The following is a 288358-nucleotide window of genomic DNA, read 5'->3' on the forward strand; positions in this document are numbered from 1 at the left end:
GACCTCAATGAGGTGTGTTGAAATAATGCATTACATACGAGAAAAAAGTAATGCATTACCTATGAACATTTTTTTCAGCGCATTTGTAATGTAGCTCGAGCTCTTGTCAACTTCGTTTTTGTATGCCCCTTCCCCGCTAATCAACAAACGATTTTCGTCTTTCGTTGCATCGTGAATTTTTCGTCGAATTTCGTTCTGAATTTTGTTGCATGGAATGCGTTCCTTTTTATACCCTGAACCCATTGAAAATGGGAAATCAGGGTATATTGGTTTTGTGTAAAAGTATGTAACAGGCAGAAGGAATCATCGCAGACCCCACAAAGTATATATATTCTTGATCAGCCCGACGAGCTGAGTCGATATAGCCCTGTCCGCCTGTCCGTCCGTCCGTCCGTATGAACGCCGAGATCTCAGAAGATATAAGAGCTAGAGAGCTCATCCGATAATTTTTTTATCGAGAATAATCGAAAAATTGATTTGGTTTTTTGAGCCTCATCGGAGTACTATTAGACGTGGAGATTTCAGATTTACTGTGTATATACATATGATGAATACAAGCATTTTGTAATCAACAGATTTTGGATACCACGCCCACTTCGCCCCCAATTCGTAAAAGACGTATTTCAAGTACTAGAGACTCTTGCTTTGGAATGTACACACATTTTGACCATATTATATAATATAATTATAATTACGCCCTGAAAATTTCATTAAGATCGTGTGTTTACAAATGAAATTATTCACCAAGTAAATTCTCATACCATTGCCCACACTGCAGCGCAGCCCAAGCACAGTCGCTGCTTACTGCGCAGTTAGCAGAGCGCGGGCGCGTGAGGGTGGATGCATGTGTATGTATGTGTGCGTGCATAAAAGAAGTGCAGAATGATAAGAATATCAGCTTGGAGGGTTCAAGGTATCTCCTAGTCGAGCAGTCTCGACTAGAGTCTTCTTACTTGTTTCGTTTGTTTTTATACCCTGAACCCATTGGGAAATCAGGGTATAATGGTTTTGTTGAAATGTATGTAACAGGCAGAAGGAGGCGTGGCAGACCCCACAAAGTATATATATTCTTGATCAGGGCGACGAGCTGAGTCGATTTAGCCCTGTCCGTCTGTCTGTCCGTCCTTCTGTCCGTATGTTTGCACGCGTCGATTTCAGAAGATATAAGAGCTAGAGACTTCAACTTTTTTAAAATGTCCGTATATATCGCGCGCATATCGAGTTTATCACTAAAAAACGATAACTCTTTCCGATACTTTTTCATCGATATAAAACCTTATAGAAGATCACTTAAATAATTATATCTACTACATCTTTCAATCTAGAGTCTCCAAATTTAAAATGTATATTAAGATGAATTTTATACAATTTCTATTTTTGTTAAAATTTACCCCCCACCCCTAAATCCATCCCATCACCCTCATCTGTGTAAAAGTCGTATCAAACACTAAAGACTTGTGCTTCGGTATACAAATACATTTAAGCATCATGATTACGTTCTGAAAGTTTCATTACGATCGTACGTCTAGAATTCAAATTATTCAACAAATAAATACTCAAAATACTGCCACGACTGCAGAGCAACCCAAGCGCAATCGCCTGTATATGTGCCCGTGTGTGTGTTGTTTGTTTGTATGCGTGTGTGTGCGCGTGTATTTGTTTGTATGCGCGTATGCGTGTGTGTGTGTGTTAATTGTTATTGAAATATCAGTTACTTTTAAGGTTCAGGGGATCTTGTAGTCGAGCAGTCTCGACTAGAGCTTTCTTACTTGTTTTTGTCTATGTCTATTCATTTTGTGTGTATAGTGTTAATGAGTGCAAATACAAGTGCTAAATTGCATATGTGTGATGATTTTTGTTTTCGTTTTACCCGCCGTGGCGCGTCACTTTTCTTGAGCCGTGCAGACGTAAATTTAAAGGTAAGTAAGTAACTGCCTTACTTACTTACTTACTTAAGTTATAAATTTATAATATTGTGAGGAGCAATATAGGTATGCACGTATTAATGTATATGAACGTACGTATTTGCTGTGCGTTTATATGCATATACGTGCATATATATGTTGCTCCACACAGCGACGCGAATACTGTAGGAGCGACCCTCGCACTGGAAAGAGGCGGTCTCTTTCGCTCCTACAGATTCAGCAATGGGTTCGCGTCGCACGCACGACGATCATCGGGGACCGTTAGCCGAGGTGCCGTTCGTGCCGGGTGATAGTAGTGATCACTTTCACTCGCAGGGCACCAACGGTACTTCGGCCAATGGGAGGCGGCCACGCAATTTGGCGGGCGAGTGGCGTCACCCGGATCACGCCACTTTACTGTTGCTGTGGAGCCGAGGTGCCGTTCGTGCCGGGTGATAGTAGTGATCACTTTCACTCGCAGGGCACCAACGGTACTTCGGCCAATGGGAGGCGGCCACGCAATTTGGAGGCGAGTGGCGTCATCCGGATCACGCCACTTTACCGTTTCTATGGGCACGAGCAGCTGAAAGGCCCCGCTCCAGAGCCGAACGGGCCCCGTTATCACCCGAAGCAGGGCCTGTGGCTGAGCTATAAAAGGCCACCGGCGGCTCCATACGGGGCTTGAGAGGCTTGAGATAATTCAGAGGATTCAGATGATTGAGAGGATTAAGTGGTGATTGAGTGACGATTAAGCGAGTGAAAAGTGGTTAGAAAAAGTCAACGCGAGTGGTAAATCAGGACTCCCAGGACTTCAAAGGACAGCAAGGACATCGTGGGAACAGCAAGGATATCGTGGGAGCAGCAAGGACATCCAGTGGGAATCCTTGCGACAACGAAAGAGGCAATCAGCAGCATCAGCGGCACCGATCAGGACATCGGTGCATATCAGCGGCTTAAGCGAGGCCTGCACATCTGAGTAAGTTCACGTAGCCGTGCGCAAGAGAAGTGTTTGTGAGTGAAAACGAAGCTGGTGTTGTGCTGTGAGCGAGTGGGATAGTAGGAGAGGCCTGCATATCTGAGCGAACCGCCAGAGTTTTGTTCAGACCGAAGTCCTGGCGTTTCCCGAATCGTCCCGGTAAACTTGCGTGTTTTTAGCACAATACTCTCCCAGCCGGAGTGCGTTGAACCAGCGCTCGGTAGGTGTGCTCCGCTAAAGCCAACCAGTGAGCCGGCATAACTTTAAGTGACGTGTACATTTAAACTTATTCAAGAGAATATATATTTACGCTATAAAACCTAAATTCACAAGTGACTAATTATTATCGCAGGGGCTTCAACAAAAAAATTTGTTGGCACGAATCCACAGTCAGCTGAAACTAGCCCAGCTTAGACTCGGGATAAACCGAAGGCTCGTTACAACTGGCGCCCAAAGTGGGGCCCTGCGATAAGAGTTTAATTAGAAATTTGTGACTATGGTGCGAGCGTGGGTATATAACTTGAAAAAGGATGAAGTGTTGAGTTATGGTGACGAGTTCGGAGTGAGCTTGTCAGGCACACTGAACGCTATGCGGAGGCAGTTTGGCGAGTGGGTTGAGAGGAATGAAAGAGGATCGCCGAGCTGAGGCGCCTGCATGGACGCCGTGCCTCGCTGAGAGATGAGGCAACGACCGCTGTAGTTGACGACGACTTAGAGACAGAGCTGGCGCATGTGGCGCGGCTCTGTGTGCCTTCTACGAGTGCAGCGGCACGGCTGCAGGACACGCGACAGAGTGAGATAAGGGCCACATCCACCCCGCAACCAGAAATCAGGCCACGAGGACTCGGCAGCACAGCCCAAGAATATCCAAAGGTGGCCAAACAAGTGCGAGAGTGGAGCTTCCGCTTTGATGGCACCACAAAGCCTTTGGAGTTCTTGGAGCAAGTGGAGTGGTCGGCGGACACATATGGCCTGGATCTGGATATGATCCCGCGCGCAATGCCAGAGCTGCTGAAAGGCATGGCCTTGAAGTGGTATGTGGCCAACAACAGGCACTGGACGGCGTGGGCGACGTTTGTGCGCAGCTTCCAGGAGTTCTTCTTGCCCAGAGGCTATCTGGAGAAGCTGGAGGACGACGTCAAACGCCGGAGGCAAATGGTAGATGCGAGCTTCAAGGTCTATATGGTTGAGATGCAGACTCTCATGCGGCCTCTGCGCTATGGAGCAGACCGCGAGATGAAGCTCATTTACAACAACAGCCTGCCGGATCTGCGTGCCTACGCCCGCCCGTACCAGTTCCATAATCTGGTGGAATTGATGCACCTCGCAGACGAGTTCGAGGAGCTGGAAAGAGACCGCGAGAGGTTGCGGCAGCAGCCACGGCCGGGCCGGACTCGATGTATGGCCATGGACGACGCTGGAGGCGATGTGGAGTATCGCCGCATGGAGGATGAGGCGAAGCCTTCAGCTGCGCCAAGGACAGGCGCAACCGGAGCAAGGACTCACATCCCGAATCCAGCCAGGGCATGCCGAGTGTGTGGCCAGGAGGGGCACCGCGCTTTTACGTGCCGCAACAAGGCACTGGAATTCTGCTGGCAGTGCGGGCGCATTGGAGTGAGAACGTTTGCCTGTTGCCAGTCGGGAAACGAGCAGCGGCACCCGCCATCCAGGGGCGAGCGGGAGCAGCGGCCAGGAGCCCCCAGGCGCTAGTGGGCCGTCTTCAGGATGAAGGCAGCCAGATGACAGCGATTGAACGAATACACTTGACTATGATGGTGTTTAGTTTCGTATTGATCTTTATTATTCTGAGCCTGGGTTTATATACCCAGACTCATGTATAATTTCAACCCTTAAATCTAATGTATCTATTGCTGAGTGTGTAAGGCTCAGCATTGGGCTATTACATATTCGTATCTTATCGCTGAGTGTGTAAGACTCCGCGTTGGTCTATTAGCTATTCTTATCCTATCGCTGAGTTTGTAAGGCTCAGCGCTCGTCTCCTTCGTAGTCTGACTCTGGGGTTGCAAGGGTTGGTCTTCATTTGTCTATTTATGCAGTCCGTACATGTGGCCCTTATCTCTTCACAGCGCGCTACCTGCTAGTCGCTGAGTGCGTCGGAGGCATGTATACGATCATCGTATATTCATATGTTCATGCCTGAACATTCTGCGGGGGGCCAAGTGTGTGAATTGTTGCCTGTGGAAATCTTAATAATATACAGGACAAATACCAATATGATGATTGTTAATATTCTTGACGAAATGATCATCAATCCAATCCTTATGTTCGTGTTTGAACATTCTGCGGGGCCCAGAGAGTGTGACATCCAGATAAACCGAGTGTGCCACCAGTACCTTGGACTTTTGCTTAGGTGGCGGCTCCCATGCCAAGTGAAGTCGAGCCTCTTTGAAAAACTTCCGCGGCTTTTGGGTGTCATCATTTGTTACATTAGTATAGCTGAGTGCATCTGTTGAGGAAGTTGTCAATCGTTTCATTGTTGCCGAAGCCAAAGCCTCCAAATGGTAGATATCCTTCGTTTGATCCTGATGGTTGCACATCCAGCCGCTGTTGCAGTCTCCGCAGAAGTTTGCTCTTCCGTCGTGCTGCCAACTGTGGAAATATCATCCATTGGTCGAACTTCCAATTGGATATCTGTTGATGTATCTTCAGCGATACTCAACGTCGATGTGGAAGTTGTGGCAGAAATTCCATTCTTGTCCTCATCTTCTATGCCCTCCGAATCCAATGTCGGAGTTGGTGGAGCCCAGATCTTCTTTATTGATCTCTTGTCTTCACCCTGCTTTGTTTTTGTTGATACTACTTGAAGTTTATTTTCTTGTTCTGTAGATTCAGTTATATATCTTCCCATGTGGGGGCTTGCCGGCGGGTTGAAATCCCACTTTTTGAACACAATTGCATCCAAAGCTGCCTGAGATGCTAGCATCTCATCAGCGGTGACCTCGTCACTGTTATCGGAGGTGCTCACGTAATTTCGGATACTGCCTTCATCATCATTCTTCAGCAGTTCCTTGTCCACTGGCAAATAACGTTTGTAGCGTCTGCATAAACAGTCCCACGCTAACTTGTAGTTATCTACTCCCATTCCGAAATTGCTTATCATTTGTACATCTTCTCCTTTGACATACATTTGCAAGTATAGCAGTTTCGTTTTGTCGCTGATATCCTTTCTGATGTGGATTATTTTGTTGAACTGCTCGAAGAACGTCGGCCACGCCTTAGGACTTCCATTAAAGTAAGGAAGTGTTGGTCTCTGTCGCTTTGGAGTGTCTTCTTTTATGTTTTGCAGTGCACTTAGTTTTCTTTCCAGCCTTTTAGACACTGTGTACACTTTGACTTCCAGTGCGTCTATGCCATCGATTTCATGGACACGCTTATCATATTTAACCTCCAAATCGGTAAGCGTTGACTGGACTTTATTCCAGAGGAACTCTAGCGTTTCTTTGCTATCTAGAGCATCCTCCTGGTTGCTGAGCTCAATGTTGGCCTGCACTTCTGCAATATGCAGCCATACTCTTTGAACTCTTTTGTCCAAAAGGTTAAGCAACTTCACCATTGGGCTCGACCAACCGAATAAAAACATCTCATGCTTTGATGTTTCCGGTCTCGTTTCCCAGCTATAAAGTTGGTCTGTGTCTATGGCGTGATCGGTAACTTTGGTCCTGATTTTTGACATTATGGGTGTCAGCATCCACAGGGTATTCGGCCGCCTTCATCACCCAAGAACGAGAGCCAAGGCTGCCCAAATCGCTGTTCGACGCGCAAACAATCGGCACAGGGCAGGAGGCACAGAGCCCAGTCGACTGGCACCACGCTATGGAGGCCCTTATATCGTGGCCAGTTTTGTGTCGCCGGTAATCTGCCGGATCAGGTCGGAGGCCGATAAGCGGACCAGGACGGCGCATGTGGCGGATCTCAAGCCGTGGAGAGGAGGCACGGGTGAGCATTAAAGCTGTTTCGATTTTTTTTTTCCAAAAAAAAAAAAAGGGAGTGAATACACAGCGAAGTGTATTGCTTCTAAATTAGAGCAGAAAGAAGAAGAAGGAAAAAAAAACACAGCAAAAATTTTGCTAAAAATGCATAATTTCGGCTGCGAAATGCATCTGTGGCTGGAAAACTACAGTTGCCATCGGGATAATTACGGTATATTGGGTGCGCAACAACAATTTGTTTGAACTGCGCGCGCACGACAGCAAGCAGTGTACAGTACTGCACTGAAAAACTTAGCTGCCAGTGCATGTGCAATGCACTATGCACAGATACAACAACAAAGCAGTGCAAGTGCAAGCAGTACCCACCTGCAGTGTATGCGCCCTTAGCAACAGCGCGCGCGCAGCCGAAATTATATTTCTAACGAAAGCGAGAGCGGAAAACAAAAACAAACCGCACGCATTCCAGGCGAAAATTGCTGCACACCCACACCCACAGCGAAGCGAGAGCAAGCTCAGCGATCGCTAGCGCACGAAGTCACCAACAACAAAAACAGACAACTAAAATCGCCAACAACCAAAGGCACAGCGACAACTAAAGCCGCCAACAACTAAACGCACAGCGACAACTAAAACCGCCAACAACAAAACACACAGCGGCATATAAAACGATCGCTAGCGAAGAGATGCCAACAACAATGCAACGCCAATAACAATGCTACGCGGCAGAAGAGCTTGCATTGGATGTTCGGCTAGAAGGGCTATGTATGCGTGTGCCGATGGGAGTGTGGGAAAAACGGTATCTGGGCAGTACCGTAGTCTGCCTGGAATTCAGCCATAAGGCAGCGAAGGCTAGAGTGGGCGTAGGACACAGGACCCGTTATGTGCTGCCGCCTAAGCAGCGGCGCGCGGCAGCATAGGGTATAAAATGGGCATGTGGGCATCGGGCCGGGTTCTTCTTGTGGATGAGTTACCAGAGAGGACCGACGGCGCTCGAGTGCGCCGTCCACATGCCATCAAGTGTCCGAGTGGAGACGAGGAGCACGCAGCCATAAGTTGGGTTGCCAGTTGGGAGTCCTGGCCACCATCGATGCCTGCCACGCGACGAATTCATCCGGTTGTCCGTGCGAATGAGGAGTGGCCGCAAAATGTCAGCCGGCGTCAAAGCTCGACACCGGTGGTAGTTGCGAACGACATCGATGTGGCCAACTCTCAACAACAATCCAGAATTTGGTCTGCAGCGCCGCAAAGAAGACACAGCACGAACTAGGGAGAGCAGCTGCTGTTGTGGACGCCTTCAGCAACGGAGAGGACGGCGAGGGATGTCGGAAGGCAGGTGGCCGCCGCACGAGTGCCAAAGCCACCGGGGACTACAACTCAACAGGTGAGCTTGGTAGGAGCGCCCGGCGTGGGCAGAGGCAGCGGCGGCAAATCATGGACGCGGGGCATGCAGTCGGGCATGTGGCCGCTTGCTGGGAGAGTATGGCGGCAGACGCCTGCCACGCAACTGGCTCCACCGGCTCCGTAACTTTGGGTGTCGACAAAGCTTGGCAACCGGTCCTCGCGCACTGGCCAGCGACTTCGCTGTGAGCTGTGCGCGAAAGGGGATCGACCAACAAGCGTACCGACACCAAAGACGCGACACCGGTGTCCAATTGCCAACGACGTCTGTGGCCCGATCTCCTAGCAGCAGTACATGGAATGACTGCAGTGCCCTACCGGAGCATCTCCAAGGGTCCAAGGAGCAGCAGCAACCAGCAGAAAAGCATCTTCAGCGGCGAGGGACAACATGCGCCAAATGGGTGAAATGGCCAGTGCCGCGCGCACATGCGCCAATGCCACTGCAAAACTCGCCCGGCGTGGGCATTGGCAGCGGCAGGCCATCAGGTCAAGGGGGCATAATGGGAAAAGATGCCCGGCCTGAAAACATAATATTTTTGGTAATTTTATGGAAAATTAAAAAATATTGTACTTTTCACTCACCGGCAGAACACAGCATTGCCAGCGGTAAGCGGGAATGCAGCTGATGGCGTTAACAGTGCGTTAACAGCGGCGATCAGCGCAAAATGGAGCAGCGCAAAACGGAGCAGCGCGTCGGAGACGGGCGCCAAATTCAAACACGATGGTCTCGTGTTTTCCCGAAGGAAGAGGGGAGTGTGAGGAGCAATATAGGTATGGACGTATTAATGTATATGAACGTACGTATTTGCTGTGCGTTTATATGCATATACGTGCATATATATGTTGCTACACACAGCGACGCGAATACTGTAGGAGCGACCCTCGCACTGGAAAGGGGGTCAAAGTCCTGTTAGAGGCGGTCTCTTTCGCTCCTACAGATTCAGCAATGGGTTCGCGTCGCACGCACGACGATCATCGGGGACCGTTAGCCGAGGTGCCGTTCGTGCCGGGTGATAGTAGTGATCACTTTCACTCGCAGAGCACCAACGGTACTTCGGCCAATGGGAGGCTGCCACGCAATTTGGCGAGCGAGTGGCGTCACCCGGATCACGCCACTTTACCGTTTCTTTGGAGCCGAGGTGCCGTTCGTGCCGGGTGATAGTAGTGATCACTTTCACTCGCGGGCACCAACGGTACTTCGGCCAATGGGAGGCTGCCACGCAATTTGGCGGGAAAGTGGCGTCACCCGGATCACGCCACTTTACCGTTTCTATGGGCACGAGCGGCTGAAAGGCCCCGCTCCAGAGCCGAACGGGCCCCGTTATCACCCGAAGCAGGGCCTGTGGCTGGGCTATAAAAGGCCGTACGGGGCTTGAGAGACTTAAGATGCTTCAGAGGATTCAGATGATTGAGAGGATTAAGTGGTGATTGAGTGACGATTAAGCGAGTGAAAAGTGGTTAGAAAAAGTCAACGCGAGTGGTAAATCAGGACTCCCAGGACTTCAAAGGACAGCAAGGACATCGTGGGAACAGCAAGGACATCGTGGGAGCAGCAAGGACATCCAGTGGGAATCCTTGCGACAACGAAAGAGGCAATCAGCAGCATCAGCGGCACCGATCAGGACATCGGTGCATATCAGCGGCTTAAGCGAGGCATGCACATCTGAGTAAGTTCACGTAGCCGTGCGCAAGAGAAGTGTTTGTGAGTGAAAACGAAGCTGGTGTTGTGCTGTGAGCGAGTGGGATAGTAGGAGAGGCCTGCATATCTGAGCGAACCGCCAGAGTTTTGTTCAGACCGAAGTCCTGGCGTTTCCCGAATCGTCCCGGTGAACTAGCGTGTTTTTAGCACAACACTCTCCCAACCGGAGTGCGTTGAACCAGCGCTCCGTAGGTGTGCTTCGCTAAAGCCAACCAGTGAACCAGCATAAATTTAAGTGACGTGTATATTTTAAACTTATTCAAGAGAATATATATTTACGCTATAAAACCTAAATTCACAAGTGACTAATTATTATCGCAGGGGCTTCAACAAATAAATTTGTTGGCACGAATCCACAGTCAGCTGAAACTAGCCCAGCTTAGACTCGGGATAAACCGAAGGTTCGTTACAATATATATTATAAATTGGCTTGTTGCATTATATTAGTGAAAGCAGTTCAAATATACGAACGATGCTCTGTCTGGTATGTATAAATTATCTTAATATAATTTTTAATGACAAAAAATAATGTTTACTTAACGGATGCTATTGAAACCAATGGGTGGACAGGAACTGCTTTCGGGGTCACAAGGGTCAGCTTACAAAGCAGAAATTTGATAAAAAACCACAAATAATTATATAAATAAATACGTAATATTACAAAATAAATTATTCTTATAAATTTAAATAAAAAACAGTACATTACTGAATCGCTTCTATATTTCCATAAGTATTCAATTATTTATGCAATTACATTTGTAAAGAAGTAAGCCATCTTATATAGTGGGAAAATGGGTTGCAGGTATATTGTGTTGTAATGTACGCACATTACTAACCCATAAGCGGCTTTGAAAATGTATAAGGCGTTTTCTTCAGGTTGCGGAATTTCTACATTACAATATGTCAAGTAAGAACGTTGCAGTCGGGCGCTACCGACTGCGAAATACTCATTCACAGTCCCTTTGTAAATTTAATTTAATTTGGCTTTAAAAAAAAATTAGTACAAAACAATTATGCTTTTTGATTATATTGTAGCCTTTGATAATTTTTATCGAGTAATCGATAATAAATTTTGAGTACAAATCACACACCTATTGCACACATTACAAAAGCGCGCTTTTTAGCATTCTAAGAATTGCGATCGATTTCTGGATTTTTATACCCTGAACCCATTGAAATGGGAAAAATGTATGTAACAGGCAAAAGGAGGCGTGGCAGACCCCACAAAGTATATATATTCTTGATCAGGGCGACGAGCTGAGTCGATTTAGCCCTGTCCGTCGGTCTGTCCGTCCGTCCGTATGTTTGAACGCGTCGATTTCAGAAGATATAAGAGCTAGAGACTTCAACTTTTTTTTAAAATGTCCGTAAATACAGCGCGCATATCTAAAAAACGATAACTCATTCCGATACTTTTTTATCGATAAAAAACCTTATCGAAGATCACTTAAAAAATTATATCTCCTACATCTTTCAAGCTAGAGTCTCCAAATTTAAAATGTATATTAAGATGAATTTTATACAATTTCGGTTTTTGTTAAAATTTGCCCCCCACCCCTAAATCCACCCCCTCACCCACATCTTTGTAAAAGTCGTATATCAAATACTAGAGACTTGTGCTTCGGTATACACATACATTTAAACATCATGATTACGTTCTGAAAGTTTCATTACGATCTAGAAATTAAATTATTCAACAAATAAGTTCTCATAATATTGCCAACACTGCAGCGCAACCCCAACGCAATAGGTTATAAATTTATATCTCCTACATTTTTAGAGCTATAGTTTCCAAATTTTAAAAATATATTCCAATGCATTTTATACAATTTCGGTTTTTGTTATATTTTGGATACCAAATTCACCAGAATCCCCAGTGAAGGTCAGATGCTAGTATAGCTAATTGTGAATGATTTGGCCTTTTTTTTTTTTAAATGCCAAATATTCAATAGAATATGTAGATCATATGCTGAAAGTTTCATTAAATTCGGTTTAATCGACGTTAAAAAATAACAAAATGTTTGGCCAATTAACAAACGCACGTGCTGCAGCAACAGCACTTTTCCAATACGTGTGCACACATACATTCAAACATCTTCTAGCACATTCTTAGAATCACATCAGCAGTTAGTTTCGTTTAGTTCTGCTAGATGGCGTTGCATCAGTGAATCTATTTCAGTTTTGACATTGCAAATAAAAACAGAGGCGTTATGGTTAGAGGGCGCGGCGCACGATCACGAGGTCTCTGGTTCAAATCTTGCTGTGGGCACATTGTAGTTTCCTTTAATTGCTTCAAAATTTTTATATATTTGATTAAATTTCTCTTATATTTTTTCAAAAATCGAAATTGAAATTTTAACCATACTATATGTACGTTTTTATTAGTTTGGTTGTTCTTGCACATTCTTAGTCACATCAGCAGTTAGTTTGACTTAGATTTGGTAGATGGCGCTGTAGCAGTGAATCTATTTCAGTTTTGACATTGAAAATTAGAACAGAAGGGTGGCGTCAAGGTAGGAAGCGCGGCGCTTGATCACGAGGTCTCGGGTTCAAACTCAGAGCGTGTCGTAATTCTTTTTTTAATTGTTTCAAAATTTTTATATATTTAATTAAATGAGTTTTCTATTTCATTTAAATTTTTAAATACATCGAAATTGAAATTTAAACCATACTAAATGTGCTTTTCTATTAGTTCGGTTCAGGGTAGTATCTAGTCGAGCGCTCTCGACTAGAGTTTTCTTACTTGTTTAGCTGTTATTGTAGTTTTGTCAGATGACGCTCTGTTATTAGCTTATTGTATTTTAGCTACCAGTTTGTAAAGCAAAGCGATAGCGTGGGCGCTAAAGGCGTCGCAAGTTATGTTACAGTGGCGGAGGTTCAAGTCCCCATCAAGGTTAATTTTTTTTTTTTTTTCATACATATTTCGTTTTTTATAAAATAGATATTTTATTCTTCTTAAAAAGCCCTCATATATGTATGTACGCATATATGCATGTATATGTATGTACATACATAAGTCTGCACGCATATGTAGCATCAAGCATTCCAGCCTTTCTTATGCACGCGCTCATTTGTATGTGTGTATGTATGTACACATAAATGCATACTCTAGTGTTGAAATGAGACTGATTTGTTTTTGCTTTGTTCTTGAATTTACCATCCGCTACTCTCATAACAAGAATCTTATTTTTGGATTTCATTTTAATTATTATTGTTGACAGTAGGCGGTAGCGCTGTCAGCAAAGGCGCCGGTTCAATTTGTTTTTGTTCTTTTGACAAACATGGCTTGGGTGCGAGCTCAAATCCCGCGGAACACTCTTTTTTGTAAATTGAAAATTTTGTTATTTTAGCTTCTGTTATATTTTTTAAATATTTAAATTTTATTTTTAAATTTTATAAAAATGTTTCCTTCCGAGTTATCAATGCCTATTAAGCCTATTTGTATATACATGTACATACATAGATAGCTCAAGCATATACTACAAATGCCGATTGCCACGCCCCTAGTGGCCGTAGACACCTCATTTTTGGCCAGTTCTTAGAAAAAGCTAACGGTAACGTAAATGCGAAATTTGAATGCTTACGCTCAAAAAATGTGAAAATTACAGGGTATTTTTCGATGTGCCACGCCCCCAAAGAGGCGTTCAATTATTTTTGGGGCATCGATAGAGGAGGTTACCAGTAACTCAATTATCCAAATTTGAAGCTTCTAGCTCTTAAACTGTAGAAGATATAAAGTTTTGCGGTCTGCCACGCCCCCTTTGGGCGGACATATATCCACTATAGCTTGTTGGACTTGGGAGGTCAACTCGCGTATATCAAATAAAATATAGCCAAATTTGAAAAATCACTATATCTTCAGGTCCGATTTGCCACGCCCCTATTAGGCGTAGACATACAATTCTTCATCAGTCATTATAGAATTATAGCATTAGCTCACGTGCGAAATTTCAATGTTCTAGCTTTAGAACTTTAGGAGATACAGTTTTATCTGATTTGCCACGCCCCCAATGGCCGTAGATATATGCACCATAGCTTTTTGGACTTGGGGGGTCAACGCGGATCTACATACCAAATTTCAACTATCTAGCTCTTCAACTAACATGATTTATGGTATATCGGAAAATGCATTTTCCGATTTGCCACGCCCCTAGTGGGCGGATCGGGAAAATTTTAGCACTTTATAAATCGGAGTTATACACGAGTATGTGTTCCAAATTTCAAGTCTCTAGCTTCAATAGCGGCGAAATGAACTGCGTTCATACGGACAGACGGACAGACGGACGGACGGACAGCAAGACGGACATTGCACAAAACCAATAGCCGAAGGAAACTTCGTCACCTCATTACTTTCTGCATTACAAAATTCAATAATTTCAAGCACCCGGGAGAAAAAGCGGCCATTCCTTAAAAAAGTAAGGCAGCTTGTAATCGATCTTTTCATGCACACAGGCGACAAGTAATCCATGAGTAATGGACAAAATAATGGACATTTCCGCCACTGGGTTAGACTATCTAACTCGCGCGGCTATGCAATTAACAGCATTCTGTTAACAGCAGCTAACAGCACTCTGTCAATAGCATAGCCGGGCTGTGTGGGGGAGGAGCAAGTCTTGTTAATGGGATCTGGCAACACTCTCTGAATTGTTTACCTTTTCGTACCTTCATGAAGCGGAGATTTTAGGGGTTAAATTAACTCTCCCATCGTGCTCCCCTTTTCTGATGTACAAGTTTATGCTCAACATATTAATTGTATTAAAGAAGTTTATGAACATTTGAATGATGTGATTTTAAAATTCCCAACACCCGACAATTGATCACTATCTTTTTTATGAATTGTTTAACCTGTCTCTGTTTCAGATTAAATCTATTTTTACTCATCTAAATCGCACACTAGATCTTGTGTTTATTAACACAAAACATTCTAAACCAAGTCTTTGTTATCGCAAATGCGATTTTGTTTTGCTCAACGAATTAATTAACTCAATAGGCTGGTCCCTTTAATATGAGTCGGTTGATATTAATTTGGCAGTATCGCTTTCTTATACAACCTTAAACTCTATTCTGGATGTATGCGTCCCTCTCTGCCGTATGTCACCCGTTTCAAATAAACCGCCTTGGCTCACTAAGACACTTTCGAATTTAAGAAGTATTAAATCCAAATTTTTTAAGAAGTGTAAAAGGAATGGTTCTAGTGTCGACTGGTCTAAGTAATCCATAGTCCAAGTCTAATTTTAATCTTTTAAATACTCGTTGCTATGAGAATTATCTTATACGTTCCAAATGTCAGTTTGCTCGAGATCTTACACAATTTTACTCATTTGTAAATTTGAAGCGTAAAACTTCTGGTTTGCCGTCCACATTTGTCCTTGGTGCTGAAAAAACTTATAATGACCAGGATTCCTTTCATCTATTTGCAGATTTTCTTCAATCCACTTATTCTTCTACTGATCCCTATAGCAACTCATATGCACATTCACTTCCTGAATATTGGTTTATTAATGCTCCTCCTTAGGAGTGACCTTTCACTACAGCCTCTCTGGCTGCAGCCATTGGGAAGTTGAAATCATTTTTCTCTCCTGGTGCTGATAATATTCCAAGTTGTGTGATTAAAGAGTGCAGTGTGTCTCTTCAGTCACCATTTCTAAAATTGTTTAATTTGTCTTTGGAAACTTCTGTGTTCCCTTCAATTTGGAAAAGATCTTTCATTATTCCCCTATATAAAAAAGGTGGAAGATCTGATATTTCTAATTATGGCGGCATTGCAAAATTATCTGCTATTCCGAAGTTATTTGAAAAAATTATAACATCGGGCTTGCAACATTTTTTCAAATCGATCAACCATCTCAACATGGTTTTGTTCAAAATCGATCAACGTCCTCTAATTTACTAGAATTTACTTCGCTTGTCAATGACAGTTTTTCTAAATAAATGCAAGCTGATGTTATTTATACTGACTTCAGTAAAGCATTTGACTTCGTACATCATCAAATACTAATTCTAAAGCTGGAACGTTTGTGATTTTCCTCTAGACTTGTGTCCTGGATTTCATCCTATTTAAAGGGAAGAACGCTGAGAACAGATATTTCTAAACTCATCTTTGTTTCGTCTGGTGTACCTCAGGGTAGCCATTTGGGTCCATTACTCTTTTCCCCCTTTATAAATGACCTTCCTAGCTGTATCTCTTATTCTAAGATATTTTGTATGCGGATGATGTAAAACTTTGCCTTCCATACTCCAGTGCAAATGGTCATCTACATCTTCAAGATGATCTTAACGCATTTCAACATTGGTGTGTGGCAAATCAGTTGCACCTAAATTGCTCAAAGTGTATGACATATGACAATGATTTTCAGTCGTACAACTCCTTATATTGTTGACTATAAAATTAATAACAATTCCTTAAAACTCATCTTCACAGTCAAAGATCTTGGTGTTTTTTTCGACTGTAAACTTAATTTTAATCTTCATATTTCTACCATCATAAATGAAGCCAAAAGTGTGCTTGGCTTTATTAAACATTTTACTTAGGAATTTAAAGATCCATATATTACAAAGCAATTATTTATTTCGCTTGTGCGTCCCATCTTAGAGTATTGCTCAGTTGTTTGATCTCCACAGCATAAACTGTATCAGGATCGTATCGAATCGGTTTCTTCTCTTCGCCTTAATGGATCTTAGCTGGGACAGTAATGTACAATTACCGTCTTATCATATTAGGCTTCAGCTCACTGATCTTCCAACGTTAATCAATCGCAGAATAATTTTAGGTACTGTTTTTCTGCTCAAATTGATATTGATTCGTCCTCTTTGTTGATGCGTCTTAATTTTTCGGTTCCGTCCCGGTTCCGGTTTCCGCTTCATTTACCTGTGTGCACAACGGATTATGCTTTGCATAGTGCGTTTCATGTTCTATGTGTTAATTTCAATAAATATTATCACGTATTTTCCTTAGAGCTCTCTCTTCCAAAATAAAATCTTTTCTACTAAATTATCTTAGGGAAACCAATTGCAATGCTCAGACATAAGCACTGGTATACAGTTGCGTTGCCAACGTTATGCAGTGATTTCTCATTTCCTATCCGATATTCCTTCTATTTTTCTCTTGTTTAACTCATTTCTTTTTATTTCTTGTGCTCTTTTCACTATTTTCTGCAATATTTGCTAATTTCTTTTTTCCTTCCTAATATTTTTACGTTAAGATTTATTATAATTTTAATTAGATTAACTATATTTAAGCTCTTATAATATCTTATTGTAATTTTTTCATTTTAACACTGTCTTTTCATAGTTTCGATGGTATCACTGACCACATTTGGCTGTGAAGTGGGGCATAGCTAGCCGGACTGGCAAATAAAATACCTTCATCGGGTTGGTGATACTATTGTCATAATGTGTTTGTACTTTTTTAGGCTATTTAATTTTAGTTGACTCTCGTTTTGTCAATATCTTTAATAAAATAAATAAATAAAATTGCAAAATCAATAATATATACGGTTTTGCCTTTTATTTATATTTTATACCCTGAACCCATTGAAAATGGGAAATCAGGGTATAATGGTTTTGTTAAAATGTTTGTAACAGGCAGAAGGAGGCGTGGCAGACCCCACAAAGTATATATATTCTTGATCAGGGCGACGAGCTGAGTCGATTTAGCCCTGTCCGTCTGTCTGTCCGTCCGTCTGTCCGTCCGTCCGTCCAATGTTTGAACGCGTCGATTTCAGAAGATATAAGAGCTAGAGACTTCAACTTTTTTTTTAAAATGTCCGTATATATCACGCGGATATCGAGTTTATCACTAAAAAACGATAACTCATTCCGATACTTTTTTATCGATAAAAAACCTTATCGAAGATCACTTTAAAAATTATATCTCCTACATCTTTCAAGCTAGAGTCTCCAAATTTAAAATGTATATTAAGATGTATTTTAGACAATTTCGGTTTTTGTTAAAATTTATCCCCCACCCCTTAATCCACCCCCTCACCATCATCTTTGTAAAAGTCGTATATCAAATACTAGAGACTTGTGCTTCGGTATACACATACATTTCAACATTATGATTACTTTCTGAAAGTTTCAGTACGATCGTACGTCTAGAAATTAAATTATTCAACGAATAAGTTCTCATAATATTGCCACACTGCAGCGCAACTCAAGCGCAATCGCCTGTATATGTGAGTGTGTGTGTATGCGTGTGTTTGTTTGTTTGTGTATGTGTGTGCGTTTGTTTGTTTGTATTCGTGTGTGTGTGTGTGTGTGTGCGTGTGCTAATTATTATTGAAATATCAGTTGGTTGTAGGGTTCAGGGGATCTCGTAGTCGAGCAGTCTCGACTAGAGCTTTCTTACTTGTTTTTATTATTATTTGTTTTTATTTGAGTATTATAGGATAAATTTTATTTGAATTGTATCACTGACCAAACAACACATAGACTAGACTAGACTAGTATTCGCTCGGCTCTTCACTTTTAGGTTCGGGCTACGAAAATATAGGAAAGCTTAATCATTCCGCTTCATGCGCTCGACCGAGATGGTCAAATATTGAATGAAAGATGTCTCTGTGCTCAATTTTCGTTCTTGCTCTCTCTACTCTCTGTTCTTTCAAATATGTATGTATATGTATGTATGTATATGTATATATGCATGTGAGTACAAGCAGCAGTTCACAAAAATTGAAATTTTTCGCGTTAGACTGCCGTTTCTTCCCTTCTGTGTGAAGAGTATACTGAACTCTTCAAACCGTTCGCCAACCTCGTACAAAATATTTGCGTTTTCGTTAACGCTTTCATACCTTTCTCACAAATAATAACAAAAACGCAAATATTTTGTACGAGGTTGGCGAACGGTTTGAAGAGCTCGGTATACTCTTCACACAAGGGAAGAAACGGCAGACTAACGCGAAAAATTTCAATTTTTGTGAGCTGCTGCTTGTACTCACATGCATATATACATATACATACATATTTGAAAGAACAGAGAGTAGAGAGAGCAAGAACGAAAATTGAGCACAGAGACATCTTTCATTCAACATTTGACCATCTCGATCAAGCGCCTGAAGTGGAATGATTGTGCTTTCCTATATTTTCGTAGCCCGAACCTAAAAGTGAAGATTCAAGCGAATACGAAATTTATGTTCCCTAGGAGGCAGATTTTTCGGTGTTGAAAAACTTTGTACTACATGTCTAGTCTATGTGTTGTTTGGTCAGTGATTGTATCAATACAATGATACAATGATTGTATCAATACAATGATACAATAGTTGCGCCACTAACCAGAGAGCACATAGACCGGACACGTAGTGTAAAGTGTTTTGCACACTTATTTTCGAGGGTAATCTCCCAGTCAACTTCGTATTTGCTCGGCTCATCACTTTTAGGGGTCGGACTACAAAAATATGCGAGAGCACAATCATTTCGCTTTATGCGCTCGACCGAGATGGTCGATGGTTGAACAAAAGATCCCTCTGCGCTCAATGTTTCCCTTGCTCTCTCTCTCTCTCGATGCTCTTTGCTCTCTCAGATGTGTATATGTGTGTATGCATGTGAGCACAAGCAGCAGCTCTGAGCTGCCAGCTCACGAAAATTGAAATTTCTTCGCAGCAAGAACCCATGCCTTCCCTTCTGTGTGATCTCCCATAATTGTAAGCATCGCAGCCCATGCGTACACACAATCAAATGTATATATGTACATACATATGTACGTATGTATGTATGTGAGCACTTCACAAGATCGACCAAATGCAAATGCTGGGATTTAAAATTGCTACTAGCAGCAAGAGCTTCGCACACAGGCACACAAATGCTCATAGTACATGTAGCAAGGGAGAGTGTGTGCGTGCACGCTCGTCGCGAAAGCATTTTCACTATGAGCACCAACGCTTTCATACCCTTTCCACAAATAAAATCGAAAACACATATACATATTTTGTACGAGCTTGGCAAACAGTTTGATAAGTTCGGTATACTCTTCACACAGAAGGGAAGGCATGGGTTCTTGCTGCGAAGAAATTTCAATTTTCGTGAGCTGGCAGCTCAGAGCTGCTGCTTGTGCTCACATGCATACACACATATACACATTTGAGAGAGCAAAGAGCATCGAGAGAGAGAGAGAGAGCAAGGGAAACATTGAGCGCAGAGGGATCTTTTGTTCAACCATCGACCATCTCGGTCGAGCGCATAAAGCGAAATGATTGTGCTCTGGCATATTTTTGTAGTCCGACCCCTAAAACTGATGAGCCGAGAAAATACGAAGTTGACTGGGAGATTACCCTCGAAAATAAGTGTGCAAAACACTTTACACTACGTGTCCGGTCTATGTGCTCTCTGGTTAGTGGTTGCGCGCTGTGATCTTTAAAGATATATATCGAAGTTGTGGCGGCTTTCGATGAATGCCGATATCGATATTTATGTAAAAATTTCTTTATATATGATCACTAGCGTTTGCAAACGGAATAACAAGTTGAATATGTATACTACTCTGTTTGTAAATTCATATGTAAATAAATTTTTGAGGAATGGTAAAATATTCCAGTGGAACATGAACAAAGTGCAAAAAAAAACTAATTACAATGCCAAAATTAAATCCCAATGTTACGCAGCGACGCAGCTTATTGGCTATCCCAAATATCGTTTGCTGGGATGACATAGATGCAGTTCAAAGAATTGGTTTTACAGAACTTCGAAAGTCACGAAACTATAGCTTCAACAATTTTCAACATCTTGAATAGTGGTCCAAATGTTGATGAGGGTCTGGCTTCATATGGAAGCCGCACAGTGACGTCACTAGTCGCCAAATGGAAGGATGTGAGCATCGAACAAATCGCTGTATCAGTTACGTTGGCGCATGCAGCTAAACTTGCGCATGCAGCTTAACTTGAGTTACAACGAACGATATTTACAACCAACATTAAATCTTGCAATGAGATACGAAATGAACTTAGTGGCAAAAATCACACTATTTCCGAAAACTCTGTGAGTAAGAATATGCGACTTCAACCCATTTCGAAGTGCCACTTTTTTGGAAAACAAGGACATAAAGTGGCTGATTGTCGTGCAAGACGAATCCCAGGAAAATCTCAACAGGAGTCAGCCCGGCGCGATGCACTTCTCTTGGAGAAGCAGAGAAAATCTACAATAATCTGTTTTAAATGTGGAGAAGCTGGACACATTCAATCGGCCTGCCCTGGGGTATCATCATACAATCCGGTGAGTCGTACCCATTCTGTTTTGATTCTGGAGCTGAGTGTTCTCTCGTAAGAGAAGCTGTGTCCCGAAAGATTTCTGGCAAAAGAATTAATAACGTTGTTTACCTTAAAGGTATCGGAAATTACTCTATAACTAGCACGATACAAATTTTATCAAATGTTATCATAGACGAATATTCACTCGAAGTTGTATTTCATGTTGTGTTGAATGTGTATCTAAATTACGATATGATAATAGGTCGAGAAATTTTGGGTCATGGCTTTAGCGTTACAATATAAAATGTCAAAGTCGAACTCCTAAAATCAAAATCTATATGTACGGTAGCAGTTTCAGGTAACCTCGTTGATTTGATAACTGTAGATGGTGCAGTAAGCGGCCTAGACAGAGTTCGTTTGCTAGCAATTTAAAAAAAATATTCCAAATCTTTTATTAATGGGATACCAAAAAATCGAGGCCAACTGGAATTGCGCTTAGTGATCCCAAATAAGACAATACAAAGAAGACCGTACAGACTAGGATTGGAAGAGAAGCAATCAGTGAGGAATATGATTGAGGAATTATTAAAAGCAAATATTATCCGACCTAGTGTAACGAACCTTCGGTTTATCCCGAGTCTAAGCTGGGCTAGTTTCAGCTGACTGTGGATTCGTGCCAACAAATTTATTTGTTGAAGCCCCTGCGATAATAATTAGTCACTTGTGAATTTAGGTTTTATAGCGTAAATATATATTCTCTTGAATAAGTTTAAAATATACACGTCACTTAAATTTATGCTGGTTCGCTGGTTGGCTTTAGCGAAGCACACCTACCGAGCGCTGGTTCAACGCACTCCGGTTGGGAGAGTGTTGTGCTAAAAACACGCTAGTTCACCGGGACGATTCGGGAAACGCCAGGACTTCGGTCTGTAAGCTCTGGCGGTTCGCTCAGATATGCAGGCCTCTCCCACTATCCCACTCGCTCACAGCACAAAACTAGCTTCGTTTTCACTCACAAACACTTCTCTTGCGCACGGCTACGTGAACTTACTCAGATGTGCATGCCTCGCTTAAGCCGCTGATTTGCACCGATGTCCTGATCGGAGCCGCTGATGCTGCTGATTGCCTCTTTCGTTGTCGCAAGGATTCCCACTGGATGTCCTTGCTGTTCCCACGATGTCCTTGCTGTCCTTTGAAGTCCTGGGAGTCCTGCTTTACCACTCGCGTTGACTTTCACGGCACCCTGACTTTTACTAATCACTTTTCACTCGTTTGATCATAACCTCCTCTCATCTAATCATCACTGAATCATTTAATCACCCCGTATGGAGCCGCCGGTGGCCTTTTATAACCCAGCCACAGGTGGTAACGGGGCCTGTTCGACTGTGGAGCGGGGCCTTTCAGCCGCTCGTGCCCATAGAAACGGTAAAGTGGCGTGATCCGGGTGACGCCACTTTCCCGCCCAATTGCGTGGCAGCCTCCCATTGGCCGAAGTACCGTTAGTGCCCTGCGAGTGAAAGTGATCGCTACTATCACCCGGCACGAACGGCACCTCGGCTAACGGTCACCGATGATCGTCATGCGTGCGACGCGAACCCATTGCTGAATATGTAGGAGCGAAAGAGACCGCCTCTAACAGGACTTTGACCCCCTTTCCAGTGCGAGGGTCGCTCCTACAGTATTCGCGTCGCTGTGTGGAGCAACATGTATATGCACGTATATGGATATAAACGCACAGCAAATACGTACGTTTATATACATTAATACGTACATACCTATTTTGCTCCTCACACTCCCCTCTTCCTTCGGGAATACATGAGACCATCGTGTTTGAATTTGGCGCCTGTCTCCGCTGTGCTGCTCCATCCCTCGGTGCTCCATTTTGCGCTGATCGCCGCTGTTAACGCTCTGTTAACGCCATCAGCTGCATTTCCGCTTACCGCTGGCAATGCTGTATTCTGCCGGTAAGTGAATGAAGTTCAATATTTTTTTAATTTTCCATAATTTTCAGGCCGGGCATCTTTTCCTCTATGCCCCCTTGATCTGATGGACTGCCGCTGCCAATGCCCACGCCGGGCGTTGCTGCAAAACTCGCATGTCGGTTTTGCAGCCCCCAGTGGCATTGGCGCATGTGCGCGCGGCAATGGCCATTTCGCCCATTTGGCGCATGCTGTCCTTTGCCGCTGGAGACGCCTCTCTGCTGGTTCCTGCTGCTCTTTGGACCCTTGGGGATGCTCCGGGTCAGCACGGACAACCGGATGAATTCGTCGCGTGGCAGGCATCGATGGTGACCAGAACTCCCAACGGGCAACCCAACTTATGGCTGCGTGCTCCTCGTCTCCACTCGAACACTTGATGGCATGTGGACTCACATCCCGGTACATACCTGGCCAGTAATACCGCGCTGCCACCCGAGCGATTGTTTTTTCGGCTCCCAAGGTGGCCAGCGGTGGCTGCGTCGTGATTCTCCTCCAGAACTTGTTTGCGCCGGTCCGCCGGCACGCACAACTTCCATGCAGCCACATCCTCGTGGCCGGCTTGATGCGGGATGTGCCGATATAAGTTTCCAGACTCTTCCATATAGTCTGGAAACTTATGTGGCGCCTTCTTGATGTCCTGCCGAAGCTTGGTGAGCCAGCGACATCCTGTCCCAGCTGGCATCTCCTTGCTCTTGACCAAACGGCACGCCTCCTCTCCCAGAGGCTGCCGTGAGAGCGCATCTGTTACCACATTCTGCTTGCCCTTCCTGTAGCGAATATCGAAGTCGTACTGCTGCAACTCCAGTGCCCATCTGGCAATCCTTCCCGTTGGGCTCTCGATCGAATTGAGCCATATGGTCAGTGACCACTACAAATTTGTAGCCTTCCAGGTATGGCCTGGCCTTGCAAGCAAAACGGCTTCGAGAAATCAGGGCACGCCAGCACCGGTGACTCCGTCAATTTGGCCTTTACCGTCTCGAACGCTCTTTGCCTCTCCTCCGTCCACTCCCACTTCGTGCCCTTTTTGAACAGTGCATTTAGCGGATGCACTGTGGCTGCAAAATCTTGCACGAAGCGGCGGTACCATGAAGCCACGCCCGATTAATGTGTGTTCTACCAACATACTAACAGAAAACAGAAAAAAAATCTCATTTAATCGGTGCAAAAACGAATAAATTTTGCAAATTTAATTGCAACAATGCCTAGGGGCAATGTTGCAGCTAATGGTGAAGAGGATATGGACGTGGAAGTTGAATCTCTTCTCGGCTCGCCGGCACATTTGTCGGCGCCCACGTCATCGAGTGCGCCAGTGAAGAAAAGTGAGGTTTCGGCGAAACCAACAACATCTCGAGCTGCGGCTCAGTTACTGAAAGCAAAAACGGCTGGTGTTAACAACAGCAACCAATCTGATGCAACAGTTGCTAGTTATCTTAAAGCCAAAGCGGCTCTCAAAAGTGGCCAGATGACAATCGAAGATGCGCTTAAAATGTGCGCGCAGCAACCTGCAACTGCAGTTAAACGCACTGCTGAAAAGGGTGACAGCCCAAAGAAGAAGAGTGCTCAACTGGACTCTACTGTTCTGGGTGACAGTGACGTGGAGTCTCCACCATCTGATGACAACAATAAAGTGAATCCAAGGACTGTGAACACACAGAAGAAGGCAGCTGACCTCGCCAATAAAGTTTGCATTACCAGTAATGTGCAAATTACTCCACCTTCTACTTCTACTGACGCCCCCAACGCACACCTCTTTGAGAAGCCGGCGCCTCTATTTCTGGCCAACGTCACGGACATCATGTCGATTCTCATTCGGCTGGATGAAGCCATCGGCCAGGTCAATTATGACGTCAAACGCTCCTCCAACCACGGAATCAGAGTCCAGTGCAAGGATATCGCCACCTATCGCAAACTGGTAAAGTATTTAGACGACAATAAAGTTGAAAACTACACGTTTCAGTTGAAGTCTGAGCGAGGCTTCAGAGCCATTATCAGAGATCTGCACTATTCCACTCCGGACCACTATATCCGTGAGAAATTAGCCAATCTAGGGCATCAAGTTCGCTTCTTGAGAGGCATTAAATCTCGTTTCACTAAAGAGCCGCTTGATCTCTTTGAAGTTGAGTTAGCTCCCAGTGCTAATAATGCTGAATTCATGCAAATCACTGCCATCGGCAATCAGCGCGTCAAAATTGAGAAGCCGTACAAATCCAGCGAAGTTGCTCAATGCCATAGATGCCAGAAATATGGACACACCAAAAATTATTGCCGTCGCCCCTTTGCCTGTGTCAAGTGTGGCGGTAACCATGCCTCCACGGACTGTGGCAGGCAAAAAGGCGAACAAACTCCAGCAAAGTGTGCCAACTGTGCTGGCCCACACGCTGCGAGCTACAAAGGTTGCCCTTCTTATAAAGAAGCGTGCAAGAAGCGCGAAAATGAAGGCGCACACCAGATAGCAAAGCTAATAAACAATTTAGCCAAGCCTGCCCCCACTGCTACTGCTCAGTGCAGTCGCCCAAATATGCCAAATATGACTAATATGCCAAATCTTTTGCAGCAAGTCCCCCCTCAGTCACGACCGCAAACAGTTAGTGGGCCCAGCTATTCGGCTGCCCTTCGGGCGGGTTTAGAATTTGCTCAGCCTATCGGGCCGGCAGCAATTAGCAGCAAACAACGTCAGTCCAGACAAAAAGCCACAAAACGTAGCCAACAACAACAGCTCTTGCAGCAACAACAGCAGCAGCAACAAGTTCGCTTACCTAGGCAGGCAAGCGTACAGCGGCCGTTGCAGCCAATGCGTAGCCGCAGCCTGAGTACGCGCCGTAGGCGTCCACAGCACGTAGATGGGGGTGCGCATCCTAATAGTGGGGGTGTTTATTCTCATCGTTTCGAGCAGCCAATAAATGCGAATATGCCAAGCCTCAGATTTGAGCCCAATCAGAATAATCAAATCGTTGAATTGCTGACCAACCTCATGGCCTACCTGGTGGCCAAATTTGGTCCCATTGAGAGCCATAATGTCCAATAACATATCCACTGCGCCAAATGCCAGTAGACGCTGCGCTGCACTGCTGCCTGGCGTATCTCAACGTGTCAACAACATCAAGATATCTTTTTGGAATGCTGCTGGTGTCAAGAAAAAGCTTAATGAGCTCAATCTGTATCTCGTCAAGCACGATATAGACATTATGCTTGTGTCTGAGACGCATCTGATTGAAAGCGATAGCATTGCTATTAATGGCTATTTCGTTTATTTAGCAAACCACCCCTCAAACAGGAGGAGAGGAGGTGCAGCTTTCATAATTAAACAAAATATAAGTCATTATGCTATGCGCTGTACATCAAATGATTCGCATCAATCTGTCGAAGTTTCAGTCAGCTTGCAAAACGGCAGACACATCAACATCGTAGCCATCTACTGCCCGCCGCAAGCCATTTGGTCTGGACAAGATTTCAACAACCTACTTACTTCTCTGGGTGATGCTTTTATAGTAGGCGGGGACTGGAATGCGAAAAGCCAGTGGTGGGGCAATGCCAGATCCTGTCTCCGTGGCCGCACACTAGTCAATAGTATTCTGCAAGTGAATTGCAACATTTTGGCAACTGGATCGCCCACCCACTATCCATTTAATTCACGCCAAACTCCGTCTGCAATTGACTTTGCGCTTTTTAAAGGCATCAGACGTGAATTGCTGGCCATCACTGACTCTTTCGAGCTCAGCTCTGACCATCTTCCGTTGCAAGTTCAGCTGGTCGAGAAGCCAACCACTAACAATGCAAAAGGCCATCTTCTGCATCTGAATGCTAACATCAACAAATTCCAGTCCTATCTAAATGACAAAATCTTGCTCAACACTGAGATCAACAGTGCGGATGATGTCGATGATGCTGTAAACATCTTCGTCAAAAACATTGAAGATGCTGCAAATTATGCTAATCCACAAAACCCACGCAAGTTAACGAGGACTAGATTTCGAGTAAATAGACAGACTCTGCAACTTATCGAGGCCCGCAAGCAAATCAAGCGCTATCTCCTTCGAAATCGCAATCCATTGGCGAAGCAGCTATGCAACAGGCTTTCGAATCGCATACGCAAAGAGCTTATAGTTGCTAGGCAGATGTATGAGGAAGAGCTATTTAAATCTATTGATCCAACTGATAGATATAGTATGCAGAAACTCTGGCGACTGACCAACGAAATCAAGCGACAGCCTGCCCCTAATCTACCGCTGCTGAAGTCCTCCAGTGGCAGTGGCTCTAATGCTCATAACGTATGGTGCAAGACTACTGCCGAGAAGGTTGAAACATTTGCTGCAAGTCTTGAACAGCGTTTCCATCCCATCGTGACCACGTCACCCAGTGATCTGGCTGAGATTGAGGCTCAAGTCAGCCAGCCATCTGTGACTCCTTCAGTCTTATTTCGGCCAGTCACTGCGGCTGAAGTCATCAGTCACATCAGCACGCTAGAGAATAAGAAAGCGGCTGGTCTGGATCAAATTGACAATCACACTATTAAAGCGCTGCCAATGAAGGCCATTCTGTATCTCGTTCTGATCTGCAACAACTCTTTTAGATTGGGCCATTTCCCCTCTTGCTGGAAGCTAGCGATGGTGAAGATGGTCCATAAGCCTGGCAAGCCTACGCAACTTGTCTCATCATACAGGCCAATAAGCCTCCTATCTGGCCTCTCAAAGATACTCGAGTACCTGATATTGAGCCGTATGCTGGAACAAGATACTCTTGTAAATGCTATCCCAAGCCATCAATTTGGATTCCGCAAGGCACATTCAGCTGAACAGCAATTGGGTCGAGTCACCCAGTATATTATTAAAGCTTTTGATGACCATAAATACTGCTCTGCAGTCTATATGGACATTAAAGAAGCTTTTGATCGAGTGTGGCATACAGGCTTGAAATTCAAACTCAAGTCACTATTGCCGTTTGCACTCTATCGCATTCTCTGTTGCTATCTAGCAGATCGCTTTTTTATTGTTGAGTGCCACGGTGGATGTCGCTCAGGAGTCAGACAGATTCACGCTGGTGTGCCACAAGGCAGCCTGCTTGGGCCAGTTCTATATAATTTATACACCAGTGACATGCCAAGACCAACTTGCTTAAATGGAATTCGTATTGCCACCTACGCTGATGACGTCATTGTTCTCTCAGCTAACTATCGTCAAACAGATGCGCTTAATCAACAGCAAGCATACATGCATATGCTGACTGAATGGGCAAGCAAGTGGTGCATTACAATTAATGCAAATAAAACAACGCACATCCTGCATACCCTCAGACCTATAGCGGCATACCAGGCTATTCGCATCGGCAGCGAAACTATTGAGAATAGCACCTCACATCCATATCTGGGCGTTACGTTAGATTCTAGACTGCGCTTCACTCAACATGTCACTACGGTCGTTTCTAGGGTTAGGGCTAGGCTCAAAAAGATAGATTGGCTCGTAAATAAAGATAGTAAATTATCTATGAAAACTAAAACTATCTTATACAACCAGCTTGTTGCCCCACTATGGCAATACTCGCTACCTGTATGGGGTGCTCTTCTATCTGAGACCCAATTCAGCCGCATTAGAGTGGCTCATAATAAAGCTCTTAGAGCCATATCTGGTGCTCAGTACTTTGTCTCTAATGCTCGCATCAGATCTTCTCTGGATGTCCTATCTGCAGATGATATATTCATCAAACTCTGCACAAAGTACTTCGACAGGCTACGAGTACATAGCAACAACGAAGCTAGAAAGATTGTCTATGATCCGTTTATCCCTCAGCGAATAGCTATGCCCAGATACACGAATCTCGTCAACACTCTCTTGGCTAACGATATCGCTCTGCGCAGTCAGCGACAACTGCAAAGAGAAGCTGATGAAGATGCTGAATTTAGAGAGAGATACCGTCGCCTACATCCGCCAGAGTTTGGTCCAATCACTTTTCGCGAGCACAGCAGACGACTAATAATAGAGCGATTCACTAGGTCGTATCCAGATCCACCTCGCAACTCCAATGGGAATTGACGCAATAATGACCCACCGATCGACCTTGCTGCACACACACCTGCCTCTGGAGTGGCTCAAAATATAGGCGACGCAGCTGCCTTGCATTCGCGCCTGCCTATATTCCAAGAGTTGGCGCCGTCACCACCCACCACGGCCTCCATGCGCCCACCCGTCATCAACCTGGATGATCTACCAGACTGATCAAGTCTACTCTTCTCTAGAGGCTTTTAGCCAGACATGCAAATAAGTATCAAATCTAAGTTCCATTCAAACTAGTCATTCGTATATACGAATAACACAATTATAAATCTTCTATTTCACTATCTACATAGAAGAATGACTAAACTAATATATAACAACAATTTAGATATCTATTTACAGCACAAATGTTTATTTTCAGCACATTTGTATATGCATATGTGCATCGAACAGACATAGTGGCGCTTGCGCCTACAATATGCAATTTAAATGAACTTAAAACTAACTTAAATTCACGCCCTATTGGCCGCGGAGCCCACTTGGCTAATCCTCCTTGCTGCAGTGGATGTACTCTGCAAAGAAAAAATCAATATTAATAATCTTTTAACACTTTTATAAAACTCTGCAAAATTCACTTACTTGCCAGTTAGTTTGCAATCCATACAATTCCATTGCGTCCAATGTTTGCGCTCCCTTGCATTTTGCTTCGCAGCAGCTATATATGTATAAAAAAGTCTGCAATTAATCAGAATTAATTTATAATATTATTAATACCATTTATTTACCTTTTAATATTTACTCCAATTAGCAGCATCTAATTTGCATCTAATGCAATTTATGATCAGCTGACTTTGTTTTGTTTTAGCTTTTAGCCAGACATGCAAATAAGTATCAAATTAAATTGCCATTCAAACTAGCCATTTGTATATACAAATAACACAATTGTAAATCTACTATTGCACTATCAACATAGAAGAATGACTAAACTAACATATAACAACAATTTAGATATTTATTTACAGCACAAATCTTTATCTTCAGCACATTTGTATATACATATGTGCATCGAACAGACATAGTGGCGCCTGCGCCTACAATATGCAATTTAAATGAACTTAAAACTAACTTAAATACATACCCTATTGGCCGCGGAGCCCACTTGGCTAATCCTCCTTGCTGCAGTGGATGTACTCTGCAAAGAAAAAAAAAATCAATATTAATAATCTCTTAACACTTTTATAAATTCTGCAAAATTCACTTACTTGCCAGTTAGTCTGCAATCCATGCAATTCCATTGCCTTCAATGTTTGCGCTCCCTTGCATTTTGCTTCGAAGCAGCTATATATGTATAAAAAAGTCTGCAATTAATCAGCATTAATTTATAATATTATTAATATCATTTATTTACCTTTTAATATTTACGCATTCCAATTAGCAGCATCTAATTTGCATCTAATGCAATTTATGACCAGCTGACTTTGTTTTGTTTTGATTGTGCACTCCGATAAGTGCATGTATAATGCCAAAAAAGGGGAAAAAAGAAGAGGGAAAAAGAAAAAACAAAAAAAAAAAAAAGGGATGCATCATCACATGCACAATTGCATTTGCAATGTTCTGAACTGGTATTTTGAAATCAAAATTGCTAAAATAATTTAAAAAAAAAAAAAAAAAAAAAAAAAAAAAAAAAAAAAGCTATTTCTTATACAAATTATTAAATCCTATGAATATTAAACTATATTTAATTAATTCAAAGCAACTATACTATAGCAGCAACTAAATGAAAATATATGAATGCATATGCGATATATTGCACAATTATTGCTACGCATATACATTGTATATATATAAACTAAACTTAATCATAATTAAAACTACAATATATAATTAATTAATAACATTAACTTTAGAGCCTAATATCATTAATTCTAGCAAATTGAAAATTCTAATTGTTCATAGTCTCTGACATGCCATGTATGTAAGTACTCTTGATAACTCACTGATAACTATGTAACAACCTATTGCTGCATAAACATTGTATAGTAACAGCTGTGCATATTCTTTTAGTCATTGCAACTCAAATGTAAACAAGTAAGGAAAATAATTATTTTTATTAATCTTTATTAACTTTCTGCAAATGTATTGCAGCAGTAATGCAGCTATTTCTTATACAAATTATTAAATCCTACGAATATTAAACTATATTTAATTAATTTAAAGTAACTATACTATAGCAACAACTAAATGAAAATATATGTATGCATATGCGATATATTGCACAACTATTGCTACGCATATACAGTGTATATATATAAACTAAACTTAATCATAATTAAAACTACTATATATAATTAATTAATAACATTACTTTAGAACCTAATATCATTAATTCTAGCAAATTGAAAATTCTTATTGTTCATAGTCTCTGACTTGCCATGTATGCAATTACTTTTGATAACTCACTGATAACTATGTAACAACCTATTGCTGCACAAACATTGTATAGTAACAACTGTGCATATTGTTTTAGTCATTGCAACTCAAATGTAAACAAGTAAGGAAAATAATTATTTTATTAATCTTTATTAACTTTCTGCAATCATAACTATTCTTAGCTTACTCTCACAATGGAGAAAACGACCAGACTTCGTCTTGACTTTTCTCTATAACCCAAATTGGCCTCTCTGAGCTAATTTCTCACCGCATCTTGCAGATGCTTATAAATGAAATGTTTAAATTACGTTAATTAATGCTACTTCTTACTATTGTAAAACATATGATTATCTAACTAACTTAGTCTATAATCAGCCATCTAAGCACTTTATTGTCATCTTTAAATTGCTCTTTTATTCTTTTATTGTAACACTACGCTGCTCTATTATTGTTTGATGCATCAGTGGCCATTTAAACTAATCATATTATAGTTTCGTAAAATATTGTCCATATGTATATTTTTTAAAGTATACTTTTAGGCGCCACTTTAATTCTAAGAAAATACTATTGTCAAAGTATTGTATGAATAAAGAACATCTCTATATTCTCTTCTCCTCTTCATCTAGCTGCTTGACAGCTAATATGAATGATGGGAAAGGGAATTTGAGATCATTAATGTGTGTTCTACCAACATACTAACAGAAAAAAGCACGAAGCGGCGGTACCATGAAGCCACGCCCACGTATTGTCGTAGCTCTTTTACGTTTGTGGGCGGCTTCAGTTCGGCGATAGCGGCCACTTTCTCTGGATCCGTGCAAATGCCATCGTCCGTGACTTTGTAACCCAGATACTTCAGCTCCTTGAAGAAATCGCACTTGTCGATGATGATCTTCAAGTTGGCTGCCCGCAGTCGCCCGAACACCTCTCGCAGGTTGTTCATATGCTCCTGCCGCGTTCGGCCGATGACGATGATGTCGGCCAGGTAGGCAAAGGCATAGGGCATAATTTCTGGGCCGATAACCTGGTCCAGCGCTCGCTGAAATGTTGCCGGCGCAGAATGGAGTCCAAACGGCATCACTTTCTACTGATAAAGCCCCTTTCCTGGCACCGTGAATGCCGTCAGTGGTCTGCTGGCCTTCTCCATGGGTATATATCCATCTGCCAATACCCATCCTTCAAATCCAGGCTGTTGATATAGCGCGCCTCTCGCAGTTGATCCAAATGTGCACACGCGGCAACGGGTATGCATCTTTAATGGATCTGCTGTTCAGCTGTCGAAAATCCACACATGACAATCGGCGCGCTATGTGGGCTCTTCGAGGTCTCAATGCAGCCTTTGGCCAGCAGCTCATCCACCTGCAGGTTGATCTCCGCCTGCATTTTTGGATTTTTGGGAAAGTAGCGCTGCTTTATGGGCCTGTTGTCCTGCATCCTGATCCTTTGCTCCGTGATCCTGGTGGTGTCTTTCACATGCTGGAACTTCTCCAGCTCATGCCTCAGAAAAGCATCCACCTCTGGGTCTTTGTGCATAGGCGTTGGCTGCTCCATGTTCGCCTCCACTGGCGTCTCTGGACTCGCCTCCCCGCTGGCCACAGCCACAGACAGCTTCTCCTCTGACTGTCCGCTCGACTGTGGAATTCTTGGCTTGATCCTCAGCGTCAAGCCACCGCACTGCAGTGTGGTGCCCATGCTGGCCAAGAAATCCCAGCCCAGCACCAGATCGTCGATCACTCCTGGCAGAATCAGCAACGGGATTTGGCTGATCGTCGTCTCCAGCTGCGAGTCCACATGACTGCAACTGCCGTCCGTTAAGCGTATGCGCCGCCGTGTTGCACGCACCACGCCCACTCCTCTGAGCCTGTCAGCAAGCTTTTCGCTTATAAAGCTGCTTGTGGCTCCAGTGTCGATTGTGGCTTTTTGTTGAGTGGCTCCAATGGCCACAATCGCTGTCATCTGGCTGACTTCATCCTGAAGACGGCCCACTAGCGCCTGGGGGACTCCTGGCCGCTGCTCCCGCTCGCCCCTGGATGGCGGGTGCCGCTGCTCGTTTCCCGACTGGCAACAGGCAAACGTTCTCACCCCAATGCGCCGGCAGAAATATAGTGCCTTGTTGCGGCACGTAAAAGCGCGGTGCCCCTCCTGGCCACACACTCGGCATGCCCTGGCTGGATTCGGGATGTGTCCTTGCTCCGGTTGCGCCTGTCCTTGGCGCAGGTGAAGGCTTCGCCTCATCCTCCGTGCGGCGATACTCCACATCGCCTCCAGCGTCGTCCATGGCCATAAATCGTGTCCGGCCTGGCCGTGGCTGCTGCCGCAACCTCTGGCGGTCTCTTTCCAGCTCCTCGAACTTGTCTGCCAGGTGCATAAATTCCACCAGATTATGGAACTGATACGGGCGGGCGTAGGCACGCGGATCGGGCAGGCTGTAGTTGTAGATGAGCTTCATCTCAGGGTCTGCTCCATAGCGCAGAGGCCGCATGAGAGTCTGCATCTCAACCATGTAGACCTTGAAGCTCTCATCTACCATTTGCCTCCGGCGTTTGACGTCGTCCTCCAGCTTCTTCAGATAGCCTCTGGGCAAGAAGAACTCCTGGAAGCTGCGCACAAACGTCGCCCATGCCGTCCAGTGCCTGTCGTTGGCCACGTACCACTTCAAGGCCATGCCCTTCAGCAGCTCTGGCATCGCGCGAGTTATAGTCTTTCACCATACTTTATATATCTTTAGATACACAAGCACAATAAAACTGAAACAAAACTGTCTTTGGATATTATAATTGTTGTTTTATTAATAATAAGAACTTCTGTTCTGTTCGGAATGAATCTTAAGACTGTTTGTTGCTTACATTTATTGTTGCTAACTGAGCGTTTTCAACGTTTATATACATGTATACATGTATATAAACATGTATACATGTAAGTATTTGTTGCTTACATTTATTGTTGTATACATGTAGGTATTTGTTGTTTACATTTATTGTTGTATACATGTAGGTATCTGAACCCATTGAAAATGGGAAATCAGGGTATAATGGTTTTGTTGAAATGTATGTAACAGGCAGAAGGAGGCGTGGCAGACCCCACAAAGTATATATATTCTTGATCAGGGCGACAAGCTGAGTCGATTTAACCCTGTCCGTCTGTCTGTCCGTCCGTCCGTATGTATGAACGCGTCGATCTCAGAAGATATAAGAGCTAGAGACTTCAACTTTTTTTTTAAATGTCCGTATATATCACGCGCATATCGAGTTTATCACTAAAAACGATAACTCATTCCGATACTTTTTATCGATAAAAAACCTTATCGAAGATGACTTAAATAATTATATCTCCCACATCTTTCAAGCTAGAGTCTCCAAATTTAAAATGTATATTAAGATGAACTTTATACAATTTCAGTTTTTGTTAAAATTTACCCCCCACTCCTAAATCCACCCCCTCACCATCATCTTTGTAAAAGTCGTATATCAAATACTAGAGACTTGTGCTTCGGTATACACATACATTTAAACATTATGATTACATTCTGAAAGTTTCATTCGATCGTACGTCTAGAAATGAAATTATTCAGCAAAAAAGATCTCATAATATTGCTAACACTGAGGGCAACCCAAGCGCAGTCCCCTGTATATGTGAGTGTGTGAGTGCGTGTGTTTGTTTGTATGCCTGTATTTTTTTTTTTTTTTTTTTATATTCGTTTATTTACAGTTTTTTATAATAATACAAGATGCAAGTTGCGTGGTGGCTAGGATAGTGCGCGATGCTTGCGGGACGGCCGTAAAGCATTGCTTCGCAAGCACTGTGCGCTACCTTAGCCTGGGGCAGCTCGACTTCTCATTCGCTCGACTCTGCGGAGCTCCATCATCACTGTGGCCGCGAAGGTGCATGTTAGTTCCCAAGCTTCCTCCGATTCCAACATGGTGTTGACAATGTTGTCCGCTCTGATGGAGCGGCCCACTGCCTCTTCCAGACGACGCCTCTCCTCCAGGAACCGTCCACATTCGAAAAGAATGTGGTTGGCGTCTTCCACGTGCCCTCGCTCGCACCAGGGGCACTCGTCAGATTCCTCGTGGCCGAAGCGCTTCAAATAGCTCCGAAAGCATCTATGCCGAGAGGATCTGCGTAAGGTAGAAGTTTACCTCGCCGTGCTTGCGGTTGACCCATGGTTCAAGCTCCGGGATGAGCTTGTGCGTCCACCGCCCTTTAGCTGAGCTATTCCACTTTCTTTGCCATCGTGCAATGCTGTTCGCCCTGATAGCGTTGGATCGCGCAGGCGCGTGCGAATCTCGCTCCACGGCTTCGGCGACCAAGTACTCCAGTGGTACCATACCAGCTATGACGAGCGCCGCGTCATCGGAGATAGTCCTGAAAGCGCAGCTGACTCTGATTGCGCTCAGTCTGTAGATCGCGCAAATGCCCCGGCTGTAGCTCGGCGTTGCCATCGCTCTTGCCCATATGGGCGCAGCGTAGAGGATGACGGACCTAATGACGCTCATCAGAAGGAGACGTCGTTGCTGTTTAGGTCCCCGCGTGTCGAGAGAGCTCTACAAGAATCAGCTGCCTTTTTTTGCACATACTCTAAGTGCTCGCGGAAAGTTAATCTTGTGTCTATCATGACACCAAGATATTTTATCGCCCTCTTTGACGCAATGGTGACGCTGCCGATCTTTATATTAGCAGTTTCCACTCTTTTGCGACTGCTGACTAGGACAACTTCCGTTTTGTGTGCCGCTAGCTCGAGTCCAGCTCCAGTCAACCAGCTTCGTATGCGATTGATACTTTCGCTGCACATATCCTCTGTATCTTTGAGCTCCTTTCCTATGGCTACGACAGCTACATCATCAGCAAAGCCAATGGTGTGCGCACCTGTTGGTAGTTCCAAGCGCAGTACGCCGTCGTACATGATATTCCATAGGAGAGGCCCCAGCACTGAGCCTTGGGGTACTCCAGCTGACACTGTATGAGTTTGGGGACCCTCACTCGTATTGTATACCAGTGTTCTTCCTCTGAAGTAACTCTTTATTGTTTCTTTAAGATATTTAGGGAAATTATATTGTGACAGCGCATTCATTCAGCGCATTCCCAACTAGCTGTATTGAAGGCATTCTTTACGTCCAGGGTCGCAATAATGCAGTATTGCTTCGTCCCATGCTTCCATCTTGTGCCATGAATGGCGGAGGTAGCCAGACCAACAACTTTGTTTAGCGCATCCGTTGTTGACCGGGCCTTCCGGAATCCAAATTGGTTTGGTGACAGGCCTCCGGCGCTAGTAATCGCAGTCTCCAGTCTGGAGCAGATCAATTTCTCAAACACCTTTCCCATGGTGTCTAAGAGGCAGATCGGTCTGTATGAGGATGGCTCATCTGGTGGTTTGCCAGCCTTGGATAGTAACACCAGGTTCTGGGCTTTCCATTTTGCCGGGAACGTCTCTTGTATTAAACATTCGTTGAATAATTCAGCGAACGTATTAGGGTGCAAGGCGAGGGCTAGCTTTAGCGCACGATTTGGGATCCCGTCCGGCCCTGGAGCAGTGTTGGTTCTAAGACCCCGGAGAGTTAATATAATTTCCTCCTCTGTGACTAAAACAATTTCAGTGCTCATTGAGCCCTGATCAGCAGACTCGGACCGAGGGGCGTGAATGGAGCTTAAACTTTCTGGAAAGAGCGTTTCCACAATCGTTTTAAGCTCCAGACGATCCGTAGGCTGCACCTGTCTACCTGCGTATAGTCTTTTAACTACTATCTTATATGCCCTGCCCCAAGGGTCATATTCGGCTGAGTCGCACAACTCTAAAAAACATTCTCTTTTGCTTGCCCGAATGGCCCTCTTCAACTGTCTTCTAGCTGCCTGGTAAGCTAATTGTTTCTCTAAAAACGTAGACCTACCGCGAGCCCGTTGGTAGCTTCTTCTCGCCTGGATGCATTTGCGACGAATGTCACCTATTTGTGCATTCCACCAATACGTAGGCTCTTGTTGTCGCGTGAACTGCTTGCGGCGTAGCATACTGCTATTGCAGGCACTCTGTATTTGGGCTACCATTTGGCATGCTCTGGCCTCAGCATTACCAATTGTGCCCAGAGACTGAATGGCCTCAGAAAAGACCGCGGGATCAAAAGTATCTAGCCGATACGACTCCCTCCACAAGGGTGACGCCCTGGCAGGTGGCTCACCTATTGTGAATAGAAGTGCCGTATGATCGCTGCCCGTATAGCTATCGCAATGACTCCATGTTGCTCCCCAAAAGAGGGATGAAGTGACAAAAGTAATGTCGATAACAGATCCGTATCCCGCCCGACTGAAGGTGTACTCGTGCCCAGTGTTGAGCAGTGCAACATCTAGTGTTGCGAAGATCTCCAGTAGGATACGACCTCTGGCATTTGTTGTGAGGCTACCCCATTCTAACGCCCAGGAGTTAAAATCTCCAGCTATAATGGCCTTCCGACCCCTAGCATCCTCGGCAAGCTCGTCGAGCACAGTCGTGAATTCACTGAGATGCATGCTGGGGGCCAGATAGCAACTGTAAAGCCATAAGTTTCCATATCGGCCGCGTACGAGCCCATTGAATGACTTAACATTCGAAAGTACGTTCGTTGACTTGCCGCATACCCACAACGCAGCTTTGCCATTAACGTCAGTTGACCATGTCCTAGGGCAGCTGGTTATACAGTGGTGGGGCTCACTGAGAAAAGCTACGTCTATACATTTTTCCCTAACGGTCTGCTCAAGAAGGTCTTGGGCAGCAATACAATGATTTAGGTTAAGCTGCAAGAACCTTAACATTTCATTTTACGAGCAGCTTCACGGTAAGATGGGCACTTGAAGCTGCCTGCTGAATGGTCCGTCTGCTTTTCACCTTTCCGGATGCAGAGGCTACATTTTGGTGGCTTGGTGCATGCTTTTGCACTGTGACCCATCTCTCCACACCTGAAACAGGCGCCCTTTAGGTCACAGTCGCTGCGACAGTTTGCTGCCATATGACCGTAATCGAGGCACTTGAAACAGCGTTTAGGCTGTTCCACGGCTCGAATACGGCATACTACCCATCCTATTCTAATTTTGGACAGCTCGAGCTGAGTTTTAGCTTTCCCAATTGGAAGAGCAGCCGTAGCTCTTTGCTGTCCACCAAAAGCTGGCCGAAGCGATTTGATAGCCTCAATGGGGAGTGAGCTATCCTTCAACTCCATCCTGATTGCCTCCAAGATCTCCTCTTTGCTTGCTAACTCATCTAGGTCGCGAATCTCAATTTGAGCCGATTCGGTAAGTGTTTTAACTACCGCTCGGTCACCCAAGGCTTTGCCTACAGCTTCGTGCAGAGCCTCAGCGCTATGCTCCGGCTTCCTACTCAGTTGCAACAAAAGGTCCCCTTTAGCGGTCTTCCTAATACCTTGGACGTCGCCACTCAGATGCTTTAAATTTGGGTCGCTCTTGACCACGCGAAGCATGTCCGCATAGCTGCAACCACCTACACCTGAAACCGCGATGGCGTCGCTTCTGGAACGTTTTTGCAGCGGCTTGCGTCCCTTAACAACCGTCCAGTTGTTCGAATTCGTCTGTCGACCTACCTGGTTGGTTTTAACGGCTGCAGCCCGTAGAACCAATGGCTCTATTGGATTTGCTGCGCTTTTATTGTGCCTCGGGTTTTTCGAGGGAGTTTTCCTCTGCTTAGTTGCAACTTCCCTCGACCGCTTGGGCGTATTACTACCTGCTGTAGCACTAACACTCGCTGTTTTAGCCTTCTGAGCTACTTCCTTGACCAGCCTGGTCTGCACCTCGCAGTCTTTGACCGGTCGGTTGCAGAACGCTTCGGCCGTCTTGTGGAGGCTGACCAGCCTAGCCAGCTCCTCTCTCATTAGTGCATTTATATGCCGCTGCCTCCCAAATAGGGCAGACAAACCCTCTAGCGTAAATCCCATTTGAGCTAACGCTTCTTTTAAAGACTTGGGTGCCTGGCACTCAGCCACTGAAGACTGGTTACAAGTCGACGGCTGTGGCAACGCCCTCTGTTGTTGCTGCGGCGATCGCTGCAACGTGGAACGGCGCGCGAAAGCTTGCAGCTCCTCCTCCATCATGGCCTCCATATTGCTCCGACTACCACGGCGTGAAGCCTGTAGTGGGCACTGCCTACCAATATAATTTGAGTTTAGAGACCGCAGTAACTTAAACTCAACCTAACTACAGCGAGAGCCCGAAAGTATGCACTACTTTTAATACCTGCTACCTCACACCTCAGCTAGGTTGCTGTCTTTGCTGAGACTTAGCAACTCACCAAAGTTAGTGAGCAGCTGATTGTCCGCTGCAATTTCCAGCACTACTAACAGCTGTTAGAGTGAATGCACCTGATTATTTATTATTTTCACAAATGTGACGCCTAATGTGACAAATCTTTTCGCGCTTAAAAAAGAAAGGGAAGGAGGACGCCAAAAACAGTGACGCTATTGCCCCCCTCTCTTGCATCACCGGATTGTACCACTGGGGTACTCCGTGAGACCGCCGCGAAGTAAGTTTTGATTGTTTTTTTGCCGTCGCTGGGTGCGTCGCACCCACAGCAACCACGTTGTGTACAGTTCTTTCCACTTTCACAGGGAAAAACACAGATCAAGCTATTGTCCACGATGGATCACGATGACGTCGACTGTACTCCACGAAAACGCAACTCGAACTCCTCTGTTTTTATGCGTGTGTGTGCGTGTGTTTGTTTGTATGCGTATGTGCGTGTGTGCTTGCTAATTATTATTGAAATATCAGTTGCTTGTATTGTTCAGGGTATCTCCTAGTCGAGCAGTCTCGACTAGAGTTTTCTTACTTGTTTTTATGGTAAGTTTAATCAATGGTATATTGAACTATCTTATTTTCTGCGTTGCTTATTATTAATGTTATTTGCATCTTAAACTCTACGTCTTCTATCATTTTACAATTTTTCTACAGTTAGAGCTCAATTTCAGTTCATTTATTGTTTTGTGTTCTTCGTATGTGTAAGTTTTGTTTTGGCTTTTTACCACACTTTCGGGACTCATGTCGATTCATTTATTTTTCTTGTTTGTTAGTGGGGTTATCAGAAATATTGTGGTTGTTATGATGTTAGTTGGTATTTTAATTGCAATGATTATGGTATTTTCGTGGGTCATGACTCCCATGCGGATTAATTTAATTTTGTAGAAGTCTATGTTGTAGAGTGTGAATACTTCGTTTGTTAGTATAGAAGGATGAAAGAGGTTGTATTTAGCTGACTCTATTATGTTTAAGGTGATAGAATTGTTGACCAGTTCCACTGTGCTCTCCCCTAGTGATACGAAGCCGTTTTCAACCAGGATTAAGGCTATATTGATCATTGCTGCCGACAGCGTTGGCAACAGGATCATGATGATGATGTTAGTATTACCTGGAAATTTGGTAGGTCTTTTAACATTTGTTGTATGGATATTTTGTAAATTTGCTTTTCTGAATTTGGGTTCTTCTTTATGTCTTAGGTTTTTATAATTCTTAATAAATCCTTCTGTTCTATTCTCTATGTAGGTTTCCCTTTTATCATTTAGTTTCGCTATTTTTCTGTATTTTTCCGCTAACATTTTTTCGTACAATTTCAAGTGATCTACTTTGTGATTTCGAATGGCGTGAATTTCGTGGTGGTGTGGTATGTGTTATTGTAAAAGTATACAGCTGTAGCCATTTGTTCGATTATTGGTCTCTTCTCTTCTATGTGATTGAGTGTGTTATTAAGTCTTTCGACGTCGCTATTGCCAGTGTGACTGTTTGGCTTAGTTGAATGGTATTCTATACCTTCTTTTTCTAGAAATTCTTTGACATTAAGACTATTAAATTCGTTGTCGAAGAGAAATTTATGAACCTTCCCTTTTATTGACAAAAATTGTTGAATGTGTTCTACGATTGTGATGCTATTTCTGTCGTTAAGTGGGAAGCAAGTGGCGTGTTTTGAGAATTTGTTGATGAATAATATAAAGGATTGTTTTGAGTTAACGTATGTATCTACGTGTACTATCTCAATGCAAGTTTTTGGTGTTTCTGTAAGATAAAAATTGTTCTTTATAGGTTTTCTATCGTATTTCCCACCACTGCAAACGTCACAGTTATTGATTATTCTATGGATATGGGTCTTAAGGTTAGGGTGGTATATTTCGAGTTAAAGCTTCTGATAAGTGGCAACTATTCCGCAATGGCCACTCTCGTTTTTGTGAAATAAGGCTATTTGGGTATGCAGTTCATCTTCAGACTCGATATCTCTAACGAACCAAGTGCACTTTACAAATTTTATTTTTGGGTTGGAAGTATAAGTATTCCTCCGCTATTATTTTTTGTAATTGGTAGAGCTTATGGTCACTTAGGTGTGAAAAAACTCCTATTTTTCCTGTTGTTATTTCTCGTCGGAGAATGTTTATTGCTTGGTTGTCTTCTACGTCTTTCTTGCTAATGTAAATTCTCTTTTTGTCGAACACCTGTACGGTGGTTTCGAGTTTCGTTTCTGTAAAAATTAGCTGTACATTGAATCTGTTAACTGCTGTTTCTAGTATAGACATGTCGAAACCCTGATCTTCTTCTGTAGAATGAATCGTTTGAGCTGTGTAAGGCGGCTCGCTGAACCGCCTCACATAGCCTTGTTATTCTTTTTAAAAATGGGTCAAGGGACGCGCGCAAGCCGCTGCGATCAGCAATGCAACTCTGTCCTTCGCGGCGAAAGTTCGAAGAGCCGACGCCGTGGTGAGTTGTATTGCCGACGCCGAAGCCGATCGCGGCGGAAGCTTAGAGGCGGACGATGACGAAGAAGCTAGATTATTAAGTTTTGAGCAGCGAAGAGTAGCGGGTGAGCGCAAATAGTCTACTAGAGTTTAAGTGTTGTTTTTTATTAAGTGAAATAAATGCGGATATCGAGAAGAGCGCATGTAGCGTATGAAAGTTGCTGAAAATAAATTGAAAAGAAATGAAAACGAAACTCGGCGTATTATTTGTCTAATGAATCTAGATACTAACAACGGTAGTGACTCCCCACTCCTCCCCCCCCCCCCCCCCCACCCCCCTCTGTTCCATTGATTTCAATTTGTCGTGGCAAAGCCCAACTGTAGATAGAGTTGACTACAAAGAACGTGGGCCCGCCCGTTCGCCGAGTGGACAAGCCCCGACTGTCATCAACTAGTGTTTCCCGTAGTCCCCCCCTCCCCTCTCCACACTTAACCACCCTGAGCAGACTGACGCTGCCCCGGCCATAGAGTGGTACCTTACAGCTGCTAGAGATCTGTTGTCTTCATCAATCGTGGATTAAACTTCCATTAGGTTTATTTCGTCCTCTCTAATCCTACTCAAAAAGTCAGCGATGTTATTACATTTCCCATTTATATATTCTATGTGGAAGCTGTACTCTCCCAGACTGATGAGCCATCTCTGCAATCTTGGGCTTATGTCTTTGCCTGTATATTTAGCCATCAGCCATTTTAATGGATGGTGATCGCTCTCGAGGTTGAATTCTCTACCATAAACATATGGTCGAAAGTATTTTACGGCCCACACTATGGCTAGGAGCTCTTTCTCTATGGTTGAATAGTTACATTCGTGCTGATTTAACGTTGGGGATGCATATGCGATTGGGTGACTTTCTTGAGAAAGGACTGCTCCCATCGCGAAATTGCTGGCATCTGAAGTGATAGTGAACTTTTTAGAAAAATTTGGGTATCGTAAGACTGAACTATTTGTAACTAATGTTTTCAACTTTTCAATTGCTGCTATGTAGTTTGGGTCGTCGGTGTTGATTGTCATGTTTTTCTTCAGATAGGGAATGCTATTTTTGCATAATCCTTAACGAATTTTCTATAAAACCCTGTCATTCCTAGGAACGACTTGATCTGCTTTGCAGTTCGGGGTAATTTTAAGTTCTGAATAATGTTTACTTTGTCTGGGTTCGGTTTATTGCCGTGAGTGGTCAAGATATGACCAAGGAATTGCGTTTCTTTCTTCAGAAAGTCACATTTATCTACTTGGATTTTTAAATTGGCATCTTTCAGAGTTTTGAATATTTTTCTTAATGTGGTCATATGTTCTTGAAGGGATGTGCTGTCGTCCATGTAGACGACGCAGTTTTCGCCAATATAGTCTTTCAAGACTATAAGTCTCTGGAATGTCGATGGAACATTTATGAGTCCGAACGGCATTCTGATGAGCTCGTAGTGACCTGACAGCGTTGAAAATGCTGTCTTTGGTCTGTCCTCCTCTTTAACGAGAATTTGATGAAAGCCTTTCGTCGAGGTTGTAAAATATTGTGATCTACCCAGTTTATTTAGCAAGGAATTAAGATTAGGAATTGGAAATCTGTCGTCGACCGTAAATTCATTCAGTTTACGGTAATCGATGACAATTCTGAACTTTTTTTGACCCTGAATTATCGAGTTTTTTCTCAACAATCCATAAGGGGCTGTTATAGGGAAAGTTACTTTCTTTTATAATATATTGCTTAAGCATTTCTTTTATCTGTCTATTTATTTCTTTTTCGTGGATTTGGGGATACCTTTATATTTTATCCTATCCACTGTAGTAATAATTTCATGGGAGATTTGGTTTGTTGCTGACAAAACGTCCCCCTCCCGAAAAAATATATCATTGGATTCCGCAAGTAGAGCTTCGACAGCTTGGCGTTCCTCGTCATTTAAATGTTCGAGGTTGAGACGGTCTCGTATATGATCTATGTTTATAGGTTGCAGAGCACAAGCGTTGTGCATTGATTCTGGATATTCGTAGTCTAAAAAATAAAATTTCTTTTCTAGTAATTGTACGTATCGTTCAGTATTATTTATTTGAGCTTTGGATGCTTTTATAAAGTTTTTCCCTATTATTGCTGAGAAATTTTCGTTTGGGAAATCTATAAGTTTCCACTGAAGTGTTCCCAAGTAGGGAATTTCTTTGGGGAAGGGTGTAGATACGGCGTATTTAACAATATTAACACCGTTAAGAGTTTTATAAGAACAAGGTCTGGTGAGTTCAATTTTTGGGTATTGTTGTTCAAGAATTTTTGATTTTGAGATGCTTGTCGTCGCACCAGTATCGACTAAGCATCTGATTTCCTCCTTTCCTATTGTCCACGTTATTATGGGTAAGTTTGCCTTAGGCAAGGTATCAAAAAATTTACTTCCTCTGCCTGATTTTCTTCCAAAGTTTCGATTTCCATAGGAGTGAAATCGTTCCCTTGGGTATCAACGCTCATATGAGACATTCTTGTTTGTCTTGAGCCATTGTTTTTATTGTTATAATTTGGTTTAGGATTTTGGTTTTGGTTGGGTTGTAGTCTGTTATCTGGCTGTTGATTTGTTTGGCCAGTTTTCTTGTTGTTATTAGAGGGCTGGCTGTTTTGACTTGGTATATTGTATGTGGTGTTGGTATCAGTGTTAGTGTTAATTCTTGTGTTAATATTGGTGTTAGCGTTATTTTGCTTCTAGTTGTTTTTCTATATCTCTGTGATATAGCCCTGGGATCATCTAGTGCTTTAATGTTTCAATATTTTGTTTGTAGAGCATGCATAGAAATGCCTTGATCGACATGAATTCTGAATGGGGTGTCTATTTTGTTTATTAATATATTCAACAGATCATTTTCATATATTAAACTACTTACTTTAATGAATCTGCATCTGTCGAATACATCCTCGTAAGTCGTCTTCGGCCTCATTTGTTCCATTAGTTTCGTTTTCATCTGCTCCCAGGTTGGTTCCATCCCCAACTGTCTGATGTAGTCTGCTGCTGCTCCCGAGACCTTTTCGTTGGCGACGATGCTGGTGCCGAATTGAATTAACAGCTCGTTTCCCTGGCATAGCGTCATAAGGAATTCAACGGATCTGATGAAGGCCAACACATCATGTTGATCATCCACTTGTCGTAGTTGGCGGAATTGCTGAATAATATCTTTGTTTGACAATCACTGGTTTGGTTGATGTTGTTGTTCATATTGTTGTCGGAGTAGGTTTAGCGCTGCTTCTTGCTGGAGTATGACTCCTCTTAAATTTTGAAGTTCTTCTTCCATAATTGTACTTTCGATTCTACGATTTTAGTCGAATTTGTGGATAATGTTTTTGGTCTTTGAGTACCTTGGGTACATAAAATTGTCACTTTGTTGAGTTAATTGTTAACGCACGAATCAGTTTACTGTTGCGGTTTCATTTATTTTTGCTTATGCGAATTAACTTTGGTTAAACAGAACGCACTTGTTCGGATTCGGCTGCGTCAGTTATAGTCATTCACTATACTTTATATATCTTTAGATACACAAGCACAATAAAACTGTTAATCACTGAAACAAAACTGTCTATAGATGTTGAGTGATAATTCAATAAAAACACAGTTAATATCTTCGGATATTATAATTTTTCCTTTATTAATAATAAGAACTTCTGTTCTGTTCGGAATGAATCTTAAGACTGTTTGTTGCTTACATTTATTGTTGCTAGCTGATCGTTTTCAACGTTTATATACATGTATACATGGAAGCGGTCGCTTACGCCAAATGCTTTGCTAATTTGGCTGCATAACTCGCGCGGGATTATGTCCAGATCCAGGCCATATGTGTCCGCCGACCACTCCACCTGCTCCAAGAACTCCAAAGGCTTTGTGGTGCCATAAAAGCGGAAGCTCCACTCTCGCACTTGTTTGGCCACCTTTGGACATTCTTGGGCTGTGCTGCCGAGTCCTCGTGGCCTTATTTCGGGTTGCGGGGTGGATGTGGCTTTCATCTCAGCCTGTCGCGTATCCTGCAGTCGTGCTGCTGTGCTCGTGGAGGGCACACAGAGCCGCGCCACATGCGCCAGCTCTGTTTCTGTCGTCATCTACTACGGAAGTCGGTGCCTCATCCCTCAGTGAGGCAGGCGTCTCTATGCAGTCGGCCCAGCTCGGCGATCCTCAGTGAGTAAGGAATGCTACCTGCATTCCTCTCAACCCACTCGCCTAACTGCCTCCGCATAATGTCCAGTGTGCCTGACAAGCTCACTCCGAACTCGTCACCATAATCTTTCTTCAAGTTATACACCCACGCTCTTACCATAGTCACAAATGCTAATCAAACTCTTATCGCAGGGCCCCACTTGTCTAAGCTGGGCTAGTTTCAGCTGACTGTGGATTCGTTCCAACAAATTTATTTGTTTAAGCCCCTGTGATATGATGAGAGTTCTCAGTGAGAGTGTACGGTCGCTTTTGTTTTCTGCTCCGCAAATTTGCCTGATTTTTTAATTAATCATTTTTATTAATTGTTCACACAACTGCGGTCGGTTTGTTTAAATATTCCTGTGCAAGGTTTGATCCGTGGTTTGCTGTGTTTTCTTTTAAAATTGTTGTTTAATCTTGTTGAAGTTTGGTGCAGCGTCTTATTTACATTTAGTTTGCACTTTGCTCCCTGACTTTACTCTTTACACGTTTGTTAGTGTGCGTGTGAGCTTACTTGCTCTCTCGATTTCGGTCGTCGTGCTGTGCAAATAACTCTCTGTTGTTTCTTCAGCTACGCTCTGTAACGGCTGTTTTTGTTGTTGATTATCTCTCTCAACATAATCATTCGTTCTGCTCTTCAACGGCTGGTTGTTGTTGGACTCGCTCTGTCAGCATATTTTACTCTTTTTTTTTATTTCTGTTGCTTTTCTTTAATTTCTACTGTAATCCCAATTGCCAATATGAGCTGTTGCAAAAAATCTTGTACGTTCAGGCAGGCAGTGGACTCTGCACAAGCGCAATTTGTCAATTGCTGGTTGTGCGATAATATGATGCATATTAAATGTGCAGGTCTCACTGGTCGTGATTATGACAAGATTATGTCCACGGTAAAAATTGGTAGTGGGGGTGTACGCTGGTCTTGTCCGATTTGTTTAGAAAGACAGATCAACTTTTCTAAAATGTACAGCGCAGTAAGGGCTCAGTTTTTAAAACTGAAAAAGATTTCTAAGCAGTTATCCAGTGATATGGCTGCTGCTGAAGAAATACTAACCCAGTTTAATTTCGAGAGTCCCCTATCTCATTTGGAGTCTTTATCGTTGTTGGTACCTCCCTCTGTACCAACACCGTCACCTAATTCGCTTGCCCCTCCCTCACCTTGCGCTTCAGTTTTGTCATCCGCTCCTAATTCGCTCGATCCTATATCACCTGTTCCTGAAGCTATTGGTTCTTCTGTTGAGGCTGCTATTAATACTCAGGTTTCTGTTCAAAAATTGGAGTCTTCTCCAATTGCTGTTCAAGCCACGAGTGTTAATAATTCAGCCACTCCCGGCATATCCTTATCAGTCGTCTCTCCTCGAAAGCAAGTTTTCTTATCTAGGCTTTCATCAGATACGACCTGTGAGGCAGTATCTGCTTTTATAGCAAGCAAGACTTCGGCTAAGGTTTTTATATCGAAGTTTAGCTTCGCAGCTCCGCGCGAAATTGCCTCTTTTAAGATAAATGTGCCGATAGAACATTTTAAAACTTTATGTGATCCAAATTTCTGGCCACCTCATGTGGTTGTTCATGAATTTAGACCTAAAAATCGTAACAGATCTACTCCTATTTCTGTAAATCTACCTTCGGTGCAATCGTCATCTAACACTGTACCAAAAAACTAAATTCTTTCCTATCTTCTTCTCAGCTGTCTCTGCTTTATCAAAATGTACGCGGCTTGAATTCTAAACTTAATAGTTTATTCTTACACAGTTTTAGTGTACAATATGATATTATTGCATTTACTGAAACGTGGCTAAGTAATAATATTCATAATAGTGAAATACTTTCAAATAATTTCACTATTTTTAGACTTGATCGTTCAATGCGCAGAGGGGGTGGAGTGCTAATTGCGGTTAAATCCAGTATCCTCTCTGATGTGTTTACCTTTTCGTCCCTTCATGATGCGGAGATTTTAGGGGTTAAATTAACTCTCCCATCGCGCTCACTGTTTATCACATGTTCTTATATCCCTCCCTCTTCTGATTTACAAGTTTATGCTCATCACATTAATTGTATTAAAGAGGTTTATGAGCATGTGAATGATACAGACTTGCTTCTTGTGTTGGGGGATTTTAACATTCCCAACACTTCTTGGTTAGCAACTTGTAATACAAATTACTTAATTCCGACAATTGATCACTGTCTTTTTGATGAATTGTTTAACCTGTCTCTGTTTCAAATTAACTCTATTTCTAATCACCTAAATCGCACACTTGATTTGGTGTTTACTAATCACGATTCGCTCTTAAATGTCATGAGAACGACTCCATTCTGTATACCTGAGGATATACTTCACCCCACTTTAGAAGTATTATTAGCTGTCGATAATCATCCCAATTATACTCCTTTGCCTTCTTATCCATGTCGCTGTTATCGTAAATGCGATTTTATTTTGCTTAATGAATTAATTAATTCAACAGACTGGTCTACTTTATATGAGTCGAATGATATTAATTTGGCAGCATCGTTTTTTTACTCTACCTTAAACTCTATTCTGGATGTTTGTGTCCCTCTCTGCCGTATTTCGCCAGTTTCAAATAAGCCACCTTGGTTTACCAAGACTCTTTTGAACTTGAGAAACATTAAAACTAAATGTTTTAAAAATTATAAAAAGTCTGGTTCAAGTGTTGATTGGTCCAAATATTCCATTGCCAAGTCAAACTTCAATCTTTTAAATTCTAGCTGTTATGAGCATTATCTTATACGTTGCAAACGTCAGTTTGCTCGTGATCCCAAGCAATTTTATTCATTTGTAAACTTGAAGCGTAAATCTTCTGGTTTGCCGTCCTCATTTGCCCTTGATGGTGAAAAAACTTGCAATGACCAGGATTCCTCTGATCTATTTGCTGATTTTTTTCAATCAACTTATTCTTCTGCTAATCTCTACAACAACTCATATCCATATCCTCTTTCTGAATATGGGTCTATTAATACTCCTAAAGTTACTGCAGCCTCTCTGGCTGCGGCCATTAGGACGTTGAAATCATCTTTCTCTCTCGGTGCCGATAATATTCCTAGTTGTGTGATTAAAGAGTGCAGTGTTTCTCTTCAGTTACAATTACTAAAATTGTTTAACTTGTCCTTGGAGACTTCTGTGTTCCCTTCAATATGGAAAAAATCTTTCATCATTCCCTTATACAAAAAAGGTGGAAGATCTGATATTTCCAACTATAGAGGCATTGCGAAATTATCTGTCATTCCGAAGTTATTTGATAAAATTATAACATCGGCCTTGCAGCATTTTTGCAAATCGATTATTCAACCATCTCAACATGGTTTTGTTCAAAATCGATCAACGTCCACTAATTTACTTGAATTCACTTCGCTTGTCAATGATGGTTTTTCTAAAAAAATGCAAACGGATGTTATTTATACTGACTTCAGTAAAGCATTTGACTCAGTGCATCATCACATACTACTTAAGCTTGAACGCTTAGGATTTTCGCCTAGACTTGTATCTTGGATTTCATCCTATTTAATTGGTAGAACCCAAAGAGTCCTGCTCAGAACAGCTATGTCTAAAGTTATCTTTGTTTCGTCTGGTGTACCTCAGGGTAGCCATTTGGGTCCATTACTCTTTTCCCTTTTTATAAATGACCTTCCTAGTTGTATCTCGTATTCGACTATATTTATGTATGCTGACGATGTTAAACTTTGCCTTCCATACTCCAGTGCAACTGGACATCATCACCTTCAAGATGACCTAAATGCATTTCAACTTTGGTGTGTGGCAAACCAGCTTGACTTAAATTGCTCAAAGTGTATGACAATGACCTTCAGTCGTACCGTTCCTCTAATTGTTGATTATAAAATTAGCAATATTTCCTTACGACGCATTCACACAATCAAAGATCTTGGTGTTTCTTTCGATTGTAAACTAAATTTTAATCTTCATATTTCTACCATCATTAATGAAGCCAAAAGTGTGCTTGGCTTTATTAAACGTTGGTCCAAGGAATTTAAAGATCCTTTTATCACCAAGCGCTTATTTACGTCGCTTGTGCGTCCCATCTTAGAGTATTGCTCTGTAGTTTGGTCTCCGCAGCATAATCGCATCAGGATCGCATTGAATCGGTCCAAAAACAGTTTCTTCTCTTTGCCTTAAGGGATCTTCGATGGGACAGTAATTTACGATTACCGTCTTATCATAGTAGGCTCCAGCTTATTGATCTTCCATCACTAACCAATCGCAGAACAATTTTAGGAATTGTTTTTCTGCATAAATTGATTAGTGGTGATATTGATTCGTCCTCTTTGTTGGGTCGTCTAAACTTTTCGGTTCCGTCCCGAACAACTAGACACTATCGTCCGCTTCATTTACCGGTGTGCACTAGGGATTATTCTTTGCACAGTGCGTTTCATGTTCTTAGTGTTAATTTTAATAAATATTATCACGTTTTTTCCTTAGAGCTCTCTCTTCCTAAATTAAAAAGTTTGCTATTAGCTCATCTTAGGGAAATCACTCACAATGCCCAGTCATAAGCATTGGTATACATTTTCGTTGTCAATGTTGTGTAGTGATTTCTCAATTCTATCCTACATTCTATTCTGTGCTTTTCCTTTACTCTTTTCTTTTTAATATTTCTTATCTATTTATTTATTTTTTTATTATTAACTTTTCTTGCAATTTCTTTTAAAACCTTACTTTTTCTTTTTCTGTACTAATTCTTATTTATCACATTTTTTTCTTTCTTTTTTTTTTTTTTAATATATTTGTTTTTATTTTTTATTTTTAAGAAATATTTATTATTTTACATTTAATATTTTTTTCTAAGTTTTCCTACTAACACTTCTTTTTATAGCATCATTAGTTTCACTGACCATATTCGGCTGTGAGACGTGGGCATAGCTGGCCGGACTGGCAAATAAAATACCCCCATCGGGTCGGTGTTACTATTGATATTATATCCTGTACTTTGTTTAGGCTTTTTCTTTTTTAAGTTTAATTTGACTCTCGTTTTTGTCAATAGCTTTAAGAAATAAAATAAATAAAAATATTATTTTGTCACTTGTGAGCTATGATTTTGAAACGTACAGTATATTTTTATACCCTGAACCCATTGAAAATGGGAAATCAGGGTATAATGGTTTTGTTAAAATGTATGTAACAGGCAGAAGGAGGCGTGGCAGACCCCAAAAAGTATATATATTCTTGATCAGGGCGACAAGCTGAGTCGATTTAGCCCTGTCCGTCTGTCTGTCCGTCCGTCCGTCAGTCCGTCCGTCCGTCCGTCCGTCCGTCCGTATGTTTGAACGCGTCGATTTCAGAAGATATAAGAGCTAGAGACTTCAACTTTATTTTAAAATGTCCGTAAATACAGCGCGCATATCGAGTTTATCACTAAAAAACGATAACTCATTCCGATACTTTTTTATCGATAAAAAACCTTATCGAAGATCATTTAAAAAATTATATCTTCTACATCTTTTAAGCTAGAGTCTCCAAATTTAAAATGTATATTAAAATTAATTTTATACAATTTCGGTTTTTGGTAAAATTTACCCTCCACCCCTAAATCCACCCCCTCACCCTCATCTTTGTAAAAGTCGTATATCACATACTAGAAACTTGTGCTTCGGTATACACATACATTTCAACATTATGATTACTTGCTGAAAGTTTCATTACGATCGTACGTCTAGAAATTAAATTATTCAACAAATAAGTTCTCATAATATTGCCAACACTGCAGCGCAACCCAAGCGCAATAGGTTATAAATTTATATCTCCTACATTTTTAGAGCTATAGTCTCCAAATTTTAAAAATATATTTCAATGCATTTTATACAATTTCGGTTTTTGTTATATTTTGGATATCGGCTCCAAATTCACCAGAATCCCCAGTGAAGGTCAGATGCTAGTATAGCTAATTGTGATTTGACATGTTTTTTTTAATGCCAAATATTCAATAGAATATGTAGATCATATGCTGAAAGTTTCATTAAATTCGGTTTAGTCAATCGACGTTAAAAAATAACAAAATGTTTGGCCAATTAACAAACGCACGTGCTGCAGCAACATCAGTTTTCCAATACGTGTGCACACATACATTCAAACATCTTCTAGCACATTCTTAGAATCACATCAGCAGTTAGTTTCGTTTAGTTCTGCTAGATGGCGTTGCATCAGTGAATCTATTTCAGTTTTGACATTGCAAATAAAAACAGAGGCGTTATGGTTAGAGGGCGCGGCGCACGATCACGAGGTCTCTGGTTCAAATCTTGCTGTGGGCACATTGTAGTTTCCTTTAATTGCTTCAAAATTTTTATATATTTGATTAAATTTCTCTTATATTTTTTCAAAAATCGAAATTGAAATTTTAACCATACTATATGTACGTTTTTATTAGTTTGGTTGTTCTTGCACATTCTTAGTCACATCAGCAGTTAGTTTGACTTAGATTTGGTAGATGGCGCTGTAGCAGTGAATCTATTTCAGTTTTGACATTGAAAATTAGAACAGAAGGGTGGCGTCAAGGTAGAAAGCGCGGAGCTTGATCACGAGGTCTCGGGCTCAAACCCAGAGCGTGTCGTAATTCTTTTTATACCCTGAACCCATTGAAAATGGGAAATCAGGGTATAATGGTTTTGTTAAAATGTATATAACAGGCAGAAGGAGGCGTGGCAGACCCCACAAAGTCTATATATTCTTGATCAGGGCGACGAGCTGAGTCGATTTAGCCCTGTCCGTCTGTCTGTCCGTCCGTCCGTCCGTGCGTCCGTCTGTCTGTCCGTCCGTCTGTCCGTATGTTTGAACGCGTCGATTTCAGAAGATACAAGAGCTAGAGACTTCAACTTTTTTTTAAAATGTCCGTATATATCACGCGGATATCGAGTTTATCACTAAAAAACGATAACTCATCCCGATACTTTTTTATCGATAAAAAACCTTATCGAAGATCACTAAAAAAATTTTATCTCCTACATCTTTCAAGCTAGAGTCTCCAAATTTAAAATGTATACTAAGACGCATGTCATACAATTTCGGTTTTTGTTAAAATTTACCCCCCACCCCCAAATCCACCTCCTCACCATCATCTTTGTAAAAGTCGTATATCAAATACTAGAGACTTGTGCTTCGGTATACACATACATTTAAACATAATGATTACGTTCTGTAAGTAAGTGTAAATTTTACACTTCACTTAAGTATAAACTTATATGCTGATTCGCTGATGCGCGGTACGCCTGCTGAGTGCTTGGGGAGTGTTGTTCTAAGACACGATAGTTTCACTTGCGCGATTCGGAAAACGCCTTGATTTAGATCTATAACTCCGGCAGTTCACTTGGCTATACAAATCTCTCCTACTATTCCACTCGCTCAGCAAACACTAGCTTGTTTCCCTCACCACACTTCTCTTACTGCGTGAACTTACTCGGCTATGAGGCCTCGCTTCAGCTGCTGGTCTGCACCAATGTCCTTTTTGGTGCCGCTGACGATGTTGGTTGCCTCTTTCTTTGTTGCAAGGTTTCCCACTGGATGTCCTTGCTGTTCCCACGATGTCCTTGCTGTCCTTTGAAGTCCTGTTTGTCACTCACGTTGTCTTTCCCGGCACTCTGACTTTCACTAATCACTTTTCACTCTGACTTTTTAACTCTTTTATCCCCGTATGGAGCCGCCGGTGGCCTTTAATAGCCCAGCCGCAGACCCTGCTTCGCGTGGTATCGGGGCCTGTTCGGCTCTGGAGCGGGGCCTTTCTGCCGCTCGTGCCCATTAAAACGGTAAAGTGGCGTGATCCAAATTACTCGCGTCGCTGTGTGGAGCAACATGTATATGCACGTACATATATGCATATAAACGCACAGCAAATACGTACGTTCATATACATTCGTACGTGCATACCCATATTGCTCCTCACAATATATATTAAAAGAGCTTAAATATAGTTACTATAGTTACAATTATAATTCTTCAGATACAAATAATAAAGGTATAATACAAGTCACAATACTTATAATTAGTTCTTAGCACCAAAATATATATATATCTTGTGCACTAATCCTAAATGGGAGTATAATTAACAATATATCTATTTAATACATCACAGTATAGGCTATGGAATTAATATTTATGGAGATGAGTCCAAAAGTTATCCACATGCACCTCCGCGTAATAAAAAACGACCAACATCGATGATTGCAGACATCAACGCGAAAGAAACATCCTCATCTGCAAGATTGTTGAGTACTGGGCGCCAATTGCTTTCGGCATCTCGTAAATCAGAGAAGAGGTTTGTTATTGATAATAATAACGAAAGTTCCTCAATGTATGTATGTATGTATATATTTTTAAGGAAATACTAAATTAGAAAATTTTTTATCTTATATCAAAATTATTTCCTTTTAAAATTTACTCAACAATAGTATATAATTTTGTTGTATATAATTTTGTTATTAAAGATTAATTTTGATGCTTTTGATTGACTAGCTTGAAAGATTGTTTTTATACCCTGAACCCATTGAAAATGGGAAATCAGGGTATAATGGTTTTGTTAAAATGTATGTAACAGGCAGAAGGAGGCGTGGCAGACCCCACAAAGTATATATATTCTTGATCAGGGCGACGAGTTAAGTCGATTTGGCCCTGTCCGTCTGTCTGTCTGTCCGTCCGTCCGTCCGTCTGTCCGTATGTATGAACGCATCGATCTCAGAAGATACTTTTTTTTTAAATGTCCGTATATATCGCGCGCATATCGAGTTTATCACTAAAAAACGATAACTCATTCCGATACTTTTTTATCGATAAAAACCCTTATCGAAGATCAGTTAAAAAATTATATCTCCTACATCTTTCAGGCTAGAGTCTCCAAATTTAAAATGTATATTAAGATGAATTTTATACAATTTCGGTTTTTGGTAAAATTTACCCTCCACCCCTAAATCCACCCCCTCACCCTCATCTTTGTAAAAGTCGTATATCAAATACTAGAGACTTGAGCTTCGGTATACACATACATTTTAACATTACGTTCTGAAAGTTTCATTACGATCGTACGTCTAAAAATTAAATTATTCAACAAATAAGTTCTGATTATATTGCCAACACTGCAGCGCAACCCAAGCGCAATCGCCTGTATATGTGCTCGTGTGTGTGTGTGCTTGTGTTTGTTTGCAGCCTGTGTGTGTGTGCTTGTGTTTGTTTGTTTGCGTATGTGTGTGTGCGTGTGTATGTGCGAATTATTATTGAAATATCAGTTGCTCGAAGAGTTCAGGGGATCTCGTAGTCGAGCAGTCTCGACTAGAGCTTTCTTTCTTGTTGTTGTTGTTATTATTATCAAACTTTGAACCCATTGAAAATGGAGATATTCTTAATAAGGATGACGAGCTGAGTCGATTAAGCCCTGTCCGTCCATCTGTCTGTCAGTATGTTTGAACGCGTCGTTCTCAGAGCTATGAGCTAGAGACTTCAAATTTTGTTTCCTAGGCCCGTGTATACCACGCGCATATCGTTTTTATCTAAAAATCGATAACCATTCCCGATGTTTTATAATCGGCTAAAAACTTTATCGAAGCAAGTTATATATGTATTTTATATAATTTGGTTTTTTTTTTTTTTTTTAATTTATGCTTTGGCATATACACGTAGTTTAATGTTATGAAACCGACATGAAAGTTTCATGAGCGTAGCTTATTAAGAAGAAAAGTTACTGAGCAATTAAATTTCTATAGAAAGCCCACACTGCAGCCAATGCGTGTCTATGCTTGCATCCCTATGTTTTTCTGTATGTGTGTTTCTCGTGTAAGCAGGAAGACTCGAAGAGTTATTGTGAAATATCGATTCCTCGAAGGGTTCAGGGGATCTCGTAGTTGAGCAGACTCGAATAGAACTTTCTTACTTGTTATACCCTGAACCCATTGAAAATGGGAAATCAGGGTATAATGGTTTTGTCAATAGTGTGTAACAGGCAGAAGGAGGCGTGGCAGACTTCACAGATTATATATGTTCTTGATCAGGGCGACAAACTGAGACAATTTGGCCCTGTCCGTCCGTCTGTCCGTATGTATGAACGCGTCGATTTCAGAATATATAAGAGCTAGAGACCTCAACTTTTTTTTTTTAAATGTCCGTGTACACAGCGCACATATCGAGTTTATCACTAAAAACCGATAACTCATTCCGATACTTTTTATCGATAAAAACCTTATCGAAGATCAGCTATAAAATTATATCTCCGTACATCTTTAGAGCTAGATTCTCTAAATTAAAAATATATATTAAGATGTATTTTATACAATTTCGGGTTTTGTTAAAATTTACCCGCCACCCCTATATCAACCTCCTCACCATCATATTTGTAAAAGGCCTATTGAAAATACTAAAGACTTGTGCTTCGGAACCTATACACATTTAAACAATATGATTACGTTCTGAAAGTTGCATTAATATCATACGTCTAAAAATTTAATTATTCAAAAAATAAATTCTCAAAATATTGCCGACACTGCAGCGCAACCCAAGCTTGTGTATGTGCATGTGTGTGTGCTTGTGTTTGTTTCTATGCGTGTGTGTATGCGATTTATTATTGAAATATCAGTTCCTCGAAGGGTTCAGGGGATCTCGTAGTCGAGCAATATCGACTAGAGCTTTCTTACTTGTTTATAATTATACATTCTAAGCCCGATTAGCCAGCGGAACTGACCCTTCCGCTCGCTTCATTACAGAAGTTGTTTGAGCAGGCTCACCCTTTTTAGATCACAATATCTTCCGCTTTATATTGTTGTAAGCAACACACTTTCCGACAACATGCTATTCAAGAATGGCTAATTTCGTGGTCATCTAATAATGTAATTACTACAAGATATTGCTATTGCAAGACGTTAATGCAACAATAATTTGACATTAATTGCAACAATAAATGTTATCTACACATCTTTTAAATTTTATTTTATTTTTGATAAATATAGATAAATTTATGGTCAATTAAACTTTAATTAAGTAGCCTACAAAGAGTACAGCAAATTTGTATAATAGTATCACCAACAATAGTATCTCTACAATAACTCATATCCATATTCACTTTCTGAATATGGATCTGTAAATACTCCTAAACTGCAGCCTCTCTGGCTGCAGCCATTAGGACATCGAAATCATCTTTCTCTCCCGGTGCCGATAATATTCCTAGTTGTGTGATTTAAGAGTGCAGTGATTCTCTTCAATCACAATTACTAAAATTGTTTAACTTGTCCTTGGATACTTCTGTGTTCCCTTCAATTTGGAAAGAATCTTTCATCATTCCCTTATATAAAAAAGGTGGAAGACCTGATATTTCCAACTATAAAGGCATTGCGAAATTATCTGTCAAGATGGCGATTCACAAGTGGGAAGTAAAATTATATATATGCCAGGAGAGGCAACTGACCAGTGTATGCGGGTGTGAGACGCAGTACCCCGCGAACCAGTAGCAGAACTGGTGCTATGTTATTAACAGAGTGCTGTTAATAGCATAACATTATATGGCCCGGGAAGAGCAATCCTTGTGAATGGGATCTGGCATTAATATACTCCCCACCCTTGCAAGGATTGCAATTTAAAACGTGGTGTTCGAAGCTGGAGACCGCGTGGCTTGATGTTTTCTGATGACGGCGCCCTTATCTGGAAGATCGAATGAGTTGGACGTTGAATTGCTTGCTCGTCAGAACACAACATGGAAGTTAGTTGGACAGCACAGGGGGCACAGGGGTTTGGTGGGATTGTGGGGTCTGAATGAAGAGTATCATTCAGGCAGTTATTGAAACCGCCCCTCACTTTCGTAGTGGTGCTGTCGGGAACTCGGAATGGAAGAGTTATAGGAGATGACATCATTATTAGATAATGAGAGTGTACGGTCGTTTTCGTTTTCTGCTCCGCAAATTTGCCTGATTTTTTAATTAATCATTTTTATTAAATCGTTCCTGTGGAAGGTTTGATCCGTGGTTTGCTATGTCTCTTTTAAAATTGCTTTTTAATTTGTTGAAGTTTGGTGTAGCGTCGTATTTACATTTATTTTGCACTTTTCTATAGTTTTCTATTTTCTGGCGCTCTCTCTGTCTTTACTCTTTACACGTTGTAGTGTGAGTGTGAGCATACTTGCTCTCTGTGTTTCGTTCGTTACGCTCTGTAATGGCTGTTTTGTTGTTGACTATCTCTCTCAACATAATCTTTCGTTCTGCTCTTCAACGGCTGATTGTTGTTGGACTCGCTCTGTCAGCATATTTTAATCTCTTTGTTTTTATACCCTGAACCCATTGAAAATGGGAAATCAGGGTATAATGTTTTTGTGTAAAAGTATGTAACAGGCAGAAGGAATCATCGCAGACCCCATAAAGTATATATAGTCTTGATCAGCACGACGAGCTGAGTCGATATAGCCCTGTCCGTCTGTCCGTCCGTCCGTCCGTCTGTCCGTATGAACGCCGAGATCTCAGAAGTTATAAGAGCTAGAGAGCTGAAATTTTTTGTGCATACTCGTGTATACCATACGCAGTACGAGTTTGCTTTATTTTTTCGATAACTCATCCGATAACTTTTTTATCGAGAATAATCGAAAAATTGATTTTGTTTTTTGAGCCTTATCGGAGTACTATTAGACGTGGAGACTTCAGATTTACTGTGTATATATATAGGATGAATACAAACTTTTTGTAATCAACAGATTTAGGATACCACGCCCCCTTCGCCCCCAATTTGCAAAAAACGTATTTCAAGTACTAGAGGCTTGTGCTTTGGAATGCACACACATTTTGACCATATAACTACGCCCTGAAAATTTCATTAAGATCGTATTTTTACAAGAGAAGTAATTCACCAAATAAATACTCATACTATTGCCCACATTGCAGCGCAGCCCAAGCGCAGTCGCCGCTTACTGCGCAGTTAGCAGAGCGCGGGCGCGTGAGGGTGGATGCATGTGTATGTATGTGTGCGTGCATAAAAGAAGTGCAGAATGATAAGAATATCAGCTTGGAGGGTTCAGGGTATCTCCTAGTCGAGCAGTCTCGACTAGAGTCTTCTTACTTGTTATTTCTGCTGTTTTTCTTTATTTTCTACTTTGATCCCAATTGCCAATATGAGCTGCTGCAAAAAATCTTGTACGTTCAGGCAGGCAGTGGACTCTGCACAAGCGCAATTTGTCAATTGCTGGTTGTGCGATAATATGATGCATATTATATGTTGAGGCTGCTATTGATACTCAGGTTTCTGTTCAAAAATTGGAATTTTCTCCAATTGCTGTTCAAGCCAAGAGTGTTAATAATTCAGCTACTCCCGGCATATCCTTATCAGTCGTCTCTCCTCGAAAGCCAGTTTTCTTATCTAAGCTTTCATCTGATACGACCTGTGAGGCAGTATCTGCTTTTATAGCAAGCAAGACTTCGGCTAAGGCGTGAAATTACCTCTTTTAAGATAAATGTGCCGATAGAACATTTTAAAACTTTATGTGATCCAAACTTCTGGCCACCTCATGTGGTTGTTCATGAATTTAGACCTAAAAATCGTAACAGATCTACTCCTATTTCTGTAAATCTACCTTCGGTGCAATCGTCATCTAACACTGTACCAAAAAACTAAATTCTTTCCTATCTTCTTCTCAGCTGTCTCTGCTTTATCAAAATGTAAGTGGCTTGAATTCTAAACTTAAAAGTCTATTCTTGCACAGTTTTAGTGTACAATATGATATTATTGCATTTACTGAAACGTGGCTAAGTAATAATATTCGAAATAGTGAAATCCTTTCAAATAATTTCACTATTTTTAGACTCGAACGTTTAATGCGCAGAGGGGGTGGAGTGCTAATTGCGGTTAAATCCAGTATCCTCTCTGATGTGTTTGCCTTTTCGTCCCTTCATGATGCGGAGATTTTAGGGGTTAAATTAACTCTCCCATCGCGCTCACTGTTTATCACATGTTCTTATATCCCTTCCTCTTCTTATTTACAAGTTTATGCTCAACATATTAATTATATTAAAGAAGTTTATGAACATGTGAATGATAAAAGCTTGCTTCTTGTGTTGGGTGATTTTAATATTCCCAACACTTCTTGATCAGCAACTTGTAATACAAATTACTTTATTCCGACAATTGATCACTATCTTTTTGATGAATTGTTTAACCTGTCTCTGTTTCAGATTTACTCTATTTCTAATCATCTAAATCGCACACTTGATCTTGTGTTTATTAGTCATGATTCGCTCCTTAATGTCGTGAGATCGACTCTTTTCTGCACTCCTGAGGATATACATCACCCCCCTTTAGAGGTATTATTAGCTGTTGATAATTATCTCAATAATACTCCTTTGCCTTCTTATCCAAGTCGTTGTTATCGTAAATGCGATTTTGTTTTGCTTAATGAATTAATTAATTCAACAGACTGCTCTATTTTATATGAGTCAAATGATATTAATTTGGCAGCATCGTTTTTTTACTCTACCTTAAACTTTATTCTTGATGTTTGTGTCCCTCACTGCCGTAATTCGCCAGTTTCAAATAAGCCACCTTGGTTTACCAAGACTCTTTTGAACTTGAGAAACATTAAAACTAAATGTTTTAAAAATTCCATTTCCAAGTCAAACTTCAATCTTTTGATTTCTAGCTGTTATGAGAATTATCTTATACGTTGCAAACGTCAGTTTGCTCGTGATCCCAAGCAATTTTATTCATTTGTAAATTTGAAGCGTAAGTCTTCTGGTTTGCCGTCCTTATTTGTCCTTGGTGGTAAAAAAACTTGAAATGACCAGGATTCCTCTGATCTATTTGCTGATTTTTTTCAATCAACTTAATCTTCTGCTAATCTCTACAACAACTCATATCCATATTCTTTTTCTGAATATGGGTCTATAAATACTCCTAAAGTTACTGCAGCCTCTCTGGCTGCGGCCATTAGGACGTTGAAATCATCTTTTTCTCCCGGCGCCGTTAATATTCCTAGTTGTGTGATTAAAGAGTGCAGTGTTTCTCTTCAGTCACAATTACTAAAATTGTTTAACTTGTCCTTGGATACTGCTGTGTTCCCTTCAATATGGAAAGAATCTTTCATCATTCCCTTATACAAACAAGAAAGAAGACTCTAGTCGAGACTGCTCGACTAGGAGATACCCTGAACCCTACAAGCAACTTATATTTCAATAATAATTAGCAAACACACACGCACACACACACACACGCATACATACAAACTCACGCGCACACACACACTCACATATATAGGCGATTGCGCTTGGGTTGCGCTGCAGTGTGGCCATATTTTGAGAACTTATTTGTTGAATAATTTAATTTCTAGACGTACGATCGTAATGAAACTTTCAGAACGTAATCATAATATTTAAATGTATGTGTATACCGAAGCACAAGTCTCTAGTATTTGATATACGACTTTTACAAAGATGAGGATGAGGGGGTGGATTTAGGGGTGGGGGGTAAATTTTAACAAAAACCGAAATTGTATAAAATACATCTTTATATACATTTTAAATTTGGAGACTCTAGCTTGAAAGATGTAGGAGATATAATTATTTAAGTGATCTTCGATAAGGTTTTTTATCGATAAAAAAATATCGGAATGAGTTATCGTTTTTTAGTGATAAACTCGATCTGCGCGTGATATATACGGACATTTAAAAAAAAAAGTTGAAGTCTCTAGCTCTTATATCTTCTGAGATCGACGCGTTCATACATACGGACAGACGGACGGACGGACGGACGGACAGACAGACAGACGGACAGGGCCAAATCGACTCAGCTTGTCGCCCTGATCAAGAATATATATACTTTGTGGGGTCTGCCACGCCTCCTTCTGCCTGTTACATACTTTTAACAAAACCATTATACCCTGATTTCCCATTTTCAATGGGTTCAGGGTATAAAAAAGGTGGAAGATCTGATATTTCCAACCATAGAGGCATTGCGAAATTATCTGTCATTCCGAAGTTATTTGAGAAAATTATAACATCGGCCTTGCAGCATTTTTGCAAATCGAATATTCAACCATCTCAACATGGTTTTGTTCAAAATCGATCAACGTCCACTAATTTACTTGAATTTACTTCGCTTGTCAATGACAGTTTTTCTAAAAAAATGCAAACGGATGTTATTTATACTGACTTCAGTAAAGCATTTGACTCAGTACATCATCACATACTACTTCTTAAGCTTGGACGCTTAGAATTTTTGCCTAGACTTGTATCTTGGATTTCATCCTATTTAATTGGTAGAACCCAAAGAGTCCTGCTCAGAACAGCTATGTCTAAAATTATCTTTGTTTCGTCTGGTGTACCTCAGGGTAGCCATTTGGGTCCATTACTCTTTTCCCTTTTTATACCCTGAACCCATTGAAAATGGGAAATCAGGGTATAATGGTTTTGTGTAAAAGTATGTAACAGGCAGAAGGAATCATCGCAGACCCCATAAAGTATATATATTCTTGATCAGCATGACGAGCTGAGTTGATATAGCCCTGTCCGCCTGTCCGTCCGTCCGTATGAACGCCGAGATCTCAGAAGATATAAGAGCTAGAGAGCTCATCCGATAATTTTTTTATCGAGAATAATCGAAAAATTGATTTGGTTTTTTGAGCCTCATCGGAGTACTATTAGACGTGGAGATTTCAGATTTACTGTGTATATACATATGATGAATACAAACATTTTGTAATCAACAGATTTTAGATACCACGCCCCCTTCGCCCCCAATTTGTAAAAAACGTATTTCAAGTACTAGAGACTTGTGCTTTGGAATGTACACACATTTTGACCATATAATTACGCCCTGAAAATTTCATTAGGATCGTATGTTTACAAACGAAGTTATTCACCAAGTAAATTCTCATATTATTGCCCACACTGCAGCGCAGCCCAAGCGCAGTCGCTGCTTACTGCGCAGTTAGCAGAGAGCGGGCGCGTGAGGGTGGATGCATATGTATGCATGTGTGCGTGCATAATAGAAGTGCAGAATGATAAGAATATCAGCTTGGAGGGTTCAGGGTATCTCCTAGTCGAGCAGTCTCGACTAGAGTCTTCTTACTTGTTATAAATGACCTTCCTAGTTGTATCTCGTATTCTACTATATTTATGTATGCTGACGATGTAAAACTTTGCCTTGCATACTCCAGTGCAAATAGACATCATCACGTTCAAGATGACCTAAATGCATTTCAACTTTGGTGTGTGGCAAACCAGCTGGACTTAAATTGCTCAAGTGTATGACAATGACCTTCAGTCGTACCGTTCCTCTAATTGTTGATTATAAAATTACCAATATTTCCTTACGACGAATCCATCCAGTCAAAGATCTTGGTGTTTCCTTTGATTTTAAACTAAATTTTAATCTTCATATTTCTACCATCAATAATGAAGCCAAAAATGCGCTTGGATTTATTAAACGTTGGTTGGAATTTAAAGATCCTTTTACCACCAAGCGCTTATTTACTTCGCTTGTGCGTCCTATCTTATAGTATTGCTCTGATGTATGGTCTCCGCGGCATAAACTGTATCAGTATCGTATCGAATAGGTCCAAAACCAGTTTCATATCTTTGCCTTAAGAGACCTTCAGTCTTCGACTAACACTCATCGCGATCGGTTGTCTGTTCTGATAAGCTCGTCTCACTCAGTTTCTATACACCTCTTCGTTCTCTCTTCCCCTTCTTGCTCGTTCTTTTGCACGCGGTCACATTCACACGAATAAGTCTGCGTACGCATAATACAGCCATGGCCCCGGGGCCACCTAACATAATGGAAAACAGATTTTCACTACTAAGTGATAGTCCAAAAGCCAAAAAGAAAAGACACAACCAAAAAATCCCGTTTGACTTCCCCGAACTCCCCGAAAATACACCACCCGCACAGAACCCCAAATATATAACTTTGTCTGCTAAGAATGAGGAGAAACCTTTATCTGAATATTCTTGCTTCGCCATAAATAGGGCAATAAAGCTCATTAGTCCTGAAGTCCTTTCCATTTCGTCATTACGTGATGGCAGTCTTCTTTTACTGGTAAAAAGCAAAGAAGTCGCTGATAGATTTATCACAACAAAACACTTACCGGGTATTTGTGAGGTTAACTGTAAACTGCACGACTCCCTCAATAATATAAAGGGCACAATCTATGCTCCGTTCCTCAACAATGTACCAGAAGAAGAAATTGTACAAGAATTGAAACTTCAAAATGTGGTCTCAGTATACAAATTTACCAAAAAATTCGATGGAAAAGTGAAACCTTCCGGTGTGGTACTAGTCATCTTCGAGTTATTTACACTTCCAAACAAACTTTCTATTGCCTGGAATAATGTTAAGGTAAGGGAGTATATTCCCAACCCTATGCGGTGTAAAAACTGCCAACTTCTCGGTCATACTGTTAAACATTGCAAAAATTCTGCTATTTGTGTTAACTGCAACCTCCCACCCCACCCTAATGATGAATGCTCCCGGACACAATGCGCAAATTGTGGTGCTGGCCATCCCGCCTCGTCGCCTACGTGCAATAAATATGTTGAACAAAGAGAAATTCTGAAAATTAAAACTCGTAATAAGTGCAGCATACGTGAAGCCAAAACATTGCTTAACCAAATCAGCCCCTCTATCACTTCTTTATCTTTCGCCAAAGTAGCCGCCTCTGCGATCTCCACGCAAGCTAAAGATAACGCACACACAAAAACCATCATAAACAAAGATAACAACTTTACAACTGTAAACGAAAAGTCAATGCAGACAAATACCAACCAAAAATCTCTTTCATCTCCCTTATCTCCCCCCTCCACTTCAACACCAAAAACTTACGTACCAAAACAAAACAAACAATACGATAGTGAAACAGCTACCGTTAACCAAAGCACACAGCATAATAATGATCTAGTTAATTCCAGATCTACATACGTACAAAACCAAACAAATGAAATAAATTCGGCAATTCTATTGCCCACACGTCTTGAATCGATTAATACAGTTTCGGACGAGTCAATGGATGACTCTTCCTATTAACTTCTACTTCTCTTATCATAATTTTTTCTACACATAACATCTGCTTCTCTTTTATATCCCAATGTCTATTAAAATTCTAAATTGGAACATAAATGGATATATTAATAATTACCATGAACTTATTATATTAATTAAAGAAAAAAACCCAGATGTTATGTGCATACAAGAAACTCATTTAGCTAACACCGCTAAAAATATAATTTTCCCTAAACCATATATTGGTTATTTTAAAAACTCGAGTTCCATGCAAAAAGAAGGCATTTGCTTTCTAATTAAACGCCACATTCCCCATAAAAATATCGCTATTAGGAGTAACATTCTCTGTGATGCTCTCCAATTAGATCTCAACAATAAAATTACTCTAATCAATGTATACATACCACCAATTAAATATTTTCATGAAAACGACCTTTTGGGTTTACTTGTTAATATTCGCACTCCATTGCTAATTAATGGAGATTTTAATTCCTGGAGCCCTCTATGGGGATCTGCATGCCTAAACGCACGCGGCAAAAAAGTGAAAAAATTTATCTCTCAATCAAATCTCTCAGTTTTAAATAATGGATCACCAACCCACTTCTCAACCCACTCCACTTTTACTTGTGTTGATATTACCCTGGTTTCAGCTGATATTCTACACCGGTGCTCTTGGTCAATTGATAAGTTTTTACACGGCAGCGACCACTTCCCCAGCATAACCAATATTATCACACAATTTCGGCCCGAAAAAACAATTCCCACTGCAAAATACAAAACTGATGCAGCAAATTGGGACAAATTTAAGTTAAGCCTCTCTTCCAGTTTAACAGATTGCTCATATGTCAACATCCATCATGGCGTAGCCAAGCTAACCAAAGCCATTCGCAAGGCAGCAAATGAGTCTATCCCCCAAACTAAAGGTATACCCCTTAGAGTTAGCCCTGTCTGGTGGAATAAGGACACAAAAAAATTGCGCGATGAAAAACAAAAACTGTGGCAGATCTTTAAGCGCAACATGAATACCATTAACTTAATTGCTTATAAAAAAGCCAACGCATTATTCAAAAGAGAAACAAAAATCGCTAAAAGATCAGCTCTGTTTAACTTCACATCCCGGATCTCGCCAAAATCCTCTATGACCCAAATCTGGTCTGACGTAAAGCGTCTAACTGGCTCGCCCAGCGTACCACTGAAAAGCCTTAAAGTTGGCGAACTTGTATTAACATCTGCACAAGATATTTCAGAAGCGCTCAGCGTTATGTGGTCAAATCTTTCCAAAGACAATAACTTTTCGCCCGAATATATTCTTAATAAAGATATGACAATCAATAGAACTTACACCCCTACTAGTGTTAACCCTAAAGCTAAATATTTAGAGTCAAACATATCCCTATCCGAACTGAATGCATCACTTGTGCATACTAAAGGTAAAACACCCGGTTTCGACCGCATCTCATACCCTATCATAAAAAACCTCACTGATAACGCTAAACTCATGTTAATTAATATCTATAACGATATGCTACACAACGGTTCCTACCCCCACACATGGAAAATGGCAATCGTGTTACCTATTCCGAAACCAAAGAAGCCTGCGCATCATATTAATAGCTTTCGTCCAATATCTCTTCTCTCCTGCCTTGCCAAGCTTTTTGAAAAAATTCTCTCTCGCCGCCTAATGTGGCTCGTCACAAAAAATAATCTTATTTCCCACAATCAAAATGCTTTTAAACGCAAACACGGTACGATCGACTCTCTCCTGCAGATCCATCATTTCGTGTCGGATGCCCTTTCAGAAAAAAATCATGTGTCCATTTTGGGAACTGATTTCGAAAAGGCATTCGATCGCGTTGGTATACATGCTGTTCTTAATCAACTTGACCTATGGAAAGTTGGTCCAAGGGTCTTTAATATAGTAAAGGCCTTTATGGCTCAACGCTCCTTTAGAGTTCGAGTTAATAATAAGTTATCAAATACCTTCTGCTTATACAACGGCATCCCACAAGGCTCCCCACTCTCGGTATCTTTATTCATAATCGCCTTTGAAAAATTAAACTCGATTGTTCGTAATCACAAAAATATAAAACTCACAGCATATGCAGATGATGCTATCATTTATACGAAGATAAAAGACACTGTTGCCGCAAATAACGCTCTTAGCCGAGTCCTTAATGATATTAAAACGTGGGGAGACTTATCGGGTGCCACCCTCTCAATAGAAAAATGCAAATTACTGCATATTTGCAGAAAGCGTAATTGTTCCATTGGACAAATATCCTTTAATAATAATAATATAGAGTTAGTTAATAGCCTAAAAATACTTGGAATTGTATTTGATAAGAACTTTAATTTTGTACAACACTGCCTAGAATTAAGATCAAACTTAGAATCTAGAATAAATATTATTAAATTTTTAAGTTCAAAATTTTCAAATATTCATATAAACACGCTAACATACATAACAAAAGCTCTTATCCTCTCCAAATTGGATTATGGTCTGCCAATCTACGGTTGTTGCTCCGACTCCACCCTCAAAAAAATTATGCCTCCATACCACACAGCCGTCCGGCGTAGCATTAATGCGTATCCAACCTCACCGATCAAATGTATCCTTGCGGAAGCTGGACTGCCCTCTATCAAAGATAGGTTGGTGGTATCTACAACAAAACTCTTAGCCAAACTCTGCACCACGCCAAATTTTCTACTACTAAAATGCTTCAAGAGCGCTATTGCAGCCAAAAAAAATTACAAAACAATGTCCACTATAAGAAGATGTGCAGCTATCCTACGCAAGTCAAATATCCTCATACCATGTCATCCCAAGAAACCACCATGCAAGCCCCCTTGGCTACTGGAAGATGTTAATATCAATCTCGTCATCCACGCTCATAAAAAGAAGAACACCAGCAGCGATACTTTCAAGCAACTTTATCGACAGGAAAGAGATAAATACCGAAACCGGACCTGGCTGTTCTCAGACGCTTCGAAATCTGGAGACTACACATCCTTTGCAGTGGTCTGTAATCAAAATGTTACCATAGCCCACGGCCTACTTCCAAATTACTACTCCATCTTCACGGCAGAGGCTTTTGCTGTTTTAAAAGCTTGTCATTTCGCTCAGAAAAACAAAGGCAAATTTATTATCTGCACAGACAGCTTGTCCACACTAACTGCAGTACAAAATCTCAACTGCTATAACGATATTATCAGTGACATCCGCAGCCTATGCATCGCAAACAATGTTGTGCTTATTTGGGTACCCAGTCACCAAGGAATCCCTGGCAATGAAAACGCGGATACAGCAGCTAATTTAGTTGCACAATATCCAACCATCATGCATATTCCATTAGCTGAGACTGACATCCGCTTACAACTTATTCGGCACGCCAACATAACTTCATGCGACTGGAATAACTTCCACCATCGCTACAAAACGTACAACGCTACTGGACTTAGCAGCAAATATCCCCCCAATACCCGAAAACAGGAGTGGTCAACTTTTGTTCGTCTGCGTATTGGACACACACAATTTTCACACGGTCACCTACTTACGGGCTCTGCGCCTCCTCTTTGCAGCTGTAACAACAACAGCAACACACGTAAAACGGTAGACCATATACTTGACCAATGCCCAACCTACCAACGGGAGAGGATAAGACTCTTCGGCAACACACCTCCTACCACACTACTTAGCGAACCTACAGCTGTAAATATTAATTTAATTGTTAAGTTTATAAATCTTTGTAATATTTTTCATCCAATTTAACTTCCAACATTCACGTCGATGGCCCTCGTAGCTAGCACGTTTAATAATTTTTAGATTTATATTTTTTATATATTATCTAATAAATAAATAATAATAATAAGAGACCTTCGATGGGACAGTAATTTACGATTACCGTCTTATCATTGTAGGCTCCATCTTGTTGATCTTCCATCGCTAACCAATCGCAGAACAATTTTAGGAATTGTTTTTCTGCATAAATTGATTAGTGGTGATATTGATTCGTCCTCTTTGTTGGGTCGTCTAAATTTTTCGGTTCCGTCCGGACAACTAGACACTATCGTCCGCTTCATTGAGCTGTGTACACTAGGGATTATTCTCTGCACAGTGCATTTCATGTTCTTAGTGTTAATTTTAATAAATATTATCACGTTTTTCCTTAGAGCTCTCTTTTCCTAAAATAAAAAGTTTGCTATTAGCTTATTTTAGGGAAATCACTCACAATGCCCAGGCATAAGCATTGGTATACATTTTCGTTGCCAATGTTGTGTAGTGATTTCTCCATTCTATCCTATATTCTATTCTGTGCTCTTCCCTTACTCTTTTCTTTTTATTATTTCTTATTTTTATACCCTGAACCCATTGAAAATGGGAAATCAGGGTATAATGCTTTTGTTGAAATGTATGTAACAGGCAGACCCCACAAAGTATATATATTCTTGATCAGGGCGACGAGCTGAGTCGATTTAGCCCTGTCCGTCTATCCGCCCGTCCGTCCGTCCGTCCGTCTGTCCGTATGTATGAACGCGTCGATCTCAGAAGATATAAAAGCTAGAGACTTCAACTTTTTTTTTTTAAATGTCCGTATATATCGCGCGCATATCGAGTTTATCACTAAAAAACGATAACTCATTCCGATATTTTTTTTATCGATAAAAAGCCTTATCGAAAGTCAGTTAAAAAACAAGTAAGAACGTTGCAGTCGGGCGCTACCGACTGCGAAATACTCATTCACAGTCCCTTTGTAAATTTAATTTAATTTGGCTTTAAAAAAAACTTAGTACAAAACAATTATGCTTTTTGATTATATTGTAGCTTTTGGTAATTTTTATCGAGTAATCGATAATTATTATATTGATCGTGCACTTTTTGAGTACAAATCACACACCTATTGCAGATTCTTTAGCGTTTGCTTACATTACAAAAGCGCGCTTTTTAGCATTCTAAGAATTGCTATCGATTTCTGGATTTTCTAGCTGTTATTGCAATTTTGTCAGATGACGCTCTGTTATTAGCTTATTGTATTTTAGCTACCAGTTTATAAAGCAAAGCGATAGCGTGGGCGCTAAAGGCGTCGCAAGTTATGTTACAGCGGCGGAGGTTCAAGTCCCCATCAAGGTTAAGTTTTTTTTTTTTTCATAAATATTTCGTTTTTTATAAAATAGATATTTTATTCTTCTTAAAAAGCCCTCAAATATGTATGTACGCATATATGCATGTATATGTATGTACATACATAAGACTGCACGCATATGTAGCATCAAGCATTCCAGCCTTTCTTATGCACGCGCTCATTTGTATGTGTGTATGTATGTACACATAAATGCATACTCTAGCGTTGACATGAGACTGATTTGTTTTTGCTTTGTTCTTGAATTTACCATCCGCTACTCTCATAACAAGAATCTTATTCGGTTATCTATTACTGTGTATATACAGATAATGAATACAAACATTTTGTAATCAACAGATTTTGGATACCACGCCCCCTTCGCCACCAATTTGTAAAAAACGTATTTCAAGTACTAGAGAATTGTGTTTCGGAATGTACACTCATTTTGACCATATAATTACACCCTGAAAATTTCAATAAGATTGTATGTTTACAAAAGAAGTTATTCACCAAGTAAATTCTCATACTATTGCCCACACTACAGCGCAGCCCAAGCGCAATCGCTGCTTACTGCGCAGTTAGCAGAGCGCGGGCGCGTGAGGGTGGATGCATGTGTATGTATGTGTGCGTACATAAAAGAAGTGCAGAATGATAAGAATATCAGCTTGGAGGGTTCAGGGTATCTCCTAGTCGAGCAGTCTCGACTAGAGTCTTCTTACTTGTTAAATATTTAAATTTTATTTTTAAATTTTATAAAAATGTTTCCTTCCGTGTTATCAATGCCTATTAAGCCTATTTGTATATACATGTACATACATAGATAGCTCAAGCATATAAATGTCGCAATTTGATACTACAAATGCCGATTGCCACGCCCCTAGTGGCCGTAGACACCTCATTTTTGGCCAGTTCTTAGAAAGAGCTAACGGTAACGTAAATGCGAAATTTGAATGCTTACGCTCAAAAAATGTGAAAATTACAGGGTATTTTTCGATATGCCACGCCCCCAAAGAGGCGTGACAATTATTTTTGGGGCATCGATAGAGGACGTTACCAGTAACTCAACTATCCAAATTTGAAGCTTCTAGCTCTTAAACTGTAGGAGATATAAAGTTTTGCGGTTTGCCACGCCCCCTTTGGGCGGACATATATCCACCATAGCTTGTTGGACTTGGGTGGTCAACTCGCGTATATATACCAAATTTCAAGTCTCTAGCATCAATAGTGCCTAAAATATAGCCAAATTTGAAAAATCACTATATCTACAGTTTTATCTGATTTGCCACGCCCCCAATGGGCGTAGATATATCCACCATGGCTTTTTGGACTTGGGGGGTCAACGCGGATCTACATACCAAATTTCAACTTTCTAGCTCTTCAACTAACATGATTTATGGTATATCGGAAAATGCATTTTCCGATTTGCCACGCCCCTAGTGGGCGGATCGGGAAAATTTTAACACTTTATAAATTGGAGTTATACACGAGTATGTGTTTCAAATTTCAACTGCGTTCATACGGACAGACGGACGGACGGACAGCAAGACGGACATTGCACAAAACCAATATACTAATTCACTTCGTGAATGAGTATAAAAATGGGTATATTCTTCTGAAATAAGTAAAACAAAAAAGAAAATCTAAAATGAAATTGTGATATATGCGGGGTGTTCGTAACATCGTTCCATTTTTGATCCAGTTTATAATGTAGACTTAGCCTTTCGACTTGAACTAATAGCAAAAAGTATATTTTAATGCCATTAATATTATTTTTTGCAAATTCATAAAAGGAAAATGCATTGGGTAAAATAGGGCTCTGAGATTTAGTTGCCATACTTTTTCTTTAATGACAGCTCCAACTCCATCAACGGCACCCTTTCCGTGAGAAGTGGCAAAAAAATTCCATTCAACATAACAACATCCTATTTCTTTTCTGATGTCATTTAAACTAGTTAAGATGTACTTATTTTTAAATTGAGCGCAACTTCCATCGGAAAAAAATGTTCATCATTCTTTACTTTCTCTCTCCACCGTTTGCATTTTTCGCTGTTTTTTTTTTTTTTTCTACAATCATAAAATATATTTAAAATGTCATTATTTTTTAAATTTTTTATTTACATTTTACGGTGTCGAAAGCTACACACTTTAAATAAAACACTATGATCAAATAACTTAATATTTTCGTGTGAAATTTTTTTAAATAAATTTGCAATGCAAAACTATGTTTGTTAATAAATTTTGATGCTAGTTGCACAAATACATTTGACTTACTGACAATAAAACCTATTTTTCGAGGTTGCAGATGACATCGAAACATACGGTGGAACAGAAGAAAAAATTTACCGAATTGCATCGTATGTTTTATATTTTTCTTGTACTCTCTTTAAGAACGGTAATAAAAACAAAATGTGCAATAGAAATGCTCAAAGCAGAACTATGGCAATTGCTCGGCTTTGTGTGTCAATATTTCGAGATGTGCTATGAATAAATGTAAAATTAGTTTATATTAGTTAAATTTAATCGATTAGCTATAAAAAAATTTTATCAGAACATGCATTCATTGACTTTAAATATTTTGGCTGTGGTTGACCTTTCTGGAGAAATGCCCATATACATATATTTTTTTTTAATTTTTCTTACTAACGCTTTCTTTTTATAGCTTCAATAGTTTCACTGACCATATTTGACTGTGAGACGTGGGAATAGCTGGCCGGACTGGTAAAAAAAATACCCCTATCGGGTCGGTTTTACTATTGATATTATATCCTGTACTGTGTTTAGGCTTTTTTAAAATTGACTCTCGTTTTTGTCAATAGCGTTAAGAAATAAATAAATAAACCCGAAGGGGGTATTTTATCCGGCCAGCAATTTCCTAATTCTCAGCCAAATATTGTCAGTGATACTATTGAAACCATAAAAAGGAAGTATGAAAAAAGGCGTAACATATATATTAAAAGAGCTCAAATATAGTTACTATAGTTAAAATTATAATTCTTCAGATATGAATTATAGAGGTATAATACAATTCACAATACTTATAATTGGTTCTAAGCACCAAAATATGTATATATCTTGTGCATTAATCCTAAATGGGAGTACAATTAACAATATATCTATTTAATACATCACAGTATAGGCTATGGAATTAATATTTATGGAGATGAGTCCAAAAGTTATCCACATGCACCTCCGCGTAATAAAAAACGACCAACATCGATGATTGCAGACATCAACGCGAAAGAAACATCCTCATCTGCAAGATTGTTGAGTAATGGGCGCCAATTGCTTCCGGCATCTCGTAAATCAGAGAAGAGGTTTGTTATTGATGATAATAACGAAAGTTCCTCAATGTATGTATGTATGTATATATTTTTAAGGAAATACTAAATTAGAAAATTTTTTATCTTATATCAAAATTATTTCATTTTAAAATTTACTCAACAATAGTCATATGTATATAATTTTGTTATTAAAGATTAATTTTAGTTACTTTTTATGCTTTTGATTGACTAGCTTGAAAGATGATTTTTGTTGTTGTTATTATTATCAAACTTTGAACCCATTGAAAATGGAGATATTCTTAATAAGGATGACGAGCTGAGTCGATTAAGCCCTGTCCGTCCGTCTGTCTGTCAGTATGTTTGAACGCGTCGTTCTCAGAGCTATGAGCTAGAGACTTCAAATTTTGTTTCCTAGGCCGTGTATACCACGCGCATATCGTTTTTCTCTAAAAATCGATAACCATTCCCGATGTTTTATAATCGGCTAAAAACCTTATCGAAGCAAGTTATATATGTATTTTATATAATTTCGTTTTTTTTTTTTGGTTATTTATGCTTTGGCATATACACGTAGTTTAATGTTATGAAACCGACATGAAAGTTTCATGAGCGTAGCTTATTAAGAAGAAAAGTTACTGAGCAATTAAATTTCTATAGAAAGCCCACACTGCAGCCAATGCGTGTATATGCTTGCATCCCTATGTTTTTCTGTATGTGTGTTTCTCGTGTAAGCAGGAAGACTCGAAGAGTTATTGTGAAATATCAATTCCTCGAAGGGCTCAGGGGATCTTGTAGTTGAGCAGACTCGAATAGAACTTTCTTACTTGTTATACCCTGAACCCTGAACGGACATTTAAAAAATTTGAAGTCCTTAGCTCTTATATCTTCTGAGATCGACGCGCTCATACATATGGACGGACAGCGCCAGGGTCTCAGTTTGTCAACAAAACCAATCTTTTGTTAAAAGTATTTAACAGGCAGAAGCAGGCGTGGCAGACCCCACAAAGTATATATATTCTTGATCAGAGCGACAAACTGGGAAGATTTGGCCCTGTCTGTCCGTATGTATGACCGCGTCGATCTAAGAAGATTTAAGAGCTAGAGACTCCAATTTTTTTTTTAGAAGTCCGTATATACAGCGCGCATATCGAACTTATCACTAAACAAGTAAGAAGGCTCTAATCGAGACTTTTCGACTACGAGATACCCTGAACCCTCCAATCTGATATTCTAATCATTCTGTACTTCTTTTGTGCATATATACATACAAACACATGAATCCGCACTCACGTATAAGCCCGCGCTCTGCTAACTGCGCAGTAAGCTGCGACTGCGCTTGGGCTGTGCTGCAGTGTGTTCAATATTATACGAAATTATTTGTTGAAAAATTTAGTTTCTAGACGTACAATCTTAATGAAACTTACAGAACGAAATCATAATGTTCAACTGTATGTATGTACATTCCAAAGCATAAGTCTCTAGTATTTAAAATGCGGTTTTTACAAATTGTGGGCGGAGGGGGCGTGGTATCCAAAATCTGTAAATTACCAACTATACACAGTAAATCTGAAGCTTTCAGGTCTAATAATGTTGAAATGAGGCTGAAAAAATGATATCAATTTTTCGATTATTATCGATAAAAAATTATCGGATGATTTATCAAAATAAATGATAAACTCGTACTGCGTTTGGTATACACGAGTATTCATGCCAAATTTCTGAGATCGACGCACTTATACAGACGGACGGACGGACAGACGGACAGGGCTATATCGACGTCGTGCTGATCAAGAATATATATACTTTGTGGGGTCTGCAATGATTCCTTCTGCCCGTGACATACTTTTACAAAAAAACATTATACCCTGATTTCCCATTTGCAATTTTCACCCTCATATTTGTAAAAGGCGTACTTCAAATACTAGAGACTTGTGCTTCGGAATATACACACATTTAAACAATTTGATTACATTCATTAAGATCTTACGCCTAGAAATTAAATTATTCAAAAAATAATTTCTCAAATATTGCCAACACTGCAGCACAACCCAAGTGCAATCGCCTGTATATGTGAGTGTCTGTGTGTCTTTTCGTTAGTGTGTGTGTGTGTGTGTGTGCGAGCGTGTGTTTGTTTGTATGTATGTATGTATAATTTCTCAAATATTGCCAACACTGCAGCACAACCCAAGTGCAATCGCCTGTATATGTGAGTGTCTGTGTGTCTTTTCGTTAGTGTGTGTGTGTGTGTGTGCGAGCGTGTGTTTGTTTGTATGCGTGTCTGTGTGCGAATTGTTATTGAAATATCAGTTGCTCCAAGGGTTCAGGGGATTTCGTAGTCTCGACTAGAGCTTTTTTACTTTTATATAATTATACATTCTAAGCCCGATTAACCAGCGGAACTGACCCTTCTGCTCGCTTCATTACATAAGTTGTTTGAGTAGGCTTATCCTTTTTAGATCACAAGCAACACACTTTTCGACAACATTGTTATTCAACAATGGCTAATTTCGTTGTCGTTTAATAATGCAATTACTATAAGATATTGCTATAGCAAGACGTTAATGCAACAAAAATTGACACCAAAGTATTATTTAATTGTTATCTACATGTCTTTTAAATTTAATTTTATTTTATTTTCAAAAGATATAGACAAATTGATGGTCAAGTAAACTTTAATTAAGTAGCCAGTCCGGCCAGCTGTTTTATTTATTTTATTTAAAGATATTGACAAAACTAGAGTCAACTAAAATTAAATAGCCTATAAAAAGTACAACACCTTATGACAATAGTATCACCAACCAGATGGGGGTATTTTATTTGCTAGTCCGGCTAGCTATGCCCCACTTCACAGCCATATGTGGTCAGTGATACTATTGAAACTATGAAAAGACAGTGTTAAAATGGAAAACTTAAAATAAGATATTAAAAAAGCTTAAATATAGTTAATCTAATTAAAATTATATTAAATCTTAACGTAAAAGTATTAGTAAGGAAGAATGAAATTAGTACAAATATTGCAGAAAATAGTGAAAAGAGCATAATTATTAAAAAGAAAAGAGTTAAACAAGAGAAAAATAAAAGGAATATCGAATAGGATTGAGAAATCATTGCGAGTGATTTCCTTAAGGTAGTTTAATAGAAGAGATTTTATTTTAGGAAGAGAGAGCTCTAAGGAAAATACGTGAGAATATTTATTGAAATTAACACATAGAGCATAAAACGCACTATGCAAAGAATAATCCGTAGTGCACACAGGTAAATGAAGCAGACGATAATGTCTAGTTGTTCGGGACGGCACCGAAAAATTAAGACGCATCAACAAAGAGGACGAATCAATATCATCTTTAATCAATTTGAGTAGAAAAACAGTACCTAAAATTATTCTGCGATTGATTAACGATGGAAAATCAATGAGCTGAAGCCTACTACGGTAAGACGGTCATCGTACATTACTGTCCCAGCTAAGATCCCTTAAAGCAAAGAGAAGAAACTGTTTTTGAACCGATTCGATACGATCCTGAAACAGTTTATGCTGCGGAGGCCATACAACTGAGCATTACTCTAAGATGGAACGCACAAGCGATATAAATAATTGCTTTGTAATATATGGATCTTTAAATTCCTTAGCCCAACGTTTAATAAAGCCAAGCACACTTTTGGCTTCATTTATGATGGGCTATAAAAGGCTATACGGGGAGTTAGAGTTTGAAGAAAAGCGAAAAGTGATTAGTGAAAGTCAGAGTGCCGAAGTTAAACTAGTACGGGAAAGTCAACGCGAGTGGAAACAGGACTTCAAAGGACTCCCAGGACATCGTGGGAACAGCAACGACGAATTAAGAGGCAACCAGGATCGTCAGCGGCACCAACAAGAACATTGGTGCAGACCAGTAGCTGAAGCGAGGCCTGCATAACTGAGTAAGTTCACGTATCCGTGCGTAAGAGAAGTGTGATGAGTGAAACAAGCTAGTGTCTGCTGAGAGCGAGTGGAATAGTAGGAGAGGTCTGTATAGCAAAGCGGAATAATCCGAAGGTTCGTTACAGTGTAGATGACCATTTTCACTGGAGTATGGAAGGCAGAGTTTTAAATCATCCGCATACATAAATATCTTAGAATAAGAGATACAGCTAGGAAGGTCATTTATAAAGAGGGAAAAGAGTAATGGACCCAAATGGCTACCCTGAGGTACACCAGACGAAACAAAGATGAGTTTATAAATACATAGCTGTTCTCAGCAAGACTCTTTGCGTTCTTCCAGTCTAATGCTTTACTGAAGTCGGTATAAATAACATCAGTTTGCATTTATTTAAAAAAACTGTCATTGACAAGCGAAGTAAATTCTAGTAAATTAGAGGACGTTGATCGATTTTGAACAAAACCATGCTGAGACGGTTGAATAAACGATTCGCACATATTTTACAAGCCCGATGCTATAATTTTTTCAAATAACTTCGGAATAGCAGATCATTTTTCACTGCTTCTATAATTGGAAATATCAGATCTTCCACCTTTTTTATATAGGGGAATAATGAAAGATCTTTTCCAAATTGAAGGGAACACAGAGGTTTCCAAAGACAAATTAAACAATTTCAGTAATGGTGACTGAAGAGACACACTGCACTCTTTAATCAAACAACAAAAATTCTGCAAATAGATCAGAGAAATCCAGGCGATGACAAGTTTTTTCAGTACCAAGCACAAATGCAGACGGCAAACCAGAAGACTTATGCTTTAAGTTTACAAATGAGTAAAATTGTTTAGGATCTCGAGCAAACTGACATTTGCAACGTATAAGATAATTCTCATAACAACGAGTATTTAAAAGATTAATATTAGACTTGGCTGCGGTATACTTAGACCAGTCGACACTTGAACCAGACTTTTTATACTTCTTAAAATATGTAGACTTAATATTTCTTAAATTCAAAAGTCTTAGTGAACCAAGGGCGAAATACGGCAGAGAGGGGCGCACACATCCAGAATAGAGTTTAAGGTTGTATAAAAAAGCGATACTGCCAAATTAGAGTTAATCTGAAACAGAGACAGGTTAAAAAATTAATCATAAAGATAGTGATCAATTGTCGAAATAAAGTAATTTGCATAACAAGTTGCTGATCAAAAAGTGTTGGGAATATTAAAATCCCCCAACACAAGAAGCAAGTCTCTATCATTCACATGTTCATAAACTTCTTTAATACAATTAATATGTTGTACACCAGAAGTGGGAGGGATATAAGAACATGTGATAAACAATGAGCACGATGGGAGAGTTAATTTAACCCCCAAAATCTCCGCATCATGAAGGGACGGAGAGGATACTGGATTTAACCGCAATTAGCACACCATCCCCTCTGCGCATTGAACGATCGAGTCTATAATTAGCGAAATTACTTGAAAGGATTCCACTTTTATGAATATTATTACTTAGCCACGTTTCAGTAAATGCAATAATATCATATTGTACACTAAAACTGTGCAAGAATAGACTTTTCAGTTTAGAATTTAAGCCACGTACATTTTGATAAATCGGAGACAGCTGCGAAGAAGATGGGAAAGTATTTAGTTTTTATACCCTGAACCCATTGAAAATGGGAAATCAGGGTATAATGGTTTTGTTGAAATGTATGTAACAGGCAGAAGGAGGCGTGGCAGACCTCACAAAGTATATAAATTCTTGATCAGGGCGACGAGCTGAGTCGATTTAGCCCTGTCCGTCTGTCTGTATTTCCGTCCGTCTGTATGAAAGCGTCGATCTCAGAAGATATAAGAGCTGGAGACTTCAACTTTTTTTTTAAATGTCCGTATATATCGCGCGCATATCGAGTTTATCACTAAAAAATGATAACTCATTCCGATATTTTTTTATCGATAAAAAACCTTATCGAAAGTCAGTTAAAAAATTATATCTCCTACATCATTAAAGCTAGAGTGTCTTTATTTTAAATATATATTAAGACGCATTTTATACAATTTCGGTTTTTGTTAAAATTTACCCTCCGCCCCTATATCCAGCCCCTCACCCTCATCTTTGTAGAAGTCGTATATCAAATACTAGAGACTTGTGCTTCGGTATACACATTTATACATCATGATTACGTTCTGAAAGTTTCATTACGATCGTACGTCTGGAAATTAAATTATTCAACAAATAAGTTCTCAAAATATTGTCAACACTGCAGGGCTACCCAAGCGCAATCGCCTGTATATGCGTTTTTTTTTTATATACCTTGAACCCATTGAAAATGGGAAATCAGGGTATAATGGTTTTGTTGAAATGTATGTAACAGGCAGAAGGAGGCGTGGCAGACCCCACAAAGTATATATATTCTTGATCAGGGCAACGAGCTGAGTCGATTGAGTCCTGTCCGTCCGTCCGTCTGTCCGTCCGTCCGTCCGTCCGTATGTTTGAACGCGTCGATTTCAGAAGATATAACAGCTAGAGACTTCAACTTTTCTTTTAAATGTCCGTATATATCACCCGCATATTGAGTTTATCACTAAAAAACGATAACTCATTCCGATACTTTTTATCGATAAAAAACCTTATCGAAGATGACTTAAATAATTATATCTCCCACATCTTTCAAGCTAGAGTCTCCAAATTTAAAATATATATTAAGATGAACTTTATACAATTTCGGTTTTTGTTAAAATTTACCCCCCACCCCTAAATCCACCCCCTCACCATTATCTTTGTAAAAGTATATATAATACTAGAGACTTGTGCTTCGGTATACACATACATTTATACATCATGATTACGTTCTGAAAGTTTCATTACGATCGTACGTCTAGAAATTAAATTATTCAACAAATAAGTTCTCATTATATTGCCACACTGCAGCGCAACCAAAGCGCAAACGCCTGTACATGCGTGTGTTTATTTGTATGTGTATGTGTGTGCGTGTATTTATTTGTATGCGTGTGTGTGTGCTAACTATTATTGAAATATCAGTTGCTTGTAGGGTTCAGGGGATCTCGTAGTCGAGCAGTCTCGACTAGAGCTTTCTTACTTGTTTTTTTTATATTCGTTTATTAACAGTTTTTATAATAATACAAGATGCAAGTTGCGTGGTGGCAAGGATAGTGCGCGATGCTTGCGGGACGGCCGTAAAGCATTGCTTCGCAAGCACTGTGCGCTACCTTAGCCAGGGAGAGTTCGAGTTGCGTTTTCGTGGAGTACGGTCGACGTCATCGTGATCCACCGTGGACAATAGCTTGATCTGTGTTTTTCCCTGTGAAAGTGGAAAGAACTGTAGACAACGTGGTTGCTGTGGGCGCGACGCACCCAGCGACGGCAAAAAAACAATCAAAACTTACTTCGCGGCGGTCTCACGGAGTACCCCAGTGGTACAATCCGGTGGTGCAAGAGAGGGGGGCAATAGCGTCACTGTTTTTGGCGTCAGAGCTTTTCTCCTTCCCTTTCTTTTTAAGCGCGAAATAATTTGTCACATTAGGCGTCACATTTGTGCAAATAATAAATAATAAGGTGCATTCACTCTAACAGCTGTTAGTATTGCTGGAAATTGCAGCGGACAATCAGCTGCTCACTAACTTTGGTGAGTTGCTAAGTCTCAGCAAAGACAGCAACCCAGCTGCTGGTGTGAGGTAGCAGGTACTAAAAGTAGTGCATACTTTCGGGCTCTCGCTGTAGTTAGGTTGAGTTTAAGTTACTGTGGTCTCTAAACTCAAATTATATTAGTAGGCAGTGCCCACTACAGGCTTCACGCCGTGGTAGTCGGAGCAATATGGAGGCCATGATGGAGGAGGAGCTGCAAGCTTTCGCGCGCCGTTCCTCGTTGCAGCGATCGCCGCAGCAACAACAGAGGGCCGCAGCCGTCGACTTGTAACCAGTCTCCAGTGGCTGAGTGCCAGGCACCCAAGTCTTTAAAAGAAGCGTTAGCTCAAATAGGAGTTACGCTAGAGGGTTTGTCTGCCCTATTTGGGGGGCAGCGGCATATAAATGCACTAATGAGAGAGGAGCTGGCTAGGCTGGTCAGCCTCCACAAGACGGCCGAAGCGTTCTGCAACCGACCGGTCAAAGACTGCGAGGTGCAGACCACGCTGGTCAAAGAAGTAGCTCAGAAGGCTAAAACAGCGAGCGTTAGTGCTACAGCAGGTAGTAATACGCCCAAGCGGTCGAGGGAAGTTGCCACTGAGCAGAGGAAAACTCCCTCGAAAAACCCGAGGCACAATAAAAGCGCGGCAAATCCAATAGAGCCATTGGTTCTACGGGCTGCAGCCGTTAAAACCAACCAGGTAGGTCGACAGACGAATTCGAACAGCTGGACGGTTGTTAAGGGACGCAAGCCGCTGCAAAAACGTTCCAGAAGCGACGCCATCGCGGTTTCAGGTGTAGGTGGTTGCAGCTATGCGGACATGCTTCGCGTGGTCAAGAGCGACCCAAATTTAAAGCATCTGAGTGGCGACGTCCAAGGTATTAGGAAGACCGCTAAACCTTTGTTGCAACTGAGTAGGAAGCCGGAGCATAGCGCTGAGGCTCTGCTCGAAGCTGTAGGCAAAGCCTTGGGTGACCGAGCGGTAGTTAAAACACTTACCGAATCGGCTCAAATTGAGATTCGCGACCTAGATGAGTTAGCAAGCAAAGAGGAGATCTTGGAGGCAATCAGGGTGGAGTTGAAGGATAGCTCACTCCCCATTGAGGCTATCAAATCGCTTCGGCCAGCTTTTGGTGGACAGCAAAGAGCTACGGCTGCTCTTCCAATTGGGAAAGCTAAAACTCAGCTCGAGCTGTCCAAAATTAGAATAGGATGGGTAGTATGCCGTATTCGAGCCGTGGAACAGCCTAAACGCTGTTTCAAGTGCCTCGATTACGGTCATATGGCAGCAAACTGTCGCAGCGACTGTGACCTAAAGGGCGCCTGTTTCAGGTGTGGAGAGATGGGTCACAGTGCAAAAGCATGCACCAAGCCACCAAAATGTAGCCTCTGCATCCGGAAAGGTGAAAAGCAGACGGACCATTCAGCAGGCAGCTTCAAGTGCCCATCTTACCGTGAAGCTGCTCGTAAAATGAAATGTTAAGGTTCTTGCAGCTTAACCTAAATCATTGTATTGCTGCCCAAGACCTTCTTGAGCAGACCGTTAGGGAAAAATGTATAGACGTAGCTTTTCTCAGTGAGCCCCACCACTGTATAACCAGCTGCCCTAGGACATGGTCAACTGACGTTAATGGCAAAGCTGCGTTGTGGGTATGCGGCAAGTCAACGAACGTACTTTCGAATGTTAAGTCATTCAATGGGTTCGTACGCGGCCGATATGGAAAATTATGGCTTTACAGTTGCTATCTGGCCCCCAGCATGCATCTCAGTGAATTCACGACGGTGCTCGACGAGCTTGCCGAGGATGCTAGGGGTCGGAAGGCCATTATAGCTGGAGATTTTAACTCCTGGGCGTTAGAATGGGGTAACCTCACAACAAATGCCAGAGGTCGTATCCTACTGGAGATCTTCGCAACACTAGATGTTGCACTGCTCAACACTGGGCACGAGTACACCTTCAGTCGGGCGGGATACGGATCTGTTATCGACATTACTTTTGTCACTTCTTCCCTCTTTCGGGGAGCAACATGGAGTCATTGCGATAGCTATACGGGCAGCGATCATACGGCACTTCTATTCACAATAGGTGAGCCACCTGCCAGGGCGTCACCCTTGTGGAGGGTCTTTTCTGAGGCCATTCAGTCTCTGGGCACAATTGGTAATGCTGAGGCCAGAGCATGCCAAATGGTAGCCCAAATACAGAGTGCCTGCAATAGCAGTATGCTACGCCGCAAGCAGTTCACGCGACAACAAGAGCCTACGTATTGGTGGAATGCACAAATAGGTGACATTCGTCGCAAATGCATCCAGGCGAGAAGAAGCTACCAACGGGCTCGCGGTAGGTCTACGTTTTTAGAGAAACAATTAGCTTACCAGGCAGCTAGAAGACAGTTGAAGAGGGCCATTCGGGCAAGCAAAAGAGAATGTTTTTTAGAGTTGTGCGACTCAGCCGAATATGACCCTTGGGGCAGGGCATATAAGATAGTAGTTAAAAGACTATACGCAGGTAGACAGGTGCAGCCTACGGATCGCCTGGAGCTTAAAACGATTGTGGAAACGCTCTTTCCAGAAAGTTTAAGCTCCATTCACGCCCCTCGGTCCGAGTCTGCTGATCAGGGCTCAATGAGCACTGAAATTGTTTTAGTCACAGAGGAGGAAATTATATTAACTCTCCGGGGTCTTAGAACCAACACTGCTCCAGGGCCGGACGGGATCCCAAATCGTGCGCTAAAGCTAGCCCTCGCCTTGCACCCTAATACGTTCGCTGAATTATTCAACGAATGTTTAATACAAGAGACGTTCCCGGCAAAATGGAAAGCCCAGAACCTGGTGTTACTACCCAAGGCTGGCAAACCACCAGATGAGCCATCCTCATAAAGACCGATCTGCCTCTTAGACACCATGGGAAAGGTGTTTGAGAAATTGATCTGCTCCAGACTGGAGACTGCGATTACTAGCGCCGGAGGCCTGTCACCAAACCAATTTGGATTCCGGAAGGCCCGGTCAACAACGGATGCGCTAAACAAAGTTGTTGGTCTGGCTACCTCCGCCATTCATGGCACAAGATGGAAGCATGGGACGAAGCAATACTGCATTATTGCGACCCTGGACGTAAAGAATGCCTTCAATACAGCTAGTTGGGAATGCGCTGAATGAATGCGCTGTCACAATATAATTTCCCTAAATATCTTAAAGAAACAATAAAGAGTTACTTCAGAGGAAGAACACTGGTATACAATACGAGTGAGGGTCCCCAAACTCATACAGTGTCAGCTGGAGTACCCCAAGGCTCAGTGCTGGGGCCTCTCCTATGGAATATCATGTACGACGGCGTACTGCGCTTGGAACTACCAACAGGTGCGCACACCATTGGCTTTGCTGATGATGTAGCTATCGTAGCCATAGGAAAGGAGCTCAAAGATACAGAGGATATGTGCCATCCTGCCATAGCTGGTATGGTAGCACTGGAGTACTTGGTCGCCGAAGCCGTGGAGCGAGATTCGCACGCGCCTGCGCGATCCAACGCTATCAGGGCGAACAGCATTGCACGATGGCAAAGAAAGTGGAATAGCTCAGCTAAAGGGCGGTGGACGCACAAGCTCATCCCGGAGCTTGAACCATGGGTCAACCGCAAGCACGGCGAGGTAAACTTCTACCTTACGCAGATCCTCTCGGCATAGATGCTTTCGGAGCTATTTGAAGCGCTTCGGCCACGAGGAATCTGACGAGTGCCCCTGGTGCGAGCGAGGGCACGTGGAAGACGCCAACCACATTCTTTTCGAATGTGGACGGTTCCTGGAGGAGAGGCGTCGTCTGGAAGAGGCAGTGGGCCGCTCCATCAGAGCGGACAACATTGTCAACACCATGTTGGAATCGGAGGAAGCTTGGGAACTAACATGCACCTTCGCGGCCACAGTGATGATGGAGCTCCGCAGAGTCGAGCGAATTCGCCCCCAATTTGTCCAGGAACCATCCATATTCGAAAAGAATGTGGTTGGCGTCTTCCACATGCCGTCGCTCGCACTAGGGGCACTCGTCAGATTCCTCGTGGCCAAAGCGCTTCAAATAGCTTCGATAGCATCCATGTCCCGAGAGGAACTGCGTAAGGTAGAAGTTTACTTCGCCGTGTTTGCGGTTGACCTATGGTTCAAGCTCCGGGATGAGCTTGTGCGTCCACCGCCCTTTAGCTGAGCTATTCCACTTTCTTTGCCATCGTGCAATGCTGTTCGCCCTGATAGCGTTGAGTCACGCAGGCGCGTGCGAATCTCGCTCCACGGCTTCGGCGACCAAGTACTCCAGTGCTACCATACCAGCTATGACGAGCGCCGCGTCATCGGAGATAGTCCTGAAAGCGCAGCTGACTCTGATTGCGCTCAGTCTGTAGATCGCGCAAATGTCCCAGCTGTAGCTCGGTGTTGCCATCGCTCTTGACCATATTGGCGCAGCATAGAGGATGACAGACCTAATGACGCTCATTAGAAGAAGACGTCGTTGCTGTTTAGGTCCCCGCGTGTTAAGCATAATTCTTGAGAGAGCTCTACAAGAATCAGCTGCCTTTTTATGCACATATTCTAAGTGCTCGCGGAAAGTTAATCTTGTGTCTAACATGACACCAAGATACTTTATCTTATTGTGTATCTGCGCATTCAGTATCATATCCCAACTAGCTGTATTGAAGGCATTCTTTACTTCCAGGGTCGCAATAATGCAGTATTGTTTCGTCCCATGCTTCCATCTTGTGCCATGGATGGCGGAACCCATTGAAAATGGGAAATCAGGGTATAATGGTTTTGTGTAAAAGTATATAACGGGCAGAAGCTTCAGATTTACCGTGTATATCCATATGATGAATACAGTTTGTAATTTACAGATTTTGGATACATCGCTCCATTCGCCCCCAATTTGTAAAATTTTAAATAGTACAGACTTGTGCTTTGGAATGTACATACATTAGAACATTATGATTACGTTTAGAAAGTTTCATTAGGTTCGTACGTCTAGAAATTAAATTATTCAACAAATAAATTCTCATAATGTTGCCCACACTGCAGCGCAGCCCAAGCGTAGTCGCTGCTTACTGCGCAGTTAGCAGAGCGTGTTTTTATACGTGCGTGCGGAAGCATGTGTCTGTATGTATATGTGCATAAATGAAATATAGAATGATTAAAATATCAGCTTGGAGGGTTCAGGGTATCTCCTAGTCGAGCAGTCTCGACTAGAGCCTTCTTACTTGTTAGGTCTGAATTGAACAACATGAACAACTACATGAGTTGGCCAGAAATTTGGTTCACATAAAGTTTTAAAATATTCTACCGGCACATTTATCTTGAAAGAAGGAATTTCATGCGGAGTTGCGAAACTAAACTTCGATATAAAATCATAAGCCGAAGTCTTGCTTGCAATAAAAGCAGATACTGCCTCACAGGTCGTATCAGATGATAGCCTAGATAAGAAAACTTGCTTGCGATGAGAGACGACAGATAAAGTAATGCCGGGAGTGACTGATTTATTGTCACTCATGGTTTGAACAACAATTGGAGAAGATTCCAAGTTTTTAACAGGGACATTAGTTTCAATAGCAGCCTCTACAGAAGAAACAATTGATTCAGAAACAGATCATATGGGATGAAGTGAATTTTGTGCGGGTGACAAGACTGAAGCGCAAGGTGTGGGAGGGACAGAAGGAGGTACCAACAACGAAGAGAGGGGGGACTCTCGAAATTATACAGGGTTAGTATTTCTTCAGCTGCAGCCATATCACTGGAAAACTGCTTAGAAATCTTTTTCAGTTTTAAAAACTTAGCCCTTACAGCGCTGTACATTTTGGAAAAATTGATCGGTTTTTCTAAACAAATTGGACAAGACCAGCGAACACCCCCACTACCAATTTTTGCCGTGGACATAATCTTGTCATAATCACGACCAGTGAGACCTGCACATTTAATATGCATCATATTATCGCACAGCCAGCAATTGACAAATTGCGCTTGTGCAGAGTTCACTGCCTGCCTGAATGTGCAAGATTTTTTGCAGGAGCTCATATTGGCAATCGGGATCGATTTAGAAATTACAGAAATGCAGCAGAAATAACAAATAAGAAGACTCTAGTCGAGACTGCTCGACTAGGAGATATCCTGAACCCAGTCTGATATTTCAATCGCTCTGCACCTTTTTTAGGCACACATACGTGCTCTGCTAACTGCGCAGTAAGCATCGACTGCGCTTGGGCTGCGCCGCAGTGTGTTCAATATTAAACGAATTTATTGGTTGAATAAATTATTTTCTAAACGTCCAATCTTAATGAAACTTTCAGAACATACTCATAATATCGGGAGTAGTTATCGATTTTTAGTGATAAACTTGATATGCGCGTGATATACACGGACCTAGGAAAAAAAATTTCAAGTCTCTAACTCTTATATCTTCTGAGATCGACGCGTTCATACATACGGACGGACGGACGGACGGACGGACAGATAGACGGACAGTGCCAAATCGACTCAGCTCGTCACCCTGATCAAGAATATATATACTTTGTGGGGCTTAAAATATGTTGGCAAAGCGAGTCCAACAACAATCAGCCATTCATTCAAATAATACAAATACGACGCTGCACCAAACTTCAACAAATTAAACAAGTAAAAAAGCTCTAGTCGAGACTGCTCGACTACGAGATCCCCTGAACCCTTCGAGCAACTGATATTTCAATAATAATTCGCACATACACACGCTGTTTATGTATGTGTATACCGAAGCACAAGTCTCTAGTATTTGATATACGACTTCTACAAAGATGAGGGTGTATATAGGTGCGGGGGGTTAATTTTAACAAAAACCGAAATTGTATAAAATACGTCTTAATATATATTTAAAATTTGCACACTCTAGCTATAATGATGTAGGAGATATAATTTTTTAACTGACTTCCGATAAGGGTTTTTTATCGATAAAAAATATCGGAATGCGGACATTAAAAAAAAAAGTAGAAGTCTCTAGCTCTTATATCTTCTGAGATCGACGCGTTCATACATACGGACAGACGGACGGACAGACAGACAGACGGCTCGTCGTGCTGATCAAGAATATATATACTTTGTGGGATCTGCCGCGCCTCCTTCTGCCTGTTACATACATTTCAACAAAACCATTATACCCTGATTTCCCATTTTCAATGGGTTCAGGGTATAAAAACAATTAAAAAAACAGCAATCCACGGATCAAACCTTGCACAGGAATATTTAGCCACTGGCAAAAAACACCCGACCGCAGTTGTTTGACATTTGCAGAGCAGAAAAACAAACACGTCTGTACACTCTCACTGAGAATTCTCTCCTAATTCACAGCCAAATATTGAAACTACTGAAACTAGGAAAAGAATATATAAAATTAAGCGTAACATATATGTGTAACAATTATTTTTTATATTATTGTGTATTTATTATTAGATTGAGTATTTGCGTAGCAATTATTTTGTATATAATTGTGTATTTATTAATTAGATTGAGTATTTGTGACAGCGTGTACGTCTTTCTTCTTCTGTCTTCTTAACAGCACGTCTTCTTTCGTCCACACCTTCTCAATCACTGCCTTCGTCTTTTAATGGAGTTGCCACCCTGTTGCTATCGTGCAACCAGGATGCCATACCGCTCGATAACGCCTCTCATGCCACACTACATTCGGTCATCGTGATCATCATCTGCCCCAGATGATTCCTCTGAATCTGTTCCTTCGTTGTAGTCCAAATAACGCAAAAGCTTCATGTTGTCTTCACTGGTGCACGTCATATTCGGGCCTGAAAAATCTGCAGACTTCTTTACTTCATACCTACCATTTCTTTTTACTTTGGTAATTTCGTATGGTCCAAGATATTTGTTTGCCAGCTTCCAGCCCGTTACAAATTGTGCGACTCTACTCTACTCAGAGTAGAGTAGTTCTCAGTGAGAGTGTACGGTCGCTTTTGTTTTCTGCTCCGCAAATTTGCCTGATTTTTCAATCAATCATTTTTATTAATTGTTCACACAACTGCGGTCGGTTTTGTTTAAATATTCCTGTGCAAGGTTTGATCCGTGGTTTGCTGTGTTTTCTTTTAAAATTGTTTTTTAATCTTGTTGAAGTTTGGTGCAGCGTCGTATTTACATTTAGTTTGCACTTTGCTCCCTGACTTTACTCTTTACACGTTTGTTAGTGTGCGTGTGAGCTTACTTGCTCTCTCGATTTCGGTCGTCGTGCTGTGCAAATAACTCTCTGTGTTTCTTTCGTTACGCTCTGTAACGGCTGTTTTTGTTGTTGATTATCTCTCTCAACAAAATCATTCGTTCTGCTCTTTCAACGGCTGGTTGTTGTTGGACTCGCTCTGTCAGCATATTTTACTCTCTTTGTTTTTATTTCTGTTGCTTTTCTTTAATTTCTACTGTAATCCCAATTGCCAATATGAGCTGTTGCAAAAAATCTTGTACGTTCAGGCAGGCAGTGGACTCTGCACAAGCGCAATTTGTCAATTGCTGGTTGTGCGATAATATGATGCATATTAAATGTGCAGGTCTCACTGGTCGTGATTACGACAAAATTATGTCCACGGTAAAAATTGGTAGTGGGGGTGTACGCTGGTCTTGTCCGATTTGTTTAGAAAGACAGATCAACTTTTCTAAAATGTACAGCGCTGTAAGGGCTCAGTTTTTAAAACTGAAAAAGATTTCTAAGCAGTTATCCAGTGATATGGCTGCTGCTGAAGAAATACTAACCCAGTTTAATTTCGAGAGTCCCCTACATATCTCATTTGGAGTCTTTATCGTTGTTGGTACCTCCCTCTGTACCAACACCGTCACCTAATTCGCTTGCCCCTCCCTCACCTTGCGCTTCAGTTTTGTCATCCGCTCCTAATTCGCTCGATCCTATATCACCTGTTCCTGAAGCTATTGGTTCTTCTGTTGAGGCTGCTATTAATACTCAGGTTTCTGTTCAAAAATTGGAGTCTTCTCCAATTGCTGTTCAAGCCACGAGTGTTAATAATTCAGCCACTCCCGGCATATCCTTATCAGTCGTCTCTCCTCGAAAGCAAGTTTTCTTATCTAGGCTTTCATCAGATACGACCTGTGAGGCAGTATCTGCTTTTATAGCAAGCAAGACTTCGGCTAAGGTTTTTATATCGAAGTTTAGCTTCGCAGCTCCGCGCGAAATTGCCTCTTTTAAAATAAATGTGCCGATAGAACATTTTAAAACTTTATGTGATCCAAACTTCTGGCCACCTCATGTGGTAGTTCATGAATTTAGACCTAAAAATCGTAATAGATCTACTCCTACTGCTGTAAATCTACCTTCGGTGCAATCGTCATCTAACACTGTACCAAAAAACTAAATTCTTTCCTATCTTCTTCTCAGCTGTCTCTGCTTTATCAAAATGTACGCGGCTTGAATTCTAAACTTAATAGTTTATTCTTACACAGTTTTAGTGTACAATATGATATTATTGCATTTACTGAAACGTGGCTAAGTAATAATATTCATAATAGTGAAATACTTTCAAATAATTTCACTATTTTTAGACTTGATCGTTCAATGCGCAGAGGGGGTGGAGTGCTAATTGCGGTTAAATCCAGTATCCTCTCTGATGTGTTTACCTTTTCGTCCCTTCATGATGCGGAGATTTTAGGGGTTAAATTAACTCTCCCATCGCGCTCACTGGTTATCACATGTTCTTATATCCCTCCCTCTTCTGATTTACAAGTTTATGCTCATCACATTTATTGTATTAAAGAGGTTTATGAGCATGTGAATGATACAGACTTGCTTCTTGTGTTGGGGGATTTTAACATTCCCAACACTTCTTGGTTAGCAACTTGTAATACAAATTACTTAATTCCGACAATTGATCACTATCTTTTTGATGAATTGTTTAACCTGTCTCTGTTTCAGATTAACTCTATTTCTAATCACCTAAATCGCACACTTGATTTGGTGTTTACTAATCACGATTCGCTCTTAAATGTCGTGAGAACGACTCCATTCTGTATACCTGAGGATATACATCACCCCACTTTAGAAGTATTATTAGCTGTCGATAATCATCCCAATTATACTCCTTTGCCTTCTTATCCATGTCGTTGTTATCGTAAATGCGATTATGTTTTGCTTAATGAATTAATTAATTCAACAGACTGGTCTACTTTATATGAGTCGAATGATATTAATTTGGCAGCATCGTTTTTTTACTCTACCTTATACTCTATTCTGGATGTTTGTGTCCCTCTCTGCCGTATTTCGCCAGTTTCAAATAAGCCACCTTGGTTTACCAAGACTCTTTTGAACTTGAGAAACATTAAAACTAAATGTTTTAAAAATTATAAAAAGTCTGGTTCAAGTGTTGATTGGTCCAAATATTCCATTGCCAAGTCAAACTTCAATCTTTTAAATTCTAGCTGTTATGAGAATTATCTTATACGTTGCAAATGTCAGTTTGCTCGTGATCCCAAGCAATTTTATTCATTTGTAAATTTGAAGCGTAAATCTTCTGGTTTGCCGTCCTCATTTGCCCTTGATGGTGAAAAAACTTGCAATGACCAGGATTCCTCTGATCTATTTGCTGATTTTTTTCAATCAACTTATTCTTCTGCTAATCTCTACAACAACTCATATCCATATCCTCTTTCTGAATATGGGTCTATAAATATTCCCAAAGTTACTGCAGCCTCTCTGGCTGCGGCCATTAGGACGTTGAAATCATCTTTCTCTCCCGGTGCCGATAATATTCCTAGTTGTGTGATTAAAGAGTGCAGTGTTTCTCTTCAGTCACAATTACTAAAATTGTTTAACTTGTCCTTGGATACTGCTGTGTTCCCTTCAATATGGAAAGAATCTTTCATCATTCCCTTATACAAAAAAGGTGGAAGATCTGATATTTCCAACTATAGAGGCATTGCGAAATTATCTGTCATTCCGAAGTTATTTGAGAAAATTATAACATCGGCCTTGCAGCATTTTTGCAAATCGATTATTCAACCATCTCAATATGGTTTTGTTCAAAATCGATCAACGTCCACTAATGTACTTGAATTCACTTCGCTTGTCAATGATGGTTTTTCTAAAAAAATTCAAACGGATGTTATTTATACTGACTTCAGTAAAGCATTTGACTCAGTACATCATCACATACTACTTCTTAAGCTTGAACGCTTAGGATTTTCGCCTAGACTTGTATCTTGGATTTCATCCTATTTAATTGGTAGAACCCAAAGAGTCCTGCTCAGAACAGCTATGTCTAAAGTTATCTTTGTTTCGTCTGGTGTACCTCAGGGTAGCCATTTGGGTTCATTTCTCTTTTCCCTTTTTATAAATGACCTTCCTAGTTGTATCTCGTATTCTACTATATTTATGTATGCTGACGATGTAAAACTTTGCCTTCCATACTCCAGTGCAACTAGACATCATCACCTTCAAGATGACCTAAATGCATTTCAACTTTGGTGTGTGGCAAACCAGCTTGACTTAAATTGCTCAAAGTGTATGACAATGACCTTCAGTCGTACCCTTCCTCTAATTGTTGATTATAAAATTAGCAATATTTCCTTACGACGCATCCACACAATCAAAGATCTTGGTGTTTCTTTCGATTGTAAACTAAATTTTAATCTTCATATTTCTACCATTATTAATGAAGCCAAAAGTGTGCTTGGCTTTATTAAACGTTGGTCCAAGGAATTTAAAGATCCTTTTATCACCAAGCGCTTATTTACGTCGCTTGTGCGTCCCATCTTAGAGTATTGCTCTGTTGTTTGGTCTCCGCAGCATAAACTGCATCAGGATCGCATTGAATCGGTCCAAAAACAGTTTCTTCTCTTTGCCTTAAGGGATCTTCGATGGGACAGTAATTTACGATTACCGTCCTATCATAGTAGGCTTATTGATCTTCCATCGCTAACCAATCGCAGAACAATCTTAGGAATTGTTTTTCTGCATAAATTGATTATTGGTGATATTGATTCGTCCTCTTTGTTGGGTCGTCTAAACTTTTCGGTTCCGTCCCGAACAACTAGACACTATCGTCCGCTTCATTTACCGGTGTGCACTAGGGATTATTCTTTGCACAGTGCGTTTCATGTTCTTAGTGTTAATTTTAATAAATATTATCACGTTTTTTCCTTAGAGCTCTCTCTTCCTAAATTAAAAAGTTTGCTATTAGCTCATTAGGGAAATCACTCACAATGCCCAGGCATAAGCATTGGTATACATTTTCGTTGTCAATGTTGTGTAATGATTTCTCAATTCTATCCTACATTCTATTCTGTGCTTTTCCTTTACTCTTTTCTTTTTACTATTTCTTATCTATTTATTTATTTTTTTATTATTAACTTTTCTTGCAATTTCTTTTAAAACCTTACTTTTTCTTTTTCTGTACTAATTCTTATTTATCACATTTTTTTCTTTCTTTTTTTTTTTTTTAATATATTTGTTTTTATTTTTTATTTTTAAGAAATATTTATTATTTTACATTTAATATTTTTTTCGAAGTTTTCCTACTAACACTTCTTTTTATAGCATCATTAGTTTCACTGACCATATTCGGCTGTGAGACGTGGGCATAGCTGGCCGGACTGGAAAATAAAATACCCCCATCGGGTCGGTGTTACTATTGATATCCTGTACTTTGTTTAGGCTTTTTCTTTTTTAAATTTAATTTGACTCTCGTTTTTGTCAATAGCTTTAAGAAATAAATAAATAAATAAATAATGGCTAGTAGGTCTCCCAACTGATAGCCGTGTGGTCCCTTTCGTTTTTTGTCAAAATTGCGCTTATATTTGGCTTGTGCTTCTTGTATTTGCTGTCTTGCTTCTGCTCTTATACGGTTGCGATCATCTTGTAGTGATACCAGTATTTCCTCTTCTAAGATTTTTTTCAATTCGGGGTCTATCTCGTTTCTCATTTTTACTCCAAACATGATTTCAAATGGTGTAAACTGTGTTGACGAATGCATATTGGAATTTAAGCACCGCTGCACCTGTGATGTATATTTATACCATTTAGATGTTTCTGCTGCTGACATCTTGGCAAGAACAGATATTATGACTCGATCAACTCGTTTTATTTGACTATTTCCTCTTGCCTCTGTAGTTGTCTCGATGTGATTTATCTTTCGGTTTGTACAGAACTCCTTAAATTGTTTTGATGTGAATGCGGCGCCTCTATCGCTTATTATGCGTTGTGGATTTCCGAAAATTTCTACCCAAGAATTCAAATGTTTGATAACTTCCACTGCACCTGTTGACTTTGTAGGATATAGCCAAACATATTTGGAAAGTCCATCTACGACTGAAAATATGTATTTATAGCTTTTTGATGTAGGATCCAGCGAAGATTTGGCTGCACGCAGCTCGTTATTTGCGCTAATCTCACAGTTGAGACGCTGAAGTATGTCCTCAATGCTACGCTCTGTCACATTTTTAGCTTCTTGGTTTGATTTACCCGAACTAATTGACTCATCCAGCTCCGTGCGTATATTCTGCAGCTCGAACGTCATGCGACGGTGGGTGTCCTGCGATTCGCGCAGCTTCTGTCGCAGCTCTGAAAGCTTTTGCTCTTAGCTTTCTGTTAGCTGTTGTCTCTGCTTCTCGAGATTGGTGTCGGCCTTAACGCTCTGTTCCTTCAGCTGCTTCAGCATTTCCTTGTAGTTCTCCAGCTTGTCTTGCAGATGTTTACATTCGTCAGTTTTGGCATTAAATTCTAGCTCACGCGCATCCAGCTTTTGTACCGTGCAAGCCAGCTTTTGTTTCTTCTCCGCCAGCTGTTTCTCATATCTTTGTTCGACATCTATTTCGTTTTTGGAGCTGATCACATTTAGAATATTGTAGTCATCAGCGCTGCTCTCTATTTCTTTATTTTCTGTAGAAGTTTACCCCTGATATGACTGAGAATTTCTGCAGAAAATCATAGCCAATTAGAATATCGACTTGCAATTTGAAATTAGGTACAACCAAAAATTTATGTTCTGTACTAAATCCATCCACCTCGACCTTGGCAGTAACATCACCTAGTACCTCCGTAGCAACATTTCCCAGTCCAAATAGTTTAGGGCAACGTTTCTGAAGCGGACGATCTTGAAAAAGTTCTTCGTATTTTCCTCGCGTCATTATTGATACGTCGGCGCCCGTATCTATCAAACATCTGAATTTTCTGTCTTCAATTTGCATTTCCTTCATTCGGTTGTCGTTGTATGTTTTAACGACTACGTTTACTGTTTTCATCTCTCCCGAACATTCCTTCGATACATGTCCGAATCCACCTTATTTGAAGCATTTAATACCTGTCTGGCAATCGGCTTTTTTATGATGCGTTGATCCACAATTGAAGCAATGCATTTTTTTAATTCTGTCGTTTAATTTGGCTTAATCACTGGTCGACACATCATAACGGTGTTTATTACGGCTCTTTTTGGCCACTGCATTTATTAAGTCATAACACTTCTTCAATTGCTTGAACAACATTGAACTGTATAATGGACATTTCAAATCATATCGCATTTCTAGTCCATCCACTATGGAGCTTATAATTGATTCTTCTTCGATTTTGCCTAGTGCAGCGATTTTACGCATTTCTAACACATAATCATGAAAATTTTCAGATTGCCTCTATTTACGACTTCTTAAACGTTTGTGTATTTCTGCACTGCTCAGCTGTTGATCAAACTCCTCTATCAATTCCATACACAAATCATCATAATTAGCAACTTTAATGTTTTCCAAAAATAATTTTGCCGTGCCTGTCATCTTATTGCGTGCATTAACATATTTATGTCGTTCAGTCAGCTGATAAGCATCTGCATTTTCTTCAAAGTTTTGCAGCCACTGCCGAATTGGTATCGATATTCCATCATAGTCTGGTACCACTTTTCCAATACTATCGACCAATATATTTATTCGATTGTTTTCAATCTCTTCAAATTTCGTCGTTAGCATTCTGATCAGCGCACCTAATCCAGAATTTTCTTCTTCGGCGCCTGTATGTCGCATTTGGTCTGAGTTTTTTAACGTGCCACTTGTGCCTATTACTGCTGTCTCTCTTGCACTTTTCTGCTGCTGCGTGTCAATTTCGTCATTTGCCGCAAAAGGCCGATTCATTGCTTCCACTTCCATTCGATGTTGCATTTGATTTTTTCCGACTTTCTTCTTGATTGAGCGCTGCATTTTCTTCGTTAAAACCCTTTATTCATCCGTTCAGCTGTTCATCGGTTGAGCGTCCATTTAACAATTACTCGTACTCTTTTAGTCAGTTCAGCGGTTGAGCCCCCATGTAACAATTATTTTGTATATATTTGTGTATTTATTAATTAGATTGAGTATTTGTGACAGCGTGTACGTCTTTCTTCTTCTAATGACTTCTTATTTGCGTAACAATTATTTTGTATATAATTGTGTATTTATTAATTAGATTGAGTATTTGCGTAACAATTATTTTGTATATAATTGTGTATTTATTAATTAGATTGAGTATTTGTGACAGCGTGTACGTCTTTCTTCTTCTAATGTCTTCTTAACAGCACGTCTTCTTTCATCCACCCTGTTGCTATCTTGCAACCAGGATGCCACACCGCTCGATAGCGCCTCTCATGCCACATTACATATTTATTAAAAGAGCTTTAATATAGTTACTATGGTTACAATTATAATTCTTCAGATATGAATTATAGAGGTATAATACAAGTCACAATACTTTATAATTAGTTCTAAGATTGACTTCCAAGTATTTTCTGGCGAAATCCATCCGTTTGATTTTATTTGCTTCAGAGATAAGTGGCTTCCTTTGAGCAACACGGGCATTTAATTCATTTTTCTTTAAAAATTTTCTTACGGTGTCTTCGTGGAGCTCTTTTTTGTATTTCCCTTTAACTTCCTGATTAATCTTGGCTGCAGTTAATGCGGGGCTTAGCCGCACCGTCTTCAGCACGTCCCTCTTCTCTCTCTCGGTCAGCTTTGAGGGCCTCCCAGAGCGTGGCTTTGACTGTACTGAGCCAGTCAAATTAATGTTATTGACTACCCTTTGGACAGAAGACTGCGTTCTACCAACAATTTCGCCAATTTCCCTAAAAGATTTCCCTTCATCGCGTAATTTCACGATGAGTTTCCTCAAATCGGTTCTGATGGAGGAGTGGCTCGAAATTCCGGCTGATTTCACCCGGAAATTGGTGGCATCGATGCCAAAACGGTTGGAAGAGATCAAGAAGTGAAAGGGGTATCCAACCTCATATTAATTTTCAAATTTTCATTGAAAAAAAGTTATTTTTGGACTTGTTTTTTTGTTTGTACGCATACTTTTTCTAAGTGAATTTTCGTTGTTTTTTCTTATTTAAAATATAAAAAAAAAAAACTGTTCAATATTATTTAAAAAAAATTGTTGATAAATGTGTGTTATTAAATAGGTTTTCGCTAAAAAATATAATATTGATAACAATACTAATATTTATCATATTTATTCTCTATCAAAGTCGCACGTTAGGCCTGTACGCATAGTTTTTCTGGCAAGTGTATATTATAGAGGTATAATACATGTCATAATACTCATAATTAGTTCTAAGCACCAAAATATGTATATATCTTATGCACTAATCCTAAATGGGAGTATAATTAACAATATATCTATTTAATACATCACAGTATAGGCTATGGAATTAATATTTATGGAGATGAGTCCAAAAGTTATCCACATGCACCTCCGCGTAATAAAAAACGACCAACATCGATGATTGCAGACATCAAAGCGAAAGAAACATCCTCATCTGCAAGATTGTTGAGTACTGGGCGCCAATTGCTTCCGGCATGTCGTAAATCAGAGAAGCGGTTTGTTATTGATAATAATAACAAAGGTTCCTCAAATATGTATGTATATATTGTTAAGGAAATACTGAATTAGAATAATTTTTTATTTTATATGAAAATTATTTCATTTTAAAATTTACTCAACAATAGTAATATGTATATAATTTTGTTATTAAAGAATAATTTCGGTGACTTTTGAAGCTTTTGACTAACTTGAAAGATGATTTTAATTTTGTGATTATTATTAAACTTTGAACCCATTGAAAATTGAGATATTCTTAATAAGGATGACGAGCTGAGTCGATTTAGCCCTGTCCGTCCGTCCGTCTGTCAGTATGTTTGAACGCGTCGTTCTCAGAGCTAAGAGCTAGAGACTTCAAATTTTGTTTCCTAGGCCCGTGTATACCACGCGCATATCGTTTTTCTCTAAAAATCGATAACCATTCCCGATGTTTTATAATCGGCTAAAAACCTTATCGAAGCAAGTTATATATGTATTTTATATAATTTCGTTTTTTTTTTTTTTTTTTTTTTTTTTGGTAATTTATGCTTTGGCATATACACTTAGTTTAATGTTATGAGACCGACAAGAAAGTTTTTTGAGCGTAGCTTATTAAGAAGAAAAGTTACTAAGCAATTAAATTTCTATAGTAAGCCCACAATGCAGCCAATGCGTGTATATGCTTGCATCCCTATGTATTTATACCCTGAACCCATTGAAAATGGGAAATCACAAACAACCACAAAGTATATATTTTCTTGATCAGGGCGACAAACTGAGACCCTGGCCCAGTCCGTCCATCTGTCCGTATGTATGAACGCGTCGATCTCAGAAGATATAAGAGCTAGAGACTTCAAATTGCGTATATTGCGCGCGCACATCAAGTTTATCACTAAACAAGTAAGAAAACTTTAATCAAGACCGCTCGACTAGGAGATACCCTGAACCCTCCAATCTGATATTCTACTCACTCTACACTTTCTTTAGGCACACATACATACACACGCACTTATAAGAACGCGCTCTACTAACTGCGCAGTAAGCAGCGACTGCGCTTGGGCTGCGCTGCAGTGTGGGCAATATAATACGACTTTATTTGTTGAATAATTTAATTTCTAGACGTACGATCTTAATGAAACTTTCAGAACGTAAACATAATGTTTAAATGTATGTACATTCTAAAGCAAAGTCTCTAGTACTTGAAATTCACTTTTACAAAAGTGAGGGTGAGGGGGTGAATTTTGGGATGAGGGGTAAATTATAACAAAAATCGAAATTATATAAAATACACGTAAGTCTTGTCACTTTAGTTAATCAGCTACTTACATAAATACATACATATGTATGTATGTATAAGCGCGCCTCTTCAATTCGAACCCAAAATCATTCAAACAATTCTTAGTTGAGGTAGGCAGCCAATGTTCTTGTCCCATGCATACACACATACACACCAATGTTCACGTCCCATGCATACACACAGGCACATACATACACGCACATGTAAAAGCACATAGGCATACAAATGCTTCTACAAGTGATATCCCATAATTGTTCGATTCAGATCCCATTCATACACACACAATCAAATGTATATACATACATACATACATACATACATATGTATGTGAGCACTTCACAAGATCAACCAAATGCAAATGCTGGGATTTAAAATTGCTACTAGCAGCAAGAGCTTCGCACACAGGCATATAAATGCTCATAGTACATGTAGCAAGGGAGAGTGTGTGCGTGCAGGCTCGTCGCGAAAGCATTTTCACTATGAGCACCAACGCTTTCATACCCTTTCCACAATTAAAATCGAAAACACATATACATATTTTGTACGAGCTTGGCAAACGGTTTGATAAGTTCGGTATACTCTTCACACAGAAGGGAAGGCATGGGTTCTTGCTGCGAAGAAATTTCAATTTTCGTGAGCTGGCAGCTCAGAGCTGCTGCTTGTGCTCACATGCATACACACATATACACATTTGAGAGAGCAGAGAGCATCGAGAGTGAGAGAGAGCAAGGGAAACATTTAGCATAGAGGGATCTTTTGTTTAACAATCGACCATCTCGGTCGAGCGCATGAAGAGAAATGATTTTGTGTTCCCATATTTTAGTAGCACAAGCCTAACAAGAAAGAAAGCTCTAGTCGAGACTGCTCGACTACGAGATCCCCTGAACCCAACAAGCAACTGATATTTCAATAATAATTAGCAAACACACACGCACACACACACACACACGCATACAAACAAACACACGCATATACACACACTCACATATACAGGCGATTGCGCTTGGGATGCGCTGCAGTGTTGGCAATATAATGAAAACTTATTTGTTGAATAATTTAATTTCTAGACGTACGATCGTAATGAAACTTTCAGAACGTAATCATAATGTTAAAATGTATGTGTATACCGAAGCTCAAGTCTCTAGTATTTGATATACGACTTTTACAAAGATGAGGGTGAGGGGGTGGATTTAGGTGTGGGGGTAAATTTTAACAAAAACCGAAATTGTATAAAATTCATCTTAATATACATTTTAAATTTGGAGACTCTAGCTTGAAAGATGTGGGAGATATAATTATTTAAGTGATCTTCGATAAGGTTTTTTATCGATAAAAAAATATCGGAATGAGTTATCGTTTTTTCGTGATAAACTCGATCTGCGCGAGATATATACGGACATTTAAAAAAAAAGTTGAAGTCTCTAGCTCTTATATCTTCTGAAATCGACGCGTTCATACATACGGACGGACGGACGGACAGACAGACGGACAGGGCCAAATCGACTCAGCTTGTCGTCCTGATCAAGAATATATATACTTTGTGGGGTCTGCCACGCCTTCTTCTGCCTGTTACATACTTTCAGGTTCAGGGTATAAAAAGTGAGGAGCCGAGCAAATACGAACGGTTTGGGAACCAATGCTCGAAAATAAGTGTGCAAAACGCTTTGCACTACGTGTCCGGTCTATGTGTTCTCTGGTTAGTGATATAATTAAATAACTAGCTTTCGATAAGGTTTTTAATCGATAATAAAATATCGGGAGTAGTTATCGATTTTTAGTGATAAACTTGATATGCGCGTGATATACACGGACCGATCTCTTCTGAGATCGACGCGTTCATACATACGACTCAGCTCAAATCGACTCAGCTTGTCGCTCTGATCAAGAATATATATACTTTGTGGGGTCTGCCACGTCTCCTTCTGCCTGTTACATAACTTTAACAAAACAATTATACCCTGATTTCCCATTTTCAATGGGCTCAGGGTATAAAAACGGTTACTCATTCCGATATTTTTATCGATAAAATCATTATCGATAATCAGTTAGAAAAGTATATCTCCTACATCTTTAGAGCTAGATTCTCGAAATTTAAAATATATATTAAGATGTATTTTATACAATTTCGCGTTAAAATTTATCCGCCACCCCTATATCAACCCTCTCACCATCATATTTGTAAAAGGCCTAATAAAAATTAAAAAGACTAAGGCTTTGGAACATATACACATTTAAACAATATGATTACGTTCTGAAAGTTGCGTTAATATCATACGTCTAAAAATATAATATTGCTAACACTGCAGCGCAACCCAAGCGCAATCGCCTGTGTATGTGCATGTGTGTGTGCTTGTGTTTGTTTCTATGCGTGTGTGTGTGTGCGATTTATTATTGATATATCAGTTCCTCGAAGGGTTCAGGGGATCTCGTAGTCGAGCAGTCTCGACTAGAGCTTTCTTACTTGGTTTTAATTATACATTCTAAGCCCGATTAGCCAGCGGAACTGACCCTTCCGCTCGCTTCATTACAGAAGTTGTTTGAGCAGACTCATCCTTTTTAGATCACAATATCTTCCGCTTTATATTGTTGTAAGCAACACACTTTCCGACAACATTGCTATTCAAGAATGGCTAATTTCGTGGTCTACTACAAGATATTGCTATTGCAAGACGTAAATGCAAGAATAATTTGACATTAATTGCAACAATAAATGTTATCTACACGTCTTTTAAATTTTATTTTATTTTCAAAAGATATAGATAAATTGATGGTCAATCAAACTTTAATTAAGTAGCCTACAAAGAGTACAGCAAATTTGTTCAATAGTATCACTAACCCGATGGGGGTATTTTATCCGGCCAGCAATTTCCTAATCCTCAGCCAAATATTGTCAGTTATACTATTGAAACTATGAAAAGGAAGTATGAAATAAAGGCGTAACATATATATTACAAGAGCTCAAATATAGTGTAACTAGTTACAATTATAACAATTACAATTATTCTCCAGACATGAATTATAGAGGTATAATACAAGTCACAATACTTTATAATTAGTTCTAAGCACCAAAATATGTATATATCTTATGCACTAATCCTAAATGGGAGTATAATTAACAATATATCTATTTAATACATCACAGTATAGGCTATGGAATTAATATTTATGGAGATGAGTCCAAAAGTTATCCACATGCACCTCCGCGTAATAAAAAACGACCAACATCGATGATTGCAGACATCAAAGCGAAAGAAACATCCTCATCTGCAAGATTGTTGAGTACTGGGCGCCAATTGCTTCCGGCATGTCGTAAATCAGAGAAGCGGTTTGTTATTGATAATAATAACAAAGGTTCCTCAAATATGTATGTATATATTGTTAAGGAAATACTGAATTAGAATAATTTTTTATTTTATATGAAAATTATTTCATTTTAAAATTTACTCAACAATAGTAATATGTATATAATTTTGTTATTAAAGAATAATTTCGGTGACTTTTGAAGCTTTTGACTAACTTGAAAGATGATTTTAATTTTGTGATTATTATTAAACTTTGAACCCATTGAAAATGGAGATATTCTTAATAAGGATGACGAGCTGAGTCGATTTAACCCTGTCCGTCCGTCCGTCTGTCAGTATGTTTGAACGCGTCGTTCTCAGAGCTAAGAGCTAGAGACTTCAAATTTTGTTTCCTAGGTCCATGTATACTACGCGCATATCGAGTTTTTCTCTAAAAATCGATAACCATTCCCGATGTTTTATTATTATCATCGGATAAAAACCTTATCAAAGCTAGTTATTTAATTATATCTCATACACCTTTAGTGGAGAATTTTTTGCTGTGATTAGGGCTTTTACTAGGGTGGCTGTTAGTAGTTCGCGTCTGTCTTCTGATGGGGGACTCTGGCTTTGGTTTGGGAGGGGTGGTTTTGAGGGCTGTGTTGATTTTTGACTTTATAGGTCGCAAAGTAGTTTTTGTGCAGTGTCCATAGATGGGAAGACCGTAGTCTGCCTTGGAGTTTTGTATTGCTTTTGTGACATTTATAAGTGTAGATGTGTTACAGCTGAGTTTACGACTTGCGAGACATATTATTATATAAATTGCTTGCTGAAGGGAGTGCGTGAGTTGTTCTGTGTGTTTGTTCCATCTGTATTTGTTGTTAAAGTGAAGTCCAAGTATTTTTAATGATGCGACATTCTGGATATGTATGCTTCCTGTTGATAATAAGGATGGGCGCCTGAGTATTCGGCCCAGTTAAGTATGGTTCTGAGGATTGGGTTTATGTTTATATTTTTGTTTGTTCTGTTTGTTAGATTAAGTATTATATTAAAGTTGTCTCCATAGGCGCTTAGGCTGATATTTGGATGTATTTTGGTGAGGTTTTCGGCGAGTTTGTTGTAAGCTATTACAAAAAGGATCACTGGGATGCCGTTGTCGATGGAGTGGAAGGGGGAGATGTTGGTGTTTATTCGTACAATAATTTTTCTGTTCGTCACTTTATATGTAGTTTAGTATTTTGGGTCCCGTTTTCCATTCCATGAATTGGTCAAGTAGTCCGATTTTGTCAAAAGCTTTTTCAAAGTCTAGGGATATTAAAGACGTATGGTTTCTTCTGGAGATGGATATTGCTAGTAGATGGACTATAAGCAATAGTGTAATAAGATAAAGAATAAAACGAACCGATTGGTTTGGTTGTCATGGAGCGAATGCTCTCTGTATTTTATTCAAATAAAGTCATAGACTAAAATACATAAAGTTTACATTGTGAGGAGCAATATAGGTATGCACGTATTAATGTATATGAACGTACGTATTCGCTGTGCGTTTATATGCATATATGTGCATATACATGTTGCTCCACACAGCGACGCGAATACTGTAGGAGCGACCCTCGCACTGGAAAGGGGGTCAAAGTCCTGTTAGAAGCGGTCTCTTTCGCTCTTACAGATTCAGCAATGGGTTCGCGTCGCACGCACGCCGATCATCGGTGACCGTTAGCCGAGGTGCCGTTCGTGCCGGGTGATAGTAGTGATCACTTTCACTCGCAGGGCACCAACGGTACTTCGGCCAGTGGCAGGCGGCCACGCAATTTGGCGGGAAAGTGGCGTCACCCGGATCACGCCACTTTACCGTTTCTATGGGCACAAGCGGCTGAAAGGCCCCGCTCCAGAGCCGAACGGTCCCCGTTATCACCCGAAACAGAGCCTGTGGCTGGGCCAACGGCGGCTCCATACGGGGATTCAGATGATTGAGAGGATTCAGATGGTCAGACGATTAAAGGATTGAGTGACGATTAAGCGAGTGAAAAGTGATTATTGAAAATCAACGCGAGTGGTAAATCAGGACTCCCAGGACTTCAAAAGACAGCAAGGACATCGTGGGAGCAGCAAGGACATCCAGTGGGAATCCTTGCGACAACGAAAGAGTCCATCAGCAGCATCGGCGGCACCGATCAGGACATATCGGTGCATATCAGCGGCTTAAGCGAGGCCTGCACATCTGAGTAAGTTCACGTAGCCGTGCGCAAGAGAAGTGTTTGTGAGTGAAAACGAAGTTAGTGTTGTGCTGTGAGCGAGTGGGATAGTAGGAGAGGCCTGCATATCTGAGCGAACCGCCAGAGCTTACAGACCGAAGTCCTGGCGTTTCCCGAATCGTCCCGGTAAACTAGCGTGTTTTTAGCACAATACTCTCCCAGCCGGAGTGCGTTGAACCAGCGCTCGGTAGGTGTGCTTCGCTAAAGCCAACCAGCGAGCCAGCATAACTTTAAGTGACGTGTACATTTCAAACTTATTCAAGAGAATATATATTTACGCTATAAAACCTAAATTCACAAGTGACTAATTAATATCGCAGGGGCTTTAACAAATACATTTGTTGGCACGAGTCCACAGTCAGCTGAAACTAGCCCAGCTTAGACTCGGGATAAACCGAAGGCTCGTTACAACTGGCGCCCAACGTGGGGCCCTGCGATAAAAATTTAATTAGAAACTGTGACTATGGTGCGAGCGTGGGTATATAACTTTAAAAAGGATGAAGTGTTGAGTTATGGTGACGAGTTCGGAGTGAGCTTGTCAGGCACACTGGACGCTATGTGGAGGCAGTTCGGCGTGGTGCGTGCAACACGGCGACGCATACGCTTAACGGACGGTAGTTGCAGTCATGTGGACTCGCAGCTGGAGACGACGATCAGCCTGGGGAATCAGCAAAGCCAAATCCCGTTGCTGATTCTGCCAGGAGTGATCGACGATCTGGTGCTGGGCTGGGATTTCTTGGCCAGCATGGGCACCACACTGCAGTGCGGTGGCTTGACGCTGAGGATCAAGCCAAGAATTCCACAGTCGAGCGGACAGTCAGAAGAGAAGCTGTCTGTGGCTGTGGCCAGCGGGGAGGCGAGCCCAAAGACGCCAGTGGAGGCGAACATGGAGCAGCCAACGCCTATGCACAAAGACCCAGAGGTGGATGCTTTTCTGAGGCATGAGCTGGAGAAGTTCCAGCATGTGAAAGACACCACCAGGATCACGGAGCACCGGATCAGGATGCAGGACAACAGGCCCATAAAGCAGCGCTACTCCCCCAAAAATCCAAAAATGCAGGCGGAGATCAACCTGCAGGTGGATGAGCTGCTGGCCAAAGGCTGCATTGAGACCTCGAAGAGCCCACATAGCGCGCCGATTGTCATGGTTCGCAAGAAGAATGGGAAGTGGCGGCTATGTGTGGATTTTCGACAGCTGAACAGCAGATCCATTATAGATGCATACCCGTTGCCGCGTGTGCATCACATTTTGGATCAACTGCGAGAGGCGCGCTATATCAGCAGCCTGGATTTGAAGGATGGGTATTGGCAGATACCCATGGAGAAGGCCAGCAGACCACTGACGGCATTCACGGTGCCAGGAAAGGGGCTTTATCAGTGGAAAGTGATGCCGTTTGGACTCCATTCTGCGCCGGCAACATTTCAGCGAGCGCTGGACCAGGTTATCGGCCCAGAAATTATGCCCCATGCTTTGCCTACCTGGACGACATCATCGTCATCGGCCGAGCGCGGCAGGAGCATATGAACAACCTGCGAGAGGTGTTCCGGCGACTGCGGGCAGCCAACTTGAAGATCAACATCGACAAGTGCGATTTCTTCAAGGAGCTGAAGTATCTGCACGGATCCAGAGAAAGTGGCCGCTATCGCCGAACTGAAGCCACCCACAAACGTAAAAGAGTTACGACAATACGTGGGCGTGGCTTCATGGCCATACCTGGAAGGCTACAAATTTGTAGTGGTCACTGACCATATGGCTCTGAAGTGGCTCAATTCGATCGAGAGCCCAACGGGAAGGATTGCCAGATGGGCACTGGAGTTGCAGCAGTACGACTTCGAGATTCGCAACAGGAAGGGCAAGCAGAATGTGGTAGCAGATGCGCTCTCACGGCAGCCTCTGGGAGAGGAGGCGTGCCGTTTGGTCAAGAGCAAGGAGATGCCAGCTGGGACAGGATGTCGCTGGCTCACCAAGCTTCGACAGGACATCAAGAAGGCGCCACATAAGTTTCCAGACTATATGGAAGAGTCTGGAAACTTATATCGACACATCCCGCATCAAGCCGGCCACGAGGATGTGGCTGCATGGAAGTTGTGCGTGCCGGCGGACCGGCGCAAACAAGTACTGGAGGCGGCAGTGGAAGCCGGCCGTAGGTGACACGGTGTGGGCAAAGGAACGCCACTTGTCGAATGGCGCAGAGTGTTTTGCAGCAAAACTGGCACCACGCTATGGAGGCCCCTATATAGTGGCCAGTTTTGTGTCGCCGGTAAACTGGCGGATCAGGTCGGAGGCCGATAAGCGGACCAGGACAGTGCATGTGGCGGATCTCAAGCCGTGGAGAGGAGACACTGGTGAGCATTAAAGCTGTTTAGTTTTTTTTTTTTTTTCAAAAAAAAAAAGGGCGTGAATACACAGCGAAGTGTATTGGCTTCATGCGCAGAAAGAAGAAAAAAAAAACACATCAAAAATTTTGCTCAAAATGCATAATTTCGGCTGGGAAATGCATATGTGGCTGGAAAACTACAGTTGCTATCGGGATAATGACGGTATATTGGGTGCGCAACAACAATTTGTTTGAACTGCGCGCGCACGACAGCAAGCAGTGTACAGTACTGCACTGAAAAACGTAGCTGCCAGTGCATGTGCAATGCACTATGCACAGATACAACAACAAAGCAGTGCAAGTGCAAGCAGTACCCACCTGCAGTATAGGCGCCCTTAGCAACAGCGCTCGCCCAGCCGAAATTATATGTATTTCTAAGCGAGAGCGGGAACAAAAACAAACCGCACGCATTCCAGGCGAAAATTGCTGCACACCCACACCCACAGCGAAGCAAGAGCGAGCGAGAGCAAGCTCAGCGATCGCTAGCGCACGAAATCGCCAACAACAAAACGCACAGCGACGACTAAAACCGCCAACAACAAAACGCACAGCGACAACTAAAACCGCCAACAACAAAACACACGGCGGCATGTAAAACGATCGCTAGTAAAGAGATGCCAACAACAATGCAACGCGGCAGAAGAGCTTGCATTGGGTGTTCGGCTAGAAGGGCTATGTATGCGTGTGCCGATGGGAGTGTGGGAAAAACGGTATCTGGGCAGTACCGTAGTCTGCCTGGAATTCAGCCATAAGGCAGCGAAGGCTAGAGTGGGCTGAGCGTAGGACACAGGACCCGTTATGTGCTGTCGCCCAAGCAGCGGCGCGCGGCAGCATAGGGTATAAAATGGGCATGTGGGCATCGGGCCGGGGTTTTTCATTTGGATGAGATACCAGAGTGGACCGACGGCGCTCGAGTGCGCCGTCCACATGCCATCAAGTGTCCGAGTGGAGACAAGGAGCACGCAGCCATAAGTTGGGTTGCCCGTTGGGAGTTCTGGCCACCATCGATGCCTGCCACGCGACGAATTCATCCGGTTGGCCGTGCTTGGGCGTTTTGCTGGCCGAATCCTCGCGCACTGGTCAGCGACTTTGCTGCGAGCTGTGCGCGAATGAGGAGTGGCCGCAAAATGCCAGCCGGCGTCAAAGTTCGACACCGGTGGCAGTTGCGAACGACATCGATGTGGCCAACTCTCAACAACAATCCAGAATTTGGTCTCCAGCGCCGCAAAGAAGACACTGCACGAACTAGGGAGAGCAGCTGCTATCGTGGACGCCTTCAGCAACGGTGAGGACGGCGAGGGATTTCTAATGGCAGGTGAACCGCCGCACGAGTGCCAAAGCCACTGGGGACTACAACTCAACAGGTGAGTTTTGTAGGAGCGCCCGGCGTGGGCAGAGGCAGCGGCGGCAAACCATAGACGCGGGGCATGCGGTCGAGCATGTGGCTGCTTGCTGGGAGAGTGTGGTTGCAGACGCCTGACACGCAACTGGCTCCACCGGCTCCGTAACTTTGGGTGTCGACAAAGCTTGGCAACCGATCCCCGCGCACCGGCCAGCGACTTCGCTGTGAGCTGTGCGCGAAAGAGGATCGACCAACAAGCGTACCGACACCAAAGACGCGACACCGGTGTCCAATTGCGAACGACGTCTGTGGCCCGATCTCCTAGCAGCAGTGCATGGAATGACTGCAGTGCCCCACCGGAGCATCCCCAAGGGTCCAAGGAGCAGCAGCAACCAGCAGAAAGGCATCTCCAGCGGCGAGGGACAACATGCGCCAAATGGGTGAAATGGCCATTGCCGCGCGCACATGCGCCAATGCCACTGGGGGGGTGGTAAATTTTAACAAAAACCAAAATTGTATAAAGTTCATCTTAATATACATTATAAATTTGGAGCCTCTAGCTTGAAAGATGTAGGAGATATAATTTTTTAAGTGATCTTTGATAAAAAAGTATTGGAATGAGTTATCGTTTTTTAGAGATAAACTCGATATGCGCGTGATATATACGGACATTTCTCTAGCTCTTATATCTTCTGAAATCGACGCGTTCAAACGTACGGACGGACAGACAGACGGACAGGGCTGAATCGACTCAGCTCGTCGCCCTAATCAAGAATATATATACTTTGTGGGGTCTGCCACGCCTGCCTGTTACATACATTTCAACAAAACCATTTTCAATGGGTTCAGGGTATCAAAAATAAAACAAGAAATAGTAAAAGAAAAGAGTAAAGGAAGAGCACAGAATAGAATATAGGATAGAATTGAGAAACAACATAGACAACGAAAATGTATACCAATGCTTATGCCTGGGCATTGTGAGTGATTTCCCTAAGATAAGCTAATAGCAAACTTTTTATGTTAGGAAGAGAGAGCTCTAAGGAAAAAACGTGATAATATTTATTAAAATTAACACTAAGAACATGAAACGCACTGTGCAGAGAATAATCCCTAGTGCACACCGGTAAATGAAGCGGACGACAGTGTCTAGTTGTTCGGGACGAAACTGAAAAGTTTAGACGACCCAACAAAGAGGACGAATCAATATCACCACTAATCAATTAATGCAGAAAAACAATTCCTAAAAAAATATAAAATATTGCTAATTTTATAATCAACAATTAGAGGAACGATACGACTGAAGGTCATTGTTATACACTTTGAGCAATTTAACTCCAGCTGGTTTGCCACACACCAAAGTTGAAATGCATTTAGGTCATCTTGAAGGTGATGATGTCCATTTGCACTGGAGTATGTGTTCATGAACATGCATGAACATTGAAATATGATAAGTATGGGAACATACAATCTATGTAATCGACAGACGGCATACATAAAATAGATACAACATGTGAAAGTGTGAACTGTCAAACTAGAAATAAAATACGACTCTGACCCTTAGCGACAAGATAACGTAAGAGACGAGTGCTGAGCCCTACAAACTCAGCGATAGGATAAGAATAGCTAATAGACCAACGCGGAGTCTTACACACTCAGCGATAAGATAAGAATATGTAATAGCCCAATGCTGAGCCTTACACACTCAGCAATAGATACATTAGATTCAAGGGTTGAAATTATGCATGAGTCTGGGTATATAAACCCGGGCTCAGAAGAATAAAGATCAATACGAAACTAAACACCATCATAGTCAAGTGTATTCGTTCATGGTCCTTCGAGCCGGATGAAGTATTTTAATACTTCGATGCAGTCCACAAGAAAAAGTGTTTGTGTTTAGTACAAAGTGAAGTTCTAAACAAGTAAGAACGTTGCAGTCGGGCGCTACCGACTGCGGAATACTCATTCACAGTCCGTATACATGATGCTATGTTTACAAAGGGGCATTTATTCTTTTTTTATTTTAATTGGGCTTTAAAAAAATTTAGTAAAAAACAATTATGCTTTTTGATTATATTGTAGCTTTTGGTAATTTTTATCGAGTAATCGATAATTATTATATTGATCGTGCACTTTTTGAGTATAAATGTATGGTAATTTTCGTTGATAGCTTTCGGTCACACCTATTGCAGATTCATAAGCGTTTGCTTACATTACAAAAGCGCGCTTTTTAGCATTCTAAGAATTGCGATTGATTTCTGGATTTTCTAGCTGTTATTGTAGTTTTGTCAGATGACGCTCTGTTATTAGCTTATTGTATTTTAGCTACCAGATTGTCAAGCAAAACGATAGCGTGGGTGATAGAGGCGTCGCAAGTTACTATGTTACAGCGGCGGAGGTTCAAAGCCCCTTCAATGTTGTGTGTTTTTTTCATACATATTTCGTTTTTTATAAAATAGATACTTATTTTATTCTATTTTCCAATTGAAAAATTTTATAAGTTTAAATTTGTTTCTTCTTAAATAGCCCTCATATATGTATGTACGCATTTATGCATGTATATGTATGTACATAAGTCTTCATTTTAATTACAGTAATTGACAGTAGGTGGTGGCGCTGTCGGCAAAGGCGCCGGTTTAAATTTGTTTTGTTCTTTTGACAAACATGGCTTGGGTGCGAGTTCAAATCCCGCGGAAAACTCTTTTTTGTAAATTGCAAGTTTTGTTATTTTAGCTTCTTTTATATCTTTTAAATATTTAAATTTTATTTTTAAATTTTATAAAAATGTTTCCTTCCGTGTTATCAATGCCTTTTAAGCCTATTTGTATATACATGTACATACATAGATAGCTCAAGCATATAAAAGTCGCAATTTGATACTACAAATGCCGATTGCCACGCCCCTAGTGGCCGTAGACACCTCATTTTTGGCCAGTTCTTAGAAAGAGCTAACGGTAACGTAAATGCGAAATTTAAATGCTTACGTATTTTTCGATATACCACGCCCCCAAAGAGGCGTGACAATTATTTTTGGGGCATCGATAGAGGAGGTTACCAGTAACTCAACTATCCAAATTTGAAGCTTCTAGCTCTTAAACTGTGGGAGATATAAAGTTTTGCGGTTTGCCACGCCCCGTTTGTATAAAATATGTCATCGCCCAGTGGATTGCTGCTAGTTCTTGTTCTGTTGTTGATTTGTTGCTTTCACCTTTGGTGTGAAGCGTATGCAACTGGGAGTTGTTTATCCCCATAATTTTGTATGCGTATTTGCTTGCATCTGTAATTAAGCAAAATTCTTTATTGAAATCAGAGTATTTCAACAAGTTAGGCTTAATTAAGGCTTTCTTTATGTATTCGAATGCATTTTGGCATTCCTCAGACCATTGGAAATTGATATCCTTTTTGCATAATCTAGTTATGTGCCGTGAATGAATCGTCTATAATAGTTGCAGAATGCAATAAATCTTCTAGCGCTATCAGCGTCCGTGGGGACTGGGTATTTTTCGATGACATCATATTTTTTGTCATCTGGTAAAATACCATTATCAGTACACTTATGACCTATGATGAAAGAACATTTTTCTGGATGTAGTTTTAGACTGTGTTTTCTGCACAGGTCAAAAACATCTGTCAAGTTTTTGATCATGTGTTTTTCAGAACAACCGATGACAATTAAGTCATCCATATACAAGAAAGCTTGTGAAGGGTTTAATCCATAAAATGCTATAGTCATCATTCTTTGAAAAGAATTTGGCGCTATTTTTAAACCGTAAGGTAATCGTGTAAAACGATATGAACCATTGCTGGTCGAAAAGGATGTTAAATTTCTAGAGTGTTCTTTTAACTCTATTTGATGAAATCCAGACATTAAGTCTAGGCATGAAAAATATTTAGCTCTCCCTAGTTGGTCAAGAATATCGTCAATTCTTGGAAGTGGAAATTTGTCAGATTTTACTACTACTATTTTATCAAGAATGAGTTTATTGACTTGCCTGTCTACTTCTTCTCTGTGAGCGTGTGGTATTCTATAATTTTTATAATTTTTTATATACACTGGTTCTGTATCTTTTAATCTCAGTTCTTGCTTATAAAAATTATTTGTAGATATCGATTCGGTTCCTAGTCCGAAGGTTTATTTGAACAGAGGTGGAAAGTTCTTAATTAGTTTTTCATGACAGTATTTTGTCTCTCTTCGCTAATTTCTTGGACTATCTCGTAGTCACTTAGCGTTTCTACTTTTATCTTGTTAAGGTTTATTACTCTAATTGAATTGGTTGTGTTTAATATTCGGACAAATGTATTAGTTTTATTGGAAATAGTGTTTCCAATAAAAATTCCTTCTTCAATTTCCTGGTTTGGAATAAGAACATTTTGTTCTTTCGAAATTATATTGATTTTACGGACTACTTCAGCACGAGCTGGAAGTATGATACCGATGTGTGTATGATTGGTATATGTATTTGATAATTTAGATTATTTGGTCTTAGTATTAGAGAATCACTTGATTGTGTGAAATCTAGTTGGCAATTATATTTTTTAATGAAGTCTATACCGATAATGCCATTGCTTGGAATTGGGAAGTCTTTATCGACTAAGTGGAAATTATGTGGTATTACATGCTTTGCCTGTAGATAATTCTAGGAATGCTAAACCTTTTGAAAAAACTGAGCCCTCACCAATGCCTGATATTTGTGTTGAAATGTTGTTATTTACATTAGATATTTACAAGAGTGATCAGGCTGCCACGATTGTTCTGCCCAAAGCGATGTTACTGGAGAGTCAGGTGGGAGAACTGAGCAGAGCTTTCCAGTTTGCGAAGGCAGGCCTTGTAAACAGCAATCTACTAGACGAAGCGGAGATACGAACACTGCTCAAAGAGATGGACTCGTTACCCTACCAGAGTGCCGTGGAAGCCACAGAGTTCGCGAAGCCTATCATTGTAACGAATGGCAGCGCGCTACTCTACGTATTGGCGCTGCCCAAGGTGATTGCAAAGGAATACCAGATGTTGGTTATCCGACCAGCGATCCGCTCGAACAAGCAAATCGACGCCAACTTTGGGAAGTTATTGGTGGCCTCGGATGAAACATTCGTTATAACCAAGGACTGTCTTACAATAGGCAACACTAGTGTCTGCGCGGAAGAGCATCTGGCCCCATTGAGCGAAACGGACTGCATCCCGAGGACACTAAAGGGAGGAAACGCCGAGTGCCACTACGTGACAGCTAGTCGACGAGTAGTAGAACTACTAGAGGACGGAACATTGTTTCTCACCAACTATAACGGACCCATCTACACGGAAGGACAAAGCTACAGCCTCGACGGAACATATCTGGTCCAGTTCGCGAATGAGACGATAACCGCGGACAACAAAACGTTCAGAACCCACATGCATACGCACCTAATAGCCCACCTAATGCCCACTGTGGTTACAAATCTAACTAGCTTGGGATACCACCTCAACTTGGAGCTTGTACACGGTTTAAGCAAAAGGAACCTGAACCTGCTTCATGTAGTTCGGAGAAGGCTAGCGATATCTTCTACGACAGAAATCGTAACGATTTTTGTGGTGATACTGGCTATCTTCGTATTTTGAAGGAAAGTCGCACATCAACAAGCATCTTCAGCAGCCGACAACGACGTGGAATCCAACGCTACTCAAACAGAGGACATCACTTCGGTCGATCACAAAGACGCTTGATCTGCGGAACGCAGATATTTAAGGAGAAGGAGTTAACACCAGCTAGTGCGTTGCACTGCTTCTTATCCCCTGCCCCGCCCTCAACGTCTCAAATCTCAGACCACTCAGACCACACACTTTGATTACCCACTTGACTTCGCCCCACGCCTCGACCACCCACTTGACAACAAATTATGCTAACATCTAACCAACTGCGCCACTTCGACCCAGCTATTGCGACAAAGTTGCAGTTACGCTGACACTTAAAATACCAAGTCGACACCGGAAACCAATGCGCAGTTTCAGCGGCATCTATTGGAAACCACTTACGCCCGCGCCACTGTTGCCAAGAGGTCAGCGACGGCCAGCTAAGAACCGCTGATGCGACATCCTCTCGAACGCTGACGCCGTTGCTGCTAAGCTATGCGGATGCGACAACAGCCGAAATAGGGCGCTGACGTTGCGGCCGCCGCTGCTCCGCTGCTGCTGCTCTGCCAATGCGACGAGCTCGCCATGGCCTAGAGAAGAACTGAGGAGTTAACCATCGGGCAACTGGAAGATCAGTTCCAGACGACTCGCGAAATCAATCAGATCGAACTAACAAACAACTAACAACCCTTTGAATATTAAAACTTATAACGTTCATTTAAAGTCCTTTGAGTGTTTATTCTTTCTATCATGTTCATCCCAACCAGCATCATTTAGTAAGTATTTACCAAGATGTGGATGTCGCCCGTATAATACGGCGATGACACATCCAACGAACCCTGGGTTGCGACTGTCGATCTTTAGGACGACAGGAGCAATTGTTAACTTATATATACACTGCGCGTCATCAGGTTAGCGCCCCCCTTTACACTCAACCTCAAAGCTAAATCAAATCTAAACCATTAGAGCTCCATCTTTGAAATTTTTTTATGTACTTCATTTATTTCTCTTTAAAATACAAAAAGAATGGCAACTGTAACAATAAGGATTATTTTTATACCCTGAACCCATTGAAAATGGGAAATCAGGGTATAATGGTTTTGTTAAAAGTATGTAACAGGCAGAAGGAGGCGTGGCAGACCCCACAAAGTATATATATTCTTGATCAGGGCGACAAGCTGAGTCGATTTGGCCCTGTCCGTCTGTCTGTCCGTCCGTCCGTCCGTCCGTCCGTATGTATGAACGCGTCGATTTCAGAAGATATAAGAGATAGAGACTTCAACTTTTTTTAAAAATGTCCGTATATATCACGCGCATATCGAGTTTATCACTGAAAAACGATAACTCATTCCGATACTTTTTTATCGATAAAAAACCTTATCGAAGATCACTTAAAAAATTATATCTCCTACATCTTTCAAGCTAGAGTCTCCAAATTTAAAATGTATATAAAGATGTATTTTATACAATTTCGGTTTTTGTTAAAATTTACCCCCCACCCCTAAATCCACCCCCTCACCCTCATCTTTGTAAAAATCGTATATCAAATACTAGAGACTTGTGCTTTGGTATACTCATACATTTTAACATTATGATTACGTTCTGAAAGTTTCATTACGATCGTACGTCTAGAAATTAAATTATTCAACAAATAAGTTTTCATTATATTGCCAACACTGCAGCGCAACCCAAGCGCAATCGCCTGTATATGTGAGTGTGTGTATATGCGTTTGTTTGTTTGTATGCGTGTGTGTGTGTGTGTGTGTGCGTGTGTGTTTGCTAATTATTATTGAAATATCAGTTGCTTGTAGGGTTCAGGGGATCTCGTAGTCGAGCAGTCTCGACTAGAGCTTTCTTTCTTGTTTAATAATTTTTTTTGTAAAATGTACAAAAAATATGTAACAAAAATTTGGTCATCAGATTAGCGCCCCGTGCATTAAATTCAATTTATTTAAGCTAATGACCAAAAATAACACCGGTATTTTAAGCGATTTAAACGATGTTATAGTCCTGTGCGTTCATACGCGATGTCAAAAATTGAAGCTTGCATGTGCCGTAGTAAGATATTGCTCCCCACACCATTTATTTAAAGATATTGAATACTTTGAGCTTCCCAAAAAATTTGGTGACTGTACTTGGCAAAATAAGCAAGATAACTAAAATTGCATTTGGGGGCACTAATCTGATGATGCAAAATAAGTGCACGCATTCTTTGCGAAAATAAAGAAGAATAGAAAATAAAATATAACGGTTCTTCTCTCGCGCTTGATTTTATTATGAGAGACATCTCATATGTTGACAACAAAATCAAGACAAAAACAAAAACAAGTAAGACAGCTCTAGTCGAGACTGCTCGACTACGAGATCCCCTGAACCCTGCAAGCAACTGATATTTCAATAATAATTAGCAAACACACACGCACACACACACGCATCCATTAAAATACACGCACACACACACGCATACAAACAAACACACGCACACACATACACATACAAACAAACACACGCATACACACACACACACACTCACATATACAGGCGATTGCGCTTGGGTTGCGCTGCAGTGTTGGCAATATTTGGAAAACTTATTTGTTGAATAATCTCATTTCTAGACGTACGATCGTAATGAAACTTTCACAAAGTAATAATGATGTTTAAATGTATGTGTATACCGAAGCACAGGTTTCCAGTATTTGATATACGACTTTTACAAAGATGAGGATGAGGGGGTGGATTTAGAGGTGGGGGGTAAATTTTAACAAAAACCGAAATTGTATAAAATGAATCTTAATATATATTTAAAATTTGGACACTCTAGCTATAATGATGTAGGAAATATAATTTTTTAACTGACTTTCGATAAGGTTTTTTATCGATAAAAAAATATCGGAATGAGTTATCGTTTTTTAGTGATAAACTCGATATGCGCGCGATGTATATGGACATTTTAAAAAAAAGTTGAAGTCTCTAGCTCTTATATCTTCTGAGATCGACGCGTTCATACATACGGACAGACGGACGGACGGACGGACGGACGGACGGACGGACGGACGGACGGACAGACAGACGGACAGGGCCAAATCGACTCAGCTTGTCGCCCTGATCAAGAATATATATACTTTGTGGGGTCTGCCACGCCTCCTTCTGCCTGTTACATACATTTCAACAAAACCATTATACCCTGATTTCCCATTTTCAATGGGTTCAGGGTATAACTACGAAGTTGCGTGCAATAGGAAAAGAGAAAAAAGCAAAAGAAGATGAGTGTGAAGGGGGGCGCTAACCTGATGACACGCAGTATATATATATATATATATATATATATATATATATATATATATATATATAGGACTTACAAAAACAATTTATTATTGTTGGAGTGGTGGCGTCTTCAATAAATACAAAAGATCAGGTTGTAATTTCCTAGTCTTTATTTGTAGTATGGTAGCTGTGTCGCTCGTATATTTTCTCGGATCTGACATTACGCGACCTTTTTACTTCGAGTTTTCAACATTAGTGACGCTCATTAATCTTTCTCTTCTTTTCTCTTCTTTTTTAATATACTCAAGTGGATACATACCACGCTCAATACTAATACGTTTTTGCTAGATGTTATAATCATCTCTCACAGATGATCTGTTGGGCTCGCGTGGTTGTGAGACAGATACACATAAAGGAAAAGGGATGGAATCCCATAACGGTAAAACAACAATTTGATTCTCTTTCGCTCTCGTTACTTTGCTTATTAGAGATGATACATAAGTAGACCAGTGATGACACATGAATTAATTGAATAAAAAACTATCGGAAATACAAATAAATAAAAAAATAAATAAAAATATCGATTCGACATATGTTTATGCCAGAAGAGGCAAGTGAAAAGTGTGGGGTGTGAGAAGCAGTACCCCGCGAACCAGTAGGAGAAATGGGGCCATGTTATTAACAGAGTGTTGTTGACAGCATAACATTTTATGGCGCGGGAGGAGCAATTCTTGTTAATGGGATCTGAAGACAGCAATGAGCTTACTATTATAGCCTTGGCATATTTCTGATTGCATTTTAGCAAGTTTTTTCTATGTAAATGTAAAAGCTTCTCACTTTGGTGTTAATTTCATCTTTTTTCTCCATATTTAAGTCAAGTTCTTTCAGCTCATCATAGATCCAACTCAAAACGACAGATGCACTACGATTGTTTCGCATGTAAATCTCAAGCAACTGCTCATAGGCGATCTCAACTACAGCTACAATATTAGGGATTTTACACATCAGAGCAAAAAGGAGCAAAGAAGCTTTTCAAGATTAGTTTATGTACACTTAGCACTTTAATGACACATAATTACTTTTTGGCACAACTTGGCTCAAAATTAGTTATAATCCACAACAGACGGGTTGACAGCCTTACTTTTTTCTACTTTTTGACAGCACAAATGAACATACACAAAAAAAAAAAAAAAAAAAAAAAAAAAAAAAAAAAAACATTAACAAACATGAGAATAATCGTTTATTCTACATACCCTGGTGTTTCTCTTCCATCATTTTAGTAAAAATTGTTTAAATATAGTATATAGTTTTGTCACTCTCACCAGCAAACAAAAATTTTCCAACGCTTTTTATACCCTGAACCCATTGAAAATGGGAAATCAGGGTCTAATGGTTTTGTGTAAAAGCATGTAACGGGCAGAAGGAATCATCGCAGACCTCATTAAGTATATACTATATTCTTGATCAGCACGACGAGCTGAGTCGATTTAGCCCTGTTCGTCCGTACGTTCGTTTGTATGAGTGCGTCGATCTCAGAAGATACAAAAGCTAGAGAGCTGAAATTTGGCATGCATACTCGTGTATACCATACGCAGTACGAGTTTGCTTTATTTTTTCGATAGTTCATCCGATAACTTAAATTATCGAGAATAATCGAATTTCTTTTTTCAGCCTCATTTGAATTTTTACAGATTTACTGTGTACACATGATGAAAACAAACATTTTGTAATTTACAGATTTTGGATACCACCCCCCTTTCGCCACCGATTTGCAAAACAGCCATTTCAAATACTAGAGACTTGTGCTTTGGAATTTACATACATTTGAGCATTCTAATTACGTTCTGAAAGTTTCATTAAGATTGTACGTCTAGAAATTAAATTATTTAACAAATAATATTGCCCACACTGCAGCGCAGGCCAAGCGCAGTCGCTGCTTACTGCGCAGTTAGCAGAGCGCGTTTTTATACGTGCGTACGGATGCATGTGTTTGTATATACTATTCAAGTTTCTTAATAATGCTGTAAATACACCCCTACCTATCAAACTTAATTATGAAGCTCTGGAAATGAAGGCATCATGTGAGGCACCATGTAGAAATTTGATTGGTTGTTTTATGTATATTATGTTATGTACACGTCCTCACATAAATACCTCAATAAGCATTTTAAGTCGATATACAAATAACAACAAGAAAGAATTATAATAATAATATTTAAAAGGCACTGAACACTTTACTATGATGGTGTTTAGTTTCGTATTGATCTTTATTATTCTGAGCCTGGGTTTATATACCCAGACTCATGTATAATTTCAACCCTTAAATCTAATGTATCTATTGCTGAGTGTGTAAGGCTCAGCATTGGGCTATTACATATTCTTATCTTATCGCTGAGTGTGTAAGACTCCGCGTTGGTCTATTAGCTATTCTTATCCTATCGCTGAGTTTGTAAGGCTCAGCGCGCGTCTCCTTCGTAATCTGACTCTGGGGTTGCAAGGGTTGGTCTTCATTTGTATATTTATGCAGTCCGTACATGTGGCCCTTATCGCTATCACAGCGCACTACCTGCTAGTCGCTGAGTGCGTCGGAGGCATGTATACGATCATCGTATATTCATATGTTCATGCCTGAACATTCTGCGGGGGGCCAAGTGTGTAACTTCCGGAATTGCTGTCTGTGGAAATCTTAATAATATACAGGACAAATACAAATTTGATAATTGTTAAAATTCTTGACGAAATGATCATCAATCCTTATGTTCGTGCCTGAACATTCTGCGGGGCCCAGAGAGTGTGACATCCAGATTAACCGAGTGTGCCACCAGTACCTTGGACTTTTGCTTAGGTGGCGGCTCCCATGCCAAGTGAAGTCGAGCCTCTTTGAAGAACTTCCGCGGTTTTTGGGTGTCATCATTTGTTGCATTAGTATAGCTGAGTGCATCTGTTGAGGAAGTTGTCAATCGTTTCATTGTTGCCGAAGCCAAAGCCTCCAAATGGTAGATATCCTTCGTTTGATCCTGATGCTTTAGAACAGATATTGATTTGCTTGTAGTGGTTATGGTTGTTTCCCTTAAAATGTTGCTACTACTTCCAATTAAATCCCTCTCCGATATAATTGTACTTGCAGTTTTAGTGTCCACAGTTGGTAGCGCTGCTGTGGTCATCACTGGAGAGTTTGAGTCGGTATTGTCGCTGTTCTCTACAGCTGCACATCTAGTCGCTGTTGCAGTCTCCGCAGAAGTTTGCTCTTCCGTCGTGCGGCCAACTGTGGAAATATCATCCATTGGTCGAACTTCCAATTGGATATCTGTTGATGTATCTTCAGCGATACTCAACGTCGATGTCGAAGTTGTGGCAGAAATTCCATTCTCGTCCTCATCTTCTATGCTCTCCGAATCCAATATCGGAGTTGGTGGAGCCCAGATCTTCTTTATTGGTCTCTTGTCTTCACCCAGCTTTGTTTTTGTTGTTACTACTTGAACTTTATTTTCTTGTTTTGTAGATTTAGTTATATTTCTTCCCATGTGTGGGCTTGCCGGCGGGTTGAAATCCCACTTTTTGAACACAATTGCATCCAAAGCTGCCTGAGATGCTAGCATCTCATCAGCGGTGACCTCGTCACTGTTATCGGAGGAGCTCACGCAATTTCGGATTCTGCCTTCATCATCATTCTTCAGCAGTTCCTTGTCCACTGGCAAATAACGTTTGTAGCGTCTGCATAAACAGTCCCACGCTAACTTGTAGTTACCCAGTCCCCTTGCGAAATTGCTTATCATTTGTACATCTTCTCCTTTGACATACATTTGCAAGTATAGCAGTTTCGTTTTGTCGCTGATATCCTTTCTGTTATGGATATTTTTGGTGAACTGCTCGAAGAACGTCGACCACGCCTTAGGACTTCCATTAAAGTAAGGAAGTGTTGGTCTCGGTCGCTTTGGAGTGTCTTCTTTTATGTTTTGCAGTGCACTTATTTTTCTTTCCAGCCTTTTAGACACTGTGTACACTTTGACTTCCAGTGCGTCTATGCCATCGATTTCATGGACACGCTTATCATATTTATCCTCCAAATCGGTAAGCGTTGACTGGACTTTATTCCAGAGGAACTCTAGCGTTTCTTTGCTGTCTAGAGCATCCTCCTGGTTGCTGAGCTCAATGTTGGCCTGCACTTTTTCAATGTGCAGCCATACTCTTTGAACTCTTTTGTCCAAAAGGTTAAGCACCTTCACCATTGGGCTCGACCAACCGAATAAAAACATCTCATGCTTTGATGTTTCCGGTCTCGTTTTCCAGCTATAAAGTTGGTCTGTGTCTATGGCGTGATCGGTAACTTTGGTCCTGATTTCTGCCATTATGCCAACAAATATTTCTCGTTAAATATTGATGGTTGACGACACAGTTGTTTGCACAAATCTACTATTATTTAGCACTTCACTTTGTACTAAACACAAACACTTTTCCTTGTGGACTGCATCGAAGTATTAAAATACTTCATCCGGCTCGAAGGACCATGAACGAATACACTTTACTATGATGGTGTTTAGTTTCGTATTGATCTTTATTATTCTGAGCCTGGGTTTATATACCCAGACTCATGTATAATTTCAACCCTTAAATCTAATGTATCTATTGCTGAGTGTGTAAGGCTCAGCATTGGGCTATTACATATTCTTATCTTATCGCTGAGTGTGTAAGACTCCGCGTTGGTCTATTAGCTATTCTTATCCTATCGCTGAGTTTGTAAGGCTCAGCGCGCGTCTCCTTCGTAATCTGACTCTGGGGTTGCAAGGGTTGGTCTTAATTTGTATATTTATGCAGTCCGTACATGTGGCCCTTATCGCTATCACAGCGCACTACCTGCTAGTCGCTGAGTGCGTCATGTATACGATCATCGTATATTCATATGTTCATGCCTGAACAGGCACCGTTAACTTAAAATTGATATTCAAGAAAAACACTAAAGCTAAAAGTATTGTAATGGGATATGTTCATTCCGACTGAATCTGACAGAAGCAGTACAACAGGATTTTTATTTAAAATGTTTGAAAACTGCGTAATTTCATGGAGTACTATAAAACAAAAGTCTGTTGCTGCATCGTCCACTGAGGCTGAATATATGGCGTTATTTGAAAGTGTTAGAGAAGCATTATGGTTGCAGTCCTTAATGAAAGAAATTAAACTAGAATTAATTATCCAATTGATATTTTTGAAGACAACCAAGTTTGTATCAGTCACAATAGAACAAAGCACATAGATATTAAATACCATTTCACAACAGATCGAATTGAAAGGAAATTAATTTCTGTTAAGTATATTTCCACAGATGTTCAATTGGCTGACATATTGACGAAAACATTGCCAACGGCACGTTTGGTTATTTTGCGAAAGCAATTGGGACTTTCAGAATAAATAAATTTTTTTTTTTTTTTTCACCACCAAATGAATAAAATTGCTTGGGATCTCGAGCAAACTGACGTTTGCAACGTATAAGATAATTCTCATAACAGCTAGAATTTAAAAGATTGAATTTTGACTTGGCAATGGAATATTTGGACCAGTCAACACTTGAACCAGACTTTTTATAATTTTTAAAACATTTAGTTTTATTGTTTTTCAAGTTCAAAAGAGTCTTGGTAAACCAAGGCGGTTTATTTGAAAAGGGCGACGTACGGCAGAGAGGGACGCACACATCCAGAATAGAGTTTAAGGTAGAGTAAAAAACGATGCTGCCAAATTAATATCATTCGACTCATATAAAAGGGACCAATTTGTTGAGTTAATTAATTCAAAAAGCAAAACAAAATCGCATTTACGATAACAACGACTTGGATTAGAAGGCAAAGGAGTATAATTGAGATAATTATCAACAGCTTATAATACCTCTAAAGTGGGGTGATGTATATCCTAAGGAGTGCAGAAAAGAGTCGAGTCGGAATAAAGTAATTTGTATTACAAGTTGCTGATCAAGAAGTGTTGGGAATATTAAAATCCCCCAACACAAGAAGCAAGTCTCTATCATTCACATGTTCATAAACTTCTTTAATATAATTAATATGTTGAGCATAAACTTGTAAATCAGAAGAGGAAGGGATATAAGAACATGTGATAAACGATGAGCACGATGGGAGAATTAATTTAACCCCTGAAACCTTCGCTTCATGAAGGGACGAAGAGGTAAGCACATCGGAGAGGATACTGGATTTAACCGCAATTAGCACACCACCCCCTCTGCGCATTGAACGATCGAGTCTATAAATAGTGAAATTACTTCAAAGAATTTCACTAGTATGAATATTATTACTTAGCCACGTTTCAGTGAACGCAATAATATCATATTGTACACTAAAATTGTGTAAGAATAGACTTTTAAGTTTAGAATTCACGCCGCGTACATTTTGATAAATCAGAGACAGCTGAGAAAAAGATTTTAAAGAGTTTAGTTTTTTGGTACAGTGTTAGACGACGATTGCACCGAAGGTAGATTTACAGAAATAGGAGTAGATCTGTTACGATTTTTAGGTCTAAATTCATGAACAACCACATGAGGTGGCCAGAAGTTTGGATCACATAAAGTTTTAAAATATTCTATCGGCAAATTTATCTTAAAAGAGGCAATTTCACGCGGAGCTGCGAAGCTAAACTTCGATATAAAAACCTTAGCCGAAGTCTTGCTTGCAATAAAAGCAGATACTGCCTCACAGGTCGTATCTGATGAAAGCCTAGATAAGAAAACTTGCTTTCGAGGAGAGACGACTGATAAGGATATGCCGGGAGTGGCTGAATTATTAACACCCGTGGCTTGAACAGCAATTGGAGAAGATTCCAATTTTTGAACAGAAACCTGAGTATCAATAGCAGCCTCAACAGAAGAACCAATAGCTTCAGGAACAGGTGATATAGGATCGAGCGAATTAGGAGCGGATGACAAAACTGAAGCGCAAGGTGAGGGAGGGGCAAGCGAATTAGGTGACGGTGTTGGTACAGAGGGAGGTACCAACAACGATAAAGACTCCAAATGAGGTGGGGGACTCTCGAAGTTAAACTGGGTTAGTATTTCTTCAGCAGCAGCCATATCACTGGATAACTGCTTAGAAATCTTTTTCAGTTTTAAAAACTGAGCCTTTACAGCGCTGTACATTTTAGAAAAGTTGATCTGTCTTTCTAAACAAATCGGACAAGACCAGCGTACACCCCCACTACCAATTTTTGCCGTGGACATAATCTTGTCATAATCACGACCAGTGAGACCTGCATATTTAATATGCATCATATTATCGCACAACCAGCAATTGACAAATTGCGCCTGTGCAGGGTCCACTGCCTGCCTGAACGTACAAGATTTTTTGCAACAGCTCATATTGGCAATTGGGATTACAGTAGAAATTAAAGAAAAGCAACAGAAATAAAAAAAAAGAGAGTAAAATATGCTGACAGAGCGAGTCCAACAACAACCAGCCGTTGAAGAGCAGAACGAATGATTATGTTGAGAGAGATAATCAACAACAAAAACAGCCGTTACAGAGCGTAGCTGAAGAAACACAGAGAGTTATTTGCACAGCACGATGACCGAAATCGAGAGAGCAAGTAAGCTCACACGCACACTAACAAACGTGTAAAGAGTAAAGTCAGGGAGCAAAGTGCAAACTAAATGTAAATAAGACGCTGCACCAAACTTCAACAAGATTAAAAAACAATTTTAAAAGAAACAAGAAAGAAAGCTCTAGTCGAGACTGCTCGACTACCAGATCCCCTGAACTCTACAAGCAACTGATATTTCAATAATAATTAGCAAACACACACACACACACACGCATACAAACAAACCCACGCAGACACATACACATACAAATAAACACACGCATACACACACACTAGCATATACAGGCGATTGCTCTTGGGTTGCGCTGCAATGTTGGCAATAAATGAAAACTTATTTGTTGAATAATTTAATTTCTAGACGTACGATTGTAATGAAACTTTCAGAACGTAATCATAATATTAAAATGTATGTGTATACCGAAGCACAAGTCTCTAGTATTTGATATACGACTTTTAACAAAAACCGAAATTGTATAAAATACATCTTTATATACATTTTAAATTTGGAGACTCTAGCTTGAAAGATGTAGGAGATATAATTTTTTAAGGTTTTTTATCGATAAAAAAGTATCGGAATGAGTTATCGTTTTTTAGTGATAAACTCGATATGCGCGTGATATATACGGACATTTTAAAAAAAAGTTGAAGTCTCTAGCTCTTATATCTTCTGAAATCGACGCGTTCATACATACGGACGGACGGACGGACGGACGGACAGAAAGACGGACAGGGCCAAATCGACTCAGCTTGTCGCCCTGATCAAGAATATATATACTTTGTGGGGTCTGCCACGCCTCCTTCTGACTGTTACATACTTTTAACAAAACCATTATACCCTGATTTCCCATTTTCAATGGGTTCAGGGTATAAAAAACACAGCAAACCACGGATCAAACCTTGCACAGGAATATTTAAACGAAACCGACCGCAGTTGTGTGAACAATTAATAAAAATTATTAATTAAAAAATCAGGCAAATTTGCGGAGCAGAAAAAAAAAGCGACCGTACACTCTCACTGAGAACTCTCTCTATGTTTAAATTGTTTAAATATAGTATATAGTTTTGTCACGCTCACCAGTAAACAAAAATTTTCCAACGCTTTTTATACCCTGAACCCATTGAAAATGGGAAATCAGGGTCTAATGGTTTTGTGTAAAATTATGTAACGGGCAGAAGGAATCATCGCAGACCTCATTAAGTATATACTATATTCTTGATCAGCACGACGAGCTGAGTCGATTTAGCCCTGTTCGTCCGTACGTTCGTTTGTATGAGTGCGTCGATCTCAGAAGATACAAAAGCTAGAGAGCTGAAATTTGGCATGCATACTCGTGTATACCATACGCAGTACGAGTTTGCTTTATTTTTTCGATAGTTCATCCGATAACTTAAATTATCGAGAATAATCGAATTTCTTTTTTCAGCCTCATTTGAATTTTTACAGATTTACTGTGTACACATGATGAAAACAAACATTTTGTAATTTACAGATTTTGGATACCACCCCCCTTTCGCCACCGATTTGCAAAACAGCCATTTCAAATACTAGAGACTTGTGCTTTGGAATTTACATACATTTGAGCATTCTAATTACGTTCTGAAAGTTTCATTAAGATTGTACGTCTAGAAATTAAATTATTTAACAAATAATATTGCCCACACTGCAGCGCAGGCCAAGCGCAGTCGCTGCTTACTGCGCAGTTAGCAGAGCGCGTTTTTATACGTGCGTACGGATGCATGTGTTTGTATATACTATTCAAGTTTCTTAATAATGCTGTAAATACACCCCTACCTATCAAACTTAATTATGAAGCTCTGGAAATGAAGGCATCATGTGAGGCACCATGTAGAAATTTGATTGGTTGTTTTATGTATATTATGTTATGTACACGTCCTCACATAAGTACCTCAATAAGTATTTTAAGTCGATATACAAATAACAACAAGAAAGAATTATAATAATAATATTTAAAAGGCACCGTTAACTTAAAATTGATATTCAAGAAAAACACTAAAGCTAAAAGTATTGTAATGGGATATGTTCATTCCAACTGAATCTGACAGAAGAAGTACAACAGGATTTTTATTTAAAATGTTTGAAAACTGCGTAATTTCATGGAGTACTATAAAACAAAAGTCTGTTGCTGCATCGTCCACTGAGGCTGAATATATGGCGTTATTTGAAAGTGTTAGAGAAGCATTATGGTTGCAGTCCTTAATGAAAGAAATTAAACTAGAATTAATGATCCAATTGATATTTTTGAAGACAACCAAGGTTGTATCAGTCACAAGAGAACAAAGCACATAGATATTAAATACCATTTCAAAAGAGATCAAATTGAAAGGAAATTAATTTCTGTTAAGTATATTTCCACAGATGTTCAATTGGCTGACATATTGACGAAAACATTGCCAACGGCACGTTTGGTTATTTTGCGAAAGCAATTGGGACTTTCAGAATAAATAAATTTAATCAATAATTTTTTTTTTTTTTTTTTATATATTACATATACCTTGAAATTTTTGACTTAAGATATTCATTTTTAAATTTGCTTAAAATTCTTAAAAGCTTTGCTTTATTAAAAAATAATATTTTACTTTAGATATTCAGGTTAAACTGAAATGTAATATTTTTTTAACTATTAACAGCACTCTGTTAATAACATAGCCCCAGTTCTGCTAATGGTTCGCGGGGTACTGCGTCTCACACCCGCATACACTGGTCACTTGCCTCTCCTGGCATATATATATTTTACTTCCCACTTGTGAATATACAACATCGCCATCTTGACAGATAATTTCGCAACGCGTCTATAGTTGGAAATATCAGGTCTTCCACCTTTTTTATATAAGGAAATGATGAAAGATTCTTTCCAAATCGAAGGGAACACAGTATCCAAGGACAAGTTAAAAAATTTTAGTAATTGTGACTGAAAAGAAACACTGCACATCACACAACTAGGAATATTATCGGCGCCGGGAGAGAAAGATGATTTCAACGTATATATTCAGAAAAAGAATATGGATATGAGTTGTTGTAGAGATTAGCAGAAGATTAAGTTGATTGAAAAAAAATCAGCAAATAGATCAGAGGAATCCTGGTCATTGCAAGTTTTTTCACCACCAAGGACAAATGAGGACGGCAAACCAGAAGATTTACGCTTCAAATTTACAAATGAATAAAATTGCTTGGGATCACGAGCAAACTGGCGTTTGCAACGTATAAGATAATTCTCATAACAGCTAGAATTTAAAAGATTGAAGTTTGACTTGGCAATGGAATATTTCGACCAGTCAACATTTGAACCAGAAATTTTATAATTTTTAAAACATTTAGTTTTATTGTTTTTCAAGTTCAAAAGAGTCTTGGTAAACCAAGGCGGTTTATTTGAAAAGGGCGACATACGGCAGAGAGGGATGCACACATCCAGAATAGAGTTTAAAGTCTTATAAAAAAGCGATACTACCAAATTAATATCAACCGACTCATATAAAAGGGACCAATCTGTTGAGTTAATTAATTCATTAAGCAAAACAAAATCGCATTTCCGATAACAACGACTTGGTTTAGAAGGCAGGAGTATAATTGAGATGATTATCAACAGCTAATAATACCTCAAAAGTGGGGTGATGTATATCCTCAGGAGTGCAGAAAAGAGTCGATCTCACGACATTAAGGAGCGAATCGTGATTAGTAAACACCAAATCAAGTGTGCGATTTAGGTGATTAGAAATAGAGTTAATCTGAAACAGAGACAGGTTAAACAATTCATCAAAAATATTGTGATCAATTGTCGGAATAAAGTAATTTGTATTACAAGTTGCTGATCAAGAAGTGTTGGGAATATTAAAATCCCCCAACACAAGAAGCAAGTCTCTATCATTCACATGTTCATAAACTTCTTTAATATAATTAATATGTTGAGCATAAATTTGTAAATCAGAAGATAAACGATGAGCACGATGGGAGAGTTAATTTAACCCCTGAAACCTCCGCTTCATGAAGGGACGAAGAGGTAAACACATCGGAGAGGATACTGGATTTAACCGCAATTAGCACACCACCCCCTCTGCGCGTTGAACGTTCGAGTCTATAAATAATGAAATTATTTCAAAGAATTTCACTATTATGAATATTATTACTTAGCCACGTTTCAGTGAATGCAATAATATCATATTGTACACTAAAATTGTGTAAGAATAGACTTTTCAGTTTAGAATTTAAGCCACGTACATTTTGATAAATCAGAGACAGCTGCGAAAAAGATTGGAAAGTATTTATTTATTTATTGACAAAAACGAGAGTCAAATTAAATTTAAAAAACAAAAAAAAAAAATAAAAATAAAAAGCCTAAACAAAGTACAGGATATAATATCAATAGTAACACCGACCCGATGGGGGTATTTTATTTGCCAGTCCGGCCAGCTATGCCCACGTCTTACAGCCAAATATGGTCAGTAAAACTAATGATGCTATAAAAAGAAGTGTTTGTAAGAAAACTTAGAAAAAAATATTAAATGTAGATTCATTAACAACATATAAAATAATAAATAATTCTTAAAAAATAAAAACAAATATATTAAAAAAAAAAAGAAAGAAAAAAATGTGATAAATAAGAATTAGTACAGAAAAAGAAAAAGTAAGTATTAAAAGAAATTGCAAGAAAAGTTAATAATAAAAAATAAATAAATAAATAAGAAATAGTAAAAAGAAAAGAGTAAAGGAAGAGCACAGAATAGAATATGGGATAGAAGTGAGAAATCACTACACAACATTGTCAACGAAAATGTATACCAATGCTTATGCTTGGGCATTGTGAGTGATTTCCCTAAGATAAGCTAATAGCAAACTTTTTATTTTAGGAAGAGAGAGCTCTAAGGAAAAAACGTGATAATATTTATTAAAATTAACACTAAGAACATGAAACGCACTGTTCAAAGAATAATCCCTAGTGCACACCGGTAAATGAAGCGGACGATAGTGTCTAGTTGTTCGGGACGGAACCGAAAAGTTTAGACGACAAAGAGACAAAGAGGACGAATCAATATCACCACTAATCAAGTAATACAGAAAAACAATTCCTAAAATTGTTCTGCGATTGGTTAGCGATGGAAGATCAATTAGCTGGAACCTACTATGATAAGACGGTAATCGTAAATTACTGTCCCATCGAAAATCCCTTAAGGCAAAGAGAAGAAACTGTTTTTGGACCGATTCGATACGATCCTGATGCAGTTTATGCTGCGGAGACCAAATAACAGAGCAATACTCTAAGATGGGACGCACAAGCGAAGTAAATAAGTGTTTGGTGGTAAAAGGATCTTTAAATTCCTTAGACCAACTTTTAATAAAGCCAAGCACACTTTTAGCTTCATTAATGATGGTAGAAATATGAAGATTAAAATTTAGTTTAAAATCAAAGGAAACACCAAGATCTTTGACTGTATGGATGCGTCGTAAGGAAATATTGCTAATTTTATAATCAACAATTAGAGGAACGGTACGACTGAAGGTCATTGTCATACACTTTGCCACACACCAAAGTTGAAATGCATTTAGGTCATCTTGAAGGTGATGATGTCCAGTTGCACTGGAGTATGGAAGGCAAAGTTTAACATCGTCAGCATACATAAATATAGTAGAATACGCGATACAACTAGGAAGGTCATTTATAAAAAGGGAAAAGAGTAATGTACCCAAATGGCTACCCTGAGGTACACCAGACGAAACAAAGATAACTTTAGACATAGCTGTTCTGAGCAGGAGTCTTTGGGTTCTACCAATTAAATAGGATGAAATCCAAGATACAAGTCTAGGCAAAAATCCTAAGCGTTCAAGCTTAAGAATTATTATGTGATGATGTACTGAGTCAAATGCTTTGCTGAAGTCAGTATAAATAACATCCGTTTGCATTTTTTTAGAAAAACCATCATTGACAAGCGAAGTGAATTCAAGTAAATTAGTGGACGTTGATCGATTTTGAACAAAACCATGTTGAGATGGTTGAGTAATCGATTTGCCGATGTTATAATTTTCTCAAATAACTTCAGAATGACAGATAATTTCGCAATGCCTCTATAGTTGGAAATATCAGATCTTCCACCTTTTTTTTATAAGGGAATGATGAAAGATTCTTTCCAAATTGAAGGGAACACAGCAGTATCCAAGGACAAGTTAAACAATTTTAGTAATTGTAAATGAAGAGAAACACTGCACTCTTTAATCACACAACTAGGAATATTATCGGCACCGGGAGAGAAAGATGATTTCAACGTCCTAATGGCCGCAGCCAGAGAGGCTGCAGTAACTTTAGGAGTATTTATAGACCCATATTCAGAAAGAGGATATGGATATGAGTTGTTGTAGAGATTAGCAGAAGATTAAGTTGATTGAAAAAAATCAGCAAATAGATCAGAGGAATCCTGGTCATTGTAAGTTTTTTCACCACCAAGGACAAATGAGGACGGCAAACCAGAAGATTTACGCTTCAAATTTACAAATGAATAAAATTGCTTGGGATCACAAGCAAACTGACGTTTGCAACGTATAAGATAATTCTCATAACTGCTAGAATTTAAAAGATTGAAGTTTGACTTGGCAATGGAATATTTGGACCAATGAACACTTGAACCAGACCTCTTATAATTTTTAAAACATTTAGTTTTAATGTTTCTCAAGTTCAATAGAGTCTTGGTAAACCAAGGTGGCTTATTTGAAACTGCCGAAATATGGCAGAGAGGGACGCACACATCCAGAATAGAGTTTAAAGTCTTATAAAAAAGCGATACTACCAAATTAATATCAACCGACTCATATAAAATAGAGCAGTCTGTTGAATTAATTAATTCACTAAGCAAAACAAAATCGCATTTCCGATAACAACGATTTGGATTAGAAGGCAAAGGAGTATAATTGGGATGATTATCGACAGCTAATAATCGAGTCTAAAAATAGTGAAATTACTTCAAAGAATTTCACTATTATGAATATTATTACTTAGCCTTGTTTCAGTGAATGCAATAATATCATATTGTACACTAAAATTGTGTAAGAATAGACTTTTAAGTTTAGAATTCACGCCGCGTACATTTTGATAAATCAGAGACAGCTGAGAAAAAGATTTTAAAGAGTTTAGTTTTTTGGTACAGTGTTAGACGACGATTGCACCGAAGGTAGATTTACAGAAATAGGAGTAGATCTGTTACGATTTTTAGGTCTAAATTCATGAACAACCACATGAGGTGACCAGAAGTTTGGATCACATAAAGTTTTAAAATATTCTATCGGCAAATTTATCTTAAAAGAGGCAATTTCACGCGGAGCTGCGAAGCTAAACTTCGATATAAAAACCTTAGCCGAAGTCTTGCTTGCAATAAAAGCAGATACTGCCTCACAGGTTGTATGCCAAATAACAGTAACAATAAATATAAAGAAAACAGGCATTTGCATATGACAAAGAAAACTTTACATATAGTCTTAAGATTCATTCAGAACAGAAGAGAAGTTTTTTTTATCAATAAAGCAAAATTCTAATATCCGAAGATATTAAGTGTTTTTATTGAACTATCACTCAACATATATAAGTATCTAACGACATTTTTGTTTAAGTGATTTACAGTTTTTTTTGAGCTTGTGTATCCAAAGATATAAATAAAACCATAATTCGCGCGCCTATCGAGCTTATCACTAAAACACGATAACTCATTTCGATATTTTATTATCGATAAAAAACGTTATCGAGAAACAGTAGCATAACCTCCTAAAATTTGTTTTAGGTTATTAAACGCTTCTGGTTGACTCTCATATAATGACTGTGACCCAGGGACACTACCATTTTCGCCTCTAAGAACACTGGTCAATGGTTTCACAATCTTTGAGTAATCCCTTATAAATCGCCTATAGTAACCAGACAATCCTAAGAAGGAGAGCAGAGACAAGTTTAGTTCCACTGCGACTAACTACAAAACCCAGATACTCAACTCTGTCTTCAAAAAATGTTGATTTTTCAGCCGATACCCTCATATTTGATGCATATGGCTTGATAGTATCAACTCTATACTATCTGTCCTCCATAGTTTTAGAATACCTTTCAGCATAGGCAATGGTTTAATATAGCTTCTCGATGCTCCCGTATCGAGTAGCAGTTTTACTTCTTTCAGCACTGCATATCTAGAAATCCATGGCAGGAGGGAACTGCCACTAAAAAATTAACCTGATCTTCCACGATATCTGCTACTTCTTGTTCGCCACGATCGTTGTATACCTCATCAAGATCAGACTTTTCTTCACTCAGATGATTAATTCTTAAATGATTAGTTTTTAAACTTTGATGATCAGGTGGATTATTAACGCATTGCTGAAAATTAGAATGTTGCCTGCCCGATTGGCCTCGACTTAGGTACGTGTTTTGTCTAAAACGAGACGTAGAAGGGTCAACATCCATTGGTTCGCCCAAAGATTGAGTAACAACCGGCGTGATGTTACCTTTTAGCAATTTCTGGTTGTAATTGGTCTGTGCTACAGCGTTTGTGTCACTAACTAAAGCCGTTTGCCTGTTAGATAAATATGGATTGCGAATGCCTGTCACCGATTCTGAGTTAGTGATTCTTTGAGTTGGTTGCCTGCTCCTCGTAAACGTTTCGGACGAACCTCTTCTGCTAGTGCAAGTGTACATGGTAGATCAAAGTGATGCAAATACTATATCGCATAGGGGTTTTTTTAATCCAGATATAAAAACCCTCAATGCGTCGCCCCTATATTTTTCAATTATTAATTATCATAATAGTCTTATTAGTTAACAGCGTAAGTTTTTTTTCTACTTCGTCGTAAAACTCGAGGATTGCCTTTGTTCCCTGTCTCAATGTTGACAATTCCTGTTTAATATGGTAAGCCGGACGCTTATCCGAGTAAGTAAAATCCAACCTAGCAATTATCGCATCGAAATTGAGCACTGTACTAAAATATGATAATACACCTTCAGCAGCACTTCTAATTTTATTTCTTATAATTGTTACAGCCTGAAAGTGGCGTAAGCTCCCATGTAACTCTTTAAAAATCTCATACACATTATGCGCTGCGTCGTGCAAAGACACATACATATGTACCGGGTTGCCCAGAAAAATCGGGAAGAGATTTCACAGCATTAGGCGTTTCTTCACATTTTATTCCGTCACAATTTTAACTTTTTCCCACGTTTTTGCAGCCGGTTTATTAAATATACCACTAATTTGGCTTTTTATATTATTTAATTCGGCCTCAAACTCTCTTCGTGTATTTTCAACAGCTTCGTCTACCAAAAAAGTTTACTTGATCTTCATTCATTTTTAATCTAGTCTCATTTAAGGTTAATTTTTCAAAAAATTTTCTAATTCAAGCAAAGAAGAGTCGCACATAAAGAGCATTTATTCTTCATTTAAATGACAGCATAGAAAACAGCTCTCTTTTTTTATTTTATTTTGTTTTTATACCCTGAACCCATTGAAAATGGGAAATCAGGGTATAATGGTTTTGTTAAAATGTATGTAACAGGCAGAAGGAGGCGTGGCAGACCCCACAAAGTATATATATTCTTGATCAGGGCGACGAGCTGAGTCGATTTAGCCCTGTCCGTCTGTCTGTCCGTCCGTCCGTCCGTCCGTCCGTCCGTCCGTCCGTCCGTCCGTATGTTTGAACGCGTCGATTTCAGAAGATACAAGAGCTAGAGACCTCAACTTTTTTTTAAAATGTCCGTAAATACAGCGCGGATATCGAGTTTATCACTAAAAAACGATAACTCATTCCAATACTTTTTTATCAATAAAAAACCTTATCGAAGATCACTTAAATAATTATATCTCCTACATCTTTCAAGCTAGAGTCTCCAAATTTAAAATGTATATTAAGACGCATGTCATACAATTTCGGTTTTTGTTAAAATTTACCCCCCACCCCTAAATCCACCCCCTCACCCTCATCTTTGTAAAAGTCGTATATCAAATACTAGAGACTTGTGCTTCGGTATACACATACATTTAAACATCATGATTACGTTCTGAAAGTTTCATTACGATCGTACGTCTAGAAATTAAATTATTCAACAAATAAGTTCTCATAATATCGCCAGCACTGCAGCGCAACCCAAGCGCAATAGGTTATAAATTTATATCTCCTACATTTTTAGAGCTATAGTCTCCAAATTTTAAAAATATATTCCAATGCATTTTATACAATTTCGGTTTTTGTTATATTTTGGATACCGGCTCCAAATTCAGAATCCCCAGTGAAGGTCAGATTCTAGTATAGCTAATTGTGAATGATTTGACATGTTTTTTTTTTTAAAATGCCAAATATTCAATAGAATATGTAGATCATATGCTGAAAGTTTCATTAAATTCGGTTTAGTCAATCGACTTTAAAAAATAACAAAATGTTTGGCCAATTAACAAACGCACGTGCTGCAGCAAAAGCAGTTTTCCAATACGTGTGCACACATACATTCAAACATCTTCTAGCACATTCTTAGAATCACATCAGCAGTTAGTTTCGTTTAGTTCTGCTAGATGGCGTTGCATCAGTGAATCTATTTCAGTTTTGACATTGTGAATAAGAACAGAGGAGTGGCGTCATGGTAGAGGGCGCGGCGCTTGATCGCGAGGTCTATGGTTCAAATCCTGCTGGGCGTATTGTAGTTTTCTTTTAATTGCTTCAAAATTTTTATATATTTGATTAAATTTCTCTTATATTTTTTCAAAAATCGAAATTGAAATTTTAACCATACTATATGTACGTTTTTATTAGTTTGGTTGTTCTTGCACATTCTTAAAGTCACATCAGCAGTTAGTTTGACTTAGATTTGGTAGATGGCGCTGTAGCAGTGAATCTATTTCAGTTTTGACATTGAAAATTAGAACAGAAGGGTGGCGTCAAGGAAGAAAGCGCTGCGCTTGATCACGAGGACTCGGGTTCAAACCCAGAGCGTGTCGTAATTCTTTTTTTTAATTGTTTCAAAATTTTTATATATTTAATTAAATGAGTTTTCTATTTCATTTATATAAATAAATAAATACATCGAAATTGAAATTTGAACCATACTAAATGTGCTTTTCTATTAGTTTGGTTCAGGGTAGTATCTAGTCGAGCGCTCTCGACTAGAGTTTTCTTACTTGTTTTAAACACGTGTTTGAGAAAATTCATACAAAAATGAGCAGATCACTTACATTGGTTTTAGGGTTATTTAATGTTGTAGCATGTTCCATATTATCAAGTGACCACTGTGAAACACTTTAAAATTATTTTTAATATATTGTATCACTTTGTTACAATATTTATGCACATAACATTCGAGTGCAAAGAACTTTAAGTACATTCCTGACTAGGCAGATCTTACAGCGCAAGACTCCGTCGCAATAAGTAATATGATACATCCTCGCTCACCCGCTGCGGCGGCATACATATAAACGTATTTTTATGTAAACATTATATACATACATATACACTATTATATGCATATACATTTATGCATTTATACATTAATACACATAAACACTTTTACACTGTAACGAACCTTCGGTTTATCCCGAGTCTAAGCTGGGCTAGTTTCAGCTGACTGTGGATTCGTGCCAACAAATTTATTTGTTGAAGCCCCTGCGATAATAATTAGTCACTTGTGATTTTAGGTTTTATAGCGTAACTATATTCTCTTGACTAAGTTTAAAATGTACACGTCACTTAAAGTTATGCTGGCTCGCTGGTTGGCTTTAGCGAAGCACACCTACCGAGCGCTGGTTCAACGCACTCCGGCTGCGAGAGTATTGTGCTAAAACACGCTAGTTTACCGGGACGATTCGGGAAACGCCAGGACTTCGGTCTGAACAAAACTCTGGCGGTTCGCTCAGATATGCAGGCCTCTCCTACTATCCCACTCGCTCACAGCACAACACTAGCTTCGTTTTCGCTCACAAACACTTCTCTTGCGCACGGCTACGCGAACTTACTCAGATGTGCAGGCCTCGCTTAAGCCGCTGCTATGCACCGATGTCCTGATCGGTGCCGCTGATGCTGCTGATTGCCTCTTTTGTTGTCGCAAGGATTCCCACTGGATGTCCTTGCTGTTCCCACGATGTCCTTGCTGTTCCCACGATGTCCTTGCTGTTCCCACGATGTCCTTGCTGTTCCCACGATGTCCTTGCTGTCCTTTGAAGGCCTGGGAGTCCTGATTCACCACTCGCGTTGACTTTCACTAATCACTTTAATCACCACTTTTCTCAAGCCTCTCCCTTTTCTCAAAACTCTCAACCATTTCCAGCCCATCAAGCCTCGTATGGAGCCGCCGGTGGCCTTTTATAGCCCAGCCACAGGCCTTGCTTCGGGTGATAACGGGGCCCGTTCGGCTCTGGAGCGGGGCCTTTCAGCCGCTCGTGCCCATAGAAACGGGTGACGCCACTTTCCCGCCAAATTGCGTGGCAGCCTCCCATTGGCCGAAGTACCGTTGGTGCCCTGCGAGTGAAAGTGATCACTACTATCAGCCGGCACGAACGGCACCTCGGCTAACGGTCCCCGATGATCGTCGTGCGTGCGACGCGAACCCATTGCTGGATCTGTAGGAGCGAAAGAGACCGCCTCTAACAGGACTTTGACCCCCTTTCCAGTGCGAGGGTCGCTCCTACAGTATTCGCGTCGCTGTGTGGAGCAACATATATATGCACGTATATGCATATAAACGCACAGCAAATACGTACGTTCATATACATTAATACGTGCATACCTATATTGCTCCTCACACTCCCCTCTTCCTTAGGGAAAACACGAGACCATCGTGTTTGAATTTGGCGCCCGTCTCCGCTGCGCTGCTCCGTTTTGCGCTGCTCCATTTTGCGCTGCTCCATTTTGCGCTGATCGCCGCTGTTAACGCACTGTTAACGCCATCAGCTGTATTTCCACTTACCGCTGGCAATGCTGTGTTCTGCCGGTGAGTGAAAAGTACAATATTTTTTTTACTTTCCCATAAAATCACCAAAAATATTATGTTTCAGGCCGGGCATCTTTTCCCATTATGCCCCCCTTGACCTGATGGCCTGCCGCTGCCAATGCCCACGCCGGGCGCAAAACTCGCCTGTCGGTTTTGCAGCCCCCGGTGGCATTGGCGCATGTGCGCGCGGCCATGGCCATTTCACCCATTTGGCGCATGATGTTCCTCGCCGCTGGAGATGCTTTTCTGCTGGTTGCTGCTGCTCCTTGGACCCTTGGGGATGCTCCGGTGGGGCACTGCGGTCATTTCATGCGCTGCTGCTAGGAGATCGGGCCACAGACGTCGTTCGCAAATTGGACACCGGTATCGCGTCTTTGGTGTCGGTACGCTTGTTGGTCGATCCTCTTTCGCGCACAGCTCGCAGCGAAGTCGCTGGCCAGTGCGCGAGGACCGGTTGCCAAGCTTCGTCGACACCCAAAGTTCGGAGCCGGTGGAGCCAGTTGCGTGGCAGGCGTCTGCCGCCATGCTCTCCCAGCAAGCAGCCACATGCCCGACTGCATGCCCCGCGTCCATGATTTGCCGCCGCTGCCTCTGCCCACGCCGGGCGCTCCTACAAAACTCACCTGTTGAGCTATAGTCCACGGTGGCGTTGGCACTCGTGCGGCGGCCACCTGCCTTCCGACATCCCTCGCCGTCCTCTCCGTTGCTGCAGGCGTCCACAACAGCAGCTGCTCTTCCAAATTCGTACTGTGTCTCTCTGCGGCGCCGCCGACCCAATTGTGGATTGCTGTTGGGAGTTGGCCACATCGATGTAGTTCGCAACTACCCCTGATGTCGAACTTTGACGCCGGCTGGCATTTTGCGGCCACTCCTCATTCGCGCACAGCTCGCAGCAAAATCGCTGGCCAGTGCGCGAGGATTCGGCCAACAAAACGCGCCTACGCCCAAGCACGGACAACTGGATGACTTCGTCGCGTGGCAGGCATCGATGGTGGCCAGGACTCCCAACTGGCAACCCAACTTATGGCTGCGTGCTCCTCGTCTCCACTCGGACACTTGATGGCATGTGGACGGCTCACTCGAGCGCCGTCGGTCCACTCTGGTAACTCATCCACAAGAAGACCCCGGCCCGATGCCCACATGTCCATTTTATACCTTATGCTGCCGCGCGCCGCTGCTTAGGCGACAGCACCTAACGGGTCCTGTATCCTATGCTCAGCCCACTCTAGCCTTCGCTGCCTTATGGCTGAATTCCAGGCAGGCTACGGTACTGCCCAGATACCGTTTTCCCCACACTCCCATTGGCACACGCATACATAGCCCTCCTAGCCGAACATCCAATGCAAGCTCTTCTGCCGCGTCGCATTGTTGTTGGCATCTCTTCGCTAGCGATCGTTATATGCCGCCGTGTGTTTGTTGTTGGCGATTTTAGTTGTCGCTGTGCGTTTTGTTGTTGGCGGTTTTAGTTGTCGCTGTGCGTTTTGTTGTTGGCGGTTTTAGTCGTCGCTGTGCGCTTTGTTGTTGGCGATTTCGTGCGCTAGCGCTCGCTGAGCTTGCTCTCGCTCGCTGAGCTTGCTCTCGCTCGCTGAGCTTGCTCTCGCTCGCTCTTGCTTCGCTGTGGGTGTGGGTGTGCAATTTTCGCCTGGAATGCGTGCGGTTTGTTTTTGTTTCCGCTCTCGCTTAGAAATGCATATAATTTCGGCTGCGCGCGTGCTGTTGCTAAGGGCGCCTACACTGCAGGTGGGTACTGCTTGCACTTGTACTGCTTTGTTGTTGTATCTGCGCATAGTGCATTGCACATGCACTGGCAGCTAAGTTTTTCAGTGCAGTACTGTACACTGCTTGCTGTCGTGCGCGCGCAGTTCAAACAAATTGTTGTTGCGCACCCAATATACCGTAATTATCCCGATGGCAACTGTAGTTTTCCAGCCACAGATGCATTTCGCAGCCGAAATTATGCATTTTTAGCAAAATTTTTGCTGTGTTTTTTTTTCTTCTTCTTCTGCTCGCAAATTAGAAGCAATACACTTCGCTGTGTATTCACTCCCTTTTTTTTTTTTTGAAAAAAAAAAAACAGCTTTAATGCTCACCCGAGTCTCCTCTCCATGGCTTGAGATCCGCCACATGCGCCGTCCTGGTCCGCTTATCGGCCGCCGACCTGATCCGGCAGATTTCAGGCGACACAAAACTGGCCACGATATAAGGGCCTCCATAGCGTGGTGCTAGTTTTGCTGCAAAACTCTCTGCGGCATTCGACAAGTGGCGTTCCTTTGCCCACACCTTGTCACCTATGGCCGGCTTCCACTGCCGCCTCCGTAGGTTGTAATGCCGCGCCTGATCCTGTCCAGCTCTCTCCAGGTTTCGACGCACTATCTCAAACACAGCAGCTTGCAGCTGGCTAGACTTATATCGCTGACACACTTCGCAGCGCTGTAGGTATGCTCTCGCATCACGGTACATACCTGGCCAGTAATACCGCGCTGCCACCCGAGCGATCGTTTTTCGGCTCCCAAGGTGGCCAGCGGTGGCTGCGTCGTGGTTCTCCTCCAGAACTTGTTTGCGCCGGTCCGCCGGCACGCACAACTTCCATGCAGCCACATCCTCGTGGCCGCCTTGATGCGGGATGTGCCGATATAAGTTTCCAGACTCTTCCATATAGTCTGGAAACTTATGTGGCGCCTTCTTGATGTCCTGCCGAAGCTTGGTGAGCCAGCGACATCCTGTCCCAGCTGGCATCTCCTTGCTCTTGACCAAACGGCACGCCTCCTCTCCCAGAGGCTGCCGTGAGAGCGCATCCGCTACCACATTCCGCTTGCCCTTCTTGTAGCGCTGCTTTATGGGCTTATTGTCCTGCCTCCTGATCCGGTGCTCCGTGATCCTGGTGGTGCCTTTCACATGCTGGAACTTCTCCAGCTCATGCCTCAGAAAAGCATCCACCTCTGAGTCTTTGTGCATAGGCGTTGGCTGCTCCATGTTCGCCTCCACTGGCGTCTCTGGACTCGCCTCCACGCTGGCCACAGCCACAGACAGCTTCTCCTCTGACTGTCCGCTCGACTGTGGAATTCTTGGCTTGATCCTCAGCGTCAAGCCACCGCACTCCAGTGTGGTGCCCATGCTGGCCAAGAAATCCCAGCCCAGCACCAGATCGTCGATCACTCCTGGCAGAATCAGCAACGGGATTTGGCTTTGCTGATTCCCCAGGCTGATCGTCGTCTCCAGCTGCGAGTCCACATGACTGCAACTGCCGTCCGCTAAGCGTATGCGCCGCCGTGTTGCACGCACCACGCCCACTCCTCTGAGCCTGTCAGCAAGCTTTTCGCTTATAAAGCTGCTTGTGGCTCCAGTGTCGATTGTGGCTTTTTGTTGGGTGGCTCCAATGGCCACAATCGCTGTCATCTGGCTGCCTTCATTCTGAAGACGGCCTACTAGCGCCTGGGGGCTCCTGGCCGCTGCTCCCGCTCGCCCCTGGATGGCGGGTGCCGCTGCTCGTTTCCCGACTGGCAACAGGCAAACGTTCTCACTCCAATGCGCCCGCACTGCCAGCAGAAATCCAGTGCCTTGTTGCGGCACGTAAAAGCGCGGTGCCCCTCCTGGCCACACACTCGGCATGCCCTGGCTGGATTCGGAATGTGAGTCCTTGCTCCGGTTGCGCCTGTCCTTGGCGCAGGTGAAGGCTTCGCCTCATCCTCCATGCAGCGATACTCCACATCGCCTCCAGCGTCGTCCATGGCCATAAATCGAGTCCGGCCCGGCCGTGGCTGCTGCCGCAACCTCTCGCGGTCTCTTTCCAGCTCCTCGAACTCGTCTGCGAGGTGCATCAATTCCACCAGATTATGGAACTGGTACGGGCGGGCGTAGGCACGCAGATCCGGCAGGCTGTTGTTGTAAATGAGCTTCATCTAGCGGTCTGCTCCATAGCGCAGAGGCCGCATGAGAGTCTGCATCTCAACCATGTAGACCTTGAAGCTCTCATCTACCATTTGCCTCCGGCGTTTGACGTCGTCCTCCAGCTTCTCCAGATAGCCTCTGGGCAAGAAGAACTCCTGGAAGCTGCGCACGAACGTCGCCCACGCCGTCCAGTGCCTGTTGTTGGCCACGTACCACTTCAAGGCCATGCCTTTCAGCAGCTCTGGCATCGCCCTCGGGATCATATCCAGATCCAGGCCATATGTGTCCGCCGACCACTCCACCTGCTCCAAGAACTCCAAAGGCTTTGTGGTGCCATCAAAGCGGAAGCTCCACTCTCGCACTTGTTTGGCCACCTTTGGATATTCTTGGGCTGTGCTGCCGAGTCCTGGTGGCCTGATTTCTGGTTGCGGGGTGGATGTGGCCCTTATCTCACCCTGTCGCGTGTCCTGCAGCCGTGCCGCTGCACTCGTAGAAGGCACACAGAGCCGCGCCACATGCGCCAGCTCTGTCTCCGAGTCGTCGTCAACTACGGCGGTCGTTGCCTCATCTCTCAGCGAGGCACGGCGTCCATGCAGTCGCCTCAGCTCGGCGATCCTCAGTGAGTAAGGAATGCTACCTTCATTCCTCTCAACCCACTCGCCAAACTGCCTCCGCATAGCGTCCAGTGTGCCTGACAAGCTCACTCCGAACTCGTCACCATAACTCAACACTTCATCCTTTTTCAAGTTATATACCCACGCTCGCACCATAGTCACAAATTTCTAATTAAACTCTTATCGCAGGGCCCCACGTTGGGCGCCAGTTGTAACGAACCTTCGGTTTATCCCGAGTCTAAGCTGCGCTAGTTTCAGCTGACTGTGGATTCGTGCCAACAAATTTATTTGTTGAAGCCCCTGCGATAATAATTAGTCACTTGTGATTTTAGGTTTTATAGCGTAACTATATTCTCTTGACTAAGTTTAAAATGTACACGTCACTTAAAGTTATGCTGGCTCGCTGGTTGGCTTTAGCGAAGCACACCTACCGAGCGCTGGTTCAACGCACTCCGGCTGCGAGAGTATTGTGCTAAAACACGCTAGTTTACCGGGACGATTCGGGAAACGCCAGGACTTCGGTCTGAACAAAACTCTGGCGGTTCGCTCAGATATGCAGGCCTCTCCTACTATCCCACTCGCTCACAGCACAACACTAGCTTCGTTTTCGCTCACAAACACTTCTCTTGCGCACGGCTACGCGAACTTACTCAGATGTGCAGGCCTCGCTTAAGCCGCTGCTATGCACCGATGTCCTGATCGGTGCCGCTGATGCTGCTGATTGCCTCTTTTGTTGTCGCAAGGATTCCCACTGGATGTCCTTGCTGTTCCCACGATGTCCTTGCTGTTCCCACGATGTCCTTGCTGTTCTTTGAAGACCTGGGAGTCCTGATTCACCACTCGCGTTGACTTTCACTAATCACTTTAATCACCACTTTTCTCAAGCCTCTCACTTTTCTCAAAACTCTCAACCATTGCCAGCCCATCAAGCCTCGTATGGAGCCGCCGGTGGCCTTTTATAGCCCAGCCACAGGCCTTGCTTCGGGTGATAACGGGGCCCGTTCGGCTCTGGAGCGGGGCCTTTCAGCCGCTCGTGCCCATAGAAACGGGTGACGCCACTTTCCCGCCAAATTGCGTGGCAGCCTCCCATTGGCCGAAGTACCGTTGGTGCCCTGCGAGTGAAAGTGATCACTACTATCAGCCGGCACGAACGGCACCTCGGCTAACGGTCCCCGATGATCGTCGTGCGTGCGACGCGAACCCATTGCTGGATCTGTAGGAGCGAAAGAGACCGCCTCTAACAGGACTTTGACCCCCTTTCCAGTGCGAGGGTCGCTCCTACAGTATTCGCGTCGCTGTGTGGAGCAACATATATATGCACGTATATGCATATAAACGCACAGCAAATACGTACGTTCATATACATTAATACGTGCATACCTATATTGCTCCTCACAACACATATAAACATACATATATACATAAGCGGACCGCTGCTCTGCCGGCTTCACTGGCAGCACAGCCAACCGATTTTAGCTGTACGTGACAATTGTCTTAGAATTAAAAAATTATTCATTAAAGACTTACAACTCGATGGTCGACCTTTCATTGAGTTCACCAATATTACATGGCGACCGTGACTTGTGGCTGCCAATTCATTTTGATTGATTGATAATTCAAAATTAAATAAGTGTGTTCTGCCTGTTGATGGTGGAGGTGCCACTGCATCCGACAACATTCTCAGGTCCACAAGAGCAACATAAACATAAGCAACAACAATATGGACATCGTGGGACATCGCAGATACCAACTGACGGCAGCAAAAATAAAAAAGAACTAGAAATCTGAGTGAGTAGAGGTTAATGAGTGAAGTTCGAAAGAAAAAAGCCGTCAGAAGCGGCTTGAGAGTACGCCTGCAGAAAAGAAAGGCAGAAATATTAAAACTATTGTTCGCCACCAACCCACCACTACATTGGCAGGCAACAATAGCTTTACAAAATGAGCTTGATCAAATACAGCAAGCACAAGAAAGCATAAAGAACAAAAACTCAACCTCTACCACTATATATAAACAGATTCCAGTTATTAACCAAAATTCTAATACTAGGAATGCCACACTGCCGAAAGTCACCATAGACAAACCTAAGAAGTGCCCAAATGACTGCGAGGGACCTCTAGGAAGTGTACATTGCCATTACACGTGCGGCAAGCACCGGTACCGCCTGAGCTCATAGGCCCCGGACATCAGCATCAGAAACAACAGCGTGAAAGGCAGGCCGCCTTTATGCCATCGAGGGAACATCAGCGAGCCAACCGGTGACGACCAGCTGATGTTTGTGCACTGCGATGCATACACAAAATTAATCTTAACAAGTAAGAAGACTCTAGTCGAGACTGCTCGACTAGGAGATACCCTGAACCCGCCAAGCTGATATGCTTATCATTTTGCACTTCTTTTATGCACGCACACATACATACACATGCATCCACCCTCACGCGCCCGCGCTCTGCTAACTGCGCAGTAAGCAGCGACTGCGCTTGGGCTGCGCTGTAGTGTGGGCAATACGATGAGAATTTACTTGGTGAATAACTTCTTTTGTAAACATACGATCTTAATGAAATTTTCAGGGCGTAATTATATGGTCAAAATGTGTGTACATTCCAAAGCACAATTCTCTAGTACTTGAAATACGTTTTTTACAAATTGGGGGCGAAGGGGGCGTGGTATCCAAAATCTGTTGATTACAAAATGTTTGTATTTATCATACGTATGTACACAGTAAATCTGAAATCTCCACATCTAATAGTATTCCAAAGAGGCTCAAAAAACAAAATCAATTTTTCGATGATTCTCGATAAAAAAGTTATCGGATGAGTTATCAAAAAAATAAAGCAAACTCGTACTGCGTATGGTATACACACAAAATTTCTCTAGCTCTTATATCTTCTGAGATCTCGGCGTTCATACGGACAGACGGACGGACGGACGGACATACGGACAGACGGACAGGGCTATATCGACTCAGTTCGTCGTGCTGATCAAGAATATATATACTTTATGGGGTCTGCGATGATTCCTTCTGCCTGTTACATATTTTTACACAAAAACATTATACCCTGATTTCCCATTTTCAATGGGTTCAGGGTATAACAAGTAAGAAAGCTCTTGTCGAGACTGCTCGACTACGAGATCCCCTGAACCCTTCGAGCAACTGATATTTCAATAATAATTCGCACATACACACGCACACACACATACACGCATACAAACAAACACACGCACACACACACACACACGCATATACAGGCGATTACGCTTGGGTTGCGCTGCAGTGTTTGCAATATTTTGAAAACTTATTTGTGGAATAATTTAATTTCTAGACGTACGATCGTAATGAAACTTTCAGAACGTAATCATAATATTTAAATGTATGTATATTTATGTATACCGAAGCATAAGTCTCTAGTATTTGATATACGACTTTTACAAAGATGAGGGTGAGGGGGTGGATTTAGGGGTGGGGGTAAATTTTAACAAAAACCGAAATTGTATAAAATACATCTTAATATACATTTTAAATTTGGAGACTAGCTTGAAAGATGTAGGAGATATAATTTTTTAAGTGATCTTCCATAAGGCTTTTTATCGATAAAAAAGTATCGGAATGAGTTATCGTTTTTTAGTGATAAACTAAAAAGTTTAGGTTTCTAGCTCTTATATCTTCTGAAATCGACGCGTTCAAACATACGGACAGACAGACGGATAGGGCTAAATCGACTCAGCTCGTCGCCCTGATCAAGAATATATATACTTTGTGGGGTCTGCCACGCCTCCTTCTGCCTCTTACATACATTTTAACAAAGCCATTATACCCTGATTTCACATTTTCAATGGGTTCGGGGTATAAAAATAAGAGAAAATTTTCAAAATAAAACCACATACTACACATTTTTAATATGTTCAACAATAAAATAAGTAAAATTTATGATATATTTGATACCAATATGGGTCTAATTGAGACAAAGACGGTGGACTCCACTGCAAATGTAATTAACAAAATAGAGTCTTCAAATTCAGATTTATAGTTAACAAATGTACTTTTATTGATAATTGTAGTAATTATGAGCGCATATGTATTGTATAAAGCATACAAGTTACACAATAAATGTGTAACAAAAAGAGCCCTAAGCCATGCTAATGAACTAGATAAAATCTAGGCTACATATACGCCAACTATTATAAAAATAAAAAAATAATAATAATAATAATAATAATAATAAATAATAAACTCATGATCAAAAAATTTTAAAATGATAGCAAAAATTAATGCAATTTACAATAGAGAACCTAATTTTAGAATAAACACATTTAGAATACTACAAAGGCATCTTGATTTCATTACAATTTTCGAATTCGAAAATGAGTACATAGAAGCTTTTGATAGTATAGCAAGCCCACTGTTCGGCTTACTCCAGATAGAAAAGGGTATAGCGTTAAGCACATTACCTTACGTAATGGTCAAAACTGTAGACGAGATACATCCGATACTTGGTTCAGCAACCATAGTACTCGTGAAACAACATCGCTAAATGCAAATTAAAATATAACAGCCATATAATAAGTTCGTTTTAAAGAATACATTTCCATTAAAGAATGGAATGGAACGAAATTGCGAAAACCATAGACGCATTTCGTTAAAAGTTTGAAAAATCATATAAGTGCATCAATAAAGATGCAGTTATAAAAACGAACACTTTAATTAACCACATAGATATCATTGTAAAAGAATACAATAATATCATAACAACGGTAAATAAACACGAAAAAAGGTTTACAGCCGAGCACAAAAATAAATGTTTAAGAGTTCTCAAATCTCTAACACAAGACTAAGTTCTGTCGCTAATAGGCGACACATTCAAATAAATGTGCCAAGTAGTCTAAATCTATTAGCGGACTTTGATCCAAGCCAATTAAAAGACTTAAACGAATCCATACAGTCAAACGACACCGAATCTGATAGTGATATTGAAACACTAGAAGAAACAATTAATATAAAAAATTATAAACCAAATACAAACATGGCAAATCAGGTCGCATTAGATAGGAAATATGTGAAGCAGATTTCCTTTTCAGTCCCTGAATTCGATGGTAAAAAGTTATCATTGAATAGGTTCTTGACAGTTTTGAGGCTTGTTGAAAGAACTAAAGGCGATCAAGAGGTTATTAAAACAAAAAGGCAAAACAGCATCCCAGAATACTCTTGAAATTGATGACTTGCGAAAGCAGTTAGAAGCTTATATTGACGATGGTCTAGACCCCGACAATACAGAAAAATTCTCAACGAAAGAGTCTATTACTGCAATGACTAAGAACTGCGAGCATGAGAAACTGAGAATAATTTTAGAAGCAGGAAACTTCGTCACTTTCAACGATGTGATGGGTAAATATATCCATTGCAGCACTGAAATGACTGGAAGCGCCAGCACAGTATTATTCCAGCAAAGCCGCAATAATAGAGGAGGTGGTTACCGATACCAAAGAGGTAAAAACAATAGCCGCGGTAACTACAACCCTAACAATAACAATTACAGAAATAATGGTAGAGGCCGAGGCTTCAATCGAGGAAGATATAATTCCAACCGAGGCAACAACCAAAACTACCATAATAATAATTATGGCAAAAACCATGTCCGAGTTACCCAAAGCAATTCGGGAAACGGACAGAATCCTTCAGATACTCAGAGCAATTAAACAAACAAATATATACACTCAATCTCAGTTTTAGCATCTTTATAAAAATTAATAACGAAAATACAGGAAAAGTTTACACACTACTAATAGACACAGGTGCAGTTATATCTATTTTAAAAGAAAATATAGATATCTTTGTAAATATCTAATGTAAATAACAACATTTTAACACCAAATATCAGGCATTGGTGAAGGTTCAGTTTTTTCAAAAGGGTTAGCATTCGTAGAATTATCTACAGGGAAACATGTAATACCACATAATTTCCACTTAGTCGATAAAGACTTCCCCGTTCCAAGCAATGGCATTATAGGTATAGATTTCATTAAAAAATATAATTGCCAACTAGATTTCACACAATCAAATGATTCTCTAATACTGAGGCCAAATAATCTAAATTATCAAATAGATATACCAATGATACACACGTGTGATAATAATGCCACAATAATTCCAGCTCGTGCTGAAGTAGTCCGTCAAATCAATATAACTTCGAAAAACCAAAATGTTCTTATTCCAAACCAGGAAATTGAAAAAGGAATTCTTATTGGAAACACCATTTCCAATAATAATAATACATTTGTCTGAATATTAAATACAACCAATTCAATTAGAGTAATAAACCTTAACAAGATAAAAGTAGAAACGCTAAGTGACTACGAGATAGTCCAAGAAATTAGCGAAGAGAGACAAAATACTGTCATGAAAAAACTAATTAAGAATTTTCCACCTCTGTTCAAGCAAACCTTAACAAACCTCTGCACAAAATATACAGATATATTCGGACTAGAAACCGAATCGATATCTACAAATAATTTTTATAAGCAAGAACTGAGATTAAAAGATACAGAACCAGTGTATATAATAAATTATAGAATACCACACGCTCACAGAGAAGAAGTAGACAGGCAAGTCAATAAACTCATTCTTGATAAAATAGTAGTAGTAAAATCTGACAAATTTCCACTTCCAAGAATTGACGATATTCTTGACCAACTAGGGAGAGCTAAATATTTTTCATGCCTAGACTTAATGTCTGGATTTCATCAAATAGAGTTAAAAGAACACTCTAGAAATTTAACATCCTTTTCGACCAGCAATGGTTCATATCGTTTTACACGATTACCTTACGGTTTAAAAATAGCGCCAAATTCTTTTCAAAGAATGATGACTATAGCATTTTATGGATTAAACCCTTCACAAGCTTTCTTGTATATGGATGACTTAATTGTCATCGGCTGTTCTGAAAAACACATGATCAAAAACTTGACAGATGTTTTTGACCTGTGCAGAAAACACAGTCTGAAACTACATCCAGAAAAATGTTCTTTCATCATAGGTCATAAGTGTACTGATAATGGTATTTTACCAGATGACAAAAAATATGATGTCATCGAAAAATACCCAGTCCCCACGGACGCTGATAGCGCTAGAAGATTTATTGCATTCTGCAAGTATTATATACGATTCATTCACGGCACATAACTAGATTATGCAAAAGGAATATCAATTTCCAATGGTCTGAGGAATGCCAAAATGCATTCGAATATTTAAAGAAATCCTTAATTAAGCCCACCTTGTTGAAATACCCTGATTTCAATAAAGAATTTTGCATAATTGCAGATGCAAGCAAATACGCATGTGGAGCTGTACTAACACAAAATTATGGAGATAAACAACTCCCAGTTGCATACGCTTCACGCTCATTCACCAAAGCTGAAAGCAACAAATCAACAACAGAACTGGAACTAGCAGCCATCCACTGGGCAATTACATACTTTAGACCATATATTTATGGCAAACACTTTACTGTAAAAACGGATCACAGACCATTAACATATTTGTTCTCAATGACAAACCCCAGCTCAAAACTTACAAGAATGAGATTAGAACTAGAGGAATATGACTTTACTGTTGAGTATCTGAAGGGCAAAGACAATTTCGTAGCTGATGCACTCTCACGCATCACTATTGAAGATTTAAAAAACATTGCTAAAAGTATACTTAAAGTCACTACAAGAAACCAAAGTAAACAGAAATAATCCCGCGCGGGGAATGTTCAAGATTTGCCTAGGCAAACACTTGACAACGCTTCTAAGACCAACGTATATGAAGTCATTTGCAATGACGAAATACGAAAAGTAGTGACCTTGCACATAACAAATAATACATGTTTTTTGAAGCATGGAAAGAAAGTTATAGCAAGAATTGATGTTGACGATCTGTACACCAATGGAACCCTTGACTTAGGTCTATTCTTCCAAAGGCTTGAAAAGCAATCCGGTATACTTAGAATTAGCCAACTCAAAGTGGCACCAAGCGAAAAGATCTTTGAAATAACCTCAATAGAATCTTTCAAAAAAATGGGCAATAAGATATTAAAAACATTAAGAGTAGCGCTACTCAAGCCGGTGACCCTAATAAATAATAATAAAGATCAAGAAGCGATATTGTTTACATACCATGATGATCCAATTCAAGGAGGTCATACAGGCATTACAAAAACTTTGGCCAACTAAAAAGATATTATTATTGGAAAAATAAATATATATACACGTCATATCAAAGAGTACATTAAGAAATGTCCAAAGTGCCTAAAATCAAAAGTAACAACAAACATAAAGACTCCTATGACAATAACAGAGACTCCGATACATGCTTTTGACAGAGTGATAGTAGACACTATAGGTCCACTACCACGCTCGGAAAATGGCAATGAATACGCAGTTACGTTAATATGCGATTTAACAAAATACTTAGTTTCAATACCAATTCCGAATAAAAGTGCAACAACTGTTGCCAAAGCTATATTCGAAAATTTTATTCTGAAGTACGGTCCAATGAAGACGTTCATTACGGACATGGGAACAGAATATAAAAACTCGATTATAAACGACTTGTGCAAATATCTAAAAATAGACAACATAACGTCTACTGCACATCATCACCAGACCCTAGGGACAATAGAACGAAGACATCGAACATTCAATGAGTACGTTCGTTCATACATCTCTGCAGACAAAACGGATTGGGATGTTTGGATGCAATATTTCACATATTGTTTCAACACTACACCATCAGCAACGCATGAAGATTGTCCATACGAATTAGTCTTTGGTAGACTACCAAGACAATCCGTAAACTGAAACAAAAATGATATAGTAAACTTACTATATAATTTAGACGACTATGCTAAGGAAATAAAATTTAGATTAGAAGTTGCATACAAAAGGACTAGAGTTATGTTAGATAAAGCCAAGGCTCTTAGGAAATTAGAATATGATAGACAGGTTAAGGATTTTGAGTTACATGTAGGAGATAAAGTACTAACAAGAAATAAAACAGGCCACAAATTAGAGCCTGCGTATATAGGACCATACACAGTAGAGAAAATAATGACAACATTTTCATTAAGGATAATAAGAATAAGAAACAGAAAGTACATAAGGTTAGGCTAAAAAAAATCCATAATTAAAAAATTAATAAAATCGGTCTGATCAACCATCATACCATTTATTAATTTTCCATTTTTATTTCACTTTCATTTAAATTAAATTTTTAAACTCAACATATATATATATATATATATATATATATATATATATATATATATATATATATATATATATATATATATATATATATATATATATATATATATCTATATATATATATATATATATATCTATATATATATGTTGAGTTTAAAAATTTAAATATAATATATATATAAATTTTTATAAAAATATATATAGATATATTACACATATATATATATATTGATATCATATATATCATCAAACAAAAAAATTAAATAACTCCATAGAATTACGTTATTTTTCTTAAGGAGGGGGATGTAGCATGTTCCATATTATCAAGTGACCACTGTACTCAGTGAAACACTTTGTTACAATATTTATGCACATAACATTCGAGTGCAAAGAACTTTAAGTACATTGCTGACTAGGCAGATCTTACAGCGCAAGATTCCGTCGCAATAAGTAATATGATACATCCTCGCTCATCCGCTTCGGCGGCATACATATAAACATATTTTTATGTAAACATTATATACATACATATACACTTTTATTTGCATATACATTTATGCATTTATACATTAATACACATAAACACTTTTACACATATAAACATACATATATACATAAGCGGACCGCTGCTCTGCCGGCTTCACTGGCAGCACAGCCAACCGATTTTAGCTGTACGTGACAATTGTCTTAGAATTAAGAAATTATTCATTAAAGACTTACAACTCGATGGTCGACCTTTCATTGAGTTCACCAATATTACAATGTATTTGCAAAGTTCGCCACGTTGGTGTTTTTCGACTAAATTCGTCCAGTGTTTTCAAAGCCAGTTGGCCGGTCCTCTGGATTTTTGTTGTGGTACGGGTTTTTCCGTTGGGCGCCAGTTATTTTATTTTGTAGTGTAGAGGCTTTATTTAGCGATCCACAAAAGATTTATATAAGCTCGACATTATTCTCATTAATAGCTATTAGCAACAGCTTGTGCGTGTTGCCCTTAAGTGAATTGTTTTTGATACTACCGGCCACGCGGATTGCTCCAAGAGATAAAGCTTGCCCATCATAAATCTTTTGCATTTCCGCCAATAATCAAACGCCACGTCAGCAACCACATGGATATTTGACGATTGTGCTATCAGCTGAGAATAGCTTTTTGGGGAAAAAGCTTCGAGTGATAACTTTTAAGCCTCTGTATCGTATGTAACATTGGATTTATAAAGCTTTACATGATAACTTATACAATGCGCTTTTTATACGAGTGACCCAGCCATAGTACATATAAAGACTAGGAAATTACAACCTGATCTATATCTATATATGCTATATATATAATATTATTGAACAATAATCTATAAAATCCAATTGAAATAAACAAATTAACCCATGAAGAATATTAAAATGGTATATAGATACTTAAACAACAATTAGTTCTGCAATATTAATTATATGAAACCTGTAAATTTAAAATATTTTGGTAATCATCATCACATCATATAGCAATTAGGCAATTCATTAATAAACAATATTTATATGTGATAGAAATTGTTAAACAAATATTCTACTACAGACAATTTGACATCATATTATAATCATCTAGTATACCTCATTGAAATCAGGAAATTAAGTAATGACGAATATTGAAATTTTGTATATTTTAGTAATCATTATCACATCATATTGCAATTAAACAATTAATTGATAAATAATATTTAAATGTGATAGAAATTGTTAAACAACCATGAGTGGTGGATAAAGTCTATTTATACAGAAAGTTTAATATATTTAAATCTGTAAATTTAATATAGTTTACAAATTCATCATCACGTCACATTGCAATTAGGCAATTAATTGATAAATATTATTTTAATGCGATAGAAATACTTACACAACAATGAGTTGTGTAGTAATAATTTCATTAGTACTGAAAATTTGATATTATTAGATAATAATCCATAACACCCAATTTCAATCAACAAATTAACTGCTGCAAAGTATTGATATGTGATAGCAATACGTAAACAACAATGAGTTGTGCAATATTAATTTGATTAAACCTGTAAATTTGGTATATTTTAGTAATTATCATCGCATCAAGTTGCAAGTATGCAATTAATTTATAATTAATATTTATATGTAATAGACAATGAGTTGGTTTGTAATAATATTATAAATACAGAAAATTAATATTATTCAACAATAATCTATAACATCCAATTGCAATTAACATATTAACCAATGAAGAATATTGACATGTGATAGAAATACTAAACACAAATGAGTTGCGTAGATAAATTTTCATTAAGGCAGAAAATTTTGATATTATTCTATAAGAATCTATAACACCCAATGCAATCAACAAATTAACTGCAGCAAAATATTGATATGTGATAGCAATACTTAACCAACAATGAGTTGTGTAGTAATAAATTCATTAATACAGAAAATTTGATATTATTCAACAATAATCTATAATATCCAATTGCAATTAACAAATTAACCGATGAAGAATTTTGAAATGTGATAGATATACTTAAAAAACAATGAGTTGTGCAATATTGATTATATTTTAGTAATCATCATCACATCAAATTGCATTTAGGCAATTAATTGATAAATAATTTTTAAATGTGAAATACTTAAACAACAATGAGTTGTGTAGTAAAAATTTCATTAAGACAGAAAATTTTGATATTATTCTATAATAATCTATAACACCCAATTGCAATCAACAAATTAACTGCAGCAAAGTATTGATATGTGATAGCAATACGTAAACAACAATGAGTTGTGCAATATTAATTAGATTAAACCTGTAAATTTGGTATATTTTAGTAATCATCATCACATCAAGTTGCAAGTATGCAATTAATTTATAAATAATATTTATATGTAATAGAAACAGTTAAACAACAATGAGTTGGTTTGTAATAATATTATTAATACAGAAAATTAATATTATTCAACAATAATCTATAAAATCCAATTGAAATCAACAAATTAACCGATGAAGAATATTAAAATGGTATATAGATACTTAAACAACAATGAGTTCTGCAATATTAATTATATGAAACCTGTAAATTTAATATATTTTAGAAATCATCATCACATCATATAGCAATTAGGCAATTAATTGATAAATAGTATTTAAATGTGATAGAAATATTAAACAACAATGAGTGGTGTAATAATAATTTCATTTTTACAGAAAATTTGATATTATTCAATAATCAACAATAACATCGAATTCAATCAATGGGATAATATTATTAATACAGAAAATTTGATATTATTCAAACAACGATAACATCGAATTCAATCAACAAATAAACCGATAAAGATCAATCAATGGGATAATATTATTAATACAGAAAATTTGATATTATTCAAACAACGATAACATCGAATTCAATCAACAAATAAACCGATAAAGAATGTTTCAATGTAAAGATATACTTAAACAACATTGAGTTCTGCAATATTGATTATATTAGACCTGTAAATTTGGTATATTTTAGTAATAATCACCACATCAAATTGCAATTAGGCATTTTACTGATAACTAATATTTAAATGTGTTACAAATAATTAAACAACCATGAGTTGTAAAATAATAAGTGTATTACTACATTAAATATGATATTATTTGATAATCATCTATTACATCTATTATTATTATTATTACATATAATTTCAATCAAGAAGTTAGCAGATAAAATAAAAATATATTTATTTTTTATTGATTTATATGACTATGTATAAATACATATGTACATATATACACACGTCAAATCTTGACCTTTTCAAAACAACAGAACTTGCAAATGAGTGTAACTTGCAAGCAATGCAAACAAAAAATTGAAACGCGTGCAAAAGAAAAATTGATTGAAGGAAATAATTTGCATGCAATATTTGCATTGGTGTGAATAATTATGCAAACTTTTACTGCAAATTATTTTCAACTTGCTGCAAATTGTTTGCATCGTGCATGTATGCATATAATGTAAAGCTTCGCCAGTGCAAATGCTTAATCTAAACTACACCTTCAAGATGATCCTAATGTTTACTTTTAACTTTGGTTTGTGGGAATCTGGTGTGTGCTATTTTAAAATTAGTTGACAGCAGTATTATTTTTTATTATCAATATCTTTTTAATAAATAAATAAAGTACGTTCCAGCTATTGGTATACATTGAAATTCCAGGCCAATTTTCATAAATCGTCTCAGCGATGATTCTAGTGATGACATTTGAATAGCCGAAATTTACGATTTCATAACTAGATCGACTGAGTATCCTTCAGTTGAGAAGCTGGCATCTCCATTGCCAGAAACTGCAGCAAGCTATTTTTTAACTCATGTCCCTTCTTATGCAATTTAGGTAATGCTCTAAGCGCTTACATTGAAATATCATGTGGAATCATGTGGAATGGGAATCTTGGTTGCAACAAATGATTTTTTTTAATGCATACTCACGATGTGCCCTGACTCGCCAATCTGACCATCCTGCAAAACTTGATCCAAATTTTCAAGCATTCGACACCGCTCTTGCAAGAACGTAAACAAATTGGCCCACGATGGTACCTCATCAGCCGATAAGCGTTCCTCCCATTTGGCCTGAGTGTACTTATTCAATTATTAAAATCAGCAACTCCGCCTCCGCCTCCTCACAGATGCATCAGTCTTCCCAAGTCCAAATATCGTTCTGATGTGTGCCTGTAAAATAAAACCTTTATTGTAAAATCGACGTTGAAGAGTGTCCAGAGCGACGAAATAATTAGCCTTATTTATATCGAATGAGCTGATGGTATCCAACGTAGCACCACTTTAATAGGATCAAATATGCTGGAACTTCTCAATATGGCTGAGATCAGAGTCAGCATCTATGATCGTTTTGAAAATAAAGAAAAGTTTGAGAGAAAAAATTGTCCCACTTAGTATATATTCAACTATATTTCGGTGATTGTAAATAAAGGCAAACGCGAACGATTTGAGGTAGCTAGCACTAAATGAGTATTTGTCAAGCTTGTATCAATAGTCAAAATAGCTTTTGACTTGGCCGACTTTGCAGTTCACGCTCAAGCAAGGCCTTTAACTTCAGTATAATTAACCCAAAATTTCGCAGGTAAATCACTAAATATGGACTCGAAGTCGGTTAGTGCGAACCGCATCGAAATTTGACTCTAGTTTGGCGATAGAGTCTAAGAGCTCAGTAACTCACAAGAATCCATATGAATTCAAGTCTGTCGAAAAACACTTTTTTAAATTTTTATACTCATTCACGAAAGAGGAATGAGTATATTGGTTTGTGCAATGTTCGAGACTAGAATTTTTGGAACACATTCTCGTGTATATCTCCGATTTATAGTGTTCAAATTTTCCTGATCCGCGCACTAGGGTCGGAAAATGCATTTTCTGATAGAAATAATATTAATTGATGAGCTAGAAAGCTAAAATTTGAAATGTAGATCCACGTCGACCATCCAATATCACGAGCTATGGCGGAAAATAGGATACAAATGTATCTCAAATAGTTTCAAAGGTAGAATTTTAAGATTTTGCTGTGTTCTGATTCTATAAAGATTGATGAAAATGTTACATGTCTATGCCTTTTAGGGGCGTGTCAAATCGGGGGGTGTGACAAACCGCAACAATTTATATATAAAGTATAAAAACTAGAAGCTTTAAATTTGTTTAGTTAAGTTAATAGTAATAGACCCCATAAAGTCTATATATTCTTGATCAGGACGTCAAGCTGAGTCGATTTATATATATATATATATATATATATATATATATATATATATATATATATAGCATATATATATATATATATAGCATCGCGCGCTATCCGAGCCAAAACTCAACTTGCAACTTGTGTTGCAAGTTGAGTTTTGGCTCGGATAGCGCGCGATGCTTGCGGGACGGCCGTAAAGCATGCCTTCGCAAGCACTATAGTTAGCCTGGTACAGCTCGTCTTCGCTCGACTCTGCGCAGCTCCATCATCACTGTGTTAGTTTCCAAGCTTCCTTCGATTCCAGCATGGCGTTGATTATGTTGTTCGCTCTGATGGAGCGGCCCAGTGCATCTTCTAGACGACCCCTCTCCTCCAGAAACCGTCCACATACGAAAAGGATGTGGTCGGCGTCTTCCACATGCCCCCACCCGCACTAGAGGCACTCGTTAGTTTTCTCGTGACCAAAACGCTTCAAATAGCTCCGGAGCATGCCAGCTAAGACAAGCGCAGCGTCTTTCAACTTTCAATGAAACACTTGATTTCCAAAATAATAAGATATATATATTTCCGCTCCAATGCGGCCGCTTCGCTTGTCAAAAAAGTACTAAAAACTAAATCCGAATAAAGAGAGAAGTAATAAGAGATCATAAAGAGGCTCTGCTTTGTAGGCGTCGATTGCTGTTTAGCCTCTCGGCGCTGGTTCACACATCCCTCTTCCTCACGAGTTTAAGCTTTAGTCCTTCGCTAGAGTTATCGTGATCCTCGTCTGGTGCTTGCTTCTCGAGTTGATCGGCTAGCTGTGGAGTTTGGTTTGCGGCTGGTATTGGAACCGATTTCGCGTTGGTGGCATCGGTCGATTTCGGGGACCCTTTTAAGGTGATTTGCACTTCTTAAGAGCGTTTTCCCTCCCCCACACACAATCTTCATCCCTCCCCGCTGAGTCTGCAAAATCTCACACTAAATATTGTATTCTTGGAATTTTATCCCCAATTACTCGATTGAACATCAGTTCCGTACCTGTGGTTTCATGAGGAGTTACATTGTACATCAGTGCTTGAATTTCCTCCATAAGATTCCTTTTGTTTTGATGAGCTATTTTCAACTGCTTGACTAAAGCCTTGTTTATGTTCTCGACCTCATCGTTGGCTTGTGGCCAATAAGAAGGTGTTGTTATTTTCTCTATGCAGCACGATTTACAATAATTCTTGACTCAAGGCTTACATATTGTTCGCCATTAACCCCCGAAGGTATTCAAATTCTTGAGTTAATGTCTATTAGGACTAGAATATATTCATTGTAGGATAGCGGTCCTAAGAGATCTGTAGCTACCGAGATCCAAGATCCATTCGGAAATTCAGTCCCCTTCATTGGTGGTGGATTTGTCGCTTGGGATACCAAAATACAATCAAAACAATTCTTCACAAATTTTTCGGTATCTATGTCAATTATTACGTTCATAAAACATCCACTTAGATTCTGACAAAACGCATTGCATTCCTCATCTGCGTTAAGCAAGTCATAATTCAATTTATTTGGTAATGGAGTACTCACAGGATTACAATCATCCATGTTAAATTTATTTCAAATTTGTTTGATACCCTGAATCCATTGAAAATGGGAAGGTTTTGTGTGTCTTCCAACAAAGAGAATATCTTTCTAATCAAATGCGTCAGTTTTGTATTGAAAAAAGCATTATTTATCATTTAACAGTTCCTCATACATCACAATTGAACTGTGTGTCAGAACGGATGATCAGAACAATCACCGAGAAGGCTCGCTCTATGAGTAACAGTGCTAATATTAGCAAACAATTTTGGGGTGGACCTGTTTTAACAGTTACCTAATTAACAGATCTCCAATTAGCCTTACAAAATTTGAAGAAAACACCTTATGAATTGTGGGATTAAAAAAAGCCACTTATAAAATATCTTGCACTTAAACAAGTGCAGAAACGAAAATTTGATGAAAAATCAATTGAAACTATACTTGTCGGTTATGAGCCAAATGATTATAAATTGCGGAAAGTGAATACAAGGAAGTTTATGATAGCAAAGTATGCAAACTTAATAAATACATTTATGGAGTTAAACTGCCGGCACGATGTTGGTTTAAGTATTTGATGATGTTTTAAAGGAAATTGAATTCGAAAATTTAGTAGTTGATCGATGCAAATATATACTAAATAAAAGCATTTATATTCTATTATATGTAGATGATGTAATTGCTACATATAAAATTCAACCAATGCATAGTCCTTAATCTTATCTACAAAGCAAATTCAAACCAAGTAAGACCGTTGCAGTTGGGCGTTACCGACTGCGGAATACTCATTCTCACCCCATTGGCAATTTAGTAGCTAAGTTTAGGTCTAATAGTTCTTCATGGAACAAGCTAACTGTAACCTAGCTCCAAAATTTGGATGCTTACGCGCCAAAAATGAAAAAAAAAAACACGGAATTTTTTGATATGCCACACCCCTAAAGAGGCGTAACAATATTATTTAAAGAATTGATAGAGGAGGTTACTGCTAACTTAACTATCCAAATTGAAGCTTCTAGCTTCTATACCTTAGGAGCTATAAACGCCCCCTTTGGGCGGAGATAAATCCATCTTAGCTCGTCAAAATTGGGAGGTACACTTGCTTATATATACGAAATTTGAGGCTTCTAGCGGAAAATGGAAAAATCACTATATCTTCAGGTCCGATTTGCCACGCCCAATCTTTAAAGAATCGAAATATTAGGTCACCTGCTAAATTTCTGCATTCTTGATTGGCAACTTGGGAGATACAGTTTTATCTAAATTGCCAAGCTCCAATGGGTAAAGATATATCCGCCAAAGCTCTTCAACTAACATGATTTCTGGCATATCGGAAAAATTTTTTTTTTGATTTGCCACGGCCCTATTGGGCGGATCCGGAAAATTTTAACACTTTGTAAATAATATACATGAGTATATTTTCTAGCTTCAATAGTGCCGAAATATATTGCGTTCATACAAACAGACGGACCGGGCTATATCGACACAGCTCGTCGTCCTGATCAATAATATATATACGTTATGGGGTCTGCGATGGTTCCATTTTCAATGGGTTCAGGGTATGGGTTCAGGGTATTAAAATATTAACTCAAGTGAGGTAGATTTTATTCTGGACTCGTGAGCTTTAGACCATCTTATTAAATACATTACATTGTTTTTTGATTACGAGCACTTGATTTTCATTTTCAATTGAAATTGCAAAGCGTGGTGAATTTGTTAATGCGACAAGAGGAGTGTTTGACCTTAACAGCTCTGGAAACAATATATTACTCAAAGATGTATCCACATAACCTAATATCAGTAAAGAAGATGCAAGACGCTGGACTCACAATTGAATTTAACCCGGAAGGAATCATTGTAACACGAAACACATTGGTATTCAATATGTGAATATGTGATTTTAATTAAATGGGAAAATATTCACATCAGGCATTTCAAAAAGTGCAGAGTATCGATTATGGCATGAAAGGTTAGGGCATATAAAAGTATTTTTAGAAATCAAACGCAATAGCTTAGTTGAAGATATAAATCTATTAAATAATGTTAAATCATACAATGAACTTTGTGTAGCTTGTATAAAAGGAAAACAGAGTCGATTGAAATTTGAAAAATATAAGTATTTAGATCATGTGTGTGGTACAATCAACTATTGATAATAACAATTACAATGTTGTTTTTATTGATCAATTCACACATTACTGTTTATCATACTTAATAAATCAGTTATAATTTTTGTATTTTAAGACTTCATTGCAAAAAGTGAAGCTCGCCCTAACTATAAAGTTGTAAATCCATATATTGACAATGGCAGAGAATATCTTTCTAATCAAATGCGTGAGTTTTGTATTGAGAGAGAGAGTTCTCAGTGAGAGTTTTCTGGCACTCTCCCTGTCTTTACTTATTACACGTTAGTTAGTGTGAGTGTGAGCTTACTTGCTCTTTCGATTTCGGTTCTCGTGCTGTGTTTCATTCGTTACGCTCTGTAAGGGATGTTTTGTTGCTGACTATCTATCTCAACATAATCTTTCGTTCTGCTCTTCAACGGCTGATTGTTGTTGGACTCGCTCTGTATACATATTTTACTCTCTTTGTACCCAATTGCCAATATAAGCTGCTGCAAAAAGTCTTGTACGTTCAGGCAGGCAATGGACTCTGCACAAGCGCAATTTGTCAATTGCTGGCTGTGCAATAATATGATGCATATTAAAAGCGCAGGTCTCACTGGTCGTGACTACGACAAGATTATGTCATAGGTAAAAATTGGTAGTTGGGGTGTACGCTGGTCTTGTCCGATTTGTTTAGAAAGATAGATCAATTTTTCTAAAATGTACAGCGCTGTAAAGGCTCAGTTTTTAAAACTGAAAAAGATTTTTAAGCAGTTATCCAGTGATATGGCTGCTGCTGAAGAAACACTAACCCAGTATAATTTCGAGAGTCCCCCACCTCATTTGGTGTCTTTGTCGTTGTTTGTACCTCCCTCTGTACCATCACCATCACCTAATTCGCTTGCCCCTCCCTCACCTTGCGCTTCAGTTTTGTCATCCGCTCTCACTCGCTTGATCCTATATGACCTGTTCCTGAAGCTATTGCTTTTTCTGTTGTGGCTGCTATTGATACTTAGGTTTCTGTTCAAAAATGGGAATCTTTTCCAATCGTTTTGAAGCCATGAGTGGTAATTTCAGCCACTCCCAACATGTCCTTATTAGTCGTCTCTCCTCGAAAGCAAACGTGGCTAGGTAATAATATTCCTAATATTAACATACTTTCAAATAATTTCACTATATTTAGACTTGATTTTTCAATGCGCAGAGGAGGTGGAGTGCTAATTGCGGTTAAATCCAGTATCCTCTCTGATGTGATTACCTTTTCGTACCTTCATAATACAGAGATTTTAGGGGTTAAATTAACTCTCCCATCGCGTTTATCACTAGTTCTTATATCCCTCCTTCTTCTGATTTACAAGTTTATGCTCATCATATAAATTTTATTAAAGATGTTTATGAGCATGTGAATGATAAAGACTTGCTTCTTGTGTTGGGGGATTTTAACATTCCCAACACTTCTTGGTCAGCAACTTGTAATACAAATTACTTTATTCCGACAATTGATCACTATCTTTTTGATGAATTGTTTAACCTGTCTCTGTTTCAGATTAACTCTATTTCTAATCACCTGAATCGCACACTTGATCTGGTGTTTACTGTTGTAGTGGTGGCGTCGCCGATAAGTAAAAAGACCGGATTGTAATTTCCTCGTCTTTATTTCTTAGAGTAAAGCTGTGTTGCTCGTATAGCATTAGTAAAGATATACATGTCGTCAATACCAGGAGAGGCAAGTGACCCTGGAGGGGGGACGAGGTACTCCGCGGGGCGCCGAGTACAGCGAACCAGTAGGAGAACTGGGTTATGTTATTAACAGAGTGCTGTTAGACCTAGAAGAGGTCCACAGATATTCGGATGGTAACCTCCCTGAATAATAGTCGGAAGGATATCCGCACCTAGAAGGACATCAATTTCTGAACTCTTGTAGAACTCGGGATCAGCTAGCTGAATATTCGGCAGCTGGTTCAATAAGAGTTGCGGAATTGGAGATAAAGGGAGTTTACCGGCAAGTTTTGGAAGGACGAGAGCAGAAGCTTCGATTCGTAGTCTCGGCTTCGAAGGAGAACCAATGTCAAAGCTGCATAGCTTTTGTGCATGAGCTGTAACTGCTTGATTCAAGCTGGAAACTTGAGTCTGCATGGATTTGAAGGGCAACTTGATTTTGCGGAATAGTCGCTCAGAAATGAAAGTTGCTTCGGATCCTGAGTCGACTAAAGCACGGGCGGGATAGATTGCTCCGGAATGGCATATGTTGATCACCGCCGTGCCGAGGAGGACACCTCGCGTGTTGGCAGCCAGATACGTTTGGACGTTGGACATAACTTGCGTACGAATTGGGGCTATAGCTGTTGCGGATGCAGCAGCAGACCGAGTAGTATTGTCCCTATGGAGTAGGGTGTTATGTCGACCATTACACTTGAAACAGTTGTGCGTACTGGTACACCCTCGTAACTGGTGACCCTTAGCGAAGCAGTTCAGGCAAAGATTCTTTGCTTTGATGTATGCCTCTCGTTTATGGATAGACAGCTGGAGAAACCGAGGGCAAAATCGAATTGGATGGTTCTGTTCTGAACACAGATCGCACAGACTCACTTGCGTTGTAAAAGAGTTGACAAGTTTGGGAGGGGCAGAGCTCGCGCATCTCGGAACTGAGATTGGAGCTGTTGGTGCAGAACGATCACCTTCCATAGCCTCGAGAGCAAGAGCACGCTCGCTAAGAAAGTGACTAACGTCCTGCCAGGCTGGAATTTCTGTTTTTTGTGTCAGTGAATGCTCCCAGAGAGATCGAGTGTGATCTGGCAATTTGGATGTGCACACGAACACAAGGATACAGTCCCAATTCTCCGTAGAGATTTGAGCATGCTCGATTGCAGTGACGCATCTATGAATGGTGCCATGCAACTCTCTGAGAGCCGAGCCTGATTCCTTGGTGACTTTGGAGAGGTTGAGAAGGATTTTCAGCTGGCTGTTGACTAACAGCCGCTTATTCTCGAACCGATCACACAAGGAGCCCCAAGCCGATGCAAAGCCGTCGTTTGTGAGAGGATACTCTGCGACTAAGGCATTTGCATCGCCTGCTGTCTTTGAATTGAGGTGGAATAACTTTTCCACCGGAGTCAAGCGCGGGTTTTGGATATAAATGGCAGTAAAAAGGTCGCGGAATGTTGGCCAGCGCAAGTAGTCGCCGTGGAACACTTCCGTATCAACAGGTGGAAGGCGACAGCCTCCAGACGAGGCGAAACTGGCGGACATAGGAGCGAGCGGTGTACTCGATGCGGAAAGTGCGTCGATTTGCATCCCCAGGTGCGTCGTACACCGCTCATACACAGTGTAGCAGTTGTCGAATTTGGCCTCCATGGCTTCAACTTCGCCACTGCTCGCCCCTTGGTTCAACGCTCTGGCACAGACCTTATATTGCTGCTCAGCATCATCCCATAAGGCCCTGACCCGCTCTCGGCGGATCTCGAAGGCCCGGAGTAGAGCCGCCTGGGTGGCATTAGAGTCCCCGGGACCGTCAATGCGGGCTTCGAACTTAATAAGCCTATCCGCAGCCGCGATGAACTCGGACAGAGACATATTTAATGGATTTGCGGGCTTCGGACTGGACCGGGTTACGACCGGACTGCGCTTGAAAGTGCTGGTGGTCTGTGGTTTCCCGGACGGAATGGGAGATGCGGAGGCACTGCGTTGAATCAAACGCGAAGCGGGTACCTTAAGTTGCGCTCGACCCGAACGATCAGACATGGAAGCTAACTAGAAATTAGCTGGCGGAAATTTCTGATACAGAGGTAGAAAGTCACTCAAAGAACAGAGTAATGCAGTTGACAAAAACAAGGAAGTTGTCAACTGAATTTTGTAGAACAAATTGAAAAAGAAAATGTCTTGTTAAGCAAATAAACGAAAAATGGAAAAATTTAATAAATTTAATTAGGATAAATTAAACAATTAAATTAATTTATTAAGCTGGGGATATTTCCTTTTCACAATAAAAGAAAAAAAAAACAAGACTAAAAATCTATTTTCTATTTATTTTGCAATAGTTTTTAAATTACGATGAATTCTGATCGTGCAAAACTATCGTCACGAAATTGTGGCGGCCGGTGATAATTATCGGAAGAGTTATTGATACTAGCACTAACCAGAGAACACATAGACCGGACACGTAGTGTAAAGTGTTTTGCACACTTTTTTTTTGACATTACGACCCACACCACTTCGTATTTGCTCGGCTCCTCACTTTTAGGTTCAGGCTACTAAAATATTCGAGAGCACAATCATTTTGCTTCTGGCGCTCGACCGAGATGGTCGATGGTTGAACAAAAGATCCCTCTGTGCTCAATGTTTCCTTTGCTCTCTCTCTCTCTCTCGGTGCTCTTTGCTCTCTCAAATGTGTATATGTGTGTATGCATGTGAGCACAAGCAGCAGCTCTGAGCTGCCAGCTCACGAAAATTGAAATTTCTTCGCAGCAAGAACCCATGCCTTCCCTTCTGTGTGAAGAGTATACCGAACTTATCAAACCGTTTGCCAAGCTCGTACAAAATATGTATATGTGTTTTCGATTTTAATTGTGGAAAGGGTATGAAAGCGTTGGTGCTCATGATGAAAATGCTTTCGCGGCGAGCGTGCACACACACAGTCTTTGTTGCTACATATATTATGAGCGTTTGTGTGCCTGTGTGCGTAGCACTTGCTGCCTGTAGCAATTTTAGGTCCCAGCATTTGCATTTGGTTGATCTTGAGAAGTGCGCACACTTATATATGTACATACATATGTATGTATGATTGTATGTACGCACGGGGCGCGATGCCCACAATTGTGGAATATCACTTGTAGAAGCATTTGTATGCCTATGTGCCCTTACATGTGCGTTTGTGTGTGTGCATGTGTGTAAGCATGGGACGTCAACATTGGTGTGCATGTGTGTATGCATGGGACGAGAACATTGACGTGCATGTGTGTATGCATGGGACGAGAACATTGGCTGCCTACCTCAACTAAGAATTGTCTGAATGATTTTGGGCTCGAATTGAAGAGGCGCGCTTATACATACATACATATGTATGTATTTATGTAAGTAGCTGATTAACTAAAGTGACAAGTGCATATGCCAATTCTTTGTGGCACTGTGACCGTCGAATAACTCATACTGTATGTGTATGTGTGTAGTATAGTTACTCTCGCGCTTATATTTAAGCACCTGGATTTAATTTTAATGATCGTGGGTTGGCTATCGGAAGGAATTAAAACAAAAGTTTAGTATCTTATTTAGCTTACTATACAAATGGGATGCGATTTTCGATCCTTTGTACCTGTTCATATAGTTACATACATATACAGGTGCATGCCAATAAAAAATAAACTTCTAAAAAGAATTGGCATATGCACTTGTCACTTTAGTTATAAGCGCGCCTCTTCAATTCGAGCCCAAAATCATTCAGACAATTCTTAGTTGAGGTAGGCAGCCAATGTTCTCGTCCCATGCTTACACACATGCACACACACAAACGCACATGTAAGGGCACATAGGCATACAAATGCTTCTACAAGTGATATTCCACAATTGTGGGCATCGCGCCCCGTGCGTACATACAATCATACATACATATGTATGTACATATATAAGTGTGCGCACTTCTCAAGATCAACCAAATGCAAATGCTGGGACCTAAAATTGCTACAGGCAGCAAGTGCTACGCACACAGGCACACAAACGCTCATAATATATGTAGCAACAAAGACTGTGTGTGTGCACGCTCGCCGCGAAAGCATTTTCATCATGAGCACCAACGCTTTCATACCCTTTCCACAATTAAAATCGAAAACACATATACATATTTTGTACGAGCTTGGCAAACGGTTTGATAAGTTCGGTATACTCTTCACACAGAAGGGAAGGCATGGGTTCTTGCTGCGAAGAAATTTCAATTTTCGTGAGCTGGCAGCTCAGAGCTGCTGCTTGTGCTCACATGCATACACACATATACACATTTGAGAGAGCAAAGAGCACCGAGAGAGAGAGAGAGAGCAAAGGAAACATTGAGCACAGAGGGATCTTTTGTTCAACCATCGACCATCTCGGTCGAGCGCCAGAAGCAAAATGATTGTGCTCTCGAATATTTTAGTAGCCTGAACCTAAAAGTGAGGAGCCGAGCAAATACGAAGTGGTGTGGGTCGTAATGTCAAAAAAAAAGTGTGCAAAACACTTTACACTACGTGTCCGGTCTATGTGTTCTCTGGTTAGTGATACTAGTTACGATCTCAGCTGTTTGGAAGCAAAACAACCAATTTAGCAATTTAAGTTTATTATTTAAATGTGCCGTGCATATGTATGTGGAACTTTTATTGTGAATTTATATGTTAATTGTGTTGCTGGGTTGTTTAGAAGTACGCGAGTGGAAATCAAATAAATCCAAGGCTCGTATGTGCATACATGTATGTATGTACATATGTATGAGCGTATGTTCGTACAAACAGAAGATAGCGGACACACAATTAGCAAATATATAAATAAAATAAATAAAACAAGTAGAAGTAATTATGCTTGGTGGATAAGTTATCTTAAATTGCAAAATAAAACTATTAAAAACAACAAAGGATATTGGTTTTTTATTTAATAGTTCGAGTGAGGAGTATGTATGTATGTATGTACGTACATATGTATGTATGTCTCTCTGCAGCCGGCGACTAGTATATGAGTGTATGCGGATGTGCTAAACAGCAGAATATTGCAAATAGATTTATTAAACAATTAACAAGGGATATTGTTCTCTCGTTTTAATAAATATTTATCGGAATATACATATAGTTATGGAGAAATATATGTGTATGAATGATGTGGCGATATGTAGGACGGAGTGTCGGACTAAATAGGATTAGTACATATGCTTGTGTATGGATTGTAACACAGCTTCAGACATGTCCATATATGCATATAAGGATATATATACATATGTATAGGCATGCAGTAAATATAATGTAAATTAGTACATATATAAATACATATACAAGGAAATATAGCGGCGGACAAGTGCCAGTGTATGTATGTATATACTGTATATATATATGTACTACTTTACGCAAAGATGGGGTACTTATCTCGACGGCCGATGGAATGCTGATGTGTATGTGGAGGTGGATGAGATCCGGCTCGAAGGACCAAATGTTGTAGTGGTGGCGTCGCCGATAAGTAAAAAGACCGGATTGTAATTTCCTCGTCTTTATTTCTTAGAGTAAAGCTGTGTTGCTCGTATAGCATTAGTAAAGATATACATGTCGTCAATACCAGGAGAGGCAAGTGACCCTGGAGGGGGGACGAGGTATTCCGCGGGGCGCCGAGTACAGCGAACCAGTAGGAGAACTGGGTTATGTTATTAACAGAGTGCTGTTAATAACATAACGTGTGTTGCGGGAGGAGCAATTCTTGTTAATGGGATCTGGCATTAACATACTCCCCCCCCTTGCAAGGATTGCAAATTAAGACGTCGCGTTCGAAGCTGGAGATCTCTTGGTGTGCGGATCAAGGCCGTCCTGGAGATGCAGGAGCGTGTGGTGATTCTGGCCACACGTTTTGCAACGTCCCTTGTTGCGGCAGGATTGCCCGGAGTGCTCGTGAGCCAAGCAGTTCGTGCAGTACTTATGTATAAGTACCGCACGCATCCGTTTTTCCTCTGAAAGGCCCAGAAAACGCTGGCAGTTTCGGAGACCATGGGCTCCTGGGCATACGCGGCACTGGAATGAATTGGTACCACGTGGCTTGCTGCTTTCTAATGACGGCGTCTTTATCTGGAAGAACGAATGAGTTGGAGGTTGAATTGAATTGAAACCGACCCTCACTTTTGTTGTGGTGTTGTCGGGAACTCGGGATGGAAGAGTTGCCGGAATCTCAAGTTTTGTCTCACCCGGAACGGAGACTTGAGTTGTGAACGAGGAGACCATTTCCGGTGAAGTTCGTGAAAGTGGACCAGTCAGCACCCAACCGAAAACAGTCTCTAGACCTAGAAGAGGTCCACAGATATTCGGATGGTAACCTCCCTGAATAATAGTCGGAAGGATATCCGCACCTAGAAGGACATCAATTTCTGAACTCTTGTAGAACTCGGGATCAGCTAGCTGAATATTCGGCAGCTGGTTCAATAAGAGTTGCGGAATTGGAGATAAAGGGAGTTTACCGGCAAGTTTTGGAAGGACGAGAGCAGAAGCTTCGATTCGTAGTCTCGGCTTCGAAGGAGAACCAATGTCAAAGCTGCATAGCTTTTGTGCATGAGCTGTAACTGCTTGATTCAAGCTGGAAACTTGAGTCTGCATGGATTTGAAGGGCAACTTGATTTTGCGGAATAGTCGCTCAGAAATGAAAGTTGCTTCGGATCCTGAGTCGACTAAAGCACGGGCGGGATAGATTGCTCCGGAATGGCATATGTTGATCACCGCCGTGCCGAGGAGGACACCTCGCGTGTTGGCAGCCAGATACGTTTGGACGTTGGACATAACTTGCGTACGAATTGGGGCTATAGCTGTTGCGGATGCAGCAGCAGACCGAGTAGTATTGTCCCTATGGAGTAGGGTGTTATGTCGACCATTACACTTGAAACAGTTGTGCGTACTGGTACACCCTCGTAACTGGTGACCCTTAGCGAAGCAGTTCAGGCAAAGATTCTTTGCTTTGATGTATGCCTCTCGTTTATGGATAGACAGCTGGAGAAACCGAGGGCAAAATCGAATTGGATGGTTCTGTTCTGAACACAGATCGCACAGACTCACTTGCGTTGTAAAAGAGTTGACAAGTTTGGGAGGGGCAGAGCTCGCGCATCTCGGAACTGAGATTGGAGCTGTTGGTGCAGAACGATCACCTTCCATAGCCTCGAGAGCAAGAGCACGCTCGCTAAGAAAGTGACTAACGTCCTGCCAGGCTGGAATTTCTGTTTTTTGTGTCAGTGAATGCTCCCAGAGAGATCGAGTGTGATCTGGCAATTTGGATGTGCACACGAACACAAGGATACAGTCCCAATTCTCCGTAGAGATTTGAGCATGCTCGATTGCAGTGACGCATCTATGAATGGTGCCATGCAACTCTCTGAGAGCCGAGCCTGATTCCTTGGTGACTTTGGAGAGGTTGAGCAGGATTTTCAGCTGGCTGTTGACTAACAGCCGCTTATTCTCGAACCGATCACACAAGGAGCCCCAAGCCGATGCAAAGCCGTCGTTTGTGAGAGGATACTCTGCGACTAAGGCATTTGCATCGCCCGCTGTCTTTGAATTGAGGTGGAATAACTTTTCCACCGGAGTCAAGCGCGGGTTTTGGATATAAATGGCAGTAAAAAGGTCGCGGAATGTTGGCCAGCGCAAGTAGTCGCCGTGGAACACTTCCGTATCAACAGGTGGAAGGCGACAGCCTCCAGACGAGGCGAAAGTAGCGGACATAGGAGCGAGCGGTGTACTCGATGCGGAAAGTGCGTCGATTTGCACCCCCAGGTGCGTCGTACACCGCTCATACACAGTGTAGCAGTTGTCGAATTTGGCCTCCATGGCTTCAACTTCGCCACTGCTCGCCCCTTGGTTCAACGCTCTGGCACAGACCTTATATTGCTGCTCAGCATCATCCCATAAGGCCCTGACCCGCTCTCGGCGGATCTCGAAGGCCCGGAGTAGAGCCGCCTGGGTGGCATTAGAGTCCCCGGGACCGTCAATGCGGGCTTCGAACTTAATAAGCCTATCCGCAGCCGCGATGAACTCGGACAGAGACATATTTAATGGATTTGCGGGCTTCGGACTGGACCGGGTTACGACCGGACTGCGCTTGAAAGTGCTGGTGGTCTGTGGTTTCCCGGACGGAATGGGAGATGCGGAGGCACTGCGTTGAATCAAACGCGAAGCGGGTACCTTAAGTTGCGCTCGACCCGAACGATCAGACATGGAAGCTAACTAGAAATTAGCTGGCGGAAATTTCTGATACAGAGGTAGAAAGTCACTCAAAGAACAGAGTAATGCAGTTGACAAAAACAAGGAAGTTGTCAACTGAATTTTGTAGAACAAATTGAAAAAGAAAATGTCTTGTTAAGCAAATAAACGAAAAATGGAAAAATTTAATAAATTTAATTAGGATAAATTAAACAATTAAATTAATTTATTAAGCTGGGGATATTTCCTTTTCACACTAAAAGAAAAAAAAACAAGTAAGAAAGCTCTAGTCGAGACAGCTCGACTACGAGATCCCCTGAACCCTACAAGCAACTGATATTTCAATAATAATTAGCAAACACACACACGCATACAAACAAACACACGCACACACACGCATACAAACAAACACACGCATATACACACACTCACATATACAGGCGATTGCGCTTGGGTTGCGCTGCAGTGGCAATATAATGACAACTTATTTGTTGAATAATTTAATTTCTAGACGTACGATCGTAATGAAACTTTCAGAACGTAATCATAATGTTGAAATGTATGTGTATACCGAATCACAAGTCTCTAGTATTTGATATACGACTTTTACAAAGATGAGGGTGAAGGGGTGGATTTAGGGGTGGGGGGTAAATTTTAACAAAAACCGAAATTGTATAAAATATATCTTTATATACATTTTAAATTTGGAGACTCTAGCTTGAAAGATGTAGGAGATATAATTTTTTAAGTGATCTTCGATAAGGTTTTTTATCGATAAAAAAGTATCGGAATGAGTTATCGTTTTTTAGTGATAAACTCGATAAGCGCGTGATATGTACGGACATTTAAAAAAAAAGTTTAAGTCTCTAGCTCTTATATCTTCTGAGATCGACGCGTTCATACATACGGACGGACGGACGGACGGACGGACGGACGGACGGACGGACGGACGGACAGACAGACGGACAGGGCCAAATCGACTCAGCTTGTCGCCCTGATCAAGAATATATATACTTTGTGGGGTCTGCCACGCCTCCTTCTGCCTGTTACATACTTTTAACAAAACCATTATACCCTGATTTCCCATTTTCAATGGGTTCAGGGTATAACAAGACTAAAAATCTATTTTCTATTTATTTTGCAATAGTTTTTAAATTACGATGAATTCTGATCGTGCAAAACTATCGTCACGAAATTGTGGCGGCCGGTGATAATTATCGGAAGAGTTATTGATACTAGTTACGATCTCAGCTGTTTGGAAGCAAAACAACCAATTTAGCAATTTAAGTTTATTATTTAAATGTGCCGTGCATATGTATGTGGAACTTTTATTGTGAATTTATATGTTAATTGTGTTGCTGGGTTGTTTAGAAGTACGCGAGTGGAAATCAAATAAATCCAAGGCTCGTATGTGCATACATGTATGTATGTACATATGTATGAGCGTATGTTCGTACAAACAGAAGATAGCGGACACACAATTAGCAAATATATAAATAAAATAAATAAAACAAGTAGAAGTAATTATGCTTGGTGGATAAGTTATCTTAAATTGCAAAATAAAACTATTAAAAACAACAAAGGATATTGGTTTTTTATTTAATAGTTCGAGTGAGGAGTATGTATGTATGTATGTACGTACATATGTATGTATGTCTCTCTGCAGCCGGCGACTAGTATATGAGTGTATGCGGATGTGCTAAACAGCAGAATATTGCAAATAGATTTATTAAACAATTAACAAGGGATATTGTTCTCTCGTTTTAATAAATATTTATCGGAATATACATATAGTTATGGGGAAATATATGTGTATGAATGATGTGGCGATATGTAGGACGGAGTGTCGGACTAAATAGGATTAGTACATATGCTTATGTATGGATTGTAACACAGCTTCAGACATGTCTATATATGCATATAAGGATATATATACATATGTATAGGCATGCAGTAAATATAATGTAAATTAGTACATATATAAATACATATACAAGGAAATATAGCGGCGGACAAGTGCCAGTGTATGTATGTATATACTGTATATATATATGTACTACTTTACGCAAAGATGGGGTACTTATCTCGACGGCCGATGGAATGCTGATGTGTATGTGGAGGTGGATGAGATCCGGCTCGAAGGACCAAATGTTGTAGTGGTGGCGTCGCCGATAAGTAAAAAGACCGGATTGTAATTTCCTCGTCTTTATTTCTTAGAGTAAAGCTGTGTTGCTCGTATAGCATTAGTAAAGATATACATGTCGTCAATACCAGGAGAGGCAAGTGACCCTGGAGGGGGGACGAGGTACTCCGCGGGGCGCCGAGTACAGCGAACCAGTAGGAGAACTGGGTTATGTTATTAACAGAGTGCTGTTAATAACATAACGTGTGTTGCGGGAGGAGCAATTCTTGTTAATGGGATCTGGCATTAACATACTCCCCCCCCTTGCAAGGATTGCAAATTAAGACGTCGCGTTCGAAGCTGGAGATCTCTTGGTGTGCGGAACAAAGCTGTCCTGGATATGCAGGAGCGTGTGGTGATTCTGGCCACACGTTTTGCAACGTCCTTTGTTGCGGCAGGATTGCCCGGAGTGCTCGTGAGCCAAGCAGTTCGTGCAGTACTTATGTATAAGTACCGCACGCATCCGTTTTTCCTCTGAAAGGCCCAGAAAACGCTGGCAGTTTCGGAGACCATGGGCTCCTGGGCATACGCGGCACTGGAATGAATTGGTACCACGTGGCTTGCTGCTTTCTAATGACGGCGTCTTTATCTGGAAGAACGAATGAGTTGGAGGTTGAATTGCTTGTTCGTTAGAACATAACATGGAGGTTAGTTCGACAGCACAAGGAGGACGAGGATCGAGTTGGAATGATGGGCCTGAATGAAGGATATCATTCAGGCTCTCATTGAAACCGACCCTCACTTTTGTTGTGGTGTTGTCGGGAACTCGGGATGGAAGAGTTGCCGGAATCTCAAGTTTTGTCTCACCCGGAACGGAGACTTGAGTTGTGAACGAGGAGACCATTTCCGGTGAAGTTCGTGAAAGTGGACCAGTCAGCACCCAACCGAAAACAGTCTCTAGACCTAGAAGAGGTCCACAGATATTCGGATGGTAACCTCCCTGAATAATAGTCGGAAGGATATCCGCACCTAGAAGGACATCAATTTCTGAACTCTTGTAGAACTCGGGATCAGCTAGCTGAATATTCGGCAGCTGGTTCAATAAGAGTTGCGGAATTGGAGATGAAGAGAGTTTACCGGCAAGTTTTGGAAGGACGAGAGCAGAAGCTTCGATTCGTAGTCTCGGCTTCGAAGGAGAACCAATGTCAAAGCTGCATAACTTTTGTGCATGAGCTGTAACTGCTTGATTCAAGCTGGAAACTTGAGTCTGCATGGATTTGAAGGGCAACTTGATTTTGCGGAATAGTCGCTCAGAAATGAAAGTTGCTTCGGATCCTGAGTCGACTAAAGCACGGGCGGGATAGATTGCTCCGGAATGGCATATGTTGATCACCGCCGTGCCGAGGAGGACACCTCGCGTGTTGGCAGCCAGATACGTTTGGACGTTGGACATAACTTGCGTACGAATTGGGGCTATAGCTGTTGCGGATGCAGCAGCAGACCGAGTAGTATTGTCCCTATGGAGTAGGGTGTTATGTCGACCATTACACTTGAAACAGTTGTGCGTACTGGTACACCCTCGTAACTGGTGACGCTTAGCGAAGCAGTTCAGGCAAAGATTCTTTGCTTTGATGTATGCCTCTCGTTCATGGATAGACAGCTGGAGAAACCGAGGGCAAAATCGAATTGGATGGTTCTGTTCTGAACACAGATCGCACAGACTCACTTGCGTTGTAAAAGAGTTGACAAGTTTGGGAGGGGCAGAGCTCGCGCATCTCGGAACTGAGATTGGAGCTGTTGGTGCAGAACGATCACCTTCCATAGCCTCGAGAGCAAGAGCACGCTCGCTAAGAAAGTGACTAACGTCCTGCCAGGCTGGAATTTCTGTTTTTTGTGTCAGTGAATGCTCCCAGAGAGATCGAGTGTGATCTGGCAATTTGGATGTGCACACGAACACAAGGATACAGTCCCAATTCTCCGTAGAGATTTGAGCATGCTCGATTGCAGTGACGCATCTATGAATGGTGCCATGCAACTCTCTGAGAGCCGAGCCTGATTCCTTGGTGACTTTGGAGAGGTTGAGCAGGATTTTCAGCTGGCTGTTGACTAACAGCCGCTTATTCTCGAACCGATCACACAAGGAGCCCCAAGCCGATGCAAAGCCGTCGTTTGTGAGAGGATACTCTGCGACTAAGGCATTTGCATCGCCTGCTGTCTTTGAATTGAGGTGGAATAACTTTTCCACCGGAGTCAAGCGCGGGTTTTGGATATAAATGGCAGTAAAAAGGTCGAGGAATGTTGGCCAGCGCAAGTAGTCGCCGTGGAACACTTCCGTATCAACAGGTGGAAGGCGACAGCCTCCAGACGAGGCGAAAGTAGCGGACATAGGAGCGAGCGGTGTACTTGATGCGGAAAGTGCGTCGATTTGCACCCCCAGGTGCGTCGTACACCGCTCATACACAGTGTAGCAGTTGTCGAATTTGGCCTCCATGGCTTCAACTTCGCCACTGCTCGCCCCTTGGTTCAACGCTCTGGCACAGACCTTATATTGCTGCTCAGCATCATCCCATAAGGCCCTGACCCGCTCTCGGCGGATCTCGAAGGCCCGGAGTAGAGCCGCCTGGGTGGCATTAGAGTCCCCGGGACCGTCAATGCGGGCTTCGAACTTAATAAGCCTATCCGCAGCCGCGATGAACTCGGACAGAGACATATTTAATGGATTTGCGGGCTTCGGACTGGACCGGGTTACGACCGGACTGCGCTTGAAAGTGCTGGTGGTCTGTGGTTTCCCGGACGGAATGGGAGATGCGGAGGCACTGCGTTGAATCAAACGCGAAGCGGGTACCTTAAGTTGCGCTCGACCCGAACGATCAGACATGGAAGCTAACTAGAAATTAGCTGGCGGAAATTTCTGATACAGAGGTAGAAAGTCACTCAAAGAACAGAGTAATGCAGTTGACAAAAACAAGGAAGTTGTCAACTGAATTTTGTAGAACAAATTGAAAAAGAAAATGTCTTGTTAAGCAAATAAACGAAAAATGGAAAAATTTAATAAATTTAATTAGGATAAATTAAACAATTAAATTAATTTATTAAGCTGGGGATATTTCCTTTTCACAATAAAAGAAAAAAAAACAAGACTAAAAATCTATTTTCTATTTATTTTGCAATAGTTTTTAAATTACGATGAATTCTGATCGTGCAAAACTATCGTCACGAAATTGTGGCGGCCGGTGATAATTATCGGAAGAGTTATTGATACTAGTTACGATCTCAGCTGTTTGGAAGCAAAACAACCAATTTAGCAATTTAAGTTTATTATTTAAATGTGCCGTGCATATGTATGTGGAACTTTTATTGTGAATTTATATGTTAATTGTGTTGCTGGGTTGCTTAGAAGTACGCGAGTGGAAATCAAATAAATCCAAGGCTCGTATGTGCATACATGTATGTATGTACATATGTATGAGCGTATGTTCGTACAAACAGAAGATAGCGGACACACAATTAGCAAATATATAAATAAAATAAATAAAACAAGTAGAAGTAATTATGCTTGGTGGATAAGTTATCTTAAATTGCAAAATAAAACTATTAAAAACAACAAAGGATATTGGTTTTTTATTTAATAGTTCGAGTGAGGAGTATGTATGTATGTATGTACGTACATATGTATGTATGTCTCTCTGCAGCCGGCGACTAGTATATGAGTGTATGCGGATGTGCTAAACAGCAGAATATTGCAAATAGATTTATTAAACAATTAACAAGGGATATTGTTCTCTCGTTTTAATAAATATTTATCGGAATATACATATAGTTATGGAGAAATATATGTGTATGAATGATGTGGCGATATGTAGGACGGAGTGTCGGACTAAATAGGATTAGTACATATGCTTGTGTATGGATTGTAACACAGCTTCAGACATGTCTATATATGCATATAAGGATATATATACATATGTATAGGCATGCAGTAAATATAATGTAAATTAGTACATATATAAATACATATACAAGGAAATATAGCGGCGGACAAGTGCCAGTGTATGTATGTATATACTGTATATATATATGTACTACTTTACGCAAAGATGGGGTACTTATCTCGACGGCCGATGGAATGCTGATGTGTATGTGGAGGTGGATGAGATCCGGCTCGAAGGACCAAATGTTGTAGTGGTGGCGTCGCCGATAAGTAAAAAGACCGGATTGTAATTTCCTCGTCTTTATTTCTTAGAGTAAAGCTGTGTTGCTCGTATAGCATTAGTAAAGATATACATGTCGTCAATACCAGGAGAGGCAAGTGACCCTGGAGGGGGGACGAGGTACTCCGCGGGGCGCCGAGTACAGCGAACCAGTAGGAGAACTGGGTTATGTTATTAACAGAGTGCTGTTAATAACATAACGTGTGTTGCGGGAGGAGCAATTCTTGTTAATGGGATCTGGCATTAACATTTACTAATCACGATTCGCTCTTTAATGTCGTGAGATCGACTCCTGTTGATGATCATCTCAGTTATCCACCTTTGCCTTCTAAACCTAGTCGTTGTTAACGTAAATGCGATTTTGTTTTGCTTAGTGAATTAATTAATTCAACAGACTTTTATATGAGTGGAATGATATTAATTTGACAGCATCGTTTTTTTATTCCACCCTAAACTCTATTCTGGATGTTTGTGTCCCCCTCTGCCGTATTTCGCCAGTTTCTGAATATGGGTCTATAAGTACTCCTAAAGTTACTGCAGCCTCTCTGGCTTCGGACTGGACCGGGTGACGACCGGACGCTTGAAAGTGCTGGTGGTCTGTAGTTTCCCGGATAAAATGGGAGATGCAGAGGCACTGCGTTTAATTAAATGCGAATCGGGTGTACTCAGTTGCGCTCGACCCGAAAGATCAGACATGGAGTTCTGCTAAAATAGCGCATTATGCAAATCTTGGACTGGAAAAAATTGCCTCGACTCTCTTCTATGCCAAAGCTATAGTCCTAGCCTAGGACTCACAAAATTCCAAAAGATACATTTATTCTTTAAATTAACGTTAACTAGTCCATTACATTTTCAGTGCTTGTTCTTAATTAGCTGTTGCTTCAAGTTTTTCTCTTTTACGTGTTTTCGGGTATTTATATATATGTATGTGCATGTGTATGGTATATAGTTTGCATGTATTAAAAAGGATGAAAAAAAAACTACATAATATTAAAAAAAAAAAAATAATTTGATATAATTAAATAAAAAGGGTTACCAATATAATAATATAATAAAAAATGTTTAAATCATGTTTTAGGCATTTGGGGAATATACATAATGTAAAAATTTTGAAATATAGTTTTTAATTATATTTTTTATTTCATTCTTTATTTACATTTTACGGAGGCTCGTCGCCCTGATCAAGAATATATATACTTTGTGGAGTATGCCACGGCTCCTTCTGCCTGTTACATACTTTTTACAAAACCATTGTAAGATCAGAAGCGTTTTTCTGTCTAGCATGAGTTCAGAGTATGGGGATGCTGTTCTAACTAAACTAATGAGCCGTATATGAAATTCAGCGCATCGTAGGTGCAACGTTTATTCGTAGAGTTATTAATATACACTAAAAGTACAAACGTATGAGCAAGCGCAGCTTGCTTAGAGCTAGGCGAATTAATGCAAGTAATAAGAGTTCACCACGCAAGAGAGACAGAGTAATTAGGGTGAACCCAAATGTAAAAATATAGGTATAAAATTCAAGTTAACAATAAGATAAGTGAATTTGGCCCAACATCCCGGCCCCATTGAATGACGAAGTCTTTCAAGAGACAGGAAGAATCGCTATTTTGTGAACTGGTCTCCGGATTATGCCTTTGGTAGTGCGGACATCTACCACTCGTACTCGTTGATCTCGTCCAGGAATTGTAGCTGTAATGCGACCCATTATCCACTTCTGAGAAGGTACGTTGTCTTCATGTATGAGAACCATGTCCCCGATAGAGATACTGGGTGATGGTTTGGTCCACTTGTGGCGCACGTTCAGCTCATTGAAGTAGTCTGTCAACCAGCGTCGCCAAAAATATTGTTTGATACCAGTTATCAAACGCCAGCGATCCAAAGATTTCAACTGTTCATCTTCTATGTTGTGCTCAGGCAATGCTCGCAGGGAGTCTCCAACTAGAAAGTGACCAGGTGTCAGAGCACCCAAGTCGCTTGGATCTGATGATAGTGGTGTGAGTGGGCGTGAGTTGAGGATGGCTTCTACTTCTGCTGTGATTGTGGCCAATTCCTCAAACGTGCAACGGGCGTTCATAAGGCTGCGCGTCATAAGCCCCTTGGCGCTTTTAACTGCGGCTTCCCAGAGGCCGCCAAAGTGTGGTGCTCTGGGTGGGATGAAACGAAAGTTTATGAATTCATTTGTGCAAAAACTAATAATTGACTGTTGATTTTCTTGCTTGAAGAAGAAGGTTCGCAGTTCCTTTAATTGATTGCTTGCTCCAGTGAAATTCGTGGCATTGTCGCAAAATATATCCACAGGCAATCCTCGTCGTGCAATCATGCGCCTCAACGCGGCTAAGAAAGCATCCGTTGAAAGGTCAGATACCACTTCGATATGCACAGCCTTGGTGGCGAAGCATACAAATATGGCAATGTAGGCCTTGCGAGGAGCCTTGCCCTGAATGCGGAGATAGACGTTGACTGGTCCACAAAAGTCAACTCCACAGTGAGCGAAAGGTCTCGATGGCGTCAATCGCTCTACAGGCAGATTTCCCATGAGTTGCTGTTGCAACCTTGGCTTGTAGCGCACACAGTGCACGCACCTTCTGACAATAGAGCGAGCCAGGTCTCGAGCATTTACGATCCAGAATTGCAGACGAATTAGTGCGACAAGTGCCTTTGAGCCAGCATGATAGTGTTGCACATGAAGAAACTGCACGTAGTGACGAACAAAATCATCTTTGCTGGGAAGTATGATTGGATGTTTCTGAACCTCCGGAGCATTTGCCAATTCGAGACGGCCGCCAACCTTCAATAGTTGATATCCGTCTGTAATTTGTAAAAATGGATTTAGAAATTTTATATGACTTGATATTTGCCTATTTTTGTTCAAAGCGTGAATTTCATCTGCGAAGTGTTGCTGCTGCAGATTCCAAATAATGCAATTAAATGCACGCTGTAGCTCTTGAGGTGATGGCGAGGGCGTAGACAGCTCAACGGGTTTCCGAAGCGCGTGTATAAAGCGCAGCATCCAAGCAACAATTCGCAAACAACGACGATGCGAACTTATGTTTCTGAGTGTGTCGAGTAGATGATTGATATCCGTCGTAGCCTTGAAAGCTGACTTGCGCATCTCAAGTGCTACAATCGCAGGATCTGGTTCATGATGTTTGTCTCTTGGCCAAGTGTTTGAGCTCTGCCTTAGATACGCCGGCCCCATAAACCAGATTGATTCGTTCAATTCGATGGGTGTACACCCCCTCGAGACCAGATCGGCGGGATTCAATTTAGTTGGGACATGTCTCCAATGACAGTCCGGTGTAGCTTCTTGTATGTCAGAAACGCGGTTTCCAACAAAGGTTGATAGTGTCGACGAATGTTGCTGTATCCAATGAAGAACTATCGACGAGTCGCTCCACAGATAGGTTTGTTTCGATGTGAAAATCCCCTTGATTTTCACGTAGAGTTGGGCCAGTAGGTGAGAAGCAGCGAGTTCCAGTTTTGGTAGCGATAACTTACGAGTTGGTGCTACTCTGCACTTTGACGTGATCAGGTGAACTTGAACCTCGCCGTCCGCTGCGACTGTGCGTGCGTAAATGCAGCATCCATATGCACGTATGGAAGCGTCACAGAATCCATGCAACTGCAACTCCTTGGTGTTCGGCTGCATACAGAATCGAGGTATTTTCAGCGACTCTAGTGAAGTAAGTGATGCAGCAAACGATTTCCAAGCTAAATAAAGGTTTTGCGGCACAGACTCATCCCATTGTAATTTGACTATCCACAGTTCCTGTAGAATGATCTTTGCTGTCACAATGATTGGCGCTACCAATCCCAATGGATCAAAAAGTGAAGATGCCACAGATAAAATTGTCCTCTTGGTGATTGCGTCAACGGAGCATTTGGGTCGAAAGGCAAATAGCAACACATCCAGACTTTGGCTCCATGCTAAGCCCAATGTGCTAGTAACTGAGCCATCTTCCAGATTCAAATCTTTGATCGTGCTGTCGTCGACAAAGTCCGGATGATTCGAATGCCATTTTGCTAATTCAAATTTGCCCTTGCCAAGTACTTCGATGACCTCTGCCTTGAGTTGTTGCAGGCCTTCTGCTGTGTCATGCCCACAAAGAAAGTCATCCACGTAGAATGATGAATTTATAGCTTGTGATCCCAATTTGTGAGTTTGCATATGTAGATCAGCCAAATATTTCATACTGCGTATGGCGAGATATGGTGCTGAGGCCGTACCATATGTGACTGTGTTTAGTGAATATGTCCGTAGTGGTTTGTCTGTTGAATCTCTCCAAAGAATGTATTGGAACTTGCGGTCACGATAGTCCACCAATACTTGCCTGAACATTTTCACTACATCTGCAGTCAGTGCATATTTGTACGTTCGAAAGCGTAACAGAAGCGTATATAGATCAGTCTGAATAGTCGGTCCAACCATTAGCAAATCATTGAGTGATTGTTGCGATGAAGTTCGATTTGAGGCATCGAAGACAACTCTGAGCTTCGTTGAAGTGCTATTTGGCTTGAAGACGCAGTGATGTGGTATGTAATTATGTGGCTCGTCAAGCCTTGGTGAGTGTACCAAACTCATATGATTTAAATCTTCATATTCGCGCAGAAATGCTATGTATGCTGCCCTTAACTCGGGATTGCGATTTAAGCGCCGTTCCAGTGACTCGAATCTCAGCTTAGCAGACTCGTATGAAGATCCTAGATGTCGTGGGTCATCCTTGAATGGTAGCCGAACAATAATTCTACCATCTGCTTGTTGGCGTACAGAGCGAGTAAACATTTGTTCGCACTGCAGTTGCTCAGGTATGAACTTGTCGATTGGTTTACTCAAGTCTTCGATACGCCAGAGTCGTTCCAAATTGTTGTTTATTGACTCCTCCTGTGAGAGCGAGTAGCAGTGCGTCTGTTGCTGTCCTCCCTTATAGCGTCCAGACACAATCCATCCAAGTAACGTTTTCTGAAGCATAGGAAGGTTGGGACCCAATTTGATTTGTCCCACTGCAAGAATTTCAAAAAATGTTTTAGTGCCAATAAGTAAATCGATATGACGAGTTTTGTGAAACTTCTCATCAGCTAAAGGTGTGTTCTTCGGTATGTTCCATGATGAAGTGTCGATGTCCGATTCTGGCTGATAGGCAATGTGTGACGTTACGCAGAAATCAATGGGCATCTTGAAATCCTCCAAGCGTGATTTGATTGTGGCCGAAGTGCCAAACTTGATGTATGTGTGTGACTCACCAACGCTACAGATTCGCATGTGACGTTTGACCTTTGGCAAGCGTAGTGCTTGTGCGAACTGTTCTGAGATGAAGTTCACCTGTGAGCAAGAATCCAATAGAGCACGACCGATCCTGTAGTTTCCAGATGCATCCATGACCTCAACGATGGCCGTTGCTAGAATGACTTGGTCTGTTCGATTGGTGTGTGTATGTGTCACCACATCATTTGAATTCGAGCCGCTGGGCAACATAGTTGTCGATCTACTCACAGCTGCCTCTCGATGTAGTAAGCTGTGATGAAGTCTCGAGCAACATCGACATCGTTGAGTAGAAGGACACTTGGATGCCTGGTGGCCCTTGCCAAGACAGTTTAGGCACAGACCATGTCGTTTCGCTGCTTCATAGCGCTCTGCAACCGACATCTCTTGAAGTCGACTGCAACGTGAGACTCGATGCTCTGAGCTAAGACAAAGAGGACATGAGTGAGTTGAACAATTAAAAGACAAACCATGTCGCGTGGTTGTCTGGCTTCGTGGTTTGCTAGCAGTCGCTGTACGGGCCTGGCTCGATTCGGACTTACCGCATGATTCCAAATATTGGCAATGCCTCTCAACTACCTGTACACATAAATCCCACGTAGGCAACTTGGAATAATCCAATGATTCGTTCCATTTGCGCTTAGTTTCCATGTCCATCTTATCCATAACAATGGCTATTAACATTGCCTGTGCGATTTGTGCTTCGTTGCCTAATGACTTTAGCGAGTTGTACAATGCTGTAGAGTTGTCAATCAAACTTCGAATTTCGTGGCTGTTTGACTTTGATACACTCTTGAGCATAAATAATGACGAGATATTGTCCAAGAACACTAATGTTGGGTTGTCGTAGCGTTGATTCAAACGATCAAGTGCCTTTCGGTAGTTTTCAGGTGTGATCTGAAATGCCTTTACCGTTTCTAATGCTGGTCCCTTTAAGCAGCTGATTAGTTGATTAAACTTCTCGATGTTTGATAAGCTGTTCTGTTGATCCACCATTTGGTTGAATAGCGCACTAAAATTCTTGTAGTCCGCATAATTGCCATCAAATGTAGGTAACGCAAGTCTGGGCAGCTTGGCCGACGATAAGAATGTGGGCCCAGATACCGCAGCGAATGTTGATTCGTGTATATCCTCCGTGAGTTGCTCTGTAATGCAAACCTTTATTTCTACATACAGTTCCTCCAATTCGGTGCGTCCTGTATCGGTCGAACATTCCTTTTCAATTTGAGTCTGCAATACCATTGCTTGCTTAAAGTAAGCTTCCAAAATTTCCAAGCGACACTTTAATTCAGCTTGAACTGGTGCAGATTTCCCTTCTCTTAATTTGGGATCGACAACATTGCGGATGCGGCTAATATTGCGGCGAGTATTCGCGCGCTGTGTTTTAAGGCTCTCCAGAGACATTATTCGATCAACAACAACTTTATGGGTTTATTTAAATAACGATGATCAAATTCACTACCAGAGTTAAACCCAAATTGCACAAAATATTTATTAGCGCGAAGAAAAATGCAAGTGACTAATTTCACTCAACTGAGCTAATGTTGCGTGATGAATATAAGAGCGACGAATAATGCAAGAGACAAATTCCACTCAACTGAGCTTGCAGAAATTCGGCGATGAGTTTCTCTCAATAATATCAAGTGAGAAGAGTAATTCCAGCGGTGAATTGTATATGTATATGTGTATGTAAGTGCGTTTGTGATTAACCGCACTTATGTATTTCGAATTCGACGAATATGATTTATCCAAACGTTTGACGAATATGATGGTAAGCGCACTGCCAATAACTTGCTGCTGCGATCGCGGGGGGATCGTAGGGGTAGCGAAGTGACGAAGATTGCAAAGCAGAAGCTGCTTTGCTGCGAGAGATTGACGAAACGAAGAAGATGACTCGGTGATGCGACGACGGGGGTCACAGAGCGCCAGCGAAGTCAACCAAAGCGAATGACCGGTGCGAACAGCAAGGCAAGCGAGTGCATGCACAACTAATAGCTTGTATGCTGATATATCCCACTTATGCACAGAAGTATGTATGCAGAATATGTCTGTACATAAGCCAAACTATAACTCTAAATGCGTTCCACGGAATTTGAACAGCAATGCCCCACGTTGGGCGCCAAAATGTAAGATCAGAAGCGTTTTTCTGTCTAGCATGAGTTCAGAGTATGGGGATGCTGTTCTAACTAAACTAATGAGCCGTATATGAAATTCAGCGCATCGTAGGTGCAACGTTTATTCGTAGAGTTATTAATATACACTAAAAGTACAAACGTATGAGCAAGCGCAGCTTGCTTAGAGCTAGGCGAATTAATGCAAGTAATAAGAGTTCACCACGCAAGAGAGACAGAGTAATTAGGGTGAACCCAAATGTAAAAATATAGGTATAAAATTCAAGTTAACAATAAGATAAGTGAATTTGGCCCAACAACCATTATACCCTGATTCCCATCACAATGGGAATATAAACATATATATATATATATATTTATATATACATATATAATAATAAGACCGACGTTATAGTTTAAATACAAAAAAATTATTTCTTAAATAAAACTTATAACGGAGTACAATTATTCTTACGCGATGTAAGAGTGGTATTAGAGCTATATGGAAACTAAACTGCTGATTGAAAATTTGTTTGTCTTATATAGCTAGAAATGTATATCGATGGTGGCGTGATTTTGGTGAAGTGAGTGTCCTGATCGCTGCCAAAAATTCTGAATATGCAGTTCCCACAAGAAAGGTTTCGATGCGTTGGAGTGCGACTTGTTTATATGAGTGGATGATCGGATGATTTTTTCTAAGCGGACGCATGGGCGATTTGTTTATAAGTGGCCGATTTGTTTATGAGTAGTTTGCTAGGGCGATCGTGGCTTTTGGTGTTGTGTTTAAGTGTGTGTGAGTGCTGATGGATATATTACATGCCCATCCTAAAGAGAGTAGCCTGTCCTCAGGCGGAAAATGTAGAATACAATTGTGGTATGGTTTATAATGGTGAAAGAGTTTCGGGGAGTAGTTGCTCTTCTGGTGTTGAATTACTTGATGTTATTGCTGTTTCATATCTTATGATAATTTTCTTAGATATTGTCTTAAATTTAATGATTACAAATAGTGTTAGACTTATAATAGTAATTATAAAAGTTGTAGTGGTTATAATATTGAATGTCTTTAGTATTTTCTTAAACTATTTGCTTTGTTTGTAGTAATGATATTGGTTCTGTTTTTGTGATATTATTTGTTACATAGAATGTTTGTGTGTAGATTAATTGAGATGTTATTTATTTGAAGTTTACAGTTATATATTTTAATTATGTTATTACCCTGAATATTAATATTATTTTTATTACAGTTTTGAATGATTTTTGTTTTTGCGTAGTTCCAAGTTACAATAATGTTTGGTTCTATATTGATTTGGTATGTTTGAAATGTTTTGGTATATTTGCAGTCTGCTGATCTTTGAGTTATTATACTACTAATACATTCGTTTGTTTCTTTGTGGTTTTTATATATGCTTTATTATTTAAGATGTAGTAAGTCTCAAAAGTATTTTCTAATAATGTATTATTTTGATTATCTGAGTGAGGTAAAATCTTAAAAAGTGGTGTTTTGCTAATTTTTTTTTTTTTTTTTTTTTTTTTTTTTGTACATGCGAAATTATGAATATTTCATTTGTGTCTGATTTAAACCAAGTAGAAGTCTTTATGTTTAGAATTTTTTCAGAATTTATATTTAACATATGCTGATGCTGTATTTCGATGCTTTGATTGAGGGCGGGAGATGCCATTGATAAAAGTGATAGTAGTAATATGGTGATTTCTGAAATTAGGTGTCGTATTTACATTCGTTAGTGGTTTGTCATCATCTATTAGTTTCTATGTAATGTTTTTCGTCAGTTTGTGTTATTTGTCCTGTTTTCTTGAATGGTGTCGTTGTTTTAGTTTTAAGTAGAGTTGTAGTCTGTGTCTATTTCGAAGTCGATTCGGTTATGGTTATAAATGTATAGAATGGTTTCGAATTTCGTCTGTTTGTTTTCTATGTTGGATTCTGTATTAATAATTCTAAGTTTTTCGTTAATTGTTCGATTAAATCTTTCTATGTCTGAAATACCGTTTTTGCTAGTAGTGATATCGATTATTACTTTTACGGATTGTAACCAAGCTTGGAGAGCAGCGCATATAAATGCTGAATCTTTGTCAGCATTGATTTCCCATGTCATTGAAAATTTTTATGATTGCTCTTTTAGTTTCGAGCCAATAACGACTGTTTATTTCTACTAAGTATCCGTATTTTGAATATATGTCAATGCAAGATAAAAATTGTTTGTTGTCGATTAAGTAAAAGTCCATGACGTATTTGTCTCTGGGATTGTATACTTCTGGGGTGATTTCAAAAGTCAGTTTTGTGTTTCTGTTTTCGGTTTTAGATAGATTGCAAATTTCGCATTCGTTAATAATATTTTGTATTAGATTTTGGTGGTCTGGAAAGTAATATTTTTCTCTGAACCAGTTGGTCGTTTTTGTAATACCGGGTTGGAGTAATTTTTTCTGATTTGAAAGAATTGTTTCTTTAAATTCTGCAAAATTGAGGATATCTTGTAATTTTGTTGAAGTTCTTAACGTTTTCGTTTCACTATCGGGATTTATAATTTAGGCATAAGCTTTTTGGAATATTGGGAAATCTGAGAGGTGATGAAAGTATAAGGCATTATTCTTTAGGCAAAGGTATTCTTTAATTATGTTTTTAGCAAGTGTATCTGTCATTTCTATGTATGTTATATTTATTTTTGTTTTATGGAAATAATGCATTATGTCGATTTTGTCTTCGTTACCTTTTATGAATTCAATTTGTCTATTATATAAGTTTAAAGGTCTTTCTGAAATAGGTATTAAATTTAGATTGTCTTCCTGAGCACTATGAATGGTTGCTCGGGATGCTAATTTCTTCTCCTAAAAGATTTTCTTTTAGTTTGATTCTAGAGAGGGCATCTGCTACGTGGTTTTCTTTTCCTGGTAGATATTTAATAGTATAGTCGTATTCATTTAATTTAATCTTCCATCTTTGTAATTTCATGTTTGGTTCTTTAATATTGTGTAACCACACTAATGGCTTATGATATATGGTAGATATTTAATAGTATAGTCGTATTCATTTAATTTAATCTTCCATCTTTGTAATTTCATGTTTGGTTCTTTAATATTGTGTAACCACACTAATGGCTTATGATCGCTGAGGATTTGGAATTTTCGACCGAAGAGATATGGTCTGAAATATTTGGTAGCCCATACGATGGCTAATAGTTCTTTTTCTATTGCTGAATAATTAAGTTCGTGATCATTTAATGTTCTACTTACGAAACAGATTGCTTTGTGGTCCTGTGAGAGGACTGCTCCTATAGCCACATTACTTGCGTCTGTGGTTAGAGAGAAAGTTTTGTTGAAATCTGGATAGATTAGTATTGGTTCATTTGTTATGAGTACTTTCATTTTTTCGAAGGCTGAGATGAAATCTTGGTTAGTTATATCAATTTTGGATTCCTTTTTTAATCCTAGAGTCAATGGTTTTGCTATTTTGGCAAAATTTGGAATAAACTTGCGGTAAAATCCGGAAAGACCTAGAAAAGATTTAATTTCTTTAGGTGTTTTGGGAATTGGAAAATTTATTATAGCCGCTACTTTATCGGGATTAGGTTTGATTCCTTCTGTTGTTATTATGTGTCCTAGGAATTGTGTTTCTTTTTTTAGAAATTCGCATTTGTCTAATTGGAGTTTTAAATTGGCTTTGCGTAATCTGTCAAATACCTTTTTTATGGAAGTTAAGTGTTCATCTAGTGAAGTTGAGAATATGATTATGTCGTCGAGGTAAACTAGACAGTCTTTGAAGATTAAGTCTTCTAAAAGGTTATTCATACATCTTTGGAAGGTTGCAGGGGCGTTTTTTAACCCGAAAGGCATGCGAGTGAATTCATAATGCCCTTGTTTTGTTGAGAATGCAGTTTTTGCGATTGATTGAGGGTCCATTTGAATTTGATGGAAGCCCTTAGCTAGATCGATAGTGGTAAAATATTGGCATTTGCCAAGTTTATCTAGGATTTCATCCATGATGGGTATTGGGTATTTATCATCTATTGTGACTTCATTAAGTCCACGATAGTCAATGACTAAACGATATTTTTTTTCTTTGGAAGCGTCCTCTTTTTTAGGTACGATCCATATGGGTGAACAATAGGGTGAATTAGATTTTCTAATGATTCCCTGTTCTAACATTTCGTTAATTTGCTTGTTGACCTCTTGGTCAAGAATTTGAGGGTGTCTATAAGGGTATTTATAGATAGGGTCCTCATGTTTGGTTATTATTTTATGTTTGATTGTACTAGTAAAGGTCAAATTTTCACCTTTTCTGTACTGGATGTCACTATAGTCGTGAAGTATTTTTTTAAAATTATTTGTTTCTTCTAGATTTAGATGATCCTGTCTGTATTCGTTTTTTTCTTCAATATTATTATTTATTTCGTACGAAAATAAGTCGTACTAAAATTCTGTTGGAGGGTAAGGAGTTTCAATGGAAATTTCTTTATCATATTTGAATTTGAAAGTGTAGTTTCCTATGGTTATGTTCTCTTCTGCATAATTAATGATGGCTTTGGATGCCGAAAGGTAATTTCTACCTAATAGTATATCGTAACTGTCTGAGAAATTGTGACAATAGAATTTTTGTATAGTGGGGCAGAGTTTGCTGCTTGCGAATGAGACGCTTTTATTGAGTTCTATTAAACCTTTAATGGTTTGAACTTTTAGATGTTCTTTAGTTTCTAAGAAGTTGAACAAGTTTTTATTAATAAGGTTTATGGAAGAACCTGTGTCTATTATGCATTTAAGGGGTGTGTTATTTAAGATGAGTCTGATGTAGGGGTTTGTTCGATTGGTGTTATCGGTCTGGTTTGTTCCAAGGCAGATTGATGAAAATTTTCTGACCAGTCCATTTTAGTCTGTCCGCTGTTGATTTCTCTAGTTCGTTTAGTTGGTTGGTTAGGGAAAGGACTTTGAGTTTGAGTGGTCTGTTGATAGTTTAGAGGATTTTGTTGCGTTTCGTAATTTAATTTGTTACGGAACTCAGTATAAAGTTGTTGGTTAGAAGGATTATTCAGTCCTGCTGAAGTGGATTGGTAGTTATTTTGCTTGTAATTCGTTTGGTTTTGGGTTGGTTTATAATTTGTTTGAGTTTGGTTTTGTTTAGAATAATTTTGGGAATCAGTTGACTTTGAAGAATACTTGGGTTTGTCTCCGAAACTATTTTCATATAAGCCTTCTCTTTGGGCTACTTGTTTTAAATTAGACACTGTTGAAATATCAAATTTCGCTAAGGTCATATAGAGCCTATCTGGTAACTTTCTAGTAATAACTTCTTTTACAGTATTATTCATTGCATTTATATAGAGTGTAGCATTGGCGGGATCGCCTTCTAAGTCAATTTGTATACAATTCTGAATGTCGTATGTTCTAATTCTTCAATAAACTTACGAAGGCTTCCGTTGAAATTGGTGTTGTACAAACGTCGTAGAAATTCCTCGCAAGGTGTGTGAGTTTTGAATTCACTAATCAAGGCGGATCGAAGACTAGCCCAACCTGCGGCTTGTGTGAGTTGCGACACTCGTTGCGCTGCTCCAGTTAGTAGCATCTCGATGGTTCCATACATTAAGCTATGCTGGCGGACGTCCTTTGTTGGATATAGTTGCAATATGTAGTCGATGCGTCTGATGAAAGCACTTAATCCATTGGTGTCACCGTCGAATGTAGGCACCTGCCTTAGAAGAGCTAGGGCCTGATTGAGGTGGGTCTCCGACAATTCCAGAGTCATGGTGGAGCCGTTTAGTAGGTTTCTGTTCTTTTGACTATTTCTCTTAATTGGATTAGTCGTTTGAACAGTTTTTGGTTTAATTCACTTTTAACTTGCACACAGTTGGCATTTAATTGTGATTGAATTGTTCGTTCAGTCGATTATATCACTTAGTTGGATTCATCATTTATAGTTGAACGGGTTGCTAATTTTTTTTTTTTTTGGTATAACACTTATGACTTTGTTGGGATCGAGAGATATGTAAGTCCCGGACACAAATGTTATGTAGTGGTTGATTTCCACTACGCAGAACTAAATAGTCAAGCGGGTCTATATTTTAACTAAAAGTCTGGTTGCACACGCGAGAGGTCACGTAGTACTTTAGCGGATTAGTAATGATGATCTCAATTGTTCACCAAACCAATCCTACCGGCTGCGCCAATAATAAGACCGACGTTATAATTTAAATAAAAAAAAAATGTATTTCTTAAATAAAACTTATAACGGAGTACAATTATTCTTACGCGATGTAAGAGTGGTCTTAGAGCTGAATTGAAGCTGAACTACTGATTGAAAATTTGTTTGTCTTATATAGATAGAAATGTGTTTCGATGGTGGCGTGATTTTGGTGTAGTGATTGGCCTGATCGCTGCCAAATATGCTGAATATGCAGTTCCCACGAGAAAGGGTTCGATGAGTTGGAGTGCGATTTGTTTATATGATTGGATGATCAGATGATTGTTTCTAAGCGGACGCTTGGGCGATTTGTTTATAAGTGGCCGATTTGTTTATGAGTAGTTGCTAGGGCGATCGTGGCTTTGGTGTTGTGTTTAAGTGTGGGTGAGTGCTGATGGATATATTACTAAATATATATCGTTTTTATTATTATTATTATTATTATATATATAGTTACGTATTCATCATACTCCAACAATTAGAGTATTTGGTGTGCATACATAATTTCTCTTATAATCTCCCTTAAGCCACTCTGTAGCTTAATCTTACGACTCTCAAAGCGCTTTGTAACGGCAATGTCATCCCATGCTGGAGCTTTATAGCTGCCAACGCCGACGCATTGCATTGTAAGCTTAGAATTAGAGTCAGTTGTAAATTTGCATCATAAGAAGAAACTTGTTCAACTCCAATGCTATTAAAATAAAGTTATCTTTCTATTTAACTAACCGCATTGTTTAAAAATGTTTAAACTCTATGAAGTCATTTTATTTGATTGGTCAAATACTAGTACCATCTCCCAATTGTGCGGAATCAATAAAAGACAATGAAAAAGTGCGTCAGTTAAATTATAATCAACTGCCACAAACATTTCAAACAAAAATTATTGAGTGGAAACCACCGTATCCGCATAAGAACCTTATTTAAATCGTGAGTGAAAATTTGACCACGTAATAAAAAAAAAAATAAATAAAATATGTCGCTGACTGAAAACCATAACCAACTACCTTCAACTGGGAGTAGCACAAATATGCTTACTGAAGGCTAACTCAATCAATTGTTAATGCAATTAAAACAAATTCCAACATTCGAGGGTCAAGAAGATACTCTTGGGCCGTTTATTCGTCGACTGGATTATCTGCTTGCTCTCTATCCAACACATGATCTCAGACAGCAAAGAATAATCTTAAAAAATTATAATATAATAAATAAAAAATTACCTGATCGTATGTTCATGATTTTAGCACGTCATGATATATCTAGTATTTCTAAGCTAAAATGTGTTGCCCAACAAGAAGGCATGTATGAAGATAATGTAAACTTAATTCTCGTATAAAATAGTAGGAAATTAAATTCAAATATCAATCTTGATAGGCCTTCTAATAAAGAAATAAATAATACTTAAATGACTTCATACAATAATAGTCCATCTCAGCAAAAAACTAACGAAATTGTCAGCAATCAATATCTTATACCGCACCATGTCCGACAGAACACATTTAATCAGGGACGACCTTCTTTACCACCCTCTTTACCATCACAAAACCCACAAATATTTAAAGAATTTCAACAAAAACTCGTACAAGCTCAACAAAGTGATGCCCATAGAAAGTCAAGTCAAGGTTATTCGATACCAAATTTAACTCAACCTCAAAAGCGCCAACGTGAAAGTACAAGTGGCCATCAAAGGATGGAAATTGATGATTACCATCATATAGAAATGCCGATTGATCAATACTATTATCAAAGTTGCGAATATCAAAATAATGGTGACGAACCTTATTGCGAAACCGACCATCAGAATCTTAATCATCCATACCAACAACCAGATGAAGATAATGCCGAAAATTTTCGTTTATCAGCCTCCCAACACACCAATATATTGCCTTAAAATTTAATAATAAACTCTGTTGTTGTCTAATTGATACAGGTAGTTAAATTAATATTATGCGCCAGAATTTCTTTAACCTACCCATAACATTAAAGCCTACAGCAGTTCGTGCATTGCAAGGAGTGGTGAATTTGAACGAACTAATTACTGTTCAACCTAATGAACTTTTCCCAGTAGAACAGCATTTTTACATATTTCCACACTATTATGACATATTATTAGGACGCAATTTTCTAAAGGCAACTAATTCAATTATCGATTATTCCAGAGATCAAATTATAATAAACAATAAAACAATTTCTCCTGGCAACAATAAAAATTTCACAATTACTCCAGAGCTTACTTACGCTATTGAAAATCCAATAGACGAGCAGCCTCAATACCGACTCGATCACCTCAATGAAGAAGAACGGGCAAATTTGCTGAAGCTTTTAAAACAGTTTATTGACATTCAGTATCGCGAAGGCCAAATCTTAAGCTTTACTAATCAAACCAAACATAGAATTGAAACCATTCACAATAATCCCGTTTACAAAAAAAATTACAGTTATCCGTTCGCCGCCGAGCAAGAAATAGACGCTCAAGTTGAGGAAATGCTTCAACAAGAGATTATCAGGGATAGTAATTCATCATATTGCAGCCCCTTATGGGTTGTGCCCAAAAAACTAGACGCTTCAGGGAATCAAAAATATAGAGTTGTCGTCGATTATCGAGGATTGAACGAAATCACCAAATATTGACGAAATTCTAAGTAAGTTAGGCAGGTGTCAGTATTTTACGACAATCGATCTTGCAAAAGGCTTCCACCAGATAGAAATGGATCCAGATTCCATCACCAAAACTGCATTTTCAACCAAAAATGGACATTATGAATATACACGAATGCCATTTGGGTTGAAAAACGCACCAGCAACTTTTCAGCGTTGCATGAATAATGTTTTGAAAGAGGTAATAAATAAATGTTGTTTAGTATATCTCGATGATGTCATTGTATTCTCGACATCATTAACTGAACACTTGGAATCGTTGAGAAAGGTGTTTAGCAAATTAAGAGAAGCCAACCTAAAGTTGCAGCTTGATAAGTGCAATTCCTTAAAAGGGAAACAAAGTTTTTAGGTCATATTATAAGCCCATATAGCATCAAGCCCAATGAAGATAAAATAAAATCAATTAAATATTTCCCTCTTCCCAAGAGTCCAAAAGAAATAAAATCATTTCTTGGATTATGCGGCTACTATTGGAAATTTATCCCAAATTTCGCACAAATTGCAAAACCTATTACCAATTGTCTTAAAAAAGGAAATAAAATTGATTTAAAAAACGAAGCTTATCTCCAGGCCTTTGAAAAATTAAAAATTCTAATTTCAAGTGACCCAATACTTGTTTGCCCTGAATCGAAAAATTGTTTCAAGTCACAACTGATACTAGTAATGTAGCAATAGGTGCTGTTTTGTCACAAGAAGGTAAAGCTATTTGTTTCGCTAGTCGAACACTAAACGATCACGAACAAAACTATAGCACCATTGAGAGGGAATTATTGGCCATTGTTTGGGCAACAAAATACTTTCGGCCCTATTTATTTGGTAGGACTTTCGAGGTATTAAGTGATCATAAGCCATTGGTTTGGCTTCACTCAATACAAGATCCCAACACGAAACTCCAAAACTCAGAATACGATTTTACAATAAAATACATCCAAGGAAAAACCAATTATGTAGCCGATGCGCTTTCACGTATTCAATTGTAAGAGCATTATTATATTTGAAAGATATAGAAAGTTACGCTGAATTTAAAGAATTAATATTAAAACAGCATATTAAGCTTATCCACCCTGGCATAGAAAAAATGTTAAGACTTTTCAAAGATTCTGGTAAATTGATACAAGTCATTATTAATCAATGCGATGTTTGCCAATTGTCAAAAACAGAACACAGATATACTCAAATGGGCAAGCCGATAACACTCGACGCAGACAGAGACTCAGCTTTCACAAGTAACGCAATTAAACAATGGTTGACTTCGGAGGAGGTTAAATTAGAATTAGCATCAATAAAGACAGGGGTTGCGGACATTGAACGATTTTACAAAACCTTAAACGAGCGTATTAGAATAATAAATACTGATACTTACGTTGAAGAAAAGCAGATGAAAATCGAAACTATCCTATTCATTTATAATCATAAAATTAAACACAATAGCACAGGTAGAACACCAGCCCATTTGTTTATTTTTGCAGGCACCCCTGCATACAGTAATCAAATCTTAAAAACACAAAAAATTAATAAAGTCAATGAAAATAGAAATTCTTTTGAAGTCAATACAAAATATAAAAAAGCACCAATATTGAAAGGCAAACTCCAAAACCCATTCAAGAAAACTGCCAAAATTAAGGCTGTTGATGAGTAACACTTTAGCGAATTGAACAGAGGAAGGGAGTTTATTCATCATAAAAATCAATTTATGCGTAAGAAGGATGTTAATGACCCTAACTATCACACCAGGCCTCCTGAACTTGTTCGTATGACTCATACTGATGACAATTGATTCCACATATCCCTACTCCACATATCAATAAAAAAAAAAAAAAAAAATATATATATATAAATAAAAATAAAAATAAATAAATAAAATAAACTAAATAAATTGTTGTAGTGGTGGCGTCGCCGATAAGTAAAAAGACCGGGTTGTAATTTCCTCGTCTTTATTTCTTAGATTAAAGCTGTGTTGCTCGTATAGCATTAGTAAAAGATATATATGTATGTTGCCTCGTCAATACCAGGAGAGGCCAGTGTCCGTGGAGGGGGGACGAGGTTCTCCGCGGGGCGCCGAGTACAGCGAACCAGTAGGAGAACTGGGTTATGTTATTAACAGAGTGCTGTTAATAACATAACGTGTGTTGCGGGAGGAGCAATTCTTGTTAATGGGATCTGGCATTAACATACTCCCCCCCCTTGCAAGGATTGCAAATTAAGACGTCGCGTTCGAAGCTGGAGATCTCTTGGTGTGCGGAACAAAGCTGTCCTGGATATGCAGGAGCGTGTGGTGATTCTGGCCACACGTTTTGCAACGTCCTTTGTTGCGGCAGGATTGCCCGGAGTGCTTGTGAGCCAAGCAGTTCGTGCAGTACTCATGTATAAGTACCGCGCGCATCCGTTTTTCCTCTGAAAGGCCCAGAAACCGCTGGCAGTTTCGGAGACCATGGGCTTCTGGGCATACGCGGCACTGGAAGGAATTGGTACCACGTGGCTTGCTGCTTTCTAATGACGGCGTCTTTATCTGGAAGAACGAATGAGTTGGAGGTTGAATTGCTTGTTCGATAGAACATAACATGGAGGTTAGTTCGACAGCACAAGGAGGACGAGGATCGAGTTGGAATGATGGGCCTGAGTGAAGGATATCATTCAGGCTCTCATTGAAACCGATCCTCACTTTTGTATTGGTGTTGTCGGGAACTCGGGATGGAAGAGTTGCCGGAATCTCAAGTTTTGTCTCACCCGGAACGGATACTTGAGTTGTGAACGAGGAGACCATTTCCGGTGAAGTTCGTGAAAGTGGACCAGTCAGCACCCAACCGAAAACAGTCTCTAGACCTAGAAGAGGTCCACAGATATTCGGATGGTAACCTCCCTGAATAATAGTCGGAAGGATACCCGCACCTAGAAGGACATCAATTTCTGAACTCTTGTAGAACTCGGGATCAGCTAGCTGAATATTCGGCAGCTGGTTCAATAAGAGTTGCGGAATCGGAAATGAAGGGAGTTTACCGGCAAGTTTTGGAAGGACGAGAGCAGAAGCTTCGATTCGTAGTCTCGGCTTCGAAGGAGAACCAATGTCAAAGCTGCATAACTTTTGTGCATGAGCTGTAACTGCTTGATTCAAGCTGGAAACTTGTGTCTGCATGGATTTGAAGGGCAACTTGATTTTGCGGAATAGTCGCTCAGAAATGAAAGTTGCTTCGGATCCTGAGTCGACTAAAGCACGGGCGGGATAGATTGCTCCGGAATGGCATATGTTGATCACCGCCATGCCGAGGAGGACACCTCGCGTGTTGGCAGCCAGATACGTTTGGACGTTGGACATAACTTGCGTACGAATTGGGGCTATAGCTGTTGCGGATGCAGCAGCAGACCGAGTAATATTGTCCCTATGGAGTAGGGTGTTATGTCGACCATTACACTTGAAACAGTTGTGCGTACTGGTACACTCTCGTAACTGGTGACCCTTAGCGAAGCAGTTCATGCAAAGATTCTTTGCTTTGATGTATGCCTCTCGTTCATGGATAGACAGCTGGAGAAACCGAGGGCAAAATCGAATTGGATGGTGCTGTTCTGAACACAGATCGCACAGATTCACTTGCGTTGTGAAGGAGTTGACTAGTTTGGGAGTGGCAGAGCTCGCGCATCTCGGAACTGAGATTGGAGCTGTTGGTGCAGAACGATCACCTTCCATAGCCTCGAGAGCAAGAGCACGCTCGCTAAGAAAGTGACTAACGTCCTGCCAGGCTGGAATTTCTGTTTTTTGTGTCAGTGAATGCTCCCAGAGAGATCGAGTGTGATCTGGCAATTTGGATGTGCACACGAACACAAGGATACAGTCCCAATTCTCCGTAGAGATTTGAGCATGCTCGATTGCAGTGACGCATCTATGAACGGTGCCATGCAACTCTCTGAGAGCCGAGCCTGATTCCTTGGTGACTTTGGAAAGGTTGAGCAGGATTTTAAGCTGGCTGTTGACTAACAGCCGCTTATTCTCGAACCGATCACACAAGGAGCCCTAAGCCGCTGCAAAGCCGTCGTTTGTGAGAGGATACTCTGCGACTAAGGCATTTGCATCGCCTGCTGTCTTTGAATTGAGGTGGAATAACTTTTCCACCGGAGTCAAGCGCGGGTTTTGGATATAAATGGCAGTAAAAAGGTTGCGGAATGTTGGCCAGTGCAAGTAGTCGCCGTGGAACACTTCTGTATCAACAGGTGGAAGGCGACAGCCTCCAGACGAGGCGAAAGTAGCGGACATAGGAGCGGGTGGTGTACTCGATGCGGAAAGTGCGTCGATTTGCACCCCCAGGTGCGTCGTACACCGCTCATACACAGTGTAGCAGTTGTCGAATTTGGCCTCCATGGCTTCAACTTCGCCACTGCTCGCCCCTTGGTTCAACGCTCTGGCACAGACCTTATATTGCTGCTCAGCATCATCCCACAAGGCCCTGACCCGCTCTCGGCGGATCTCGAAGGCCCGGAGTAGAGCCGCCTGGGTGGCATTAGAGTCCCCGGGACCGTCAATGCGGGCTTCGAACTTAATAAGCCTATCCGCAGCCGCGATGAACTCGGACAGAGACATATTTAATGGATTTGCGGGCTTCGGACTGGACCGGGTTACGACCGGACTGCGCTTGAAAGTGTTGGTGGTCTGTGGTTTCCCGGACGGAATGGGAGATGCGGAGGCACTGCGTTTAATCAAACGCGAAGCGGGTACCTTAAGTTGCGCTCGACCCGAACGATCAGACATGGAAGCTAACTAGAAATTAGCTGGCGGAAATTTCTGATACAGAGGTAGAAAGTCACTCAAAGAACAGAGTAATGCAGTTGACAAAAACAAGGAAGTTGTCAACTGAATTTTGTAGAACAAATTGAAAAAGAAAATGTCTTGTTAAGCAAATAAACGAAAAATGGAAAAATTTAATAAATTTAATTAGGATAAATTAAACAATTAAATTAATTTATTAAGCTGGGGATATTTCCTTTTAACAATAAAAGAAAAAAAAAACAAGACTAAAAATCTATTTTCTATTTATATTGCAATAGTTTTTAAATTACGATGAATTCTGATCGTGCAAAACTATCGTCACGAAATTGTGGCGGCCGGTGATAATTATCGGAAAAGTTATTGATACTAGTTACGATCTCAGCTGTTTGGACACAAAGCAAAACAACCAATTTAGCAATTTAAGTTTATTATTTTTTATTGTGAATTTATATGTTAATTGTGTTGCTGGGCTGTTTAGAAGTACGCGAGTGGAAATCAAATAAATCCAAGGCTGCTCGTATGTGCATACATGTATGTATGTACATATGTATGTATGTCTCTCTGCAGCCGGCGACTAGTATATGAGTGTAAAATAAGTTATTTTCAAGTTGACTCTCGCTTGGGCTGAGAGAATAAAAGAACTTTTGATTTACGGCTGGTGCCGGAGTAATGAATTGATCGTGACGTTTTCTCGTGAATACAAAACAGAACTAAAACTAAAGTGTGGGACAGCGAATCGGCGTGCCGATTTGCTCGACAATAATGCTGACACCCGCACACAAATGTAAGGAGTCAGATTACTGTTGCTGTCCGCTGTGGTCAGGGCGCTGAATTTAATACAGTTTCGTCAGCACCATGTCACAAGCTTCGGCAAGTGAGAGAGAAATATGCTTATGCTATGTTTGTGTTAACTACTCTCCCCTTAAGATTTTGACCGACCTCGCTCAAACTAAAATCTCCAATCACCCCCTGGATCTCGTGCGAGGCTCGTCTTCTCCTCCAGACTAAGTGGATGAGTGTGGAGCCACTGATGATGACGCTGATCCCGGTGACAATGATAAGCCAGATTTTGGGTGACCCGGCAGATTGGACCTCTTCTTGGAGCTCTTGGATAACGCGTAGGTTGTGGTGATTCATCCTCTAAAGGTGTGGCATGCTGAGGACTGGGTCGTGAATGATCACGTTGAGTAGAGGTGACACGGCGATGCCTGGTTTCTTGCTAAGGGCTTCGCTCTGGTTCCGTACTTGGTCCCGTTGATTATGGCCGACGTTTCGAAAGTGACAAGGAAGGTGCCGTTTACTGATATTGTTGGGCCGTCGCCCGTGGTCACCTGGGCCGGGCTTTCGTTTATGATCAGAACGCCGTCGTCTACTTGGGTGACAGTCTCCAAGTGGCTGTAATAAGAAGTAGGGCCACGACGAAGTGCCTGTCCGGAGAGAAGTGATTAATTCTAGATGTTTTTTTTCCTTTTTTTTTTTATTTACGATGTTTGCAATTTTTTTGTTTGTTATTTTTCTTTTTATATATATATATATATATTTTTATATATATATATATATATATTATATATATATATATATATATATATATATAATATATATATATATATATAAAATATATATATATATATATAAAAAGAAAAATAACAAACAAAAAATTGCAAACATCGTAAATAAAAAAAAAAAGAAAAAAAAACATCTAGAATTAATCACTTCTCTTATATATAAATAAAAAGAAAAATAACAAACAAAAAATTGCAAACATCGTAAATAAAAAAAAAAAGAAAAAAAAACATCTAGAATTAATCACTTCTCTCCGGACATATATATATATATATATATATATATATATATATATTTTTTTTTTTTGTTTTTTTACTTCAAGTTGTCCCTTTTTTTTATTTATTTTTTATATTTATATTTATATTTATATTTATATTTATATTTATATTTATATTTATATTTATATTTATATTTATATTTATATTTATATTTATATTTATATTTATATTTATATTTATATTTATATTTATATTTATATTTATATTTATATTTATATTTATATTTATATTTATATTTACACCCTCCCCTTAATAAAAACAGACGTTCCTAGGTCTGCCTGCACTTTTTCCTCTGAGCATAAGGGGGTAAGTTTGTTTCCTAACCTTTTGTTGCTCTTCACTAAAACCGTCTCTCCGACTTCAAACACCCTGTTCTGTCTGGTCGGGTTGCACCTGTTCATGTTGTTCTTTTGTGCGTGTTCGAGTTTTCGCTTTATATTTTCCGCGATTTCCTCTGAGACTGAGTACATGACCTCGATTGGGCTCATGTCAGTCGTTGAATGTATTGTCCGGTTGTATTCTGTTGTCGCTCTCAGGATGAGCTCAACGGTATCGTCAATTTTTTTGTCTAGCTTCATGCATCTGGCTATTTCCGCCAAGGTGCTGTGGAAGCGTTCGACTTGTCCGTTAGAAACGCTGTGCAGAGGGGGCGTGTTTACGACGTCTATGTTGTAGCCGTTTTTTAGAAGAGACGTGATTGTCTCGGAATTGAATGCCGCCTCGTTGTCGCAGCAGATTGTTTTGATTCTGGGGAACAAGTTTACTAGCAGCAAAATGGGCGTCTTGACGTCTACTATCGTCCGGGACGTTATTGGATGTACCACGGCCATTTTCGAGAATTTGTCTATGCAAGTTAAAAACAATTTCTTGTCGGTGGAGAAGATGTCGATGTGCAACATTTCGCCGACATATGAGGGGATCGGGGTTAAACCTAACTCCTGTTTTTTCGGGTGGCGGTCGTACTTTGCCTTGGCGCAAACTCTACAATTCGCTACTACCTCATTAGCTATTTTCGTCATTTTAGGGAAGAAGTAATCCCTAAGAATGTGTTTGATGTTTTCCTGCACTGCCCTGTGAGCTCGATTGTGCTCGGCCTCAACTATTTCTCTTTGTTCCGACTTGTCTGTAACGTCTGAGACAAAATTCTTGCAGTATAAGAATTTTGTGTTCGGGAATGACTTGACCAACTCATGTTGGACTGCCGCCAACGTTGGCAAATCGCAGTGAAGGGCGTTAACCACGCTCGGGTTCACGACGTCTTTGATGTCATTTATGACTCCGACTTTTTCTGTGAAGTGGATGATGTGGCGGTTTTTCTCGCCGAAAAGTATGAACTTACGATATCTTGGGAACTGGGCCTGTTCTAGCACTATCTGGTTTCTAAAGCAATTTAAGGGTTTTTCCGTCGTTTCGACCGTGTAGGTCAGGGACAGCTCACTGTGTATTGTGGCTGCATCGGACATGGCCTCTTCCTGAAGAGCATTGATGTTTTGTCTTGAAAGGGCGTCTGCAACGAGGTTTTCCTTGCCTGGCTTGTAGTGTATCTTAGCGTTATGTTCGTCTATGTACGCTTTCCATCTCTTAATCTTTGCGTTGGGGTTCCTATCTGAAACAGCGAAGGTAAGAGGCTGGTGATCAGTATAGATGTTGATGTCTCGAGTTCCGTACAAGTAGTGCTGTAGTTTACCTAACGCCCACACGATGGCCAACAGCTCTCTTTCGTTTGTAGCGTAGTTGGTCTCGCAATCTTTTAGAGTCCTCGAGATCATTGTAATGGGCTTTCCTTCTTGGGATAATACTGCCCCTATGCCGTATGAGCTGGCATCCGTCGTCAGGTCAAATGGTTTTTTAAAGTCCGGGTACCTCAGGATGACATCCTCCGATGCCAAGATATCCCTTAGTTTCTGGAACGCGTGCCTCTGCGCGTCGTCGAAATTCACGATGGTTTTTCGTGAGAGATGCTTGCTGACGGATCCGTTTTCGCCTTTCATTATTGCCGTCAGCGGTCTCGCTATGGCAGCAAAATCTTTTATGAAGCATCTGTAATAACTGGCCAGTCCCAGAAACGACCTCAGCTCGTAGAGGTTCTTTGGTTCTGGGAATTCTTTTATTGCTTTAACCTTTTCGGGGTCGGATTTTGCTCCTCCCATGGTAACTATGAATCCCAAGTACTCAACGCTTTGTTTAAAGAACTGCGTTTTTTCCTTTGAGACTTTCATGTTAGCGCGGCATAAGCTTTTGAGAACCCAGTCTATGTGCCTGACATGGTCCTTTTCGTTTTCGGAAAAAATTATGACGTCGTCTACGTCTACGTCTACGTCGTCTACACATAAACGACTTTCCAATTTGTTCTCGTAGGACGTCGTCGATTGCCCGCTGAAAGATACTGCCCGCATTCTTCAGGCCAAAGGGCAACCTACAAAATTCATACTTTCCTCCATTTACGGAGAACGATGTTTTTTCTCTGTCCTGCTCTGCTAAATATATCTGATGGTACCCGGATTTTAGATCCAAGGTCGTGAAGTATTTAGCTTTGCCTAAGTTGGCCAAGATCATTGAGATGTTCGGCATCGGGTATTTGTCTGCGATGGTCTTTTCGTTCAGTTTCCTGAAATCGATGACGAGTCGCTTTTTCCTGATACCCTCTTCATCGTATCCCTTTTTATCAACGACCCATGTCGGGCTGTTATATGGGGATTTTGATGGCCTTATGATGCCGTTGTCTAGGAGATCCCTGATCTCTTTAGTGACGAAGTCGGCCACTCCCATTGGATGTGGGTACAATTTGGAGTAGATGGGCTGGTCGTCTTCTGTGCGTATCGTCGCTATGACCGAAGTGTTGAACGGCAGTGCCTCGTTAGAGGTCGAAAATGCCTTGATGTTCTTCAGAATCATTTTTTTAAAATCCTCTTTTACCATCTCGGGTACCACGATATCGTTGACGTTAGTGAAATTAACGTTGTCACAGAAGTGATGTTGTAACTTTTCGTTAGTTTGCCCATACTTAATTGTACCTTTCTCAATGTCCAATGTTGCTCCTACTTGCGTTAGCAGGTCGAAGCCTATTATGGCGTTGAACGGCTGAAGTGATTCCAATAGGTAGAATTGAGCTGTTGTTCCAAAAATGTTTACTGTACACTTTTGGCTGATTTTGTTAGATCCATGAACGGAGCTAACTGTGAAGGGGGTGTCGACGGGTTTTATGTTTTTCAACTCCTTTATGGGTTGAATGTAATTCTTCGCCGCACCTGTATCGATTAGGATTCTTATTGTTCTCCCAGCCAACTGCCGCTCGATGAACGGTAGCCGGGAGTGACCCCTAAAAAATTGACCAGGTCGTTGTCTCCTAGGGAGTCGGAGTCGTCTAGTATTTCGCCAACAGCTTCGGCTGCAGCTTCATCGTACTCGTTATGCTGAACCACTCGGTTCAGTCTTTGTCGCCTGGGGCCAGTGTGTCGTTCTGACGAATTGGGTCTCTTTGCGGCTTGTCCATTGTCGGACTGCTGTGCGGGTCTGTCCCTCCAGTTTGTTGGCTGACGGACCTTGGACATTGACGGGTCTACGTCCATCGGCTCCGACTGCTGGGGCGGTTTCTGCTGTTGCTGCGCGTGATCGCCGCTTTGAGGTTGTTTCCCTTGTTTTTTTACGAAGTGTGGGTTCTTCTCTTGGTTAGGGTTATTATTCCTGCCGTGTTTGTCCTGTCTGGTTTGACTTTTGTTGTGCTCATTCGAATGAGCTCTTTCTTCCATCACCCTCGCGTATGACGCAGCGAAGTTGCTGCGCTCAATGCTAGCTTCGGCTTCTCGGGCTAGGGCCAAGGCGGCGGGCAAGTCGCCGGGTTGGGCTGGGAAGACGATAGCCTTGAGGGATCTTTTTAAACCCGAAATGAATGCGTGAAGGGCATCTGCCCTGACCTCGTTGTTTAATAAGGTCGCCGTGGCGGCTTCGTGTGTCATGATGATTTTGTTGGTTACCAACGTTAGCTTGCGTTCTACGTCGTCGTAGTACTGCATGAGAGAAGAATCGCCCTGTCTGACCATTTCCAGGTTTTGGCGGAGGAGCCTTAGTGAGGTCTTGTCCGCGTACGTGCAATCCAGCCTGGCAATGATCGCGTCAAAATTAAGAACCGTGTTGTGGGACGTAAGCAGGGCTCTTGCGTTTCCCCTAATCTTATTTCTAATTATGGTCACAGCTTGGTAATGAACGCTGCTAGTAGAGTGGGACCTAAATAGCTCGTAAGCGTCTGTTGCTGACTGCCGCCAGGCAACATAGTCTTCTTGAGCCCCGTCGAAGTCGGGCATTGACTTTACCACGTCTAGCGAGATTGGGCATTGGACTGTGGGGTCGACCACTATCCTTTGGTATACTTGAATTTCTGGGGCCGCGACTCGCAAGGTAGAAACTTGCTGTCTTAAAGCGTCGAGCTGCGCATCGAACGCCTGCTTCTGGGCCAGCAACGCTGCCTGCACTATCCGATCGACACCTGCGGCGTCCATGGTTGGCTGAGGGGGAAGTTGAGGGGCAAAACCTACAACGCTATTGTCAAAATCTTCGAGGTTATCGTCAGATGGGAGAGGGCTGGACTCTTCGTCGCTAATAATCTCTCTTTTCACTTCTCTATACGGGCCTGCGAAACTCATTAGCACCCTACACAGAATCGACATTCGGCTTGTATTTCATTTACTTATGTTTATTTATTTATTTAATTTTTTTTTTCTTTTTGAACACGGATAAATGCTTTCTTAGAGAATAGACACAGTATGCTTGTCGAGTTAATATTAAAAAAAAAAAAATTTTTTTTTGTTGTTTTTTTTTTTTTTGTTTTGGAGTGAATTAACTGAGCACGCCACTTACATGTTTATTTGAAGGGGCGCTTGACTGTTCCTGGTGTTTCTGGCTCTCTGCTGACGTCGTCGTAGTCTTCTGAGTGGATTGCTTGCTTCAATTTGCTACGCTGCCGTAATCGGTCCGATTACGTGACAAACGCTGCCAACACCGGTCCGGTGCTGTGACAGAATGAGTTTTTTGCTTTCGCACTTTGGTGCGGAAATTTGCTTTTGATTTTTAGTTTCGCACCGTTGGTGTATGCACTTGATAGTTAGCTTAGTGCCGCACCTTTGGTGTGTGCCTTTGATAATTATTCTGGTTTTGAACCTCTGGTTTATGTACCTGATAGTTAGTGTGGTGTCGAACCTTTGGTGAGTGCACTTGATAGATATTTTGGTTTTAAACCTTTGGTGTGTGTACTTGATAGTTAGTGTGGTGTCGAACCTTTGGTGAGTGCACTTGATAAATATTTTGGTTTTAAACCTTTGGTGTATGCACTTGCTTGAGCTTTGTGAAAGTTTTGGTTATTCGCTGAGAGCTTTTTTTTTACGACTGCTTGTTTTTGCGGAGTTTGCTGAGTTCGCACGTGCACTTCACTTCCACGAGTGAGATGTTTCTTGTCAATTTATTTTTAAACTTGCACTTTGGTTTTGGGGGTTCTCGTGAGTACTTTTATTACGTTGGGCGCCAAATAAGTTATTTTCAAGTTGACTCTCGCTTTGGCTGAGAGAATAAAAGAACTTTTGATTTACGGCTGGTGCCGGAGTAATGAATTTATCGTGACGTTTTCTCGTGAATACAAAACAGAACTAAAACTAAAGTGTGGGACAGCGAATCGGCGTGCCGATTTGCTCGACAATAATGCTGACACCCGCACACAAATGTAAGGAGTCAGATTACTGTTGCTGTCCGCTGTGGTCAGGGCGCTGAATTTAATACAGTTTCGTCAGCACCATGTCACAAGCTTCGGTAAGTGAGAGAGAAATATGCTTATGCTATGTTTGTGTTAACTTGTATGCGGATGTGCTCAACAGCAGAATATTGCAAATAAATTTATTAAACAATTAACAAAGGATATTGTTCTCTCGTTTTAATAAATATTTATCGGAATATACATATAGTTATGGAGAAATATGTATATGTGTATGAATGATGTGGCGATATGTAGCACGGAGTGTCGGACTAAATAGGATTAGTACATATGCTTGTGTATGGATTGTAACACAGCTTCAGACATGTCTATATATGCATATAAGGTTATATATACATATAGGCATGCAGTAAATATAATGTAAATTAGTACATATATAAATATATATACAAGGAAATATAGCGGCGGACAAGTGCCAGTGTGTGTATGTATATACTATATATATATATATGTACTACTTTACGCAAATATGGGGTACTTATCTCGACGGCCGATGGAATGCTGATGTGTATGTGGAGATGGATGATATCCGGCTCGAAGGACCAAATGTTGTAGTGGTGGCGTCGCTGATAAGTAAAAAGACCGGATTGTAATTTCCTCGTCTTTATTTCTTAGATTAAAGCTGTGTTGCTCGTATAGGAATAGTAAAGATATATATATATATGTCTCGTCAATACCAGGAGTGGCAAGTGTCGCTCGAGGGGGGACGAGGTACTCCGCGGGGCGGCGAGTACAGCGAACCAGTAGGAGAACTGGGTTATGTTATTAACATAGTGCTGTTAATAACATAACGTGTGTTGCGGGAGGAGCAATTCTTGTTAATGGGATCTGGCATTAACACGTTCAATTGCTTAAAATATATACGAGTGTAACTAAAACTAATCCATAATACTAAATGAAATAAATTGTAGACATTTATTGCGAAACTCGCCATAGTTATAATTAAGAGGAAATCGTCAAATTTAATCTTTTAATCTGCTCAATAAATAATAAATCCTACATATATATATATATATATATATATATATAATAATAATAAAACCGACGCTATAGGATTTATAAAAAAAATAATTTCTTAATAACTTGTAACGGAGTACAATTGTTATTGAAAATAAGTAAAAAAGCTTTAGTCGAGACTGACCGACTACGAGATCCCCTGTGCCCTCCAAGCAACTGATATTTCAATAATAATTCGCACACCCACACAGAGAAACACACACACACATACACAGGCGACTGAGCTGGGCTGCACTGCAGTGTTGGCCATATTTTGAGAATTTATTTGTTGAATAATTTAATTTCTAGACGCATAGTCTTAATGAAACTTTCAGAACTTAATCATAATGTTCAAATGTATGTACATTCTGAAGCACAAGTCTAGTATTTGAGATAAGCTTTTTATAAGAATGTAGGTGAGGGGGTGGATATAGGGGTGGGGGGTAAATTTTAACAAAAACCGAAATTGTATTATGTATGTATGTATCTTAATATTGTGAGGAGCAATATAGGTATGCACGTATTAATGTATATGAACGTACGTATTTGCTGTGCGTTTATATGCATATATGTGCATATATATGTTGCTCCACACAGCGACGCGAATACTGTAGGAGCGACCCTCGCACTGGAAAGGGGGGGTCAAAGTCCTGTTAGAGGCGGTCTCTTTCGCTCCTACAGATTCAGCAATGGGTTCGCGTCGCACGCACGACGATCATCGGGGACCGTTAGCCGAGGTGCCGTTCGTGCCGGGTGATAGTAGTGATCACTTTCACTCGCAGGGCACCAACGGTACTTCGGCCAATGGGAGGCGGTCACGCAATTTGGCGGGCAAGTGGCGTCACCCGAATCACGCCACTTTACCGTTGCTGTGGAGCCGAGGTGCCGTTCGTGCCGGGTGATAGTAGTGATCACTTTCACTCGCAGGGCACCAACGGTACTTCGGCCAATGGGAGGCTGCCACGCAATTTGGCGGGAAAGTGGCGTCACCCGGATCACGCCACTTTACCGTTTGTATGGGCACGAGCGGCTGAAAGGCCCCGCTCCAGAGCCGAACGGGCCCCGTTATCACCCGAAGCAAGGCCTGTGGCTGGGCTATAAAAGGCCACCGGCGGCTCCATACGGGGCTTGAAAGGTTTGAAAGGTTGGAAATGTTTGAGAGGCTGATACGTTTGAGAAAAGTGAGAGGCTTATGAAAAGTTTGGTGATTAAAGTGATTAGTGAAAGTCAACGCGAGTGGTGAATCAGGACTCCCAGGACTTCAAAGGACAGCAAGGACATCGTGGGAACAGCAAGGACATCGTGGGAACAGCAAGGACATCCAGTGGGAATCCTTGCGACAACAAAAGAGGCAATCAGCAGCATCAGCGGCACCGATCAGGACATCGGTGCATATCAGCGGCTTAAGCGAGGCCTGCACATCTGAGTAAGTTCGCGTAGCCGTGCGCAAGAGAAGTGTTTGTGAGCGAAAACGAAGCTAGTGTTGTGCTGTGCGAGTGGGATAGTAGGAGAGGCCTGCATATCTGAGCGAACCGCCAGAGTTTTGTTCAGACCGAAGTCCTGGCGTTTCCCGAATCGTCCCGGTAACTAGCGTGTTTTAGCACAATACTCTCGCAGCCGGAGTGCGTTGAACCAGCGCTCGGTAGGTGTGCTTCGCTAAAGCCAACCAGCGAGTCAGCATAACTTTAAGTGACGTGTACATTTTAAACTTAATCAAGAGAATATATTTACGCTATAAAACCTAAAATCACAAGTGACTAATTATTATCGCAGGGGCTTCAACAAATAAATTTGTTGGCACGAATCCACAGTCAGCTGAAACTAGCCCAGCTTAGACTCGGGATAAACCGAAGGTTCGTTACAACTGGCGCCCAACGTGGGGCCCTGCGATAAGAGTTTAATTAGAAATTTGTGACTATGGTGCGAGCGTGGGTATATAACTTGAAAAAGGATGAAGTGTTGAGTTATGGTGACGAGTTCGGAGTGAGCTTGTCAGGCACACTGGACGCTATGCGGAGGCAGTTTGGCGAGTGGGTTGAGAGGAATGAAGGTAGCATTCCTTACTCACTGAGGATCGCCGAGCTGAGGCGACTGCATGGACGCCGTGCCTCGCTGAGAGATGAGGCAACGACCGCCGTAGTTGACGACGACTTGGAGACAGAGCTGGCGCATGTGGCGCGGCTCTGTGTGCCTTCTACGAGTGCAGCGGCACGGCTGCAGGACACGCGACAGGGTGAGATAAGGGCCACATCCACCCCGCAACCAGAAATCAGGCCACGAGGACTCGGCAACACAGCCCAAGAATATCCAAAGGTGGCCAAACAAGTGCGAGAGTGGAGCTTCCGCTTTGATGGCACCACAAAGCCTTTGGAGTTCTTGGAGCAGGTGGAGTGGTCGGCGGACACATATGGCCTGGATCTGGATATGATCCCGAGGGCGATGCCAGAGCTGCTGAAAGGCATGGCCTTGAAGTGGTACGTGGCCAACAACAGGCACTGGACGGCGTGGGCGACGTTCGTGCGCAGCTTCCAGGAGTTCTTCTTGCCCAGAGGCTATCTGGAGAAGCTGGAGGACGACGTCAAACGCCGGAGGCAAATGGTAGATGAGAGCTTCAAGGTCTACATGGTTGAGATGCAGACTCTCATGCGGCCTCTGCGCTATGGAGCAGACCGCGAGATGAAGCTCATTTACAACAACAGCCTGCCCGATCTGCGTGCATACGCCCGCCCGTATCAGTTCCATAGTCTGGTGGAATTGATGCACCTCGCAGACGAGTTCGAGGAGCTGGAGAGAGACCGCGAGAGGTTGCGGCAGCAGCCACGGCCGGGCCGGACTCGATTTATGGCCATGGACGACGCTGGAGGCGATGTGGAGTATCGCTGCATGGAGGATGAGGCGAAGCCTTCACCTGCGCCAAGGACAGGCGCAACCGGAGCAAGGACTCACATCCCGAATCCAGCCAGGGCATGCCGAGTGTGTGGCCAGGAGGGGCACCGCGCTTTTACGTGCCGCAACAAGGCACTGGATTTCTGCTGGCAGTGCGGGCGCATTGGAGTGAGAACGTTTGCCTGTTGCCAGTCGGGAAACGAGCAGCGGCACCCGCCATCCAGGGGCGAGCGGGAGCAGCGGCCAGGAGCCCCCAGGCGCTAGTAGGCCGTCTTCAGAATGAAGGCAGCCAGATGACAGCGATTGTGGCCATTGGAGCCACCCAACAAAAAGCCACAATCGACACTGGAGCCACAAGCAGCTTTATAAGCGAAAAGCTTGCTGACAGGCTCAGAGGAGTGGGCGTGGTGCGTGCAACACGGCGGCGCATACGCTTAGCGGACGGCAGTTGCAGTCATGTGGACTCGCAGCTGGAGACGACGATTAGCCTGGGGAATCAGCAAAGCCAAATCCCGTTGCTGATTCTGCCAGGAGTGATCGACGATCTGGTGCTGGGCTGGGATTTCTTGGCCAGCATGGGCACCACACTGGAGTGCGGTGGCTTGACGCTGAGGATCAAGCCAAGAATTCCACAGTCGAGCGGACAGTCAGAGGAGAAGCTGTCTGTGGCTGTGGCCAGCGTGGAGGCGAGTCCAGAGACGCCAGTGGAGGCGAACATGGAGCAGCCAACGCCTATGCACAAAGACCCAGAGGTGGATGCTTTTCTGAGGCATGAGCTGGAGAAGTTCCAGCATGTGAAAGGCACCACCAGGATCACGGAGCACCGGATCAGGAGGCAGGACATTAGGCCCATAAAGCAGCGCTACAGGAAGGGCAAGCGGAATGTGGTAGCGGATGCGCTCTCACGGCAGCCACTGGGAGAGGAGGCGTGCCGTTTGGTCAAGAGCAAGGAGATGCCAGCTGGGACAGGATGTCGCTGGCTCACCAAGCTTCGGCAGGACATCAAGAGGGCGCCACATAAGTTTCCAGACTATATGGAAGAGTCTGGAAACTTATATCGGCACATCCCGCATCAAGCCGGCCACGAGGATGTGGCTGCATGGAAGTTGTGCGTGCCGGCGGACCGGCGCAAACAAGTGCTGGAGGAGAACCACGACGCAGCCACCGCTGGCCACCTTGGGAGCCGAAAAACGATCGCTCGGGTGGCAGCGCGGTATTACTGGCCAGGTATGTACCGTGATGCGAGAGCATACCTACAGCGCTGCGAAGTGTGTCAGCGATATAAGTCCAGTCAGCTGCAAGCTGCTGTGTTTGAGATAGGGCGTCGAAACCTGGAGAGAGCTGGACAGGATCAGGCGCGGCATTACAACCTACGGAGGCGGCAGTGGAAGCCGGCCATAGGTGACAAGGTGTGGGCAAAGGAACGCCACTTGTCGAATGCCGCAGAGGGTTTTGCAGCAAAACTAGCACCACGCTATGGAGGCCCTTATATCGTGGCCAGTTTTGTGTCGCCTGTAATCTGCCGGATCAGGTCGGAGGCCGATAAGCGGACCAGGACGGCGCATGTGGCGGATCTCAAGCCGTGGAGAGGAGACACGGGTGAGCATTAAAGCTATTTTTTTTTTTTCAAAAAAAAAAAAAAGGGAGTGAATACACAGCGAAGTGTATTGCTTCTAATTTGCGAGCAGAAGAAGAAGAAAAAAACACAGCAAAAATTTTGCTAAAAATGCATAATCTCGGCTGCGAAATGCATCTGTGGCTGGAAAACTACAGTTGCCATCGGGATAATTACGGTAGATTGGGTGCGCAACAACAATTTGTTTGAACTGAGCGCGCACGACAGCAAGCAGTGTACAGTACTGCACTGAAAAACTTAGCTGCCAGTGCGTGTGCAATGCACTATGCACAGATACAACAACAAAGCAGTGCAAGTGCAAGCAGTACCCACCTGCAATGTAGGCGCCCTTAGCAACAGCGCGCGCGCAGCCGAAATTATATGCATTTCTAAGCGAGAGCGGAAAACAAAAACAAACCGCACGCACTCCAGGCGAAAATTGCACACCCACACCCACAGCGAAGCAAGAGCGAGCGAGAGCAAGCTCAGCGAGCGAGAGCAAGCTCAGCGAGCGAGAGCAAGCTCAGCGAGCGCTAGCGCACGAAATCGGCAACAACAAAGCGCACAGCGACGACTAAAACCGCCAACAACAAAACGCACAGCGACAACTAAAACCGCCAACAACAAAACACACGGCGGCATATAAAACGATCGCTAGCGAAGAGATGCCAACAACAATGCAACGCGGCAGAAGAGCTTGCATTGGATGTTCGGCTAGGAGGGCTATGTATGCGTGTGCCGATGGGAGTGTGGGAAAAACGGTATCTGGGCAGTACCGTAGCCTGCCTGGAATTCAGCCATAAGGCAGCGAAGCCTAGAGTGGGCTGAGCATAGGACACAGGACCCGTTATGTGCTGCCGCCTAAGCAGCGGCGCGCGGCAGCATAGGGTATAAAATGGGCATGTGGGCATAGGGCCGGGGGTCTTCTTGTGGATGAGTTACCAGAGTGGACCGACGGCGCTCGAGTGCGCCGTCCACATGCCATCAAGTGTCCGAGTGGAGACGAGGAGCACGCAGCCATAAGTTGGGTTGCCAGTTGGGAGTCCTGGCCACCATCGATGCCTGCCACGCGACGAATTCATTCAGTTGTCCGTGCTTGGGCGTAGGCGCGTTTTGTTGGCCGAATCCTCGCGCACTGGCCAGCGATTTTGGCTGCGAGCTGTGCGCGAATGAGGAGTGGCCGCAAAGTGCCAGCCGGCGTCAAAGTTCGACACCGGTGGTAGTTGCGAACGACAGCGATGTGGCCAGCTCCCAACAACAATCCAGAATTTGGTCTGCAGCGCCGCAGAGAGACACAGTACGAAAAGCAGCTGCTGTTGTGGACGCCTGCAACGGAGAGGACGGCGAGGGATGTCGGAAGGCAGGTGGCCGCCGCACGAGTGCCAACGCCACCGGGGACTACAGCTCAACAGGTGAGTTTTGTAGGAGCGCCCGGCGTGGGCAGAGGCAGCGGCGGCAAATCATGGACGCGGGGCATGCAGTCGGGCATGTGGCTGCTTGCTGGGAGAGCATGGCGGCAGACGCCTGCCACGCAACTGGCTCCACCGGCTCCGAACTTTGGATGTCGACGAAGCTTGGCAACCGGTCCTCGCGCACTGGCCAGCGACTTCGCTGCGAGCTGTGCGCGAAAGAGGATCGACCAACAAGCGTACCGACACCAAAGACGCGATACCGGTGTCCAATTTGCGAACGACGTCTGTGGCCCGATCTCCCTAGCAGCAGCGCATGAAATGACCGCAGTGCCCCACCGGAGCATCCCCAAGGGTCCAAGGAGCAGCAGCAACCAGCAGAAAAGCATCTCCAGCGGCGAGGAACATCATGCGCCAAATGGGTGAAATGGCCATGGCCGCGCGCACATGCGCCAATGCCACCGGGGGCTGCAAAACCGACAGGCGAGTTTTGCAGCAGCGCCCGGCGTGGGCATTGGCAGCGGCAGGCCATCAGGTCAAGGGGGCATAATGGGAAAAGATGCCCGGCCTGAAACATAATATTTTTGATAATTTTATGGAAGATTTAAAAAATATTGTTTTTCACTCACCGGCAGAACACAGCATTGCCAGCGGTAAGCGAAAATGCAGCTGATGGCGTTAACAGCGCGTTAACAGCGGCGATCAGCGCAAAATGGAGCAGCGCAAAATGGAGCAGCGCAGAACGGAGCAGCGCAGCGGAGACGGGCGCCAAATTCAAACACGATGGTCTCGTGTTTTCCCGAAGGAAGAGGGGAGTGTGAGGAGCAATATAGGTATGCACGTATTAATGTATATGAACGTACGTATTTGCTGTGCGTTTATATGCATATATGTGCATATATATGTTGCTCCACACAGCGACGCGAATACTGTAGGAGCGACCCTCGCACTGGAAAGGGGGGGTCAAAGTCCTGTTAGAGGCGGTCTCTTTCGCTCCTACAGATTCAGCAATGGGTTCGCGTCGCACGCACGACGATCATCGGGGACCGTTAGCCGAGGTGCCGTTCGTGCCGGGTGATAGTAGTGATCACTTTCACTCGCAGGGCACCAACGGTACTTCGGCCAATGGGAGGCGGTCACGCAATTTGGCGGGCAAGTGGCGTCACCCGAATCACGCCACTTTACCGTTTGTATGGGCACGAGCGGCTGAAAGGCCCCGCTCCAGAGCCGAACGGGCCCCGTTATCACCCGAAGCAAGGCCTGTGGCTGGGCTATAAAAGGCCACCGGCGGCTCCATACGGGGCTTGAAAGGTTTGAAAGGTTGGAAATGTTTGAGAGGCTGATACGTTTGAGAAAAGTGAGAGGCTTATGAAAAGTTTGGTGATTAAAGTGATTAGTGAAAGTCAACGCGAGTGGTGAATCAGGACTCCCAGGACTTCAAAGGACAGCAAGGACATCGTGGGAACAGCAAGGACATCGTGGGAACAGCAAGGACATCCAGGGGGAATCCTTGCGACAACAAAAGAGGCAATCAGCAGCATCAGCGGCACCGATCAGGACATCGGTGCATATCAGCGGCTTAAGCGAGGCCTGCACATCTGAGTAAGTTCGCGTAGCCGTGCGCAAGAGAAGTGTTTGTGAGCGAAAACGAAGCTAGTGTTGTGCTGTGCGAGTGGGATAGTAGGAGAGGCCTGCATATCTGAGCGAACCGCCAGAGTTTTGTTCAGACCGAAGTCCTGGCGTTTCCCGAATCGTCCCGGTAACTAGCGTGTTTTTAGCACAATACTCTCGCAGCCGGAGTGCGTTGAACCAGCGCTCGGTAGGTGTGCTTCGCTAAAGCCAACCAGCGAGTCAGCATAACTTTAAGTGACGTGTACATTTTAAACTTAATCAAGAGAATATATTTACGCTATAAAACCTAAAATCACAAGTGACTAATTATTATCGCAGGGGCTTCAACAAATAAATTTGTTGGCACGAATCCACAGTCAGCTGAAACTAGCCCAGCTTAGACTCGGGATAAACCGAAGGTTCGTTACAATATATATTTTAAGTTTCGAGATTTAATTTTACTAATAATAATAACAGTCGGCCTGTCACAATGATTTCAAGAACTCTTCAAAAAGCCGAAGAGCATTATGTGACCAACGAGGGAGCGTTCATTGAGGAGTACGATGTCTTTCTAAAAGCCCGGAAGAGAGAATCAAGTTGCAGATATCTCGCAAATATTTAAACCATACTGAAGAAGATAATAGCTCGGACATGGCAACAATTCATAGCGAGGAATCTTATTACTATAGAATCCGTTACCAGACCAGTGCTGCTACGCCAACCAAATAAATCTTGAGCAAGGAAAACCACCTTCGAAGCGAACAACCATTTTGTTTGGCAAGAAAATACAGCATATTATAGTTTTCACCGATTTTCAGAGCGGTGCATGAGTGCGTTAAATTGGGAGTAGTTAATGTAATTAAGTGTTAATTGTCAGTTGGTAAAATTGAGCTTTTCTTTAAACTTGTTTCCGACAAACCGAAAATATGGTTACTGACGGTTTTAACCCCAACGAGCAGCTCGTAATTATTAACCAGGAACATAATAGAGCTCATAGAGCTCCACAAGGAAACGTAAAACTAATTATTATTATTTTTTTTTTTTTTTTTTTTGTATCCCAAAATGGAGAAAAAGGAAGAGGAAGTTGCTTTAAACTGTAGGATTTGTTTGCAGGCAAAGTATGCTAGACAACGAAGCATCCAATCTGCGAGACCCCTATTCCAACTTATGTCGGGGAACTTCTGCACGTTTACAGTTACTCTACGGACTCAAACTATTTCCTGACATGCGTGGACAAGTTGTCTAAGTTTGGAGTATTGCAAAAAATAGCATCTCGTACAATATTGGATGTAAGAATACACCTCCTGCAGCTGTTAAATGTATTTTCTCGAACAAAAACTATTTATTGTGATAACGAGCGGTCTTTAATCTCTAATACTGTTGTATCATGTCTTCGGGATGATTTCCGTATTGTAATGTTGAAACAAAATGTTTCTTGTGTTTGGTTCAATATATATTTAGTGATTTATTTAGTGATTGCAAGTGCTATGCACAGTACATCGAACGGGCAGGTCGAGAGATTTCACACCACCCTAAGCGAAATTGGTAGATGTCTAAAGATAGTAAAAGGAATCGAGGACACAGCGGACATAATTTTACTAGCCACTATAGAGTACAATAGAACTGTTCATTCGGTAACAGGGCAGAAACCAATCGACTTTTTTAATTAAAACGTAGAAGAGTCTGAAGCGGCTATGAATCAGCTTAGAAAAGCTCAAGAAACTGAATTATTGAATCATAATAAGAAAACTGTTGATCACATATAAACAAGCTAGAAAGCTCTATTCGAGACTGCTCGACTACGAGATCCCCTGAACCCTTCGAGCAACTGATAATAATTCGCACATACACACGCACACACACACACACATACACACAAATACAAGCACACACACACACTCGCACATATACAGGTGATTGCGCTTGGGTTGCGCTGCAGTCTTGGTAGTATTATGAGAATTTATTTGTTGAATAATTTGAATTCTAGACTTACGATCGTAATGAAACTTTCAGAACGTAATCATACTGTTTAAATGTTTGTACATGCTTAAGTCTCTAATATTTGAAATACGCCTTTTCAAATATGATGGTGAGGGGGTGAATATAGAGGTGGGGGTAAATTTTAACAAAAATCGAAATTGTATAAAATGCGTCTTAATATATTGTAAAGTAGTAATTTTCACAGCTGGGGCAGACTCAGTCTACCCAGGGTGTACTCACAAGAAAATTTATTTTGATGTGTCAGACATCAGGGGGGGTGGGATGACTATGTGTTATGGTCGGGGAAAGAGGAAACGAGGGGGGGAATTTCGAACGGGCACTCACGTGCCACACTCACGAGAATTCCTTATTGTTCCAATCGCTCACCGCCTGTCGCTCCGCCAATCCAAAAATGAACGTCTCTTATCTTTTAATGGCCAATTCACGTTTATTTCAGTAGTCACTCAACTTATGTACTTCTTGCAAAAACTTGTAACTTTTTATATTTTAGCCTCTTGACACTCTCGCGTTCCCACGCTAACTTATTACATTTCTCCGTCTTGTCACTCTCCCGTTCCTACGTTAACTAACTTAGCTCTATTTCCGCTCGCCCAAAGCGCTCGGCGCCAGCGATGCAACTCTCCGTTCAAAACTCTCCACGCAGGGTTACGCCGCCGATCGCCGATAAATCACCAGCGCTTTGGGCGGCATTTTCAAATATGGATTTAATTGACAATTTCGATTATTATTTAAATCTTGTGAGGCGGTGATCGGCGAGCCGCCTCACACGTGCTACGTTGTAGCGAAGCGCGACTCGTGCGGAATCGTGGCGGCGGTTCTCACCGGCATCGCCCTCCAACGGGCGTTGCGTAGTCGGCTTTGGCCCCACATCCTCGTGCCTCAAAGAGGTGGTAAAGAAGGGGATAGCGGGTTTAAGCGTTTCTTCTATTCTTCGAGCGGCGTGTCCATGTTTAATTTCCTCCTCTTCTGTTTCCCTCCTCAACTCCGTTCCGCCGGCCTATTCCTCCTCGGTGTAGAAAGGCTTAAGCTTGGACAGGTTGGCCACCCTCCTTCTCCGTTCGCCCACCCGAGCGAGTCGCACCACGTTGGGAGAAATGAAGCAGACGACCCTGTCCGCTGCGCTGGACAGCTGATGCTGCCGCAGCAGGACCATCGACCCTAGCACGGGCCTCCATTCTCGTCGACGCAGATTATAATACCTGCCTTGGTCCTTCGACGCCTTTTGTAGATTGCTGCAGACCACTTCGAAGATTTCCTTCATCGTTTCTTTCCTTGTTCCTAAGTCGACCTCCCTCGTTGCCGACCCGGGAGTGACTTCATTGTAGAGAGCAGACGGGAGGTGAGGCTTTCTACCCATCATCAAGAATGCCGGCGTGAATCCGGTAGAATCTGCGACACTAGAGTTGATCGCTAGCGATATCTCCGGCAATAACACATCCCACGAACTCTGGTGTCCCTCGATGTACTGGGCTATCATCGTATTTACGGTGCGATTAGTCCTCTCGGTGAGATTTTCCTGCGGGGAGTACGGGGCAGTGAACTGTAACCGCACCCCTAAGGATTCCACGAAAGACCGGAAACCTTTGCTCGCAAATTGTGCGCCATTGTCACAATGAGCATCTTAGGCACTCCGAATCGACCCAAAATACGCTCTCTAAACGCCACCTGCAGCAGCGCTGTTGTGGCCCTCCTCAGTGGTACCAGTTCTACTCACTTAGCGAACGCATCGTGGAACACGAGTAACATCGTGTTCCCACGCTTCGACCGAAGCAAGGGAACCACGAGGTGCGCACACAGAATCGCCATGGGCTCTGCTACTTGCCTAGTCAGCATCTGACCCGCTGGCTTGTGTTGCTCGCTCTTAAACTTCTGGCATTCCTCGCATCGCCTCACTTCGCTTCCCGGAACATCCTCGGCCAGTAGTATCGCTGTGCCAACCTCAAGACCGTTTTCCTCACGCCTTGATGCCCTGCCGTGGGAGCATCATGGCATTCCTGCAGTACTCTCTTCTGCTGGTGAGTTGGGACGCACAATTTCCAGGGAATATAGTCCTCATCGTCCGTCCGGTGACCAAGGTTGCGGTACAGCTGTCCGTTCTCCTCAACGTAATCTTTGAATTTCTCTGGATCCTCTTTGATCCTCCCACTCATTCTCGTTATCCACTTGCAAGGGGAATTGTCCTCCGTCGTTCGCTGGCAGCTTTCCACAGGTTGTCGAGAGAGTGCGTCGGCCACAACATTCAATTTCCCTCGTCGATAGCGGATGTCGAACTGAAATTGTTGTAGCTCCAGTGCCCATCTCGCGATCCTCCCCGTGGGATTCTCTATCGAGTTGTGCCACTTCAACGCCAAGTGATCTGTAACCACCTCAAATCGATAGCCCTCGAGATAGCACCGCATTTTCCTGATCGCCCAGACAATCCCGAGGCACTTCTTTCCTGTAGCTGAATAATTGAGCTCTGCTTTCAACATCTTCCTACTGGCGTATGAAATCACCTTTTCCTCGCCTTCGACCTCTTGCGTGAGCACTGCGCCCAAGCCGTAATCGCTGGCATCCGTCTGTAGCACGAACCTCGCCGAAAAATCTGGACACGCCAACACCGGCGCGGTCGTGAGACTCTCTTTGAGTTCCTTCAATGCCTCCTCCTGCTCCTCGTTCCATTCCCATTTCTGGCACTTCTTAAGGAGTCTCGTCATTGGTTCCACCATCGACGCAAAGTTCGGCACAAATCGCCTGTACCACGACGCCATTCCCAAACACCGTTGTAACTCCTTTAGGGTCGAGGGTGCCGGAAATCGGCGGATCGCCTCGACCTTTGCAGGCCCGTGCCTGCATATCCCCTCGACCGTGCATATCCCTTCTTCGCTCATGACATGTCCGAGATATACCAACCTTTTTCTGAAGAAACTGCATTTCTTCCGGTTTATTCGAGGGTTGGCTTTCCTCAACCGGCGGAAGACCTCCCACAAGTTCTCCACATGCTGCGCTTTCGTGGCGCCGATCACCACGATGTCATCTAAAAATGCAAAAGCGTGCGGCTCCATGTCCGGTCCTATTACTGTGTCCAGCGCTCTCTGAAACGTAGCGCCGCCATGGGGATCTGCCAGTATCCGCTCTTCAAATCCAGGGTGGATATATATCGCGCGTGTCTCAGCCTTTCGAGGATATGATTGATCCGCGGAACGTGGTAGGCGTCTGGGATTGAGTGTGCATTTAGCTGTCGGTAGTCCACGCACATGCGCCAATCTCCGGTCTTCTTCTTTACCAATACGATGGGCGCACTATGCGGACCGCGCGAAGGCTCGATGGCTCCAGCTCGAATCAACTCGTCTACCTGTTCGTCGATCACTTTCCTCATAGCCGGATTCTTGGGATAATATCTTTGCTTAAGAGGCTTATTATCCCGCATCTTTATGCTATGCTCGGCGATATTTGACACTCCGTCCATTCCAGCTCTGCTACCAGGAACTCCTTCGACTCGTCCTCCAGGTCCTCCGGCCACCCTGTGTCGTCCGGAGAGGACTCTGTATTCTCCTCATCCTCTTCTTGGCCTATTGGACTCCGCGGTGACTGACTACTCCGAATTTCGCCGACGTCGTCCGCCTCCAATCCTACCAACTTAACTTCCGGGGGACGCTCCTCCGGCCCTTTCCCCAAATCCTTCGTCCTCGCTAGCTGAGGACACCTAACGTATTCTTCCTGCTGCTTCTTGCGACCTCTCTCGCGGGGGGCTCGCCACTCCTCGACGTGCCCTGCTCATCGACCGCCAGTCCTTCGCCCGCTGACACCGCGCCCACTTCCTGCGTCGTGGACCAACACGGTGCCTCGGGGCCCCTCTTCCATTCCTGTTCGCGAGTCCTTGATCGAGCAAGCGATTGTGGTCCTCCCGACCGGTCGCTCTCTTTCCATATGTCTGGCCCGTCTTTTAGGGATGCCTCTCTGTTCAGCTCGTCCTTCATCCTCATTGTGAGCGCCACGATGCCACAATATAACGTGGTGTTTATAGCGCACAAAAAATCCATTCCCAGAATAAGGTGGTCCAGCATCGCCGGCATGACGTGCAGGGTCATTTTTACGGCCTTTTCTGCGAGACTCACCTCCACATTTATCCTCTTTGTTATCTCCAGCGTGGATCCATCGGCCAATCTAATCCGTGACTGCATCTCCTGGATCTCGCCTCGGATCGCCTGCCGGCTCACACAGTCTTCGCTTATGCAACTGCGTGTAGCCCCGGTGTCGATTGTGGCCGTCATCGCTCGACCCCCAATCGCCACCGCCGCGACGATCCTCCCCTCCTCCACTGAAAGAGGATTCTTCGCCTCATCTTTGCTGTCTAGACGGCGCCGCCCCGCTCCAGCGAGGGGCGCCCCATTCCGTTTCCCGCGTCGTCGCCCTCGCAGCATTCCCTCGTGCGTTTTCCTCTCTTTCCGCAGCGGCCTCAGGACGCCGCCTGTCCGCCTTGGCATTCGCGTTATAAGTGACCTACTCGCCCGCACCGATAGCACGTTCGCCGTGCTCCTCCTCCAAAGTCGCCCTCCTGCGCCATCATCCGGTGAACGGCCTCTTGGGACGCCGCCGTGGGCGCCACCGCTGCACCTGCCGTCTGCCCTCTATCTTGGGATCCCGGCGTCTGTGTGCGGAAACGGTTGTTCGGTCGATTTTCGCTTGTCTTCGACCATGGAGCCCTCGTTCCGCCCGCAGTCTCCTTGCCCTGTTGCCTCCTCTGTCCTTAAACATTTTATACTCGGCTGCCATCTGCGTGATTTGCGTCAGTGTGGCAAAATCATGACGCCTAACGTACAAACGATAATCCGGGGCAGCGTTCTCATAGGCCCGATACAGCTCCTGTGCCGTGCTATATCGTGCCTGCCGCATCAACAACCTACGCTCGATCAGGTAGTCCTTGAAACTTTCTCCTTCTCTTTAATGGCGCGACCTTATTTGATCTTCCAGTCGCTCGAAATACTGCGGGGGAAGGAAGAAATCCAAGAATTCCCTCCTGAAATCGGCCCACAAAGAATCCCTCAACCCGCTGGTCAAGAACCACTTCGCCGCCTTATCCGCGAACACTTCGCCCATCGCCCGCGGCATCTGATCCAGACCGATGCCATAAGTGATCGCTCTTTTCTCAACAATCTCCACGAAACCTAACGGGTCCGTTCGGCCATCGTACCGCATGCCCCATTTACGAACTTGTTCGGCTACCCCCCAGGGCGGGGACCTCTCCGACGGAATCGCGGGCGCGGGGACTGTCGACCAGCCTTCGAAGTCGTCGCTAACGCCTCGTCCTCTCCAGTGCTGTTAAACTCCTTCCGCTCTTCACGACGCCGCACCGCCGTGCTGTTCGCCATGGGCACCCTCAGTCTCAGGGACTCTGTCTGAACGGGGCATTGCTCTTAAACCTTTCGTAAATCCGGCTCCGATTTCTGATAAGCTCGGCTACCCATGCTTGGCGCAGCGCCTCCCAGGGTGAACTCCGACCCCTTCGACGAATAGTTGTTGCTTTGTATGAACGTAGAGAGTCTTTTCCCCAGATCCTCTACTCGGCCCTCACCATCTAGGCCGAACTCTCGAGCTATTGTGATTAGCTCCTCCTTGCACCGCTGGTAAATCCACTCGACGCTCAATATCGGGTTATGATATTCGGATATGATATTCTTCCATTTCAAATGTTTAGTGATCCCGCCAGTTGATTCAAATCGTATTCCGTAAGCGCTGTTCTATTTATTTGTTCCTTTTCTATTCTCCTTTCTCTCCCGGTGCCGATAATATTCCTAGTTGTGTGATTAAAGTGTGCAGTGTTTCTCTTCAGTCACAATTAATAAAATTGTTTAACTTGTCCTTGGATACTGCTGTGTTCCCTTCAATATGGAAAGAATCTTTCATCATTCCCTTATACAAAAAAGGTGGAAGATCTGATATAGAGGCCAACTATAGAGGCATTGTGAAATTATCTGTCATTCTGAAGTTATTTGAGAAAATTATAACATCGGCCTTGCAGCATTTTTGCAAATCGATTACTCAACCATCTCAACATGGTTTTGTTCAAAATCGATCAACGTCCACTAATTTACTTGAATTTACTTCGCTTGTCAATGACAGTTTTTCTAAAAAAATGCAAACGGATGTTATTTATACTGACTTCAGTAAAGCATTTGACTCAGTACATCATCACATACTAATTCTTAAGCTTGAACGCTTAGGATTTTTGCCTAGACTTGTATCTTGGATTTCATCCTATTTAATTGGTAGAACCCAAAGACTCCTGCTCAGAACAGCTATGTCTAAAGTTATCTTTGTTTCGTCTGGTGTACCTCAGGGTAGCCATTTGGGTACATTACTCTTTTCCCTTTTTATAAATGACCTTCCTAGTTGTATCTCGTATTCTACTATATTTATGTATGCTGACGATGTTAAACTTTGCCTTCCATACTCCAGTGCAACTGGACATCATCACCTTCAAGATGACCTAAATGCATTTCAACTTTGGTGTGTGGCAAAGTGTATGACAATGACCTTCAGTCGTACCGTTCCTCTAATTGTTGATTATAAAATTAGCAATATTTCCTTACGACGCATCCATACAGTCAAAGATCTTGGTGTTTCCTTTGATTTTAAACTAAATTTTAATCTTCATATTTCTACCATCATTAATGAAGCTAAAAGTGTGCTTGGCTTTATTAAAAGTTGGTCTAAGGAATTTAAAGATCCTTTTACCACCAAACACTTATTTACTTCGCTTGTGCGTCCCATCTTAGAGTATTGCTCTGTTGTTTGGTCTCCGCAGCATAAACTGCATCAGGATCGCATTGAATCGGTCCAAAAACAGTTTCTTCTCTTTGCCTTAAGGGATCTTCGATGGGACAGTAATTTACGATTACCGTCCTATCATAGTAGGCTTATTGATCTTCCATCGCTAACCAATCGCAGAACAATCTTAGGAATTGTTTTTCTGCATAAATTGATTATTGGTGATATTGATTCGTCCTCTTTGTCTCTTTGTCGTCTAAACTTTTCGGTTCCGTCCCGAACAACTAGACACTATCGTCCGCTTCATTTACCGGTGTGCACTAGGGATTATTCTTTGAACAGTGCGTTTCATGTTCTTAGTGTTAATTTTAATAAATATTATCACGTTTTTTCCTTAGAGCTCTCTCTTCCTAAAATAAAAAGTTTGCTATTAGCTTATCTTAGGGAAATCATTCACAATGCCCAGGCATAAGCATTGGTATACATTTTCGTTGTCAATGTTGTGTAGTGATTTCTCACTTCTATCCCATATTCTATTCTGTGCTCTTCCTTTGCTCTTTTCTTTTTACTATTTCTTATTTATTTATTTATTTTTTATTATTAACTTTTCTCGCAATTTCTTTTAAAACCTTACTTTTTCTTTTTCTGTACTAATTCTTATTTATCACATTTTTTTCTTTCTTTTTTTTTTTAATATATTTGTTTTTATATTTAAGAAATATTTATTATTTTACATTTAATATTTTTTTCTAAGTTTTCCTACTAACACTTCTTTTTATAGCATCATTAGTTTCACTGACCATATTTGGCTGTGAGACGTGGGCATAGCTGGCCGGACTGGCAAATAAAATACCCCCATCGGGTCGGTGTTACTATTGATATTATATCCTGTACTTTGTTTAGGCTTTTTCTTTTTTAAATTTAATTTGACTCTCGTTTTTGTCAATAGCTTTAAGAAATAAATAAATAATTAAATAAATATATATTTTTTTCCTTCTCTATATTACTATTATTATTATTATTTTTTTTTTCTTCTAATTTTTTTTTTTTACTTGTATATCTATTTATTTATTTTATTTTTCTCCGTTTTTTTCCTGTTATTTTTATTCGTGTGTATTCATCTCCTTTTCCCGGTTTTCCCGGTTCTTATCTTATACAATTTCGCTTACGTGTACCATCTTATTCTATTTCATTTCGTTTCTACTCGTTGTTCCCTTTATTCAATCTTTATTTTACTATCCTTATTTCCTCTTAATGTATTTCGATATTATATTTGATTCTTATTTTTATTTTATTTTCATTTATACATTCGTTTCATTTAAATTTTTATATATATATCATATATATATATCTATCTCTTTTTTTTTTCATTTTTTTTTTTTAATGTATTTCGTTCCTTTCTTTTCTTTATTCGCTTTTAATTCGTTTATATTCGTTCAACCGTTTTTTTTCGCATCAATTAAATTTTCTTTTATCACTCAAGCACACGTTTCGTTCTCTTTTCCCTTCTCTTCATACATTTTTACTTTATCTTCCGTTCGTTTCCTCTTCATCACCTTACTTTCTTCGTTACTTCACTCCATCTTCACTATCGAATCTTGCCCTTCTTCATTTTCTACTTGTTTCACCTCTCTTCACTTTACTCTTGCTAGATTGTGCCTCGTTCTCTTTACTTTACCTTCTCACTTCTTGAATACATCCCGCTTCACCCTGATTTATCCGATTCGCCCCATCTTGTTTATTTGTTATATATCATTTTTATTTTATTTTATTTTATTTTATTTTATTTTATTTTATTTTATTTTATTTTACTTTATTTTATTTCTTGCCACTCTCGCGTTCCTACGTTAACTAACTTAGCTCTATTTCCGCTCGCCCAAAGCGCTCGGCGCCGGCGATGCAACTCTCCGTTCAAAACTCTCCACGCGGGTGCCGATCGCCGATAAATCACCAGCGCTTTGGGCGGCATTTTCAAATATGGATTTAAATGACAATTTCGATTATTATTTAAATCTTGCGGTCATCGGCTTTAAAGATGTGGGAGACTTAATTTTTAGCTGATTTTCGATACGGTTTTTATCGATAAAAAAATATTGGATTGAGTTATCGTTTTTTAGTGATAAACTCGATATGCGAACGCATACAAAACCATTATACCCTGATTTCCCATTTTCAGTGTGTTTTGTTAATATGTATGTAACAGGCAGAAGGAGGCGTGGCAGACCCCACAAATAGTAATAATTTTCATTACGATTGTACGTCTAGAATTCAAATTATTCCACAAGTAAATTCTCATAATACTGCCAAGACTGCAGCGCAACCCAAGCGCAATCGCCTGTATATGTGCGAGTGTGTGTGTGCTTGTGTTCGTTTGTATGCGTGTGTATGTTTGCATGTGTGTTTGCGTGTGTGTTGCTAATTATTATTGAAATATCAGTTGCTTGTAGGGTTCAGGGGATCTCGTAGTCGAGCAGTCTCGACTAGAGCTTTCTTACTTGTTGAATATTAATTTTGTTAGTTATAAAATAGTCTAAGCAAAAATTGTTATGCATTTCACAAGGAAAATGCATTTCGCCTGGATCAGCGATTTGGCTAGACATGAAAAAATAGCCCACCTTCTCATGGCTTTGTGCGGAATGGCGGATGGCACTTGGAAGGTGATCATTTTCTACGGAACCGAGGACGTCCCCGATTGAGGAGGGAGTAGTTATCATGTAAAGCTTTATAAATCCAAATTTACATTCGATGCAGAGGCTTAAAAGCTATCACTCGAAGCTTTGTTCTACAAAGCTATTCTGAGTTGATAGCGCTATCACTTAATCTCCCTGTGGCTACTATCAGCTGATAGCACAATCGTCAAATATCCATGTGGTTGCTGACGTGGCGTCTGATTATTGGCGGAAATGCAAAAGCTTTATGATGAGCAAGTTTTATCTCTTGGAGCAGATTGCGTGGCCGGTAGTATCAAAAACAATTCACCTAAGAGCAACACGCACAAGCTGTTGCTAATAGCTATTAATTAGAATAAAGTCGAGCTTATACAAATCTTTTGTGGATCGCTAAATAAAGCCTTCACACTACAAAATAAAATAACTTATATATGTATGTATATGCCAGAAGAGGCAAGCGAAAAGTGTGTGGAGGGGCGTGAGGAGCAGTACCCCGCGAACCAGTAGAAGAACTGGGGCCATGTTATTAACATAGTGTTGTTAACAGCATTGTATGACGCGGGAGGAGCAATTCTTGCTATTGGGATCTGGCATTAACAATTATATATACATATGTATATATATATATATACAGTTTGGCAAGAAAGTTTACACACAGGGAAAATTTTTTAAATTTTTGCTTTGAAGCGAAATAATAACAGTAGAATATTATTTTCAAAAAATTTTTAATGAAAATAGGTAAATTGGACTATAAACTATATTAGTAAGTACAAAAAAAATTATCAATATGTTACCAATAACAGAAGAAAATAACAAACAAGTAAGAAAGCTCAGTCGAGACTGCTCGACTACGAGATCCCCTGAACCCTACAAGCAACTGATATTTCAATAATAATTAGCACACACACACACGAAGACAAACAAACACACGCACACACACACTCATAAAAAAACACTCGCACACACAGACACATACAAAACAAGTAAGAAGACTGTAGTCGAGACTGCTCGACTAGGAGATACCCTGAACCCTCCAGTCTGATATTCCAATCACTCTGCACTTTTTTTGAGGCACACATACATACACACGCACGTATTAGAACGCGCTTGTCACTTTAGGTAATCAGCTACTTACATAAATACATACATATGTATGTATAGGCGCGCCTCTTCATTTCGAACCCAAAATCATTCAGACAAATCTTAGTTGAGTTTGACGTGCAGCATTTTCACTGCTTGAGCCTCCAGCGACCGAGCCGAGTAAATACGAAGTATAGTGGTACCTCAACTTAGCAGTGTCGAGGTGTAGAAAAATTTGTTCTACATGTCTAGTCTATGTGTTGTCTGGTCAGTGTCAATATTAAACGAATTTATTTGTTGAATAATTTATTTTCTAGACGTCCAATCTTAATGAAACTTTCAGAACGTACTCATCTTGTTCAAATGAATGTACATTCCAAATCACAAGTCTTTACTACTTTACGCCTTTTACAAAGGTGAGGGGTCGAATTTAGGGGTGGGGGGTAAATTTTAACAAAAACCGAAATTATATAAAATACACATAAGTCTACGTTTAAAATATATACTTATATATATACTTTGTTGGGTCTGCCACGCCTCCTTCTGCCTGTTACATACTTTTAACAAAACCATTTGATTTGATATCCCATTTTCAATGGGCTCAGGGTATAACAAGTAAGAAAGCTCTAGTCGAGACTGCTCGACTACGAGATCCCCTGAACCCTACAAGCAACTGATATTTCAATAATAATTGCAAACACACACGCAAACACACACACGCATACAAACAAGTACACGCATACAAACAAACACACGTAATGAAACTTTCAGAACGTAATCATGATGTTTAAATGTATTTGTATACCGAAGCACAAGTCTCTAGTATTTGATATACGACTTTTACAAAGATGAGAGTGAAGGGGTGGATTTAGGGTAAATTTTAACAAAACCCGAAATTGTATAAAATTTGGAGACTCTTTCATGAAAGATGTAGGAGATATAATTTTTTAAGTGATCTTCGATAAGGTTTTTTATCGATAAAAAAGTATCGGAATGAGTTATCGTTTTTTAGTGATAAACTCGATATGGCGCTATACATACAGACATTTAAAAAAAAAAGTTGAAGTCTCTAGCTCTTATATCTTCTGAGATCGACGCGTTCACACATACGGACGGACGGACGGACAGACAGACGGACACGGCCAAATTGACTCAGTTCGTCGCCCTGATCAAGACTTTATATACTTTGTGGGGCCTTCCACGCTTCCTTCTGCCTGTTACATACATTTTAACATAACCTTATACCCTGATTTCCCATTATCAATGGGTTCAGGGTATTAAAAAACAAAGGAAGTAACAAAAATCAGCTAACAAGAAAGTGTTTACACAACTAAAACAATCACTTCATTATAGTTCTCTAACTACTTTTTTTCTCCTTTGACCACCGTTGGCATCCATGACTGTTCCCAAGCGTCTATTCATCGATTGGACCAGGCTTCTGACGTATTCCACTGCTGGCTACTTTATAACTGTAAAAATGTGTTGGATACGGGAGCTTATACCCTGGACTTAAGCTCCATTGAGAATTTGTGAACTTATCTGAAGAAGAGGACTGACAAGAGGCATCCAAAGAATAAAACAGAGCTGAAAACTATTGTTTTAGAGGAATGGTAAACTATTCCAGTGGAATATGTCAGAGGCCTGGTCGAAATGATTCCGAATTTATTTAAGAGTTTGACGAAATTGCTACTAAAATGACGTGGAATTTATTTAACAAATCTTCTGGTAATAGATGCAAAGCATAGTTTTGGCAAAGGCTCTCCTTTCCGTATTACCATCATTGCTATTTCCTCTGCCATTCTGTATCGGCATGCTTATTCGTAGACCCATTTCATTCCAAAATTTTTTTTGAATGTATTTTTTTCGTGTGCTCATTTTAATCTTACCATCACTAAAGATCGTGACGCCTCGTTCGATTTAAATCGTTATAATATCGCAATGAATTGTTAGTATTTGTTGTTATTAAAAGTATAGTCTCATGGAGCTCAACTGCCAGCCACCGACTGACCATCGTCAAGCGGCAGCTTCCATTCCTTTTCGTTTTCCAGGTCGACGTCAACGTCGCAGCAGCAGAGCGCCAACGGCTACCGCTACCGAGACATGTTGGGAAGCAGAGGCGCCAAGTTGGTGGTAGAGGAAAGAGGAAGTGCTATGCATTGACTGATGTTAACTTATATACATATATATATACATTTCATAGTTAACTGTAATATCCCGATTTTCATTAAATTTATAAATAAAAGGTTAAGGAATCTAACAGATGTTTTTCCTTCATTTGGTGGGCAGTATTTTCTTTTAATAGTTTAACTTTTAGATGTCTGTAAAATCGTATGTATTACGGTGTTCTATTATTCCATATGTTACTGTTTAAGGAATCTAAAATTTGTATGGGAATAACAGAAGTTACGAAAATGGAGTGATCTGAAAGCTGTTCGGCTGGTGTTTCAGTAACGAATGTCTGCTTGTATATAGAACAGTGATGCCAATTTTTTTTGGAAAAGAAGTCAAATATGTCCGGAAAATACAAAACAAAGGATGAAAATTGAAAAAAAAGGACAGAAAACATTACAACAAAAATTTTTTTTTGTTAATTTTTTTTTATTTATTTATTTTTTTTTTTATTCAAGGCATTCAAGGCAATTCAAGTATGCAATCCGTGTCCTTTTGACTAGCCTTGTATGTGGCCATCGATCCAATACGAGCCAAACACTCTTCTGGCAATTTGTAGTTATTGCAACACGAAGCATTTTGCATACATATGTTTTTTTGTCTCCATATGTGCGCGATGGTTCACTTTTAAAAGCTCTCATACGCTTCGGTTTCACTTCTAAAGCTTTTTATTATCATTTTTATAATGTATGATGAATTTACTTTAAGACAAACAACAAATTTTAACGATTCATTAACATTGAAAAATAGACTTTATGCCAAAAATAAATAAATTTGGACCATAGTGCGGTGGTCAAAAGAAGTACTATATTTAACTAAAAAGTAGTTCAAACCAGTGTTTGAAAAGCTGACAGTCACAGCAGTAACAGTCGTAACATTTCTTGATCAGCAACGCAGCGCTTCGGGAATCGACAGCTTCGGCAGTTTTGAGAATGCTAGAACTGTTGATGCGTGAACTGGCGACAGTCGCAGTCCCCCAAAAGCAAAAAATAGTACAAAATTTCGACTGCCAAACAGCATAGCAGACAGTCTCCAAAGTTTTTACTTTGCTTTGTTTTGGTAACTTTTGTAACTGTAATTGCCGAAGTCACTTGCGGCATACTTTGTAGCAATGAAACAGATCGTAGGCGTAGTCTTGTATTAATGTGCATCCGAGCAACAGCAAAAATGTCCCGTAATAAACAATGTGATGTTTGGAAGTATTTTGATACCAATAAGGAAGGGGACTTTGCTACATGTAAAACATGCAAAAGCAAACTTAAAACCAATCGAATTTCTAATTTAAAAGCTCATGTTGTCAATGTACATCATTTGAAAACGACTCCTCTTTCCGAACTGTCGGAAAACTCTTCTATTTGTTCGTCATCTAACATTATACGAAAAAAAAAAATTAAAATTCAAGTGAACAAAAAGCAACTAATAAGGTCATACATTGGGCTCATTACGGAGGACTCCCTACCGTTCAATGTGTTAAATTCTGATAATATGCGAAATATTTTAAACCCAATTTGTGACGGCGTCAAGGCAACCGACGGAAAATCGATTTGTTAAAACGCATCAAATTTCAAGAAAACTTTAGAGATTGTTGCTAATAATTTACGCAAAGACATAAAAGATGAATTGAAAAACAAATTACTTTCACTTAAAATTGACAGTGCTTCGCGGCTATCTCAAAACATTTTTGGAATAAGTGCGCAATTTATTAGCGAACTGGAAATAAAATCCCGTATTTTAGGGATGGTCGAACTAAAAGGTGTCGGATGTAGCACAAGCAAAAGCCTCGCTATGGAAATTCTTAAAATATTAACAAAATATGACGTAAATCTAAAGCAGATATTATCAGTTACGTCTGATAATGACGCGAATATGCTTAAACCAACGAAAATATTATCTGTTGTGTCCGAAGAAGAAATCGAAGAAAATGAAGTTTTCAGTAATGATGAATACTTAAAAAAAAATCGATCAAATAGAAGAAATGACAAAGATGACAATGGGCAATATTCAAGTTTGTCGCTGTGCTGCTCATACTGCGCAGCTTTGCGCTCTAGATTTGACTAAATTTTCGTAATTTCACGAATTCGAAAACCATCCAACGGATTTCGTGAAAATTTTGAATTTAAAAAACTGAAGATGCCTCAGCTGGACTGCCCAACTAGATGGGGTTCAACGTACACAATGATTGAAAATTTAAAAGCAGCAAAGGACGTGCTAATGAAAATTGAATAAATAAAAAATAAGTCCGCGGATGAGCATTTTAAAATTGACGACTCCTTTTGGGAGTTCATTGATAACTACAGTCTCATTTTTAATCCGCTACAAAAAACTATTAAAATATTTCAACAGGATCAATTACATTATGGTCATTTTTATGCGCAGTAACTAAAGTGCAAAATATGCACTGAAAAAATTATACCAGCCACTTACAAAACAAATTGGTGAAAAAATATTGGAATCTTTTAGAAAACGTAATGGTAATGATTAATGCGCAATGAGTTAGTTGCCTGTTTATAATTATACCCTGAACCCATTGAAAATGGGAAATCAGGGTATAATGGTTTTGTTAAAATGTATGTAACAGGCAGAAGGAGGCGTGGCAGACCCCACAAAGTATATATATTCTTGATCAGGGCGACGAGCTGAGTCAATTTAGCCCTGTCCGTCTGTCTGTCTGTCCGTCCGTCCGTCCGTCCGTCCGTATGTTTGAACGCGTCGATTTCAGAAGATATAAGAGCTAGAGACTTCAACTTTTTTTTTAAATGTCCGTAAAAACAGCGCGCATATAGAGTTTTTCACTAAAAAACGATAACTCATTCCGATAGTTTTTTATCGCAAAAAACCATATCAAAGATCACTTAAATAATTATATCTGCTACATCTTTCAAGCTAGATTCTCCAAATTTAAAACGTATATTAAGATGTATTTTAGACAATTTCGGTTTTTGTTAAAATTTACCCCCCACCCCTAAATCCACCCCCTCACCCTCATCTTTGTAAAAGTCGTATATCAAATACTAAAGACGTGTGCTTCGGTATACACATACATTTAAACATCATGATTACGTTCTGTAAGTTTCATTACGATCGTACGTCTAGAAATTAAATTATTCAACAAATAAGTTCTCATAATATTGCCAAATGCTGCAGCGCAACCCAAGCGCATTAGGTTATAAATTTATAACTCCTACATTTTTAGCTATAGTCTCCAAATTTAAAAGTATATTCCAATGCATTTTATACAATTTCGGTTTATGTTATATTTTGGATACCGGCTCCAAATTCACCAGAATCCCCAGTGAAGGTCAGATTCTAGTATAGCTAATTGTGAATGATTTGACATGTTTTTTTTTTTTTTTTTTAAATGCCAAATATTCAATAGAATATGTAGATCATATGCTGAAAGTTTCATTAAATTCGGTTTAGTCAATCGACGTTAAAAAATAACAAAATGTTTGGCCAATTAACAAACGCACGTGCTGCAGCAACAGCAGTTTTCCAATACGTGTGCACACATACATTCAAACATCTTCTAGCACATTCTTAGAATCACATCAGCAGTTAGTTTCGTTTAGTTCTGGTAGATGGCGTTGCACCAGTGAATCTATTTCAGTTTTGACATTGCAAATCATAACAGAGAAGTGGCGTCATGGTAGAGGGCGCGTATTTCGATCGCGAGGTCTCCTGTTCAAATCCTGCTGGGTGGATTGTAGTTTTCTTTTAATTGCTTCAAAACTTTTATATATTTGATTAAATTTCTCTTATATTTTTTCAAATATCGAAATTGAAATTTTAACGTTTTTATTAGTTTGGTTGTTCTTGCACATTCTTAAAGTCACATAAGCAGTTAGTTTGACTTAGATTTGGTAGATGGCGCTGTAGCAGTGAATCTGTGGCTACGCCACATTTAAAACACTATTTATATTTAATGTATTCAAAATAAGTATATATTTTATTGTCGCTTTGGCGTGGGTAATTTATATGTACATCTTTTTATAGAGAAGGGGAAACTCTCCATCATTACTATCGATAAAGACTATTGTTAAACTAACTATAACATAGGCTGTGGTTTGAACCGCCACAGCTACTCCCCTCCTCAGTAATGTGTTGAAGTTATTTATGAGATTTAACACATTGATTTTTTGAATATGTTCGAAGTGGTTTAACTGGCATGTCAGGGTCTATGATGCAAAATGCTGGTTTGAGTCTCTCGACCGATATATTATGTGTAGTTCCGTTAACGTTAATAGCGAAAAGCCGATCATTGATCTGTTCCTTTATTTCATGTGGGCCTGTGTAAGGAGGCTCAAGCGGTTGTCTGACGTGGTCGCTTCGTAGAAATACATGGCTGCATGAATATAAGTTTTTGTGTATAAAGGCTGATTTGTTCGTATGATGTATTACAGGTGACGGTCGAACTTGTCGAATATAGTCACGGAATTTGTTTATAAATTGTGTTGGATCATCTGGTTCATCATTGTGGGTGAAAAATTCTCCCGGAAGGCGTAATCCGTGCCATATAGCATTTCGGCAGCAGATGAATTGATATCTTCTTTAAAACAAGTGCGGAGTCCCAAGAGTACAGTTGGTAAGATTTCTAACCAAGGAGTTCGTCGATTGCACATCAAAGCTGCTTTAAGTGAGCGATGCCAGCGTTCTATCATTCCGTTGAATGCGGGATGATATGGAGATGTGCGAATTCGTTGTGCTCCTATCATGTTTGTCAGCGATAGAAATAGGGATGATTCGAACTGTGTTCCTTGGTCAGTTGATATTGTTTTCGGGGCCCCGAACCGGGCAATCCATGATGTGGAAAATGCTGTTGCGACTGTGTCAGCAGTCATGTCTTTGATTGGAGCTATTTCTGGCCAACGAGTGAATCTGTCGATCATGGTGAGGCAGTATTTGTACCCTTTATATTCCGGAATTACGATGATGTCGATGTGAACGTGCTCAAATCGTTTGTCCACCTGCCGAAAGTGTTCCGGTACGAGTTGATTGTGTCGTTGGATTTTTGATAGTTGGCAGTCATTACATTCATTTACCCATTGATTGATATCACGCCGCATTGATGGCCAGACATATTTTTTTGAAATTTGTTTAATGCTTGCTCTTTTACCAGGATGCGAAAGGAGATGAATAGATGAAAAAATTTGTTTGCGGAGTGACTTTGGTATGTACGGTCGAGTTTCCGATGTTTGAATATCGCAGTAAACTTCTAAGTCTGTTGGGAATTTTACTTTTTGTAATTTTAGTGATGTACTCCCTTGGAGTAGCTGTTCTAATTCATTGTCATTTTGTTGCAGTTCTTGGATTAAACGAAGAGGTATAGTTTCTGGCATATTTATTTGATTGATGCGTGACAAAGTATCTGCCACAATATTGTTCGAGCCAGATACGTGTACAATGTTGGTGGTAAATTGTGCAATATAATTAAGATGACGTATTTGCATTGGAGATGCTTTGTCTAACTTTTGCTGGAAAGCGTAAATTAAGGGTTTGTGATCAGTTTGTATTACGAAATCCCGACCCTCTAGTATGTGTTTGAAATGTTTAATGGACAAATAAATTGCCAGAAGTTCTTTGTCATACGCACTGTATTTTTGTTGAGCATTTTTTAGTTTGGTTAAAAAAAAAAACCAATTGAATTCATTTGATTGTTTACAATCTGTTGAAGATGTGCTCCTACGGCAATGTCTGATGCATCTGTAGATAATACAAAGGGACAACCTGGCGCAATGAAGTTCAAAAGCGTGCTGGAGACAAGAGTTGACTTGCAAGTTGAAAAAGCTTTTTCTAGTTCTGGTGTCCATTTAACGGGTGTACGATCATTCTTCTTTGATTCTTTGCATTGCCCTGTAAGAAGTGCTTGTGAATCTGAGGCAGATGGTATGAATTTCCGAAAATAGTTCAGTGCGCCAAGAAATCTACGTAACTCCATTATGTTGTTGGGTTTCGGGTAATTTTGTATGGCTTCTACTCTGTCTTTAGGTGGTGTCATGCCATTAACAGTGATGTTGTAGCCCAAAAATGTAAGTTCTTCTTTGCCAAATTCACATTTAGATGCGTTAATCGACAAGTTGAATTTTTTAAGTTTTTCAAGTATCGATTGAAGATGAATTTCGTGTTTCCTGAGACTGGATGAGAATACAAGGATATCGTCGATATAACAAAAAACGTGGTCATCATCTCGGAAAATGGAATCCATATGTCGTTGGAAGGTTTGAGTTGCGTTTTTTAGGCCGAAAGGCATTACCGTAAACTCGGACAATCCAATGGGTGTGTTTACAGCAGTTTTTTGAATATCTGATGGATTCATTAGGATGTTGTAGTATGCTTTGTTAAGATCAATTTTTGAGAAAATTGTCTTACCGTGTAGCCTGTCGCTGATATCGTCGATGAATGGAATCGGATAACGATCTGGTTGAGTACGAGCATTTAATTTTCTGTAATCACCGCAGGCCCGCCACCCACCGGTCTTTTTTTTGACGAGATGAATAGGGCTGGACCAATAATGCCAAGTTGCAGAAGTTCCTTAAATTCTGATTTGATGACTTCTAATTTTTCTCCAGTGTATCGACGTTTAGGTTCAGCTACAGGTTGCCCAGTGGTGATAATGTGATGAGAAATTTCACCTGACTCTGGTCGTTTGTAGGTGCTGATGTTCGTTAAATTTACATATTTATTGATAATATGGTAAAATTTTGACGAAGGGTCGATCGTGAGGACATTTTGTTGGTAATTTCTACGAGCTTCTCCATTGATTTGCTGTTGAGCGAGTGGATCGATGAGTCGTTTTGTTTTTAAATCCACTGTCAATCCAAAATGAGCCAAAAAGTCAGCGCCTATGATTGCTGACTTAACGTTGGCTATGATGAATTTCCATTGGAAAGATCGACGTAGGCCCAGATGAACTTCAAGCTGTCTGGTACCGTATGTGTGAATGATCGTGTTGTTCGCTGCGAACAGATTGAGATCGTTTGTAGTTGAGTTTTGGTTGTTTGTAGCAAACTTTTTGGGTAAGACTGAAACGATAGAACCGGAGTCGATTAAAAATGTTGTTCGATTCTTAGAATCAAAAATGTGCAGTCTTTTTTCAGCATACAAAACGTATGATTGTCTGCCGTCAGCTGCACTTAGTGGCGACAGCTGATTTAGTTTTCCGGTTGTTGATTAGTTGTGCATTCGAACTCGCACGGCTGTACACATCTCTTTGCTGCTCCTCCGAAACGGATGTGATATGTGCAAACTTTTTGCTGGTAGGTATGGGTTGAAGATGCGGATTGGTTGTAGTTATTGTTATTCCGTCTGTGGTTGTTGCTTGAGGGTGATGATAGAGCTTGGTTCAACTGTTGGGCTATTGTTTTAATAGACGTCTCTAAGGCACTCATCCTGGTTTCGATAGAATTTGGCTTCGTGCTTTGGATAGCTTCACAATAGTTTGTTGTGGGCATATTGTCAAATATACGATCTGCAATTTCGGCCAAACTTTCTATATCTTCAGCATTGCGTGTGCACAGGATGGTTCGAATGGTGCTTGGAAGGCGTTGCATCCACAGTGTCACAATTCCCTCGCACGATAACGAATCGTCAGCCAAGTCGCGCATTTCCCGAAGTAGTTGACTCGGTTTTTTGTCAGACAATTCAATTTCTGTTAAGAGTTTAACTAGCTTCTTTTCACGGGACACACCAAATCTTGAGATGAGTTCTTTTTTGAGTTTGTCGTACTTTCCAGATTCTGGTGGTTTCTTTGCGATGTCGGAAATCTGGCGTAGAGTGTCTGCATCCAATGAAGTTATTATAGTGAAAAACTTGGCTTGATCCGATTTGATGTTATGTATATGCAGCAATGCATCAATCTGTGTGAACCACAATTCTGGATCTGTGGCCATGAATTGTGGGAAGCGAATTGTGTGAATGGCGTTCACAGCATGTGAAGTTGTTGTTACATGCGTTTCTCCGCTGTCGTTTTCAACTTGATCGTGCATGACGCCGTTTGCTGAGGCTTCTTGGGCGGCTGTGTCTGTATTGGTGGCAGCAGCAGCCGATGTTGAGGCTTTTTCGTCACGAGTTACAACCATTTGGGTAATTTATTAGTACATCTTTTTATAGAGAAGGGAAAACTCTCCATCATTACTATCGATAAAGACTATCGTTAAACTAACTATAACATAGGCTGTGGTTTGAACCCCCACAAATCTATTTCAGTTTTGACGTTGAAAATCAGAACGGAAGGGTGGCGTCAAGGTAGAAAGCGCGGCGCTTCATCACAAGGTCTCGGGTTCAAACCCAGAGCGTGTCGGAATTATTTTTTTTAATTGTTTCAAAATTTTTATTTATTTAATTATATAAGTTTTCTATTTAATTTATATTTTTAAATACATCGAAATTGAAATTTGAACCATACTTAATGTGCTTTTCTATTAGTTTGGTTCAGGGTAGTATCCAGTCGAGCGCTCTCGACTAGAGTTTTCTTACTTGTTGGATCCTCGGTTTCATCATACCATTTCATCAATAGAAAGAAATGAAGCTGTAAAATATTTGAAATCTTTATGGGATCGGATAGTTGAGGTCAATCAAGGCGTTGTTGCGGGCTTTACAACTAATTCAACTGCCTACCATTCCAACGTTGACTTTTATGACATTGAAGATGAATTGTTAAATGAATATTTAACACAGGATATTGAAGTCAAGGCTAGTAGCACAACCGATGTACACGCTAAAATTGAAAATTCGCAGCTATTTTTTTATTAACAGTTTTCGACTAACACTTATCGCGATTAGTTGTCTGTTCTGATAAACTCGTCTCACTCAGCTTCTATACACCTCTTCGTTCTCTCTTCCGTTTCTTGCTTGTTCTTTTGCACGCGGTCACATTCACACGATTAAATCTGCGTACGCATAATACAGCCATGGCCCCGGGGCCACCTAACATAATGGAAAACAGATTTTCACTACTAAGTGATAGTCCAAAAGCCAAAAAGACCCGTTTGACTGCCCCGAACTCCCCGTAAATACAGCACCCGCACAGAACCCCAAATATATAACTTTGTCTGCTAAGAATGTGGAGAAACCTTTATCTGAATATTTTTGGTTCGCCATAAATAGGGCAATAATAATCATTAGCCCTGAAGTCCTTTCCATTTCGTCATTACGTGATGGCAGTCTTCTTTTGCTGGTAAAAAGGAAAGAAGTCGCTGATAGATTTATCACAACAAAGCACCTACCGTGTATTTGTGAGGTTAACTGTAAACTGCACGACTCCCTCAATAATATAAAGGGCACAATCTACGCTCCGTTCCTCAACAATGTACCAGAAGAAGAAATTGTACAAGAATTAAAATCTCAAAATGTGGTCGCAGTATACAAATTTACCAAAAAATTCGATGGAAAAGTTAAACTTTCCGGTGTGGTACTAGTCACCTTCGAGTTATTTACACTTCCAAACAAACTTTCTATTGCCTGGAATAATGTTAAGGTAAGGGAGTATATTTCCAACCCTATGCGGTGTAAAAACTGCCAACTTCTTGGTCATACTGCAAACATTGCAAAAATTTTGCTATTTGTGTTAACTGTAACCTCCCACCCCACCCTAATGATGAATGCTCCCGGACACAATGCGCAAATTGTGGTGCTGGCCATCCCGCCTCGTCGCCTACGTGCAATAAATATGTTGAACAAAGAGAAATTCTGAAAATTAAAACTCGTAATAAGTGCAGCATACGTGAAGCCAAAACATTGTGAACAAATACACTTGACTATGATGGTGTTTAGTTTCGTATTGATCTTTATTCTTCTGAGCCTGGGTTTATATACCCAGACTCATGTATAATTTCAACCCTTAAATCTAATGTATCTATTGCTGAGAGTGTAAGGCTCAGCATTGGGCTATTACATATTCTTATCTTATCGCTGAGTGTGTAAGACTCCGCGTTGGTCTATAGCTAATATAAATAGCTATTCTTATCCTATCGCTGAGTTTGTAAGGCTCAGCACTTGTCTCTTACGTTATCTTGTCGCTAAGGGTCAGAGTCGTATTTTATTTCTAGTTTGACAGTTCACACTTTCACATGTGGTATCTATTTTATGTATGCCGTCTGTCGAGTACATAGATTGTATGTTCCCATACTTATCATATTTCTATGTTCATGCATGTTTATGAACATTCTGCGGGGGGCCAGAGAAGGTGATAGCTAACAATTGCTGTCTCTGGTTTCTTTTCTTAATTAGGTACAAGACAAATAGAGATATTATAATTATTACTAGTCCCATAGAAATATGTCCATTCATTGTGTGAAGGAGAAGATCCTCAATGTGTACTTTATGACGGTGCAACTCCTTAATACTCTGTTGTACCCGTTGTAGCTCCACTGAGTTATTTACGACAATGTGTTGAAGTGGTGTTGGATCCCATGTGGTGTTCTGGTCGATTATTTTAAGGAAGAGTGGAGTAGTATTTGGAGATACTAGGTCCTGTGGAGTTATAATGTTAATTTTACCTATCCTGGCTGAGCATCCAGCGAGTAGCTCGACTATGCCTTGGTTTGGCAACAGGACCATGTCCTCGTAGTTTCCGCATATGATGTGGGCTGACTTTTTCTCAAACACTTTAAAAAGCCAGCGGTTTTTTCCATTGAGTTTTTTGACGAACGTGTCCTCCTCGTATTCCATCATCTTGCACGGCTGCTTGTTGCTCGGTTTTATTGGAGATATTTCACAACTTTCGTCATCTGCATCTTCCCATGCCCAACTTCCTTCACACAGGTATGTGATCTCGTCTTCATGCCGGCAATGGCTTACTTCCATTTCAGTCATTGAGTGGTATGCGTTTATCTCAGTATTGAAAATGAGGAATTTCGTTTTTGTCTTCGGAATAACTTTTCTTCCTTTCAGTACGAGTGCTGGTTTATGTATATTGGTAGCCTTGCGTCTATGATTAGCACATTGTCCTTAAATATTGCTTGCGCTTTCATTAGTTTTTATACTAGCTGAAGCCTTTTCGGAGAATTTTCGCCAGGAAGAAGTTGATTCCTCTGCAGTTTCTGTTGGATCTTGTTGAGTTCAGCTAACATCTTATTTGGTTCGACTAGGGACGGGTGTACTTTTCCTTGATTAATATCCGTCACCAGGTCAATTACTGCTGACTGGAGATCCTCGGTTTCCTCAATCCAGCTTCTCACTTGGTTGATTAACATAAAGAACTTTATGGACTCTTTGTAGACGAAAAAGTTCTCTTTTATAGTGCTTGCCATTTTATTTATCTCCTTTGTAACCTTTTCAAAGTTTTTATTCACTTCCTCTGTAGTGGTTTGATGTTGCATTAATGATGGATGTTTGGTTGCTGACATAATCACTTAGTCGCTTTTCGTTTTTGATTATTGTTTGCATGTTTTCTTCCAGTCTGTTTGCGGTGCCAATATCGAAAAACATTACGAACCGTTTTGATCTGTTGGCTGTTTGGGTGATAACCTTATTTTTTTCTCTAATGTTTTTCAATTTTAACATTATTGTGCTGCTCACTGTTGTGCAGTACTCGTTGAAATCGCCCAATTTTTCGCAAATTACGCTTGTTTTACTCATGAGCTCATCTGCTTAATTTAGCACTTCGAAGTAAGCTTGCATGTCATAGTAGAACAGCATCTGCCAGGTTGAAGAGACGACTTCCACTTTTCCAAGTTTATCCATTAGCATTGCCGTTTGTGGATCCATATCTTGAACTTTGAGTTTGGTGGTTGTGTTTATAGCAGGTATAATTGTAGTACTTGCTACCTGCAATATCATTAGCAGACTTAAAATTGTCGCTTTTCCGGTCACAGACTTTGCCGATCGTGTTTTCCTTTGCTCCTTCGGAGAGTCGTCTTGCTTATCCTTTTCATTAGTGGGTAGTAAACATATCTTGTTTACTGATCTTTTAACTTTACCAATATTTGTTTTTATTGTGACTACTCGAACTTTATCATCTAGTCCTTTTGTAGTTTTGGTAATTTTTCGCATAGGCCATCTAGCGGGATGTGTGTTTTCTTGTTTTAATAATACAAGTTGGCCTTCTGTGAGGTTTGTATTTGCTTGCCGCCATTTGGTTCGCTGTTGCAGTGATGTTAAGTATTCCTCCTTCCATTTCCTCCAGAACTCTGCTCTGATTCGTTGCATGTGCCTCCATCTATCCAAGGATCCGATTTTCCGATGCTCGTCAAAGTGTTCTGGAGCTCCGATTAGTGGTCGTCCAACAATGAAATGACCTGGTGTCAATATGTCGTCTCCCTCTGTGTCATTATTTAAGGTAACTAGGGGTCGTGAGTTTAGTACTGCTTCAATTTGACATAGCAGTGTCGAAAACTCCTCAAACGTGAAGCTGTTATCGCCGATGACTCGCTTAAGGTGGTGTTTTACGGATTTTATTCCAGCTTCCCATATTCCTCCCATGTGAGGGCTTGCCGGCGGGATAAAGTGCCATTTTATGCCTTCTCGTTCCAGCACTGGTGCGATACTGCGATTTTCTTTTATAGCTGGAACCAGCTCCTTGTCCAATACTCTAGCGGCACCTACAAAATTAGTGCCGTTGTCTGAATACATATTTTCACTTTTGCCTCGTCTTGCAAAAAACCGATGTAGAGCTTCTAAAAACTTATCTGATGATAAGTCACTGACAGCTTCCAGATGTAGGGCTTTTGTGGCCATGCATACAAATAAACATATGTACCCTTTGTATGACTTTTGGCCTCTTCCTTTGGAACATCTAATTTGGAAAGGCCCAGCGTAATCAATGCCCGTGTTTTGGAATGGGTAATCGCCAGTTACTCGATACACTGGTAAGTTTCCCATTAACTGACTGGCCATTTCCTGTTTGTACCTGATGCAGGTAACGCATTTGCGTAGATATTTCTTCAATGTGTTGCGTAAGCCGACAATCCAGAACTCCCTTTGAATGAGGTTTCTCATAAGCTTCAGTCCGCCATGTAGGGTTTCCTTATGTGCTTGGTTTATAATTAGCCAAGAAAGATGTGATTTTTCAACTACAATTGGGTGCTTCACATTATATGGCACCAATGCACTTTGGAGGCGGCCTCCCACACGTAAGACCCCGTCACGATCCAGAAATGGGTTGAGCGCTTGTAATTTACTCTTAGCTTCCAGTGGTTTCCTCGCTTTGAGTAAATTTATTTCTTGCCCAAAATCAAGCTGTTGTTGCAATTTTATGATGACTGTTTTGGCTTGCCTTAGTTCTTCGACTGTTAGGTGCGTCGGCTGATGCTTCTTTCCTCTTGATTTTGCAATAAATCGTAATATGTAAGCCATCACACTCATTATTTTATTTATTGATGAGTACTTTGTCAATAGTGGGCTCAGGTAATTTTCTTTTGTTGTTATAGTTGCTACTATAACAGTTTCTGGCACTTCAAGTTGTGGCCACTGATGTGGTTGTTTTGTCAACCACTCAGGCCCTTTCCACCATATGTCGCATGCTGCTAAGTGTTCCGGGGCAATTCCTCTTGAGGCAACATCTGCTGGGTTGTCTGCTGATTTGACGTATTTCCATTCGACGTTCGGCAGTCTTTTGTTTATCTCGTCTACTCTAGTTTTGACAAACTTATAAAGATGTAGCAAAGGCTACGCTTGTTCTTTATCCAAGCAAGCGCAATTTGTGAATCACTCCATGCTAGCGTTTTGATGTGATTTCCTACTAATGCTTGAACTTTATCTAATAGTTTGCATAGTATGTGGGCTGCACATAGTTCCAATTTGGGGATTGTCTTCTTGTTTTTTATTTGGTTTACTTTGCTTTTTGCTGATAGCAAAGTGATTTTGTCTCCAACCTTTGTATACACCACCGCTGCGTACGCTTTTTCTGATGCGTCACAAAATCCATGTAGTTCCGTTGGATCAGTGTTCGATTTTCCCGACCAGCGTGGTATATTGATTTTGGCTAGCTCTGGAATACGCATTCGCTTGCGTATTCTTGCCAGTAATTGACGAGACTAGGCTCCAGTTCTTCGTCCCAAGTTAGCGGTAGTTTCCATAATTCTTGTATGAAGCATTTTCCTTGCAGTGTGACTGGTGTAAGCCATCCCAGTGGATCGAAGATTCTTGCCAATTGAGACAAAATTAGACGTTTTGTAATGCGCTCTAATTTTGGGCAATCGACCACAAAGGTAAACCCATCCCTTTTGGGGTCCCATTGTAACCCAAGGGCTTTAACAGACTCGTCTTTGTTTATGATTATTTTTTCGGTTGAGTCGCCATCTTCAATTCCAGCAATGATTCTGTCATCATTTGATACCCATTTTCTTAGATGCATGCCTGCCTTTTCCATGATATCCAAGATTGCTGTTTATGTGTTGATGCAGTCCTTTATCGAGTCGCCTCCAGTAATAAGGTCATCCATGTAGAAATCTTCTTTGATTATTCTCATTAGCTGATCGTTTCATTGGCAGTGTTGGTTTGCTAATTCCTGAATACAGCGAACAGCTAAGAATGGTGCGGCTGCAGTCCCGTATGTCACTGTAGTTAGCTTGTACTCCTTTATTGGCATTTTTTGGTCGTCTCTCCATAGGATGTACTTATATTGCTGATCAGCTTTGGCAGCCTTAATCTGGCGGTACATCTTTTCGATGTCGGCTGTCATCACATACTTCCATTGTCGCCATTTTATTAAGATATCGAAGATATCCTTTTGTATTTTGGGCCCGACTAGCATCACAACATTCAGACTTAATCCATTAGAAGTCTTTGCTGAAGCGTCGAACACTACTCTCAACTTAGTAGTCAGGCTGTTTGGTCTGATTACTGCTTGATGTGGCAGATAGTATTTGCCTTGGTCGATAGTGTCTACCGGTTCCATATGACCTAGCTTTAGGTATTGATCCATGAAGTCTTTATATTCCTTAAGTATTTGGGGATGCTTCTTGAATTTTTTCTCCATTTGTATTAATCGTGCCATAGCCTGTTTGCGCAAGTTTCCTAACTCGAATTCTTTTTTAAATTGTATGGACACCACTAGCCGGCTTTCTTCATCCCTTTTGGTTGTTTCCTGGAATATTTACTCGCACTCATTTTCTTCCGAGTCGCTTGAGTTACTTTCCAGCTCCCAGAAGCGTTCGAGGTCATCCAGGCATATCGTTGTTGTTGCGCTGATCACCTTATTGTTTGATGATCTAGCTATATTGCCGGAAACGATCCATCCAAGTTCCGTTTTTTGTCCCAGTGTTTCGTTGACTTTTTTAACATTTCCCAACATTATTAAGGGAAGCAAATCAACGCCAATGATTACATCGATTCTGCTGGGCTCGTTGAAATGTGGGTCTGCTAGTTCACAGCCCATCCAGTCTTTATTGACATCCATGTCAATTTTCTTGCTCGGTAGAGCTCTTTGCAGTTTTGGCATTACAAGTGCCTGCGTGGTGGTAACGAATTTGCTCGACATCCTTGGCTTGATTGTCAAACAAACGCTGTTTTTTAGAATTTCAACATTTTGTGAAATTCCTTGAACTTCCACGTTCCTTTTGATTCTGCGCAGTTTTAGCTATTGTGTAGCTTCCTCCGATATTAACGTTCTTTGCGAACCTCCATCGATGAGAGCTCTTAGCTGCTCGTATTTCCGGACTTATTTTTGATCCGAATAAGTGCAGTTGCCAGCAACGTATCTTGTCCGTTGCTTTCTTTGAGACAATTGCTGCTGAAGATCTCGTTTTTATTCACTTCCTCGTGAAGAAAATTGTTGTGTGATTTGGTGCAATACTTGCATGCCAAATCTCTTCTGCAATCTTTTATGCAATGGACGCCTAGGCATTTAAAGCATAGAGCGTTTTTAGTTGCGAACTCCTTGCGTTTTTTAACTGGCTCTGCTCTAAATCTTGAGCACCTTGTGATGTCGTGGCTATCCAGTTTGCAAAAACGGCATCTTTTGTAGCTCGTTTTCTTCGCTTCCGTAAGCGTCTGGACGGCCCTTTTCTGTACTGCGTCTATTGAATTATATAATTGATCAATAAACTCTAGTACATCTTTCAATGATTGACTTTCTCTGGCCCTCTTTACATGTTGCTCGTAAAGTTGTAGGACTTCTGTCGAGAATCTTCGTAGCAAAATCTGAGCGAATAGTACATCAGCATCGTTACCAATTTGGGATACATCCTTGGCGATGTGAATACACTCATTTGCTTTATCCAAGAATTGGCGGATCCTGCTTTCATCATCGTTTTCCAGCAGTTCCATGTCCACTAACTGGTTAACGGCGTTTGCGAATATCTTACGCCTATTTTCATAGCGCTTACATATAAGTTCCCACGCCGAATTGTAGCTAGCAGACGATCCATTTAACAAATGGCTCACTACCATTTGGGCATCTTCTTTGAGGCATGATTTTAGGTAGTTCAGTTTCTTTGTGTCACTGATATCCTTCCTTTTGTGAATCATGTCGGAGAACAAATCGAAGAAATTTTTCCAGTCTTTTGGATCTCCATTAAATTGAGGAAGATCCGATTTTGGTAGCTCTGGAACGTCTTCTTTCATACTGTGAAAGACACTTAACTTTCTGTTAAGTTTCTTTGTCAATGTGTGGACTTTAACTTCCAAAGCGTCTATGCCGTCGATTTCATGGGTGGGCTTATCATATTTCACCTCTAAATCTATAAGCGTTGACTGGACTTTGTTCCATAGGAACTCTAGGGTTTCTTTGCAGTCTAAAGTTTCCTCCTGGTTCATGAGCTCTAGATCGGCATACACCTCTTCAATGTGCTGCTTTAATGCTAGAGCTCTTTTATCCACAAGTTCTACCATTTTATCCATTGGGCTCGCCTTTTTGCGTGAAAGCATTGCCTCCTGTTGAGTATGTTTTTCCATTGATATTTCGGCTTGCATTTGCCAATTCATACTAGTGGATGGTTCGTCGGCATCTATGTCGGGGTCGATGGCTTCGACCTTCATCAGCTCCTCTTTGTAGGTCCTGATTTTTTCCATTAATCCATCGTATATTTTCTGGGTAAAATACGCATGATGGCTTGGGATACCGAGTTTAATTAGCGTCGAGTGATTGGCAGCGAATTCTTCTACCAACTTATCCACGACTGCTAGTGAATCCTTTTCAGCTATGGCTTTTAAAATGATGTCATACAAGTCTGACTGCTTCTTTAGCATTTCAATAGCCTTTCCTGACATCATCTTTTTGCGGTTGTTGTAGTATTTGTATATTTGTGATTGATTTTCTTTTTGGCTTAACCCGTTGGAGGTATTTTTGTTTTGATCGCCTTGTTGATCTTGCTGTGCCTCTACTCACAGCGTGTTTTGGTAAGCCAAAAGGAAATCACTTCTTATTTAAAAAATAATTTTCCACTTTAATATACACTTGTTACAACTTTTGATATTTGGTAGTCTTATGGTACGGCTCGAAGGACCATGAACGAATACACTTTACTATGATGGTGTTTAGTTTCGTATTGATCTTTATTCTTCTGAGCCTGGGTTTATATACCCAGACTCATGTATAATTTCAACCCTTAATGTATCTATTGCTGAGTGTGTAAGGCTCAGCATTGGGCTATTACATATTCTTATCTTATCGCTGAGTGTGTAAGACTCCGCGTTGGTCTATTAGCTATTCTTATCCTATCGCTGAGTTTGTAAGGCTCAGCACTTGTCTCTTACGTTATCTTGTCGCTAAGGGTCAGAGTCGTATTTTATTTCTAGTTTGACAGTTCACACTTTCACATGTGGTATCTATTTTAAGTATGCCGTCTGTCGAGTACATAGATTGTATGTTCCCATACTTATCATATTTCTATGTTCATGCATGTTCATGAACATTCTGCGGGGGGCCAGAGAAGGTGATAGCTAATAATTGCTGTCTCTGGTTTCTTTTCTTAATTAGGTACAAGACAAATAGAGATATTATAATTATTACTAGTCCCAGAGAAATATGTCCATTCATTGTGTGAAGGAGAAGATCGTCAATGTGTACTTTATGACGGTGCAACTCCTTAATACTCTGTTGTACCCGTTGTAGCTCCACTGAGTTATTTACGACAATGTGTTGAAGTGGTGTTGGATCCCATGTGGTGTTCTGGTCGATTATTTTAAGGAAGAGTGGAGCGTACCTCGCCGTATTTGAAGATACTAGGTCCTGTGGAGTTATAATGTTAATTTTACCTATCCTGGCTGAGCATCCAGCGAGTAGCTCGACTATGCCTTGGTTTGGCAACAGGACCATGTCCTCGTAGTTTCCGCATATGATGTGGGCTGACTTTTTCTCAAACACTTTAAAAAGCCAGCGGTTTTTTCCATTGAGTTTTTTGACGAACGTGTCCTCCTCGTATTCCATCATCTTGCACGGCTGCTTGTTGCTCGGTTTTATTGGAGATATTTCACAACTTTCGTCATCTGCATCTTCCCATGCCCAACTTCCTTCACACAGGTATGTGATCTCGTCTTCATGCCGGCAATGGCTCAATTCCATTTCAGTCATTGAGTGGTATGCGTTTATCTCAGTATTGAAAATAAGGAATTTCGTTTTTGTCTTCGGAATAACTTTTCTTCCTTTCAGTACGAGTGGTATTGGTATTACTTCGAAGAGAGTGGCATGCTGGTTTATGTATATTGGTAGCCTTGCGTCTATGATTAGCACATTGTCCTTAAATATTGCTTGCGCTTTCATTAGTTTGTATACTAGCTGAAGCCTTTTCGGAGAATTTTCGCCAGGAAGAAGTTGATTCCTCTGCAGTTTCTGTTGGATTTTGTTGAGTTCAGCTAACATCTTATTTGGTTCGACTAGGGACGGGTGTACTTTTCCTTGATTAATATCCGTCACCAGGGCAATTACTGCTGACTGGAGATCCTCGGTTTCCTCAATCCAGCTTCTCACTTGGTTGATCAACATAAAGAACTTTATGGACTCTTTGTAGACGAAAAAGTTCTCTTTTATAGTGCTTGCCATTTTATTTATCTCCTTTGTAACCCTTTCAAAGTTTTTATTCACTTCCTCTGTAGTGGTTTGTACAAGGTTTGATGTTGCATTAATGATGGATGTTTGGTTGCTGACATAATCACTTAGTCGCTTTTCGTTTTTGATTATTGTCTGCATGTTTTCTTAGCAGCTAATTTAGTTGCACAATCCCCAACCATCATACATATTCCATTAGCTGAGACTGACATCCGCTTAAAACTTATTCGGCACGCCAACATAACTTCATGCGACTGGAATAACTAACTTCCACCATCGCCACAAAACGTACAACGCTACTGGACTTGGCATCAAATATCCCCCCAATACCCGAAAACAGGAGTGGTCAACTTTTGTTCGTCTCCGTATTGGACACACACAATTTTCACACGGTCACCTACTTACGGGCTCTGCGCCTCCTCTTTGCAGCTGTAACAACAACAGCAACACACGTAAAACGGTAGACCATATACTTGACCAATGCCCAACCTACCAACGGGAGAGGATAAGACTCTTCGGCAACACACCTCATACCACACTACTTATCGAACCAACAGCAGTAAATATTAATTTAATTCTTAAGTCTATAAATCTTTGTAATATTTTTTATCCAATTTAACTTCTAACATTCACGTCGATGGCCCTCGTAGCTTTCACGTTTAATAATTTTTAGATTTATATTTTTTATATTATCTAATAAATATATAATAATAATAATATTTCTTTATTAATAGGTAACTATTGAACGTGCATTTTCCAAACTTAAACTGGTTTTACCCGATTATCGCAATCGTTTAAGTGCAGATTCGCTGGAAAATATATTGCTTGTGAAGCTCAATCCTAGTTTCCTGGAAACAGCAATTGACAACCTGCCGCTCTTCCAAGAAGAAGACTAATAAAAAAATAAATAAATAATCGCCATTATAAATAAATAATTTAAATGTTAATTTTCATTCATTTCGTTCATGACGCACAAAGCAAACCAAAAACTGTGGAAGCTGTCTGCTGTGCTGTTCGGCAGTCGACAGTTTTTGCTTCTTTACAGCTAATTTTTGTTACTTCTTTTGTTATACTCATTCACGAAGTGAATTAGTATATTGGTTTTGTGCAATGTCCGTCTTGCTGTCCATCCGTCTGTCCGTCCGTCCGTCTGTCCGTATGAACGCAGTTCATTTCGCCGCTATTGAAGCTAGAGACTTGAAATTTGGAACACATATTCGTGTATAACTCCGATTTATAAAGTGTTAAAATTTTCCCGATCCGCCCACTAGGGGCGTGGCAAATCGGAAAATGCATTTTCCGATATACCAGAAATCATGTTAGTTGAAGAGCTAGAAAGTTGAAATTTGGTATGTATTACTACTTCATCTTCACGGCAGAGGCTTTAGCTGTTTAAAAAGCTTGTCATTTCGCTCAGAAAAACAAAGGCAAATTTATTATCTGCACAGTTTGTCCACACTAACTGCAGTACAAAATCTCAACTGCTATAACGATGTTATCAGTGACATCCGCAGCTTATGCATCGCAAACAATGTTGTGCTTATTTGGGTACCCAGTCACCAGTCCCAGTCCGATATACCAGAAATCATGTTAGTTGAAGAGCTAGAAAGTTGAAATTTGGTATGTAGGTCCGCGTTGACCCCCCAAGTCCAAAAAGCTATGGTGGATATATCTACGCCTATTGGGGGCGTGGCAAATCAGATAAAACTGTATCTCCTAAAGTTCTATAGCTAGAACGTTGAAATTTCGCACGTAAGCTAATGCTATAATTCTATAATGACTGATGAAAAATTTTTATGTCTACGCCTACTAGGGGCGTGGCAAATCGGACCTGAAGATATAGTGATTTTTCAAATTTGGCTATATTCTAGGCACTATTGATGCTACAGACTTGAAATTTGGTATATATACGCGAGTTGACCTCCCAAGTCCAACAAGCTATAGCGGATATATGTCCGTCCAAAGGGGGCGTGGCAAACCGCAAAACTTTATATCTCCTACAGTTTAAGAGCTAGAAGCTCTTCCTCAAAGCCTCAAATTTGGATAGTTGAGTTACTGGTAACCTCCTCTATCGATGCCCCAAAAATAATTGTCATGCCTCTTTGGGGGCGTGGCATATCGAAAAATACCCTGTAATTTTCAAATTTTTTGTGCGTAAGCATTCAAATTTCGCATTTACGTACCGTTAGCTCTTTCTAAGAACTGGCCAAAAATGGGGGGTCTACGGCCACTAGGGGCGTGGCAATCGGCATTTGTATTATCAAATTGCGACATTTATATGCTTGAGCTACCTACATACATATGTATGTATGTATATGTATATACAAATAGGCTTAATAGGCATTGATAACATTGAAGAAAAGATTTTTATAAAATATAAAAAAAAAAATTAAATATTTAAAAAATATAAAATAAGCTAAAATAACAAAATTTGCAATTTACAAAAAAGAGTTTTCCGCGGGATGTGAATAAGTATTCCGCAGTCGGTAGCGCCCGACTGCAACGTTCTTACTTGTTTTTTATTATTTTCTTTTGTTACTGCAAACATATTGTTAATTTTTTTACTTACCAATATAGGTAATAGTCCAATTTACCTAGTTTCATTAATTTTTTTTTTTTATTAATATTCTTACTATTTTTATTACGCTTCAAAGCACTAAATTAAAATTTGTTCCCTGTGTGAAGTAAACAAAATTAACAATATGTTTCCAGTAACAAAAGAAAATAAAAAAAAAACAAAAGAAATAAAAAAAAAATATATATACATATATATATATATATATATATATATATAAGTTAACGACAGACCCTACAAAAATGCGTTGCACCGGCATCACGGCTCCAGTGCGCTTTGTCAGCAAAATACAACAGCAACGCAACCGCAACCGTGGGAGCCTATCGTCAGTAATAATAATAAGATCAATGCACTTGGCCAAAACAGATACGTTTATCAGAGTTAACCCTATAAGAGCACCTTCGCTTCCTCAGAAGAACAATCATCAAAATAAAATTATTCCGTTTTCATTTCGATATAATAACCCACATGTCTTAAATCGAACCAATTTTAATCCGGATCTGTATTATCCACCAAAGCCTAAGTTTATCCCCCAGAATTCAGGTTTCATACCAAGACCCATACACCAACAACCACTACAGTTCTTTAACGCACCACCAAGACTAATAGCTCCAAAACCACAACCGGCTCCACAACCAATGGAAGTCGACTCGTCTACCAGAACCAGGAATGTGAATTATATGAATAGACCAATACAATAATAAGCAATTCACTGGGAAAAGACCCTTATCTTCTAGGGCAGAAAACCCATTCAAACAACAGCGACAATTTCACATCAATACTGGGGAACCCCAAGTACAGAACGTAGATGATGAGGCTAACGCTTACGCAAATGCATATGCAAACGCATACGCCACCGAAGCTTATGCCGAGGCATACGAGCAGTGTATGAGTGAACAGGTCTACTATGCTGCTGCAGAGGAGCAAGGTATCGTCGAAACACCGTAAGAGAACGACGCAACCGCAGACAACCAGATTCAAGTAGAAATTGCTGATATGTCTGATGTCAATTTCTTGCAAAACGAGGGACGGACAGGTACTGAACTTCCTCATTGATACGGGTTCAACCCGAATTACAACCAGGCTTCCCTAGTAACCAACTCAAAAAAGAACAAAAAAGCTTTTTTCGCTAATTCTATAGGCGGAAAAATAGCCATCACCCATCCATATATTTCTGAATCTTTTTAACCTCAACACTCCAATCAGATTTTTCGTATTGCCCACTCTAAAAACTGTTCATGGTATTCTAGACAACGATACAATGAAACAACTCAATGTTGTTATCGATGTCAGGATTGATATCCTAATAGTAAATGACAGTTATAAATTCTGAATCAAGCAATTAGCTGCACAAGCAGTTAACACAATAAAGGTCCAAACAAATCATATGTCCGATAGGCAGGAAAAGATAATAGATCGACAATTCAAGAAGCTAAACCGTTATTTGTAGACCCAGAGCAAAAATTAACTTACACGACTAAAGTATGGAGAGATCCGAACCAATACCGACACTCCGGTTTACAGCAGGCATTACCCATATCCTATTGCTCTAAAGCAAGAAGTTGAAAAGCAGGAATCAGAAATGCTTGACGATGGAGTGGTATGGATCGTACCAAAGAAAACTGATGCCTCAGAAAAAAAGAAATACCGAATTGTAATTGATTATCGCAAGCTAAATTTGGTTACAATCTCCGATCGATAACCCATGCCAAAAATAGGAAACATCATAGCCCACTTAGGGCACAATAAATTCTTCACGGTCCTGGATTTCAAAAGTGGTTTCTACCAAATTCTTTTGAAGGAGACAGACATAGAAAAGACAGCATTTTCTGTTAACGGAGGAAAGTACGAATTTACAAGACTACCTTTTGGTCTCAAGAATTCCTCTTCAATATTCCAAAGAGCCTTAGATGATATTCTAAGAGATCATGTTGGAAAAATCTGCTATGTCTACATTAATGGCATCATTGTTTTCAGCAAAACTGAAAACGAACATGCTCATCACCTAAAACACGACTTTACTTGACGCTAATATGAAAATCCAAATGGACAAGTGTGCATTTTTCAAAGAGGAAGTAAAGCTCCTAGGATTCACCATTTCAAACAGTGGCGTTAAGACAAATCCAGAAAAGGTTGAAGCGATTCCAGATTTCCCATACCCAAAACTCTTAAAGAACTACGATCGTTCTTAGGACTCTCCGGCTACTACCGCAGATTCATAAAAGATTATGCAAAACTAGCTAAACCCCTTACCACTTACCTCAGAGGTGAAGATGGTCGTATATCAGCAAAAGCATCAGATAAAGTACAGATAAAGCTAGATAACAAGGCAATAGAAACATTCAATAAAATAAAGCAAACTTTTTGTTCTAATGACGTCATTTTAAAATACCCAAACTTCTCTAAAGAATTCCTCCTAACAACCGATGCTTCGAATTACGCAATCGGTGCAGTCCTTGAACAAGAAGGCAGACCCATTAATTTTATGTCACGAACATTGTGAAAAACAGAGAACTATGCAACAAACGAAAAGGAAATGCTAGCCATAGTTTCGGCATTGCATAACCTTCGAATTTACTTGTACGGAACTTCCAAAGTTATTATATTCACAGACCACCAACAAATAACCTTTGCTCTAAGTAGTAAAAATCACAACGGAAAATTAAAACGTTGGAAGAGTTACTTAGAAGAGTTCAATTACAAGATAAAGCTTAAGCCAGGATCCACCAACGTAGTAGCAGACGCTTTATCAAGAAACCCAATAAACGAAGACTCAGCTATTCATAGTAATCGGCGAAAAGCACGATTATAAATTCGAAATTTCCTTCCCTACATACCATAGGCATACAGTAACACAACCCCACTTCACCGAAGACGAATTAATTGACATTTTTAAGAAACGACTTGACCCAAGACTCATTAACGGCTATTTACTCCAGAACATATAATAAGCAAAATACAGGAATTCTACCCACTTCACTTTTCCAATTATAAAATATGATACACTCAAAGAAAGGTAGGAGACATAACGAGCGTCGATGAACAATATAAAATTATAACACAAGAGAATAGACGAGCACACACAAATGAATCCGAAAATAAAGCCCAAATTCTAGAAAAATTTTTCTTTACACAACTACACAAAAAAGTTAAAGAAATTACAAAATAATGCTTAACATGCAGAGAGTCAAAATATGGCGGACACCCTCCACATCCCGCAATTCAAGCAACACCGATTCCCAAATTTCCAGGAGAAATCATTCATATAGATTTTTATATAACAGAAAATAAGACTTTTTTAACTAGCATCGATAAATTTTCAACATACGTTCAAGTCAAGATTCTAAATTCAAGATCTGCATAGGATATAAAAATGCCATTAAGAGAAATCCTAATTGCATTCGGCATGCCTAAAACTGTAGTAATCGACAACGAGCGAGCTTTAAATTCAGACTCTATAAAGTTCTTGCTGCTAGACCAACTAGGTATCGAAGTTTATACTACCCCTCCCTATAACTCAACAAGTAACGGACAAATAGAGGGATGTCACTTCACCCTGTCAGAGATAATGACTTGCCCAAAAAAAGACAATAAAGATATGAGTTTCACAGATACACTTTTTAAAGCAGTACAGGAATATACCGCCTCCTACTATTCAGTTACTAAAATAAAACCAATAAAGATATGTCAAGCCAATTAAAAGAAAAAACTATATCAATGAAATAAAATTCGAAAATATTGTGAAATGCGAAAATGCAATCTATGCTATAAGAGACTCATGTGAGTCACATAATGAAAAAACAATTTGTAATATAAATAAGTTAGTCGACTTAAGAAATGATACTTGTACTCTGCCACTATTTAAAAGCCAACGTACCCAATCACGAACAGCTGTTTGTCGGAACAATATGCTCAACGATTTCAATGGACCAATCAAGATCGACGAAGATTAAGTAAAACTCCACGATACGCATCGAAGATGACATATACGAATCAAAAGTAATGTCCTTCGCAGAAGCCACCCCACCGATATTTCCAATCATGGTGGAAACAAACAAGATCGATGAAGTCCTCTCATTGCAAATGCTCAAGGAAATAAATCTAAACAACACAAGAAAATTAAAAACCCTTAAGAGCAGCAACGATATAGGAGCAACAGTCAATATAACACTCTCTGGAACTCTACTCATAAATTTGGCAGTAGTTGGATACCACAGGCCAATTCACAACATCCGAAGCAGAAAAGGGAGAAAATGCTCAAGTTTTCTATATTGCGACCGAGGACGTCCGCATCTAAGGGGGGAAGAGTTAAGACAGACCCTACAAAAAGGCATTGCACCGGCCCAATTATATCACAGCTCCAGTGCATGCACTTTTGACAATATGATGTGAATGATAAAGACTTGCTTCTTGTGTTGGGAAATTTTAACATTCCCAACACTTCTTGGTCAGCAACTTGTAATACAAATTACTTTATTCCGACAATTGATCACTATCTTTTTGATGAATTGTTTAACCTGTCTTGTTTCAGATTAACTCTATTTCTAAACACATAAATCGCACACTTGATCTGGTGTTTACTAATCACGATTCGCTCTTTAATGTCGTGAGATCGACTCCTGTTGATGATCATATCAGTTATCCACCTTTGCCTTCTAAACCTAGTCGTTGTTAACGTAAATGCGATTTTGTTTTGCTTAATGAATTAATTAATTCAACAGACTGGTCTGTTTTATATGAGTGGAATGATATTAATTGACAGATCGTTTTTTCATTCCACCCTAAACTCTATTCTGGATGTTTGTGTCTCCCTCTGCCGTATTTCGCCAGTTTCTGAATATGGGTCTATAAGTACTCCTAAAGTTACTGCAGCCTCTCTGGCTTCGGACTGGACCGGGTGACGACCGGACGCTTGAAAGTGCTGGTGGTCTGTAGTTTCCCGGATAAAATGGAAGATGCAGAGGCACTGCGTTTAATTAAATGCGAATCGGGTGTACTCAGTTGCGCTCGACCCGAACGATCAGACATGGAGTTCTGCTAAGATAGCGCATTATGCAAATCTTGGACTGGAAAAAATTGCCTCGACTCTCTTCTATGCCAAAGCTATAGTCCTAGCCTAGGACTCACAAAATTCCAAAAGATACATTTATTCTTTAAATTAACGTTAACTAGTCCATTTCATTTTCAGTGCTTGTTCTTAACTAGCTGTTGCTTCAAGTTTTTCTCTTTTACGTGTTTTCGGGTATTTATATATATGTATGTGCATGTGTATGGTATATAGTTTGCATGTATTAAAAAGGATGAAAAAAAAAACTACATAATATTAAAAAAAATGATTTGATATAATTAAATAAAAAGGGTTACCAATATAATAATATAATATAATAATATAATAAAAAATGTTTAAATCATGTTTTAGGCATTTGGGGAATATACATATATGTAAAAATTTTGAAATATAGTTTTTAATTATATTTTTTATTTCATTCTTTATTTACATTTTACGGAAGCTCGTCTCCCTGATCAAGGATATATATACTTTGTGGAGTATGGCACGGCTCCTTCTGCCTGTTACATACTTTTTACAAAACCATTATACCCTGATTCCCATCACAATTGGAATATAAACATATATATATATATATATATATATTTATATATACATATATAATAATAAGACCGACGTTATAGTTTAAATACAAAAAAAATTATTTCTTAAATAAAACTTATAACGGAGTACAATTATTCTTACGCGATGTAAGAGTGGTATTAGAGCTATATGGAAACTAAACTGCTGATTGAAAATTTGTTTGTCTTATATAGCTAGAAATGTATATCGATGGTGGCGTGATTTTGGTGAAGTGAGTGTCCTGATCGCTGCCAAAAATTCTGAATATGCAGTTCCCACAAGAAAGGTTTCGATGCGTTGGAGTGCGGCTTGTTTATATGAGTGGATGATCGGATGATTTTTTCTAAGCGGACGCATGGGCGATTTGTTTATAAGTGGCCGATTTGTTTATGAGTAGTTTGCTAGGGCGATCGTGGCTTTTGGTGTTGTGTTTAAGTGTGTGTGAGTGCTGATGGATATATTACTTGCCCATCCTAAAGAGAGTAGCCTGTCCTCAGGCGGAAAATGTAGAATACAATTGTGGTATGGTTTATAATGGTGAAAGAGTTTCGGGGAGTAGTTGCTCTTCTGGTGTTGAATTACTTGATGTTATTGCTGTTTCATATCTTATGATAATTTTCTTAGATATTGTCTTAAATTTAATGATTACAAATAGTGTTAGACTTATAATAGTAATTATAAAAGTTGTAGTGGTTATAATATTGAATGTATTTAGTATTTTCTTAAACTATTTGCTTTGTTTGTAGTAATGATATTGGTTCTGTTTTTGTGATATTATTTGTTACAGAGAATGTTTGTGTGTAGATTAATTGAGATGTTATTTATTTGAAGTTTACAGTTATATATTTTAATTATGTTATTACCCTGAATATTAATATTATTTTTATTACAGTTTTGAATGATTTTTGTTTTTGCGTAGCTCCAAGTTACAATAATGTTTGGTTCTATATTGATTTGGTATGTTTGAAATTTTTTGGTATATTTGCATTCTGCTGATCTTTGAGTTATTATACTACTAATACATTTGTTTGTTTCTTGTTTCTTTGTGGTTTTTATATATGCTTCATTATTTAAGAGTAGTAAGTCTCAAAAGTATATTCTAATAATGTATTATTTTGATTATCTGGGTGAGGTAAAATCTTAAAAAGTGGTGTTTTGCTAATTTTTTTTTTTTTTTTTGTGTCTGATTTAAACCAAGTAGAAGTCTTTATGTTTAGCATTTTTTCAGAATTTATATTTAACATATGCTGATGCTATATTTCAATGCTTGATTGAAGGCGGGAGATGCCATTGATAAAAGTGATAGTAGTAATATGGTGATTTCTGAAATTAGGTGTCGTATTTACATTCGTTAGTGGTTTGTCATCATCTATTGTGTCGTTGTTTTAGTTTTAACTAGAGGGGCGTGTTTGTAGTATATGTCTATTTCGAAGTCGATTCGGTTATGGTTATAAATGTATAGAATGGTTTCAAATTTCGTCTGTTTATTTTCTATGTCGGATTCTGTATTAATAATTCTAAGTTTTTCGTTAATTGTTCGGTGAAATCTTTCTATGTCTGAAATACCGTTTTTGCTAGTAGTGATACCGATTATTACTTTTTCGGATTGTAACTAAGCTTGGAGAGCTGCGCATATAAATGCTGAATCTTTGTCTGCTTTGATTTCGATGGGTTTTCCAATGTCATTAAAAATTTTTATGATTGCTCTTTTAGTTTCGAGCCAATCACGACTGTTTACTTCTGCTAAATTTTCGTATTTTGAATATATGTCAATGCAAGATAAAAATTGTTTGTTGTCGATTAAGTAAAAGTCCATGACGTATTTATTTCTGGGATTGTAGACTTCAAAAGTCAGTTTTCGGTTTTAGATAGATTGCAAATTTCGCATTCGTTAATAATATTTTGTATTAGATTTTGGTGGTCTGGAAAGTATTACTTTTCTCTGAACCAGTTGGTCGATTTTGAATACCGGGGTGGAGTAATTTCTTATGATTTAAACGAATTGTTTTTTAAATTCTGCAAAAGTGAGGATATCTTGTAATTTTGTTGAAGTTCTTATTGTTTTTGTTTTACTATCGGTATTTATAATTTCAGCGTAAGCTTTTTTGGTATATTAAGAGGTTATGAAAGTATAAGACATTATTCTTTGAGCAAAGGTATTCTTTAATAATGTTTTTAGCAAGTGTATCTGTCATTTCTATGTATGTTAAATTTATTTTTGTTTTATAAAAATAATGTCAATTTTGTCTTCGTTACCTTTTATGAATTCAAATTGTCTATTCTATAAGTTTAAAGGTCTTTCTGAAATAGGTATTAAATTTTGATTGTCTTCCTGAGCACTATGAATGGTTGCTCGGGAACTGCTAATTTCTTAACCTAAAAGATTAATGTTTGGTTATTCATTATGTATTATTATTTATTATTCGATTACAAATAATAAAAAAAAAAAAACTAAAGAAAACTACAAAACTACAGCCCTTTTCCATGTCACAGCTTATTTCGCGCACTTCACTTTCAATGACTTTATTGTCCAAAAATTCTTAAATTAGGATAATTATACCCTGAACCCATTGAAAATGAGAAACCAGGGTATAATGATTTTCTTAATATGTATGTAACAGGCAGAAGGAGGCGGACAGACCCTACAAAGTATATATATTCTTGATCAGGGCGACGAGCTGAGTCGATTTAGCCCTGTCCGTCTGTCTGTCTGTCCGTCCGTCTGTTCGTATGTTTGAACGCGTCGATTTTAGAAGATATAACAGCTAGAGACAAAATTTTTTAAAATGTCCGTAAATACATACTTTTTTATCGATAAAAAACTTTATCGAAGATCAATTAAAGAACTACATCTACATTATCTCCTACATCTTTCAAGCTAGAGTCTCCAAATTTAAAACGTATATTAAGATGTATTTTAGATTTCGGTTTTTGTTAAAATTTACCCTCCACCCCTAAATCCACCCCCTCACCCTCATCTTTTTAAAAGTCGTATATCAAATACTAGAGACTTGTGCTTCGGTATACATATACATTTAAACATCATGATTACGCTCTGAAAAATTCATTACGATCGTACGTATACAAATAAAATTATTCAACAAATAAGTTCTCATAATATTGCCAACACTGCAGCGCAACCCAAGCGCAATAGGTTATAAATTTATATCTCCTACATTTTTAGAGCTATAATCTCCAAATTTTAAAAATATATTCCAATGCATTTTATACAATTTCAGTTTTTATATATATTTATATTATATTTTGGATACCGGCTCCAAATTCACCAGAATCCTCAGTGAAGGTCAGATTCTAGCATAGCGAATTGTGAATGATTTGACATATTATATTTTTAAATGCAAAATATTCACCAGAATCCCCAGTGAAGGTCAGATTCTCTTATATTTTTTCAAAAATCGAAATTGAAATTTTAACCATACTATATGTACGTTTTTATTAGTTTGGTTGTTCTTGCACATTTTTAAAGTTACATCAGCAGTTAGTTTGACTTAGATTTGGTAGATGGCACTGTAGCAGTGAATCTATGTCAGTTTTGACATTGAAAATCAGAACAGAAGGGTGGCGTCAAGGTAGAAAGCGCGGCGCTTGATCACGAGGTCTCGGGTTCAAACCCAGAGCGTGTCGTAATTTTTTTTTTAACTGTTTCAAAATTTTTATATATTTAATTAAATGAGTTTTCTTTTTCATTTATATTTTTAAATAAATCGAAATTGAAATTTATACTAAATGTGCTTTTGTATTAGTTTTGTTCAGGGTAGTATCTAGTCGAGCGCTCTCGACTAGAGTTTTCTTACTTGTTTTTTTAACTAATTTTTGTTTAATCACCTCTTTAAATTGTGAATTTATCGAGTTTACTCATTTTCGGGTGATTTCGCTGGAGATTTTTGGCCAATCTTCCAACAGGGCCGTTATGGCCGAATGGCCACGCCAAAATTTGCCCACAAATTTTCTAAAACGTTCAGGTATGGCCAGCGGATTTACCACATGTGGACTGTTCCACATCAGACAGGACTCGTCAATACCCGGTTTATTGTTTTGGTCATTTGCCTGATGCAATCGGGATCGTTCTTCTAGACCCAGTTTTTCTGCATTGTGGTGCTTCTTCTTCTTTAAAAAGGATAGGTACATGTTATTGTTCAAAACTAACTCCCAAGCGCGACTTGCAGGCCCAATCAATGCAACAGCCACTGCCATTGCTCATATTTGGTTTTAGGTGCTGATTTTGGAGCTCAGTATTTGCTAGCGGCAATCATATTAAAACCCACCCGACGCAAATATATTAAATTTCGACTCATGTGCATATATATGGGTCGGATTAGAAGCAATATGCCTGGCGCCCACCAGGGCTTATTATTTATAATAGAAAAAAAACTGAAAACGTTAATACATAATGAATAACCAATAAAAAAGATCTCATTTAAATATTTTGGATTTCTTTACTGGTTTAGCGGGAATACGGTTTTAAAGTTTTACTATGCTGCTGCACGAAATAAGGTGTGAACCTGTGTATAGTGTACTTATGTACACGAAATGGTATATGTATATGAATACAGTGTGTATGAAATCGCAGTGGAATAGCAATTCAATTTTCATGATAGGGTGACAATGAGTGCGGACGTTTACTACAAAACGTAAAGGATAATGTGTATTGTATTTTAGTAAAGCGTAAAAGAGTTGCTCGTGCAACGTAAACGTAAAATTAATTCATACATATATATGTATGTATGTATATACAAGGGAATATGGCGGATCATAATAGCCAGCGTATATATGTATGTACAATTCGACGGAAGTACGGAAGTAAACCCAGATTCATTGTTCGCTTACTACTAATCTACTACTAATCGATTCCGCCAGCCGACGCCTATTCTCCACGGCCCCGGGAGTATAGCGAAACGCCACTCGCGTGGAGTCACAGCGGCGATTCTCGTCCTCCTCTATGTCTACATACATATGCCCAGCGATTGAAAATGCTACGCTACTCCGTAGTTTTTCGTTTTGCTCTCGCTACCGCTCTCGTTTTTGTCGAGAGCCGTAGCAGAGCCGTAGCCTAACAAAAAAAGTTTATGCTCTGCTCTACGAAATGATGTGCTACGCTCTGCCGTAGCGGTAGCTGAAAACGGATAGCGAAAGCGATAGCTGAAAACAGAGAGCGAGATGAAATCATAGGAAGATGAGAACAGAGCCAGATGAGAACATAGCAAGATGATAACAGAGCGAAATAAGAATAAAACATATGTGCTAGAGCGGTATGAGCAGCAGAAGATCTTTTTTGTGTGTTTTTACTGCAATTTTTGGTCGATGTAATATTAACGTAGGCATAAATTGTGTAGTTAAAGAAATCATACAATAAAAAACATTTTATGTAGTTACTAAATTAGAAACTATAGTGAAGACATTAAAAAAAATTTTAAGAAAACCTATTTCAGTCACGAAATTGAAAATAATGCTTAAAATGAACTTATTCTACATGAATATCTACTAATCTTCATTTTCAAACAAGCTTAAATTATCAATAGCACTATCTAAATGATTCGAATTAAGCCGAACTAAAAGTATGTTCTCCAAAGTCTCATGACTTAATCTATTTCGATTATCGGACAGCACCAGTTTCAACGAGGAAAACGCTCTATGGTAACCTGCAAATGTAAAGAAATGTATATATTGTTTTTATTCATTCAAACACAAATACTTACTTGAGTTGGCGGTATAGCAAAACATACTTTGCTTAGGGCATAACGTTCGGGATCGGTTGACTTTATGTATTTCCAGAAACATAAAACATCTGTATTCGCTTTCACACTGGCAACTAAAAAATCGAGTGCTCTTTCTTTTTGTAAATTGTCTATAATATTATGGAATCTGGGGTCCAAATAAAGGCAAGCGTCGAAGCCCACGTTTGACACTAATGTTTTGGTCCGTGCTTCCATACTTTAAAGAAGATTGTTTGCAATTATATAAATTTTTGAATCCTTATTTGAAAAGTATGTCGATAAAATGTCTGGCTAGCTTGCAAGTTAGCCAAACAGCATAAAAATTTCCGTAATGTAACTGCTCTGCTTGGAACTGAACTATTGCCTTTTGTAGTGGAGCCATCATTGTATATAGGACTCCATAAAATCCCATAAAGCGTCATTTGCTTCAAAATGTTCTTCTTCTGTCTGATTTTCCACAATTTCGATTTGATTTAATATACTTTTTGCGTTGTTAGGTTTTTCAACCATGTTGAATGTTGATCCCCATCTTGTAGGACAATCCAATTGAGGTAATTGAAAATTTTTAATTTCAAATAAATCACGGTAGCCGTTTGAATACTTTCAAATGTATCTTGTAAGGTTGCGGCATTGAAATAAACACTTTTTTATAACTGTGTGTTCAATAACATCAAGTGCACAAAGCGGTGCAGTGTGGGCTGCACATTGGCATATTTGTATATCAGCGACAAAGATGTTTTCGGTTTTTTCAAAATTATCAATTTGTCTTGCGTACTCAATATTCTCATAATAAAAGTTTTGTCAAAATCTTCATCGCTTGTGTTAATTTGTGACAAAATATTTGAAGTTTTTAACACATTGGCCCCATTATCCGATGTTATTGATACGATTTGGCTCAGATATATTTCGTACTTTTCTAAAACAGAAATAATTTCCTTAGCAAGATTTTTAGATTTGCTGGTGTCAGCTCCTTTAAGTTCCACTTGTGATTTTATTTCATTTTTGCTTATGAATTGTGCACTGATGCCAAAAATATTTCTCCCAAGATGCGTTGCACTATCAATTTTTAAAGATAATAAGCGATTTTTACTGTTTTGTTTTATTTCAAGTCTAACACTCGCTGCCACGTGTTTAAGAACAGACTTGCATTTGGTTCCATCCAACTTAAAATTTATTCCATGCTTTGTTTCAAGCCCTTGACATATGGGGTCAATAATATTTCGTGCATCCTCTTTGCACTGTCTCTAGCATTTCTCTCTTTGGCGGGCCATCTCCGGGCTCACCTTCAATATTCGATTCGAACGTTTTATTCCCTGGTGGCCGCTCCTTGGGTTCACCTCCACTATCCTCGCTTCGCTTTCATCTCATTCGCCACCGGAAGATCCTCCCTGAGTACTCCGGGCATGCTCAATTCATTCTCAACGGCACCAATTCTTTGCTGAAACTGAAAACGTTAATACATAATGAATAACCAATAAATAAGATCTCATTTAAATATTTTGGATTTCTTTACTGGTTTAGCGGGAATACGGTTTTAAAGTTTTACTATGCTGCTGCACGAAATAAGGTGTGAACCTGTGTATAGTGTACTTATGTACACGAAATGGTATATGTATATGAATACAGTGTGTATGAAATCGCAGTGGAATAGCAATTCAATTTTCATGTAGGGTGACAATGAGTGCGGACGTTTACTACAAAACGTAAAGGATAATGTGTATTGTATTTTAGTAAAGCGTAAAAGAGTTGCTCGTGCAAAGAAATTTGAACAGCTTATTAAGTGTCTAAATATTTACGGATATATATATAGGAATGTAATCGGTGAATAAGACGTAAAATTAATTCATACATATATATGTATGTATGTATATACAAGGGAATATGGCGGATTATAATTGCCAGCGTATATATGTATGTACAATTCGACGGAAGTACGGAAGTAAACCCAGATTCATTGTTCGCTTACTACTAATCTACTACTAATCGATTCCGCCAGCCGACGCCTATTCTCCACGGCCCCGGGAGTATAGCGAAACGCCACTCGCGTGGAGTCACAGCGGCGATTCTCGTCCTCCTCTATGTCTACATACATATGCCCAGCGATTGAAAATGCTACGCTACTCCGTAGTTTTTCGTTTTGCTCTCGCTACCGCTCTCGTTTTTGTCGAGAGCCGTAGCAGAGCCGTAGCCTAACAAAAAAAGTTTATGCTCTGCTCTACGAAATGATGTGCTACGCTCTGCCGTAGCGGTAGCTGAAAACGGATAGCGAAAGCGATAGCTGAAAACAGAGAGCGAGATGAAATCATAGGAAGATGAGAACAGAGCCAGATGAGAACATAGCAAGATGATAACAGAGCGAAATAGGAATAAAACATATGTGCTAGAGCGGTATGAGCAGCAGAAGATCTTTTTTGTGTGTTTTTACTGCAATTTTTGGTCGATGTAATATTAACGTAGGCATAAATTGTGTAGTTAAAGAAATCATACAATAAAAAACATTTTATGTAGTTACTAAATTAGAAACTATAGTGAAGACATTAAAAAAAATTTTAAGAAAACCTATTTCAGTCACGAAATTGAAAATAATGCTTAAAATGAACTTATTCTACATGAATATCTACTAATCTTCATTTTCAAACAAGCTTAAATTATCAATAGCACTATCTAAATGATTCGAATTAAGCCGAACTAAAAGTATGTTCTCCAAAGTCTCATGACTTAATCTATTTCGATTATCGGACAGCACCAGTTTCAACGAGGAAAACGCTCTATGGTAACCTGCAAATGTAAAGAAATGTATATATTGTTTTTATTCATTCAAACACAAATACTTACTTGAGTTGGCGGTATAGCAAAACATACTTTGCTTAGGGCATAACGTTCGGGATCGGTTGACTTTATGTATTTCCAGAAACATAAAACATCTGTATTCGCTTTCACACTGGCAACTAAAAAATCGAGTGCTCTTTCTTTTTGTAAATTGTCTATAATATTATGGAATCTGGGGTCCAAATAAAGGCAAGCGTCGAAGCCCACGTTTGACACTAATGTTTTGGTCCGTGCTTCCATACTTTAAAGAAGATTGTTTGCAATTATATAAATTTTTGAATCCTTATTTGAAAAGTATGTCGATAAAATGTCTGGCTAGCTTGCAAGTTAGCCAAACAGCATAAAAATTTCCGTAATGTAACTGCTCTGCTTGGAACTGAACTATTGCCTTTTGTAGTGGAGCCATCATTGTATATAGGACTCCATAAAATCCCATAAAGCGTCATTTGCTTCAAAATGTTCTTCTTCTGTCTGATTTTCCACAATTTCGATTTGATTTAATATACTTTTTGCGTTGTTAGGTTTTTCAACCATGTTGAATGTTGATCCCCATCTTGTAGGACAATCCAATTGAGGTAATTGAAAATTTTTAATTTCAAATAAATCACGGTAGCCGTTTGAATACTTTCAAATGTATCTTGTAAGGTTGCGGCATTGAAATAAACACTTTTTTATAACTGTGTGTTCAATAACATCAAGTGCACAAAGCGGTGCAGTGTGGGCTGCACATTGGCATATTTGTATATCAGCGACAAAGATGTTTTCGGTTTTTTCAAAATTATCAATTTGTCTTGCGTACTCAATATTCTCATAATAAAAGTTTTGTCAAAATCTTCATCGCTTGTGTTAATTTGTGACAAAATATTTGAAGTTTTTAACACATTGGCCCCATTATCCGATGTTATTGATACGATTTGGCTCAGATATATTTCGTACTTTTCTAAAACAGAAATAATTTCCTTAGCAAGATTTTTAGATTTGCTGGTGTCAGCTCCTTTAAGTTCCACTTGTGATTTTATTTCATTTTTGCTTATGAATTGTGCACTGATGCCAAAAATATTTCTCCCAAGATGCGTTGCACTATCAATTTTTAAAGATAATAAGCGATTTTTACTGTTTTGTTTTATTTCAAGTCTAACACTCGCTGCCACGTGTTTAAGAACAGACTTGCATTTGGTTCCATCCAACTTAAAATTTATTCCATGCTTTGTTTCAAGCCCTTGACATATGGGGTCAATAATATTTCGTGCATCCTCTTTGCACTGTCTCTAGCATTTCTCTCTTTGGCGGGCCATCTCCGGGCTCACCTTCAATATTCGATTCGAACGTTTTATTCCCTGGTGGCCGCTCCTTGGGTTCACCTCCACTATCCTCGCTTCGCTTTCATCTCATTCGCCACCGGAAGATCCTCCCTGAGTACTCCGGGCATGCTCAATTCATTCTCAACGGCACCAATTCTTTGCTGAAACTGAAAACGTTAATACATAATGAATAACCAATAAATAAGATCTCATTTAAATATTTTGGATTTCTTTACTGGTTTAGCGGGAATACGGTTTTAAAGTTTTACTATGCTGCTGCACGAAATAAGGTGTGAACCTGTGTATAGTGTACTTATGTACACGAAATGGTATATGTATATGAATACAGTGTGTATGAAATCGCAGTGGAATAGCAATTCAATTTTCATGTAGGGTGACAATGAGTGCGGACGTTTACTACAAAACGTAAAGGATAATGTGTATTGTATTTTAGTAAAGCGTAAAAGAGTTGCTCGTGCAAAGAAATTTGAACAGCTTATTAAGTGTCTAAATATTTACGGATATATATATAGGAATGTAATCGGTGAATAAGACGTAAAATTAATTCATACATATATATGTATGTATGTATATACAAGGGAATATGGCGGATTATAATTGCCAGCGTATATATGTATGTACAATTCGACGGAAGTACGGAAGTAAACCCAGATTCATTGTTCGCTTACTACTAATCTACTACTAATCGATTCCGCCAGCCGACGCCTATTCTCCACGGCCCCGGGAGTATAGCGAAACGCCACTCGCGTGGAGTCACAGCGGCGATTCTCGTCCTCCTCTATGTCTACATACATATGCCCAGCGATTGAAAATGCTACGCTACTCCGTAGTTTTTCGTTTTGCTCTCGCTACCGCTCTCGTTTTTGTCGAGAGCCGTAGCAGAGCCGTAGCCTAACAAAAAAAGTTTATGCTCTGCTCTACGAAATGATGTGCTACGCTCTGCCGTAGCGGTAGCTGAAAACGGATAGCGAAAGCGATAGCTGAAAACAGAGAGCGAGATGAAATCATAGGAAGATGAGAACAGAGCCAGATGAGAACATAGCAAGATGATAACAGAGCGAAATAGGAATAAAACATATGTGCTAGAGCGGTATGAGCAGCAGAAGATCTTTTTTGTGTGTTTTTACTGCAATTTTTGGTCGATGTAATATTAACGTAGGCATAAATTGTGTAGTTAAAGAAATCATACAATAAAAAACATTTTATGTAGTTACTAAATTAGAAACTATAGTGAAGACATTAAAAAAAATTTTAAGAAAACCTATTTCAGTCACGAAATTGAAAATAATGCTTAAAATGAACTTCTTCTACATGAATATCTACTAATCTTCATTTTCAAACAAGCTTAAATTATCAATAGCACTATCTAAATGATTCGAATTAAGCCGAACTAAAAGTATGTTCTCCAAAGTCTCATGACTTAATCTATTTCGATTATCGGACAGCACCAGTTTCAACGAGGAAAACGCTCTATGGTAACCTGCAAATGTAAAGAAATGTATATATTGTTTTTATTCATTCAAACACAAATACTTACTTGAGTTGGCGGTATAGCAAAACATACTTTGCTTAGGGCATAACGTTCGGGATCGGTTGACTTTATGTATTTCCAGAAACATAAAACATCTGTATTCGCTTTCACACTGGCAACTAAAAAATCGAGTGCTCTTTCTTTTTGTAAATTGTCTATAATATTATGGAATCTGGGGTCCAAATAAAGGCAAGCGTCGAAGCCCACGTTTGACACTAATGTTTTGGTTCGTGCTTCCATACTTTAAAGAAGATTGTTTGCAATTATATAAATTTTTGAATCCTTATTTGAAAAGTATGTCGATAAAATGTCTGGCTAGCTTGCAAGTTAGCCAAACAGCATAAAAATTTCCGTAATGTAACTGCTCTGCTTGGAACTGAACTATTGCCTTTTGTAGTGGAGCCATCATTGTATATAGGACTCCATAAAATCCCATAAAGCGTCATTTGCTTCAAAATGTTCTTCTTCTGTCTGATTTTCCACAATTTCGATTTGATTTAATATACTTTTTGCGTTGTTAGGTTTTTCAACCATGTTGAATGTTGATCCCCATCTTGTAGGACAATCCAATTGAGGTAATTGAAAATTTTTAATTTCAAATAAATCACGGTAGCCGTTTGAATACTTTCAAATGTATCTTGTAAGGTTGCGGCATTGAAATAAACACTTTTTTATAACTGTGTGTTCAATAACATCAAGTGCACAAAGCGGTGCAGTGTGGGCTGCACATTGGCATATTTGTATATCAGCGACAAAGATGTTTTCGGTTTTTTCAAAATTATCAATTTGTCTTGCGTACTCAATATTCTCATAATAAAAGTTTTGTCAAAATCTTCATCGCTTGTGTTAATTTGTGACAAAATATTTGAAGTTTTTAACACATTGGCCCCATTATCCGATGTTATTGATACGATTTGGCTCAGATATATTTCGTACTTTTCTAAAACAGAAATAATTTCCTTAGCAAGATTTTTAGATTTGCTGGTGTCAGCTCCTTTAAGTTCCACTTGTGATTTTATTTCATTTTTGCTTATGAATTGTGCACTGATGCCAAAAATATTTCTCCCAAGATGCGTTGCACTATCAATTTTTAAAGATAATAAGCGATTTTTACTGTTTTGTTTTATTTCAAGTCTAACACTCGCTGCCACGTGTTTAAGAACAGACTTGCATTTGGTTCCATCCAACTTAAAATTTATTCCATGCTTTGTTTCAAGCCCTTGACATATGGGGTCAATAATATTTCGTGCATCCTCTTTGCACTGTCTCTAGCATTTCTCTCTTTGGCGGGCCATCTCCGGGCTCACCTTCAATATTCGATTCGAACGTTTTATTACCTGGTGGCCGCTCCTTGGGTTCACCTCCACTATCCTCGCTTCGCTTTCATCTCATTCGCCACCGGAAGATCCTCCCTGAGTACTCCGGGCATGCTCAATTCATTCTCAACGGCACCAATTCTTTGCGAAAGCATCATGGTACGACAACGGCATCGCGTTCACATGCTTGGAACGAGGCGTGCGCACAAGACCGCCATCAGTTCCGGCTCTTGTCCCTCTTTATACTCATTCACGAAGTGAATTAGTATATTGCTTTTGTGCAATGTCCGTCTTGCTGTCCGTCCGTCTGTCCGTATGAACGCAGTTTATTTCGCCGCTATTGAAGCCAGAAACTTGAAATTTGAACACATACTCGTGTATAACTCCGATTTATAAAGTGCTACAATTTTCCTGATCCGCCCACTAGAAGCGTGGCAAATCGGAAAATGCATTTTCCGATATACCAGAAATTATGTTAGTTGAAGAACTAGATAGTTGAAATTTGGTATGTAGATCCACGTTGACCCCCCAAGTCCAAAAAGCTATGGTGGATATATCTACGCCCATTGGGGGCGTGGCAAATCAGATAAAACTGTTTCTCCTAAAGTTCTAAAGCTAGAACGTTAAAATTTTGCACGTGAGCTAATGCTATAATTCTATAATGACTGATAAACAAATTTTATGTCCACGCCTACTAGGAGCGTGGCAAATCGGACCTGAAGATATAGTGATTTCTTTTTTGTAAATTGCAAATTTTGTTATTTTAGCTTCTTTTATATTTTTATACCCTGAACCCATTGAAAATGGGAAATCAGGGTATAATGGTTTTGTTAAAAGTATGTAACAGGCAGAAGGAGGCGTGGCAGACCCCACAAAGTATATATATTCTTGATCAGGGCGACAAGCTGAGTCGATTTAACCCTGTCCGTCCGTCCGTCCGTCTGTCCGTATGTATGAACGCGTCGATTTCAGAAGATATAAGAGCTAGAGACTTCAACTTTTTTTTTAAAATGTCCGTATATATCACGCGGATATCGAGTTTATCACTAAAAAACGATAACTCATTCCGATACTTTTTTATCGATAAAAAACCTTATCGAAGATCACTAAAAATATTTTATCTCCTACATCTTTCAAGCTCCAAATTTAAAATGTATATAAAGATGTATTTTATACAATTTCGGTTTTTGTTAAAATTTACCCCTCACCCCTAAATCCACCCCCTCACCCTCATCTTTGTAAAAGTCGTATATCAAATACTAGAGACTTGTGCTTCGGTATACACATACATTTTAACATCATGATTACGTTCTGAAAGTTTCATTATGATCGTACGTCTAGAAATTAAATTATTCAACAAATAAGTTCTCATAATATTGCCAACATTGCAATGCAACCCAAGCGCAATCGCCTGTATATGCGAGTGTGTGTGTGTGTGCGTGTGTTTTTTCTAATTATTATTGAAATATCAGTTGCTTGTAGGGTTCAGGGGATCTCGTAGTCGAGCAGTCTCGACTAGAGCTTTCTTTCTTGTTTAAATACTTAAATTTTACTTTCAAATTTTATAAAAATCTTTCCTTCCGTGTTATCAATGCCTATTAAGCCTATTTGTATATACAAGTGCATACATAGGTAGCTCAAGCATAAAAATGTCGCAATTTGATAGTACAAATGCCGATTGCCACGCCCCTAGTGGCCGTAGACACCTCATATTTCGCCAGTTCTTAGAAAGAGCTAACGGTAACGGTAAATGCGAAATTTGAATGCTTACGCTCAAAAAATGTGAAAATTATAGGGTATTTTTCGATATGCCACGCCCACAAAGAGGCGTGACAATTATTTATTGGGGCATCGATAGAGGACGTTACCAGTAGCTCAACTATCCAAATTTGAAGCTTTTAGCTCTTAAACTGTAGAAGATATAAAGTTTTGCGGTTTGCAAACGCCCCGCGGACATATATCTACTAAAGCTTGTTGGACTTGGGAGGTCAACTCGCGTAGATATACCAAATTTCAAGCTCTAGCATCAATAGTGCCTAGAATTACAGTTTTATCTGATTTGCCACGCCCCCAATGGGCGTAGATATATCTACCATAGTTTTTTGGACTTGGGGGGGTCAACGTGGATTTACATACCAAATTTCATTTATCTAGCTCTTCAACTAACATGATTTCTGGTATATCGGAAAATGCATTTTCCGATTTGCCACGCTTCTAGTGGGCGGATCAGGAAAATTTTAGCTCTTTATAAATCGGAGTTATACACGAGTATGTGTTCAAATTTCAAGTTTCTAGCTTCAATAGCGGCGAAATAAACTGAGTTCATACGGACAGACAGCAAGACGGATATTGCACAAAAGCAATATACTAATTCAATTCAATATTATAGCCACTACAACTTTTATAATTACTATTATAAGTCTAACACTATTTGTAATCATTAAATTTAAGACAATATATAAGAAAATTATCATAAGATATGAAACAGCCATAACATCAAGTAATTCAACACCAGAAGAGCAACTACTCCCCGAAACTCTTTCACCATTAGAAACCATACCACAATTGTATTCTACATTTTCCGCCTGAGGACAGGCTACTCTCTTTAGGATGGGCAAGTAATATATCCATCAGCACTCACACACACTTAAACACAACACCAAAGCCACGATCGCAACTACTCATAAACAAATCGGCCACTTATAAACAAATCGCCCATGCGTCCGCTTAGAAAAAATCATCCGATCATCCACTCATATAAACAAGTCGCACTCCAACGCATCGAAACCTTTCTTGTGGGAACTGCATATTCAGAATTTTTGGCAGCGATCAGGACACTCACTTCACCAAAATCACGCCACCATCGATATACATTTCTAGCTATATAAGACAAACAAATTTTCAATCAGCAGTTTAGTTTCCATATAGCTCTAATACCACTCTTACATCGCGTAAGAATAATTGTACTCCGTTATAAGTTTTATTTAAGAAATAATTTTTTTGTATTTAAACTATAACGTCGGTCTTATTATTATATATGAACGAATACACTTGACTAAGATGGTGTTTAGTTTCGTATTGATCTTTATTATTCTGAGCCTGGGTTTATATACCCAGACTCATGTATAATTTCAACCCTTAAATCTAATGTATCTATTGCTGAGTGTGTAAGGCTCAGCATTGGGCTATTACATATTCTTATCTTATCGCTGAGTGTGTAAGACTCCGCGTTGGTCTATTAGCTATTCTTATCCTATCGCTGAGTTTGTAAGGCTCAGCGCTCGTCTCCTTCGTAATCTGACTCTGGGGTTGCAAGGGTTGGTCTTCATTTGTATATTTATGCAGTCCGTACATGTGGCCCTTATCGCTATCACAGCGCACTACCTGCTAGTCGCTGAGTGCGTCGGAGGCATGTATACGATCATCGTATATTCATATGTTCATGCCTGAACATTCTGCGGGGGGCCAAGTGTGTAACTTCCGCAATTGCTGTCTGTGGAAATCTTAATAATATACAGGACAAATACAAATTTGATAATTGTTAATATTCTTGACGAAATGATCATCAATCCAATCCTTATGTTCGTGCCTGAACATTCTGCGGGGCCCAGAGAGTGTGACATCCAGATAAACCGAGTGTGCCACCAGTACCTTGGACTTTTGCTTAGGTGGCGGCTCCCATGCCAAGTGAAGTCGAGCCTCTTTGAAGAACTTCCGCGGTTTTTGGGTGTCATCATTTGTTGCATTAGTATAGCTGAGTGCATCTGTTGAGGAAGTTGTCAATCGTTTCATTGTTGCCGAAGCCAAAGCCTCCAAATGGTAGATATCCTTCGTTTGATCCTGATGCTTTAGAACAGATATTGATTCGCTTGTAGTAATTATGGTTGTTTCCTTTAAAATGTTGCTGCTACTTCCAATTGAATCCCTTTCCGATGTAATTGTACTTGCAGTTTTAATCTCCATAGTTGATAGCGCTGCTGTGGTCATCACTGGAGAGTTTGAGTCGGTATTGTCACTGTTCTCTTCAGCTGCACATCCAGCCGCTGTTGCAGTCTCCGCAGAAGTTTGCTCTTCCGTCGTGCTCCCAACTGTGGAAATATCATCCATTGGTCGAACTTCCAATTGGATATCTGTTGATGTATCTTCAGCGATACTCAACGTCGATGTCGAAGTTGTGGCAGAAATTCCATTCTTGTCCTCATCTTCTATGCCCTCCGAATCCAATGTCGGAGTTGGTGGAGCCCAGATCTTCTTTATTGATCTCTTGTCTTCACCCTGCTTTGTTTTTGTTGTTACTACTTGAAGTTTATTTTCTTGTTCTGTAGATTCAGTTATATATCTTCCCATGTGGGGGCTTGCCGGCGGGTTGAAATCCCACTTTTTGAACACAATTGCATCCAAAGCTGCCTGAGATGCTAGCATCTCATCAGCGGTGACCTCGTCACTGTTATCGGAGGTGCTCACGTAATTTCGGATACTGCCTTCATCATCATTCTTCAGCAGTTCCTTGTCCACTGGCAAATAACGTTTGTAGCGTCTGCATAAACAGTCCCACGCTAACTTATAGTTACCTTTTCCCATTGCGAAATTGCTTATCATTTGTACATCTTCTCCTTTGACATACATTTGCAAGTATAGCAGTTTCGTTTTGTCGCTGATATCCTTTCTGTTGTGGATTATTTTGGTGAACTGCTCAAAGAACGTCGGCCACGCCTTAGGACTTCCATTAAAGTAAGGAAGTGTTGGTCTCTGTCGCTTTGGAGTGTCTTCTTTTATGTTTTGCAGTGCACTTATTTTTCTTTCCAGCTTTTTAGACACTGTGTACACTTTGACTTCCAGTGCGTCTATGCCATCGATTTCATGGACACGCTTATCATATTTATCCTCCAAATCGGTAAGCGTTGACTGGACTTTATTCCAGAGGAACTCTAGCGTTTCTTTGCTGTCTAGAGCATCCTCCTGGTTGCTGAGCTCAATGTTGGCCTGCACTTCTTCAATGTGCAGCCATACTCTTTGAACTCTTATGCCCAAAAGGTTAAGCAACTTCACCATTGGGCTCGACCAACCGAATAAAAACATCTCTTGCGTTGATGTTTCCGGTATCGTTGCCCAGCTATGAAGTTGGCCTGTGTCTATGGCGTGATCGGCAACTTTGGTCCTGAATTCTGCCATTATGCCATCAAATATTTCTTGTTAAATATTGATGATTGACGACACAGTTGTGTGTTTATTGTAGATCCATTGGCTTTTCCCGTTGGAGGTTTTTTTGTTTTGATCACTAGGTTGATCTTGCTGTGCCTCGACTCACAGCTTGGGTTGGTAAGCCAATGCACAAATCTACTATTATTTAGCACTTCACTTTGTACTAAACACAAACACTTTTCCTTGTGGACTGCATTGAAGTATTAAAAATACTTCATCCGGCTCGAAGGACCATGAACGAATACACTTGACTAAGATGGTGTTTAGTTTCGTATTGATCTTTATTATTCTGAGCCTGGGTTTATATACCCAGACTCATGTATAATTTCAACCCTTAAATCTAATGTATCTATTGCTGAGTGTGTAAGGCTCAGCATTGGGCTATTACATATTCTTATCTTATCGCTGAGTGTGTAAGACTCCGCGTTGGTCTATTAGCTATTCTTATCCTATCGCTGAGTTTGTAAGGCTCAGCGCTCGTCTCCTTCGTAATCTGACTCTGGGGTTGCAAGGGTTGGTCTTCATTTGTATATTTATGCAGTCCGTACATGTGGCCCTTATCGCTATCACAGCGCACTACCTGCTAGTCGCTGAGTGCGTCGGAGGCATGTATACGATCATCGTATATTCATATGTTCATGCCTGAACAATATATGTATATATAAATATATATATATATATATATATATATATATATATATATATATATATATATATATATATATATATATATATATATATATATATATATATATATATATATATATATATATGTTTATATTCCAATTGTGATGGGAATCAGGGTATAATGGTTTTGTAAAAAGTATGTAACAGGCAGAAGGAGCCGTGGCATACTCCACAAAGTATATATATTCTTGATCAGGGCGACGAGCTTCCGTAAAATGTAAATAAAGAATGAAATAAAAAATATAATTAAAAACTATATTTCAAAATTTTTACATATATGTATATTCCCCAAATGCCTAAAACATGATTTAAACATTTTTTATTATATTATTATATTGGTAACCCTTTTTATTTAATTATATCAAATTATTTTTTTTTTAATATTATGTAGTTTTTTTTTCATCCTTTTTAATACATGCAAACTATATACCATACACATGCACATGCATATATATAAATACCCGAAAACACGTAAAAGAGAAAAACTTGAAGCAACAGCTAGTTAAGAACAAGCACTGAAAATGTAATGGACTAGTTAACGTTAATTTAAAGAATAAATGTATCTTTTGGAATTTTGTGAGTCCTAGGCTAGGACTATAGCTTTGGCATAGAAGAGAGTCGAGGCAATTTTTTCCAGTCCAAGATTTGCATAATGCGCTATCTTAGCAGAACTCCATGTCTGATCGTTCGGGTCGAGCGCAACTGAGTACACCCGATTCGCATTTAATTAAACGCAGTGCCTCTGCATCTTCCATTTTATCCGGGAAACTACAGACCACCAGCACTTTCAAGCGTCCGGTCGTCACCCGGTCCAGTCCGAAGCCAGAGAGGCTGCAGTAACTTTAGGAGTACTTATAGACCCATATTCAGAAACTGGCGAAATACGGCAGAGGGGGACACAAACATCCAGAATAGAGTTTAGGGTTTAATAAAAAAACGATGCTGTCAAATTAATATCATTCCACTCATATAAAATAGACCAGTCTGTTGAATTAATTAATTCACTAAGCAAAACAAAATCGCATTTACGTTAACAACGACTAGGTTTAGAAGGCAAAGGTGGATAACTGAGATGATCATCAACAGGAGTCGATCTCACGACATTAAAGAGCGAATCGTGATTAGTAAACACCAGATCAAGTGTGCGATTTAGGTGATTAGAAATAGAGTTAATCTGAAACAGAGACAGGTTAAACAATTCATCAAAAAGATAGTGATCAATTGTCGGAATAAAGTAATTTGTATTACAAGTTGCTGACCAAGAAGTGTTGGGAATGTTAAAATCCCCCAACACAAGAAGCAAGTCTTTATCATTCACATGCTCATAAACATCTTTAATAAAATTTATATGATGAGCATAAACTTGTAAATCAGAAGAAGGAGGGATATAAGAACTAGTGATAAACGCGATGGGAGAGTTAATTTAACCCCTAAAATCTCTGTATCATGAAGGTACGAAAAGGTAATCACATCAGAGAGGATACTGGATTTAACCGCAATTAGCACTCCACCTCCTTTGCGCATTGAAAAATCAAGTCTAAATATAGTGAAATTATTTTAAAGTATGTTATTATTAGGAATATTATTACCTAGCCACGTTTGCTTTTGAGGAGAGACGACTAGTAAGGAAATGTTGGGAGTGGCTGAAATTACCACTCATGGCTTCAAAACGATTGGAAAAGATTATCATTTTTGAACAGAAACCTAAGTATCAATAGCAGCCACAAGAGAAGAAGCAATAGCTTCAGGAACAGGTCATATAGGATCAAGCGAGTAAGAGCGGATGACAAAACTGAAGCGCAAGGTGAGGGAGGGGCAAGCGAATTAGGTGATGGTGATGGTACAGAGGGAGGTACAAACAACGACAAAGACACCAAATGAGGTGGGGGACTCTCGAAATTATACTGGGTTAGTGTTTCTTCAGCAGCAGCCATATCACTGGATAACTGCTTAAAAATCTTTTTCAGTTTTAAAAACTGAGCCTTTACAGCGCTGTACATTTTAGAAAAATTGATCTGTCTTTCTAAACAAATCGGACAAGACCAGCGTACACCCCAACTACCAATTTTTACCTATGACATAATCTTGTCGTAGTCACGACCAGTGAGACCTGCGCTTTTAATATGCATCATATTATTGCACAGCCAGCAATTGACAAATTGCGCTTGTGCAGAGTCCATTGCCTGCCTGAACGTACAAGACTTTTTGCAGCAGCTCATATTGGCAATTGGGAACAAAGAGAGTAAAATATGTATACAGAGCGAGTCCAACAACAATCAGCCGTTGAAGAGCAGAACGAAAGATTATGTTGAGAGAGATAGTCAGCAACAAAACATCCCTTACAGAGCGTAACGAATGAAACACAGCACGAGAACCGAAATCGAAAGAGCAAGTAAGCTCACACTCACACTAACTAACGTGTAACAAGTAAAGACAGGGAGAGTGCCAGAAAACTCTCACTGAGAACTCTCTCTCTCAATACAAAACTCACGCATTTGATTAGAAAGATATTCTCTGCCATTGTCAATATATGGATTTACAACTTTATAGTTAGGGCGAGCTTCACTTTTTGCAATGAAGTCTTAAAATACAAAAATTATAACTGATTTATTAAGTATGATAAACAGTAATGTGTGAATTGATCAATAAAAACAACATTGTAATTGTTATTATCAATAGTTGATTGTACCACACACATGATCTAAATACTTATATTTTTCAAATTTCAATCGACTCTGTTTTCCTTTTATACAAGCTACACAAAGTTCATTGTATGATTTAACATTATTTAATAGATTTATATCTTCAACTAAGCTATTGCGTTTGATTTCTAAAAATACTTTTATATGCCCTAACCTTTCATGCCATAATCGATACTCTGCACTTTTTGAAATGCCTGATGTGAATATTTTCCCATTTAATTAAAATCACATATTCACATATTGAATACCAATGTGTTTCGTGTTACAATGATTCCTTCCGGGTTAAATTCAATTGTGAGTCCAGCGTCTTGCATCTTCTTTACTGATATTAGGTTATGTGGATACATCTTTGAGTAATATATTGTTTCCAGAGCTGTTAAGGTCAAACACTCCTCTTGTCGCATTAACAAATTCACCACGCTTTGCAATTTCAATTGAAAATGAAAATCAAGTGCTCGTAATCAGAAAACAATGTAATGTATTTAATAAGATGGTCTAAAGCTCACGAGTCCAGAATAAAATCTACCTCACTTGAGTTAATATTTTAATACCCTGAACCCATAACCTGAACCCATTGAAAATGGAATCATCGCAGACCCCATAACGTTTATATATTATTGATCAGGACGACGAGCTGTGTCGATATAGCCCGGTCCACCTGTTTGTATGAACGCAATATATTTCGGCACTATTGAAGCTAGAAAATATACTCATATATATTATTTACAAAGTGTTAAAATTTTCCGGATCCGCCCAATAGGGCCGTGGCAAATCAAATGCCTAGAATTACAGTTTTATCTGATTTGTCACGCCCCAAATGGGCGTAGATATATCTATCATAGTTTTTTGGACTTGGGGGGTCAACGTGGATTTACATACCAAATTTCATTTATCTAGCTCTTCAACTAACATGATTTCTGGTATATCGGAAAATGCATTTTCCGATTTGCCACGCTTCTAGTGGGTGGATCAGGAAAATTTTAGCACTTTATAAATCGGAGTTATACACGAGTATGTGTTTAAATTTCAAGTCTCTAGCTTCAATAGCGGCGAAATAAACTGCGTTCATACGGACAGACGGACGGACAGCAAGACGGACATTGCACAGAAGCAATATACTAATTCACTTCGTGAATGAGTATAAAGAGGGACAAGAGCCGGAACTGATGGCGGTCTTGTGCGCACGCCTCGTTCCAAGCGTGTGAACGCGATGCCGTTATTGTACCATGATGCTTTTGCAAAGAATTGGTGCCGTTGAGAATGTACTGAGCATGCCCGGAGTACTCAGAGAGGATCTTCCGGTGGCGAATGAGATGAAAGCGAGGCGAGGATCGTGGAGGTGGACCCAAGGAGCGGCCACCAGGGAATAAAACGTTCGAATCGGATATTGAAGGTGAGCCTGGAGATGGCCCGCCAAAGAGAGAAATGCTAGAGACAGTGCAAAGAGGATGCACGAAATCCACGCCCGGTAACAAAGGAGGGCCGGATGAGTTGGAAGACGAGTAAAAGGACTTTTAGGAGCGAGGTTTGCGCTCTTGGAAGACGTCAGAGGAGTGACGCACATAGCCGAGCATAGCATCCGAATGAAGGACGACAAGCCTCTGAAGGAGGGGCACTACACTGAGAATCCGGCTATGCGGAAAGTGATCGATGAATGGGAGGACGAGTAGCTTCGAGCTGGGGCCATTGAGCCGTCGATGAGCCCAAACAGAGCAGAGATCAGAAGTGTCATAGAAATTGGAGACCGTTTTGTAAACATAAATAAGCATCGCAGCCCAGCTGCATAAGATAAGCAAACCTTGACCCAGCACACTGAATATTGTAAACACAATTAATCATAGCCAGAAAATAGTATAAGAAGCCTTTTAGAATTGAGTAAGAAAAACCGTTTTATTTTTGATTTCAAATAAAGAACATGTATTGAACTGTATGAAGATAATACATAATTAGCGTAGCCGGTAAACGGAGTAACATAATTCGAAACTTTTTTGTGAAATCTTATAAAAGTGAACAAAAATAAAAAACGGAGTAACGAAATTCGAAAATTGTTTGTGAAATTTTATAAAAGTGAACAAAAATAATAATCGGGGTAGGTTTTGTGAAATCGTATAAAATGAACAAAACTAAATGAAGAAGCGAATAATACAACTCAATAAAATGGAAAATCAAAAATAATAATCGGGGTAGGTTTTTTGAAATCGTATAAAATGAACAAAACTAAATGAAGAAGCGAATAATACAACTCAATAAAATGGAAAACCAACAACAAATATTTGAAATGCAGTAATGTATTCAATTATTAACGAATGTAATCATCGCAAGAGAAGGTGAAGGCAGAAACCCAATTAAAAATCAAAGAAACTGCATAGAGAAGCAAACGAGATACCTACCAACATTTAATAGGCAGGATGGAACTTTACATGGATTCGTGTCTGCAGTGGACCAGATTATGAAGGAACTATACTTAATATTAACCCACCAGCAAATTGGACGGAATGTAAACATCGTTTGAGACATCATTATAGACCAAGAACGGATCAGATGGGATTAACTAGGAAAATCAATAATTTAAGAGTAACAAGCGTAAGAGACCTTGATAACAAAATAAATAAATAAAATAATAATAATAAAATAAATAAATAATAAATAAATTGAGGAAATTACTGATTTTTCGGTCTTTGAAAATAATATTAGATTAATTGATATTTTAAGTGGATTATTAATTCAAAGAGTTAAAGAATTAGCTTGTGGCCCGATGGCAATCGCCTTAATGAACAAAACAACTTTAACAGATTAAGAAATGAACTTTCTAATTTCGTTGGTCTAAATTTTTGAAATTTGAATCGAAAATTATTAATAAAAAATGACAATAATTATCCATCAAACTATAATAACATACAATTTAACCAGAACTCAATAAAAGATACAGACAACAGAAATTACAACGAAAATAATCAACAACAAAGCCATAACATAAGACAAAATCAGAATTTTAAGGAATCTAATTTTAGTAGATACTGGAACTAATATAAGTATATTGAATACTAAAAATATATGTAAATCAAAGTATAAAATAATCGGTTGAATCCCGCGGGCTACGGGGTGAGGCGCTCGCTCCAAGTTTCGACCACTTCGGCGCGGTGCTCCAGGCGACGCCCCACCACCTTCCCCATGTAGCTGGCACTCACCGGCGGGGGTGCAGTCATCTCCTCGTCCTCCGAGTCGGAGATTACTATCGTTTCGTCCCGCGCCTATTCCTCCCTAGTAGGAGTAGACATAAAATGTGTTTATCAGTCATTATAGAATTATAGCACTAGCTCAGGTGCAAAATTTCAACTTTCTAGCTTTAGAACTTTAGGAGATACAGTTTTATCTGATTTGCCACGCCCCCAATGGGCGTAGATATATCCACCATTGCTTTTTTGACTTGGGGGGTCAACGTGGATCTACATACCAAATTTCAACTATCTAGCTCTTCAACTAACATGATTTCTGGTATATCGGAAAATGCATTTTCCGATTTGCCACGCTTCTAGTGGGCGGATCAGGAAAATTTTAGCTCTTTATAAATCGGAGTTATACACGAGTATGTGTTCAAATTTCAAGTTTCTAGCTTCAATAGCGGCGAAATAAACTGAGTTCATACGGACAGACAGCAAGACGGATATTGCACAAAAGCAATATACTAATTCAATTCAATATTATAGCCACTACAACTTTTATAATTACTATTATAAGTCTAACACTATTTGTAATCATTAAATTTAAGACAATATATAAGAAAATTATCATAAGATATGAAACAGCCATAACATCAAATAATTCAACACCAGAAGAGCAACTACTCCCCGAAACTCTTTCACCATTAGAAACCATACCACAATTGTATTCTACATTTTCCGCCTGAGGACAGGCTACTCTCTTTAGGATGGGCAAGTAATATATCCATCAGCACTCACACACACTTAAACACAACACCAAAGCCACGATCGCCCTAGCAACTACTCATAAACAAATCGGCCACTTATAAACAAATCGCCCATGCGTCAGCTTAGAAAAAATCATCCGATCATGCACTCATATAAACAAGTCGCACTCCAACGCATCGAAACCTTTCTTGTGGGAACTGCATATTCAGAATTTTTGGCAGCGATCAGGACACTCACTTCACCAAAATCACGCCACCATCGATATACATTTCTAGCTATATAAGACAAACAAATTTTCAATCAGCAGTTTAGTTTCCATATAGCTCTAATACCACTCTTACATCGCGTAAGAATAATTGTACTCCGTTATAAGTTTTATTTAAGAAATAATTTTTTTGTATTTAAACTATAACAACGGTCTTATTATTATATATGTATATATAAATATATATATATATATATGTTTATATTCCCATTGTGATGGGAATCAGGTTATTATGGTTTTGTAAAAAGTATGTAACAGGCAGAAGGAGCCGTGGCATACTCCACAAAGTATATATTCTTGATCAGGGCGACGAGCTTCCGTAAAATGTAAATAAAGAATGAAATAAAAAATATAATTAAAAACTATATTTCAAAATTTTTACATTATGTATATTCCCCAAATGCCTAAAACATGATTTAAACATTTTTTATTATATTATTATATTGGTAACCCTTTTTATTTAATTATATCAAATTATTTTTTTTTTTTTAATATTATGTAGTTTTTTTTTCATCCTTTTTAATACATGCAAACTATATACCATACACATGCACATACATATATATAAATACCCGAAAACACGTAAAAGAGAAAAACTTGAAGCAACAGCTAATTAAGAACAAGCACTGAAAATGTAATGGACTAGTTAACGTTAATTTAAAGAATAAATGTATCTTTTGGAATTTTGTGAGTCCTAGGCTAGGACTATAGCTTTGGCATAGAAGAGAGTCGAGGCAATTTTTTCCAGTCCAAGATTTGCATAATGCGCTATTTTAGCAGAACTCCATGTCTGATCTTTCGGGTCGAGCGCAACTGAGTACACCCGATTCGCATTTAATTAAACGCAGTGCCTCTGCATCTCCCATTTTATCCGGGAAACTACAGACCACCAGCACTTTCAAGCGTCCGGTCGTCACCCGGTCCAGTCCGAAGCCAGAGAGGCTGCAGTAACTTTAGGAGTACTTATAGACCCATATTCAGAAACTGGCGAAATACGGCAGAGGGGGACACAAACATCCAGAATAGAGTTTAGGGTGGAATAAAAAAACGATGCTGTCAAATTAATATCATTCCACTCATATAAAATAGACCAGTCTGTTGAATTAATTAATTCACTAAGCAAAACAAAATCGCATTTACGTTAACAACGACTAGGTTTAGAAGGCAAAGGTGGATAACTGAGATGATCATCAACAGGAGTCGATCTCACGACATTAAAGAGCGAATCGTGATTAGTAAACACCAGATCAAGTGTGCGATTCAGGTGATTAGAAATAGAGTTAATCTGAAACAGAGACAGGTTAAACAATTCATCAAAAAGATAGTGATCAATTGTCGGAATAAAGTAATTTGTATTACAAGTTGCTGACCAAGAAGTGTTGGGAATGTTAAAATCCCCCAACACAAGAAGCAAGTCTTTATCATTCACATGCTCATAAACATCTTTAATAAAATTTATATGATGAGCATAAACTTGTAAATCAGAAGAAGGAGGGATATAAGAACTAGTGATAAACGCGATGGGAGAGTTAATTTAACCCCTAAAATCTCTGTATTATGAAGGTACGAAAAGGTAATCACATCAGAGAGGATACTGGATTTAACCGCAATTAGCACTCCACCTCCTCTGCGCATTGAAAAATCAAGTCTAAATATAGTGAAATTATTTGAAAGTATGTTAATATTAGGAATATTATTACCTAGCCACGTTTGCTTTCGAGGAGAGACGACTAATAAGGACATGTTGGGAGTGGCTGAAATTACCACTCATGGCTTCAAAACGATTGGAAAAGATTCCCATTTTTGAACAGAAACCTAAGTATCAATAGCAGCCACAACAGAAAAAGCAATAGCTTCAGGAACAGGATGACAAAACTGAAGCGCAAGGTGAGGGAGGGGCAAGCGAATTAGGTGATGGTGATGGTACAGAGGGAGGTACAAACAACGACAAAGACACCAAATGAGGTGGGGGACTCTCGAAATTATACTGGGTTAGTGTTTCTTCAGCAGCAGCCATATCACTGGATAACTGCTTAAAAATCTTTTTCAGTTTTAAAAACTGAGCCTTTACAGCGCTGTACATTTTAGAAAAATTGATCTGTCTTTCTAAACAAATCGGACAAGACCAGCGTACACCCCAACTACCAATTTGTACCTATGACATAATCTTGTCGTAGTCACGACCAGTGAGGCCTGCGCTTTTAATATGCATCATATTATTGCACAGCCAGCAATTGACAAATTGCGCTTGTGCAGAGTCCATTGCCTGCCTGAACGTACAAGACTTTTTGCAGCAGCTCATATTGGCAATTGGGTACAAAGAGAGTAAAATATGTATACAGAGCGAGTCCAACAACAATCAGCCGTTGAAGAGCAGAACGAAAGATTATGTTGAGATAGATAGTCAGCAACAAAACATCCCTTACAGAGCGTAACGAATGAAACACAGCACGAGAACCGAAATCGAAAGAGCAAGTAAGCTCACACTCACACTAACTAACGTGTAACAAGTAAAGACAGGGAGAGTGCCAGAAAACTCTCACTGAGAACTCTCTCTCTCAATACAAAACTCACGCATTTGATTAGAAAGATATTCTCTGCCATTGTCAATATATGGATTTACAACTTTATAGTTAGGGCGAGCTTCACTTTTTGCAATGAAGTCTTAAAATACAAAAATTATAACTGATTTATTAAGTATGATAAACAGTAATGTGTGAATTGATCAATAAAAACAACATTGTAATTGTTATTATCAATAGTTGATTGTACCACACACATGATCTAAATACTTATATTTTTCAAATTTCAATCGACTCTGTTTTCCTTTTATACAAGCTACACAAAGTTCATTGTATGATTTAACATTATTTAATAGATTTATATCTTCAACTAAGCTATTGCGTTTGATTTCTAAAAATACTTTTATATGCCCTAACCTTTCATGCCATAATCGATACTCTGCACTTTTTGAAATGCCTGATGTGAATATTTTCCCATTTAATTAAAATACCAATGTGTTTCGTGTTACAATGATTCCTTCCGGGTTAAATTCAATTGTGAGTCCAGCGTCTTGCATCTTCTTTACTGATATTAGGTTATGTGGATACATCTTTGAGTAATATATTGTTTCCAGAGCTGTTAAGGTCAAACACTCCTCTTGTCGCATTAACAAATTCACCACGCTTTGCAATTTCAATTGAAAATGAAAATCAAGTGCTCGTAATCAGAAAACAATGTAATGTATTTAATAAGATGGTCTAAAGCTCACGAGTCCAGAATAAAATCTACCTCACTTGAGTTAATATTTTAATACCCTGAACCCATAACCTGAACCCATTGAAAATGGAATCATCGCAGACCCCATAACGTTTATATATTATTGATCAGGACGACGAGCTGTGTCGATATAGCCCGGTCCACCTGTTTGTATGAACGCAATATATTTCGGCACTATTGAAGCTAGAAAATATACTCATGTATATTATTTACAAAGTGTTAAAATTTTCCGGATCCGCCCAATAGGGCCGTGGCAAATCAAATGCCTAGAATTACAGTTTTATCTGATTTGTCACGCCCCAAATGGGCGTAGATATATCTATCATAGTTTTTTGGACTTGGGGGGTCAACGTGGATTTACATACCAAATTTCATTTATCTAGCTCTTCAACTAACATGATTTCTGGTATATCGGAAAATGCATTTTCCGATTTGCCACGCTTCTAGTGGGTGGATCAGGAAAATTTTAGCACTTTATAAATCGGAGTTATACACGAGTATGTGTTTAAATTTCAAGTCTCTAGCTTCAATAGCGGCGAAATAAACTGCGTTCATACGGACAGACGGACGGACAGCAAGACGGACATTGCACAGAAGCAATATACTAATTCACTTCGTGAATGAGTATAAAGAGGGACAAGAGCCGGAACTGATGGCGGTCTTGTGCGCACGCCTCGTTCCAAGCGTGTGAACGCGATGCCGTTATTGTACCATGATGCTTTTGCAAAGAATTGGTGCCGTTGAGAATGTACTGAGCATGCCCGGAGTACTCAGAGAGGATCTTCCGGTGGCGAATGAGATGAAAGCGAGGCGAGGATCGTGGAGGTGGACCCAAGGAGCGGCCACCAGGGAATAAAACGTTCGAATCGGATATTGAAGGTGAGCCTGGAGATGGCCCGCCAAAGAGAGAAATGCTAGAGACAGTGCAAAGAGGATGCACGAAATCCACGCCCGGTAACAAAGGAGGGCCGGATGAGTTGGAAGACGAGTAAAAGGACTTTTAGGAGCGAGGTTTGCGCTCTTGGAAGACGTCAGAGGAGTGACGCACATAGCCGAGCATAGCATCCGAATGAAGGACGACAAGCCTCTGAAGGAGGGGCACTACACTGAGAATCCGGCTATGCGGAAAGTGATCGATGAATGGGAGGACGAGTAGCTTCGAGCTGGGGCCATTGAGCCGTCGATGAGCCCAAACAGAGCAGAGATCAGAAGTGTCATAGAAATTGGAGACCGTTTTGTAAACATAAATAAGCATCGCAGCCCAGCTGCATAAGATAAGCAAACCTTGACCCAGCACACTGAATATTGTAAACACAATTAATCATAGCCAGAAAATAGTATAAGAAGCCTCTTAGAATTGAGTAAGAAAAACCGTTTTATTTTTGATTTCAAATAAAGAACATGTATTGAACTGTATGAAGATAATACATAATTAGCGTAGCCGGTAAACGGAGTAACATAATTCGAAACTTTTTTGTGAAATCTTATAAAAGTGAACAAAAATAAAAAACGGAGTAACGAAATTCGAAAATTGTTTGTGAAATTTTATAAAAGTGAACAAAAATAATAATCGGGGTAGGTTTTGTGAAATCGTATAAAATGAACAAAACTAAATGAAGAAGCGAATAATACAACTCAATAAAATGGAAAATCAAAAATAATAATCGGGGTAGGTTTTTTGAAATCGTATAAAATGAACAAAACTAAATGAAGAAGCGAATAATACAACTCAATAAAATGGAAAACCAACAACAAATATTTGAAATGCAGTAATGTATTCAATTATTAACAAATGTAATCATCGCAAGAGAAGGTGAAGGCAGAAATCCAATTAAAAATCAAAGAAACTGCATAGAGAAGCAAACGAGATACCTACCAACATTTAATAGGCAGGATGGAACTTTACATGGATTCGTGTCTGCAGTGGACCAGATTATGAAGGAACTATACTTAATATTAACCCACCAGCAAATTGGACGGAATGTAAACATCGTTTGAGACATCATTATAGACCAAGAACGGATCAGATGGGATTAACTAGGAAAATCAATAATTTAAGAGTAACAAGCGTAAGAGACCTTGATAACAAAATAAATAAATAAAATAATAATAATAAAATAAATAAATAATAAATAAATTGAGGAAATTACTGATTTTTCGGTCTTTGAAAATAATATTAGATTAATTGATATTTTAAGTGGATTATTAATTCAAAGAGTTAAAGAATTAGCTTGTGGCCCGATGGCAATCGCCTTAATGAACAAAACAACTTTAACAGATTAAGAAATGAACTTTCTAATTTCGTTGGTCTAAATTTTTGAAATTTGAATCGAAAATTATTAATAAAAAATGACAATAATTATCCATCAAACTATAATAACATACAATTTAACCAGAACTCAATAAAAGATACAGACAACAGAAATTACAACGAAAATAATCAACAACAAAGCCATAACATAAGACAAAATCAGAATTTTAAGGAATCTAATTTTAGTAGATACTGGAACTAATATAAGTATATTGAATACTAAAAATATATGTAAATCAAAGTATAAAATAATCGGTTGAATCCCGCGGGCTACGGGGTGAGGCGCTCGCTCCAAGTTTCGACCACTTCGGCGCGGTGCTCCAGGCGACGCCCCACCACCTTCCCCATGTAGCTGGCACTCACCGGCGGGGGTGCAGTCATCTCCTCGTCCTCCGAGTCGGAGATTACTATCGTTTCGTCCCGCGCCTATTCCTCCCTAGTAGGAGTAGACATAAAATGTGTTTATCAGTCATTATAGAATTATAGCACTAGCTCAGGTGCAAAATTTCAACTTTCTAGCTTTAGAACTTTAGGAGATACAGTTTTATCTGATTTGCCACGCCCCCAATGGGCGTAGATATATCCACCATTGCTTTTTTGACTTGGGGGGTCAACGTGGATCTACATACCAAATTTCAACTATCTAGCTCTTCAACTAACATGATTTCTGGTATATCGGAAAATGCATTTTCCGATTTGCCACGCTTCTAGTGGGCGGATCAGGAAAATTTTAGCTCTTTATAAATCGGAGTTATACACGAGTATGTGTTCAAATTTCAAGTTTCTAGCTTCAATAGCGGCGAAATAAACTGAGTTCATACGGACAGACAGCAAGACGGATATTGCACAAAAGCAATATACTAATTCAATTCAATATTATAGCCACTACAACTTTTATAATTACTATTATAAGTCTAACACTATTTGTAATCATTA

General features: G+C 40.2%; 3 protein-coding genes, 4 long non-coding RNA genes and 2 pseudogenes across 7 annotated transcripts; 4 read left to right on the forward strand and 5 right to left on the reverse strand.

Moving 5' to 3' along the window:
- The first annotated feature begins 24198 nt into the window (after nucleotides 1–24198).
- Nucleotides 24199–27879, forward strand: LOC149090893 (uncharacterized). The gene has a single exon (XM_089263683.1). The coding sequence runs from the start codon at nucleotides 24285–24287 to the stop codon at nucleotides 26109–26111; it is 1827 nt and encodes a 608-aa protein (XP_089119809.1). The 5' UTR covers nucleotides 24199–24284; the 3' UTR covers nucleotides 26112–27879.
- A 1585-nt stretch (nucleotides 27880–29464) lies between these two features.
- LOC115565360 (uncharacterized) lies at nucleotides 29465–29810 on the reverse strand. Its single transcript, XR_003980799.2, has 2 exons — nucleotides 29713–29810; nucleotides 29465–29645 (listed from the first exon to the last, which is right to left on the reverse strand). It is a non-coding gene; the product is annotated as an uncharacterized LOC115565360 (long non-coding RNA).
- Nucleotides 29811–30084: 274 nt separating this feature from the next.
- LOC149090894 (uncharacterized) lies at nucleotides 30085–30592 on the reverse strand. The gene is made up of 3 exons (XR_016197328.1): nucleotides 30482–30592; nucleotides 30336–30411; nucleotides 30085–30265 (listed from the first exon to the last, which is right to left on the reverse strand). It is a non-coding gene; the product is annotated as an uncharacterized LOC149090894 (long non-coding RNA).
- A 61475-nt stretch (nucleotides 30593–92067) lies between these two features.
- LOC149090895 (uncharacterized) lies at nucleotides 92068–223012 on the reverse strand. The gene is made up of 2 exons (XR_016197478.1): nucleotides 222784–223012; nucleotides 92068–92713 (listed from the first exon to the last, which is right to left on the reverse strand). It is a non-coding gene; the product is annotated as an uncharacterized LOC149090895 (long non-coding RNA).
- On the forward strand, nucleotides 196255–198483 carry LOC149090896 (uncharacterized). Its single transcript, XR_016197375.1, has 2 exons — nucleotides 196255–196770; nucleotides 196831–198483. It is a non-coding gene; the product is annotated as an uncharacterized LOC149090896 (long non-coding RNA).
- A 27915-nt stretch (nucleotides 223013–250927) lies between the features above and the next one.
- Nucleotides 250928–254997, forward strand: LOC149090897 (uncharacterized; annotated as a pseudogene).
- A 6811-nt stretch (nucleotides 254998–261808) lies between these two features.
- LOC149090898 (uncharacterized) lies at nucleotides 261809–264141 on the reverse strand. Its single transcript, XM_089263629.1, has 4 exons — nucleotides 264016–264141; nucleotides 262698–263287; nucleotides 262028–262266; nucleotides 261809–261974 (listed from the first exon to the last, which is right to left on the reverse strand). The coding sequence occupies exons 1-4, from the start codon at nucleotides 264139–264141 to the stop codon at nucleotides 261817–261819; spliced, it is 1113 nt and encodes a 370-aa protein (XP_089119755.1). The 3' UTR covers nucleotides 261809–261816.
- Nucleotides 264142–272551: 8410 nt separating this feature from the next.
- LOC149090899 (uncharacterized) lies at nucleotides 272552–274737 on the reverse strand. Its single transcript, XM_089263630.1, has one exon. The coding sequence runs from the start codon at nucleotides 274217–274219 to the stop codon at nucleotides 272552–272554; it is 1668 nt and encodes a 555-aa protein (XP_089119756.1). The 5' UTR covers nucleotides 274220–274737.
- An 8961-nt stretch (nucleotides 274738–283698) lies between these two features.
- Nucleotides 283699–288358, forward strand: part of LOC149090900 (uncharacterized) — a 16026-nt pseudogene continuing 11366 nt past the window's right edge.

This window comes from Drosophila navojoa, chromosome X (assembly GCF_054131105.1).
Source record: "Drosophila navojoa isolate 15081-1374.11 chromosome X, UAZ_NAV_1.0, whole genome shotgun sequence".
Taxonomy (NCBI): domain Eukaryota; kingdom Metazoa; phylum Arthropoda; class Insecta; order Diptera; family Drosophilidae; genus Drosophila; species Drosophila navojoa.

What these genes read in the sequence shown, in the direction of transcription:
- LOC149090898 (XM_089263629.1), bottom strand. Translation starts at nt 264,141, where the DNA reads ATGTATGTAGACATAGAGGAGGACGAGAATCGCCGCTGTGACTCCACG. An exon ending in TTATTGAACACACAGTTATA is followed by an intron (nt 262,267 to 262,697) that starts AAAAAGTGTTTA and finishes TCTTCTTTAAAG; the next exon opens with TATGGAAGCACGGACCAAAA. An exon ending in TATACCGCCAACTCAAGTAA is followed by an intron (nt 261,975 to 262,027) that starts GTATTTGTGTTT and finishes TTACATTTGCAG; the next exon opens with GTTACCATAGAGCGTTTTCC.
- LOC149090893 (XM_089263683.1), top strand. Translation starts at nt 24,285, where the DNA reads ATGCCTAGGGGCAATGTTGCAGCTAATGGTGAAGAGGATATGGACGTG.
- LOC149090899 (XM_089263630.1), bottom strand. Translation starts at nt 274,219, where the DNA reads ATGGCAGAATTCAGGACCAAAGTTGCCGATCACGCCATAGACACAGGC.